Raw genomic sequence first — 288,358 nt, 5'->3', positions numbered from 1 at the left:
TCTAGAGACACTGATAGAGACACAGATTGCTCAGAACATATCCATTTCTACATATAATTATATCAAAAAGGTTATACATTTCAGTATACATTATCTGTAGGGCTTATTTGACTGTTAAGAATATTACTCTAACATGTAGATGACAGAAACTGAATTATTAGCGATATTCATCACTAGTAAGCATTAACTATTTTGCACCAAAGGTAAATTTATCTGGTTTTAAGGTAGATCAAACAATATTTTGATTAAGTCTACATTTATAGAATCCAGCCTGAAACCTCACATTTTTTCCCAAAATACAACTATGCTAATAAAAATCTGAAACTAATCAGCAAAGAAGTTACACATACTCTTAGCTAGAGAAAAATATCATGAGTAGAATTTGGGGGAGACTAATTCCCCCAAGCACACCAGAAAATTGGTAAGCATCTTTATCTTCACGTCCAAAAATAATCACTCTTGTGTGATGGAAATATATTTTAAATAGCTTTTTTTTTTTAAGTAATCCACCACTTGAACTTTCCAATTAATCCCTGTGAGCCACAAAAATGCCTGATGTAACACTGCAATTTTAAAATCATCTGTGGCCACTGAAGCTGACCAAGCCACCATGTGTGCACACAATCTCCACCAGCAGTTAAAGACCAAGCTGCAGAACAGGTGATGCCACCATGTGGGGCCTTGACTGCTAAATGAGGTCAACTGACAGGCACTGTTCTGAAGGAGGGGGACAACATGGAAAGAAGAGCCAAGGTTGGAGAGGAAGCTTTGGGAGGCTGAGCAGCAGCCTCACAGGCAAGCTCCTATTGTGCTCAGAAACAGAAAGAATTTGACATCTGACCTCTCCTAGGAGAAAAACCCAAGCAGCATCTCCAGAGTAGGCAGTGAAGCATGGAAGTGCACTGTCCACACAACAAAGAGCAGATAAAGCATGACACACTGGATAAACAGATAAACAGGGGCTTCCTGGGTGTCTCTGGGAAACCCCTGAAGACCCATGCTTTGAGAAACAGTGCTCAGATATCTTGTGAGAAGTTCTGAAACATCACAGACTGCTCTAAAACCCTCCAAATTCACAGCTCTTTTTAGAGTTTTGTGACTCACTTCTCCACAAGCCTGATTCTTGTTTCAAGCAACATTAACGTTCTACTCTTCTTCTTTATCCAGGCAGGTGGCATTTTGCATTGTGCCCAATTGTGGCAAAACAGGCAATTTATTTTTCAGAAGAGCAGTTAATGAACATTCTCCCCCATTAGTATGGCTGGTAAAGGCCTCAGTCCAGAGGCAGAGGTGGAAGCACTGATCACAGCCCTTCCCATTGCAGGGAATGAATCTCCATGACATCAGAATTAATCCTGAATGAGTTTTTGCTCCAGATACATCCAGTGAAATGGGCAGCTTTGTTACCAAGAACTCCCCAGTCAGACACTCCCCATTCCACAGATCTGCGCAGCAGGGAATGCTTTACTTGTGTGGAACACTTACCACCACATTGCTCCATGCTTCCTTCAAAGCAATTTATGTCCCATTTTGGGTTTCATCCATTGTGTGCATCGTAAGCTTCTTCTAAAAAAAAGCTTGGGAATCTGAACTCTAAAAACAAATAATATCTGAGCCTCTGGAAGGCTGCTCAAGCAAATATAGTCAGTCAATAAAATAATCTCAGCAGAATTCCGAGTTGTGTCCTTGTCTGATTTTGGACCAGCAAGGAATGCACAATCAAACCCCATTACCCAGGGCTTTGAAAACACAGTCTTCAAAATGGGATGGATTTGAAATCACTGGTTTTCCTTCACCAATACCTTCACTAGTGGCTTCTGTCAATAATTAGATAACTCAGGGACAGGTGAAAGGAAAAGACCTGACTGATCTGAGACCACTAATGATGAATCCTGTCAGATGGATATTTTGTAATAAATTCTCCTCCTTGCGTTGTAATTCTCACATGCAGCCTGAGGAGAGGTAAGCAGGTTTTTTTTCTTTTTTTCAAGTTGGCAGCAGATCTTACTCAAGGTCAGTTGCTTGGTGACAAGTTTCTCTGGCTACAAAATAAATATTCCACATCTGAAATATTTGAGAAAACACAGTTTTTCCTAACTACATTCCATAGTACTTGGGCCATGGGGTTTCCCAGAATAGTATAAAATGTTAACAGGATTACACAAAGGACTCCCTCCAATTAGATTATTGCTCTAAGACAGACACAGATCCGTCCCCAACACAGCACTTCTCACATATTCTTTAAATAGTATGTTAAACCTGCTCCAGGGTCTGGAGCTCATGTGAAGTAGTTTAACTGCCTAGGAACAAATTAGCTGGCTGGATCCTGTGCCCTTTTAAATGTAGGTGTGGTGGGAGACATTTTGCAGGGAATGAAAAACTGGAAGTCGCTGTGTTCAGTCTGAGGTGCCCGCCAAGGAAAGCACATCTAAGGAAAGAGACAAGGGAGCAAGACACAAAACCAGATATCTCACCACCAGGGATGCTCCTGGAAGTACCTGCTCTAGGATCAGCACAGACAGTGTGGGAGTCAGGTGTCTGCAGGCAGCTCCAGTTCTCCCTGCCATCCTCCTCTGCATCCTTTTTAGTACAGCACTGCTCTATCCAGGACACAGAAGTTGAAGCCAGTTCTTCCAAACCTCTCAAAACATTTGTCCCAGTGATCTATTTTAAGTACCATCACGGACAGATTCTTATTTTTCAAATGCAAAGAGAAATACTGTGTCCTGGACCAGTAGGGAAGAACCTGCAGAATCAGCTAACTCTGCACCTTTTCCCATCATAATGACAGGGGATGTCTTCAAAGAGACAAGCATTCAGTGATGCTTCTTTAATACCCTTGTCAGCTCTCAGGACTCTGTAGCATAAGAATTTCCTGCATTTAATAGCCCTTGATGAAGCCTTATTCCACGAATTTGTCTTCGTACAATGACTAGGAAGGAGAAACAACTAATTCTAGATTTTATGATTTGGTAATAATTCCCAGAAAAGAGCACCAATTATATGGAGTTTTTAAAAAACCTATAGCAAAGAAAAAAGTGTTCCTGAAAGAGCAAAATAGGGACTCTCCACCTCATTAAGTATCAGTTAGAAACTTGGATGAAGAGTTTTAAGGCTGCCAGTTTTCAAAGGGGAGGCAGTCAGGAAATGGGTTTAAACTCACACACTATAGACATAGGTTCAATAGGTTCAAGTATTCCTTTAAATAGAGGATCCAGGTTTCAAACTCACCTGGGCCTTTCAAAAAAAAGAAAATTTAGACATGTACCACTCATGTGCAGTCTGGGGATCTAAGGTCAACACACAAAATTAAAAGTCTCCCACGCATACCTAAATGCTGTGGGTGTTTTCATTCTAATTTTTTTTTGTTTAAATTTCTTCATACACCCAGAGCACTCACATCTCAGAGCTGGAAGCTCCACATCTGTGGGATAGTCAACTGTGAAAAGGGTCTGGACACTAACTACACATATCTGGGCACTCATTAGCACCTTAGAGAGAAGAAAGTATTGGTTTCTTCTAATTCATATGGGGAGGTAGAACTTTTCCTCCATTTTGTTATATTCATTTGCCAAGGAGATTATTTTTCCCAGATGTTCCTGCCCCATTTGCTGGACAGGATGGACAGTGGTTGCTTTATAAGTTCTCATGTTTTCTTCATTATCAGCACTCTGTCCATATTGTAGGAATTACTAATTTCCTCCTAATTTTCCTCCATAATGTGTGTGTTTTGCAGATACTGATGAACACTTGCATATATTCGCATTATCTCATTTTGCAATAATAAAACAAACTACAGAAGAATTCCCCCTTTTGAATCTACTTATTTTACACAACTTACTTCAGATGCTCAGAATTTGATTTTTCAGTGTACTTGCTAGTTTGTTAAACTGGTACTAACTTATTTGTTAAACTGACAATCTGGAGTTTATGGTGATTGGCAAAGGCAAACAGCAAACTGGCAAATAAGCAAATTAGGCCCAGGATCTTCAGGTAAATAGCCACAAAGCAAAGAATGAGTATTTCTAAGTGTTTTCACTTAGAACTCCATGACTGACAAAGAATTAATTTCCTCATCACTACACTCAAAACTTGAGTCTTCCTAGAGCTCTGCATTTAATAGACTATCACTCTGTTTCTGGGATATTCAAAGCATTGCTCCTGCAAGCTTCAGTCCCACAGCACTTTGTCCTGTGCAACAAATGAGTAAAATAAGCTGCCACAAAGCAAAAATTGCATATAAATCCTTAATTCTATTACTTTCTTAATGTTAGTGCTCAACTTTGTCACATCCTGTTAATACAGCCCAGTAGGTGCTCAGCATAAATTGCTCCACCAGCAAAACCAGAAACTTGCTGACAGCCAAAAAAAAGGATGTTACTTAGGTTTCAGGATTTATACCAATATTCTAAATGGATAGTGATCCAGCAAATGTTTTATCCCATTCTTATCCCTCTGACAGTTCCCTGGACTCTTTACTCCAAGTTCAAAGGAGTTTGCTAAATAAGTTTTAGCCTCCTGAGTCATAGAATCATAGAATGTTGTAGGTCATATATTTCCAATTCCACTTTTGTCCTGTCTGCTGATTGTCCAAACCATCCTAATTTCATCAGTGTCTCCACTCTCACTCCTGGAGCCAATTCTCTCTCCTACATGGTCTCTCTCTCCTAATGAAAGCAGTCCAGCTTGCCTTTCATTAACTATGCATGGCCCACTTATCCTCTCTAGCTAAAACCTCACCATAATTTCTTTTATTTCCCTGACAATTTCCTTATCCTCATTTCCTCACATCATATCTGATCTTGTACCCCTTGAATCTGTAGTAGGTAGCTACATAATTTTCTTGATGTGAACAAAAGTTACATATCCCTAACAGGGCTGAGTAAAAATTATCTCCCAGAGTGGGACAAGTACATCTTTTCAGAAAAAAAATATTCCAGTATTTTTTTAGCATGGGAAAAACAATGTATTTTTTTCTAGTCTTGTTCTTGGAAGACATTAAACTGTTCTGGCTGAAACCTTCTGAAGAGAATTCTGACGGAGGCAGACACCAAATGAAACATGGAAAAATTTAGTTTGAAAAGCTACTTTGACAAAGTTGTGAGCAGCTGAAAATAGCCCTTAAGGGCTGGAAATGCCTGGCAGCCTTAGCAGTAGATGCCGTTACAAGCCCTGCCTGCAGTGAAAGGGCCACCCTATCAGGTCACCCGCTTTGGTCACAATCAAGCATAACCCAACTGCATTTCTGGAGTAACTCCATGTCCCTGCCAACCAACCAAGACAGGACTTCTGCCATTTAATTGTCCAACAATGTGGTGCCTCCATGAATCCTGACAGGGAGACCCTCAGAACACTTCCCCACTCCCCAGGGCTGCGGCACTGAACACGAACTGCGAGATCTCCCCCAAGCCCCAGTTTCTGAGGTGGCAGTTCATGGCAAACAGCTGGTGACTGGGCCCCCAGCTGTCCAGATTCCCTCTGCCAGAGTCAGTCGTAGCCCTACTTGTGTCTTCAGCTTCCCCTCCCCGAATTTGGCTGGTAATGGACCTACCTAGGGTAATTAGGCCACCTGTTGCATCGCCAGATCCGTTTAAGGGAGTTCTTCAGCACTCTGGGTTACACGGTTTGACAGGAATTGTTTAAGTGGATACCAGTGTAATGGCACTGCAAAGTGAAATCGTGGCATTATTTCAATCAATAAATATAATTACGTGCTCAGATTACTATGAGTTGTTATAATTAGTTCTCCATACAGTCCATAAAATGCCAACTTGCTGCACGTTACATGATGAGGGATGGGAATGGCATTTGCAGATGATTGGGATATTGACAAACAATTGAGTTTTTACAGCTCGGAAAGATGTTTTATCCCTGCTTAAAAAAAAAAAAGGATCAGTTGTAGAACTTGAAAATGGCTATTTGTTTTGGGAGTAAATTTGGCTTTATTGGTACCATTGGTACCACAAAAAAGGTCACCATAAATTAGCACAGTCCTAACACAGACCAATTCTGCATCCACACATCAATACAGTTTTATTTTTGGTTTAGATGTATAAATAGGATCTATTTAATCTCTCTCTCTATATATATATCTATATATACATCTAGACGTATATTAATCTTCCCCCATCTTAAAGATTCTTTACAATAATGTCTTCAGGCAAAGAGTGGGGTTTCTTCCAGGTAGGTTACATGGTAATTTTGGCCACTGGTTTGCATGTAAATTATATAAACTAATATAAACATACCAAATATATTTATATATAATAAATTTTAATCAATCAATAAAAACACAAATAATTTTACATTAGCAAGGATTTTAATATCACAGTATTTCACTTTAATTTTTCTCTTTCTTTACACATACCTTTTTCATGTCTTGAAAGGGCACTCCACCCTGTAATCTTCATTCACTCTGTCCACTGCTCAAAACTGACATTAAGCCCTTGTTTATTTTTAAATAAATTCTTAAATGGAAAAAAAAATTAAACAGAGTATAAATATCTTTTAAATATCTAAATGTCAGCACACTGCTCCATAGGAAATACCAGTGGATACTTCCACATCATACCACACTTAAAGGGTTTAGATTTTTTTTATCTCCATGAAAAGAGAGAGGGAAAAGACCTATGGGGGTAAAGAGGAAGATCTCAATCTCCTTTGTATTTTGCACTCCTGAAAGTGTGATAGTCCTAGTTTTGTAATGCAGGATAAACAGGATGGCTTCCCACATCCTGCAGGATGGGATAACAACAATATGAATGCAATGAGAAATTAACCAAGTTGCTATTAAAACTGCTTTGAATGCATAAGGAGTTTAGTAGGCAACAAAATCTAAATTAACTCTTCAGTCAAAATTCTTATGATTATTAAATTAATTAAATGTGCCTCAAAACATGGATGTTCTAATAAACTGCTTGGGGTTGCAGCCAGTTTTACCATTGTAGGACACAGAGCAATATTATGCCAAATAATATTTGGCCAGACCACTCCTATAATCAGAGTGCAACTCACGTGGCTAAAATAAGGTCCAGATCAAATGTTTTAGGTACATAAGTACCAACAAATCCAGTCCATAGGGTATGGTCTATAATGACCCCAAACTCTGATTTAGAGGGAAAACTTGAAACGTTGCCCTGCAGAGATAAAAAAAATGAAAGTTGTGAATTCCACACTGGTGTCACTTCCAATATCCCCAGTAAACCACAACTTCACCTGTATAGCTTCTCATTACATCCACACTTTTAAACAATTAATACAAACAGTACACTGTCAAATGAAATTTCCATAGGACTGAAATAAAGAATGATAAGATTTATTTCTTAAAGGCACTATCAATTTCTCCACAAGCTTTGTTTTGCACAAAACAGCTCAGAATAGCAATGATTAACTGAAAGAAGAAAAATGGATCGCTGTCACTATTTTTCCAGTTACTCATTATAAAAGGTATGTCGGCACATCAAGTAGACAACATTTCACTTTCCTTTTGTGGTTTGCTGGTGTTGGAGAAACAAAAAATGGACAGAGCTATCGTTAAAATTAAGAATCAGAGAAACAGGGGTTAGTTACATCTACATATAATTTATTGTTGTCTGGCAGGATTTCAAGCCCATGACATGCACCTTCAAGCATTACAGGCTGTTTTGTAGATTGGTCATCCACCATAAATAAAATCTGATGCTGAAATCAATTGACCTGACATTTACCCTGCTTCACTGCCTAAGCACACACCAGCTCTCATGTCTGATTTTTAGGAGGGTTTAAAATACAAAATTACAAGGGCTGATGAGCAGTTACTAATGACAAGCCTGTAGGAGTGTGTGACTCAAGAATGGGCCAGAAACTCTGTATGGGAATACTGCAGGCTTTTACCTAGCTGAACTCTGATATCATCATGTGAGATACCAAGAGATATAAAAATAAGTGATATGAAGTGATATATGATAAGATATATGAAGTGATAACCTTCCTTTTCACATGAGATAGAAAATGACGAAACAAAAAAAAAAAAGATTTAAAAAAAAATAATTTTTAAAGAGTGACTAGACCAAGGATAGTGCATTTCTTGGGCAAGGTAATACAAATTTCCTATCTTTACTGTAGAAAAATTCTTAAGTTCTTAAAAGACAGTATTACACTGAGTTGCAGTAAGATTTAGGTTGTTCGACTTAATACAACACCTATTTTAAAGAAGTCAGTTCATTTGAAAAAATTTGCTTCCTTTTGCCAGGTAAGTTAAACCAAGAAATCCAAAGTCACTTTGTCCTTGGGCAAGTAGTCAAATCCTCCAGTGTCCTAGCAGGGTGCCTGTTTCAGGCTAGACATGAAGGTCACTTACAGGGCTTTGGTATCAAAACTCACTCATGTTGTCACCCCACTCATTGTTGGTGCTGAAGCACAGCCAGAGTCCATCAGACAATCTCTGAGACACAAATCTGTCTTCCATGGAACGGATTATTCCAGTGGTATCCACCTTCTACTGGTACTCATATACATCACTTGCTAAGAAATGTGAATATTTGGCAGGTCCTGGTCAGCTAAAATCATTCAGTCAGTTTCAGATCTGACTGGCTGGGAAGAGCCATGAGGAATTTGGTAACAAATCAACCAGCCAGGTAAAAATGTGCTCCTGCCAGCCCACAGCGTGGCATGTAGACACTGAGCACTCTTGGACTGCCCAGCAAGAGGGTTCCTTCCAGCTTGTTCACATCATTTAATTGGCAGAAGTCCACAAGTCTGTTCCCAACAGCAAATTCATGCCCAAGTTGGATAGGAAGTCATTTGACTCAATCAGTTGTCATTCCTTCCCCTCTGTCAGCATAGGGCTTTCTGAAGGATCTTCACTCAGCTGCAGTCTCAGCAGGTCATTTCTCTCTCATCAGATCCCAAGGTAAAAGCTGCTCTAGCTCCATTTACCCTACCCAGCTCTCCCCCATTGTCAATTCAAACCTGAACGAGCCTTTTGAAGTCTCTTAGTCCTCTTTTTTTGTGCCAGGAAACCTTTGGGACAGTTTATAATCTATATAAGCACTAAGACAGGACCACAAAATGAATCGTATTAATATAATTACAACCAGTAAAACCATCAAAAGGACTGATTCCATATTTAAGCTAGAATAAAGAGGTAATGTGAAAAAAAATACTCTGGGAGATCTAATTATATAATGCAGTATTCAGTTCTGCACGGCCAGCCCAGCAATTCCTCTAACATTCCAATCAAAGTGATCTCACTAGCATGTGAGAGAAGAGTCCAGCTGACAGATTTGGGACATGTAACGTACAATTTAGTCAAGAGGCCCCATGTGCTATTCATAAAGAATTAACAAACTCTTATATTGACAATGACAGTATTGTCAGAAGACCTTTGGAAGGGGGAAAAAAACCTCCATAAACTCCGTCTCTGTGAAGTTGGACTTTTTTTTTTTTTGGCCCCTCTTTTCCAATGCTGATGTAATCTCCAAACATCTCCAGCAGCAGCTGCTCAGCGAAACCAGGCACCTTCTCCCTAGTCCCTTTCAGCAGCACACGCAGCACTTTCCAGCTCCCTCAAGACAATCAGGGCCTTTCTTTCACCAATTAGCTATCACTTCAAGAGTCCTGCGCTGTCCAGCGAGCTCTTAAGAATGGTCTTTGCAGGAAACAACACTGGAGGAGCTTTTTTTTTTCCCCCTAGACAAATGAAAAGGGGAAGAAGGGGAGGGGGAAGAGGGGGACACAAAAAAAACCAAGAAAACAAATCAGAACACAGAAGCTGTCCAAAATGCATCGCTCATTTAGTACACGGACAAATGCATAAATGTCCTCAACAGCCAAGGCTGGAGCAAAGCACACACACACACAAACAAAAATGCTCCTACTTTAGGAGATAGTTTGTTTAGTCGAATATGTTAAAAAGGTTTCATAGAAAGAAGTGCTCTTGTTACAGCAAGTCTGAGCCGTGCAACTGAAAGGGAATGAAACTCCTGTAAGATTATGCTCTGTTTCCTTATTTGGCTCTCCAAATGTAAAGCAGCATTATTTGAAGTAGACACTATAGGAAAGAACTCGGTTTAGCTCACTTTAAATATAGATGGATTGATGAAATGAGTAATTACTGGAACTGTTAAGATCTTTTCAGACTTACTAACTAGCAAGTTCCTTTCCCCAGAAATAGCACTTTCTGTCTAAAAAGAAATTAAAGCCTGATTCAGAGACATAAGGCTTTGGGAATTATACACTCTTTTCTCTTAAATTCAGGGTACAGTAATACCTTGAGATTACAGGACACAGTAATATCCTTGGAGATGCCAAGTCCTCATTAGAACTAGCACAAACTCCAGGACCCACTTCAGAAGAAAACAAGAAACTTCTATTGATGTTTAAGCTATTCCTTGCCTGAGCCTGGACATGTGGAATTATGATGGCAAAACTGGGAAGAATCAGCAGTAAGTGAAATGACTTGGATATGGTTCAAGCAATAGTCCTGTGTCAGAGCTGCTTCCTTGATTTTTAAAACTTCTGCATTAAACCAAATGCCATACCAAAATACTGACTGTCAGTATCCTCTCAAACTGTCACTTTCTGGTCAAATTTGTCCTTGATTGGGGTAACCTCATGGAAGTCAACATGTTGCCTACTACACAGCCAACAGAACCACATTTACACTGCAGTTAAAAAAGCTAAATAAAATAATCTGTTCCCTTTAATTGAATTGTGTATCAGAAGCAAAGCCCTGGGCTTTGTAAACAGTTAAATGGTATAGCAAAGCAAATACTTTCAGGGGTTTCAGGAGTTTGTTCACACTAACGGGTGTTCTCAACTACCACACGGATTCCTTAATGGAGGTGGAAAGTGTCAGAACTGATCAGATTGCTTAAAAGGCAAGAAAGTCTGACATACTGCCCTGCATGCATTTATGAGGAAATGGGAATCAACTCAAATTCCTCTGTTCAGGAAGGCTCAACCAAGGGATGAGTACACAAAATCAGGATTAAGGAGGAATCTTTGAGGAGGCACACCAAACAATGTCTTTTTATACCTACAGATTCCAAAAGCTGCTGAGTTTAAAGGGACTGCTCCTTTCAACTAGCAAAGACTTTGCTGAAAAAATGCAGCAGGCTGGAGAGAACAAATAAATACACATGTATGTATTACTAGGGTCACCTACAGCTACAGGAAGAAGGATAAAAGGGGCCCAAAAGGTCTACCAGCTTGCCCTAAAGCAAAATCAACTACATCATTCCTGACAGCTGTTTCTCTAACCTGCTCTTTTCTTTTAAGAGACCTGCACCCACACAGACTAGAAGAAAGGAAATCATCATCTCATCTGAAAGGGATTTCAGCAGGAAAAACAGTTTGACAAACTGTTCAGTGGCACCAAAACCCCTGCAAGACAGGGGCTCCACAGTATGCACTCACTTGGGCAACTGGCTCATTTGGTAGCTGTATAATTAATTATTGGCTGAGGCGACAATACTCGAATTTTTTTTAGAGAAGCAGTATCTTTGTACCAGCCCATCTGGATGGCTCCAAGGAAAGTGCATCTTTTGTGACAACCCTCTTCCTCCATCGTGGTGCAAGGCAGCTGTCTGTGCTCCATCAGCCTTGCTGAAAACCACTGATTTCAGCATGAGCTGCAATCCAGCACATCCCATGCCTTGGCCACCAGTTCCAGCTCACTCTGCTAGCCCCGAGGAGCCTGGTGGCTACTTAAGGGCACACCCCAGGGATGAACTGGGGGTTCACTGCACTGCCAAGGGAACAGGTGCCTCCTCCTGCCTGGGCTCAAGAGCAGCTCTCAGCTTCGGCGGTCCCTGCGAGGTGTCAAAGGCGGAACAGCGGCGGCACATTCCTGGCGCCTGGCACCGGGATGTGCCCAGGACAGGCTGACACAACTTCCCTGCCAGCTGCCTGGGCAATGGCAGCTCCCTGGCTCCACATGCCACGGCTGTCAGCTTGGCAGCCCGCTTTTATTCGCACACAGGAATGCTGCCCAAAATGGAAGGACATGCTCTCCTGCTTGGATTTTGCTCCTTGGGACAGATTTCCTCCCACGGAAAATGAATGGCACGGCATAAGCAAGGCAAATTTAAATGCCAGATGAAAACTGGTGTGGCTGGATTTTAGAAAATGTAGTTTAACATGGGCAGTTACTCTTCCCCTCTTTGCAAAGTATTTTGAGAACAAGTGAGGAAAAGGAGACTATGTAAAGCCTGTACATTGAGCATTATTATTTCGATTTCCACAAATTTACTTTTTCACACAATAGATGTTCCTAATGTCTGGCACCATTTTTAATGATGTGCCTTTTTTGAAGAATGTGTGCTTTATCACCCATAAAAGCATCCTCTCTGTTCAAAGTTTATTTTATTAAAATCATTTTTCAACCAGTCATCTCTCTAGGGAACAATGACATGATAGAACACTATTTCTGATGGGCAATATTTTATTACTAACATGTGTTTTCATCACACAATATTATTACCCTATTCTGCTATAAATATTTATTAAAATCCTCCAATCTGTCGCTATTTCCAAGACAAATTTAATATTTTGCTTTTAAATTATCACATAATTAATTGTTCTGGTAAATGCCCATTGAAGGATAGTTTAGGGGGGAAAAAAGTACATATTATGCAGTCTTGTTGACTTTTAAAATGTAAGGCAACAGATTTCACATCTCATTTTCCAATTCCCTTATAAAGCAATCTCCTAAAATATCACTACACTCCCAAAATTTTAAAATATCAAGTAAACTTACAAGTGGCAAAGCAGACAATACAACAATAATCCTAAACCCACTGTTATCACCAGTTTGAAGTATATCCCAAAAAAAGTAAATTAGAATGAAAAAGTAGGATATTTGACTTACTGCATTTTCCACACATTCAAAAGTCAGGATATCTACCAAAGGAAGCAGCAAGGAGTTGCAGGTGTTGGCAAGGCTAATAAGAAGTTCTGAGTTCTTTGTTGAAAAAAAAAAAAAAAAAGGAAAAATTCAAGACCAGCACTTATCTGACAGAATCACGTTCCTTCTACAGTTATCAGAGTCAAAAAGGCACCTTGCTCCAGGTTACATATGCGAAACCTCCTGAGCAAGCATTCTACATCACATTGAAAACAAAGTACCACTTAAAAAGAGTCAGATCAAGACGTCACCGCTTTAGAGAACAAAAATCTGACATTCAGAGTCGATTATTGCTCCACCTAAGTTGTGATAACGTGCACATATCAAGATCATTAAGTCCTGCATTGAGTCAAAGCAAAGTCAACACCTGCCCCGCGGGTTTTCTCCTGGAAAATCCCCAGCAAACACACTCCTCCCATTGTAATCAGCTCGGTATGCCCATTTCCATGATCAAGAACAACAAGGACAGACAGAAGATACTTCATTTATTACATGTTTCATCCATTAAGACTTACTTCAGCCTCCAAAATACCAGAAGTATTAGTAAAACTCCAGCTCATCCTCAAAGATGTCAAAAGTGAGATTTAAATGCAGCAAAATAGCACAAATCACAGGAAACAGCAATAAAAGTGAAGGGAAAGGACTAGAAGGAAATGAAACAAAACCTTATAAATCAGTCTTAAAAGTGATTACACGAAGACATCTGTATTTCCAAAAAGACTTGATCAGACCTCTGCTGTCATTCCATCACCACCTCCATGTGCTGCTGGACGGGGCAATGGTCAGCAGGAGACACCTTGGTTCCCTTTCATTTACAGGAATTTCTTACCAGGAATGTGACCAGAACACGACCCAGAAGTAGCAGAATAGATCACATACAGGCCATGACACTTAATGGCACCAATCAACTAAAATATTAACAATGCCCAAAATGTCCACCTAATCATGAACAAACACAAAAATACAAAAATACTTTGTGACTCAACAGAAAAAAAAACAAAACAGGGATACATATTTAAATTTACATTATAAAGTTCAGAGCAGCATGTTATCAAGTAATTATTATCTCCTTAGTGATCAGAGAGACCATACACAATTTGCTAAGTTTTCACTCTCAGCTAGATGCCCAATTTTTGGGGTAGAAAGAACCTCAGGGTTTTTTTGCTGAGGAAATTAAGGAATTATCACCAAATTTGACCAGGCACAATGATCTAGCCCTAAATCAACCTTTTCTGCTGCTCTCCTTCCATCAGTAGATTTTTTTTTTCTCCCACTAAATTAATAGAATTCATATCAATACAGCAGAGAATTTAATGACTACTATTTTTGACAAAACAATGTTTCAACAAAATGCCAGTTTTTCAAACACAGAAAACTGGCATAATATGCTTCAGTTTTGACAAAGTATTTGCCAAGAGCTGCTTTCCAGAGCCCTACAATTCAAGATCAGTACAAACCAGACAGATCACAGTCTTCAAACATTATGCAGTCAAGGCACTCATGCATAAAACCACAGTTTGAGCCTTTTGATGAGTGCTGTGGTCACCTGTCTCTGGCCTATTCCCAAGCCTCCCTTCACTTAAGATCCTTGTTTCCTTTTCACTGTGCAGAAACCAGACTGGGACTTTCAGAAATGTCACAGGATGGAAAACTCACCTCCCTCTCATCTGCAACTCCATGTCTTAGGCAGACCAGATCACTTGGATTATGCTCTGCCTGTGCTGTACCACAAAGAGTTCCGACCCAAACCTGCCTCTGGTTTACAATTAAATTTGGATGTCCTGGTCATCCTTTGTTTTGACTGCATGAACCAATAGCCCTGAGGTCAAAGTTCCAATGGTAGGCCCCTGGGCCTCCACAAGCTGCCATTTTCCTACAAGGTCCACCAGGTGACAAACTTAACAACTAAAGAAAAATTCAGACTTTCTAAAACCAACCATAAGCAAAATGTGCTCTGGCAAACTACAGACCTTGGAAACGACTTGAAGATTATATCACCCCACTCATAAAATGCAGTTATTGAAAAGAACTGTTACCCTTTATAAGTGATAGAAGGCAAACATTTCACATGCTGCACTGACACTGCTCCAAACCTCGTTTTTTCTATTCAAAAATGAAAGTCGGGCTTTCAGCAAACTACACTGTGTTTTGAAGAAGTTTTTCATTCTACTAACAGGTTATCCTGCTTACTTTTAAAGTCTCTTTGCACACAAAAAGAAGGGGAGCTGGGACAAAGAAGCAAAGAAAAGAGTCCATTCGAAAAAATTACACTGCTAGATTACAAGAGTTGAAAGCTGGTATGTAACTTTGCTCCGGGTGATCAAACTGCTAATCAGGAATGCTGTTGGGAACAGAATGGAATTCCAAATAAATTAGCCATATCCAAGAAGCCAATAAAACACGGGATTAAGGCTCACAAAGAAAACAAATTTATTCAGCCTACTTTATCAGAATTCTTAATAATGTGTACTACTTTTTCTCATCGCAGTCTGAGCTCTTCCACTGGAACAGTGTGGAGAAGGGAAAATGAGTTACACTTCATAAATCTTCTACTTGTACAGACACCTAAAACTGTTACAGAGAGCAAGACACACAATGTCATTCTATATAAATAGATATGCTTATCACAGCCATGGAAGAAAAGTGTAGATTTATTTCTCTGACTTCATTTCTGAGGCACCTGACCAAAGAAAAGATGCTACACACTTCTGGGAAAATTTACAAAGCTGAAGGAAAAGGTTAGAACTTCACTGACCTCCATGCTAAAATGAGGTTCAACACCATAGTATATATATTGAATAACTAGCTACAAAAATAAATCTCTCTCCTCTCTGACAATCCCATTGCCTCAAGTATAACAAGGAAAAATTGCAGTACTGTGGCTGAGGTACTGTCTGCAACTCAGAGCATTTGCTGTTTTCACCTCTGACAGCATCCCAGAGAAACTCTTCATAACAGCTTATGCCAAAATCACGGGAACATTAAAAGATGTGCTTAAGCTGCCTCTCCTTGAATTGGAACTTGAATCTTTTTTAGGCTGGTTTTCCTCATTTGTGAAATGGAGATTATACTAGGCTCTTACAGCAGTTTGGAGACAGAACTAAATTTTTGAAGCATTTTTGTATTTAAAAAGGAGGTGAAATACTCACAAGAATTACTTCATTCAGTATCTAGAAACATAGAGAAATATCCTCCTGTGATAGAAATGCATGTATCATCTTGAATTCTGTGAGAATTAGGTGAATCATAAACATATTCTCACTTCAAGCCATACATTGTCCAATACACTTATTCACTGGAAAATAAGAGACTGAGGACAATACCACTTGCATTTACATGACTCTGCCATATTTCCCTGAGAATCAGTGCATGATTCTATAACAAAATTCATCAAGCAAACCACCAGTTGAGTGTGAGTGTTGGGGATTCATATGCCTGGTGGTTCCCAGCCATGGCACTGTCCTGCTTTCCAAATGACCAAACTGCATGAGCCATTTCATATCCATGGGTGGTATACCAGGTATTTTCTAAAGATTTTTTTTGTCCCAGGAAAGGGAGAGTCCCTGTGAGAGACCAGTTGCATCCCTTCCCCTTCCTGTGATGAAACAAATTAAATGCTATTTTTATTATCACCACTGTATCTAGTATTTCATTAAAGCACAAAAGTATGTTTTCTCAAGTGTGACTTACATTTATTTTGTTGTCAAGTGTTTCCTCCTCCCTGTAAGAAGATAAAAATGGAAAGAAAAGATTATATTTCCAAATCCTCTTCTCTGGAATTGCATCTCCAGAGAGTGAGGGTCAAATGATGAAAGCCATTGCTGTACCATCAAGCCATGTGACTGGAAGGGTTCTGTCTATATCTCAATGACTCCATTAAATCCACATTAAAAAAGTTTGATTTGCACAAAACATTTTATATTAAATATAAGCTATACTGTTTGTTCAGAAAACTTAACCAAGAAAGCAATAAGCACAAAGAAAATTTTGCATGAATACCAAGGAAAAGCGCTGATTTTAATTTTCTCCTTGAATAAAAACTATTTTTTTATTATTAACTACTGCAAGAAAAGTTTTGATTCAGAGAACAGCAGAAAAGGATGTTTTCCCAGAGATTTTGAGCACATCAGTAAATTGTTTCAAGTCATTTGAGACAACAATTGTGGCAAATGAACTACTGGTCTAAAAAATGTTACCTTGTTCTATCTTGACCTGCCAAACAGGGCTGTGTATACACTCTGCATTAATGGATGATTTATGGGCTTGAGCTGAGCACAGGTGCAAGGGCTTGAAGACTTGGGGTGGATTTCTGCATTTCCAGGATACAGACCCAGGATTTCTGAGGGAAGAGAAGGAGGATGGCTGCTGGCAAGGAGCAATGATTCTCCACTGACTCGCTCTTGGCTGATCACAGGCCAAGGAGACGCATTCTGAATTACCACACTAAATATTTAGCTTTACAAAATAATGTCATAAGTTACAGCTTGATCAGCAAGTGCACTCCTCTTGTACCCTGAAAACAGCATGATTGAGGTACATCTGAGATTTAAAAAAAAAAAACAAAACAACAAAACTCAGAAAATAAAGCAAGTAGGTGAAAGGTAACAGTATCACTTTACAGACACAAGCTCCCCTCTGATTACAACTAATTAAGATATTCAGCAGCCTTAAAACAATACCGTTTTTAAATCAATGTACCCAGCCAGCATCCACAGCTTTTTGTAATGACAAATGCCCTTTGAAAGAGTTAATAGGCAAAGGTTTGTGCTGGCAATGAATAGGGCTACCTTTAATTGATCCAAGAGCCTTAGAGAGCCGTCTTATAGCATGATGATGTATTTGGGTTGCAAGTAGGCCAAAATAAGCATAAAGAAAATCTGTAAGACCATGAGACCTTTCATTTTTTCATTGCAAGGGGGGACAGCGGGGGAGAACTGCTGGGGAAAATGAGAGAACTATGATGGGGTTATCTTTGTGCTCTGGCAGTTAAAATAGATAAAACGACAAATTTTGAGGAAAAGAGAGGAAGTGATCAGGCCATAATTCTTAGAATAAACGTCAAGATGTACGGAAATGTACAAAACAAGGCTTCTTCAGAATTAAAAAAAAAGCCTTGAAAAAAGAGGAGATGACCTAATGGTATAAAGAAACATTGATTAAAGAGATACCCAGAGGGAGAAAGATATTCCATCAGCTTTAACAAACACTCTATGGCCCTGCATTCCCTCTTAACTTCTCAAGTAAGGGGAGAAAAAAATGTCTGTGGAAGAGGCAGTCACATGGATCCATTTATAATTTTCCCCCTTATTCCCTGTTCATCTTTTGCATGGTTTTGTTCAAGATGTACAGGAAATGCGCACACTAAAAGCAACTCACAAAATTAAACATGATAGGTTAGTTGTGAATATTTTATCCTGAGTAGCCAAAAAAGAAACAAACAAAAAAAATTTTATAAGGAATATAAAATCCATTAAATCATATATTTTCTTGATGAGACTGATAGCAGTTTATCCATGCTTACACTAGTCTTTCATCAGAACCTCACTTTTGGCAGAGTTCCTCCCTCACAAAGCAAAAGCTAAACAGATTTCCTTGAACTTCCACAGGTGCAAACTTTATGTCAAGGTAGAATTTTTCAGGAAAGTCTGAGGCAAATCAGACAAGAAAATTCCTAGTCTAAAATACTATTTTCAAACAGAATTACTGTGCAAGCATACTATCAACAACTCTGTAAAAAAAAAATCAAACAGCAAGTTGTTGGCATCTGAGATTTTCTTAGAAGACAGATATGGGAGGAGCTAGGAAAAAACAGTTGACATTGCTCCTTAGAAATAAAGAAGCAGAGCAATAAAATATCCTGCTCCAATATATGCATCCAGATGCATTAGGAAAAGTGTGTCAAGTCCAGTTTCAACCTGGAACAGGGAACAGACAAGCTGTTCTCAAATTCCTGTTCATCCCAGAGCCATGAACAAGCCCTCTTCTAGCAGCCACCAAACAAAAAAAGGTACAGAGCCTTCATTGTGGTCTGGGTAAAAATGAGGATTGAACTTACCTCTCAAAACAGCGATACATTGCCTCACTAGGAATATTTGCCTCCTGTGAGTCTTCCCCTATGCTACAAAGCTCTGAGGAAAAGAACAGATAAAAACTTCGTGTCACAACTTCCAGACATTTTCCCAATTAACCATTCTAAGCCCACATCACCAACCACCACAGAATTACAACCACACCAAGGTGAGCACCAGCTGCATCCTTCAAAATAACCCCTCACTTCAGGGCACAAACATCAGCAGGTGAGGAGAACCAGGACATGAGGACTGTGGCAACCTGCTATGGAAAGCTGAGACAAGCTGTGCACATCCTCTCTTACTTCTGCGTGAAGAGACTCAAAATACTGTTTGTATTTTGTGTTTTGAATTCCTTTCATTTTTAAAAAAATAAAAATAATTCTGAGAAAGTCTTCTCTCCTTGTTCCATTCACTTCTAATTCAGACTCCCAGAATCTTCCATTGTAGTTTAAAGCCAAAATATTTCCTTCCACCTTATCAGGCAACATGTAAATTCTAGCTACCAATGGGTTTTCTGAAAAAGCAATAAAATAAATAAATAAAATATTAGGATATACAAGGATATTTAGAGGATATCAAGTTCTTTCGGAGCAATTTAAAATCAACTGCTTTTTGTGCAGGGGACAGGAAGTGGATTGCCCATCCCAATCTCCCCAAGCATGGTGAAGCACCAGTGCTTCACAAAATAGAAGTCAATCATATCACAAAATAAATATGTCCAGTAGCTTCCTACTCAACATAAAAAAAATGGCTTTAATAGTTTATGACATTTTTAATAGTCATAAACTATTTTATGATTCCATTCTATGGACTGGTACAATCAGCTTATTTCTAGGACGCTCCGGACTATTGAAGATTTCTACTGCTGCCCTTCGGGGACAGCCTACAGAAAAAGAGCCAATATTCAGATCCTGTTCACACACATTCAGTTTCACAAAAGAACACACTGAGAAAGGCACTTTAATAGCAAATACCAGCAAAATCTGAGCCATTTCCCTAAATGAAGCCTAAAGGGTGTTTACAGGTCTGTTTGTTTACACAGAGACAAAACATGTCCCACCTGGAAGCACCAGTGGGAGCCAACAGAGCCCTACAGGGATGGCATCTCTCTACAGACTCAAACTGACCACCAATGCCAAAATAGTAAGAATCCCATATCCTCAGGCTTATCTTTGACCAAGCAAATACTGTACTGATAAGAAACTGAGGCATGGAAAGGCTGAATAGAAATGAACCCAGATTTTCCAAGGGGTATCTATTTTACAGCTGCCTCATAAAGCTAAGAGAAACAACATTTTTAAAGCCAGTTCATGTTGTATTATTAAAGGACTTTCTGTATTTGATTAATTTTCACTCCTGCTTACATGTTCACATGCACACATCTAGAACAGCTAAAACAAAGACTTAAAGGTGGGGAAAGCTGATGAAGAAAGAGAAATGGGTTTTCCAGTGCCAAAGATGGACTCAGTTTCAGAGAGAAGACTAAAACCCATCAGTTTTTGTCCCTCATGCAAATGCTCAGAGAGAAATTTCCCAGGTTCCTTATAAACTGAAATAACCCTCCTGAATAATTTATATTTTTCAAAAATGGCCTCCAGCAAGCTTCACCCAAGAGCTAGCTGAGCCTCCTTGCAAAATGTGCTGTTTAACTGAGGTTTAACTAGACTTTAATCTACAATCCCCAGCCCAAATACAGGAAAATAAAACCCACGATCTTTTCCCAAAGGAGGTAGAAGGAGTTTATACGCTGTATCCTGTAAAGAGGCAACAGGCACAGACAGATAAAATTGTGTTTTCAGCTCCATCAGAATAAATCCTCAGGAACTCCACATTGACAGAAACCTCCACCCTAAACTCTCCAAGGACTTTCCTCAGCTCAGCTGAGGATACTAAGGAAGCAAACTCTGATCCTCTTTTTTTCCTAGAAATCTGCTTGACAATTCAACATCTTTGATGTAAATCTTATAAAAGACTGTGATGGCACCAAGTAAGGAACAGGATGGGGGAAAACCTGTTTCCGACTTCTCTGTGGGGGGACCATTAGGAGGAGGGTTAATAGCCCTGGGCATGCGATCAAATTAAGGTTTGTGCCAGTTCCCCAAAGCTTTCCCTCGCCATCAGCAGCTTCCCCAGGCTGGGCAGCTCACCCTCATCTCCTCCCCAAAGACAGCTCTTAAACAGAAGCACGACAGTCTGCTGGGAGGAAACGCAAAGATAATCACACAACTAACTTATATGGACAAAGTATGAAAGGGGCCGAGGGAGGGCAAAGAGGGAGGGAGCCTTTGATAGCTTCACCTTTGGAGCGATGCAAACCTAATGCACATTAAAAACAGAGGTGGGGGGAGCTGGAACTTGGACCTTCCCAACATGTGGATTGCAGCACTGAGGCAGCCCTGAGTCTAAACAAGGCTGGAGTTAGCATTCAGAGCACACAGGCCAGCAGAGTATGGGAAAGGGATCGAGCAGCCAGCCCAAAGAGCTGGCGCCATGAACTGACGAGCAGAGCGCAAGTGATAAAGATTTACTGCGAGAGAGGAGGAAACAGTCCGCTGGCCCGATTAGAGCTGTGAATACCGAGTTGTTCAGGGAGGATTTTGCAGCTGACTGATCACAGGCTGTCGGAGCAGGCCTTGGACAACAGCTGCAAGGCTTGCTGGGCTGCAGAAACAAAAGGCGCCTAGCACGGTGCAAAGAAAGAGTTGACAGGTTGTTGTTAGCAGTGGCAAATGTGTGAGGTATGTCACTGTGTGTGAGACGGGCTGGGCTGGGGTGCTGGGGAAGAAGGAGGGCAAGAAGCACAGGCAGCACTCAGAAAAAGAGGGGGCGTCGCGGGGGAGGGAGCAGGGACACAGGCTTGGTCAAAGCGTTTTCCTAAAATCAGGCCGGTGTTTGTAAGGAGGACAATCACAAGGTCTGTTTACTGCTGCCAAGATGAATTAGCCCATCGTCTCATTTATAGGACGAATCCGGTGGCACAGACTATAAGGTGCATGGCATTAAAGGGACTAATTAGACGATTCTGGCAAATCTGAATTAAGACCCTTTCTTTCTTTGAAAGCTGGAAAGCATTTCTCAGGACTCCAGTCAGATGGCTTAGGTTTTGTTGGGCCTTTTCTTTCCCTTCTGAGAAGGGATATCTTGTGCAATTCCCTAACTCACAAGCGTCTACTCTAAATTCTGCTCTGAGCTTCAAGAACAGTTGTTAGGAAGCTGCTGGCATTTACATCATATCTAAAAAGGTCCAAACGAAAATCCTGGATTCTGCAGGAATTCAGCTCCCAGGGACAAACTTTACAGCTGGTCCCTCCTGTTAAGAGTGGGCTAAAGCAGAAGCCCAAATGAGAACATACCTGAGCTAGGAGCCTGCAGCTGAATTCTCACTCACACACACAAAACAAGCGAGGTTTTTCAAAAGATGGCTTCTAATCTGACACCCACCCCCTTCAAATCCAGTGCCTGCAGCCAAGTGCTTTTCCCAAGCAGCTCTGAGCTTTCTGGAGCCATGGTTCACTAAGCATGTGAGTGCTGGGCAGCAATGTATCAATGAAACTCCAGAGATGATCAAAGACAGGAGCTGGAGAACAGGAGCCCTTACTTTCAGCTCCCTGTTTGGCAAGTTTAGGATTCAGTTCTTGAAGTCTGGCAACATTTTTACTCCAATTGTGACCAAAACAAAGTGCTCCAAACACCTCCGAAGCAGTGGTGCATGCTGTTTGCACACAACCACTATATTACAGTGGTCACTATTAAAATGGTTTACAAGCAGCTAAGGTTACCATGGTATTCACAGCATACTCATAGAAGGCAATACCATGAAAATCACAGAAACATCCAGCACTGCAAGCTGCAAATATCAGATATTTCATAGTAATTAGTGACACTTTGTAAAGCAGAGGCTTCTTGCATTTTAACACACATATCTATCACCAACAAACAGGAGACACTAAGAAAGTGCAGCAGCCTTTGTAGTGTTCAATCAATTATACAAACAAACCTTATTTTGATTTTTCTCTTCTAAATGGTCTCTGGGACCCAGTTAGTCTAGTCCCAACGGGCAGCACTTGATACACTGTAAAGGGAATTCAGAACAAGAGGCATTTCAAGTCTTCTAACACAGCTCCATTCTCCCAATATATATATAAAGAAACCAACCCAGTGTGCAGAATACTCCATCTAGGGGCAGAAATGTGACTTGAAATTTCCTTAGCCTTTAGTTTGACATGTGTTAACCTCATTGTACCAGGTCTGAGTGCATGAGAAATAATCAGACATTTCACAGAGGTTCCAAATAGCTCTTCCTCAGTATGAGTCTATAGATTTTTACTTTTTTATTATTTTAAATACAGAGCTTCCAGCTTGAGTTTCCGCTTAACAGTGATGAAGAACACAGGCACCACTTTCATACACCTACTAGCAACTGGACTATACTTGAAACTACAAATATTATCTTAGGGAAAATTAATAATCCATCATCTCCATATGCTCGAAGTTTTCAGCTAAATAAGGGTGGCCAGTGAGCTCAACTAAAAAGAACACTGAAATGCCTGAAGGACTACTTGTGTAACTATATTTTTGGATGTAATTGTGCTTCTGCTGAGTCAAAGCAAAGTCTGAATTTAAGTGCAATGAGAGCAGAAATAATTCATGGCAGAGGTATATTTCTGAGTCACAAATTCTCCCTGTAGCTGGATAATTCAGTATCATTTATGGTTAATGGTATTTGCTCACCAAATGTATTTGAGAACAATGTATACAGTAGACAGAAGCAACAATTCACAGGCTCTGAGAAAACCCTGAAAATATAAAATAATCCCCTTTAAGAACTTTTTTCTTTTTAAGGAAAAAATTAGTTACAGAAGTGTATCAAGCCTTGCCTTCCAATGATGTTTTCTTTATAAAAATCGCTTTCAGCTGACAAGTCCTCACTGATTTTCCATAGTCAGCAATGGGTCACGGCTTGTCCATAATGTCACAGCTTTCCACTGCACTGTGTCTTGCTCTTTGTCTCTCTGGTACAGACAGGCTGCTTCTGAAGCTGTTGTAACACTTTGGAAAGTAATCAAATTACTTCCTACATTTGCTCTCCTTAAACACCTCTGCTTGATCCCCCTCCACTCTTCCTGTTCAGCCTCTCAGTCGCAAACCTCATACTTCATAAAAGCAGAGGTTAGAATTTTCTAGACACCACTTTAATTTTTCAAATAGCAATCCAATTACTGAGCAAATTGGCACATGTGCCTGGTTACATAGTGACTTGGCACTGCCTCCACTCGCTGCTGGCAGTGATGAATGTGTTTCCCCTTCAGCCCTCCTCATCTATCTGCCCCAGCCTCCGAGCCAACACCAGTGACCACATAAGGAGAGTGCCTGGCAGCTGCAAGCCTGAGGTGCCAAGAGGCAGATTGTGTTCTGTAGCAGCAGGATCTGGGGCTGTGACTGGCTTCCTGGCTAGTCTTTTGTAAGACCTTTTCCATGGCCTCTAGGTTGGCTCTAACGAAGCCTGTAGAAATGCCTGCAGGGAGCTGGTATAGAAGTGAGTTAAGTCAAAGGTTTAATTTGGTTTCTAAAGTGAAGTGAATGTATACCGGCCTTCTCTTTCCACCCTGCAATTATATTCCTGCCACATTTATGTGAAAATACAGTATTCAGTCAACAATAGGAGTGCATTCCTGGGTATGTCTGCACCACACATTGGGGCAAAGATCCCCAAGCCAGTCTCAATTAACTTTGCTGCAGAACCAGGAGCAATATAGCCGTGTTTGTTTGCTGTGACACCCGAGCTAATTAACTATGTATGGCAGTAACAGAGCTTTACTGTTTCTGGCACTGATGCTGCTGTCCCTGTGTGGCAAACTGCTACAGACGTGCCAGCTCACTTGGAGGTAACCATAGGGCTCCCCAAGCCAGTGCTGCTTTGCACTGCCCAGATGTGTTTAGGAAAACTCCAGGAACCGGCAGGAATTTGTTGGCCATCACGTGAGAGTGGCGAGGCTACAGATGTGGTTACAGTAAATGTGGACTGCTCCATCCCAGTCACATTCTTTTAGTACTCACAACATGATGGTCACAGAGCATCTTTAAGTAATGTGTTGAGCATCTTGAGCAGCATCTGTCACATGTGCTGCTTTCTCAATATCTCACTTCCTCCTCCAGGGGCAAAAAGCTGGACAAAGATATTGTAAAATATTTCTCATATTTGCCTTCCCCCCCGCCCCCCCAAGAAATTTGGGTCTTATGAATAAGTGAACTTCTTTAGACTATTTAAAAAGCCATTTTCAATTATTGAAATGAAGCAGATATGAACTTTCCCCACAACAGGATAGCTTCTCCCCAATCTGGGGTTTTTTTGATCCCCAAGAAATTAACTAACTTTCTTAAAATAAAGGAGTGCAGGTTCCAACGACCAGAGATGCACTATGATCCCTGTAATTCAAACAGGCTTTGGTGAAGGTAAAAACAAAACACAACTTGCCAGCTCTTCCTCTTTTGCAATTCCACCTCAGGCATACCAAGAAGCTACTGGAGAGAATCAGAGTTATTTGTCCAGCAAATTTCTGATGCAGATGATAGTCTGGAAAATATCTGAGTGGACTATGAACTGCACACACAAGAATATTTCACTGAGTTTGCTTGCTTGGACTTTACTGTATGAGTTGCACTTTATGGGTACAGTTGTTTGTTAGTGATGGAATTTTTCCAGTCCCTTTATATTTTTTCCCCTAAATCAGGTATTTTGACAGAGGTACTTAATGAGATGCACCATCAGTGAGTGGTCAGATTATATTTAATTAAATCATCTGCATTTATTATAACTCAAGAGCCTTTACCAGTGTTTATCTGTGGCTAGATAAGAAGCCCAAGGTCTCTGTTGGCTCCCTAGACAAACAAGCCATGTTGTAATTCTGAGAACCACCATAAGTATACAAGGACTTTCTCTTCAAACCTAATCAATCACAACAGCTCTCAAGACTGGGGTGATTGATCAAGACTTTTCACAAGGCACCAAACACATTGAAAAATTTTAACACACACACCCCTTGAGCTATCCCTCTGTACAAACACCCACAACTGCAAATGCAGCAGCGTGGATTTTAATTAACTGTCTGATACCTGAGTGTGACGTTTCTCCTCTGTGCTCACAGTCTTTGCCACAAGTTTTTATAGAGTCACTTGAAACAAACACCATTAAATTCTGCACAGGCACCAGACAAGGTAAAGTTACACACGTTGCTGGTAGGCTTCAGACCATTTTTCAGCACTCTGTACCTCTTTATTCCAGTGATGTCCAAGACAAGGATAAAATCCCTGGAGCTGCAGATGAAGTGCAACCCTACTGCCATCTTCAGTATCTCCTATGGGAGCTGGACACTGGAGCCACTCTCCTGGCCACAGGCCTGTAGAAGACAAGGAAGAATTAGTTATCCAGAAGGGCACACGAGCATGTGCCTCTCACCAGGCATGCGAATGTCCCAAACATGCCAAAGCTAGCAACATTGCTGTAGCCAAGCTGTGCTGGAGCTAAGCATGCACTTAAGAGCTTTGCTGGATGGCAGCCATTTACAGATGTACAATCAGTACAGAGACATGGAGGCACAGACTTCCTTTCATGGGTCCTCTGAATTCTCTGCCTGAAGACACATACTTGGTTATTTCAATTAACATGCTTAGAAAACCAAATACTTGTCTTCTGATTACATCTCAGACACTGGCATATCTATAATTTTTCCTGGAGTCCTTAATTTACCATGCTTCTTAAAGATTCAGGGCCAGACAAACAACTGAAAATCAAATGCACAAAGTAGCTGGATTCTGATAAGACAGAACTTTTCCTGCTCCTGTTTACCCCTTGCTTTATCCTTGATTTGTTTGAAGATGCTGGTGGGTACCTGCCTGCATGTAATGATAACTATTAACAGCAGCTTGATGAATAAGAGAAGAGAAAGTGGAAAAGAAAACAATAGGAAAGGCAGTAAGGGCACTAAGTCGTTCTTTCTGGGATGGGCATTAGGCATATGTTCACTACTTCAGTCTCAGTGCAATCAAAGCTGTCCTGTGCCACTGCCAAAAACTGTAACAGGTGCCAGAAGATTACAGCATGGGTTAAATCCACTCTTCAGGCACCAGCTCAGGGACTGATCCAAATCCCAGGAGCCAATGAACATCTTCCCCCAGATGTCAACTGTTTTCAAATAGTTCCCTTCTTATTTCCAGTGGGATGCTGGGGAGGGGCAGGGGGATAAATAAATTTGGCTGCCAGGAAGCAATCCTCTGATTTCACCACCGACAGTCTGGCCAGGTGCCAAAGTCATGTACAGCCACTCAAACACATTTGTAAGGTAATTAATATTTTATATTCACAACAATAAGAGAGCTTCATTCACACGGAACTATTAAGACAGTTTCTCGTTCCATTCTTCCCAGCACATTACAATGACAACTCCATGCCAGCAGCAGCCACATGGCCTAAAGGTGCCAAGCTGGCAAGGATACTCTCTGTCAGCATTTGGCATCCAAACCCCTTGGCAAAGCCCTCAGCAGTTGTGCTTGGCTGCCTTTGGATCCGTCATGTGCTCGGGCTGCTGATAGCAGGGGAGGGTGCTGAGTCCCCTGGGCACCATTTCCCTTTAACACCTGTCTGACTCGGAGGAATGCACGCACATGCACAGCGCAGAGATCCCTGCACAAATCCTCCTGCACACCCACAGCACATGCTCCAATTTTACTGAAAGGCCTCGTTTCCTCAGAACCACTGTGCTTTCTTTTTCTTTTTTTTGTTGGCTCTTTTTTTTTCCCCTCTCTCCCCCTCTTCTTTCCCTTCACATATCTGTATACAGCCCTTAGAGGGTCCTACATCCTGCCGTGCATTCCACATGTGTTGGAGGTTTCCTCTGTGAACAAGGAATACAAAACATGGCCCTTTTGTATATAATGAAATCTCATATTTTACTGTGCTCATATAAAGCCATTTCTTTGTGACTAAGACTCTTTTTATTTGTGACATTTTAATGATCTACAAATGTTTGGTATAGATGAAAGGAAATTATTATTTCCAGGTCACCTTGCAGTAATACTTTTTGATAGGCACCATAATTCCAATTAAATTGAGTAATAAGGGAGGGCAAAACCCTTCAAACATTTAAAGTGCCACTGAAGCAGAAATACTTTTAGAGGAAAACATAAAAACAAGCATACATCCTTTACCACAAACTACAAAATATCAGAGGAGCACAGACAAGAAAACTCAAACCCCTTTTTCCTCTGGGGACCATTCAAACAAATGCAGACCATAAGAACATGACACTGTACCCATTGTGTCACAGAATTGGGGCTGACTTAGGCACAAATTCATTGAAATACTCCCAAGTCTGGTCCCTCAGAGGTACCTGTCAAAAGCACAGCTGCCACCCCAAGCTTGGCAGAGGCAGCTCCCAGGAGCTGTGAGAAGTGCGTTGAGATGTTGCAGAGCGCCTCCCCAAATCCCTGCCTGTCCCAAAGCACTACCCCCACGAGCCTGCACTGGTTCTTCTGGTACATTCTGACACCTTTGAGCACAGTTATCTTTGGGTCAGACACCCTGAAGCCTGTGAAACACACGCAAGCCTTGGGTTGCTAAGCTCACAGCACAGAATAGCTGCTATCGCTCGCTCTGGAGGGAAGGCTCCACGTGCCCATCCCACCCCAGCTGGAACATCCACACACAGGCCACGACCCCCGAGTTCCCCCTCGAGCCATACCCTCTGCCTGTCACCTTGTACTGTGATTTTTGGTTTGTGTCAAGCTCAGGGTCCACAGACACCAGCCAAGGCCTCCCTGTTCTAGCACAGAACACAAACCCTGCTGGCTGCACGTAGTATGTATCTCTCAGTACACCTGTGTTTACCCACATGAGCTTTGCTTTTTTAAAATGATTTTTTTAAAAATTCTTTTGAGGGAGCTGATTTTTTGTTGTTTTGTTGGGCTTTTTTTACCTTCTTGAATAGTTTTTCACTATTCAGTCAGGTAAAAAACTTCTCTCCCCCTCTCCTCTGACACGTTTTCTTCAGAATATTAGGGCAACATACAGGATGGACACTGGGCTCATGACAAATTTCAGATCCAGCATCTTGGAGACTTTCCTGGCCACAAGCCATACTTTTCTGGAATGGAAAAAAAGCTTCTTAATAAGGCATTTTCAGTAAGAAATTCACTATTTAACCCTGGGGAGGTAAGGAAATACTCCAACCTAAAATTATTATTCAGTTGCATATAAAAAATGTTATTTTAGATCATTTTTAGGACTTGCTGTAATTGCATTATTTTCCTTTTTTTTTTTCCTCCATGACCTGGGCAGTGAATTTCATTGTGATTAAAGCACCTGGCTTTTGGAGCAAGGGAGACGAAAAATAAGTACCAAATAAACATCTAAAACTCTCAAGCAACATTCCTGGAATAGTTCTTCTGTAAAGTGCACGGCATGTTCAGAACACATGAGTTCCTAGTACAAAGATTTTATTGGCTTCACTGCTCAGTGTGATCATCTCAGATTCATGCCAAATAAACCTTCCACATCATATTGACATTTTATTTTTCATTTCTGGCTACACCTACTCTTTCTAAAAAGCAAGTTCCCAGCTCCTGCGGGATTTCCCAGGCTGAACGCATGTTTTATTATCTTCCCTTGAAAATTATAACCTAGAAGGCAGCGCTGCGTGTTACTCTTGGCAACTAAAGTGGAAAGGAGTAAGTACATGATTTCAGAAGATGCAACAAAAGAACAAGAGCCAGGGAGGAGGCTTTGCCTCCATCAGGTTCCTGGCACCTTATTTTGGCAGCATCCCAGTGCCTGGCACCAGGAGCAGACTTGTTCTCACAAGAGTGCCAGTCAGAGTGAACCCCGGGATCAGTGCACCCTACAGCATGGTTCGTATACATGTCATGTGCAAGACCAAGGAAAGGAAGAAAAAATTGATGTCAAAGTCAGAAAAGCATCCAACTTTCAACTACATACACATAAACCTACATGGACAGACCTTTCCAGGTGTTTCCTTATCATAATCCACTTCCCCCTGTTAACGTGACTAAATAAATACAACTTACCCAAATCAAATCCCGACCATTTCCCCATTTTAAACTTAATGAACTTTCTCAGATTTATGCATTTTTTCAGCATGCAATGTAAAGTCAAGAGCTTCTTCATGAGAACATGCCAGACTGGGAAACTTATTTTTTCAGAACAGTTACTGTGCCATGACACAAGGGTAGAACACTGCTTTAAAGGGCTGCTGACTCTGGACAATTTATATGCTAATTTCAGAAATGATTCCTCCTACATTAAATAAGGAGCTGAGGAATGTTCCAAAGGTCTAGACAGACCATGGCATTAACAGATTGGGTAAATCAACATTAATACTGCCCACAGCATATTACACCGTGTGAACTTTCTTCACTGCCCGCACTTTACTAATTTTAGTTCCACGTGGTTCCTCAGCTGACTGGCCAAAATATAAACTACACCAGCTCCCTAAAGCCTCCCTGTGCCCATCTTGACCTTGGACTTGCCTTTAATATTAAACTTGAGAAAAAAATCCTGAATGGTCACACTTTTTTATTCAGGGTATGTTTATAAATGGTTTATAAAGGGTTAATAATGATTAATAGATTATGGAAATGTTAAAGAAGCATAGACAACTATAAACACTAAGAATAGCTGTTTGGCACCCAATACTAACTGATCAGCCATCTAGAACATAGATTCTAGCCCAAACTCCATCAGTGTGAAGGCCAAGTCTGGCAAATAATTCAAATATCTTCAAGCTTGTTTGAGCATTGACAAGTTCTCCAGCATTTATTAGCAGTATTCTGAGGCTATTATTAAAGTACACGACAAACCTGTCTCTGAATTTATACTTGGAGTAAACAAGCTGTTATAAAACCTTAGACTAACAGAAAAATTTCCAGTTTTCATTTCACTTTCAATAAAAATGGTCTTTACACAGTTTCTCATACGTTATATGTAATGCTAATAAAACAGAATTGAAAAATTCAAAATGCATGCAACAAGCATCACCAGACAGATCACAAAGTACTAAGATCAACTGAATTTTTAAAACTCCTTCTGTTCCTGTATCTCAGCTTAATAGCTACACTGCTACAACAAGGCCCTGATGAACAGCATGATGCCAAGTCAAAGTGCTTAGCTGTCATAGAAAAAAAAAAGTAGATCCCATTTGGGATGAAGTTTTGGGTTTAGAAATAAATCAGCATGCAAAGCATTTACAGCATTTAGTGTATTATCAAGATGTGATGAGCTCTTGCAGTGTCACTTACTGGTAAACCCTAAAGCAGTAAATACTGTCAGGTACCTTCACATGGCAAAAATCTGATTTCTTTGCAACTGAAGTTATAGCTGCTGATAGGCTTTTCTTTCTTCCACCCTCACCTCCCTCTTTTTTTTTTTTTTATTCCTACTTAACTGAGGATTATACCAAATCCATGTGAATGACACAATCTCATCGCTTTCTTAACAGACATTGCAACATTTTGGAGGCGCAGAACTGAATATTAAATCAGAAGAGCAGTGGGCAGGCACCTCCTCTCATTGAATTCAACAGCTGAACTTCCACAGAGTGCCAAGGGATTGAATTAGGTCTGCTTATGGTGTGGATGCCAGCAAAACTCTTTGTGCTTCATCACACACACCCCCCTAACCAATCATTGCACTAGGACTTAATTATTTCATAGGAGCCACCTCTTAGCAAACCACAGCCAGGTATGGAGTGAAAAAGCCTTCTGAAAACCAGTACAAGCAGGACCCCAAGACCTCACCTAGGTAATAAATACATCACACACAGCAAGAGCACACTTTGCTATATCTGAGACACCTAAGCCAAATGGCTCCTGATAATGATCAATGATGGCAAATTGGCAGCCAGGCTACTGGAAAAATTCCAAGCTTCACCTTCCAGCTACAGAAATGAAGAGGATGTAAGTGAATGTGATCTTTGGCAGGGAAAGGTACATTGTTTCATTGCTGTGGGAAAAATGCTTAATGCCCCAACATTTCCTTAAAATAAGATTACAATGAAACATTAGAGGCAGCATTATTAAGCATAATCAACTTTCCCGGCTAAATGAAAAAAACCAAAAAAACAAAAAACTTTCTCCAAACCCACAAACCCATCTCCAAGCTACAGGAAGAAAAGATATCTAGTGTTTCACCCCTCACTTCTTTCCTGAGCACTTCAGCAGAGATGTTACTGCAAAGAGAGCAGGCCTCTGTGTGCTTTGGGTTTTAAAAATCAAGGCAGCTCCCAACTTTCCTGTTCTTTTTCCCCATCAACGAATGAGGAGGAGATTAATCAAAATTTTGGGGCTAGATGATAACACTTGATATACTGAAAACAACAATCCTCACACATCTCAAATTAATTTCTGAGTGGTGAACCTTGTGTAGGAAATAGCTTGTGTCTGAAAAGAGACACAAAATGCATACAGCTTTAAAAAGGATTGGGAGATCTCAGAATCCAGAGTTGCTCCTAGGCTCTGTGGAACAGAGAAAACCTGAAGAGGCTTTATAACCTTTGCATCAAAACCTAGTGTTAAGAATGTTGCTAAATATTCAAACAGGTATTCTTCCTGAGAAACCTTCACAAGTGAAGCTCATGCAGATGTCTGCTCTTGAGTACACACAAATGTATGTGTAAAACACCCTATGCTTCTCAACAGGAAGGAAATAATTCCCGAGTCAGGGCTCATCCAGAGGCTCTGACTCACTCCTGTGCATCCAGTTTAGAGCCACCTTTGTCCCCTCCTTTCTCAGTCTTTTACCTCAGCTTCCTTCCAACATCCCTTACCTCCTCTGTGAAGGTTCAGCCAGCTCCTTTCCTCCACCAATCCTCTTGGTTTCCCCCAGAACATACCTTATCTCAACAGGAAAACACTGGAATTAATGTTATTTTATTGTATATTTACTTCTCTCAATGCCCCTCTCCTCATGCTGCCTCTTTTTAGGTTAAAGTCTCTTTATGACAGGGATTAGTTACTGTTCTGTGTACTCACACACCACAGGCTTAACCAGCCTCAAGGCACTGCCATAAGAAATTGAGAACACAAAGAGACAGCCTTTGCCCTACGTAAATGCTCTCCAGAGTGGTATCAATCATATTTTTCCATCTTTGCAAAAGGAACCCCAGAAGGCACTGCCAAACATTATAGAACCTAAATCACCAGTTCTTTTGAAAAATATGTATTTTAAACAATTTCAATAGCATGAAATGGAATTACTTTATTCTATGCATCTCTGAAATATTAAACCAAGGTGGAAATTTTATTTTTGAGTATTGTTCATGTATCTTTTCAGGGTACTTAGGAGTAAATTTTACCTGTTCAAAATTACCCTTTTTTTCAATTCCCTTTTTTTTTTCATTTACCCTTTTAATCAATTCCCTACTCATGGAGCTACCCGAATACAATTAGAAGAACATTCAAATTGCAAAAATTTTCCTATGGAAGACCATGATTGGATATAGAAATATTTCAAAATACTCAGGAAAACACTCACAAAAACATTAAAAAATTGATTCTGAACATGTTCAGCATCTAAATTTTTTTTTTCTGATAATTTTACAGCAACCATGTACTTCATTTTCTCAGTGGCAAAGCTCTTGGAAAATCCAAGAGGTTGGGCTATAGCTACATGGCCAATCTGTGTTTATCATAGAATCCTAGAATAGTTTGGGTTGGAAGGCACCTTAAAAATCATCTCATTCCAAGCTCCTTGCACTGAGCAGGGACACCATTCACTGTCCCAGGTTGCTCAGAGCCCCATCCAATCTGGCCTTGAACAATTCCAGGGATGGGGCAGCCAGAGCTTCTCTGGACAGCCTGTGCCAGGGCCTTGCCACCCTACAATAAAGAACTCTTTTTTAATATCTAATCTAAATCTATTCTCAGTTTGAATCCATTCCCCCTTGTCCTGTCACTCCATGCTCTTGGGAAAAGCCTCTCCATCTTTCTTGAAGGCTCTGTTCAGGTACTGGAGGCCACAGTTAGGTCACCCCAAAGCCTTCTCTTTTCCAGACTGGCCAATCCCAATTCTCTCAGCTTTTCCTCACAGGAGAGGTGCTGCTTTACCTTTCACTCCAACAGCTCCATCTCCTTCCTGTGCTGGGACCCAAAAACTGGATGCAGTACTGCAGGTGGGGACTCACCAGAGGGAAGGGGCAGAATCCCCTCCCTCCCTCTCCCACTGTGCCTCAATGCAGCCCAGGACACAGGTGGCTTTCTGGGCTGCAGTTACACATTCCTGGCTCCTGTCCAGACTCTCACCCACCAGCACCCCCAAATCCTTCTCACAGGGCTGTTCTGGATCTCTTCATCCCCAGTCTGAGTTGATACCAAGGGCTAACCTGACCCAGGTAGGTGCAGCACCTGCACTTAGTCTTGTTAAACCTCATGAGATTGCCATGGGCCCACTTCTTGAGCTTATCCAGGTTCCAGCACCCCATCCCTCAGGTGTGTCATCACCCTGAGCTTGGTGTCACCTGAAAATTTGCTTTAGGGTCAATAAAAGCCACAGTGACAGTCCCTGTTGTTTACAGAACACATGCCAGACCTGACCAAAGGCCACTGAAACCAGAAGAAATCTTTTAGACCTTTAGGTGGAGTTCGAATGAAGAAATAATTCACTCTTCTCCAGAACAGCACAAAGGCAACTTAACCACAAATTCTGCAGAGTAGGAGCTGAATTTCTACCACTCCTAAGGAAATGGGAACTCAGAATCTCAGTCTTTCCATTAGGGGGAAAGCATGGGTTTATTGCAAGGACTAACCCATTCTGACATGCCAAAAGCATATATTTTCTTTCCCATGAAGCTCAGGTTTCCACCTTTGGCTATGTTCTCAGAATACAGAGATAAAAAGTTCTGTTTTTAACCCAAGTCAGCAGGGCATGCAACAAAGAGAGTGGGAGAACTTTCCTGAATGTGTACTGAGCAGTCAGCCAAGGCTTCTGTCTCTGATGGAGACATCAGTTTCAGATCAAGATGGACCATTACAGCCACCTTATCTAATCATCATCACTCACACAGACCAGAAACCTCAGGCAGACCTAAAAAGCTCAAAACTGCACTTTCCAAAAAGGCATCCAATTATCAGCTCTGCAGTAAAACAGTAATGCTTCAAAATGCCACACTTCTTGAGAAGGGACATCTGACAATTTTGCTGTGAACATCACTCAGCTCTGGAAAGGGTGGACCTCCAGGCTCAGCAAGGTTTGCAGCCCCTAACATGCATTAGCACAGATAGCTCAGATAGCACAGAGTGGCAAACTCTGGTTTGTGGCAAAACCAGCATAGTTTTAGTACTTTAGCTGTGAATTCAAGCTAAATTAAGTAGGTGATCAATCCTTCAGCCCTCTGCTGGTGAATTGAGGGAAACAGACAAAATGATTGAAACACTATTTTATCAACAATACATAATTATTTCATTTTATATGGGGCCACATGAAATTCCAGAGGTCTGTGGTACACTGGAAAGGAGGGTAAACCCCTAATTTGAAACAAAATGTCCCAAAAATGTATTGAAGATTTTGATGATTTTAGGTGCCCTCCTTCACAATGGTGGCACCTTCTCTCCTCTTTGTTTGCTCAAGAATTTGTGTAGGGTCTTTCCTAATTGCACATTCTGAAGCTTTCTAGCTAAAACAAACTCTGTTTAAAATGGGCAAGTCATTGAGCCCAAAATTCACGTTTTAAATATGTGAAGTTTGGATGCCAAATCCACAGCAGATCCAAAGACACCTCCTGAAATTCCTGCCAGTGTTACTAACAGGAATGGCTTTTAGTTGCAGTCACTGAGGGCTGTAAGGGCTCTACAGTCAATGCTGACCTTACAGATGCTCGTGTTATTTTGTTAACATGATTTGCCCTAAGATACATGCTTTGAAACAGGTACACATGGAATTATCAGCCTGTGAACTGCCCTTTTCCACCCACTAGAAACCATCAAGTATCTTGGACATGGGGAAGATGAACTGGTGGCTATCCTCTTAAAGTAACCTCTAGAGAAGATGAGGATGTCATTGCAAACTTGTGGTAAAAAACCAAGTTTTCCCATTGTCAGCATGCAAAATAGGCACAGGACAACAGGCACCATGATTTTTCTGCAGTCAGATTGGCAAATCCTTGAATGTGAAGAAAATGAAAGCCAGTGTGTTCCAAAGAACCCTTAATTAACTAAGGGTTATAAAGCTGAGATTTAGAGAGCTGACTCCTCAAAGAGACAGAAGCAGCACAGAGCCTTGAACAGAACATGAAACTTCAGTATTAGAACAGGTAAAATGGATTTCTCTAATAAAATAAGTTTTTCCAGTACAGCCTCTTTTCTCAAGCAGTGTCTTTGTCCTAAAGAAAATAAGAGAATTCTGCCACATGTACTGCAAATGAAAAAATGAGAACATTCCTATTAGCCACCAACCAACATTCTCCTCCACCATAATCCCAAAGTGGCTTTTAATCAAGCCCTAATCAAGCCCTAGAGATAAAAAGATCAGATGTTATTTCTACCATCACATTACCACTGATGATTGTGTTCCTAGGTTAGACATTAGAGCCAAAGTGGGGGATCTAAGAGTTTGTACATTTGCCCTTCAGTACCACAATTCCTGTCATTTCCTGTCTACCACCTTAAAGTTCTGCTAAAGATACACAAAGCATGGAAGCAAATAATGGAACACTGCATAAGGGGGCATTTCAACCATGTATAGGCAAATAAAGACAATACCAGAGCTGTGTGGATGCAACAACTAACAAGGGTATAACTAATAAAAAAAATATTCCAGAATGAAGTCAATTCACTGCAGCTAAATCACTGCAGATAGAACCAAGGTGACCTAATGAAATAATCTCATGACATCCAGTCCACATACAAGGAACCTTCTCACATTGATTCTTGCCTAATTTTCCAAGCTTTTCAAGACAAGGGACATCTGATGTCTTAGTCACTAGAAGGTGAGACATCAGAGAACCTCTTGCAGTAATCAGAACAATCAAAAAAGCAATATAATTTTAGACATACCTTTCTTCAGAGAGTTCCCAACAGTACTCACATGTAGTATAAAAATAGGCTTTATTAAGCTCTTCAGGAGCCAAAAGCCTCTGTTCCTTGAAGAGGCCATATGCCACCAGCAAACAGAGGTTTAGGGCTCCCAAGGCATTTTCTGGATTTTCTGGCGTTTCCCAGGGAGCCGAGATCCAGAAAATGCTGCCTCTTATTCATGCAAGACCATAACTTTTGGAGATACAGAAGCAAGCACTGGATCCTGAGCTCAGTGAGAGCTTCAAAACAGAGCAGCTCTTGTTCAGAGCTTGTTCTTGTTTCTGTGGATTGTGAGCCCTGGGACTGAACCAAACAGAAATCAGTGTAGTTCAGAAAAACCTCAGCATGACTAAGGCAAGATCTTTAGGCCAGCCTGTAAGGATTGGTACCTGACACCCAGTGCTCAGTAAGGAGCAGTGAACCAGAGGTCCCTCCCTATTTCAGGGACAAACAATTCCCAAAGCCAACCTGTCTCTGATGCCTGAAGGAAGTCCATGAGGACAGTTTTAACATTCTTATTCCCAGGAGAAGTAGCAAAAGAAAGATATTAAATTCTTTCCAGTCACCGAGTTTCCACATTTGCAGTGACATTGCCCATAAAGTAGGAGATTGATGGCATTTCCAGGGTGGTGACAGCAGAATGGGCAGTTGAAAAGTAAGAGATTTACTTACAATAGCAGCAACTCACAAACAATTTTTAAAAAGCTAGCAAACAAAGATGTAAGTCCATAAAGGAAACAGGCGTGTTTGTATGTATGCCTGCTGCAGATTGTGTTTTCCTTAAGGCCATGACACAATCCTTTGTGTGAGCTATGTGGTGAGGTGTAAGAGCATTTGGTTTTCTTTTTGTGTTTTCCTTATCTCTTCACCAAAATGAACACACCCAAAACACTCTTAGCTCCTAGATCCAAATATAAGACAGATTTTTGAAGCCTTTCAAGCACTATCTGCATTATACTAAAAGGCAAATACTCACACTGAAGAATAAATAGGGAGAGGTTATCTTCTTCTAAAGTAATAACAAAGACTGTCCTGTTTGTAATATTTTTACTACAGAAAACCAAAAATCACTAATAAAAACTATCACTTTTACTGGCAACATTCACAGACCCACTTGATTCTTTCCAGTAGAAAATTAATTAGGAACTTTTACATGCTTTCATTCACACCAGCTCCAAGATGTATCTCTTGGGAACAAGCTTGGTCTGCTGGGGATATAGGATCTAATCTGGGAGCTGGTAATTCCAGTCATCACATTAAAGCTCCTCACTCACTATCACAGAGCAAACCTCACCTGCAGACACATAGCTTTTATGTCTGCATGCGTGCATTTATGTTTACATACATGTTTATATATAAATATATATTTTTTACATATATACACAGACACAGACAAATGCAAACGCTCTTTTGGAAAGAAATCTTGTGTCTCAAACACAACGACTGTCTCACCATAAATACCATTCTGAGATCTCATCTGCAGTTACCTCTATCACCAACATGCAGAACTGCAGTTCTTTCTGGCTCGATTTTGCTGGGATGCCATGGCAAGTGGTAAAGGCTCTGCTGCCACCCAATGACGTTTCCTGGGATTGCTCCTTTCCCAAGACCCTTTTCTCCTACTCTACAACCAGGTTAAAAAAAAAAAATCAGGTTAAATTAAAGGCAGCACTTAGAGCTGGAGCACTTTACATACCTGTGGTGCCTTGACCTCTGGGAAACACAGGACATCACCACCTCACCTGTATGCAAATGGCCCCAGTACTTTTCATCATTCCGCCAACAGCGGCAAAACTTTATCTGAATTCCCAGTCACAAAACCATCATTGTGCCGAGGCAGTTAATTTTTACTGGTTTACAATGTGCTTTCCTGTGCACAAGAGATAATTCCAGCTAAGCACAGCAGACCTTTCACACAGCTGTTATTAGGCTTTATAGGCCATCAAAGCGTTGATTTCGCAGCGCTGTGTCAATGCCAGACACGCTGACTCCCCGCGCTGCTTTCATTGCTCAGTTCCTTTCTTCACCCTCCTGACAAAGCACAATTTGTTTCAGCCCTTACTACTACATCTAAATTTAGTTTGCAATGCTGTATAAACACAAGTGGTAGCCTGTCAGGTTTAAGTGAAAAAGGAGAAATGCTGTAACGTGGGTCTTTAGGTTCACCCCACCTATAATTAAGTCCTCAAAAGTTTGAACACTTCAGCTTTCCTTGCAGTAAAAATAGACATTTGTATGGTGTCAGTTTAAGGAAATCTAAGAAACTAGGCAAGAAATTTTTGTCAATATATATTTGCGCACAAGAACAAGCTGCTCAGTTCTGAAGAACCTGTCCAGAATTCTAGGGCAAGAACATGTGCATCTGCTCAAATTAGCCTCATTTAACATTTGTCAGCCCAGAGTATACAATGACTTACTTTAAAATGTGGTTTACACTTTCAGTTATCAGCTTGAGCTGATATAAAAGACCCCGACTGCTCAGGGGTGAATGCTCAGTTGAGAGTTTATTGTCACAGAGGAACCACAATTACAGGTTTAAAAGAAGGAATAAACCCAGCAGTGCTTGGTTTATTTTCACCTATTTCATTACTATTCTTATTTTGGCACACAACATGTAGTAGGATGTTCCTCTCACCAGAACATACAGGTTGTAGAATAATACACTAAAAACCAAAAGGAAGGAAGAACTAACTTCTTTGCCAACAAGCATCTACAAGAATATTTGATCACTGCATTAAAAGATAAAAGTTATTTCCAAAACATTCTGTCCACTGCTGTTCTCTGGGATTCTCAAAGATCAGAGATTGTTTTGAGGCTCATTAACAGTTAATGGTATTTAACTATGAGGCAAAAAAACCTTGGATCTGGCACTTTATAAGAAGTGCCACTTTCTTACCCTTACATTTTCATACTCCAAGCACAGAGCAGAAGGGTTACAGATACAAATATCTTGGTACAAACAGATGTGTATTACTGATAATTTAGTGCCTCAAAACATATCTTTTTATGTTTTTCCATTAAAAAACAAAACCTGATTGTATTCCAACCCCCTTGATTCAGGCCCCAGCCCTTAACTATGCTGAGAATGTTCCATTAAGTACATCCAGAAGTGCCGATCACACAGCCCAGCCTGCACCGTCAGTGTAAAACGGGGGCTTGAACTCCCTCTGCTGGCTAAAACTACTACTAAAGAATAAAAAAAAAAAAAACCTCTCACGTCCAAAGATTGGAAAAGTACATAAAAAAACTTTTAAAAAATAAATATAATCTTTATCTCTTCTTTAGAGATTTTCATCTTTTTAGTTGTTGGCATCTCAAAGCAATCTTGCAGTACCTGAAAGGAAAACTCCTGACCTCCACTGTTTGTTGCTCCCATGAAAGACTGGTCTGTGACTGGGAAGCTCTGCAGATGAGTCCTGCACAATTTCCTTCTTAAACACTGCCAATAGATCACAGAGGACAGTAACTGTGATGAAACACCAACCAGTCTGTACAAAAAAGAGGGAGAACAGCTGGAAAAAATACACCATCGGAGTAGCAAATCAAAATGTATTTTGAGAAGGACCAAAATTACAACTTTAGGTCAAATTTACTGAGGAGAAAGGTCTACTAGAGATAGTGGCAAACAGGGTTCAGTCCCCAGTCCTAGGAGAATTTTTTGTGTTCCAAGTCATTTTGGCTTAGTTTCTTCCCTGGAAAGTGTTCCTCCTCTTGATTTATCTCAATTTCCAGAGAGAGGATTTCTGCCCCAAGGAACCTACAAAGCAGACTCTGTGCCTTCTGTGATAGGTCAGATAATCCATTTTTTAAAAACTCTTCCAAAATTATTTTGAGAGCATTGTGTCTGACCTACCACCACCTTGCATGGGAGTATTCATCCCTACATCACAATTAAGCAGCCAAGAGGATATTGTACAGTCAGAAGGACTGTAACAGCAACCCTATAAAATGACCTGAAGCATAAATGGCAAAGCAGCCTCTGCTGGTCAGAGGGTTCCACTAACCCCCCTGGTAAGCCCAGCCCAAATGGCAATATTTAACACATATTCTAGTATTTAACACATGGTCTACTTAAGCCTGATCACCACCACAAGTGGGATTGAGACATGCATTGATGGGCCACAAACCTTTCAATCCAAACCTCCATCTTGTGGTATTTGCTGGGTCCCCAGGATGAAGGAGGAATTGAGAATCTGACTCCATGTTCTCAGAAGGCATATTATATTATATCATGCTATACTAAAACTATAAAAGAATATAGAAAGGATACAGATATAAGGTTACAAAGAATGATAATGAAAACCCTTAACTGCTTCTAGAGTCCCAACACAGCCTGACTGTGATTGGTCATAAGTTAAAACAATTCACATGAAACCAATCAAACAACCTGTTTGGATAAACAATCTCCAACCACATTCCAAAGCAGCAAAACACAGGAGAAGCAATCAGATAATTATTGTTTTCATTCTTCTCTGAGGCTTCTCAGCTTCCCAGGAGAAGAAATCCTGGCAAAGGGATTTTTCAGAAGATATGCCAGTGACACCGTCTTATCTCTGTGGGACTGGGATTTAATTCAGCTTTTCCTCATTTAATGAACTAGATGTGGTCCTCCCCCAAACACATGGTCATGAGTGTCTGGTGAAAAGCCAGGTAGCACCTCTCTCTGCAGATTAGAAACAACACACATGAAAATTCACTGAAGAACTGCCTGTGAAGTGCCTCAGACCTACCTTTCACAAGCACACCCATACAATGCATGTGTGTTGCAGCCTGAGTAGCAGCTGGTAAAGTCCAGGGTAAATAAGCAAAAAGGGCCTTTGCATGGTACCCACAGCTGTTTTATTCAGCTGTCTGGTAAGATGTTCAGGTCCAAGGAACACACACAGAGGGTCCAGGTTTCTCTCTCCTGAGGGGCCAGGGGTGAACCTGATCTCTGGGCAGTACCAAGATGAGATCCAATCAGGGAATAGGGAGGGATGGCTCAGGGACATAGGAACAGAGAAAGGAGCCAATGGGGTCAAACAGCTTTGAGGGGAGCTTCTTGTGTCTCCCTAACTCAGGGGATGCTCCCCAGGGTCCCCACACATGTCAGCCTCAGAATATTTAAGCCTGAACCCAAACTTTCCTCATACCTCACTTTTCCATGTCAACACAATTAGGAAGTAGAGGATCCTGTTTTACACATCTCCAGAGGACTGCATCAGGGTCACTCAGGAGATGAGAAGAGAACCAAGGGCTTTGGAAAATGTCAGAGGCAAAAGTTAATAGTCACTGTGGAGGGTCTTAAATAAGCAGATGTTTCAAACATGTGCCTAATTTTAAAGTGCTCAGTTTGATGGCAGTAGATATTACAGTGGGCACCAACCCAAGACAGAGGTAAGAAGGAAAGGCTAGTGGACAAAACAGGAAGAAAAGCAGAGCATGAAAAAACATTTTTTCACATGCTCTCTTAGTCTGTGTAATCTACCCTAGAGAGGCCTCAGCAAGCAAGTTAACTTCAGACCTCAATTACAACACGTGGGCAACTTTATTGCCCAACAAAATGTCCATTAGACATTTATAATCTCATTTTATTAAATTTTCCTACTCGTGATATTTACTATGGGGTGTGTATGTGTGTGAGGTTAATACAAAAATCCATATTATATTTGTATATTAACAAGATTAAAAGCTCACCTGTGTGGCAGGTGTTGCTGTGGGCACATGCTTGGGATTATGGATTAACCAATTCCTATCAAAAACTGGGGTCTATCACCAAATCTAAAGCAAGGAAGGCAGGTGCTTTTCTTCCTGCTCATCTAGCTGAGGGCTCTGATAGAATTACATCAGGAAAGAACAGCTTTGCTTACTTCATGGAATCTGATTACAGAAAGAGAGGGGTGACACCTCACACAAGGCAGTGAAGCTTAAAGGACAGCCTGTTCCTCTCTGGCCCCTTCTGCTGGCTACTTTGATCTAAGTTTTATTGTCTGGGCTTAACACCTTCACCTTTGATTTCACAGGGACCTTCTTTGGAGGCATTTTCCTACTGCAATTGTCCAAGTCTTTTCAGAGAAACCACCAATTATCCAGGATGCTGGGAACTGAACACTTGTAGTTTTGATGAAATACAAGATTACTCTCACTGGTATTAAACAGGTAAGGGAAGACACAATAACGACTCAAGTTTTACTTTCTAAGAGCAGTACTTGTTAAAAAAAAAAAAAACAAAACAAAAAAAGAGAACTGTCAGCAGGTCAGCACATCATGTGAGGAACCAATTCACTCCTAAGGGCAAGGAGACCTAACATAATAACACAGTAGGGGCCAGACTGGCTTCCCAGCTCACTCTAGAAGGATGCTCCTTGTACAAGGCCATTGTTACACCACCACCCAGCTCAATACTATAGTGTTACAGTTTTGCAGCAGACACAAAACAGAAGTTCTTTCCTGGGAGCTAACAAATCCAGTCTACTTTTGGCCAGAAACCTACACAATAACTCGAATTTTAAGCATAAAAATCAAAATCCCTTCTGATCTTACCTAATGTGACAGGCTGTGTAACACAGTCCTTACAATTAAATTGCAATTTCTGCATCCAGTCCAGCAACCTGTGGATGTATTAGAGGTAGTATTTCACCTTACACAGACACACACACCCCTGCTACACAGCAGAACTTGGTCTAGAAAATGCACTCAGTTTTCTATTTTGACATGAATCTCTACCCTCTTAAATGCTGATGATCCTTTGTCACTGAGACTGCACAGGGCAATTGGCCTCCTGAGCAGTTTTCCAAATTCAGTATGATGTTGCAAGTGCTCAACAACTCTGAAAAAGACTGTTTACTCACCTTCAAGAACAAAACACAAAAAGTACAAAGTAAGATAAGGCAAAAAGCATTTTTGAAATGTGTTTCAGGCCCGACAGAAGGCTGGAGCTGGTGCTTAGGATGGTCTGTATTCCTCTAGTTTTTATAGCTCTAGTAATCCTCTAGTCATCTGTATTTCCTCTAGTTTTTACAGCTGAAGTAGTGACTTAATAACTATCTACTAACTATCTATTAGCTATTAACTATAACTATCTAAGAATCTATCAGTTTACTTACACTTACCAAACTTCTAGCACACGTGCCAGCCTCAGCTCATCCCTACAAAATAATTATAAATAAGATGGCAAACCAGCTATAGTCCTCCCTCCTCTTTGGATAAGATAGGAAATGAGTAGATTTAGAAGTTTAGAGGTTCTAGGATTTTTTTTTTAACTTTTAAGCAAAGTAAAAAAGTTATATACAAGAACAGGCAGCAACAAAATTATAAACCAATTGATGCAGAAAAGTCAACATCATCTCCTAAGCATGCAACTGAAGCTCACAGCTGGTGCAAAAACAAGAAAAAAAAAGAAAAAACTAAAAAAAGAAGGCAGCATTGTGTGCTAGCAAAGGCAGTAAGCAGGGACTGCAGGTTTTATTCTTAACTCTCCCACGGATTTCAAGCTTGGCTGTGGGCAGATCACCAAATATCTCAGCTGATCATCTAAAAAATAAGGACAGCAATATTTTCCTATCCCAACAGGATGTTTTCAGAAGAGTGCTTGGGAGGCACTCACTGCAGTGATGGGGTCCATGAAAGTCTCTGCACAGAACAAAGACAACACCTGCTCCACTGGTTAGTGGGAAAAAGATGACTGAGACTGTTACAAGGAATTTCTAGCATTAAAGGACAAGCTACAATTGCCTCTGGCCTACAGTTAAGAAATTCAGCATCAGCAAACCATTCTTTATACAACTACTGTGGAAAAATTGAAGCATAGGACTAGACAAGAAAATAATGCAAATAAACTACATCAATGGCTGGAATTGCATATCAAAGGCAACATTTAGGTTTTCTCTTATAGTGGGGTAACATATATTGTTCATGACAAAAATATCCTTTTGCTTCCTTTGGCAAACAAGTTCATAGCTGATGGAGGTAAATGCACACCACAGTTTTTCCCCAAGGATTGCAACAACTTTAGTTAACTAAGACACTTTTGAAAAGCATTTCTTATGCCTTGTGATTCCATCTTATACATATTCTTCTCATATTCTCTGTGGGACATAATGATAGGTGGCTCTTCCAGTGGCTTGCGGGATATATCCCCATGTACTTAGTATTTGAAAAATGCCAGCTCAGCCTTGAGGTTTGGTTGTTTTTTTTTTTTTTCTGACCATCTTCTTTCGCTTTATGCTGGAAAAATTGTAGCTCTACAAATATAGAAGAGGTTTTGAGTTCATAATGAAATATGAACTTTAAGGAAGTCTGATGATCTGGTGTTTATTCCTGAATTAGCAATAGATTTCCTGTGACCTTAAATTCATCACTTCGATACTTCATGATCTATTTCATCTTTTAAAAAAGACTGTATGTCTGCAGAAAAGAAATCAAGAAAGGCTTTGGATTCTACTCTGCCTTGGATCCAGGGAAATATCAGACCTATTTCAATTAACAAAATTAATTTTTAATTTGTCATTACCTTTGGTAAGGTAAGGTTCTGTAATATTAGGGTTAATTACTACATCTTTGCTCTTTGTAAGGTTTTCTAGCTGTTCCAAGGATTTATGCTGCATCAGTCCCCTGGTATTATTTTGAATTCATTCACCAAACCAAGTTTGAAAGGAGAGCTGAAGTGTGAGAGGTTTGAATGTCATTTTGTGACATCTGGTAGCAGGCAGAGCAGAGTGCCCAAACTAAGCGTCCTCATCAAGGGAAAAATCAAGTTATCCAACCTACTTGGCTTGTCAGTGAGCCAACACAAACTGGGAGAATGGCAACACATGCCTTCCTCTTACCCAAAAAGCTAAAGGTTTTAGAAATGAGATTAAAGGGAACCCAGCAGAGCAAATTGCATGGAGAACTACAGGGAGCTAGTGCAAGGTCAAGTATCAGCCACACAGCACACACAGCTCAAGCTCATCTTCCTGGGTATAATGGGAAGCTGAAGGAGCATAATTTTGTTTTTGCTATCCCTACTTGTACAACACTTGCACACTGTAAACATTTGTAAGCCATTAGACCCAGCAGAACATGCTGTAACAACAAAAGCTAGTTTTGTTACAGCCACGGGAAGCACAGAGTGGTGGGCGGGACAGGATCTTGGGAGCAGCTGAGCCACCAGCACACAGGGGCAGCTTCACAAACATCCACACAAAGCAGGTGAGCATCAAATCCCTCCTGGAACAGCTCTCCAGCTAAGAGGAGTCTGCTCCCTCCCAGATACAGTGCTCAGAGCTAGGGAGCAGTCCCAAATCCAAACTACAGCTTCTCCTACAAGTAGCACACAGCAATTACACAGCATCAACACTTCACTCCTCTCAGCCGTTTACATATCTGAGTATTGGTTTTAAAAGTATTTGTCTATCTCTTGTTGATCTGAACAAATTGCTCACTCTAAAGTTCTTCTAAACTCACAACTTTCTTATGTCTTAAGACCTCTGTTATTGTCCTGTAATGAACACCTTCCCCCAAGTATTTATTTTAAAATGCAGGGCCCAAAATGGACAGAGGGAGATACAAAGGGAAGTACTATTACAAGTTACAGCAAAGCAATTATCTTTTAATCTCTTTCAGATGCTGTTAGCTCATTGAATTTGCAGTACAGTATTAGCCCCATAATATTTGTCTCCTAATACTACTTTTCCCTGCCATGTATTGGTAAATTGTAACAGTGCATATTTATCTCAAATTTTACTTCACTAATTTTGGTGATTTCCCCCAGTTTATCAAGGTCATTTTGAAACAGCAACAAATAGAGTGTATTGCTTAGAGATGGACCACAAAGCAAATTTTATGTCTCCACCCTTGAACCCCAAATTATTCCTGTCTGGAATTCAGAAAACAAATGGTTCTGCATGTTTATAACAACTTCAGATTACGTCAAAACTGGCTGATTTCTGCAAAGCTCCCAAGAATTATATACACTTTTAATTAGACAAAAATCTAGTGGAAGAAAAAAATCATTAACACCTACATAGACAATATAGGCAAACAGCTATTTTTATTTTGTTTTCAATAAAATCCCAAGACAGAGCACTGGAATGACTGGATCTGATGAAAGCACAATGTTAAACTACAAAAGCTGGGCTTACATCCTGTATTACTCCTGTTATACAGGCAGGTGAAAAGAGAAACCATCTAGCAAGGTAAGAGATAGCTCTGAAACATGAGGTAAAGGTAACTAATCTATACCCTGCACCATTTTCCTATAGGCCCTCTTTTTTTCTTTTAGCTTTATATGTCCTTTTTAAATTTTTTTTCTACACTTTAAGAAGTGCTGGAGGGATGCAAACCAATATTCCCCAAAATGTGTCAAATTCATAGCTGAGTGTGCCTGTGAGGTTCATCACTGTATTTCTGTATTTTAACCAAAAGAATCAAAAACATTTCAGTTGAATCCTTCCTCTCCCTCCACTCCTACATCTTTAAGCAATAAAAACTCATAGCAAATCAGGAAGGAAAAAAAATACATGAGGAATCTCAAATTAGTGTTAACTAGGTTATTAAGGTCTTCCTTCAGAAGGTAGAAAAATCTGATCCTGATTTAATAACACAAGGTGATCTTCTCTTTGCTTTGGCTTTCACATGCTTCACCTAAGCATCTACAACAACCACTGCCAGAGGCACCTGTTCCAGAACTGATTTTGTTCTGCCCTTGATAAAACCCCACCATCTTCTAAACCACAATATGCTACCAAAGAACACCATGGACTCTGCTAAGTTATGTGCACAATCTGCCCCAGCTGAAATGCTCCGAGAATGCTTTTCCACCAGTCTCTTGAGGAAAAGAGAGATGAAGGAATACCTGGTTTGCAGAGATGGAAATGCAAATGAAAATCAACCTGCTCAAAACCATCAATGCTCAGTTCCAATGAGGTTTCACCTTTCACAAGTACCAACAGAGGATGCCATGTGCCTCCAGAATTGGAAAATAACAAAGCAGTGTCCTTTAGCTCTGCATTTTGAAACAAGCACTTTTATCTCACTTGCACGTAACCTCCATGGGCCCAGCCTTTAACTGGCAAAAAGAACAGGAACAGAAATGTCTGGCACTGCAGAAATCAGTAACAAGGGAAAGGCAAAAACAAACCACAGGAATCATTTCAACACCCCAATTATTTTCATGGTTCAAGAAGAAAAAACTTTTTTTAATAATGCAAACCTCAGATTTTACCTAATGACGTACATTCATTTCCATGATTTATACAATTATTGCATAAGATTTGTGGTCATTTACATCTTCCAGTTCAAGTGACATTAGGTAGCACAATTCTGCATTAAATTCTAGTTACACTTTCAGTCAATTACACCAGTGTGAAACAAGATCAAGACAGGCTATTCCCTTCAGAACACCTTCTCCACATTTGTCCAGATGTAAAGATGGCATAATGGAAACGGTTGTGATGTTTATGGTAATTCCACACCAATTTGTGTTGCTTTGGTAGATTGTAGCATAACCTTGTAAAGTAACGGCAAAAAGAAAAATCAACCACAAAACCCCAAAGAACCTTAAGAGGCCAGAAAAAATAAACTTGTAAGCTGATAAGAACCAGACACTTCATTTTGGCAAGGCAAAGCTACTTCAAGTATTCAGAAAAGTGGAAAACAACTTTTTTTCAGTAGAAAGGTAAAATAAGAGTGTTTAACCACTGTGTAATGAGTCCCAATACATTGGTGGCAGAGATTATACATCACACTAGAAGGAACAGAAACCATCCTGACATGAAGCCATACTGAACAGAACAAACTCAAAACCCAGAAAACCATGTGCTGATGCCTTTATCAGCTTGCCATGATGAGTGTTTTAAGTGCATGACTGAAAATAAGCGTGATGATGCCACTAAAACCAGTGCAAGTGAGTTACTGGATGGCTTAATCTGGAACAGAGACAAGAGACTGCATGCAGACAAGGGCATGGCTTAAGAGGCAGGATTACAGCAGCAAGAAAAACTGCAGGAGTAGGTCAGAACTCAGCTCACATTGGTCCCACACATATGAAAGCTACAACGTGTTTTGCTTCACAGCACAAAGAAAATACAAGCAGAAAGGTAAAGAAACAGATAAGGATCATTAAGTAATTTTTGAGGAGTGAGACAACAAGGCAAAAAAAGTTTTGACCTCAAACAATCATCAGCACCATCATCCTGGATAGTTGGCTCTCTTTCATGCAGGACAGAGAAAAATGGCAAATGATGAAAAAAGATAAGGAAAGGTACAGAGGACGACTGCTTGGCACTTCTGAAAAACATTTTTTAACTAAAAAAAGAATCAAGGGACTTATAAATAGAAGCCAATTACCTCCCCAAAGCCTTTGCCAATGCAGAGATGACCACAATAATGTCTATTTTGGTGACAAGTGTCTCAATGAGAAGGCAGTGCCCCAAAGGGCAATTTGATTTTTACATATAAAAACAGTATTTGTGGTAGATTCTATTCTTCATAGCAATTTACTAGTCATGTGGCAAGAGATTCAAGCAAAAACCCCTTTATAGAGGAACACTAGGGGATAGCAAAAAGCATGTGGACACAGCTTACTGTGAATCCTCCACTTGAGATTTGTTGAGAAACTTACTTACCCAAAAAGTATTACCCTGGTGAAACTTAGTGGTACACAGCATGTGGTTATTAAGCCATAAAGGAATGTGATCCTGTAATACTGGTTGAGCACCTTCAACTCCCACAGGCTCAAATGAAAATTTCAACAGTTAAGTACTTTGATTATCCCATTCAACCTTTTTTTTTTCCCCTCTTCCCCTTTTCAGTGGGCAATTCCAGTGATCATGGTACATACAACATTCCAGCCAAAGCTGATTCCCCTTAGCTTTTTCACGAAATACAACACAGTGTGGAACAGGACTTGGAAGAAAGTAAGAGGTTCAGTAAAGAGCAACATGAAAATACTGACTCTGAAAGAGAGCTTAGTTTTACCACATTGAAAACCACGAGTGCAACTGCTCCAGTCCAGGTTCTAACAGCTCTCAGTGACCTGAATGGCACAACCAGCATGAACCCTCCATGGAAAGCAAAGAAAAACAGAGGATGTGCAAAGCAGGCAGTCCCTGTTACCAAGCTGGAATTGATTGTGCTCCAACATGATTAACTCCCAAAAATTTGGTAAGATATGCTGGTGTCACATTACAATAAAAATAGTGTTTCAGCTCTCACTAGAAGAAGATTAAGGATTTTGTTCTGGTCCTGCCTAATCCGTTCATGAATTGCAGGGTGCAGCCCTTGCCACACTCTGCTGCCAAAAAAGGCAGCTCCATTTTCCATTTTCTTGTGCTAAAAAAAGTAGCAGTCTTAGTGGTTATAAAGTTCATGTTTTAAAGTGCACTGTCATTTTAAAGAGACTTTCCCTATTAAAAAAAGTAAATAAAAGCTTCTGATATCAACACCCTCTAAAAATAACAGCTGCAATACTCCTTCTGAAATTGCAACTTAAAATCAAGTCAGCAGGATTCAAATCTTTTTCAAAAAAAGACATGAACCCAAAATAAAAAACCTTTCTGCAGAGAATCCCCAAGCAAAATCTCACATAGTGTCCTACAAGCCCCTCTCCTAACAGCATCTCACAGAAAATCCATTCAGTTTCTTCCAGCTGACAACCTCAAGAAAACAGAGGTCTAAATAAATCAGTCCTTCCCACCAGTCACCTACATAAGTGCAGGTGTGGGTGCTGGTGCAGTTTTTCCATCAACTCCTCCTCTGTAGGTTCTTCCAAAACATCTCTACAAAGAAAAAGCATGAGTTGTTAGGGGCAGCAAAGGGAGCTTCCCAGCATTTGTTTTTGCAATGCTTAAACTGAGATGCAACGTGTGTTTGTTTCAGGAATGAAACAAGGAATTAAAATTACAATAAGCTGATGCTCCCTAAAGATGCATCTAGTTGCAAGTGATCCATCCTCTACAGATGTGTCATGGAAACCAGCAGCTGTTTTCCCACAAGAAGCAGGGAAGCAATTTCCTGCACACAGTACAATACAACTGAAGGTCAGTAGATTTGTTTTCCTGAAAAAAACTCCCAAATGAGAACATGCTCCCAATGCTACTATTGAGTATCCAACATGCACCACAAGTTCCACTAATGCACAATCATCAAGTATTAACTCACCACCCACAATTTCATAATAAGCCAAGAACATGCATCACTTCCCTCATCTTCCCTTTTCTTCTTTCCCTTGTTTTTGCCTCCCTCTGCAGTTGCTCCCCTCACCCCCAGCACCTCTTCTCCCATCCTACCATGAGCACAAAGAATATAAAAGTTAGGCTACCAAGTCAGCTTAAAGCAGGCCTAACTAAAGCACTTGCTGGATTTCTCCAAACTAACAGATGAAACAGTTTGCTCCAGAGGGAGGAAACAGAAGACATCTTGCAGCCAGCACACATTCCTTAAAACAAACAAAGAAAAAAAGAAAGCTACATTGATTATCAAGTCCAGCCCAACTCACCTGAACATGAGTTCAACTGTCCTCTGGTATTCAATGTCTGAAAGAGACTCTCGCTGGCAGCGACGGTCCCACTTGTGAATAAAGTTCTGAAATGTAAAAGGAACAGCAAAACATATAAAGGCTTCTTCTGATGGCACCAGAAAAGAGGTTATATCTGGTCACTGTGTTTGCAGATAAGATTTGGGAGGCAGGTGAGATTTCATTTTACATGGTGAACACTGATTTATTTAGGCATCAGCTTACTAACTTGCTGCAGGTCACTAGTTTACTCAGGCCTTTGTTCAGCAATGAAATAACTCTCTCATCACAAATTGAAAGCAGAGCAGAAGACAGCCCTCCTGCCTTCAGCTCCTAGCAAGGACTGCCTCCCCAAGACAACCATGTGAACTACCCACAGGACTTCACCTGATATGAATTTCTTCCTCTTTAAAAACCCAACAACATATAAACATAATGCTAGTCCAGGTTTTGCCATGTTCCCTTACCCATTCTGAATAACTCTGACAGATGAATACCTAGGGAGTATACACACAGCTCAGGCAAATCAAAACAAAACAAAAAAAAAAAGGAGAAAAATAGTGACATCCTTCTCTCCTGCAATGGAATGCTGCATCTTAGCTCTGACAGCAACACTTGGCCACAGCCCTGCAGAAACAAGCAGGTAGATGATGTCCTAGACTGGAAGTTTGCCCTTCTTCCTACTGTAGTAAATTTCAGTTCTCAGTACACTCAGCAATGTCAAGAACGTGTCCAACAGAAACTTTCATAGGGTTTCAGATGGGGTAAAGTGCCCTCTACAGGCTCTCAGTTCCTTCCACTACCTATAAGAGAAGTCTACAATGGTGAACCTGGAGGAGATGGTTATGATTAGCATTCCCTTCTCCATCAGAAATTTGGATTTGCAGGAAAGCATGCCATGAGTAACTAGCAGAACCACACGTTCTTCATGGCATTGCTCAGGCAACTGCACTCCCACAGTTTCTCTGAAAAACTCTAGAATATGATCTTCTTGAAAATAATTAGTTCCACTTCTCTAGAGTAGCACTGAACAATGGTGGTAATTCAAACTGGGGTGGGAAGAAACACAGGAGAACCAAATAAAATAAAAAAAATTAAATTTAAATTGCTCACTTGATTTGCTGATAAATTAAAATGCAAAAAAGCCTACAGCTTGAATAATTAATGCTGAATTTAAACAGTAACATATAAGAGAGAAGCCATTTTATAATACTTTAAATGCTTCTCATCTTTATAATAAGGAGAGTTTTACAATGAAATTGTACATACCCAATGGACACAAGCAGTTTTGTGACAAAACTGCAAATCAAACATACAATTCTCTAGGAAAAAGAAAACAATTTCTCAGCTCCTTGGGCATAGGGCAGCAAGAAAGGTAAAGTAAGCACACACACAAGCCCAGCATAAAGTTGTCTGGGTTCTTTTCATTTCCTGCACAAATTAGAAGCCATTTTCAGGATCTCACACCAAATAAACACACTTCCTTACCTCCAGAAGTAAAGCTACGAAGAGATTAACCCAGATGACAGAGGAGATCAACCACCAGGCTACAAAATAGATCTTTGCCCACCTGCAGATCAGATGAACAGACAATACATAAAGGAGGAGTAAATAAGCTCAGCCTGAGCAGAGCACCATTAAATCACATTTTTTTTTCTTGAAATATAATAGTACTACTTTCTTAATGGGAAAGGGGGCTTGAATCAAAAAATTAAAAATAAAAAATGTTTGCTTTTCAATAGGTTAGCTAAACAGACGCACTCTCCTAAGTTAACCAGCCAGGGGTCATGGAACAGCTCAACCCAGGCATTATCTGGTTCAAACATTCCCCATGAAGTCAGTAAATACAAATGAAAGCTATGTCCAAGATTTTAAGTCTAGAAAAATTGTGCATCCACATAGAAAACACAGAAGCATTAGATTTATTTTCTATATATCAGAATTGGTCCATGAGAAAGGTAAGCAGCACCCCTCTGAGCAGATGGCAGGAACTGTGCTATGTGCATACTTCTTATTCAGGCACATTATAAGCTGGGTTTATATGAGACTTCTTCAGTATTACTATAGCTACTTACGGACTTGAATATCTTGAAAACGCATCCAAAAAGACTTGCCAGTTGTTCACCACCATCACATCCCAGAGGGTCACCACTGCTGCCTAAAGAACAGGAGCAGAACAGTGTTTAAGTGGTTGTACCACAGACCTAAGCCTCAGAAATGAGGAGCAAAGACAAGCAGAGAGTGCAAGAACAAGGGGTTTCATCCATGATCACACTCACAGCAAAGTCATCAAAGTTGTTGGGCCAATATTCCAGCTGTTCATAGGTCCCACACTGCAGAGTGCCATTATCATGTGTGGTGTTGGCAGCACTGCAAGAGATTACAGGCTGATGTGAACACAGCTCCCTGTGAGCTCTGATTTAGAATTCTTCTGAGCTGTGAAAGTTAGATTAGCTCATATGGGAAGAAAACAAGGGAAACAGTCCAAAAAACATATTTCAGATAAAGCAGACTTAAACTACAGATAAGCATTTCAATGCAGCAAGAAGAAACAGGAGTAACAGATAATGAAGCTGTGTGATTTAACATTAAAAGTAGGGTGGCTCCAAGAATGAGAGCAAAAAAAAAAAACCCGAACAAAACCAACCACAAACAGCTCAGAGGTAAAAAGATGCAGATGCAGATTCTCTGAGCAGTGATGTTTAGAATCTTACCTGGTATTTCCCAAGGGAACAACAGCACCTTTAAACAGCATGATGCCAGTTATAGCAAATGCATAGAAAACCACCTGGAGGGAACACAACCAACTATTAGCTTTGAATAGTTCTGTCACAAAGTAAGAAAGCAAAATGCAATAAACATGGAATTTATATTAGTACCACAGTTGAGGCAATTGCATCAAGAACAGTGCCTGAAGCTTTTAAAGCGAAAATACTTCTCAACTGCTTGCTCTTACTTTTTAAAATTCTACCCAATTTTCAGTTATTAAAATGCATTAAATCATTTTATCATCTATTTCACTTCTCTGTGTCTCAGACTGCTTATATTTAATTATAAACACTGCAGAATAGCGACTTAAAACCAAAGCTCAGTACCAGTATTTACAAAGAACAACTTAAATATCTGAGTTTTCTGCTAGAGTCAATGAAAATAAACTTTCAGTGAGCTTACCTGAAAGACAAAATGATGTCATTATTTTATATTCCATCAGCAACTTCCTTAAAAATGCATGCTAATTAGTCTAAAAATAAGGTTTTGAATAACAAAAAGGATTTGAGAATTTCTGTCCTCTAATTGTTAGAAATGCAAACTTCTTTTTAAAGAGACACCTTTCAGTCTAAAGCAGTTGCCTAGGTGATATTGCAATTTTTATCCTAAAAAGATGGTTCTAGAAATAACCTACAACTTTGCTTCTCTGAGAAGGAGCCATTTATCCCAGGAAAGCTTGAAGCAAGCTGAGTCTTCAAACAAGAAGTGTGGTGTAGGGCTTTATTGTTTGGTTGGTTTTGGGTTTTTTGTATTTTGCTACAAAACAAACCCAAGAATGCGAAGTCTGGAGAGAATAGAAGAGAGATGCCCTGGCCTACACACTTTGAACACCACTGGAGCAAGCTGAAGCTGACATTTGCTACCCTGCCAGAAGATGGGATATCCAGCCTGGCAATAAAATTAATTTTATTCTTTGAAAAAATAAGTATTTAAATCACTCACTGCCTGAGAAATTAGCTAATCAGTTACATTATTTTATCTGCATGTGTGTTCCATGCTAACATTAGGAAAGATATTTTGCATCAGCTGGCAATGGAGTCAGACCTGACTACAACAGAAGCTCGGTGAGAACTTCCATGTAGCCTCAAGTAAAAGCAAATTAAATTGATGGAAGAGGCAAACACTATGGCAGACTTGTCTCAGAAGTGTGAGTTGTACAGCACAACAAGGTTTTTACCACCTTTGATTTGCCCCAACCAATACCTTTATTTCAAAGTGCAACACAAGCCAATTTAAGGCCTAGCCTCTACAGATAAAAGCAGAAATTATTAGTGACAAAACCAGATTATTCTGGTGCTGTCATCTTACTGCAGGGGTTCCAAACAGTTGTCTCCTTACCACAAAAGTTCCATACCTTCATGGTGTTTCTTGTGGGCAGCTCTCAGAGCACTGACTCTTTCTCCTTCACAAAGCAGCCAACTGACTCCAGCTCCCTTCTCACCCAGCCACCCACTCTTTTATAGCACTCCTCTTCTCATTGCTTACAACTGTGGCCTGTTAAAGTCAGGCCTGTTCCTAAATCTTTGATAATTGGCCCAGATGCAACTCCTTAGGGGTAAGATTACTTTCTATACTATCTTGATTGTCTTATATTCTATTCCCCCTACATTCTGGTTAAATTGCATGCTAGGTATATAGATTAGAACAACAAATCATTATCTTTAACCATTCAAATTAAGGTACCCTACAAAAATCCAAGAACAATAGCAAAACCAAACCTAACCAGGCACTTCTTTACCCTACCAGGAAGGCATGGTTGCAAAGCCAGAAACTCAAGAGTTGGGAGAATTTATGTAATAGACATCACACATTGTGATCCACCCTTTAATCACATTTGTTGAGTCTATGTTCTACACAGACACACCTAAAACAGGATGGCAGAGGCTCTTAAAAAATCATGTCCAAACACGCCATCTTCAAGACCTTCTCAGCCAAAAACAATTTTAAAGTTGTTTTGCTATTTAATTTAACATATGCAAATCAGGGTAAGGAAAACTGATCTACTTTTAGCATGGATTAATTTTTAATTCAAATCCACACTACCCAAGCTAAGGCAAACACTCAGAGGAAGCTTTAAATAATCTTTTAGAGATACTCCTCCTGAAGGAGGCACTGCCACTGTGTGCTGGCTATCACAAACCAGCAGTTTAATGTGGCTTTCCAAGACATGCCCTGGAGAAGAACTGGCTGGTTAAGGTGAAATGTTACTGCTCATGGTGATTGTACAAGAACTCTGTTAACTTTGTTGGTGTCATACCCTTATTAAACTATAACAAAGGAAATTACAATCTCGCATCATGACTTACCACAAGGATTCCTGCAAAGGCTCTTAAATTTTTCACCAGATCCAGCAGTGTAGTAACAACCAAAGCCATGAACTAAAACAGAGCAGAATTTTGTACCTGTGACATTCATCACACTTCCAATCCATATCAAATTTTTACTAAAAGGACAAAGAATCACATCAAGAGAACTTGAGCTGGTTTCCTCTGGTGAGAGAGCAGGCAAAGGGGCTGGGCAAAAGTCAGGACAGCTAGAGCTGAGCTATTCCACTCACGTGTTAGACCTGAAAGCTCTAACAAAACTGATAGCTTGACCACCAAAGAAACCCAAGCTGTAGAGGGAAGAGCAATCACCTTCATGTTGGGGATAATCCGCAGGAACCTGAAGACGATTAACATGTTCACCAGACGCACCATATCCCACAGGGACAGCAAGCCCATGAACTCAGGCCTCCTAGAAGGGCAGAAAAAGGAACAAATCAGAGGAACAGCCCATGACAGAACAACACAGTTAAATCTACTGGGCTACAGGTAAATACATTGATTTACTTAGCAGGAATCTCAGCTACAGTAAAACAATAACTGATGAAGGAAGGAATCCCCTTTAGCCTGGGCTCTTAAATATGTACAGAGAGCTCTTTGAAGTGCATGTTTGTGTCTTGTGCTGGGGAGGGGGCACCAAAGAGGATCCTTTCAGAAAACAAATGGAATCAAAAGGACTGCTAGAGTGAGATACTTCAGGAACTTGCACAAAGATGGGCATTAATCCTTCAGGGCATGCCTGGCTGAAGAAGAGCTTTGAAAGCAGCACTAGGTTAAAGGATTGTCTTGTCAACCTTCTTCCTTATGTGTTAACAATCCATGGGAGATGGGCATACACTTCAAAACCCAGCCCTGAATTTTGGCTTTTACATGAGTATGCTGAATGCTTCTTGGCTGGAAAGGAGGGCAGGTGGTGGGTATCTAAAGCTGCCAATGACTTGGTAACACTGATACTAAATCATGATTTGTACCTTCAATATATTCAACCCCAATAATGAATCAAATCATTTAAGATAACACTGCATAGAAGGCATAGTCTAGATAACAGCAACATCACTGTCCTGCCCTGAAGGTGGCAGCTGCTTGGTCTGTGGATGTGACAGCAGCACACATCAGGACTCAGAGGGAATAATCTGCATTGTAACCTGCTTGCAGTGATTGACACAAAGACCTAACAAGAATTACTGGTGCTCCAAGATGACAGAGCAAGCAATTGCCTGCATTTAAGAATCAAAGGGCAGAATCAAATACAAATATAATGATAACATCAATAATTAACATAATTAGTTAATAGTCTGTAGCAATTACTCTTCTGGCAACTATCACTTCTAGGTGATAGGAATACAAGTAGTATTCAAATATAAGCCCTTCTAAAACCATAAGGTCTCATTTGTCTAACCCTGTTCAGAGATTCTAGTGTAAATTAACAGAACTTCTTGATTGTTGGAATGTTGGGGGACACAAGACAGATGATGGACTTTGGACCTGGTTAACATAAGAGATTTGATAACAGGATGCCTTGGCAATAGCAAATGGAACTTTGAAAATTAGACCTGGATTGCAAGAAGATTAAATCAAAGGGGTTTACCAGAAAAAAAAAATCCCATTCAACCCTGCAAGCAAGAGATGCTGTTATATGAATAAGTTTGTATATGTGATTTTAACCTAATCATTGCAGTACACATTACTAGTCTCCTTGAAACAGTATATAAGTATTTGTATCCCACAATAAAATCAGATTCTGATGCCCAAATCAGTCTCCCAGTCTCCCTCTATCACCGACACTTGATGGCAACATAACAAATATCCTGAAAAATCAGGGATACAACAAATATCCTGAAAAATCAGGGACACAACAAATATCCTGAAAAATCAGGGACACAACAAATATCCTGAAAAATCAGGGCGTCTTAAGTGTGAGCTTGCATGAAGACACAAAGTAACAGAATGGTTATGAATCACTTGTGAAGATTCAGGAAACCTTCCAGAATTCCTTTGCTTTCCTCTCTGCTTGCGGAGACGGTTTTCAAATTTTAAGATGAAGCAATGATATTTATGTTTTTTACAATAAAAAAAAATCAGGGTAGCTATCCAAAAGCTGTTTGAACTTAAGAAAATCAAAAAACAACTGCTTGCTATTACAATACCAACAAAGAGTGTTAAGTCCATGTGAATTTTCTTACTGCATTTTATAGCATGAAAAAAACCTCAGCCTTCAATCTACATACAGGGTTGAAGAGCTTTCATCAGCTGTTTGGGAGTTCATCTAACTGGATTAATGGACAAGCTGATACTGAAACATATTTGGTACCACATACACAACCTTTTTCCCACTCCTGCACCCCTGGTAAGCACAGACCTGCCAAGATATTATTTTAAATCACATTACAATTAAAACAAATGCATCCTTCTCAGAAAAGCGACACAGAACTCTAAAACACTAGGAAATAAGAAAGATTCTTTCACTTGTCCATACTGCATAGCCTCTAGTGACTACAAGGGTGCAAAATTCTACCAAATTTGGTAAATTGAAGACTGGGCTGATGATCACAGCATCATGACATGTATATATGACAATGTGTGTGTGTCCCTGACCCACCCCAGCCACTGAGCAAAGGGCAGCAGGTCACAGAGGTTACTCACCAGCCAGGGTGAGGAAATCCATACACAGCAAAAGTTGCAATCTCCAGAATCTTCAGTTAGGAAAGAAAAACCAAAACAAAATGAAAGTCAAAACTTTACTTCATAAATCTGAGTTCCAGCAATTATGTAAGCTTCTTGACAAGAAACATTTTCAAGAGCTTTAGGCTACTAATTGGACTCACTTTAAAGCTCTGAATTGTCATATTTGCCTAGTTATTCTCCAAACAAACCAAATGTACATAGAGCATCCAACAGTGACTCACAAAAGGATGTACAGTGAATACCATTAACCATTAACTTGACCTCATCTGCCACAGGGGTGTCAGGCTTTGACCAAATAATTGTTACAATAGTCAGACAATTGTTTTAAAATTTAAAGAGAAAAGTGGTTTTAAACTATGAAACAGAATGCCTCATGCAATTATTCCAGGAGCTGAATTTTTCCAAATAAAATTTAAAAGTCTTCTTATCAGGAAAAGCACCTTTTCCATGGATACAAATAAGCCTATCTTCAGAAGACAGACCCTAAGAGAACCATGTACCACCATGTAAACTTTCCAGCCACAGAAACCCACAACACTGGCTCATGTTGTTCAGCTCAGCAGATCCGTGTTAAAAAAAGCAATCCCACCAGCTCTTGTAGTTCCCTAAACCTCCCTAGCCAACAAATCCAAGAATGTGTAAGCTAACAAAGCACTTACCAGCAAAATTACAGTCAGAAGTCCATCAAATCTATTGCTTGGGTAAGACAAGTATCTCTTCAAGCCCATTGCTAAGATTTTCAGCAGCATTTCCAGCAGATAGTACAGGATGAAGAAGCAGTTGATAGCCTTCACCCCCCAGAAGAAAAACAACCATTAGAATTCCTGACATCTCAGGGAACAGCAGTAACCGCATGGAATATTGTTGCATCTTACCCCCAGGAAGAAGTCATCTCTTTCAGATGGCTGCTTATCTGCATCCATCACCAAAACCACCTTAAACAAAAAATATTTTATGAATCTACTGCTTTACTGCTACATTAAACAGATTTTTAAGCGCAAGAACAGTCTTTCATGTTTTGCATAGACCTTTTCAAGCAGCTCAAAACACATTTTTAACTGCAATTTTTCCCTCTTAACACTTTGCATGGCAAAAGCATGCCAAAAACCCAACTGCTAGAAAAAGCAGTTATTTAAAGAAAATTAAAGAACAAAAGCAGAAATTAAATTTGTAGCAGAGAAAGACCAAAAAACAATGACAAAAAGAAAAAGAAAGAAAACCACTGCCCCACAAGAAAAAAAATCCTTTACTTACACAAATAGAAATAATGTTTGCCAGGGCTACCACATTCCCCAAGTAGCCAAAGTAGGGATGGCCAAAGGCAAACTGCACTTTCTGCATAAAATGGGATTGGTACTCTGGACTGGGAGGGTGCTGAAAAGAACACAAAGGATTTGCTGAGTCACAGAGCATAAGCATTTTAAAAATAATACAATAACTTTAAAACACACCCCGTCTCAGATTTAAAAAACCCCAGACAGTTTCAAAGCAAATCTTCAGGGCCACAGGCTAATTTTGACATTACATCAGGAAAATGTTTTCCAGCTGTGGCTACTAACAGCAAGAGAGCATTTCTGATTATGGCACAGCACAAGGTAATGGCAAAGAAGGAAGATAATCCAACCTCTCTCCAATGCCCCAAGCAGATAAATGAAACACCAAGCTACTCTTTGTACACATCCCTTCCCCATTTCCCAATATTTAATTCAGAAGTCTTAGATACATGCAAATATAGAAGAGAACATTTCTTAACCCTCAAATAATTTAGTGTTTTGTTTTTTCTTTCTCTCTCTCTCTCTCTCTCCAAGTGGAGAAAACTGCTTTCTGCCCATCTTCATCTGAACACAGAGAGAATCCACACTTTGTTCTTCATTCAGGAATTGGGGGAAAAAGACTTAGGAACTATTTTGCCTGAACAACTCACTTTCAAATGCTGACAGAATAAACAAAGATGTATTTTGTACATTTAGCACCACCTAACAATCCCAAGCTAATGCTGTAAAATCCCCCAGAGCAATTTCGTCTGTGGCTATAAAAGCTGCTCACAAAAAGCTTAAAAATCAATGTGATTACACCTTGTGTTCACATGTTGCAAAGTTTGTTTATACACTTTATACTACAGTACTCTCACTTATTTTTCCACAAGGCCAGACAACTTCTGATGCTTTATAAATGATGATCACATACATACTTGCTTAATGGCATCTTTGTCTAGTTCTTCAAAGAGCTTCTGGAACTGGGCAGCTGACAGCTGGTCACAGGAGCACATTTTGAGTGACTTCACATGAAACAGAAACATTCAGATCAACATCTGCAATAGGAACATCTGCAAAGTTTGCCAAAACCCCTCAGACTACCTTGGAAATCAAGGAATAAAGATGTAATTCAAGCTGTTTGAGTAAGGTTCAGTATTGCTCTGCTTTAACACAACACTCCATGTGACTGGAGGACATGCCTGGCCTTTTCTGTTTTCCTTCTCTGGGATCACACGCTCTTTTGACTAACTTAAATTTTAGTACCATGTAGTAGTGCCACTACACTGTTATGATCCAAGGAATGCTGCAACAGAGAGCAGATCTTTGGATTTGCTAGTCAGGATTGATAGTCACCAACGTAAAGGCTGAGAAAATATTTAAAATTTTATTTAAAATAATATTTTCAAATATTTAAAAATAAAGTTCTTACTCTCATGATGGCTTGCTTGCAGCGGGAATCCATCTCAGCTTTCTGCAGCACCTGCAGTAAGGCCCCAACACTGACACAGGACCTATGTGAAAGAAAACAGAATGGGCCCTGCTACAGATAAGCTCATAGATGGCAAAATGAGCTGTTCCAAATGTATTCCTGCCTCTTTGTTTTGAAAAGCAAATGAAACTAGAAGTAGAAAAAAGGAAACAGACCCCACAAGAGTCACGAACAGTGTGTTATGAACACCCACTTGCAGAAAAAATAAACAAATTAGACGAGCAACAAACTGCCATCTTCGAGAATGCATCCTCAGTAAATATATTGAAACAAAACAAGATGACCAAAAATCTACTAGTTTTTTCTTTTTGCTAGATAATCTACCGTTTCAAGGTCCTTCACTTACTGTTGTGCACTAGCAGGAGTCTCTTTCAGGGAAGACAGCACCTCAAACGCAGCCCGGATTCCCAGCCGCCTCCTGAAGAGGGAGGACTGAACTGATTTCTGAGCAGTAAAAACACCACAGAGGAAACAATTTACTCTCACTTCAGGCACTACTGTGTCCTATGGCCAAATAATACACTGATCCTCGGGCACACATCCCAGATTTGTGATTAGAGATCAGAACAGGAGACTGCCCTAGGCTGCACTCATGTCAAGAACTCCGTGTACAAGGAGGAAGGAAGCAAGTAAGCAAACAAGTCCCTGGAATTCAAGTAAGCATGCAGGTTATGGTTTATTTTCTATTCTGGAGTGCATAGGCATATGCCTCTTCCAGAGACACTGGCAACAGCAAAGCTCAAGCATGCAGAGAGAAGAGTTAGAGAGCTTGTCCCACTCTAGCTTCTTGCCTAAAAGCACAAATCCAGAGCTATGTTTTTTCATGGGTTTTTTAATTACAGTAATCACTTTCAAACTTAGTTACTTTATTAATAGTCAGATTAATGCCATGCTGTCATGTAAGAAAGAAGAAAATTGAGAAAGAAGGGATGAAAGAGAGAAGGAGGAAAGGATTACTAAAAATCCTTTCTGCACCTATTCTGTTTACACACTCTTCTGCCACAAGAGGGTGGGGGCCATTCATTCTGAGTAATATTGCCTTGGGCTTATTATCCAACAAACTTCACCTTCTCTCTGGAACTCTACTAGAAAAACTACTGGGCCGGTCTGGGTAAGGCCTGGTCTAGTGGGAGGGAGGTGTCCCTGGCCATGAATGATCTCTGAGATCCCTTCCAATCCCTTAATATTCTACAATCTGCAACAGCAGCTATATAAACAGCACAGCAGATTTCCTTCACACAGTTTAAGTTACTCAGCCATTATCCTTGGTCAGTCATACAACAGTTCCTTTTTTTTTTTCCCCTACAAACAGTCAAAATTGCAGATCCACAGCGTACTTGGAAATATGCAAGCAGGTTTTGTCACCAGAGGGGATCAAGCTGTAACAGCACATAAAGGGAAAAGTATCTTCATCAAAGAGCATTTAGTACCTTAAAACTGTATCTGCAACCAGAGTGGGAAGGGTCCTCTAATACCTTAATTCTTCAAAGGTTCAAGGTTATGGCAGAACATAGAAATTAGGAATGCTCTACTCACCAGAAGGTACCCTCGAAACTGGTTGTATATTATTGCTGTAAGCAAATTCATCAAAAACAAGTTGCCTGTTGGAGAAAAAGAGGCAGTAAAATTTACTGAAAAATATCTGTTTCTCAAAGAAGATTCAACATATGCAGTAAATCAAAAGCAAAACTTAAAGAAGGTTAGTTTTCTTGTGTTTGATTTCCAAAACATTTTAAATGTTTGAATATACTGTAATGTGTATTCATGTTAACAAGAAACTCCAAACCATAAGCACCTTCCATGAAAATGATCTCACAGACACTTTGCAATAACTGGAAGAATCACAAAAGTGAGAAATTCATGATTAAACTTTCCTAGAAAAATAAAACAGTGTAGATGGTATGCACAAGTGTCAAAGTTGAAGTGCATTAAAGACAAGAGGTAACTTACCTAATACAGTGAAGAGGATGAAGAAGATGGAATACGCTCGATTCTTAGAATATGCAGGTATCATCACTGAATCAAATTTAACAAAAATAGGAAATAACATTTTAATGCTTGAGATACACAGTAGAGACCTCTATGAACTTTTGGTAATTGGTAAAAGCTCTCATACAGCTGGATTTTAGAGTGGCATATATAATTACACCACAGAAAGGCAAAAATCAAGTTACTAAAGGCATGAAAAACCTTTGCACAACCTTCCTGTGGCTGTATTAAGAACAGCAGCTGAAAGAATGGTTACAGTAGTCTGAACAGAGCAATCTTGCTCTTTTGTTCTTGAAAAGGAGAGACAAGTGTTATTTCTGAAAAACTGCTCACCATCAGGATTATTTGCAGTAGTCAGCAGGACCAGCAGTGACGTCAGGGAATCCGGCAAATTCCGGAAATACACCACCCACTCCTTATCCTGCTGGTTATCCTAGGCAAAGATGTGTGCATTGTTGAGAGAAATACCAAGGAATCAGTGTCTTAGCAAGGAAGGGGGAAAAAAGTTTAATTTTTTTTTAACAATTCATATCAGTCAACAATCAATTTCTTACACACCTAATCAAATCTACCCTGTGGAGAAAGCAAAAGCCAAAAAATTAATAATTACACATTCTCTAAATAAAAATTAAGAGAATGTGTAAGAACACAGAGCAATCACTTATTAATAGCAATAAAAAAGCACAAGTAAGATCAGGAAGCCCCACATGAAGTTATGTCTACTTAGCACCTCAGACCCAGGAAGAACAACCACACCACAAACCGACAGCATGGGACTCAAAACCTTCACCAAAAACACACTGGGAGGCTGATCTTGGATCCTTGGATCCTCCACATATATTTTTTTTCTGAAGGTCAAAAGAGACAGATAAAAAAAGATGCAGAGTGCAAACAACACAAACATGAGTCAGGCAGCACAGGACAAAGAGCTCTTGAATCTGCTGCAAAGACTGGAATATGTAACCCTAAAGGACATACACAAGACAATGCAGAGAGTCATGAATTTCATTAATAAACCTACTTTTAGAAGTTGCCTGTAGTATTTTGCCATGTTAGATAAAATTAGTTTGTATGGACGTCAGAGCAGCACACCAAAATAGCAAAGTCCACTCTCTAATTTGTTATTTTTTACCTCAATGTACATGCAAGTGATTGGCTTAGGTACAGAAATTATAAATATACATCTGCTGGGGAAGCTCATAGCTGAAATTAGATGTGACAAACAGAGATAATACAAAGGTCCAGGAGGCAACTAACAGTGGGAAAACAGACCTCTGCTTCTAATTCCAAAGATTCTGTAACATGGGAATTCAGGGAATTTGCTGATTGTGAGGAAGACTAGAAGCTGGCTTGAGTGCAAATTGCAGCAGAAATGAAGGTGCAAAACTGAGATTAAGGATGGGACAAAATTACTGGGAGAAGTAGGCAAGAAATTCTGTTTACAGTAACATACTTATGGAAGGCCTTAAAAAGTAAAAATGAAAAAAAACCAAATAATCTGAGTGTGATAAATAGGAAGTCTAGAAGAGAAGGAACATATCAAGATTACCGTAACACAAAAGTAATTTTAACCACAAAATTTCAATTTTGCTTTTCAGAAGCAAGAAGAGAAAAACAAGAGGAAAACCCAAAGGGATCAGAAACCAAAACTGGAACAGGCAAAAACCTACCAGGGTACAGCCTGGTAGGAATACCAGTATTGAAAAGTGAGAAAACACTGAAGAAACCCAAGGTAGCAAAAAGCTAGATAGAGAAGAGAAAAAAATAAATGAGTGATAATATAAATGAAAGAGTGACAAGAGCTTTGGAGACAGAACAACACAGAGGGTTTCAACAAAAGCAGAGAAAGTAACTCAAGGGATCAAACTGGGTAAATGTACAAGGAAGTCTCCTGCATACATGATACCATGCAGATGTTAAAGCTCGCCAAGTGGACTTCAAACTCATCTCAGCACATCTGACAACGTGACCTTTCTCAGGGAAAACAAGTTTCACTAGTTTGACTACAAAACTAGACAAGAAGCAGCTGTGCAAGTACAGAAAAAAGGCACCCAGATCTACCAAAGCAGGCAGAGAATTGATTACCTTTGTTCGAGCAAAGAGCAGCATGGCAAACATGGTGAAGAGAGACAGATGAACAGCCAGGAGTAGAAGAACACTGTTGGAAAGCAAATATATCAAAGTATTAACAGTAACTTGATCTTATTCTTAATATCCTCTTCTAAAAATGCAAAATTATGCCATATAAAGAAAATCAGGGGTGTTTTTAAGAAGTTATATGGAGACAACAGGAGGAGATGTGAGTTTTCATACAAAATAAAAATCACACTTAGATGCCTCAGTTCTTCCCTTACAGAAGGGCTTAGAAAAGCAGAATCAAAACCTCTCACTTGACTAGCATTAAAAAACCTATGTCAAACACACAGTCAGGTCAAAATCCAGAGATCCTGTACAGACTAAGGGGAATCAGAAAGTTACCACAACCTTCACCCTCTATGACCTGATCTCACTGAGCACTTAGCTACCCAATCCAGAAGGAAGCTGCTCAGATGCCCCACACTGGAACTCCAAGGATAACAACCTGCTTGCTCCCAGCCATCCTGTGAAAGGATGTTTTCTGGGCTATAACCCACCTGGCCATTTCAGGCAATGTGCTGTTGATACTTTTTAATGTTTTCTTCATCATAGAGGAATTCTGGAGGAGAAAGAAGGGGCGAAGGATTCTTCTTATTCTCACAGTCTGCAAAAAACAACGGATCAGACACTGAGTTCCTGCAAGACTGGCAGCTCAAACATTTTGAATGCAAGTTTGTCAGAAAGCACTGGACACACACATTGACTAAGCCAACAGTGGAACTGAAAAAGAACTGAACTGGGCTCTTCTGAGCTCACAAAACACCAAAAAAGATTCCACACCTCATTAAAACGAGGAGAGATTGCTTTAAAAACACACATTGACATTTCAATAGTTTCATCAGGCCACTAATTGGAAACAATCTAACTTTACTGCTCCGTAGACATAACAATCTGGCAAGAGATGGCATTTTTGCATTTTCTGCCAAGGTCCATCTCAAGAAAGGGATTAATAGAGCTACTTTCCATAAAAACAAACATATATTCTAAAAATAAGTGCTTAACTTCAATTTTCAGACTGTTTTATAGCTAAAGGGCCTGGTAATTACTTAGCAATTTCTGTCTCTGACAAGTCTCAAGCTGTAAGTGCTTTTTTCCCCCAGAAAACTGCAGCAAATTATCTTTTTGATTCTTGCAGTCAAGACATTTGCAAGCCTTCAAGTTCTTCCTGTCACTAATTTGCTACTTCAAGCAATCTTGCTACTTCAAACATCTTCAAGATGTTTCAGCATCTTACATTTTAGGATCAGTCTTCTGTGGGCCACACTTAGCAGCAAAAGAAAACCCATAAAATTACTTTCTTTATTTCTATTTTTCTGTTCATCCATCCCAGCAGTTCAACTGCTCCTTCTGCCACTGCTTTGTGCTGGGAGACTCCTGTTCAAACTCCCTGTTCACTATCACACCTCAAGATTGCACATTTTAAGATCATGTCTCTCTCATTCACTTCCCAGCATTTTTACTACATTAGTGTTTTCTTAACAAGGATTGCAAGTGCACAACAACTAAATGAATGTAAATCTGTAGCAGACAAAACCAACTGGATGCAGTATTACATCAAGGAGGGCACTTCTAGAACCATTTCCAAACTTGATGCTCCTCTCAGGACACAACTGTTTTGAACGCAACACAGCTTCAGGTTAGAGAGCAGATGTTAACCTACCTAATTACCTTTTTTAATTACCTTTTTCTTATACTTCACTCCAGAGGCTTTGCCATTCACTCAAGTTAAGCACAAAATTCTCCAATTGCATTTCAAAATTTTGTTTTCCCTGCACCCTTCAACTGCTGACAAACTAAAGCAATGAGTGCTATTTAATTTTACCAACAAACACAAAACTTACATTAAGAATCAAACAGAATTCTTTACTAAGCTACATTACACCAAACTTTTTCTGTGCTTCAGTGAATTATCCAGCTATGAAAGATCAAAGTAAAGCTGTTCTTACCTCTTTGCAGAAAAAACTCAGTGACACAACCCAATCAGCAAGGGAAACAATTAATGTGAGTATATAAGCCATTAGCCATTTATTTTTCCAAAATTCTTTCCATCCAATTAAGTAACTCTGGACAAGGGAAAAAAAAGGAACAACCATAACTTAATTTAATAATAAAATCCAATACCCTAATAAGTCAGCACCAATTTTTTTTACCAAGTATCTGCAATTTTATATTAGTGCTCTTAAAAAGCTCTCCAAAATCCAAACAAAAATATGCTGTTGAGAGATTTTTTTCCTACAAGAACTAAATAAAAATCACACTTATGTGATTTTTTTCTGCAAGAACTAAAGGTCAGCAAAAGTAAAAGTTGCACAAAGGTCACAAGAGAGAAATCCTTTGAATGCAAGAAAATTATCCACTTAGTAAATATAAAAAAGGGATTTTCCAGAAATAAGTATCCTAAGAAAGGTGAGTTTCTGACAACTTTTATTTTGTGTAAATGAACTGACACATATTTATTATATACCCCGATTCTATAGCCTAACACAAGCAGCTAAGCCAAAACACTTGCACTCTCAGCAAAGTTTATTTCATTTTATTTCACTCAATTAAGAAAATTTGGTTTTAAAAAAAGGGAATAAATGTCTTAATTAAGTAAATATACACTTGCTAATTTCTCCTGAAACGAGGCTCTAATAAAGCAAGGCAATTTCATCTTGCAAACTCAAGATTTGGAGAACAATTCTACCACACACCTACTGCTTCATTCAGTAGCAGATGAAGGAGATGCTCACCTTGACAGACACATCAACCATGAACACCAGGAAGCAGAGCAGCTCCACGCTCTCCGTGAGGCCGCAGGGAGGATTCCAGGCGGGAAGGCGGTAGCGCACATCAGATGTGATGGTGAGTGAGGAAGGCTCTTCAATGAAAGCCAAAGCCAAGATTACAGTAATGGTTAAGCTCAAAATCCTGTTTGGACAGAGATTAAATCAAAAATCAAACCAACAAAACCATAAAAAAGTATGAAAAAAACACCACCCCAAAACAAACCCCACAATCCAGGCACAAAATGAGTCAAAATAATAACAAAATACTTAAGAGAAAAGCAATTTTCTTTGAAGAAAACTAAGCTTTATGATACCATATTTCACTCAAATGGGTTAGACCACAAGGCAGCACTTGACTAGCATGTTGTTGCCTGCACTGGAGATGTAACTGCTGACCACCAAATAACCTGAGGTGGTGTCCTTTTGAAACTGACAGCAGCAAACAATCTTGCTGGTATCCAACATGTTTAGAAACATACACTTTGAAAACTCTCAAGGCACAGTGCTTTAAATCATGCTAATTAGTCCACTCATGCAACAATCCTGTGGCTGTTTCCAAAGAGCTATCTCTGTCATCAAACTTCCATAAAATTTTTTCTTTTCCACTTCTATCATGCTTACATGTGGTCATAAGAACTTCCTTGCTTCCCAGAGTAAGTTCTTCTAAAGATAAAAACACAATTACCTAATTATCTAACAAGTAAGAAAGAGGAAGAGTAGTTTTTCAGGAAGACTAACTCCTAAACAAAAAAGCAAAGAGAATAACCAAGCTCTTACCACTGGCAAGTCCTGGAATAGTACCACCGATAAAGCCACAGGGATTTGGAGTCCACACGGTGATTTATAGATCGGTACTGAAGGCAGGAAGCAAAAAGGATCATTCAAACATTACATCCAGTCCAGCTCAAAAACAAACATCAAGTGACCAAAGCAGACCAAATTAGTACATGTTATTAATTACTAAAGTACCTCATGATCACAGAGGTACTCTACATGTGTGAAAAGGGGAAGATTGTAAAGAAGTTCTGCTATCTAAAGACCACAGAGCTGCTCAGATAATTAAACTGTGTGCCACTCATCTCAAGCAAGCACTGTCATCATGTCAAATAACAGCATTTGTAATAATTCAGTGACTATTCTATATACTTGCGAAAATGGTCCACCCACTTAATTCCTCTCTCCAACATTCATTCCACTCATGGCTCTTCTTTTGTCTTTCTCCTCCAACAGGCCATAAAATGCAAACAAATTAATTCTGAATAGAAGAAACCTCAACCAATGTCTTTGAATAAAATATGTTTCCAGATCAGGAAGTGCCTGTGATTCTTAAGGAATCCACAAAATATGTCCTTCCTCTGTGACTCCTCCTGGGCTGTTCTTACTCTGTCCCTGCTGAGTAGATGCTTCCAGAAAAGTGGCCACACCTTAAATACATCTGACCCCCAGAAATCTCCCAACCAAGCAGCAAGAGAGCTCAAGAACTGCCCTTCAGCATTCCCACAGCCTGGGAGAAAACAGGATCTAGGAACCTGCAGTATTGGCCAGTAAAGGAGCAACAAAGAGGGAATCAAGACTTCAAAAGGCATCAAGTTCAGCTTAAGAGTTCCAGTTTCACACTTGAAGCCAGCCTTAAACTCTTGAGCTTTTACCAGCTCTTAAGATGGGCAAGTAGTCACATGGAGAGGCAAATTACAGAGTTTGCTCAAATCATTTCTCTTAGCTGTAGGTTAGTCACCAGCAAAACATCCACAATCAAACCAACCCAAACAAATAAACAAACAAAAAACACCATGAAAATCACAAACCAGCATGCCTTCTGAAACCCTGAAAGAGATTACTTCATTGTGGGGAAAAATATGTTTCTCCTAGGCAGATGTTCACTGAGACTTGCATACCACAGGAATTTGGAATTCTGATTTTGCTTTGTGAATTGAAATAGTGGCTTAAAAACATTGCCTGAACACAGAAGAACTTAAAAACTGGAGTGTGTGACAAACATCCAGCATGGGAAGCATAAAAGCTAACAAAAAAATTGTTACTTACTTGTATTGCATCTTCAATAAATACTATGGCTTGGTTTATATAAAGGTCATTATCAGCTCCAGCACCTATGAAGTAAAAAAGAAATAAGAATCACTTGCTGTATTTTGGATAAACAAACTTTGGATAAAACTGCTTATCAGTTAAGAGAAGGTGCACAATCACAGTTCTCATGACCAAGGGCGCTATACCCACACAAAAAAAAAAAGAGAGTTCCTGACACATCTGCTCTGTCAGCAGCACTGTGCATTACATTAAGTAAGTAATAATAATAATATCAAACACATCAGGCACCTTTCTGTGTTTTGTTAAAAGGTTCTCTTTTAGGTTTAAGTAGCCAGATTACGTTGGTAGTTAAGTACCACAAAACTACACAGAGACAAGTCCTAACAGACAAAATAATGGAGATTCAAATTGTTCTTTGACAGAGTATAGAGTCAAGCAAAACCAGGAAAATCAGGCACTACTACTATAGCAATTTTTATTTTTGTTTAATAAAGATACTGTGGTTTTTGTTCTTCCAAAACCAGCAGGAATCTCCAGTCATATGAGAACTAAATTAAGTGCTTTGTTAAATTTGTTGAGCGTTACTATTACCATACCAAACAGATCAGAGCTTAAGACACAGCAAGGGGTGAAAGAATACAGTTTGAAATAAAATACCACTAAATTAGTTACTATGACACTTTCTAAAACCCGTAATTAAGAAGTCTATGTGAAAATAGACACATAAAAAATAAAGGGCAGCCACTTGTGTTTACTTGGAGTAAGACCTTTTGGGAACTTACCTGGCAATTAAGCCAAAAAGAAAAATAAATGTTGTTAGGGTCAAAATAAGGAAGGGAAAAAAAAAAAAAGAGAGAGAGAGAGATAAAAAGAGATAAAAACTGAGGGGGACTCCAGATATGAAAAACATATGCCAGTGTAACCTTCACACCATCTCCACCCAGGAGACAGCAATCACAACCCGGGATACAACACGAAGGAGTCGATCCCAGCACTAACACAATGCCCTCCCACACACACCAAGCAATGCCAGAAACACCACTGATGAGAGCCACAGACAATTTCATGTTCCACATGATTCAGCAGCATCAATTTCCTACAAAGACTGCAAATGGTTTTTAAATGTCACCCTTTATCTGAGCATCAGCAACAGCTTTGTACTGATCCTGATACGAACCACGGCACAAGAAACATCTGAGCATAAACAGGAGACAAGCCAGGCTCAGGCAGTAAAGACATTATTTTTTTTATGACATCTCACACTAGTGGGATAAAAACAAAAGTTGCTTAAAGGAACCATTAGGTAAGAGGAATGCAAGGACAGAAAAAGCTTTAGGTACTTGAAGCACACAGCAACCCACCAGTATTGATGCCAAGGATTTTGGAAGGGCAGAATCTAAGTGGCTACTCACAGTATAAAAATAAAACAGGGAAATTGGCCAAAAATGTTTACTATAGCAATTTCTCCATGCATTCTCCCATGGATATCCAACTTATTCTGCAACTCTTAGTCACAGCAAGTGACACTTAGTCACAAGTTATGATTAAAGCACTAGTGGCTCGCTTTGGGCACACAGAATCCATCCCAGACCACGCTGCACTTCTGAACTGCACAAAAGAGCAACCAAGTGTGAAGGCTCCCTTAGGTGATGCAACATCCTGAAAAGAGAGAACCTGAGGTCTCCAAAGGATTCCATCTGGGAGAATTGAGATGTCACACCTACAACAGTCACCGGGTTCGAGAAAACCTTGTCAGCACCTTAGAGGAAAACCCTAAAATTACATAAGGAACTACAGAAGCCCGGGGCTGCAGCAGCGGCGCAGGGCTCGCACCTGACCCCAGCGCTGGCGGCTCCCTCAGAGCCGTCCCCGCCAGAGCTGACGGGAGCAGCCCGGGCAGGGCGGCCGAGCCCCGCAGCACCCGAGGAGGCTTCCAGGGCTTCCTGCCGCTCCCAGGAGCGCCACAGCTCTGCGGGAAAAGCAAGAACTCCGCCCGCTCCAGCGTCCCGGGCACTCACCGTCCTCAGCGGCCGAGCGGGCACCGCCGCGCTCCCGCCACAGCCCGCGGCCCGCCCGCCAGCGCCGCGGGGGCAGCAGCGGCTCCGCCTCAGCACCGGCCTCCATCGGCACCACCGCCCGCGCTGCGGCCGCCGCACCGCCGGCTTGCGATGGGGCAGGACGGGGCGGGAGGGGAGGGAAGGGGAGGGGAGCGGGGCTCGGCCCGCCCCGGGCGGCTCCGCCCGCCGCATGTGACGGGCTGCGAGCGAGAGCGGGAGCCGCGGCCCTCAGGGCTCCTCCCGCCGGGCCCGGCGCTGCCCCGGCTATCGGCCCCTGGGCGCCATGGAGCAGGCAGGGTGTGGGGGAGAGAAGTGTCCGGTTTTCACATCCCACACGTCAATTATGGACTTTAAAAAACACATCCCCGATAAGGAGTTGCACCTTTTTTGCCTCAGGCTGGTTGCAGGCTCCTGGCTGGGTGCCTCAGGGCAGCTGCGGGGCCGCTTCCCGCATATATCACAGTCCTGATTAACCATCCACATCCCTGGTTGCAGAAAGTACTTAATTTGTATTTAATCACCTAGGCATGAACTCCACTCAGGTCGCTTTCACTGTTAAAGATGCTTCACTCGCCCGCTTTTCTCACGCTCCCCTTCACACGCCCTTCCCCTGGTCACTTGCATAAAGCTGCGATTTCAAAAGAGGCCTCGGGACAATTTGCCAGCGCTTTTCTGCCGCATACTGGGATCTGTGGCAGCATAATGATGAAGATGAGAGTGTATCAATCCCTCATTTTAGCATTCCAGCCTGGCAAGTAAAAGTAGACCCATCCTTTGCTCTTTAATTAAAAGCTACATGGTGTTTATCAAACGAGGTTCTCTTTACTTCAGTGAATATTTTACACATTTATTAGTCAAGACTGTTATAAGGTGACTCTTAGTTTTAAGAACTAGTTGAATTGCAAATAAAATCATGGACCAGGGAGCAATGTTCACTGTGGACAATGGTGTTGTGATAGGCCAGCTCTCTTTCTGGGACCTAGTGGTATATAGGGTTAAGAACAAGCTCATAGTCATGATCTGTCAAATCCAGCCATATGACAAAAAATTGATTAGTCTCTAAGGGCCACCTTTATTTAACTCTGAGAGGAACATGTATAATTTTATATACGTTTGATAAAGAGCAATGGGGTAGCTTTTGCTTTCATCTGCACCACTGTTTAGTCAAAAAATAAGTTTAACACTGACTTCCAAAGAAGGGTAAGATCCAGCTGAAGATAAAAATGAAAACTCTATGATGTTATCTTTACCATAATGATTGTGCAACGGATTGACCTGGGCTGCTCCATCACTCCCCTCCTCAGTTGGACATAAGAGAGAAAATATGAATTAAGGACAGGGAGAGGTCACTCACTGGATACCATCATAGGCAAAACAGAATCTACATAGCAAAATTATTTGAATTTATTACCAATCATAACAAAACAGGATAATGAGAAATAAAGCTATTTCTAAAGACAACCCAGCCCTCCCTCCTTCCTGGGCTTAAACTTATTCCTGATTTTCTACTCCTCTCCCTCCCTGGAGTAGTGAGGCAGGGTATGGGGTTATGGTCAGTTCTCATTGCTTCTGCCACTGCTTCCTCCTCAGGGCAGAGTCCTTCCCCTCCTTCAGCCTGGGGGTTTCCCTCCCACAGAGAACAGTCCTCCACAAACTTTTCCAACACAAGTCCTTCCCACGGGCTGCAGTTCTTCAGGAACAGCCTGCTGTGGGTTTTCTGCAGTGCCACAAGTCCTGCCAGGATCCTGCTCCAGCATGGGCTTCCCACAGGTTCACAGCCTCCTTTGGGCATCCCCCTGCTCTGGTGTGGGCTCCTCCCTGGGCTGCAGGTGGATCTGTGCATCCCTGTGCCCTCCTTCCATGGGCTGCAGGTGGGTCTGTGCATCCCTGTGCCCTCCTTCCATGGGCTGCAGGTGGGTCTGTGCATCCCTGTGCCCTCCTTCCATGGGCTGCAGGTGGGTCTGTGCATCCCTGTGTCCTCCATGGGCTGCAGGTGGATCTGTGCATCCCTGTGCCCTCCTTCCATGGGCTGCAGGTGGGTCTGTGCATCCCTGTGCCCTCCTTCCATGGGCTGCAGGTGGGTCTGTGCATCCCTGTGCCCTCCTTCCATGGGCTGCAGGTGGGTCTGTGCATCCCTGTGTCCTCCATGGGCTGCAGGTGGATCTGTGCATCCCTGTGCCCTCCCTGCATGGGTTGCAGGTGGGTCTGTGCATCCCTGTGCCCTCCATGGGCTGCAGGTGGATCTGTGCATCCCTGTGCCCTCCCTGCATGGGCTGCAGGTGGGTCTGTGCATCCCTGTGCCCTCCCTCCATGGGCTGCAGGTGGGTCTGTGCATCCCTGTGCCCTCCATGGGCTGCAGGTGGGTCTGTGCATCCCTGCACCCTCCAGGGGCTGCAGGTGGGTCTGTGCATCCCTGTGCCCTCCATGGGCTGCAGGTGGGTCTGTGCATCCCTGTGCCCTCCCTCCAGGGGCTGCAGGTGGGTCTGTGCATCCCTGTGCCCTCCATGGGCTGCAGGGTCAGAGCTGCCTCACCAGGGGCTGCAGGGGAATCTCAGCTCCAGCACCTGGAGCAGCTCCTGCCCCTCCTTCTGCCCTGCCCTGGGTCTCTGCAGGGCTGTTCCCCCCACATGTTCTCACCCTGGTCTTCTCTTGCTGCAATTACTTCTGCACAATACATTTTCATCCTTCTTAAATTTGTTATTAGAGGCATTACCCCTATCACTGGTTGGCTTGGCCTTGGTCCATCCTGGAGCCAGCTGGGATTGGCTCTACCTCTGCTGCAGGAAGCTTCCAGAAGCTTCTCAAAGAAGCCACTTCTGTGGCCCTCCCTGCCACTAAAACCTGGCCACACAAACCCAATACAAGCTGTCTCCAGTAAAAAGTGAACATCATCAGCTAGATGTTAGAATTATTTCCCATTCTCAGTGGGCAACAGTGCACTGATAACATTGGAGTTAATTAGTTGATAACAGTCAAACTAGGGGCATCAGTGAAAATTTCTGGATAGTAAAAGGCAAATAGGAGTGACCTGGTACAGTCTGTAGTCAACATTAGCAGGCAAGAAATAAAATGCAATTTGTACACATGCTGTAAATGCAATTGCTAAAAAAGAAAAGTGTCTGAAATAGACTGGGTAACAACACTAACACTAACTGCAACAACACAGGAGACATATGTAAATATTGTGGTTTTGTGCTATTATTTTTTATTTGAATGAAAGCAAATGTCTCCTCTTTCCTCTTCTGTGATTGTCCAGAAAGAGAAACCAGTAACTTCTGGAGAAAACAAAGAAATAAGAAGTCTTCAAATACACAACAATTTTTTTAACTTCTCTTCAGAATTTATCCACTCCCTCTAGCTGGAATTGGAAGTGCCCAACTAACTGTGAAGGAAGGCAAATCACAGATGGGATTTTCCATTCTTCCTGAAGCATCTTTAACTCCAAGTGAATCAACTCCTGAGTTGTGGAAAACAAATGTGGAGAATGTGCCCTTTTTAGCAGATATTTTCTACTAGCACAATGTAAGACTATTTTAACAGAAGTCTCACTGGGCCTGAGCTCTCCTGTTGCTGCAGTTAAGAATACTGTTTGCCCAGAACTGCAGAAATGCATTTCTTGTTTTCCCTATTAGAAGTACACCTTTAAAACCAAAGTTTAAAAAAGAAATGGGAACAGCTAAACATTAAAAGGCAGAAAAGGGCCTCAGACAAAGGAACAAACCCATCCTTTTTTATTGTTCCATGGCACTGAACAAATTTAAAAGATCAGTTTGAAGATATGAAGTTAAAAATTAAGTTTTTGCAAACTGTAGATGGGATGTGGGTAACACTCTAATTGAGCTCAGAGGACACTGGTTTTATACTTCATTTTGCAATATTCAAAGGAAGCAAGAAGTTAAACTCTAAATTCGACCCCAGTAGCATGAAGATCATCCATCTGCTTCAAGACGGACATGCCTCCAACACCTCGCTGAGTTTGACTTTGTGGCCACTCAAAATACTGGGCCAGTCTACAAAGTCAGTGCCAGGTAAATAAAAAACCATGTAGAATAAGAACTGAGTCAATTAGCATGACAAAATTACAAGTTTATTGCAAAGTAAGGTGAGTTTTTAAATTAAAGGCAATTAACTCAAGAAGTTGAAGGAGATCCTTAATAAATGATCCCTTAGCCAACCTACAGTTTAAGTATATTGGGAGAAAACAGGGAGTCAATTAAAAAAATGATTACAACAGTCAGCTCAAGAACTGTTAAGCAGGTTATCCCTGCTCATTATCGCAATATAATCCAGTTTTGAACATTCTGTTTGGCAAATTAATTACCACAGTTAAACAAGACAGGAAGTCAGTCCACATCTTCAACTACAGAAATTCCTTCCTTTTCTTCTAGCTTGGATACCTGCAAGTAAAAAAGAAACCAATTCAGTAGCAAAAATAAGCTTCTTCTTCCATCAACATCTCCTACTGGTTGTAAAAGAGACACACAAAGATCAGGTTTTTATGAAGTGGACAAATCTTTTGGTTTGACCAAATGCAGCTAATCTTGTGGTGTAACACTGGAAAAAGCAGAGGGTGGTCTGCAGATATCTCCTCCTTGCAGGCAGATTTGCCAGCTTTCTTCTGAGCTGCATCACATTCCTTCAAATTGTGGCAGCTATTAAAATCCCAGTGAGTATTTTGGCACCTGGAGTGCATCATTTGTGCTCTGACCACAAATCTTTAGTTCCATCACAGCTCCAAGGCAGAAGCTACAAAGTTCCTAGGGCTGTTCTAAACCCCCTCAGCCAGGTAGAGCTGAATGACATGAAGATTCCAAGGGCAAATCTGGTAATTCCCAGCAAATGATCTTAAATCATGATCTTAAATTCCTTTTACCCCTGTTCCTTCTACAGCAAATGCAAAGGGAATTTTGCACTAAAAATGAGTGGATAACTAAACTGGCTTGACTACATCCAAAGCAGAAAAGTACTTTCTACAAATCCAACAGATTTCTCTATCATTAGCATTCCAAATTGTTTCCATTCACAAATGAGCTTGAGCTGTAACATGACTCTCCTACAGGAAAACCTGGCATTACCTAACTAAAGGTGGCTTTTATGTCAAGTTTATGCCATATTTTCACAGTCCTGTTACTATGCCAGAAAAAATTTAAGTGCAGACTGAGTCCCAGGAGCAGAATCATCAGTGGCACACTGTCCTAGAGAGTGATTCTCTTCAGAATTACAATTGTGCTGAACGCTTGCAGTAAGAAACACTTCCTGTATTCCTTTTCTTGAATAGGGCAGATTTGACTCAAACCACTGCAAGTTATCATTTTCCAGTCCTGCAAAGAGCTGCAGGAGCTATCAGTTCAGGTTACTCTTATCCACACAATAAAATCTTCCCTAAACTCCTGGTTTCCAGGAATAAGTTGCAATGACCACTACCCTTGCAGAGCACAACTGCTATTACATACAAATCTAGTTAGAGAATGTAACAATATCTGCATCATTAAAAGATCTTAATCACATTTACTGTAAGCATAAAATAATTACATTTTGGCCCAGACCCTACAAAAACATTTTGCCTGACTCCCACTGAGACCAAAATAATTTTTGTCCTGGACTTCAGTGGAAAAATATCCAGTATGATGTAAAAAATCCCCCACTTTACATACTTTACAATAAAGTACTGCACATGGTAGCTTTTATCCCAGGTTTTAAGGTAGTAAAATACTATTACAACATGTCTGGCATTTCACAGATGAAGGAATTAGTATTTTATTACATGTATAAACATATTCTTAAAAGCAACTGGGGCGTAAAATCTCTGGCAGAAAAAACTTCAAGGTGCTAAAATTCTTCACCCTAGCATTTGTGCCATAAAAGAGGCATTAAAAATAAGTTTGAAGGGGTGGCTAAAAACTATAAAAAGTTAAGCATGGTTCCAATAATCGCCTGGGCCCCTCCCCATCTCAGTGCTCAAACTGAGCATGGTACCATTACTGCTGCTGTGTTTGAGCAAACATGAATTTGTGAGTCAGCTAACTTGAGATTCAAAAAAGGAATTGTTGCAGAAGGAGCTGAGAGCAGCAGTCACAGTGAATTGCTGCCTCTTACACTTGCTCTCCCCACACTGACGTAGGTCAAGTCTTAATTCTGCAATTAAGCAGATCCCTTCAGACAGGTCCTGAACTAAAACCAAAACACAATGTCCCATGCTAATGTTTCTCCTATTAGCATAGGACTTCATGAGTCTGGGTACACCTATTACTTTCAGTCCTCAGTACATGTATTCTTTTATTTTTTCTTGTTCTTGTTTTCATAGCAGTATGACAAAAAAGAACCTAAACAGCCTACACTGAAATCAGGGGATTTCACCTCACAGTTATGTGAAAAGAACAATCACAGTTAGTTCTGCAGTAATTTGCTACCCTAAATGTTAGTTGTCTTTTACTGGAGATTCACTGGAACTGGGCTTGACCCACTTTGAATAATTGAAATACAATCATTCCAGAAGCAGAAGGCATTTACCTGTTTGTCTATACACCTGAACTGCCAGGACCACGAGGTGTTGTAGAGGAACGGCCTCAGGTCGAAGCGGTTGTCATCTGGACTGTAGTTTTCAGCGTGGTAGGAAGGAGTGAGGGTGGTCATTTTGTGCCTGTTGACTGAATACATTCTGAAGAAATGCTTAACCTTGGATGCCACCTGGTGTACAAAGAACGTAGCTTTGAACCAGATGAAGTTTCTTAGTATTTGAATTTAAAAACTGAGAGGAGCACAGTGTTTTGGAGACTGTTTTCTACTTTTACACGGTCTAGATATTCTTTCAAAGCAAGAGCCATTTTTTGTCTCAGAACACATAACCAAAGGCTTCAAGAGTAGTTGGTCATCTGTATTTTAGAGAACAATTTTCCCCAAGGTATAATTCTGAAGTAATTGTTTTCAAATTACTCAATTAACAATTGTTTTAGCAATTTGCAGCACAAGACAACAAGCTCCATTTAAGAGATGCAGGCCAGCTTCTCCAGCATATTCTGCTGCACCTGTAGAATAGTCTCTAAACAAAATAATGAAACTATTACTTTCAATTAAAAGGAACCTGACCTTTCTCCAAACATGCTCTATTTTGGCAAAAGCATTAAACTATTTGATTTTTTTTTCTCTTTGGTATATTACCTCTCTTGGAGTAAAAATTTCCTTCCATATATTAATCAGCTTACAGAACATACTGTATGGTCCAGCCTTTCCAATTTTCCTTAATTTTCCATAGATTGAGAGCTCTGCATATGTCATCCCCATATCTGCCTGAAAACACACACAGAAAGTCAAAGAAAATTTTAACTATGCAAATTTTAATGAATACTTTCATGGAGCAATTAAAATAACCCAGTTAAATCAAAGAAACACCAAAATTATATTGTCAATGTCAAAAAGACATACTATGAGCAGGAATAAAAAAACCCACTGGAATTTCTCTGAATTGGGAGATTGGAGGCCACAAAGGCAGTTTTATCAGTTTTTGCTCTCCTTTCCAAAGGGACAGCAAAGAGAAGGATGTGGGGAGAAGAGTGCTTTGCCACCAGTCATTTTCATAGCAGTAAAGCCCTGACTTTCTTTTGATATTAAAAAAAAAACCCAAAAAACTTAAAACAAACTGCATTTTACAACACCCATCCTTCTAAGTGTCCAAAAATCTAAAATAATTCAAAAATGTTAATTTGCTGTTTTGGAAACGATTGTCAACAGAGATAGGGCAGGTGTGGGGAACTAATGCCTTGTTGGCAGCTTTAAGACTGGTTATAAGACACCTGTCAGTAAGCATGGTTACATACTGGAGTAAACAAGAGCTATGGGACAAACCCCAGATTTTGGGGTAAAGCTTAAAGCATTTTAAAGGCACTGCCCATTATTACCTCATCAGTCTGAGCCACCTGTCCATCCACCAAGGGCTCCAACTCTGCAGTGGGTGGAGCTGACATTATACTGTAAGGGAGAGGGAAAAGGAAAAACATGGATTCGATGCAGTCTTATGACTTTTTATGAGATTTTTGTTTTGTTAAAACAGTGCTTCAATCCCAAAAATGAAGCACCTGGCTCAGACAGTTCCTCCAGTGGAATGAACAAACACAGTCACTGAATCATTGCTCACCTCCTAAGGGCTGTGAGCTGGAAGTTTTCAATGCAGTACTGAATGAAGCTCTTCAAATCAGTCTTGCTGATGCCACCAATGGGGTTGATATCAGCACTGGAGCAGTCATACTTGGTCAAGTAACCACGGAGACTGAGCAAAACAGGAGATTTTATACAGCAACAGTTACTAATAATGTAACTGCAGCATTATATATAACCCTTGACACTATAGAGAATTTATATGTAGCATAAAGAAAGGGAGAAACAAACTGCAGATTAGTAACATATTTACACCTAAAGGGCAACATGTTTAACTGCAGCAGGGCTATCCTAAAACCCTGAAATTTCCAGAAGATGATACTTTAAACAATCATGGAGCACAGCAAAACTATCCATGTTGAGGCAATACCTTCAAAACAATTAAAATACTGTGCTGACTAATTAAAACAATCTCAAATCTCAAAACACCCACACAACCAGCACACAGAACTCTCACAGCTTTAGAGGTTACCAGTCCCACAATCTTACAGGGATTGCTTTAATCTTCAGATACTAGCTCTACTAACAGTACTCCAGATTTTAAGGTCTGCTTTTTTAGCTCAAAGTTCACATCTTCTTTCCTAATACAGTAATTGGAAATTCAACAAATTGGGAAGTTAGCCTAGTGAATGCACAGGTAAGCTCAACTGAAAACAGCATTTTATGGGAAATGCTATAGCAATACTTGGGCTAAACCTCTGAAAAATACACAATTTCCCATTCAAGCTGATTTAACTATTTTCATTAATTTCACTGTTACCAGTGGATTCTTAGGTTGTTACCTCTTCTGAGCAATAATCTACAGAGATATTTGGTAGAGTTGCAGGAAATGACAGTGACCTGTTCCACGTGGGTTTGGATTCCCAATTTTCACCAACCTTTCATCTACATTGGCTGATCCCAGCACCAGCAGTCCCCCTGGCATCCCACGAGCCCACAGTGTCAGCTGAGCAAACAGGTAGGCAAGGACCATTCTTATTCTAGCCTGCAGAGAAAAATGAAAAGGAAAGCAAAATTTACATAGCAGAGTGATTTCTCCCCAGTCACTTTTATTAACTAATTGTCTAAACAAGCTCATGAAGAACAAAATTTGGGCAGGGTAAGCACTGTCACCATAGGACATGAATGAACACAAGCACACAATGCTGCTCTCAAGGTGAAGAAAACAGGGAAGATTATTTTCTGACTTTAACATTTATAGTTTTCTAAAAGTGACAGTGGATTGGAGGGTGACAGTGTCACCTCTCCAATGACACTGGACAAACTAACAGTCTATCAAATTTCTCTTCTTTTATAAAAGAATGCAAAACAATGAGTTATTTACAGAAAATGTGTGAGAAAGTTCGTTACAAGAATGTAAATATCAGAAAGCTTAGAAAATCTTAAAAAATTAGGGCGACAAAGCATGACTGCAAGAAGGATAGTCTTGTGGAGAAATTGCTGAACACAGTCAGGAAATCCAGGTTCAGTACAGGCTATTGCCACAGACTGAGGAAGTTTCTCCTGGTCAACTGCAAACTGGGGAGTAGTTGCCATTTGCCACCTCTGATAGCACTAACAAGGATCCATGATGGATGAAGCATGCAGATAAACCATATCCTTTTATAGAGTAAATAAATCTCTCTAGTCTAATAGACAACATTTCTAAAAAGTTTACATTGCTTTTGTCCCCATCCTGAAACTCAGCTTTTTCTAAGGATGGCAGCCATGCCAAACCAACCTAGGATCCAGCTCCAGCAGCAATTGTTGGTAATGTTAAGCAAATATCCACACCCCTCTGTGACTTAAACCTCTCCTGTTTCCAAAAAGTTGACAAAGAATTCAATGTTTGCTTCTAGAGCAAACAGCTGGATTTCTCCAGTAACAGAGAAAGATCAAGTTCTCAAATTAACAAAAACTATCAAACAGGATAACCAACACTCGGAACTAAAGCAGAGTTGTTGTTTAGTTTGGAAAATGAAAAAAAAAAATCAACCCAAAGCCCACAGAACCAAAAGAGTGTGATGTGATTCAGCCTAGAGGACACACACCTGCACATTCTGGAGTGCCAGGCTCTCTCTGCTGCTCCCTCCATAGACAGAAAACTGGGGAGTTCGACCTGTCACCACACTGAAGATCCCCACAACAACTTTCACAGCCGCATCGATGTTCAGGCTGATGTGGTAGCTGAGAAGAATTCAAGCACAAGTGACTCAGGCAGCACAATCTGACTAGATAAAATAGAAAAAAAACCACCAAAAATCCACCCATCATATGAGGTTTTAAGGTGCTAAAATCTCAGATCTGGTAGGAAGAAACTTAGGAAAGAATAACACTTTTCAGAGTCTGTTTCCAAAATTGCATGTCCTTTGCCAAATGCTTCTAAGTTGGCATCACTTTAACACTTTAGTAATAACATCTGAGCATTCCTACTTAACCCACCTCCTATTCCTCTCTTATTTTTTTCCCCTGTTCGAGTTTGAAGGTTTTAGATGTAACTCTTTGCCAGAACATGATGTTTTTTCCCACCACTTCTGAGCTTGTACCTGCCTATTTGCTCAGCCAGCAGCTTGGCCCTGTTGCAGGTATCCTGGGAGGAGTTCTCACTAGCCATGTAGCACGTGGTGAGGACACGCTTGCAGAACTCCCGAGGATCCTCAGGGATGTAGGTGCCATCATTCACAATCCTGCGTGCATCAGCCAGCACATCTGCATCTGAGGACAGAGCAGAAGAAACAGAACAGGAGTGGAAATTATTGTGCTCCTCCCTTTGCAGGATGTGCAAATATCTTGTACATCCCTTGTATTCCAATTAAGTTTTACAGTGCCCATGACAAATAAGAAGACTACATCTAACTTCCCCAAAAAATTTTCATCTATCAAATAAAAGAATTACTGATTTTGCTTCTGATTTTGAGCACAGAAATGTTAAATCCTTTAGATCTACTAAAGAATTTTCATAGAAAACATGATCCAGTATGCACAAAGACTTAGCTAAATGCATGAAGTCTGCTTAAAGCCAGAACTTAAAGAACTTAAACCATTCCTAACCATGCTTTGTAGTGCTGCTTTTAATAGAAGGGGAAAATTCTCAGAATAAACTGAAGACTACATCAGCCAACATTTGAACAATACTCTAGACAGAAACTAGTCTGAGTTCCACATCCAATACTTAAACCCAAACCAGAAACTATTATGCCAATTCAGAGAATCTGAATTTGGACACACATTTTCACTGGAATTTCTGAAGAGATACAAAGGGCTCCATTAGAACGACAAAAACGGGTCTGCCATGAATAAGCTTTTGCAGCTACTGCACCCAGCTAATATTAACTTATCCATAACCAGTAAACACAGCTAGCCAGACACACAGATCTACTTACTGCCATTCTTGACTGCCAGGCAAACCTGGTGGCACATGGAATACACTATGCAAGCTGTAGCAGAGCTGTCAATTCCACCACTCAGAGGTAGGAGAAATCCTGCCTTGAAAACAGAGCAAGGAAGAGGTTCCACATAACAAAATAAGAAAAAAAATATGTATTGTACCATTCAGAAACACACTCCTGTAGAAGAATGACAGGCATTTTCAAGGCTTCATATTGTTCAAGGTTTATATTCTACTGGGTAGGAACAGAACAAACCACCCAGAGCAAATCCTCTGAAACTCTCATCAACTGGGTAATCAAGTAAGTACTCCACGTAAAATCCTTTGCCTAGAAAAAATTCTAGTTGCCTTTACCCTGTAGTAAGACAGAAATGCTAATAAAAAGGAATACATTTTTCATACATACTTTACTAGTACACTAAATGACAACTTCATGTCACTCTGCTGCACTCAAGAAAGCACAGTTCCTAAGGGAAGGGTGCACAGAGCATACTGAAGTCACACTTGGAATACAATTTTTAAGTCTGACTGAGCTACCAGTGAAAAACTCAAACTTTGCACCTTGGACTAACATCAGTTTGGGTTACCAGCAGCAGAGGAGAACAATTTGGATTGTGCCTGTGGCACAAAAGAAGCTGTGTATGCCAAGGGAAAACAAACCCTGTTGTTCTTACCTGTTTACTGCGCCTTAAATAGTCCCAGAGCCAACACGCAGGTCCAAGGCTGAAATTACAGAACACGATTGTTCTAAGAAGGTAAGGGAATAACACCTAAGCAAGTCAACATATTTACTGTGGTCTTCCAATGAGAGATCTCCTTTACTTAAATCTGAACAACATCTTATGTTTATCTCTTTGAGTTTTGTTCTTTTTTATTTTAAACCAAAATAATTTTCAAGCAACAGATTCAGCATTTGATTACCTGATCTCCTCCTCAGGACTGTGGTGTCTCCACTGGATTGGCATACAAGTAGGAACAGCTAAATCATCAGGACACGACAGAGCAAAGTTCACTTTTACCCTGGGATAAGGATTCACTTTACTTGCCTAAGCAATAGTACAGAAGAATTCAGAAGACACCAATTTTAACACAGTTTAAAAAAAATCAGCTCTCTAAGATACTGTGAAAATCAAGACATGCAAATACTTCTTACATCCAATACCCATTCAAACTTGGCACAGTTTGCAAACACGAAGAGCTCTTACCGCCAGGTTGCGAGATGAAATCTCTGCTCTGTAACTTCGAACATCCTCCAGGTCCAGAGTGGCAACCAGCACCTCCTGTGGAAAGGCATTCAACATGAGATCACTCTACACAAACAGATGAACAATGCTTGGCAAAAGAAATGCCATCAGGAAATGCCACAGCATCAGCTGCGGCAAAGGAAAAGGCAAGAAACGTTACTGGGGAAAGAGATGGAGCTCGCACATAATGTGAGGAAAGCTAGATGACAAATCTACCACTTTCTGAAATCAAAGTGAAACCTTGTGTCCACGAAACTGGGTCATAATTAGAACATTGCAGTCTTTGCCCTTTCTTCCTTTAAATAAGGGAATCTCAATTAACAGGGTCTCTCCTCCCCATGGTGATTGCATACAAAAATGTTTTCAGGAAGTTTTTCCATTGTGACAGTTCTTCCTTCATCACAAAAGCAGGAGAGCTACTGTAGGTAATCTGACTAGGAAAACACTCAGATCTAGTTGAATAGCATAATTAAAATACACCCTTCTTAGTCTAGAGATGTGGACCTAGATCTGGAGTGTTTGGAAGTGTAGAGCATAAGCGTCCCAGCAGCTATGGGGTGAATACATTACCACATCATCCAGGGAGAACTGGGATCCTTGTGCAACTGTTTCTCCATTCATGGAAATCATTGCACAGCCATCATAATACAGACGATCACCATCACAGCCTTTCTGGTTTGCTAAAATATATATTCCACCATTCTGCCAAGGAAACAAACATGCAGGGAAGAGAAAAAAAAAAGCTGTTCAGAATGTAGCATCTGACAGGATGTTGAAAATCAAAATGTTGTTTCTCTGCTCCTGCCCTTCTTACAAATTTCCTCTCCCTTTACATTGTGAATGATTTATGGCTGGGATTCTCTCTTGACTGGAGTCTATTAGTAGCAAGAGTCATTCCCTCAACCCAAACAGAGAGAGCTGCACTTCTAAATTGAATTCTGAGTTCAAACTGAGGTTGGGAAAAGCAGGAAGGCAATGACAGAAGCTGTGTTTGGATATCAGAGGAGAGAGCAGATACTGTTAAATATAAGCAAAGCACGCTAAACCATAATGACAAAGCAGCTTTTTCCCAGTGTAATGTACACTCATTACTTTATTTTTGTCCCCATCACTGTTAGATAGGATTACAGACGAAATAATAAGTGTCTTCTCATTTTTCAAACACACAGAACTTTCCAATAGAAAAGCACACACCTTGGCTGTGGCAGAATTCACCAGATCCACCCGGGCGTGAGCCTTCCGCAGCACGTGGTGACTCCCAGAAGAGTTGGTGAAAATTTCCACTCCATCAAGTCCCATCTCAATGTGAGGGCTGTCAGAGCAAAAGGCACAAAAATAAATCACTACTGTGCTGTGAAAACTGCAAATGTCATTAAAAATCACTGACAAACAGAAACACTTATGTCACTGTCAGTTTTCTGCATGTCTTAGCTCAAACAAGGATAGGGCTTTCAAAAACATCTGTTTTCTTGCATTGCCCAGCTCTTCTGTCAAAGACCAGCAGTGGCTGCAGAGGTGAGGAGGGCTTTTGCTCTGTTCTAAATAAAATGCCTTCTACTCTATAGAAGGCCAGATCTCAAAGAAAGAGAGAATAACATAACCTTGGTCTGAAAGGGTAACATGGATATACACTGCAAAGTCAGTTGTCCCATTTTCCTTGTCTCTTAGTAAATCCAAAAACAGAACTACAAGGAGAAGATTTTTACTGCTTTTTTTCTTTTTCCAATGTCATAAGAAAGGAATACTAAAAGAAAAAATAAATCACATCTTCAACACACCACATCTTCTGCAGTTACAAGGAAATCAAAGTAACTGAGAGATTTGGAAAAGTATCAGGAATGTGAGCACAAGAGTTACCTGTCATTTATTTCCTTAGGTCACTCTTTTCATTCTGCTTGTTTTTGGTATTTCTCCCCTACCTTCTTGTTTCGAGTTGATTTAGTTTAACAACCAACATTTCTCTGCCATCCTGCACCTAGCCTAATGAGGTCTTTCCCATGATATATCTATTGCTCCTAATTATATTTTATCTTACTGGCACTTTCTGAAAGATAAATTACATAGAAGAATAATAAGCAGATCTCTTCAAACATTTATTTCATGCAGCACCAGGGTATGTTTTAGATTACTTTTTATTTCCTCTTCTCCTTTACCTGTTTGGTGCCCAGAGTTCTTCACATATTTCTGCCCCTAGGCAAGTATCTTTGGTTGCTAGCACTGCATCCCCAAAAGGAACAGTTTCCTGAGGAAAAACAAGAACATTCTTACACACATGCAGTAGAACAAGCTGTTCAACTCAAAAACTTGAACTATTAATCTTAAGAAAATATAAAAATTGAGTGCTTACTTATGTGAAATTAGTGACACAATATCAATCACATTATACCTTCTTTCACTTTATACCAAGTCAGATTAAAAAAAAAAGGAAAAAATTCTGAAATGCAAATTTCTGGACTGATGGAAATTTCATGTTTTAATTTCAGTAGTATTCAGATGCAGTGCTTTGCTTAAGGACAGGTATGAAACAATCTACAAAACAGAGACTGTCTGTTGCTAGGAATCACACTCATGCTTTAGTGGGAACTAACATAAATTTTAGATTCTGAGCAAATAAGGTTTAAATGATTTTTAATTTAATTTTTTTTAACCTAAAAACACAAAACCAATTCTAGTCTCAAGCACAGGTAAACCTAGTTCCAAAATTGTGCAAAATATGGCAATCAAGGTTCTATATGTACAAATAACTGAGACAGATTTAAATTTACTTGCTTTGCTGCCACATAGTAACATAAATAATGTTAAATTATGCTCTCATTTAATGCAACTTAGAACCACCACTGAAACATATGAATCTACATCACGACTGGCAGCAGAATTTTGGAGACTGGAGATTTTAATTGCTGAATCTGGAAGATGCTAAATTAAAAAAGAAAAAAACAGCTTACCTGTCCAGTCACTTCCTGAATGATCCGGGGCAGAAAATATTCCTCCACATGCCTAAATCAAGTTAAGAGATTGTGAATACATCATTACATAAATCACAGCATAAAAACTGGTTCTCATCTCACTTTTTAACACTGGTTAAAGAAACCCTATTGAAGTTGTACAGGGCTGTGTGTGTTTAAAAAATGAAAAAAAAAACCCTTGATATTTTCTGTGGAATTAATCAGAAATGCTAACATTTTAAGACAGCAACATCTATGCTTCAGAAAGGCACGGTAAGCCATGCCCCATCCTGGCTAGAAAGCAGACCTAACAATGAACACACCATGCAAGACAAATGCCAGGTGGAAGTTTCTCTTTTTGCAGGGTTACCGCACGAGCAGCACAGAACCAGCTGGGGCTCAGAGGAGGGATCAGAAGTGCTTTGCTGAGACCCTGGAGCTGGAAACATTCCCTGACTACAAGAGGAGTGCACAGCATCTGAGATGAGTGCCAGGAGTGTTCTGCAGCATCATAAGGTAGGCAGCTTTCATTTACTGCAGAAGTTCTGACAGAGCTCATCCATTTCAGTGTTTGCCAGTTCAGTGGCAAACTGGGATTGCAGCATTCAGGAGACAAACACAGCCCCTCCAGTCCTGAGCTGGCTGTTCTTAGAAAGCACACACCAGGAAAATGACACTTTACACTGGCTGTAGGACCAAGCAGCCCCACTTTTTTCCTCCAGCTCAGCAACTCAGAGTTTGACTGCTCAATAAACTTCCTAACCAAGCTGCAACCACGTGGCTTAGCTGACTCTGTCCTGCTGCTCTCCCTGTAGCAGCCAATGAGGATTTGCTGTAGATATTTCAACCCTGCTGCTGTGGCTGCAAACAGCAAGCTGTGTTTTTTAACACAATTCCTAGAGTTGCCAGAATACCTTGCTTTGCTCCATGGGGTGAACCATCTAAGTTCCCTGTAGTTTCCTGCATTTGCCAGTGATATTTTTGGTCTGATCAGAAGAATCTTCCTTAAATAAAACAAAACAGGAAAACTGAGTTAACACAGGATGTACAGCCAAACAAGCCTATATATGAACACTGATTAGGAACAACTTCTTTTTTTCTTTTATAATGTAACATTTTTAAAGTTTCTTGCAGACTCAAGGGGTTTTTCTGAACTTTTCCAGAAAGCAGTGGGAATTTAGTTTCCACAAACCAGAAAAGAAAAAAATAGATCATGAGAAACCTTAGTTGTCTCTCTCAGAATTTAGCAAGTAGGAAGATAAATCCATCACTCTAAGTAGCACTGAGGAATCTTGCTTGAAGGCCAGACTGGTGTCTGAAAAGATAATGCGTTGCCTCACAAAACACATCAAGAATTACTCACTTATTTAAAAAGATCACTCGACAATTGTAGCGAACATTTCTGTGCAGAACAGGCCTGTGAAAATAAGAGCCAAAATCAGCAATGACTACATTCACTAAATGAAATTATAAAAAGCTACAGAATCTACTTTACTGCAAAAACTATTCGGAAGACCTCACTGGAGGGAATCAAGCAAAACAATATATGAAGTTTTAGCTTCTAATTTTTTAGTTAAAGTAGTAGCTAGAAAAAATCTGAGTTACTGACTGTGCTGTCAATCTCAGATATATCAATTATTACCTGAGCCTTAGGAACATGAGCACACCAGAAGATTCCCCATGGCTGGGCCAGATTATTTAATCAAATGTGACCTCCTGTGACACTGCCAGACCAGTTCAAAATCAAACTAGCTTTACACAATTATATCAATACTAACACATTAATTTTACAGCTATAATTTATCCCCCTTCCGTGTCAGCACAAGGTTTACAATGGCTTCAGTGAGATTCACATACACTTATGTTGTCTGTCAGTGAAAGCAGCCCCCACATTCCCACAAGACAGTCAATTTCTAAAACCCTTTGAGTTACACCTCACACAAAGTCTGACCTGTGGCAATAAGTACCAGACATTAAGGTTTCCAATATATAACTGTAATTATCCTATTTCTCTCTTGAAGGGATCAGCCACCAGCAATCTTCGGAAGGATTATCTTTAAGAAAGTGTTCTGCACATTGCAGTCCTGGTCACGGTAGTTAAAAGGGGAAAAGCAGTGCAGTTCCTAAGAAATGTTTGACAGTTTGGTGCAGAGCCCTCGCTATCCAGAGCATGGCAGAGCAGCATCCCCTAAGGACTTATCCCTTTATCCCTAAAAAAAAAAAAAACAACCAACAAAAAACTTACATTCCCACATCACAGATAATATCTTGAGTGGCTGGAGACTCCAAGAGCTTTTCCAGAACTTGAAACGAATGCAAGAGTGTGTCTGACTCATAAAAGTGATCTGAGCAGCCATAACCACTGTGTATAGAAACAAGGAGAAACCAAAAATTCAGCCAGACCAGCACCAGAGCCAAAGAACCAACACTACTTCAGACAGGGAGCATTTCACCCACATAGGTAATTTATATAAAAAATGAAGAAGCAGTGCTGTCAACACTACCCCTATTTACAGCATTTAAAACTCAGCAGCGTTCTATATCAACCCATGATATTCCTTCCAGGACAGCAGGCAGAAATCAAAGCACTACAGCTCCCCTGCAGGAAAACTCACTGAAATAGGTTAAAAATTATCGCTTCCAGTCAGGTTTCCAAGACAAGAGACCCCATCCTGTTCTTTCTTTCTTTGCCCCGACGGCCGCACGCTCCAAGCACGGCTCTGGGCACTGCAGCACCTCGGGGCCAGTGCTCTTCCCGACTGTTCTTGCACAGTTCACTGGAATCGCACCAAAGCAGAGCCAGCAAAGCGCCCTTACCAGATTTCCAGCTCTGGCCCAAGCCGGTACCGGGCTCCTTTGCTCTTGGCGATGTCGATACCTGGAAAAGTGTTGGGAGCGCAGTGCGTGAAACGGGCACGGGCTGCGCTGCGCTGCCCGCCCGCGGCAGGAGGGAGGGAAGAGGCTCCCGATGGCCAGGGGCAGCCAGCCAGCCATCTCGGCACTCACTTCTGAAAATCCTCTCCAGGTTGCCCTCAAAGTCCAGAGCCCACTGGTTCAGGGCGCAGGTGGCCACGGTCACTGCCCGGCCCATGGCGGCCCCGCCGCCTTCCGCGCTGCTTCCGGGGCGGGGCGGGGCCGGGGCTGCCGGTCCCCGCTCCGGTCCCTCCTCCGGCCACTCCTCCCGGCCGCTCCTCCCCGTCCCTGCTCCGGCCACTCCTCCGGTCCCTCCTCCCGGTCCCTACTGCGGTCGGTCCCTTCTCCCAGCCCCTGCTCCGGCCGCTCCTCCCGGTCCCTTCTCCCGGTCCCTGCTCCGGCCCCCGCAGCAGCCCCTGCACCGTCAGTGCTCCAAGCATGGGCTCCATGCAGAGCCGCTGCCCACCCGCGCTGTGGCTCCTCCGGCGCCGTGCGCTGCTGCACGCCCTTCCGCACTTTCCGCAGTTTTATCTCCCCAGAGCCCTGGATAACGGGAATGCAGCCTTAGCCCGTTTCTTAACCCTGCAGCTTCTTTTAAGAAGTGTCCCTCAAACCGAGTTCAGAGTGCGGGTGCTGAAGGTAACTGGAACAGGGTGCAACCTTCTGCGTGTTGTTCTCATTTCAGCATCATCCTAGCAGCTCTCGGGGTGCTGACCACAGAGAGGCTGACTTCTTCAAAGTCCAATCTCCTCTCTTATGTCCCTCATCACATATCTGGCTGCTGTGAGCCACCTTACACCTGGGATTCTAACTTCTTTCTGTACTAGAATCAGAATTATTTAGGTTGGAAAAGACCTGTAAGGTCACTGATTCCAAACACTAATCCAGCACTGCCAAGTACACCACTACAGCATGTCCCCAAGTTCCACATACACACGGCTTTTACCTCCAGCAATGGTGACTCCACCACCACCCTGGGCAGTCTGTTCCAATGTCTGCCAACACTTTCCATGAAGAAACTTTTTAATGTCTGATCTAAACAAGCCTTGGCACAATTTGAGGCCATTTCCTCTTTGTCGCTTGTCATTTGGGAGAAGAGTGTACAGGCTACAGCCTCCCTTCAGGGAGCTGTAGAGTGTAACATTCCTTCCTTGAGCCTCCTTTTCTCCAGGCTGAGACCTCCATCCCCCCTTCCTCCCCCCAGATCCATTCCCTTCTCTGGACACACTCCAGCAACTCAATGTCTTGAATTAAGGTGCCCAAAACTGACCCCATGATTCAAGGTGTGGCCTCAGTGGTGCCCAGAACAGGGGCATGGTCGCTGCCCTGGTCCTGCTGGCCGCACTACCGCTGACAATGCCAGGATGCCATTGTCCTTCTTGGCTCCCTGGGAACACCTGGGCACGTGTTTAGCCTCTCCCGGCCAGCACCCCCAGGTCTTTTTCTGCAGAACCATTGGAAATCGCACAGAGCGGTCAGCGCAATGTGGAGAGCTTAATAACGCCTCAAGGCGGCCCAGTCTGTCTTAGGGGCTCCATGTTGTGACCCGAGTGCAGATGTAACCTATTTCCCTGGACACCATTCACCCTCCATCGGTGCTCTAGGGTTTATTCGGCGCGCTGGGGTTTATTTGGTGCTCTGGGGTTTATTCACTGCGCTGGGGTTTATTCGACGCGCTGGGGTTTATTCGGCGCGCTGGGGTTTATTCGGTGAGCTGGGGTTTATCGGCGCGCTGGGGTTTATTCGGCGCGCTGGGGTTTATTCGGTGCGCTGGGGTTTATCGGCGCGCTGGGGTTTATTCGGTGTGCTGGGGTTTGTCGGTGCGCGGGGGTTTATTCGGTGTGCTGGGGTTTGTCGGTGCGCGGGGGTTTATTCGGTGTGCTGGGATTTATCGGTGCGCTGGGGTTTTTTCCGGTGCGCTCGCTCCCGCCGGAGCGCAGGTCCCTGGGCAGGGGGCGGGGCCCGCGACCCTCGCGTTCCTCGGCCCATGGGACGAGCGCGCGCCACCAATGGGAAGCCGCAGAATGGGCGGAGCGCTTCGGGGATTGGCTGAGGCCGTGGGGAGGGGGCGGGGCCCGGAGGGGCCGATGCCGCCTGAGGAGCCGCAGGTGCGACAGAGGCGGAGCCAGGGTGGCCCGGGTGGCCGTGGGGAGCGGAGTGAAAGTGATCCCCGGTCAGTAATCCCCGATCAGTGATCTCCGATCAGTGATCTCCCGTGAGAGAGCGGCCCCGGCCCCGCAGGTGAGTGCGTTCCTTCCTTACCGTGTCTGGGATCAGGCCTGGAGGGGAGCGACGAGCCGCCTTCCCCTCACATCACTTCTGAAAAGAACCTACGGGGGGAGGACTGAAGGAAATGGCCTAAAGGCGAGGCAGTGGAGATTGGGGTTTGATGCGAGAGAGTTTTTTGTTTCGCTGTTGGTGTGGTCAGGCGTGGGAACAGGTTGCCCAAGAGGAGGTGGGTGCAGAGGGTAGGGCCTAATTGGATAATGGGTTAATGGAAATATTATCCATCAGATAACGGATCGGGTTCGCCGTGATGAGGCACATAAAGCTGGGACGTCAGTCCATAGTGCCGATTATAGGGTGATGATCTTTAGCATAACAAGTGTTTGATCAGAACGAAAGAAAGCGACAGTGCATGTTCCACAGAGTTGGGTGGTGCCGAGTAAATCATTCTCCATTCCCACTGATTTTTTTACTTAGATGGGATTATGTCTTGTTTTCTATGGTGTAAATGGCATATATGGAGCAAGGACTCTGGGCAAAAGTATCCAAATGACAAGGTCTCGTCTCTCATATTACAGCAGTAGCAATTTCTCAAATTAAAAGAGGCAGTTAAGTTACAAAGGTTTAGGACAATGTGGTGAAACATTTTTTTTTTCCTTTTACATCTACATGTAAGTAATAAGCAATTTATTATCTATGCACCTTAAAAGAAATTTCCAGTTAGTGAGAAGTTTAATGGATTACTTTGATATCAGTGTTTTGATTATGTTTTGCTGAATGTAAGTTCATAGGGAATTACTTGGTGAAAATTTTTTGCTTCCTGTCCTCCACCCCTAAATTTTGTGTGGTCTGAAGTCTACATAATAGATTTTACTAACTTTTATTTGTGTTTCTCTTGTAGAGGTACAAGAATTATTGAGAACCAGCTGGAGTAAGGGGATTCATATTTTCTTTCCTACAGGACATCATGGGAGCCCATCAGGAGAAAAAACTTGTTGAAGAAAGAAAACACCAAAACATGCAAAATGATACTAAAACATCTCAAGGCCAGTGGGGAAGAGCCTGGTGAGAGAAGTCGATTACCCCAAGTAGTCCTTGTATTTCCGATTGCTTCATTCTTACTCTCAAAGATGCTGTATTCCTTTTAAACTTCCCTCTGTTAGTAACAGATTTTTGTGTTGCCCTGCTCTGGAAACTCATGGGTAATTTGCTGTAGCAACAGGTGCTGAAGAAAAGTTCTTCAGTTTTTTTAAGGCAGAGAGTTTGCCAGACAGTTTGGGTTAAAACACACTCCTTGCAAAAAAGAAAAGCAAATCATAAAAATTGGTAAAATTTCTGGTTTTTTCAAGGAAATAAATATTTCCTGAGGTTTGGAAAACAGGCGTTCTGACATCTGTGGCTTTCCCAGCTGACAAGTCCTGCTGTAGCAAGATCTATGACTCATGTCCCAGTTCCCAAAGAGTTGGGCAGGTATTAGTAGGGCATTGTACTGCAGCTGGGAGCAGCAACAGTGGCACAGGAAATTCAACGTATGGCTGTCCAAGGTCTGTCTTTTCCAAGTTTCCAAGCTTTGCATAATGTTCTTGGGATTCCATCATCACTTCCAACTGAATACTCCACCAGTTAGAGCCATGATTGCCATCAAAAAACGTGAAGTCTGTAATAATAATCTGGTTTTTGGAGGGAAGATTTTATCTAATCTCTTGCTCTGATCAACTAGCATAGTTTTAGAGCAGTTTGTGGCAAAGTATGTTCCTTGCTGAGCTTTCTATGGCTGTTTGACCCCCAGACATGTCTGTGCCCTGAGCACATTTCCAGTTTTCATCCTGTTAAGTCTAGAAGGTGCACTGAAAAAACTGTCTGATATAACTCATCTGTGTGAAACCTGGGGAGACAAAATGCTCTGTTTTGGATTACAGGGAGGTGGACTGGTTTTCCTTGGCAAGCATCCTTTTCCTGCTGATGTTTGCACCACTGATTGTGTATTACTTCATCATGTCCTGTGACCAGTACCAGTGCTCTCTGACTGATCCACTCCTGGACTTGCTGACTGGGAAGAAGCATCTGTCTGACATCTGGAACAGGACTCCCATGCTGACCTACAGGGCTGCTGCCATTTATTCCCTTTGGGTCACTTTCCAGGTACATTACTGACCTATGATCTGGATGCAGTGTCTGCTTTCTCCCACAGCTGTTGGATGAATCCTTTTACACAAAGGTTGCACTGGCATTTACTCTTTGGTGTTTCACAATTTCCAAGGTGTTTTGGAATCCAAGTGAAGCCTATGTACTTGGAAAATAAGTATAATGGGAATATACAGAAATATTCCTTGTGTGACATATTCCTTAATGAGGTTTTTAAGCAAAAGCAGCTATATAACAACAATACCCATTTGTTTTAAATTAGTACACAAGAAATTAATCAAAGGACAAGGATCTGAATGTAGTTACCAACTGTCCTACCTCCCCACCAAAAGAGGATTACAGCCTCACATGAAATACATCTTTAGAGCTGTAGAGTAGCTTAGATGTATTACTGGCCTAAAAGCACAACAGCTAAATATTGCCATTTTGGCTTACCCAATACTTACTAGAAACTTAGGAGAAATGTTATATTTGGTATTAATGTGTGAGGGATAGTGTTTTGAGGGGTTTTGTCTTGGCTGTACTTACTGTGAAGACATTCTCTCTCTTTTAGGTGTTTTTGTATGTGTCCATTCCTGATTTCTGCCATAAATTTCTGCCTGGATATGTGGGAGGTGTACAAGATGGTGCTGTCACCCCTGCTGGTAAGGTTTTCCTTGGAATACATACACACCATGCAATCTTCTGAAATCAAAGTATTTCTGTTCTTAGAGTCTTTAATAACCCACGTGTAACCACAGGAAACATGGACATAAATGCTCTCACCTTCCTCACATATTCAGTTCAAACAAAACTAGAAAGCAATCTAGATCATCTGTTAGAATAAGTCTGGCAGCATCAATGTCACAGATAGACCCATCCTAAAAATAGTTAGACTGTTCAGAAGTGTTACCAAGAGTAAACTTGGGCACCTCTGAAATTCTAAAATTTAGGTCTATTAATGTAATACTTTGGTCAGGTCAGTTTGTGTTACCTTGCACAACATTATATGGTTTTATGATTTTTATTATCACTACATTCTTAATCTGAATTGTGCATTTCTATCTCTTATAATTAATAAAACTGCTGATCTGGTAGGCATCACACCAGCAATGGAAAAGTACTGGTTGATAGTTTTGGCACTTAAAATTGTCAGTGGACTATTGCTGGTATTTGACAAGATAGTTTTACCTGCTCAAGCTCCATTAACCCAAGGGACTTGGACAAAATGTGTGATGTGAACTGTTACTGGTGGCTTGTTACTCTAGTCAGTTGTGGTGAAAGTCTAAATTCAGTTTTGTGAGGAGAAAAACTCAGCACAACAAAGCCTGATGGGTACAGCAGAGTCTTATGGAACTTCCAGAAAATTAAATACCTTTCAAGGTATTGGGCGATGAGGAGAGAGAGGTTATTTAATGAGCACTTGATTGAGCTTCTGTGTATTCTGTGCATATTAATTAAAAGCTGTATTAATGCAGGGTCACTAACACTCCATTTTTTCTTCATATTTTAGGTGCTGTGAATAAATATGAAATAAATGGACTTCAGGCCTGGATCATTACCCATGTGCTTTGGTTTGCAAATGCTTATTGCTTCCACTTCTTCTCACCTACCATCATTTTTGACAACTGGATTCCTTTCCTGTGGTGTGCCAATATCTTGGGATATGCAGTGTCTACCTTTGCAATGATCAAAGGCTACTTTTTCCCTACCAATGCAAAAGACTGGTATGTGGATTTTAGTAGTGAGAGAATACTAGGTGTCAGAGATTAAAATTGTTAAATAAAAATCAGGTATATAAATTGGATGACAGAGTATATTTCACTGGCACAGAGAGCTAGGCCACTGTATGGCAGTGATTCATTGCTTCACTAGCACCATCCCCTGTTTCATGCTCCACATCCATGGGTCTGGCAGCCTCAATGTCACAGATACACCCATCCTAAAAATAGACTGTTCAGAAGTGTTACCAAGAGTAAACTCAGGCACCTCTGAAATTCTACAATTTAGGTCTATTAGTGTAATACTTTGGTCGGGTCAGTTTGTGTTACCTTGCACAACATTACATGGTTTTATGATTTTTATCATTGCTACATTCTTAATCTGAATTGTGTAGGCAAAGTAGCAATTACCTGTATTTGTATATAACTGTGTGCATTTCTAATTTTTTTTTACAGCAAAATCACTGGCAACTTCTTTTATGACTACATGATGGGGATTGAATTTAACCCTCGAATAGGCAAGTGGTTTGATTTCAAGCTGTTCTTCAATGGGCGCCCTGGGATTGTAGCCTGGACTCTTATCAACCTCTCCTTTGCTGCCAAACAACAGGAGCTGTACGGTGAAGTGACAAACTCCATGATCCTTGTCAATGTCCTCCAGGTAAATTCTGAGGAGGAAATTAAGAAACAAGTTGGGAAATAAGCTAATATAAAATTAAGAAAAAAACTCCTTCCATGGAAATGAAATGGAGGCATTTTTCCTGGCCTGAAACAACTCATTCAGTGATGGGACTTCAAGGTTGAGATCATATCATGAGGCAGCACAGACATTAAGCTTATGGTGTTAAACAGGGTAACTGGTGACAGTGCTCCATTATTGATGTGAAATTATTCTGTTGCAGGGTATTTATGTTCTGGACTTCTTTTGGAATGAAGCCTGGTACTTGAAAACCATTGATATCTGCCATGATCATTTTGGATGGTATTTGGGCTGGGGAGACTGTGTTTGGTTGCCTTACCTCTATACTTTGCAGGTAAAAATGTGTACACTGTGTATTTGGGCTAACAGGAGTGAAACTTTCCAGAAACATTCTTTCTAGCAGTTGAATTTGTACCTGAAATGTTTCTGTGTAGTCCCACTGTTGAGTAATTATTGCAACATTCTTTGTAACAATTCTCCTGTAGGAAGGCTTCGTGTCCCTGCATGAGTTTGACATCTTTTCCTCTCCTGCCCTTCTTTTGTGCCTGGTTTCTGTCATTGACAATTGTGTCTGCATACTTTTCTAGATCCTTTCAGTTTCCTTTCTTTTCACTCCTGCTTGTTGAGGGTCTTTTGGTTAGTGGTGGTTTGTTTGGGTTTTGTTCCTTGGGTTTTTCCTTCTGTCCGGTTTGCATCCTTGCAACTTCTCTCTTCTTGTTTCATGAAGAAGTGCAATTTTGGAGGCAGAGAATGAGAGAAGGACACTCTAGGATGCAGAGTTTTCTGAAAGTTTTGTGCAGTTTTACTATTGCAGTAGATTTTTCTACTCCCTTCTTCTGGTCTGTTGAGGATTGCTGTAATCAAGGAGTTGGTCTGGCATGTTGAGCCTCTGGTGGAAGTAAATAGCTGATTGTTTTTCTGTGCTCCCCAGGGTCTGTACTTGGTTTACCATCCTGTCATTGACAACTGTGTCTGCATACTTTTCTAAATCCTTTCCGTTTCCTGTCTTTTTACTCCTGCTTGTTGAGGGTCTTATGACTAGTGGTGGTTTGTTTGGGTTTTGTTCCTTGGGTTTTTCCTTCTGTCCAGTTTGCATCCTTGCAACTTCCCTCTTCTTGTTTCAAGGAATTGGTGTGGCATGTTGAGCCTCTGTTGGAAGTCAACGGTTGATTGTCTTTGTGTTCCCCAGGGTCTGTACTTGGTTTACCATCCTGTCCAGCTGCGCACAGATTATGCCTTAGGGATCCTGATCTTGGGCTTGCTGGGTTATTACATCTTCAGAATGACCAACCACCAGAAGGACCTGTTCCGTCGCACCAATGGCAACTGCAGGATCTGGGGGAAGAAGCCAGAGTACATTGAGTGCTCCTACATGTCCGTGGATGGCACCAAGTACTACAGCAAGCTGATGACCTCGGGATTCTGGGGCTGGGCACGTCATTTCAACTACACAGGAGACCTGATGGGCTCGCTGGCCTACTGCCTGGCTTGTGGCTTTGAGCACGTGCTGCCTTACTTCTACATCATTTACATGACCATCCTGCTCACCCACCGCTGCATCAGGGACGAGCACCGCTGTAGCAGCAAGTATGGGAAGGACTGGAAGTGCTACACTGCTGTAGTGCCCTACCGGCTCCTACCCGGGGTATTTTAAGGCTAAAATATGCAGGGGAAAGAAAAAAGAAGAAACTTGCAGGCATAGCATGTTTAAAGTAACTGAAATGAGGCACTGAACTGCCCCATTTTTTAGAAGACTCTTGTAATTGGAATACCCCTCTGAATCACCCCATTCCCAAATTAACTTGGAGTTTAAGAAAAGATGCATGTATTGAGACTCCTGAGAAATCCCAAAGCTGAGAGGTGGCCTTACCCTTGGTGGTAGCAGGGTTCTGGAAGCAGTTTGCAGTGATTCAGGAGAGAAGAAAAGAGTTCTGTCACCTCTTTAGGAAAGAGGTTTTCTGATGCAGCTGCTTGTGGCCATCAGAACCTACAATTGAGAACAGCTACAAAGGAGATTTGATTGTTGATTGCTTGTCAAGACATGAGCAGTGAAAATACTGAAGAAGCTGGTCTGAAATAACTGTTATAATCTAAAACAAAAGTGAAAACTGTCATAAATGAGTGCAATTTTCAGCATCTGACAATATAGAACATGACCAACTGAATTTTATTTTGCTACTGAAACCAGACTTTGTGAAACTACTGAGCTGAGCGTCTTGGGCTGGAGTAGAGTTACTTTTTTTCCTAATAGCTGCTATGGGCACAGTTTTGGATTTGAGCTGAGACAATGTTGATAACACAGAGGTGTTTTCACTATTCCTGAGCAGAGTTTACACAGCATCAAAGCTTTTTTTGCATCTCACCCCCACCCACCAGGGGGTGGGCTGGGTGAGTACAAGGAGCAGTACAAGGGAGGGGACACAGGCAGGACAGCTGACCCAAGGAATATCCCAGGCCATATGGTATCATGCTCAGCACATAAAGCTGGAGGAAGAAGGACTGGGGGATGTCAGGAGTGATGGTATTTGTCTTTTCAAGTCACCATTACATGTGATGGAGCCGTGCTTTCCTGGAGATGGCTGAACATTTGCCTGCAGGTGGCAAGCGGGGCATAGATCCCTTATTTTGCTTTTTTTGTGCGCAGTTTTTCTTTAACCTATTAAACCATGTTTATCTCAACCTGTGAGTTCTTTCCCTTTCCTGATTCCCTCCCCCATGCCACTGTGGAGGAGGGAGCAAGGAGCTGTGTGGGGATGAGTGGCATTCACATTCTCTGAAAAATCCCTTGGCCCAGGATTTTCTCCAAGGAAGATGAGAAGCCTCAGAGAAATAGGAAAACAATAATTATCTCATTTGTTCTCCTGTCTTTTGCTCACGTGGAATGTGGTTGAGATTGTTTACCCACAAGTGATTGTTTCATTGCTTTCTGGTGTGTTTTCACTCAGTGGCCAATCAGTGCAAAGCTGTGTTGAGACTGGAGAGAGTCAAGAGTTTTCATTATTATCTTTTTAGCCTTCTGTAAATATCCTTTCTACATTCATTAGTATAGTTTAGCTTAGTATTCTTTAATATAATATAGTATCTTAAAATAACAAATGAACCGTCTGAGAACATGGAGTCAGACTCATCATTCCTGCTTTCCTCTGGGGGCAACACAAATACAATAGTGGCAGCCTGAGTTGGGGAGACATCTGTGCTATGCAGAATTTCAGGAGGTGACCATCACCCTGAAGTTCTGCACAATGCCAGAATCTCAGGAGCCAGACGGCCACTCCGGGCCAAAGGCCCCTGAATACCCCCACCAGCCTTTTCCCTGGCAACCAAAACTCACCAGCCCAGGTTCCTGATGGCAGATTGCAGGAGCCACTTGGCACTGTCAAACCAGCCTGAGTTCCAGCTGGTGCCAGCTTGGGTCTGGGAAGCGTATCACGGAATTTCAGGAGCGTATCACGGAATTTCAGGAGCCAGCTGGCCACTCCGGCCCACAAACCTCAGCCCTTTTTCCTGGGAAACAAAACTCACCAGCCCAGGTTCCTGATGCCAGATTGCAGGAGCCACTTGGCACTGTCATACCAGGCAGCTTCCAAGTGGTGCCAGCTTGGGTCTGGGAGGCATCCTGCATATTGCAGAATTTCCAGTATGACTAAACTATTAGGCAAAGGAATTCAGAATTTAGATCTCTGCTATAGATAGTAGCTGGATTCTAGAAGTTGAGCAGAGGGTTTTCAGGCACAAGCCTAAGTTTTGATTTGCATTCAGTTTGTGTGGGTAGTCTGACCCTTTTCCAGTTTAATTGGATATTGTGCTTATGGAGGCATTACAGGAATTTTACTTTTTTTCTTGTGCAGGACTTCATGTTTCCACTGATGAACAGTCTTTACCATTATTTGTACTCCATTCTGCTCAAAGCGATGGGTTTAGTTATATTTAAACTGTATGTTAAGTATACAGGACAAATGTAAATGGATCCAGGTCTAATAATAGTTACCAGTTACTAGCTACTAATAGTTATTTGTAACTAACAATAATGACTTTATATCCATGTGCAAGATGTTATGTGTGAGATTAGATACAAGCCCAAACCAGCAATCAGTTCCATAAAAGCTTTTAATAAAAAGAAATTTGAATTAAAGTGTGCAGAAAACTATAGAATACAAGTGGAAAATATCTCTTCCCTATTAATGACTAGTATAAAGCACAAGATGTCTTAACAGTTACAAATTGCAACATTCACTCCATTTTTATATGGAAAATAACACAGTTACTGCAGAGCATTATGAATGTAGCTATTAATCTTTCCTCAGCTTTTCCCTCTTTTATTGCAAAGACAAAAAAAAAATCCTCATGTTTCTAGAATTAATTATTAAAGAAGGCACTGAGAGATTTAATTACCCCTAAACCCCAATTTTGTTAGGCTATTTAATGAGGTCATAACTCTGACATTAACATTTCATTGTTTAATAAAGAGGACTACATTCAAACTGTCCTATGACAAAAAGGCCTAATTGAGTTTTATCTGATTATTCAGCTGATATCTATTCTTAAATGATGAGCAGGAGCTATGGAAGTGTTTGCAGGCTGATTTTAGGTCATAGAATCATAGAGTGGACTGGGTTGGAAGGGCCCTTAAAGGCCATCCAGTTCCAGCCCCGCTGCCATGGGCAGGAATGCTGTCTGTTGTCATCATATTGCAAAAGTTCCATACCTTCTTCGTGGTCTCTCATGGGCAGCTCCTCACAGCACTGACTCCAACTGTCTCACAGCACGGCCAACAAACTCCAACTCTCTTCTCAACCAGCTAACCCACTCTTTTATAGCACTGATCCTCATTGGACACAGCTGTGGCCTGTTAAGGGCAGGCTTGTTCCTAATCTTTGGTAATTAGTACAGCTGCAATCCTCAGAGTGAGATCATCTTTTGCACTGTCTTTATTTTCTTAGATTCTATCCTCCCACAACCATCCACTAAATCAGGTTGCTCAAAGCTCCATAGAACTTGGCCTAATTTTAATTCTTTGGTTATTTAATTCTGTAGTTGTAGTTCTATTGTGTTACCCTTCCAAGAAGAGACTAGGATTTATTTGACTTGGAAGGGACAGTTTGAAAGTACAGAGTTGAACAGAAGGATTTGGGGGTGGAAGAGTGGCTGTTTTGTCCAGCTCACAGCATGGTGAGAGGCATCCTGTTAACTCTGCAGCTATAAGAACAGTGAAAAATAAACTCAGTGGACATGTTGTTGAGTATGAAAACAAGTACTTTAAAATTCTTTCTTTTTCCATTTGGCGTTTGAATGTAGGGAAAGAACTCCACTACTTTGGCTGCAGTCATTTCTAGATTGGTTCTGAATAAAAATCACTCTGAGTAGAGGAAAACATCCTAAAGACCTATTGGAGGTGGGTGTAACAAAAATGGATTTGGGTTTAGTTGCCACATTTCTGTCACATCCAAAGTCAATAGCCACTTCTGCTTTCTAGTTTCTAGCCACCAAGCATCATCAGCATTCTTACTTTTCACTTTACTCAGAAATCTGCTGTAGAGACCTTATGTCTGTACATGGCCTCTACATTAGGATTTCTGATAGGATTTCTGATCCTGTCTGTGGCCTCTACACTGAGAGTGATTTATCTTCCTAATGCAGAGGAGCATTAATATGATGCATTCTTTGGTAGGTTTATGATTTCTGAGCTTACAGACTTGGGCATGTAAGAAAAATTATTTGTGGCTGTGATAATCAAAACACGTGCAGTGGGATATAGAGAATACAGCCTCTGTTCAATGACATCATGTATTACAGCAGAGTCCTACCTAGAAAGGTGTGTATTTAAAAATAGCATCATGGCAGTGTTGTGGGATTTTTTTGGTTAGTGAATTTTAGTTATGATCTATGCAATTAAGAATGCAAGTCTGAAAATAAAGAAAGGTGCCCATTCATAACAAAATTTAGTTAATGATACTATTTTCCTTTTACCTTTCAGGCCTTCTTGGGAGGGCAGGTAGATATGTAGAGGCAAAGGAAGGCATTGTGATCTGCAGTCAGTCCAGTGAAGTGATAATCTTTCAAGCCACTTTGCACACTGCTTTTATAAAAGCACATAAACTTACAGACATAGGAATGTATTTCCTAGATTCAAAGACCAGGGCACAGATAAATCTTAAATTTTAACAAAATTTATATGAACATAATCATATGAACAAAATGTTTCTCAGCTTATAGAAACCAGAAATATATTTATGACAGACTCATAGAATGGTGTGGGTTGAAAGGGACCTTAAAGACCATCTCATTCCACCCACTCTGCAATAAGCAAGGACACCTTTCACTGTCCCAGGTTGCTGCAAGCCCCCCCAGCCTGGCCTTGAACACTTCCAGGGGCTGGGCAGCCATAGTTTCTCCCAGCAACCCGCTGCAGTGCCTCAGCACCCTCACTGTAAAGAATGTCTCCCTCATATCTAATCAAAACCTACCCTCTGTCACTTCAAAGCCTTCACCTTGTTCTATGACAAGCCCTTGTCAAAAGTGATGTCAGTTTCTGAAAAGAAGACTCATTTTTTTAATATTGCTGTTGTGATTGAGGTTAGATAATCTACGTTTTGCTCATTCTAGTTAGGAGAAAGGTCAATCCCTCTCCAGGACCCTTTTCCTGAGGAGCTGGAGCCTTGACATGACTACATCCCAGTCTGCATAGGCACCTTCCAGGTGCCGTGTCACTTCTGCACAGGGTGGGTAGCCTTGGCGACCGTGGAGCACACGCCAGTTATCAAATGTCAGTACATCTCCTATAGAAAGAGATTGCACAAAGGTCAGTAGTTGGAATGTTACAGTAGATTCCTTCAAAAAACCACAGAGAAAGATTGATATCAACAGTTAGTGAGGAAGACTAACAGCTGGAGATACACAGCAACAACACAGAAATTTTAGCTTTCTCAAACAGAGAGGCCAGTTCCCTTTTGATACCTCTTTCATTTCTTGTATAATGAGGAGTTAAAAAGCAGGGTGGTAGAGGAGTGCATACTGAGAAAATCAAGCCTTGAGGAGAATGCAGATCCATAGAGGTGAAATAAAATGTGTAAAAACCACTAGGATACATTTTATTTGAGCAGTCTAGTACCAGTTGTACTATACACATACATGCTATCCCTGTTAAGAGATTTACATGAGAACAAAGTTAAAACACTGAGAGTTAGGAAATTGCATAATTAATGCTAGAATACCAATTTCATTTTTCTCTCTTGTGTGTCTCCACTATGGTACATCTCGAATGAAATAAACTCACAGTCTTCTCCTCATTCCCCCTACCACCATTTGCAGTAATCAACAAAATGGATTGTATGCCACTAATGTAATGTAAGGCACTTTGTTTTTCCATTAATGTGATCTTACTCATTATTTTATTGTCTGCTTCCAATGGAGAGAGATTAATTTCCTCACAGACATTTTAGACACAAGTACCATAGTATCTGAGGCAGTCAGATACAAAGATGAATTTACTTTTGTAATATCTCTTGAGAGATTCATATATTTATTTTACTGCTGAGGAATGAAAGAACAGAGATTAAGGCCACACATGACATCACACATAGGATTGCCAATCTATGGTGCTATTGATACATCCATTTCCAATATGCTATGTAGCATAAAATGCTGTTTTGTATTTAGTTTAGAGATACATTTGGCTAATCTATAGGTAGACTATTCCTCCCTGCCACTTTTTTCTTCTTTATAGTGTAACAATGGCAAAAGAAATCTACAAGATGAATGCAAGAAAGCAGTATGAAATAAAATAGGTGATTGAAAGACTTGAAGTTCCTCTCAGTACTAGTGCTAGCAGTGTTCAAGTATTCTGACTGTCAGGAAAAACATGTGAAAAATTGTTGTGAGGAGAAGGAACTTACTGACCTGGTTTCATCTTGAAAGTAAACTTGTGTTCTGCACTGTTCAATAAATCATTAAATTCCTTTAGAGCTGCATAAAATGGCCTCACTTTTTCAGCTGGTATATCAAACACTGTGTCTCTTGTTGCATTATTATAATTGATCCGAATTGCTTGGCCTCTGGAATCCGTGCTATAAAACAAAGAAAAGAGGGGAAAAAAAGGAAAGGAAAAAAGAAAAAGGAATGTATTCTGTTGTTTCTCAAACAGTTCAAGATGATTAAACAATAACTGAATTCTCCTGCTGGAATATCAGTATGTTTCTATAGTAAAATTCAGATTGATATTGGATTGGATTTTGCTAATTAAGACTAACTAGGAAAAGGGATAACCAGGAAAAAGTGTAGAGACTTAATTTGCTCAAAGATCTGTATTATATACTCTTTAATTGTAAACTTTTTTTAGTAAATCATAAACTTTTTTTTTAAATCAGAAAAGAATATGAACATTTGCATTTCATCTTCTAATAGTATATAATTCTTAATCTAAATGTTTCAATTTATGACCTCTCCTTGGCACGATATATATGTGTACATTGGCTGGCATTTGGCTGTTTGCTAACCCGTGCCAGTGCCTAGGAGTTACTCTAATTACCACCACTTCTTGTTTGTGTGTGGCAAAACCAAGTAGGTGGCACAATGCAAAGAGCAAGTCACACATTTCCCCAAAAAAACAGACTAAAGATCCCAACCAATCAACCACTAAACTCCACCCAAACCTAGAACTACAGACCAAGTTAAACCAGTGTTTTCCCACAAGGTGGCAGGAGCAGACCTTTTCCTACCGACACATCATCCACCAGATGACAGGGATTTTCTTTTTAGGCGTTGTTGAAACTACTCACTCTATAATCCTTTGTTTACAGTGCACAGCAAAATCACAGTAATCCACCCCAACATCAGTATAGTCTACAGCAGTAGAGGACAGGATCTGATATGCTTCAGGATTTTGTTTCTTCAGCTTGTTGGATACATGAAATCCATCTACAACTTCACTTTCACCTCCTGCAGCTGTTTGCTTTATACAATGAAGAAATTGAACCTGGAAGGAATTAACAGCTCTTTAAAAAATAATTGGCTTGCATATTTAACAGCTTATTAGTATCAGTTCTCTCACATCTGTGGTTCTTTTATTCTGGTTGTTTGGTTTTTTCCCAGTGACAGACTGAGCTCTCATTTACTGCAGCTCACAACACTCTGCCACCAGTATCACAAAGGCAGAAAATTAAAATAGCATGTTCATAAATCCATCCCATTGGGACATCTTCTAATGCTTGCAACCTGTGAGTCAGTGGCAAAGAGGTCTTGCTTCTTTCCTTTGAGTCCCTCTTTTTCTTCCTACTACTTTCCAGTTCTCTGGAATGATGTGAGTTGTGTGGATTACACTTTGATATGACAGGAACCAGGTGAAAACATCTTTTCTGTGGTTGTCCAGTTTTACAGAAGGGCCCTGATTTTTTTTCATGAAAGGGCAGACAAGTATTTATCTTTTACCAATTCAAAGAAAACAGAACATACCGTCTTAATTGTAATTCTTTCTCTGTTACCCTCCTGAGCTGACGAGATGAGTCCTAAAATGTCACAACCTGACTATAGCATTTAGACACCTAACTTTTGTAAAGTAATGAGAACAGTACTCACAGCATATAAAGGACCTGAAAGTTTCCTCATGTGGCAATATTTTCAATACTTTGTGAATTTAATTTAAAAATTATGGGGTATATGGGAGACTTGCTGAATTTATATCATACTGTATAAATTGTATGCCATGTGTATATAGATCAGCATATGCAGTATAATATATTGATATTTTTACACTGCTCTTTTAAGACTAAATTCAGAGCCACTGATCACTAACCATTTTTCACACTACAAGACCATTCCCCTTTCTCCTTTTGTGGAGTGAAAAAGTCAGTAAACTCAACTTACCCCAGGTGGATGCTGCAGAGCAGGGTAATCAGTGTGAAAGCAGAGTCTCTCAGTTGTGTATGCTACATTGTTAGCATCTGCTTTGTCCTGCACTTGCCAAGTCGGTCTTTATAATGAAAAGGAAAAGAGAAAACGCGTTAGAACATCCAGCCCACATGCCAGACAGGACACACTGAAACTGTGAAATCACAGCACAACAGTCACTTCATCTTTGGACATGAAAATATTGTAACATTATAAGGAAATAAGGATTTAGCAGTGTCCCTCCAGATAAATAAAACTTCAGTGTGTCAAGGGACATCTGGCATCAGGACAGTACCTAGAAGAAGGATGGCTTTTCAGTGGTGGCAAAGGCCAGCTGAAGACACTAACCAAGAGGCTTCTGCCAGTAGAAATCATCCTACTAATGATGCTTCAGAAATAAGTGAGTAGAAGCTGGCCCATTTCTTTTTATCAACCTTTCACTTTACCACTGCCACGTGGAGCACATTATCAGTGAAATGCAGAACTTGTAAAGGCCATGTAATTTTCCCCAGAAGTTATTTTTAAGGCTTCATAATCTTAGAAAATATAGAGTATCTTTTACAGGGGGATCTTTCCTGTAGGGTGAAAATTTGCTTCTGGAGAAAAATGTCTCGATGAAAGACTTTGAAACTTCTTTCCCTTTTATGACATCCTTGTTGAGAACTAGCTCTGTTTATTTTATTACATAGTTTCTCCCTTGGAATTTGGCACAATTCAGTAAAAAGTTTTCTGACAACTGCAGTGAAAAAAGTCACAGCTCTATGACAATGACATGAATGCCTCATGCTGCTGCACAGACAAAATGTGTTTTGAGTGCCACACCATGCAGGAGAATTTGAGACCCAGAACCACAGGTTTTGTTTACACAAAGTTCACATGATTGAAGACAATCCTCAGCAGATGCATGTTATAGATCCAGATGTTTGTCTGGAAAAGTGTAATTTACCATACAGAGACGATATAATTGCACGCACATCAGTGACCAAAAAGAAATTGTGAAACTCATTTTCCCTTGTGGAATACTATAGACAAAATATGTTCCAGATGGTGTGTGCCTAGTTTTACTTCTTAATAACAGTTTAAAAAGAAAATAGGCTAAAGAACATGCACATAAATTATTTATATATAGTATATAAATACTTTTGTTCTAGGAGTGGTATTTAGTACAGAAATTATGCAAAATGCTAAAATTAGATTTCTGCAATTTCCAGAGGGAAGACCCTCTTGAGTATTTGCAAATGTGTTTAACTGTCTAGGAGAAATAGTTTTTATTATTTGGTATGGCACATATTCATCAGTACGTTACTTGAGTAACAGCACGTATCCATCATCACATGACCTCAGTACTCAAGTATGACAATTTCAACCATACTTCCACGGTTTGACAGCCAAAAACCAGCCCCTTCTTATAATTCCTGTAATTAATATAAAAATCTAGCTGAAGGCAGTGAGATTTGCTCAGTCTTTAATTCAATATGCTGTGGTGTCACTTGATGGTTCTAAAACAATTTAACACATTTTAATCATCTTATTTAGATGATTAAAATTTTAAAAATTAAAATTTTAGATCTTATTTAGATTATTAGATGATTAAATTTTAAAAATTAAAATTTTAATCATCTTATTTAGATATATAAAATTGCTGGAGTGATAATATTTTATAGAATCATCAGAAGTTTTTGTAAAAGCAGTCGTTGCTTTTGTATTGTAAGGATTTGCAAGGGAAGCTGCTCCCCAGGAGCTTTCCTTGCACACTGTGAGCTTTGCTGAAAGCCCAAGTTACTGACTTGAAGACAAAGAGGCTAATGGGGAGCTCAGCATTGCATATGGAAAAATCAACCTCACTTTGTCTAAGTCAAATCTGAGCTGAAGCATCAACTTGGCCATGTTGGGGGCACAGGTAGTGAGGGTATGCCAGAGGACTCTGGGGCCTTAAGGAGAGCAGAGTGGGTTGGAATGGTTTGTGGTTTAATAATTAGGGTCAGATTTCAAAGCCCATTGTTCAGGCTGTTTGATAGAGTAGGAAGATTGGCACCAAGCAGGTGTAGCAATTTTTTTGCATTAGATAGCAACATAGGTTCAGTCTTCATCAGTAGAAAACCAGGCTGTCTGTCACCTGCTTAGTCCTGCCAAAGTGCAGCGCTAGGAACTGAAGCCACACTTGAATCATTTGTTCTTACACTTCATTAAAAGTCTACGTCTTATACGTATGAGATTTAGGACACGTGTCCTTCTCTTGCTACTGAGGACCTCCAGGTGACACTGATGGATTGGCTGTTTCCATGGCAGTGCTGCAGCCCCAAAGGAATGCCTTCACACCACACCAAGCACTGGACAAGGCTTCAGAACAGAGGAGGAACACAGGGTCTCACAAGCTGAGGAGTTGGAGAAACAAATAGCAGTATGACTGGAGACTTCATTAATGCACTTGGGTCTCCATAATGGAAAGAAAAAGGTAAATTAAAAATGTGGAAACTCTTGGTGTTGTTATATGGCTGATATGGAGAATGTTTCCACTTTTTAAAGCAATGACATTTTAGGGAGGTCCCACCAAGCAGACATCTAGACAAGAAGAAAGGCTTTTTTCTTTCATGTGTTAGAATTATATTCATTGCTGTTACATTTTGGTTTAAAATTCAGGGTTCTGTTGAGGTAATGTTTAATTTGGCAAGTTTGCCAGCTCCAGGTTTATCCTTTTATTTCTCATATTTTGTAGGCCATGTATTTGGCTCCCAGTAAAACACCAGGGAAATAATAACCCAAAGTTATTATTTTATTACAGTTGTAAAAGCCACCCAAGAACTGGATGCCAGTAAGAACTGAACTTCTGTTTCAGAGATGAAAATTATGGTAAGTACTAGCAACAAACATTTCTTAGTTAGATGGAGGTCACTGTTTCAGCTCTGCAAGATGTGAGTTGCCACCATGGTTTGTCTGCTCATTAGTAGGTGTTTGCAGAGGTAGAGCTTCAGTTTGCCAGCTCTTGGCATCAAAAGGATAATTTACAAGTGCCTGCTTGTGCTCCTTCAAGCTGAACTCTGCTTGTTGGGATTGGCTATGGCTTTCCAGAGCAGACTCTGTTGAAAGCAGGAAAATGGGTACTCAGCCCATCTTTTTTGGTGAGGTGAGCCACGATACCATCATCGAAGTCTTACCTATAGCCATGACTCAAAATCAGACTAAGAAAAAGTTTCAGAAGAGATAAGCTTCCTCTGTTCAGAACGAGACTGGATTAGAGATTCCTGGTTTTGTTTCATGGTACAGATAAGTATGTCTCTCTCACTGTTACCCTATATTCAACAGCATTTGGTTTTAGGCACTTTTCCTTCTCTCTGCAGTTAGTGTTATTTCTGCTCTTCTCTACATACCCTACTTGTAACAGCAGAGTGATTCTCTTTTACAGTTTATGAACTTGATGCCAAATTTTGTAATATATAGAGAAAAAAAACAGACACCTTGTTTTAACATATAAATCCTCAAAAGAGATATAACAAGCTTAGACGAAAAACATTAGAGGTGATTACAACACTGGCAAAACAAAGGTTTTATAAAACAAACTCACCCATAAAATGTGAGACGCAGGAACCCAATCCTGTGGCCAAGTTTAATCAATTCTCCCTGCCTTGTAGCAGCTCCCGTCAGTAGAACAATTCCTACTTTCTTGAGGGTGCACAACCACCTGTATGCACTTTCATCATTGTACATGATCTCTTCAAAAGGTATTTTGGGAAGTTGAAGGTCTGAGCCCCAGTATTGATGTTCTGAAAGGGAAGAAATAGATAAACAAGTTCTCAGCTGTTTTAGCATCAAAACTCTTCAGTTTACTGGCTTGTATGCACAAACATACACACACATTCAAAGATAGTGCACAGTAATGGGTAAAAAGGACAAAGATGCTAATTCTTTTTTGTTTTGTGTAAAGTTAGCATTGATTCTAGTTTTTTTGCAAAACTTGAAACATTACTGGTTTAAGTCAAGCATTCTATTAAATATTGAATCAGGGCTTTTATTCTTACAGTAAAGACATATTCGTTTTTCCTTGCTATTATATATTTAATCAGAAGCTGCTATTCTTAGAAGAGTGTACTATACAGCATGAAAAGACTTTATCTAGAATAATTGTTTTGTTTAAATCACAACTACCTTACTTGGTGTTTTAATATTCAGATAACTTGCCCAATCATCAATCACACACTAGAAATGAGACCACATAAACATTTGTAAAATTATGCAGGTGGCATCAATTATAAAATGCCTGTATCTCTATTTATTCCAACATCTCTTCAATGGACAGGACAAATGAAAACTACAAATTCCAAGGAGCTGTCAGAATTGAGAACTCTGGGTAATTTTACCTGGTGACTGAAGGATATACTATAGTTCAAACAAATGTGAAGACCAGGTTTGGGCTTCTTTTTTACCTCTTTCTAGATGTAGGTAGGAAGCACAAAATACAATGTGCTCTTAAAAAAAAATTGAACTCAGACACTATAGAGTTAAAATATTTTTCAGTCAGTAGTGTTCTCCTTTCATCTGTTTAAGGCTACTTAGAGATGGTCCAAGAATCAGAACACATATTCCCATATATGACCTATCCACAAAGACCATCTTTCTGGTCTACCTGTTTTTCAAAGAAGCAGCAGTATGATTCAACAAGTTGTTCAATTTTGTAACACATTCACAAAATAAAAAAGTGTAAATCTTGAGGAGACATATAATCTCACGTCATTAAATTTCTTTTTGATACCACTCCATGGCCAGTTACTCACCACTCCACTGTATTTAACTTAATATACATCTTTTCACACATTTGAAAGATGGTGAAAAAATAAAATAGGAATTTTTTCCCTTTACTCTATTAGAAGTTAAGAAATTATATAGATTTATGTATTTTGTATGTTGTATAAATATGCTAAGAAAATCCTTTGAAAGACAGAGCAGGTGAATAACCATGTGAAAACTAACAGAAGATTTTAAGTTTCATCTTTTCCATCCTAGTTTTCTTACTGACTTGCTAATAAATATTTTCCTAATTTTCCAGAAACAAGAAGTAGCATTTCAAGGAATATATCAATAGATTTTTCTTCACTTTGGAAAATAAATACATGCACCTAGAATTGAACTGCAGCTCCAGGAGTCCCAGGCTTCCAAGGGTACACGGACTGTAGTGCCCTCTTGTTCAAGTTCCCAATGGCTCTTGCCAGAAGTTTCACCTGGTATGGGATGACCCTTCTGCAGCAGGGCATGGCCTGTGGTGTTGGGTTTGCTGGTGGGTTTGGCTTTTGTTGCAGACCTGTGCTTTGTCACAGCACTGCAGAGCAGCACATGCTCAGCACAGCAGGCTGGGACTGCCTTGGATTTTGGCATGACAAACCTGTCAACCCCTACAGCTCCCTGTGGAACCACCACCCTCCACCCAAGCAGACCTGCAGCACTGGTGCCTGTCCTCTGGCCTCACGTCCAAACAGCTGTGGAGCCAAAGGGAGGCAAAGCTAAATTCAAAATGTTTCTCATATCACTTAACTTGAAGAGAAATAATTTTTTTCTGGGAATTTAGCCTTTGCCAGACTCTGAAATGTATTTGGGAATAATACTATAACATTGCCTGCTGACTGAAGAGATTTTTAACCTCTACAGTACTGCTACAAGGTGGAAATTGCAAAGTGTCAACAAAACTGAACTCTACACCAATACTCCTAAAACAGCTACTAAAAGTGAAGAGCTTTTTTTCTTTAATGTTTTACCACTTTGCATTTTAAAAACACCAACAAACCAAAATAGTTGCCAAATGCCAACAAAAAAAAAGCTAAAGAGTAAATATGGTTCAATCCTGCTGTGCAAGGCCATCAACTCTTTTCCCCAAAGCTTCATTTTTCTCATATGAACTCCCTTCCAGTGACAAGAGTAGCCAGCATCCTTAATGGTTTAGGCTTGTCTCTCTTTTTAAAGGTGCAAGCTGGTACACAAATGCGTATCAATCCTACCTCAAATTTCAGAGAAGAAAGGCTCCAAGTTTCCAGCCCTTCAGTGACATGCTGATGCAGTCAAGAGCTTGGCCTTTGAGCTACTGCAGGAGCAGCCTTTCCCCCTTCACATTTGCCAGGGTACTCCATAATGACACCATGGTAAATACACCAGAAGCTGAAACCTTGCATATAGCTCCAAGTGGTAATATGAATGTGACCACACCATTTAATACTGAATATCCCAAAGAAAATGATTACTTTTAGCACAGGATCTCTAGCAGACTTTTTAATCTTTATGCTTTACATATTAGTATTTGTGGGTTTTTTTCAGAGAGCTCTTAGAGCTTGATTTAAATACACTAGTGCCAATTTTGATCCTTCTAGTAGTTCTGAAGTCTAATTTCTGACACTTATGTCTGATATACACATGAACTGCTTTTAAACAAAAACTGCTTTAAAACAAAAAACAGTGAAGGAATTCTCCTGACTGGTCCCAAAGAGCATCATAGTCAGGTGAGCACAACAGCAACAGGTGAGAGAAAAGTCATAGGTCTGTGCTAAAAGAAGCAGCATTTACACCTTTGGCTCTGGATGAAAATGCTCTATGTTGTCCAATATTTACAATTTGACAGATTACCAGGTCCATAATTAATTGGAAAAGGGACAGGAAAGCAAAACTCAGAGAATGGAAAAAAGATCTTGTGGTGTGCAGATAGTTACATTCTTCCATTTAAAAGTGTTTTTTAAAAAGGCTGCCTGAAAGTCTTAGAAAACTGTATGCTTCCCATGGCATGTTATTCTTCCACATACCAAACAACAGGAACTTTCTACCCATTTTTATTCACAAAATCTCTTCAGCCTGAAAATCTCTCAAGGAGCTGCACTGAACTGCACAGGGACTGTACTCTTTGGCAGTATTTCTTGGTGGAGCCCACTCAAGCACCTCATTGTTTTATCATGTCATCATAGAGCAATTTCTTCCCCCTGCTAAGGCAGTAAATACAGTTTCCATTGTACTATAGCAGAAGTATTAGAACATATGCTCTGAAAGCTGAAGGGGTAAAAAAGATAGGAATGAGTCATTAGTGTCTGGACAGCCTTAGGTTTCACTTGCACAGCACAGCTGCAGTTGCCAAATTAAAAATCTTTATGTTTGCAAATCACAGAATCAGCTAGGTTGGGAAAGACCTTTGTGATCATCAAGTCCACCCCATGACCTGGCACCACCTTGTCAACTAAACCATGGCACCGAGTGCCACCTCCAGCCTTTCTTAGACATCTCCAGCGCGGTGACTCCACCACCTCCCTGGGCTGCCTGTCCCAATGCCCAATCTCCCTTTCTGGGAAGAAGTTCTTCCTGAGGTCCAGCCTGAACCTTCCTGGTGCATCTTTAGTCCGTGTGCTCTTGTTCTGTCGCTGGTTGTCTGGAGCAGAGCCCGAGCCTCACCGGGCCACAGCCTCCTTTCAGGGAGCTGTGGAGAGTGATGGGGTCACCCCTGAGCCCCCTTTCCTCCAGGCTACACAGCTGAGCTGCTCTGCAGAGCACTTGTGTTCCAAGCCCCTCTCCAGCCTTGTTGCCCTTCTCTGGACATGCTCCAACATCCCAATGTCCTTCCTAAAGTGAGGGCCCAGAACTGGACACAGCACTCCAGGCGCTGCCCAACAGGGGAGCAATGACCTCCCTGCTCCTGCTGGCCACACTATTCCCAATCCAGGCCAGGAGCCATTGGCCTTCTTGGCCACCTGGGCACACTGCTGGCTCACATTCAGTCTGCCACCAGTCAGCACCCCCAGGTCCCTTTGCTGCCTGGCTGTTGTCCTGTCACTCTGTCCCCAGCCTGTAGGGCTGCAGGGGTTGTTGTGGTTTTGATGAAGCTCACCTTGCTGGATTCAGCCCATCTATCCAACCTGCCCAGGTCCCTCTGCAAATGTAACTGAACAACTCATACAGGATAAAAACAAGTCTTACAGAATTATTTTGTATCTTTATGGATAATTTATATTATGACTACTAAAACCCCAGATCTGTGTGCTTTTCAAAATGGGAAGAATGAAACTCTTTTGAAAGAATTAATGCCTCTTTCAATCATTTCAGAACAATAATTTGGGGGGAAAAGAAAGGAAAAACAAAAATCCCATTTCTTGATCATACCAGGTTAGTCCTAACTACATTAGAGTTTGCATAAAAAGAGAAGATGCCCTTCGTTCAGTACCTGCAGATGGTGTGCATGCATCAACACTTGGAATTATCCAGCATTTGCTACACAACTTGGGACAATGCTGATCAAATCTTCTGGAGTAATAAAAGAAAGTCTAGACACCACTAGAGTAAATTACTTCATCTAAAATTGTTTTGCCTACAGCATCTATTTTAATGTTTGTTGAAAGCCAAGTGTATTTTTGATGTATTGTAAGTTATGTATATGGCATATACATAACTTATACATAACTTAATAACATATACATATATGGCATATATGTACTTGTTATTAAGCTCTTATTAGTTATTACTGCAGGATAAACTCAAATGACCAAATTTTTAAGGTAAAGAACTACTTTTAACTTCATCCTCCTAAAATTATCATCTCTCAGGACCTAGCAGAGAAACTGAAATTAGCATTGATGCTGTTAACATCCTGATTCAAACTTGCAAATCACAGAATCTGGATATAAACAGATATCCACAGGAGCTGGATATAAACATTCAGTATCATCACATTTTAAAGAATTATCATCATTTGAAACCTTAAAACTGCTGTTTAAACATGAACCTAACCTAAGGTTAAAAATATTAGGTACCACTACAGACTAGCTCTGCAGAATCTTCTCTTTCACCCAACAGGAAAATATGATTGTGATGTTATCTAATTCCCACCCCCACCCCCCCAAACCCCCCAGCCCCATCCTATTGTTGGAATGCCAGCATGTTGGAAAATGAGCCTCAGCAAACACAATGGAGTTAGATACTGGATACTGGCTTACTCAGTGTGTCTCACAAGCACCCTCTACTACCCCCAGCATCTGAATTACAGACATGGTAAATCATTCCTGTGACATCTGCTGTGTAGAACGCCAGTAAACAGAACGAAAAACGAGTATCTTTGAGACACCACAGCTGTAGAAGTGGAATATGGCTCTTTGGCTGTTCTTTTGGGAGCATCTTGTAAGCTGGGCTGAAATGAGCCTTGATATACAAGGCTCATATATACAAATAGCAGATTTTGATTTTGCGTATTGCATGGAGAGGATCTGGCAATGTTTTAAAAGAGAAATCTTGACATACTGCCATAGAGCTATTTATAGTCACTTCATCGTGCACTGAAAATCTGACCTTCTCTTCTTTTTGGGCTTGAAACAATGTCTGACATCTACGTTTCTTGAATCAGAAACTATGATGGAAAAACTTTTTTTTTAAAGCAGCACTAAAAGCAAATAACCACTTGCAAAAGAAAAAAAAAAAACAAACAAAAAAAGCCAGCCTCAGCTGTGAATGTCAGCAGTGAAGGTTAACCTTTAACTACAGCAGTCTGGCAAGCTTGCATTTCCCTTTGTTGAAGCAGCATGCAGGGCTGGCATTTTGTACCATTGTCTGTAACATCATACAGCTGGGCTATGGTTAGCTGCTTAAGGGCATGTAATTTGCAGTGTGCATCACCACAAGGAAGTGTGTCCTAAACTTACCAAAAAATACAATGAAAAACAGATCTTAAACAGCCAGGAAGCAAACTCACAGCCTTGTTTTTTGCAACTGAAACCTGGGGAAAACTGCAAGAAGGTGTCAATCATAATGAGCCAGGGAGTTCATTATTATCATTGTCTGAGAGCATGAGGAAGAGATGAATGACGCCACTTAAATAAAGCCAGTTAATTGGTGTAATGTTCATACACAATTTCTTCAGACCAACCATGTGAAACAGGACTTGAAAAAGCATTGCCCAAAGAATGAAACAAATCTTTGGTGTATGTTTTTACCTGGATGGCCCCAATGGAGAAGAGCAGTGGCAGAGCAGAGAACTGGCTTCCAAAACATGCACTGTATTTAGATGCCAAAGGTAACCATTGTGCAAATGCATGCATGTGAAGGCAAATCACAGCCAGTTAAGACTTCATAATAGGTGAAAAAGGTAACATTACATCTGAAATTTTGAAATCTCAGTAGTTAATACCTTTGCCAATGAACACAACCTGAGATCTAGATTATTTTGCCTGGGTATTAGTCAAAGTAATTTATGTCGATCCCTTTGAAGACTACAAAACATCCTGCTAGCTTTCATAGGATATTCATTTTCACAAATAAAAGTTCTTGCCATCTGAAAAATCAAGTCTAGGCTCCCTGAATGAGGTCTGTATCTTCACCATATTCACTGTGGAAGCATGCCAAACTCTTCAAAATAGTAAACACAACAGTTTATTTTTTGCCAAAAGTAAAGTAGATAGAAACTTTTATATTACCAGGGGAAAATAGATCCATTCTGAACTATGAAGAGTTTATTACAGCATCCACCGAAATGAATGGAGATATTTCTTATCTTTTAAACCAATAATGTCCTATTTTAACAGATACTGTCTTAACACTGAACACAGATGCACAGCTTTCTGCAAGAGCAGATCTCACAGGAACACTGTCAAGAGCAATCACAGGCATCCTCCAAGCTTTCACACCTCCATGCTCAGTCTGAAATGCTGTCAAAGTAATGATGAAATGCATCATGCAAACCTCGTGGGTTTATAATTATCCACTTTAAAGGGTAAGTGATTTGTACAGGGTAAATGTTACAAAGACAGTTGTACAAAATACTTTGTGATCAAAAGACAGTCTACCACTAAAACTTGCACAGGAAGCAAAGCAAACACAACCTGAACTTCAGCACTACACACTGCCAGGCTACACAGTTACTTTTTAACAAGAAGGCCATGAAAAAGGGGAAAAAAATATTTCAGTTTTAACTCCCTTGCAATTCCTAATAATCTTTCTTTTTAGAAAAATTTAGAAAAATTTAAATAGTTTAAACAGCACTCACACACTTGCATAGTCACAGACCACTGGTGGTCCATGGCTCATGTATGAGACCTACTAGCACTTTCTGGAAAGAGAAGGCTTTTAGGAAAGTAAGTGCAGCCCAAGTAGTTGTACTTCTGCCAGGTATAGAAGGTAGAAGAGGGAAAAGATTACACAGGTCCCTGTCACACATGCACAGCCTGGCCCTGGGCACCAAGGGCTGTTGCCACGGCTTCAGCTGGGTAGACCTGGTCCTCACACAGGCACCTCAGCCAGGACTGTCAGTGTCAAACCCCTTGCATTTGTCACAAGCATGGCAGATATGGATTTAATTCCTACCTGGCAAAAATAAATCTGCTCGCATGACAGCTCTGGCTTCTTCAGAGAAGCATCGTTTTTTCAACCACTCAGCTTCATATTCACTTGTGTGCTCATCAGGCCAGGTAACAGAGATCTGTCAACACAAAGGAAAAGGTGAGTTTAGAAAAAAAAAATTGAAAAAGATCATCTAGAACAACAAAACCCCTTAGAAACAGCAGAAATTGTAATACTTAGATCAATAATATCAGAGTTAAACTTTCCTTGAAGCATGATAGCAAACAAGTAATGAAAACCCAACTGAAACACCATTCACATTCTGCCACTTTTTATAAATGTTCATTTTCATTTCAACCCATGACCTAATTTGCTGGTTTGTGTGGACAGTTTCCACTGTGGGAGCTGCACTTAAGAGAAAGAAGAGAATTGTAAAAACTGGCACGTATCACTGGGGAGAGCACTTCACCCCAGCTCAGAAGAGCGAAAATTTCTTGCAAAACACTGACAGGTCATGAGAAAAGAAAAAGAACAAGACAGACGAGGACCTTTTGCTAGGAGAGAAATCCATCTCCTACTTCTGAAGTCTTCCCTCTATCAAATAAAATTTTAAAAAGTGTTGAGTTTTTCGAATTCCTGAAAAAAAAACATGGATAGAAAGCATATGGCTTTGCTTGTCATGAACTGAAAGAGCTCAGTCTAGCACAGACCTACAGCTGAATTTTTAAGGTGGATGAATAGGTATCACTTCCCAATTCACATGACTCTGCTCATTCACATGATGGTAAAACACTATCAGTATCATTTTAGTATTAGTGCTGTGCTTTTATCAGTTTCTGAATATAACTGGAAGCAGACAATTCCTAATTTTCCTGATGAAATAATGAATTTACATTGCATTAGTTTTGTCTACAATCAACTTGGGAGCCCAGAATTCCTCACCAGAGACCCTTATCCTGTGGCTGAGCTACTCACACATGAGAGCCTCTGCAAACTGCCCCTGCAGTGAGGCTGCCCCATCTGACCCAGGGCTGACTGCTGCATTTTCAATATGTTTAAAACATCTTGAAGTATAAAAACCAAGGAAATTAGTTTGCCAAAGGAGCCACAAACTGTTTTTAATAAAACATAAAGAAAATCTAAATAATATACTAGGATTTTATATATCAGGAAAGGTTGACATTCATAAGGAGGGCAGCTCCTATCCTCTCTTGCTTGATAGCCTTCTATTTTGCAGGAAGAAATGTTAGTGTAGATAAGTAGACAGGGATACAGACATTAGTCCAATTCTGATTATTGGCTTTAACTTTGGTTTGTGTTCACTCAAGATAAAGGTTATTTTGCATTGAAAGCTGGTATTTTGTTATAGATTAAAAACATTTTTTTGCCATCTGTTTTTCAGATTTTCAAGCCATTTACTTAAAGAATAAAGAGAGAAAAAAGTGTAAGTGTGATTAAATGTGCAAGAAATGTCTGTATTTTCAACAACTAGTGATGAAGAAGCATATGGCAGAATTTTGAAAAGCATTATTATATGATAAAAGCTGAAGCTTGGGTTTATGCAGCCTCTGCATAACATCCATACAGTGAAGTTTCACATGAAGGTGGAAAGATCTGAATTCCCCAAAATGCGATTCTTCCTGAAAGCTTTGCAAATACCTGCTAAGGTTTGCAAACAATCAAACTGCCATTAGAGTGCGACTTGCAATTGTCTCGAGTTCAGATTAATAAGCATCGTTAGACAACTTTCACGAGAGGGTGAGCGACGGTTCCCTTCAAATACCTTTTTGCTATCTGCCAGAGCAACCTGCTTGGCCACGATGTCCACATCCAGGTCCTCGAGGCGCAGCCTGCGCGCCCCGGCGGAGGGCAGGAAGCAGAGCGGGCACTGGCAGCTGTCCCGCAGCCACACGCACGGGTAGCGGCTCTCGCTCCCGTCCTCCCAGCGCACGCACACCGAGCGGCCCCCGCCCGCAGCCCGCACCGTGCGCACGGCCGCGCTCATGCTCAGCCAGCGCCGCCGCGCACCGGCACCCGCGCACCGGGACCCCGCTCCGCAGGGCCGCCTCCTCCGCCTTCTGCGCTCTGTAGCCAAAACGTCACCGGGAGACGTCAGAGGGAAGTCATGGAGCTCCTGAAACCATTTGCCGTTTGTTTTTCAGAGTTTCAAGCCGTTGACTTAAAGAATAAAGAGAGGGGAAAGTCTAAGTGCGATTAAATGCGTGAGAAATGTCTGTATTTTCAACAACTGGTGACGGAGAAGCATATGGCAGAGTTATAAAAAGCACTATTATATTATATAGTGGGTTCTATCTTTTGGGTTCTATAGCAAAAACATCAGAGGGAACTCCGTCACGGAGCTCCTAAAGCACCACCAAGAGCAGCTTATTACTGAAGAAGCAAGAACAGCACAAGGACACTGTTACCATGATTCTCCCTTCCCTTCCAACTACCTAGACTTCAGGAATATTCATTATATTGTGAAAAACGCCATTTAAGAAAAATGTTAAAAGTTTAATAACAATAAAATGGTCATAAAAATAGCAATATAATTAGAGTAATAATAATTTGGACGATTTGGATTAGGACGGCATGAGACAATAGAAACAAAGAGTCACAGACGTCCGTGTACCTTTTTCTGGGCAAAATAAGCCTGAAAAAGGACACCCGTTAACAGAGGATTAACCCTTAAAAATAATGACCTGTTGCATATTCATACACCTCATACATGATGCATGAATTCCATTCAAACAAAGGATTCTCTCTGGTCAGTGTCAACTTTTTCCTCCTAATCCTAACAGCATCTTCAGGGCTGAGCAAGGCAGGAAGAAATTTGTTTATTCTGATAATGGAGCAATAAATTCTCTTTCTCTGAAAGATTTAGGCGTCCTGTGGCTGCTATCTGGTGCAAGTACCTCATTCCTTTCTTAAAAAAAATATCCCACATACATAGTTTCTATTTTAAAATTATGTTATAACCTAAAACCATATTTAACACACTACTTAAGAAAATTAATACAGCATAACCTTCTAACATAACACATATAATATTCACTTCAATATTTGCGAAAAGCCAATCGTAAAATAGGCATTTTTCACAATATGTTACTGACAGAGGGTATAGTCAGACATATCTATTCAAAAATCCCTTCAGTTTGATCTGTCACCTTGGCTGTCTTTCGTTGCCATGCCCTCTGACCAGAGATGATGCAACAGCCCTGAAACCTCCTCTCCCCTTGGTTGGGGCGAGGGCAAACCTGGCCTCAGCAGGTGAGTCTGCGGGCTCCCCCACCCTGGACACAGCCAGAGTGCATTTTCAGGACAGATGCTGGGTCTGGCTTTCTTGTGGATACCTTCTTCTTCCCCAGCCTTGTTTACTTCTCCCTAGCCCTGAGGTAACTGGACAATCCTGTCACTGTTATCTCATGTTCCCTTAGGCAGCTGAACTCCCAGTCCAAAGTTCCAGTCAGGAGGCACATTCAGGAAAGGGTGGGCTTTGGTGGTCACAGTTTCATTGTGCAGTTTTGCCAAAAAGGGTAACAATTCCTTCATAGCAATGTTTGAGCCCTTAGCCGTAATGTTTCAGTCTCTCACAGAAAGACACCTCAAAACCAATTCCACAAACCAAAAGCCAGAGCTGCTGCTAACCATGTTCAAAATCTAAAGTATGAAAGTACATACACCATAACCCCTGCTGTGGATACTATGGAATAGAAAACACAGAATCCACCTCCCTGCAAGGAAAAGCTTTGTAAACATGACTTTAGCAACGGGGTTTTGTGAGAGTTCCTCTCTCCTTTCACAGCCAGACCACTTTCTATGGATATACTCTTTTATTTAAAGCCAGCTGCATACTGTCCTGCAGAACGATGGTGTACAGATCCTAGAATTAGAAAAGCTCTGGTCTAATGTTTTTGCATATTCAGAAAAATTCAGGGGATGCTCCCTGAATCAACAAGCCATTACATACGTATTTCAATGACTTTATCAATGTCAAATATTGCATATTTATTAAGTATCTTCTCGTTTTGTTCTTAAACTCACAGGGCAACATATTGATGCTACCAGGACCAAAGTCTTGCCAGCTCTCTTTGTGCATGAAAAAATGTCCTGGGCTTCAGTATTTTGACTCACAAAGGCCTACTGGAGTTATCAGATGGTTTTTCAATATTTTTCCTTTGCTGCAGTTTAGAACTAGGCTACACAGGACCCTTGGCTCTTCACAATCCCGGCAGCAGAGCGATTCTCAGCTCTCAGCCCGGCAGCGGTGCCGAGAGAAAAGAGGCTGGAGCACGGTGTGGCAGGTTCCACAGAGTGCAGGCCTTTATTAGAGCAGGGCCTCAGTGAAGGGAGCCAGGGACAGCAGCTCCGGTTTCACAGGGAAAAACAGGGGTTTATATCGGGAACTGGAGGGCGGGGAGAAACAAGGAACGAATGGGATACATGTAACTTGGATGAGTAACAAGGGAAAATCCAATGGGGTACAACAATTAACAGAGAACTGCAAAGGATCATGTGCGGGAGAGGTTCCTCACCCTAACTGAGGTGCGCCTCATTCAAGGCTTGGCTCTCCAGGGGAGAGCAACCACTCCTTTGCTGGCTGATTCCTTGGCCCCACAATAGGCAGGGAGAGACTAAACTTCTTCAAACCCCCACTGCCACACCGTACCTTTTCAGAAGGCTGCAGATATCTGCCCGTCTTGTTCTTTAATCCAGCCTTTTGTACTCTTCATCTTACATGCACAGCACCTGTGTGCCCTCTGTTACTGTGCAGCTGGTGAGCACCCCTGGGCACCCCATGGCTCATTGCTGTCAGTGCTGCTCACCTGTCCTGCACAGCTGGAGCCCCTGGGGATGAGGCTGGGCCACAGCCCCACTCCCAGTCACCACAAACTGTGTGCCCACATGCGCCAGTGTCTGCAGAAAAACACTTGTCTGATGCTCTTACCTCACCAGCCAACAGCAAATATGCCCCATAAAGGCACAGAGCCCCGTGTACTCACCTTCCTTCATGGCTGCACAGCACTGCAGTGGAGACGCTGCCTGAAAACCACTTCAGCCTCCTGGGAGGAAGAGGGAGTGCTGGTGGTGTGTGGAAAGAACAAAAGAAGCTGGGCTTTTAAATACTAGATGTAATCTACATCTAGTAGATTAGGTGAAGATGGCCTCTTGTTTACTTGCTCTTTTTTTCTAGGGTTACTCTTCTTACATTAGAGAGTATATAAAATACTATTTAAAGTCACAAATTTAATAGCATCCTAATTTATATGCAGATCCAGTTATGAATTATGAATTAACTTGCATTTGGTTGTACCTCTATTTGAATCCTGAGTATAAAGTGCATTACTTAAATACAAATCTCAGATAAATTACATTAAATTAGAAACAAAGTAATATTAATTAAGAAAGGACAAAGCCTGCTACTAAGAAAAATTAACTGCTCTTCATTAACAAAAAACTGTCCACACAGAAAGTGTAAAGGAAATAATTCTTAATCATTACCCCAAAAAAGGCATAAAAAGGTCTTAGATAAATCCAGCTGAGAAACTAAAACTATAAGTCCACTGAATTGATTTTTGTGGATTAAAGCCTAACACAAAACTAAAAATCATATAAATCATAGTATTTTGGAGAAGAGATAACAAGTAGACAGAAAAAAAACCATCTTGCAGTTTGGAGTGTATCCAAATTTTTAGTGTAAATAATAGCATTTACACTATATACCAAATATATAATACCAAACTATTAGTATTAATAATAGTAAATTTCTATTATAACACTAAAACTACTCTATGGTTTCCCTGTCACAGGGAAAAAATTGCAGAGTGGAAAAATGTATGGAAAATATCACACAAGTATATATCTTTTTTTTGTCATCATACTCTTCACAATATTCACATTATCCCCTTCACTGGATAATGAATCTCTTCCCTAAGCCAGCCTTCCCCAATGACTTTCCTCCTCGACCCTCCAGGAGAGTTTAGACAGAAACAATGACCACTAAACAGTTTCTAAGCACCTACAAGGAGTGTCTGCAGTCTAAGTAAGGTTGTCATCTGAGCAAACACGATACTCTTGGCATTGTCTTTTCTTATGAAGGAATGTTAATGGCATGCTGGAGACTGCCAGCAGTACCTCCCCAAGGTAAGGTAGTTTTCAAGGAGGAATGGCTCTGTCCAAGCCACATCATTAAAAATGTAGTGGTTATGGAGACCATATGTTTTCCTTGTTACAGGCATAGCCATTAAATTCTGCCTTTTCCAGTGATAAATTGATCTTGTAGGCAGGATGACAACTCAATGAAGAAAATAAAACAGGCAGTTTTAGTCTTTTTTTTTTACATATATGTTCTAATAACAGCTTCTTAAAGAAGCATGTAGCACAGTCAGGTTTTTTTTTGCCAGTTTCACATATTATAGGAATGAAATGCAGAGCCACAAATTGAACAATGTTTTGCTAATGGCTCACCAAAAAAAAATCTAGGTAATAAAAAACCAATTTCCCCAATGAACTGCAAGTAAAAATACATTTTAAAAGACAGAGAAATTACAGATTTTGAATCCACAGGCTTACTTCAGGAATAGTGGCTGTGAAATGCACTTCACTCACAACACTTCAGTGTTAGCTGAAAATTTCTTTAATAGTCACAAAATTGATATTCAAGAAGCATGAGCAAAAAACTGGTAAAGCAACATGAAGGTCATCTAAACAAACAGCCACACCAACAGTAATAGACACACATCCAATAGAATTTCTCCACAAAATACACATTTCCTAGACAAGACTATGACCAGAGCTCTGTAGCTCACAAGGTTGTTTCTAGTGACTAAGCCAGGTATTTTTTTGCTTATGAGGTTTACATCTTGCGAATCTACATCTGAGCACATGACAACCTATAGGAGCAGCAATTTAGCTTCAGACAATTCATACAGCCCAGCTTGGCACACATAAGGTTTTTTAAAGGCTTACCAAGGTTTGAAATCTTCCCTTGACTTCTCTCCGTGATGATGGTCCTGGGTAAGTCAACCTGTGAAACTGAACATTGCAGTTTTGAAATCCAGTTTGCACACTCCCCTCTGAATCCCCACCCATTCACTTGGCACAAGGCAAGCACACTTTTCCTTCTTGAGATTTTGTTAATGGTTTTGGGCATGCTCTGAGCTTCTGTTCTATCAGTGGATGTGAGAATGCCCACATCAGAGCACTGCCTTCAAAAGTGAGCTACCTGGAGAGAAGTGCAGGCGAGTCCCTTAGTGCCTTGCTTTGATCATAGAGCACTTGAGGGATCATCTCAAAGATCATCTCATTCCAATCCATCTGCCACAGGCAGAGACACCCTCCACCAGACCAGGCTGCTCAGAGCTCCATGTAGCCTGGCCTTGAGAACTTTCATAGATGGACCATCCACACCTTCTCTGGGCATCCTGCTCCCCTTGATGAGAAACTTAACCATTAAGTGAGCTCTCTGTGACTGTTCCAGCTCCAGCACTTTTTTTTTTCTCCCCAGAAAATAGTCATTTGCTCTTAAGCACCATCAACTGTTTAATAAATTCAGAAATAATACATGTTTTGAAAATCATCAGAAAACTACAAAAAGCCCCACTGTCACCTCAATTTTAGCTGGAACTTCTGCATTCTGAAAAAGAAAAAAGAATCTAGTACCAATATTTTAACATAACAGAAGAACATAATGGGGATTACTGCTGCTACAATCATCCTTTTAAAGCTCTCTGCTTAAAAGTAATTACCAAATTTTCAATGATAAAAGGACCTCTACTATTTAAAATAGGCTGTATGAAGAGCCAGAGGATTTTCATACCTCCCAAACAAGTAAGTCTTATCAGACAAAAAGCAAAAGCAAGATATTTATAAGATTGCAAAGAGAATTGCAATATAGTTTTTGTACTTTTTAAAGAAAAAAATTGAATCTAAAACTTTAAACCGTTGAACATCACTAAGCATTTAATTCTTGCAGGCAGCTCTATAAAAACCATTTAATGCATCAGCTCTGACTCAAAAAAAATGATATATTTAATGTACACATTTGCTTAGGTCAGCCAAAGTTATGTAAATCAAACTCTAGTAGATTTAAATTTCCTAAAAGATTTTTGTATTGGCTTCATCAAACCCACATAAGATTGACCATTTGTATTAAATGTGTGAACTTATACACAGACCAGACTCAGATATCTTCATTTTCTCCTAGAAAGGACCATTTAAAGCCTTCCAAAATCAATGCTACTGAAACAAAATCAGAATTCTGCCATATTTACAGTAGAAAAATGGTTATATTTTATTGAAACATAAAAAAATGTCAAGAATTCATATATGATATGAAACATTAGTGTGGACTGTAAAGTACCACAGTCTTGTTTCATTAGATGACAATTTAGAGGGCATTGGGTGGAATGAGTTATTCTGTAAATACTCACATATCTCCTGCTTTGAAAAGTAAGCATTCTGCAAACATTTACTCTTTTGGTATGCTGCATACACTGGAATAGTTTCAGCTTGACCAAACATCTGCTACTGCAAACAGCATAGTCAAGCTGCTTAAAGGATATTCAAGAAGCTGTTTTATGCTACTACTGCTTTTTATATATATATTTGAATATATATTTGAATTGCTTATATATATATTTGAACACTGCTCTCATATGTCTAAAAAATAGCACTGTCATGCCATTTTTGTTTATTTACTAATGTTGTAACAATCAGTTTGATGTTGTAACAAACGTTGATGTTTATTTACTTCATGTTATAACAAATGACTCAAAGTGGGTAAAACACAGACTTAAACTTCCTTTTAAGAAGCCTCTGGGCACAAATGGAACTGCATGACATCCTCGGGGGAGACTGGCCTCAGGCACTTCTGGAGCTTGGTCCAGCCCAGAAATGCTATTATGTTTTGCTAAGAGAGTGAGCACACAAGACTCAGTGACTCTGCTCACTCTTCTGTTGTGCCATCCGTCTCTAGTGGCAAGGAAAGTATCACCAACAAATTAATTTTTAAGAGCTAGAACTTGTCATATAGTTTCTAACTTGAGAACAGAAAAATAACATTGAGTGGTTTCACCAGAGTCAACCAATAAAATGTTTCCTTTTTTTTTTTCCTCAGCAAATCTTTAAAGATACTGAGGACTTAAAGATGCCAAATGACAAGTAAAGTATCTTGCCAGTAGGCTACATTTTACACTGCCTTCAGCAAAATGAGCTGTCTGGTTCTGTAAGCACCTGTAAGCACCTACCTTCATGAGACTTTCCTGGTGTCTTCAGCACTCTAGTCCAAGCTGACTTATGTTGAGCCACTGCACTGCTGAGTAACTTACCCACTGAATGGTTTGCAGGCTGGAGTATAACTAAATGGGAGCAGGGTTAACAGGAACAGACCTCAGAAGTACATCAGCTTCTCTTCCACGGGTGCTTAAAAACTCAAAGAAGTCTGCCCCACAAGGCCTTTTGTATTGTTGCTTTTAATGAAACTTGATGACCTCATGAGTCTGTAAATTTTTATTTGTTTTTACTAAAAAGCAAGTTATTTCACTTGGCAAGGGCTACAAACTTTCAATGTTTTGCTGAAAAGACACATTCCAACAGAATGTTTTAAAATCAAGAGCGTCTTGGAAACTAATAACAAAAATGTACTTTAACATTGTTTTCAAATATTTATTACAACAACTTAGAAACTCTTTTCATCCCAACAGGTATTCTGCCTGCAGTATCTGTAACCTAATAGCCACATGACCCAAAATTGTCAGTTAAACAGCAACGAGTCTAAAAACCCCACCCTCCTTCCCACCAGGCACTTTTGCTATTGTCCAGGACCACAAAGTTATATTAATAACTTAGCTAGCAAAAGTACAAAGGCACCAACAAGAAAAGTCAATGTGTTTGCACGGACAAAACCTTTTAGTCAGCTTTAGAAACACGCTCCTGGCTCTCAAATCTGGGATCCAAAACTCTAACCAGTGCTAGGGCTCATTCTTTTTGCTATAAAAATCTCTACCAGCATTCTCAGGATCTGACATAAGCCTTTTTGGCTGCTTCTTAGGGTTATGATAGCTTTGAGTCACAGATAAGCAAGCCTGGAAGTACAAATCCTGCCAGAATAGTTCCCATCTTTCCAAACACAAATAAAAATCACAGCTTAACGTAGTGGAACAACATTTAAGGAGCATATAATACATATCGTTAGAAAGGAAGTTAACAGAGGGCCCGAGGTGTCACCATGAAGGACTAACAACAAAAGCAATTTAAGTATTTGCTACACAGGAGTCTGGAAGGAGCTGGCCAGCACCTCACTTCAGCTACACTTAGGGCAGGTGAGTCACAGCAGGGCAGGTGATACAAAAAACAAAAACCAGGGAGTCAGACATGAGAAAGCTTACTTCACTTTGCAACCAAAGGTGAATGATATAACAGAGGGTAGCTTTTTGAATATGGGATATTAACTTAAACATACCTCGGATATTAACTTAAATATACCTCGAACCTCCCGGTTTATACAATTGTGCTATTTGTTTAGAAGGCAAAATAAATAAGGTTTTTTTCCATGAAGAAGAATGTATTTTGCTTGAGTTACTATCCCTGGAAGCGTTCGAAAACGAGCAAATGTGGCACTTATGGTTTAGTAGGCGTGCTGGTATTCAGTCAAAGGTTGGACTTGATGATCTCGGAGGTCTTTTCCGAGCTTTATAATTCTAGGCTTTGTCCAAGGAGGTGCTCCTTCCAGGCGGGCGCCAGGGCCGTGCCTTGCGGGGAACGGGTGGTCGGGATGGCGGGGTCCCCAGAAGCCGGGGGGCTCAGGAGCGGAGACGGTCGTTCTTGAGGCGGCTGAGGGGGCTCAGGAGCGGAGACGGTCGTTCTTGAGGCGGCTGAGGGGGCTCAGACGCGGAGATGGGCGTTCTGGAGGCGGCTGAGGGGGCTCAGACGCGGAGATAGTCGTTCTTGAGGCGGCTGAGGGGGGCTCAGACGCGGAGATAGTCGTTCTTGAGGCGGCTGAGGGGGCTCAGACGCGGAGATAGTCGTTCTTGAGGCGGCTGAGGCGGGCGCCGTGGCTGCGCACCGTCAGCGCCAGCAGGTCGTACTTGTCGCGCAGCCCGCTGGAGACGTGGCGGGTCTCGCGGAGCAGGGCGCGGGCGTGCAGCAGCAGCCCCAGGAAGCTGTCGCCCAGGCGGGATTCCTCCCGGCCGCCCTGCTCCTGGCCCTGCCGGAATTTGCCCTCCAGCTCGCTCAGCGAGCGGTCCGAGCTGGAGTAGGCGTCGCTGATCTGGGCGGACTCGCGGCGCAGGTAGGCGCCGTAGCTCTCCTCCCCGTCCAGGTCGTAGGAGATGCTCCTGCCGATGCCCTCCAGCACCCGGCCCGCGTCCTCCACCTGCCGGCCCAGCACCGTCAGCTCCTCGCGCAGGCTGAGCCCGCCGCCCGCTGCCGCCGCCGCGCCGCACCGCCGCTGCTCGCTCACCCGGAACAGCAGCTGGCACCGCTCGGGGTCGTCGTTCTCCTCGTAGTCCCCGTCGGGGACGAAGTAGTGGTGCAGGCTGCCGTTGGACATCTCGGGGTACAGCGGCCCCTCGAAGTAGCCGCGGCAGAGGCTGCAGAGCCCCAGCAGCCACGCCAGGCGCACGGGGAGCGGCATGCTGCGGCCGGCGCGCAGCCTAGGGCCGCCCGAGCCGCATGGGGCTGCCCGCCCCGCCGCTGCCGGCCTCGCCTCGGCTGCAACGCGGGCCGAGCACGGCAGAGCGGCTGGCGGCGCTCTGGGGCCGGCCCCGCCGCGCCGCCCTTAAGAGCCGCGGCCCCGCCGAGGGGGAAGCGGCCCCGCGCCGAGCACGGCAGGGCCGGGCCGCCCCCGCCCCGGGCAGCGGCCGCAGGGCCCGCGAGCACCGCCCCCGGGGCTGTCACACGGGCAGGGAGGGAGCGAGAGACGTACACCGCTCTCCTCTCGATAGAAAACCCCCTAAACCTGAGCTCCGCTCTTCTTCCCGTTAGAAGTGACTGCTGGGCTAACAGCCTGATCTGTGCAGCGCCTCGAACGCACGGCTTGGGACAGAAGAACTTCTCCAAGTTGCTCAGGCCACATAGTTGGTCATTGATAAAAAAACTTGGATGGGAAAAAGATGCAGGATCAAGTAGAAACTGTAAAACAATAAAGCTTGAAAGGGTAAGATGGGAAAATGAAACACAAAATTTGCTTTAAACCAGATGTCTGATGTGTTCAAGGAAAACCTCATTATAGTGCATCCTATGGGGCCGACTTCATAAGAAGCATTTCTTTTTCATGAAATAATATTCTGGGTGAATCTAGTAGCAGAATTGAGGCACAGCTGAACCGTGCACATAACTTTTAGAAATCTGTCTTTACCGTTTTTGAGTTGTTAAATCAAGGTGGGATCACAAAAAGAAAGGGTCTGTAAAGTTACCAACTCCTTTCATATCATTTTTCCTCTTTCATGGAAAAAAAATCACCACCTAAAGATTATACCAAATCCTGCAGTCAGGATTGGGGGAAATTTACATGCAACAATATTTATGTTGCCTCTATAAAGTAAGTACTTTAACTATCATCTTGATACTTTCTGCATGTTGTAAATAACTATGGTGCTTACAGCTAATTTAGTTGGGAAAATAAGCCAGACCAGCTTTTTTTTCACTATTACTCTGGGCATTGTAGATTAAAGGTTAATGGGGCTCAGGGGCCTTTGGGTCTACAATTTCTTATGCTGCCATTCATTTTAGACACCTATAATTCAAACACAATCTTGAGCCCCTTCCCTCACATCAGCTTCTTCTGTAATCACAGGCTATCCTGTCTCTGGGCACATGTGAAGCCAATAACTGCTGTAGAAACCAGCTCTTCATCTCAATTTCAAGAGCTCCACAAGCTGCTCCCTTCTTTGCTGACTGTTCCTTGAGGGAAGGCACCTATTCCCATGTGTCTGGTAGGTTCCTGGGACTTAACTACAAGGCCAGGCCCTTTAATGTGAGACACATAGTTATTGAGAGCAAGCTGTCACTTCTGTGTGGCCTTTAATGAATACTCCATGGTAATCTGTGATATCAGTGTGCCTGGGTATTGACTTCAGAGCCTACTGCAGCACTTCACACAAGCTCAGATGGTCGTAAGACTAACACCAAGAGACAAAAGCAAAAAATAAACCAACTAGTCAGACAACCAACAAAAAACTAACCAGAGACTGCAAGAGCAATAACTGAAGCCTTCATTTACTGAATTGATTTAAGGTAGTCTCTCCAAGTTCTGGAGATCACAAACCTTTGAGATCACAAACACCTCAAGATGAGAAATATTTTCAGTGTCTAGGCAGCTGGTGAGAAGCCTGGCTAGACAAGCTATTGTAACAGAAGCACTCCACTCATTTGGAAACATTTTAAATTTGTAATTAAGTTCACAAAACACTCACATAAATAGGTTGGATTAGGCGAAGTCCTTCAGCTTTCTATAAAATGTTTAAAGCTTATTCAACTGAGGCTGTTTGGTATTTGTCCTTGGTCTCTGCTAGCCAACAGGGGCTCCTTGAAACAATTTCCATTCCCAGGGTGCTCTTGTTTCACCTAACGTTTTGTTTGGATTCCTGTTCTTTGCCGATCATGGTACATTGTCTCCATCCATTTCCACCCAGGCCAGTATTACTGACAGCTGGTTTGGCTGGTACTTGGGTTCTAGTGAACTCCCCTTTTGACATCTCCTCATGGAAGTACTGCACTGTAAATCACTCAGCTGGCTTTGTCAGCATGGTTATGTTTTCAGCAGTGCCACAGAGAGTAAAAAAAAAACCCTAGCCTTAGTGAATATCATCTCTTTGTACATTTAGAGACTAAGAGTATGTGCTGTTCCCTGCTACAGCTGCTGCCTGCCACTGCTGTTTTCAATTGGGCGCACATTATCCAGGTTTAATTTAAATTTTATATCCAAATAGTCTCACCCCAATGGAAAGCAGACGTGGAATGTCTATTTTTTAAGGAAATCTGCAATTCGGGATCTGCAGTCTTAGTGATTCAGTGGGCAGAGGTTTGGTAAAAACTGGAACTTGATGAAAGGTACACAACAGCCTGATACAAGGCAATACCTTTTACAAAGCAACAGAATTCTAAGTTTTAACTGAAAAGCATCAGATGGTGGAAAAGATAAAGGCTCACACTGACAGAACAAGACTGTGAATGAGTAGCCACTATTCATTCCAAAATCACACCTAAAGGCAAAGGTCTCAAGACTGCAATGAGATAATCTAATATTAATACCCTTAAGCTGTCCACAAAACCATGAAATGGTACAAATGAAAGTCAGGTTATTTTTTTTCTGAAAAACATGCACTGAAAGTAACAATTACCTTTCTCTATCAAGACTTGAGTTGAAGGGTCTGAAATCTTCATCACAGTTAAACAGCAGCAGGCACACCACAGCAAAGGCTGAAGGAAAAACATAAAAATCAGTCAGTGTAGAACTTTGTAAAGTAATTTCTGGCAATAGCTGGAAGTTTAGAGGACAATTAAACTGAAGGAAGACAGAAAGAAATTGATCAGGAATACCAGAAAACTGGGATGCAGAGAACCAGGGAAATGAGCAAGCCACTTTCCTGCTGAATGGTGCATTTTCTGCTGGGAGTCCGTAGGGATTGCTGCATGACATCAGATATCTGGGGAGCTTTTGGGATGCATCCAAGAAACAGATCTTCCTTGTGGCACGCTCCCATGAAGGCCCTCATTTAAATCCTGGCATTGTCAAAAGACTGCTTGATTTCAGTATTTTATCCTCCGTGCCTGCTTGGAGGATAAAAGCATTTTAAGTTCCTTCTGTGTAAATGAGGAAAAAGTGGAGGAAGCAAAAAATAAAGCAGCATACTGGTACTGTTGTCTTACAAATACTTGGCATTATATACTCTGCTGTGGTAAAGCCACCGTTTTTCCACTGAACAACATTTTAAACAAAGTTTAGAATAACATAAAGAACTGCAGAATTTACTTTGCATAACCTGCTTACGCAGCACCAAAATCAGCCTCCAGCCCAGAAATTGCCTATAAATAGATGGCAAATGCACAGCTCAGCACTGGATTTCAGGTGATTTCAGTTGTATACATTTTCTTCTGCAAGCTATGCTTCATCTTTGGTTTTTGGCTCACATGTAGTTGCTCTTTCTGTTGTAGATCATGGTAAACTTTGCACCATCAGAATATTTCAGCTGTAAATGGCTGTTTATTTGGAGAACAGAAATATGTTATGTGGTCCTAAAGGCCCCACAGGCTTCAGAGTATAGATGTTTTCTGACTACTGGCTTCTGTTTTCCTACTATGAACAGTACTATGCCTTTACATAAAGAAACCTTGTTTTAAAACAAGACTAAAAAGTATGTGTATGTAATTTCTAATTGGAGGGTGCAGTGCTAAATGCTCAAATGGCATCAAGTGAGGGGGAGGCGTGAAATAGTCCATGAAGGAGTAATGCCAGGAGTTTTTGTAGGAAAATTGCCATAAGAACATACCAGAAATTCTGTAAAGTGAAAAAAAGGTTTGGGAAATGAAGCTTTTATAACGCATTCAGTATAACTTTGCAGTACAGCAGAAATTGAGAATCGGTATGCTGAAGCACAAACCAAACTGAGTATTCCAGGATCAGAAGAATGTCTGGGGTTTCACTGGAATTTGAATTTGAAAACATTTTGAATTTCTCAAAAAGGCATATTTAAGTCAGAATTGGAACAGCTGACCAAGAGATATCTCAAAAACAAATTTATAGAGAAAACAACTTGAATGTTAGCTTATTTAAGCTAACTGATTATGATAACCCTTTTCTCCTTCACAAGCTTCAGGCTGAAACCACATCTGTATCTGGGCACAGAATCCTCTGAGTCCATCAGCACTGGCCTGTCTTGGATAAACATTACAGAAAACCAAATTAAAAAAACACAAGTAGCTATAGAAAGATTGGGTATGAGGCTGAATGTGAATACAACTAATGGAAAAGATCTGTCAGGCTGTTTGTCTCAGAAGAGTTTGCAATTAATATTGAACCTACTTCAGTTTTAGCCAACACCAAAATGACCTTGGCCTTGGCAAAAAAATATGGAAAAAGATTTTACCACAGCCCTTCTCTGTAGTGGGTGCTGGTTTACTTTATGGAAATATCATTTCCTTAAAGCAGAGAACAGAGGCTACGCTCAGTTTGCTTTTATTAAGTGAAGCGATGCATCTGGATGCTTCCTAAGAAGGGAAAAGGTTAAAAGAGAGTTGAAGCAGGATAAATATGTACTGGTATTTTAGTAGTGCAATTTCTGCCTGTTGATGAAAAACCCTGAACCCCAAAAGGGATATTGCTAGCATCTCTTCGGCAGGGTTCCTGAAGTGGAAATAATAACACTTCCTCATTGGAAATGAAAACACTTAAAAACATCATTGCTGGCCAGCACATGGAGAAATTTTCCAATTACTGTAAATGTGGTTTGTTACAGAGACAGCATATCATGCTTTTAACGTGATGGTTTGATTTTCAATCCTTTCTGTGTTATTTGTAATGTTCTCTGTAAGCATGAAAATGCTGCATGTGGAAACACATACTTTGCAGTTGTTACAGAAACACAGTTCACTAATTATTCATAAAATATACTTTCTCCTTGAAATCTAACCTGTTAGGAGTAAAATAAGATTTTAAAACTGCAAAGGTTCTTTTTCCTTCTCTCCCTGTCTCACAAAGTACAGAAAGCTTACAATCTGACATGTCCTTCTCAGGCAGAGGTAGCAAAGAATTTAAATAAAAGCCTTGGAAGAAATCTAGAAGAGTCTGGTGAGGAAATGCTGATGTCATCTCCAATGGGATTAATCCATTTATACAGATTTTCAGGTTTTGTAGACCTGTGATCCAATGTATTCATTTGAGGCAGGATCTTGAGGACATAAATTTTCTGAAAACTGGATTTCACCAGGTCTGTTCTTTGGGTCAATTCCCCAACAATTTAAACACACTAAAGAATTTCCAGTCTTACCACCTTTGCAAGGACAGTATTTTCTGATTTATAGGTAATCTTTTATATTAAGATCAGGCATGAATTCCTGAATAAAAGCAAGATCCTGACATGTTTATACTGGTTATTGATCAAATTTCCTCTCCTCACTAATCTTTTAAAGTCTTTGCTTGTGAATTTAAAGGGGGAGCCTACCTGTTTAGGCTAACCAAATGCATGTAGTTTTATTAAACATGTCTCCACAGAGGATTAGCCTTCCTGCCTGAGGTAAAATTCAAATATATGTAATAGTATGCTCCGTGCAGATAAAAGTAAGATGAGATGGAAAGTGTAAAAAAATTGGTATGATTTAACTAGTTTAATCTCCTCTCAGCCATGTCTTTCCAATTGTAGCGTAAAAAGAATAACCCCCACCCCATGCTTCTATAGTAAAATTCATCTGTATTCACAGATCTATTCTTTAGGAGTTGAAAAATGTCCTTTTTGTGTCCTGACACATTCACTCAGATTTTTATTTAGTTGTTTTTAACAGTGTATTAAACTTAAAACTAGTCAGACCTTGTATGTGAGCAGCATAAACCCAGACATATGGTTTCAATTCAAATATACCAAAATCTCTGTGTTAAAAAAAAAAAACCACAAAAAACCAACATTCCCTTTAACAAACATTTTTATAAAATTCTACTTGAAAAAGCAGGTGAAGGAATGACTTACAGTCAGCTGTATATTTATTTTTGTGCAGCCATGGTTGACTATTCCACAGGTTTTTAATGACTCAGTGCACACAGAGCGCTCATTCAGCAGCCTGAACAGTGTGTTATTCTCCCATGCTTGAGGCTGGAGCAGAATGTCAATATGGAATTTCTACCTCCTACTACAATTTATGACTTTTATTTGGAATGGCATGGCTTAGGAATTGGCATTCAAGGTTATTTCCTCATGGCTTTGCAGATCCTTCAATGGATGCTGGTGAGATTTGCCTCTGCAGCTCAACCTGGAGCCCCAGCATGGTTGTTTGCCCTGACTCTGAACCACAGTGTATGGGATGCTTCTCAGAGCTGCAGGAACATGACCTGCCTGCTTCCACATTTATGGTCAAGAAGCAAAGACCTATAGTTGGCTTTAAAGTCTGGGGGCTAGTTTAGGCTTAGGAAATATTACAGCTCCTCCAGCTGGGTTGCTTTGGATGAGAAAGCCCCACTGGGTGTCACTCACAGCCTCTGAACATCATGTTTGGTCTCACATATCAGTTTGTTCAGGTTCTTTAATCCCACTGTGGTTTATGCTCCCAGAGATTGTGCCAGCTGTGCAAGCTTTCCCTAGGCAGTGTCTTTTCTGGCTGCTGAAAAGTCTGAGGCAGCAGTGCTGTAGTACCTTGACGAATTTGGAAGGGTTTCCCACAAGATTAGATAGGTGATGCCTGAGTGTCAATATGCAAAAGGGTCTCCCAAACCCACAGAAGCACACAGAAAAGTAGATTCCCTTTAGTAACAGTATGCTGCTGTTTCACAGTAAGCAGCTTTGGAGGCATTTAAACAATTCCCTATTGACAGCCCTAAGAAGGTTCAGCAAAATCAAAGCAATGCTGTGGCAACTGTTTGAAATTAAAACTGAGAGGGTGTATTCAAAAAGTATCTGGAAGGCAAGACAGGACAGCCCATCCTCTCCACAGGAGTAGCCTGGAGTAAACCTCTGTGGTTAAATGCCGTCTATCACACCAGAGGCTGGGTTGGAGGGGACCCTTAAAGGTCATTTAGCCCAGCCTGCCTGCATGGAATAGTGACTCACATTGCAGCAGTTTGTGGAGAACTGTTGCCTGTGTCATGGACTCACACTGGAGAAGTCTGTGGATGACTGTTTCCTGTGGGAGACAACACCACAGAGCATTTTCTACCATCCATGGGTCAGCGCAGGGATAAAGTGCTGTCTGTTTCCTTTGTTCAGCAATGTCCAAAACCAGCTGTATACAGCTTTCAGATCTGAAACCTGACTTGATCCACCTTGTCCCTTGAAAGCTTCTGGCACTCGCTGTGTAGGTCTCCATATAGAAGTTTTCTATTTCTAATGTATTCCTACAGTATGTCAGCAACCACCAGTGAAGAGAGTCCATTGCTATTTGTATTCTGGCAGCTGATTACGTGGTGGGGCACCCCCAGCACATGTCACCTTCTCTTCTTCCTCTGATGACAACAGTCTGAAATTTCTACCTTCAGGCCAGTTTGTGATGAATTCCACGATCCCTGGGCAATTGGAGTTTCCAATTCAAACTTGCTGTGTGATCAGCACGACTCACTCCATGTAGCATGAGCTGCACGATGTGCAGAAGGGACTTTCTTGGATTTTTTCCAGTACACTTGGGTTTGATTATTTTGTTTTGTTTGCTGGCTTTGAGGTTTTTTTCAGGAAACTACTACTTACTCTATTTTGTTTAAACTTTAGTTTAAACTATTGTATTTCCTCAAATGATTCTTTCTTACGTTTCTTACATTGAATCAATGTTTTGAATTACTGTACCACAGCTTCAGGCTCATGTGACCAGATGTGGAGGATCAGGCATAAGCATGTAAGAACATTTTTTTCTCAAACATTCTAACTGACAGTTCTGACTGGAAAGTTGTGATTGGATAAGAGGTCTCCCCTCCAGAGTAGGGGCAGCACTGTGCTGATCCAACTTTTTTTTCTGCCTTGAGGCTTATGCTCATTGCATCTGTATTAACTCTCCCCATGCCAACTCAGTTCCTGGAGAGCTTGAAATGGCTGGTGTGGACCAAATGGCATGAAAAATCCAGTTTGCATGAGAAGCATGCAGCAGGTTAACTATAAAAGGAAGTAGATCAGTCCTCCTCTGTTTTTCCTCCCTTTCTCTTTGTCTCACTGCCCCAGATCTGGACCACCCATGCAGCAGGACCAACACAGGATCTAAGACCCGGTGATCTTTTTTCTTCTTTCTCTCTCTTCTGCATTTATTTCTCTCCTGTCTCGCTTTGTCTTGGAAGTGTGGCTATCATATTATACCCATGATTTTATACAGAAGTTTGTTTGTGGGAGTTGGGATCTTGTTGAAATGTGTTGTAAAAATTAAGGGCTTGTGAGCCAAGGCTTTTGAGAACGAGTAGTGGGCTAGCTGCCAGAGTTAAAACAATTCTACAGTAAAGCAGAAGATTCCCTGACACATGGACTGGTGTGTTTGTTCAACCTGACAAGAATTTATAATGAACATCGTGCCCCCTATCAAGTGGGTCATGACACCAGGAAATAAAGCTGTAGCACTCTAGTTGCATAATAAAATTCCCTATAGACATACAAGGTTGTGGTAACACTAGTATTTCTAGTATTTCCTTTCCTTTTTTTCTTTTTTTTTTTGCAGTTATTGTCATACCTATACTTGACCAGCTGTAGTAGATGCTGGCAGTTTCACTATGCCAGTGCTGCTGGGATACAAAGCAGGGATAAATGGAAGAGGTAAAGACTGGACTACTTGCCATACTTTACATATCAGGGAAGAAAAAAAACCCTCAAGGCAACATAATCCTGTGTTTAAATCCTCAACTACAAAGGACAGAGCTTCAGTAAACATTCAGCACAAACCAAATGAACAAAAAGTGTCAGGTTGAGGTCATATTATTTTTCCAAAAGCACGGAGGAATGCTCAAGTTCAGTTTTCCCAGCCTGTCTCTCAGTGGTGGCAGCTTCCACTAGCCAGGAATTGCAGAGCATTTTTGCTTCTAAGGTCAGTTAAGTTTCTAAGTCTCAGGGACATGAAGTCAGTTTTGCCCCAAGATTTGGTATGCAGTGTTCGGAATGCTGAGGATAGTGTGAGTCTGCCAAATATCAGGAGGCTCAGAGAGCCTTCAAATATATAACCCCCCAAACTCTTATTTATTCTTAGGCTTAACAAATTCTAGCAATTTTGGTGTGTGCAGATCCCTTGATCTTATCCAGGCCACCAAAGAGCATCCCTATCTCCTACAGGGCTTTGGCTCTCTGGGTAGGGCAGTGCAGGTCAGCATCACAGGCACTCATATTCACAAAAGAGGTTTGTAGCTGTGAGCCTCAGCACAAAAAAATGGCATTATGTGGTCTAGCTGGGAAGACAGGAGTCAAAAAAACCTTCTACTTCAGCAGTTTGCACCTGAATATCTTTCCTCTTTATACAGAACAACTCAAAATTGGCTCCAGACAAACACCCTGACACAAAACTTCTTGTCTCAGTGAAATTTTGTGCTTTGATAGTGCAGACACACAAAAATTTACGTCTTTTTATCAGCAAGATAACCTACTAGTGCTACTTTGAACCCTACTACTGCCATATTTTGCAGGAAATGTTTAGTCTGTTTGTATCTGTTTATGGAAAGAATAGGAATTTCCACAGAAAGAGAAAAAAAGAACAGCAAACTGGGAAAAGGCTTTCTTTGTCAGCACTACAATATTAATAGTGCTTGCCCTTTCACTCAGCAATAAATAACAACCCATTTGTTTCTTAAAAACAAAAGACAGCAAGAACACACCCTTAGCCAAAGCCATCCCAGGCAGAAAGGCCAAATTTCCCTAAGTGCAAGACCACATTGATTCTATGTCTAAACAGTCCTCAGCATTTGCAGAAAACAACAGATCTTTTTCAGAGAGTTACTTTTATGTAAATGACAGTCACTATACCACAAAAGTTAGGACAGGCAAAACTTTCTCATGATTTTTACCATCAAAATGCCCAAGCACTGGCAAAACAATTTGATTTAAGTTTGCCACAAGCACGGGATGTACTGAATAGTTGCTCACAATGTCAGCAGACTCCTTCTTTGCCAGAAATATTAGGTACCAACCCACAAGGGTTGAAACCTAATGACATTTGGCAAACAGATGTAATACACATATCGAGCTTTGGGACTTAAGTCCATGTTTGTATTGATACCTTTTTAGGATTCATAGTAGCAACTGGACACAAGGGTGAGAAATCAAGAGATGCCACCCGACATTGGCTCCATGCCTTCAGCACGATGGGTGTCCTTCAGCAGATAAAAACAGAAAATTGGCCCCATACATCTCTTAAAACACAAGAATTCTTCCACACTTGGGCTATCAAACACATCACAGGTATTGCCCATTCCTCAACAGGGCAAGCAATAGTCTAAAGGACACGTTTCACATGAAGAAACATGCTACAAAAGCAAAAGAGGGGGAATCTGATAGGCATGCTCCCTCAAGAGGCATGCAGCCTGACAAAGCAACCTATGTTTTAAATTTTTTGAATCTCTCCAGTAGAGATGCCTTAACTGCACATAAAAAGCTTCTGGGTCAGACTGCTGATTGAGGAGGAGTTCATCCAGAAGTGACATACAAGGATGTCACAATGATCAGTGGAAAGGTCCAGTTCCACTGTGAGCCTGGGGAAGAGGTTATGGGTGTGCTTCTTTACCTTCAGGACCATACTGGCTTCCAGCAAGATACATCAAACCCAGCCAAGGACGACAACAATGAACCTCTTTGTCTTTCTACTTCTGTGCTGCCATCAAATGGCAGAAGGGACAACCTGCTGGACCCACATCATTTAACCTCTGCTGTTCTGTTTCAGACTCTGACCTGGTGGGATCCAGAGCCTCCCATTCTCACCAATGGAACAGAATGGGCAGGAGGAGCTTGGCTCCCTCCCCTGGGTCAGGATATTGTAGATACACGGAGTATTAACACTACTTTTGTTACTGATTTACCGCCTATTTGCTTAACATGCAATCAAACAAATGCCTCTTGACCTTTACCTTGTGCTAACTTTTCTGTGCAATTGCATTTAATGTATGCATGCTCAGACAATGCAAGAAAATTGACTGCTACTACATTGCCAGCCATTTTGTCTGCCTCCAACTAACCTGTGGATGCCCTCCACCTCATTTCCCCAAATGTCATTTTACACCCATCTCCAATATAAGGCATTTGGAATGGACATCATGCACAGGACAGCAGCCACAACAGCAGTTCTTATAGTACAGGAGGGTAACTGATTGGGGACCACATGGTATCTTGAAAGACAGTGGGACAAATACAACCATTCCCCCATCCCAAAAGGCAAACCACAGTATTGTTTGGCATGGTGGGGAGATGGCCAGATCATTCATTCAATATTATTGAGGTAATAATCAGTCCCGTGTGCACAAACAGTTGTAGAAATGCTGTTATCTGCTTTTGGCAATAGGATATACCAAGTAAAATTAGATAAGAATGCTACAAGTGCTACTTCAATACAGCAAGAGGAACAATTACCAATGACTTGTACTGCACACCCGTATGTTTTTGCTTTAGCTAATGATTTCTCGATAGAATATAGAAATTAATTCCTCCTCCTTATATTTTAAGCTAAGTTAAACATTTCAACTGACCTAAATCCTGAAATTCAAACCCAATTAAATTATCAAGAGTGAATTTTTAATGATTGTGACAAGCCCCTTGCATGCACTTAACAGAGCTGGAAAAATGCAGGATCTAAACTAACTTACAAGGATGGCAGATTTCCACTACAAATAATGTTTTTCTTAATGACTGATGTCAATCTTGCTTTATGGTTCCAACAGAGTCAAATTGCTCAAACCCTCCACATTGTGATTTTGTAATTTGTTATTTTAAGAAAATACTTATTAATGATCTTAAGGGAAAAGTCTTACCTCTAAAGTAATCAGCAAGGATTATATAATCCAAGATAAGTCCTCTCCTTCCAGAAATGCTTAAGTGTTGCTAAGGTGGAACACCAGGTGCTTCTATTGTAATAAAATACAAATTACCATCTTCAACAAGATAGCTTATTGAGTTCTTACATAGCTGTTTTGGAGCCAACATAATTTAATATTTTCATTAGTGATTTTGCCACAGAGAGCCAGAGGATATTAACTAAATATGATGGTGCCCTAAAACAAGAAGACATAATTAATATAAGGAGGATAAAGAAGAATTTACAACTTGCAAACAGAATCAGGATAAAATTTGGCAAAAATATGTGCTCTGGAACTAAGAGCATGAATTTCTGTCTTGAGCTTGGAAAAAGCAAATTAAAGGTGGAAGAGGAGAAAAATCTTTGGATATTAATTGATCACAGGATAACTAAACCATTCTATTACAGCTCTGGAAGAATCTGAATGGAGTCCATTCTATTTCAACCAAGATATTTGGGACAGAAATAAATATTAACGTGATTGTATTAGTTGGACTAATGTGCTTTGCAGTGTGTTAGCAGAAATTTCGTGTTTGAGTAAGATAATTTCAAATTAAAAAAAAAAAGACACCATAAAACCAGAAATATCTGTCTTATGACACAGACTGGAAGACATTGCATGAAGGCTACTAAAATAAAGCCTGAGAAGCAATATAGTTACTTTCTATAAATACACTATGAGCTCACAGGAACATATGAGAACGATTTAAGCTAAATGACTATATATGTGCACATACATACAGCAAATAGACATAAACTGGAGGGAAATGAGCCATCAAAGAAAAAGAGTTCTTAAATATCCTCCCAGTAAATCACTGCAGGCCAAGGACTGATAGAACTTAGAAATTAGGTTTGAGCAAATCATGGAAGTAATTGTGTGAAGTGGCTGACCCTCAGAACACGGCGCTGCTTTCTGTGAGCAAAAGGGCTCACGGATGGACACCAGAGCCAGGTGTTTGCTGAGCTCATTTGGATGAGTAGAGAAAAGCTCAGGAACTAACCAGCACAATCCACCAGCTCAGGAAGACTCACAGTGGGTGCTCATCAGGGAAGCAGCTGTCCCAGGGCACACGGGAAAACCAGTGGGGAGCTAGGTCTTTATTGACTCACTTTGCTAGACTGACATATGGCTTTAATACTTTAAAGTACATTGATGATTTTCTGATATAGACTAAAGGTATTCTGATATAGACTAAAGACATTCAGCAATTTTAACCACTGCCATTCATCCCTATAGACTAGGGATGAATGGCAGTGGTTAAAATTGCTGAATGCTGTGACACTGCTGGGTGGGATAGTGCCACATGGACTGGCACACACAGGAGGGGCAGGAGGGGACTGGAAGGGGAGGCAAGTTACAGCTGGCTGGAAAACCAACCAGAAAAGGGTATCTGCCAGTTGTGCCCTTTTTTTTTTTTTCCAGCTGCTTGACTTGGAGGCCTGGACTTAATCTTGAAAATTCATGCACTTAAAAAACCAACTCTAAGATTTTTTTGCACTGAGCACTTCAAAATATTGTAAGTTAGGTTCTCAGACCTCAGCTGGCTTCAGTCTTCAACTGAAGGCAGTCAGCATGTTCTATAAAAAACCTTCACATAAATGTTTCATTTCCAGTTGAACAAACATTTCATTTAAGGATGCTACACTAAAGATTCACACTATTTTCAGCATTTCCCTAGTAAAACACTACCTGAATTCCTTAAGTATACTTTGTTTCTTGGCCAACTTTTCAGGAAAACCTCAGCCTCAACATACATTATCACAACTGAGGTATCTATACCACATATATACAATGTCTAATTTAACTGATGCCAGTTCTTACTTTCAGTATCAGTATAGGGAGATAAGTCACTCCTTTTCAGAAAATTACTGTTGTAGGTGGGGTTTTCTGGTTTTTAAATATAGGGAAATACTGAAGGAATCTGTTTCTCTGCTGCCTTCTGAAAGACCATGCCATGCCTTATATATACATACCTACTTCCAAATTTTTTTCCCCTTGCATATTCATTGTCCACCCAAAACAGGCATTACTGTAGTTCTTTCCAAACTTTAGGTCAGAATTTATTTGGTACATCCATTATGGTGGTTAGTAAAACCTCTCAATTAAAAAGTCATGTAGACAAGTAAACAGTTATATTTCTATTTGTGGAGGCAGCTTAGCTGGAAAATGGCCAAAAAGAAAACACCTGCTCCACTGTATTTTACAGTGAAAGAAGTAATTTTTCAGAGAGCATGTTGTTTTTTTGAAAGGTGGATGCATACCTGTGAGAGGCTTTGTGTTTGCAGTGCACCTGGAGTGGAGTCCAGGGCTGGTCATGGTCTGCATCCACCTAATCCAAGGCACATCCAGAGCCACAGATTCCGTGTGCTCAGTGACATCTGCCAGCACTGGGGGAAAGCTTCTGAAAGGCGTGAGGAGTGTGATTACAAAGATATCACAGAAGATGTTTTATGTATTTAGAAGATGCTGCAGCTGACAAGTTGGCTGTGAATCCCTTGCTGAGTGCCAGGTCCCAGAGCAGAGAGGGTTTGCAGGGACAGCCTGGGGGGCTCAGCTGGGGAGGGTACACAATGGCTGTCAAAATAATTGAATTAACACACAAAAAGCGAGGCCTGGGAAAGAAGGAAGTGACAAGGGAGGCTTCAAGAAGTGGAGAAGCAGCAGTGAGCAGCATCACCACTGGTGGCAAGAGGTGAGACCCTGAAGCAATGTCTGAGTGTCACACAGGTATTCTTTGTCATGCCTGCATGCTGAGGGCAGGGGGAGAGGGCTTGACCTAGAAGGAGGCACACAGATGGGACCTGGACAAGTTGTAAACTTCCTAAATAGCTATCTTGTAATGCAGCTAAAGCTGGCACAACTCCCATCTACAGCCGTTGCACACTGGCAGCTGACCAAGCTGTTTCAGCCTCACTGTCCATAAAAAGTTCTCTGACAATATTCAAACACAAGCCAGCTTCTGACAGCCCAGGTAAGTGCTTTTCTGGGTGAACACAGACCACAGAAAGACCTTGCAGGAGTTTTGAGAAGATTCAGTAGTGCTCACTCTCTTGTCCCTGTTGTCACCTGAGCAGTTTTTTTCCTTGGCAATATCTTTAGACCTTTGGAATCTGTACTCTGCTTGGGACTGAGCACGTAGGTCCAAAAAGCACTTGTGCCCTGACTGTCTGCAGTGACCAGACTATCCACAGTCACCAAAAGGGATACAGCTAGAGAAGTTAAATCCAAATCTCAGAAATATAGTGATAATATATTAGGAATTTATATGTAATAGAGCATTGTATGGTATTATATGTTACATAAACCCATCTCAATATCAGTCCCCCAATTTCTCGTGCCTTCCAAAAATAATAGTAGCTCTAGACAGAGTTCCTTATCTTTCCCAAGAATGATTGAACAATCCTTCATTGCTCCTTTTCTACACTGACTTTTTCTCCTCAGGAAAAAAACCCTGTCCTTGGTTAAAATTATCAAATAAATTACATTGTTTTGATTTGGCCTTGTGTGCTAATAATTAGGAATTTGGATTCTCTTTTGATAAAGTTTGTTTGCAGCAATGAAAATGTAGGACTGCCACAATTAACCCTTGGCTGCAAGTTACTTTCTGTAATAAAATGTGGAGCGATTTTGCCTCTCTGGTAGGCTTAATTAATTGGTTGTTTAAAAAACTATGTAACTATAACTAAAATTGCACATAAGCTTTACCAATGAATCCAACTGGCTGAATTTCTTTGGTTGTTCTGCTTGAAAATCCAGTTAACACAGCGGGTTAGAAACTTCTCTATGTGTATTTGCAAATGTGGTTTGTATTCTCTATGTGTATTTGTGCAAATGTGGTTCTAGCTAATTTCTAGTTTGCATGATTTTAGTTGAAGTGAGGTAGTCTATGGTGTCTAGAACTTCTTTCCCACATGACTCCAGTATGGATGGTTTTGACCAGCACTATCCTAGCCTGTGTAATTTATACATCTGTAGTGCATTTTCTCTGCATGCAGGCCAAGTTCCTGTGTAGATGGATCTCTGCCAAAGAATTTTTCCAGTCCTTGTTTGATCACTCAAGCCATGATTCTAATACCAGTTCACTTCTTACTACAAACCAACAGAAACCAATCACAAATTTGTTAAAAACTATCCACTGAAAATATAACAAAATCATCTTTCTTTTTATTGTTCTGGTTTTATGCTTTTGTTGGTATTTTAAATTTGCAATGAAATCTTATTTGTCAAGCTATTTCTCAATGCTAGAAGAAGAAATCTTTTCAATTTCTTAGCTTCCTTTTGATTTCTTGCAATGGCTGTTGAAACAATTTAATTGAAATGGAATATATGGAATGTGAGATGGCAGTTTGTTTCAGGCAATACTGCACAGACAGTTTTAAATGTATTGCCAAAACCAAACAGATTTAAAAGATTCTTTAAAAATTGATTTTAAAATATGAATGATAATGCAAGTCTAAACTCTAATGTCATCTCACCTGTAGATTTTGCCCATTTTGGAGAAAAAGTATTAAACTGATGGACTTTTTAAAAAGTAACAGAACTACTACTACTGGATTTGCTTTAGCCTGAGATTTTGTGTGCTTTGATTTCACCTTGGGCCCATTTAAACAGTGTGGAGACAATGTTTGATGACCAAAATACACAAAGAATTTTATCCAAAATATGGTTGAAAAGGAGATCAAATTACTTCAACCTTAGGGCTTGGTCTTAACATGTTTTTCAGTAGTTCATTCAGAGGGACATATTGCATTTAATTGGCTGAGTTGTGACCCTTGGAAACAGGATTTAAGTCCTGTTGGTGCCTACCTTTTTAGGATCCTCCTGTAACTCCCATAGTACCAGTAGCTCACAGTGAAGCTCATTTTCATGGGCTGCAACACTTGTTGTTAATAGAGCAGCAGAACCACTTTCTACTTGATGTTTCACCCAAAAGAAAAGGAGAAAGGCAACTTACATGATGCTGAAATCATGTTCCACTTCCAGGGTAGTGACTGCTTGAATCATTAGACAAAGAGAGAGAGAGGCAATGTGTGTCTGAAGATATATTTGCTGTGACTCCTTTCCCCATCTGCAGAGCCAAGCACTGCATTCCAATCCTAATGTGCCTTGCTGCATTTTATCAACCCTTTTTGCCAAATCTCTGAAGCTCCTCTGGGGTTTCTTGAGTGGCTCAGGATGCTGAGGTACAGCAGATATCTTTCCTGTGAGATTTCCGCTGTCTTTTGACAGGCTTAGGAGCTCTGAGCTCTATTAACCCTTTTTTGCTCACTGTGCCCTACCATCCTGTCAGCCTCCGTGAAGGACCAGACACAAACATGTGTTTGATTTGTCTCAAATGTTCTGTTAGGACAGGAAAGGTGTGATTGGAAAAGAGGGTCCCAGGGAGGGGGGCAGACCTGTTCTGAATCAACATTCTGCTCCACCTTGGGACTCCTGCTCAGGCCACTGTCCCTCTACTTGCTTCCTGGAGAAAGGTTCAAAGGGGCTGTCTGCACACGGGCAAACAAAACAGCAGGAAAAATCTAGTTTGCATCAGAGGTATACACCAAGGTAACTGTAAAAGGAAGTGGATCAGGCCCCCTTGTGCTCTTTTTCTTCCCTTTGTCTTTGACTCTTACCCCAGCTCTGGACCATCCATGTGGCAGGACCCATGTAGTATCTAAGGACTGGTGATATTCATTGTTGTCTTTCTCTCTCTTCTGTCTTTATATCTGTCCTTCCTTGCTTTGCCTGTGGAAAGAACAGCTATCATATTCTAGCCCAGACTCCATCCTGAAGTTTGTTGCTAGAGCGGGGAGCTTGTGGAAGTGTGCTGCAGTTTGTTCCAGTACCTTTGAAAAGCAGTGTTGTGGCTTATGTCAGCGCCTTTGAGAAGTGCTGTAGTGTGGCCTCTTAGCCAGCAACTTTGAATTGTGGGATTTGAGAGCTTATTAAAGTGCAATGTAAAAAGTAAGGGTATATTAGCCACTGCTTTTAAGAAGTGTTAAAACTTAAGGGGTTGATAACCAATGCCTTATGTGTCTAAGTAGTGGTCTGGTTGCTGAATCTAGGGCAGCTATATAATAGAAGCATCAGAGTTCTTTGACACAATATCTGTTCAGCATGAGGAGAACCTAGAATGAACATCATACCCCATTCCAGTGGGTCGTGACAGCCTCCAAAGCAGCCCTTCTGCAGCATGTGAGACTTCATTAAGCTCTCAAACAGCTATTTCCTATTTCATGATCTTCCTGACACCAGTATCAGCAGCACTAAGTGGTCCTGGAACAGGCTTTTCCAGGAAAACAGGATTAGTTTCATTAGCCATCCTCATTTCAGCTTCAGGGTGGCACATGGAAAATCCATGTCACTAAGAAGGCTACAGAGCTGCTGCCATGGATTAAAGAACTTGTTCCTTATGGATATTTCTTATCTAACCTATTCTACTGCTGGTGCAGTTTTCCAGCCATACAAAGCCTAGATACCAATCATCTCCTCCTCAAATCTGCTTTTCAAGACACGCTTTCTGCTCTTGGGATTCAGAAAGAGCCACCTGCATCTTGATGTCTGAGACTGCTATGTACTTATATATATGTACATGTGTGTATATATATATATGTACTGTGTATGTGTATACACAGTTATACATATATATACATATATATAATGCAAAACATCATCCTGCAGCCATCCCCAAATGGGAAATATTCTGATAGCTCATAATTACTGTATTAAAAACCACAAATGATTTAATTTGTATTTATAGTCACAAACATATTGCTTCACAGCAGAATTACAAGCCATGTTTTTCATGATATGACACATGAAGGATGAGCCATATGTCTGCAAAACAAGGCATGTAATTTGCTATGTAGAAGCAGAATCTTTAATTTTAAATATGACTCACAAGAATTCTTGTGTACTTAGTCATTCCTAGCCTTTCCTACTTGGAAGCAAAACACACTGGGGTCAGATTCAGCCACAGCTCAAGATAACATAACTCACATTAGTTCACTGTGGTTACATTAGTGGGGACCCTTTTTGAAATCTCAAGACAAAAGCTTGTAGTACCAGATTAGTAGTACAACCAGATTATTTCAAGTGATAAACCCCACTGTACTGCTGTGTGGCATGCAGGAAGAGAGCTCTTTCTCTGCTGCAGCCACCCACCCTCCAGCAACTTCTCCCTTGCTAGAGAGATCCATGCAATTTCCCCATTCAGGTGAAAGTTTATCCCTCTTGGTAAGTCATAAAACCTTCCTCCTCTGGGGCAGTGAAGGTAGTTTGAAACAAGAGGATCCTTTCTTTTCCTTTGTTTCAATGATAACATACTCCTTTGGCACAAGAGGAAGGCAATCTCCCTGTGGCCCCACAGCTTGTCCCACCGGCTGCACTTAGAGACAGAAAGAGATTTCTTCCCTCTTGGTGCAGCACCAGCTAAACACAAGGGCTGCACTATTAGCAAATTTCTCTTTTCCACAGATCCTCTTTTACTGTTAAGCCCTCCCTGGGGTCTGACCAAGGTACCATTCTGGACTTATCAGTTTTTTTAATAGAAAAGATAAAAACTGCATTTACAGAGACAACAGATATTCATATAAACACAGACTTCCAGATATCTTTGGATGTCATAGAAAATGGAATTCCTTCCTTTCTTGACCTGCCTCCAAACTTGAAAATAGTTTCCAGAAATAAGGAAGTTTTTGGTAATTCTACAAACTTGTAAGGTACAACCACCAAAGTAAAATGAACAAAGACTCTACTTGAGAAAATGTGAGATCATATTTCTGTGTGTGGCCCACAGAGCCTTGAATTTGCGTTACCCTTAGAAAGGATTTATCACTCATGCCAATGGAACAGCCTCAGAGCCTGGATGCAGAGAAATCTCAATGCCCATTGCAAATGTACTTTCTATTAAAATTAGTTCACTTGGGAATTCTTGTTCTCAAACAAGTTAATTGCACACAAACTGTGAAAACTTGCAGTTCAAGATAAAACTGAGTCTCAAGCACCAAAGTGGTTAAATTGCACTCAGAGTGCCAGTGATCCAGTCAGCCAGAAGCAAAGGGATGAGGCTTTAATCCTGGTCTCAACCTGTTTTCCTTCAGTGGACAGACCAGTGCCAGAAGAGGCAGGAGCATCTCTAAGAAAACAGTGACAGCCTCAGAGCTGTCACACAAGTGACAAGACTGTCCCATCTCCAGCCCTTTCCAAGGGAGGGGAGAACCATTCCTCCTCAACAGTCCACCTCCTCAAATCTGCCCCTCTTTTCTCTCAAGATAGAAAGACACCAAAAGCCAGAACCACTGGGTACTTCTGTTGTATTCCATTCAATAATGTACGGGGAATGCCACCTGATGTTAGAAACCTTGTATCATATTAAGCCTCATTGCAAGCTACTAGTCATCCATCAGGATGGTACAGCTTCACAGCAGATCAAAGCATACTTGTGGCTTTGTAATTTAAGCCTCAGGTTTATAATACCCTGATCACAGCCTGAAACCCCAGGAGTGTCAACTCTTCCTCCTGGAAAGAGAAGATTAGTATTTTGCAGGTGGTTTTCATGCTCATTTCAAACAGGATATGGCTTTAAAAATAAAAGGTGTCTTTATGTGTGTGATTCCAAAGTACTTTCTTTAAAAGGGAAGGAGACTGGTTTTATTTTCACCTTCTACTTGCTTTGAAAGCTGAGATGAACAAATAATTGGGAAATCTAAACAATCCCCCAAATTCCATATGCATGTACATGTTTATACACAAGTATGTGCATGCATGACATTGTATTAACACTCCTTAAGAATAAGTTATTGTTCCTCATGTTGAGTAGAGTAGGCAAGACTTCAATACAATACTTCCAGGCTTCAAAAGAATACTTCAAGGCTTCAATACTCTTGCAGATTAGATAGCAATTCATTTGGGATCAAGTCCCCAAGAGTACAGAAGGCTTTGTAGATACTGCATGACCCGTGTTGCAATCCTGTGCACGAGTCCAAGTGGACATTCAGACTCTGCATGCTTCTCCCTGAGTACCAGTTACACTCTCCATGTTCCTTTCCCATTAAAGGATCCCCTGACAAGGTCCCAGCCACAGCTCTTGGATATATGAAAGCAGAAGTGGGAGACGTCAGAAAGTCTGAGCTCAGTTTGTAGGGGCTTATCCATCTGGCAGGCAGCCTCACCCTAATGGGAAATCATCTCACATTTGGCCAGCAACCTCGGGGGCAAGATGCCAAAGCACAGAGGATATTTCCTCAGCAGCAGATAAGCTGATGGCTGCTCATAGTCCTTCCACTGCCAGCTCTTCAGTTGTTTCATGTCTTATAAGAAGAGCTCCCACCGCTGCCTTGCCCTCCTATTAGCTAGGTGGCTGACTGACACTCCATTATTTTGCAGGAGAATTGAATTCAGTTTCCTGACACAGAAGCTTTTGTCACTGAAAAGTGGAATGCGCTCATGTGTCCTCCTTTCTTTTTATCTTCAAATTTCAAGGCTGGTCAGACCTACAAATCCCTTTTTTTGTTTTGAATCTACCTTTCTGCATACTCGTCTTGCACAAACAGCACTTTGAACACTGTTGTTGAATTGTTGCTCAAATAAAGGAATTACAGAACAGAGTTCTAGTTCCCCACAAACATAAACATTACTGCACATGTAAGTGAAGGAATTTCCAGTCTCTCATTTATTCTTACATATAAACTCCACTTCCTTAAGTTGCAAGTCAGAATTTAAAGGGTTGAAACTAATATCAAATCACTGTTTTCCCTTGACACTGAAATGATATGTTATCTGTAATGCACTGAACATGTCACAACATGAAATTTTACACAGGGCTGCCATACATTATTCATTAAGGGCTGAAGTTTCTAATAACATGAGTATGTGCACTTCTGTCATCTTTTCTAATGACACTAATTGTCTGAAGGCAGTAGGGCAACTTCACAGGGTAAAATTTCATATATCTTTGCAGTTTAAAGGCCTAATTAATTATACAACTTTCTAAGTCCATAAAAACAAAGAACTCGAACTTCCATTTACTTTTTACAGCAACCACAGAGCATGATCAAGATCTGTTGCTGTTACTTGACTAGATTCATGCCAGCTCCCCTGTACTGAGAGATCCCTGAGTACATCTCTGATGAAGGTCTCTGGGACCTTGTACAGGATGGGACACAGAGCTGCTGGAAGAGTTTGTATTCCACAAGAATGGAACTCTGTGGGGCAAACTGAACCTCTCGCCAAATACCAGTGACTTCCCACCACCCCCTGTCCAAATTGCTATGACTGTGTGAGTTAAACTTGCTCTCTGTAGGGTTTGGGTACGTTTGTTGTACACAAACTTATCCTAAAGAGTAAAGATGGTGATAGCAATTAATTTCCCATTGCCTAATATACTCTTTGGGGGTCACAACATAATAAAAACACATGAAAATATTCCAAACCCTTTAAAATATTAATATTGACTTTCTAACAAACATTCTGTCTCTCAGTCTTGGTTATTGGCCATTTTTGTGACAACCTTTTATGAAACAATGCAGGAAATGTCCCAAACTATCTCCCACTTGTCAGGAAACTCCTATTGATTAAAATAGGAAAATTTCACAGAAAATAGCTATCTCACTACCCATGCAGGACTGCTTTAGATTACATTAGATTACAAGTTGCAAATAATTGATAAACTGTACCAACATCACTAAACCAGCATCACCAACACTAATCAAACAAAACTCTCATAGAAGAAACTCTCGTGCTTCTCACAGAAGCATGTACTGTTGATAGGTGTAATTCCTGGAATAGATGCAGAAAAAATATCATTAATGTGTCAGGTATCTTCCAATAGCTCAATTCAACAGCAGAGAAGAGTGTTTGATTCCAGGTTCCAGAGCAAGAAACATATAAAAAAGTGTTGGTTTCAGTTAAAATACAGAGATTTCATTACATTCCACTACCTCAGTACATTTATAATTATTTTAGGGATTATAGATAGTATTCCCAGGATAATTCAAATTTCCATACAAATTTGCATTCAAGGATTTTGAGCATGACAGACCTCAACAACAGTTACCACATTGTACTCACTTTTACACATTGTTGACTAATCTTTCTATTTATGATTGCTATTGCAGGGTCAGCCAGACCCAGACCATATGAGTGCTGTCCAAGAGCAGGCCAAAAAAGGTCCCCTGCCCAGAAGGCCATGCTACCAGCAGATCTATCTGAAAAAGACAAGAGAGGCAGGAGCTCAGCCACCATCCTGCAAGGGAAAAGCAATTTTCTCAAAGCTCAGAGCACACTGTGGATCTCCTCTCTCTGCCTTGAGCTATAGGATTACATTTTCTGTGGTGACAGAATGAAGTCTGACAGCCTAAATCTGAATAACCCTGGCCCCAAGAATCACTTACGTAATTGAGAACAATTGAGAGTACAGCATCATGGGGTTTTTTGGGTTTTTTTCATGAGCTGTTTTGTGGTTAAGCAAAATGTTTGCCCTGCTCCAGCAGTAAAGAGCACACACGAGTTGCTGCCATGACATCTTGTCTAGGCAGCTGAGATGCTTTGGGAAAACACCTGTGATGCAAGTACATGTTGTGCTTGTGAGCTTTGCCAAAGTAAACCTTTAATCCATGTGAACACTGCACTGCTCAGTCTTTTCTTCCTTCCCATCTTTTATTACCAGATCCCTTTTCTGCAAATTATAGAATAAAAACTAAAAAGATGCACTTAATCTCAATGCAGCCCTATAGGCAGGACTTGCTAAAAAAAAAAAGAAAAAGGAAAAAAAAAAGAGGAATAAACATCCTGTTATTCTTTTGCTGGTTAGCAAAAATGGAAACAGCTTGAGCACAGGCTGGTGGCAATGAGCCAGGACTGTGATATTCTGCAACTGGAAACACTCACTTCTGATGTTCTGAACTTTAATAACTCTCATTACTGCTGTGTGGTGGTAGCTTCTTGGGCAACTGCTGGGCTTTACAGAGAACATTCCTCCTCTTGTCTGAGGCTGTCATGGGAAAAAAGTGCTTTTAAGTGAAGGCTTCAAAAGAAGACAAAGGACTGTCCCTTCCCTACCATGGAAGACACTAAGGATGGTAAACTAAAAATAATAAAAATAGAGCATGCTCTGTTTTCAGGGACTACTGTACCACTCTGTACAGCACTGATATGAGGAGGTGATGATGCCCAATTTTGCCAACTCTTTGGAACTCATCTGCCATAAGACAGCATCTTAAACTCTTCTGTATGCCAAACACTTATATCCAAAGCTAACTGCTACAGCCCCAAAAAAATGGAAGTCAAGAGCTGGCTTGGGTATTTATATTATACTTAAGGTAATGACAAAACCTAGAAATGTACAGAAGGTCAGAATTCAGTCATATTAAGCTGGCAGGAAAATAAGAAGTTTAAATTCACATATTAGTAAAGGAGCAGTTGGCACATGCAAGGAGCCTAGTGTGTGTAGCAAGAAGGAAGATGTAATTTGTGGTAATTTTTAACAGATTGAAGCAAAGAAGGAAAAAAATACCTTTGAGGAGGCAAATACTATCTACATAAAAGTATCAGTACCAGAGATTTTAAGAAGAAATGTGAATGTGAGAGTAAGCATGAAGAAGTGGAGAGTAATAGAGGTTTTCAGTTAGTCTTCAAAAAATCCTGGTTTGCTTTTTCTGCTGCCTTTGTTCCAAGTAAAAGGGAGCTGGGAGCAAATGGATACATATATGTTCTGAGGACATTTCTTCTCTCATTACCAATGCTTTTTGTTATAAGGACAGTTTCATGTAAGGCTCAAGACTGGAAACTTTCATCCTGAAAGAAATTTGGAAATTTGGCACCTTTTATTTGTGAAGAGTGCTCTACCAAATAAAAAAGGGACAATATAAGGGCTTCTGAAATAAATAAATAAACACTTTTTCATGTGTTTGTAAAGGAGATCCACAGGATTCTGTCATGGCTGTATCCATTGCATTTTGGGTTGCATTTTAGTGATGATGTAGGTCCCGAGGCTTTTGCTCTGGCCACCTCAGTCTGCTCATCTGTTGCACCACATTACTTGCTAATGTAGACACAGCATATTTTATATAAACCTCAGACTTTTAGAAAAAACCCCAACATATAGATCTGGAAAATGATCAAATTATCCCAACCAAGTTTTTGACTAAATTGGAGTCTGCAACTTTTTTATCAAACAGTGAGTGTCTCAAAAGATGTGCTGCTACTTGCATTTTGATTTCCACAGGACCCAATTCAAAGCTCATTAAATCACTAAAGGGATTCATCCACTGGTCTGTAGTGTCCTTCCTTTCAGCTCATTTCTATGCTTGGGTAGGAAGGACCTAACCAACACCATTTATATTTTTTAGGAGAAAATAATCAAGTTTTTATGTTTGTGAACAAATGAATATCTGCTCTGACACCAGTTAGGTGTCTTTCAAATGATAAAAGAATTCCCCAAAAAAGCAAGTTTTTGTTCCACTTACACCCACAGCTGTAAAGCTCTGATCACCCTCAATGTCTGATACAAGTTGGAAAACAGTTATCATGGTACGTGTGATGAAGTCCTACATCTGCCATTTCATTAAAAACACCTTGGGTATGTACATGGCCTCATGAAAAAGTAATAGAAGATAATTTACCAAAGGAAAATGAAATGAATTTTTATTTATTTTAGTTATTATTCACAAACTTTGCATCACTATATCAAAAACTTCATCCTGTAAAGCCATTTCAGTATGAAGGAGCAAGTGGAGTTTTATGCCTGAGGAATGGTTGCAATTATGAACAAGGACCAATTTTCAAATTTATAAGCAAATTTATATGTGCTATTATCCTTCTGTTATGCAACTGTGTTTTTTCTAATGACACAAACAGCCTCAGTCTTGGCAAAACATGATCCCAGATCTTTGCATGAATAGTCTAAGACATTACCCTTGATTTCAGTAGAGTTGGTGCTGAAAATTTTACCACTGCTGAAAAGTTTCTTTATTTATTACATTAAAAATAACTAAAAAATGCCATTTCAAAATAACACAAGACTTTTAGCCAGCATGCCTTTCTTTCTTCCTGCCACAGAAGATCTTGCAGGTTTGTGTTATAGCCACAGTCACTGACATGCTTCAAAGGCTACCAACATTAATTTGGCAGCAATAGCCAACCATCATACCAAAGCTGACTACAAATCCTTGCATTTCTGCTGTATTGTTTAAAGAAATATAACTGAAGAGTGAAAAAGAGGGATTTTAAATTGGAGCCACATATCCACAGCTATTGCCAAATAACTTTCAGGCAGCCCCTCCCCTGGAGGCACAGAACGTTTATCATTACCCTTGCAAAAAAAGCCTGAGCATGCAAAATGCCAAGAAAAACCTAAACAAAGGAAGAATGAAAAATTAGCATTAAATGCAGAAGGTTTAAGTTGCAGAAATGTATATAATTTGTTTTGATCATGATGATGATAAAATGTGTGTTTAAGAAGCTGCTCTTGCAAATAATAACAATAATGAACAAATGAAGCACTAAGCATAAGTGCCAAAGAAAGAAAACAGTGATATTCAACAGAGGCAAACGGTTCAGGAGGAAAGAACTCTGCTCAAAAGATGAGATGTAGTGGCTTCAATTGCATATGGGCAAACAAAGTCTTTCTGCCTAACTTTTCAGGTATACCCTTCTGTGAAAACTTTAAACACATCACAACGACAGATGTAGGTTTAGTTTCACAAAGAAGAGCACTCCCTCTGACACTGAGATGCTCCCATGCTGCTAGAAGTGTTTTCTTTGCTCCTCCTTCATGCTGTGGATGTAGAAGTTAGCATTCAGCTCAGTGTTGTCTTAAGTGGGGAACACTCCCTTTTGGTGAAGGACAGTCAGGAGAAAATGGGTCAAGAATATGTGTGACTCCATGGTGCTTAAGTACAGTAATTGCATGAAGAATATATGGGGCCCAAGCGAAACACTGGTTAAAATGGTATTAAAAATAGCCATGGGCATGTGTTAAAACACTTAGCTGAATTTGCAATTATACATAGCATTTGGAGGAAGTTTAGCAAAATTCCAAAAGCAACACTGATGTCTTTAATTTAAAAAAAACCACCAAAAGCTAGTATTTCAAATAAGTTCTAGAAACAGCCTGGAGAGGTTAATAAAAAATATCTCCTCTTGATGTCCTGTTCAAGACATTTCCAGATATAAAGTTTTTATTATAAATTGTTAAAATTGCCTACAGCAACATACCACTGTCTACCACAACTCAGGTTTTTTAGCAATTGTACGTATATGCACACACATTTAACACCAGACTCTGGAGGTGAGATCAGAAGTGCAGGGTACAGTAGTTTATATCCACCCCTCCAGCACTGTGTGGCTGACACACCTGAAGGAAGGAAACTGTCCAGAGGGACCTGGACAAGCTTCAGAAGTGGTACCATGAGAATCTTAACGAATGCACCAAAAAAAAAAAAAAAAAAAAAAAAGAAAAAAAAAAAACAACCAAAAGTCAGTACAAATCCAAAGCTGAGTATCTGAGCCATTTTCACCCCACTATGAGGACAGATAGAGATATTTTGCAGATATTGGCTTGTACAAATGAGCAATATCTAAAACAGAGACTGAGCTGCTTGTATCAAATTTAAATGACTGTGTCCTCTGTTGTTGTACAGACAAGAAAGGGTGTGAATAAAAAAAAGCCTCAGAAAGAAGATGTGAATAAAAAAAGCCTCAGAAGAAGAAGTATATACAGGGAAAAATGCCAAAGTTCAGATTAAATATTATAGTAGGCAATCCTTTTGCATACCCCACCTGAGGAAGCATTTGTGGCTACAAAACCATGTTTCTTCTGAACAACATATGTGTGGAAGGAGCTAAGGGTTCCACTTTAGGACTGCATTTTCAGAGAAACACAAGGTGACAAAGCTCAGGCTCCTGCTCTGACCTCACTTCACACTGAGAACTTTTTGATATAAAGCATGGGGAGAGCTTCCCCCTCTGGTCCTCTCTCAAAAGTATTTATAAACAAGGGATGCAGCAGCTCCTTCTAGATCATGGCAGCTACTGCTGTGCTTTTAGTGCCTGCACAGTCCCAATCTGCCAACTTCATGTTCATTTAAACAGACCTGGCAGCCATCAAGATTTGAATCATACCAGTCCAGAATAAATAAAACCTTGGAAGTTTTCAGAAAAAAAAACCCCAGACAACAAAAACAGCCAGCCAAAAAGAACTAAACCAAAACCAACAAAAAAACTCCACCCTGAAATTTCATATTCTTTCAAGTGGATTTTTCTTTCCCCCAGACTGGAGCTATTTTTAAATCCTATTTCCTTAGTGTTCTTTCCAAAGCAAAGCAAACTCTCTCCCTTATACCTACAAGTTAAAGTTGCTTTCTCTTTATTTGCACAAGCCACTAAACCATTCCTATGTTCCTTAGGCTTCAAAAATTTCAGCTTGCAGAAGAAACTATTATATCTGGGTTACATCAAGTAATGTTCACTCTGGTTCACAGACAGCAATTTCCTTGCCAAGTTTTATATTATTAATCCCCTGGTAAGCAGAAGGGGAAAATATCTGGTTCTAAACTCCTCATAAAGGGAAGAAGGGAAATCCACCCTTGTGGGAGGAGGGAGGGGGGAATAAAAATCTCATCTGTTGAATTTTAACCATATTTATGAACAGTGCTGTTAAAAGTAAACGAATAAAAAAGGTTGAAGTAAATTTCAGCTCCTAATAAATACAATTAATTAAAATATTTACAACAAGATTGATGTTTTTAACTTACCTTAGTGTTTTCTTATTAAAAATGACCTAGCAGTTAACTCCAGACTCACATCTCTTAAAACATTAATTTTTTCCAGATATGATAGGTATTACCTTTCCCCTATATATTCTAAAATTTATTAACTAAACTTCTCTGGCTGAATCAGCATAAACCTGACGTAGACGTATGTGGAAACAATTTGCCTTAGGTGAAGACATTCCAATACAGGTGTGGAAAAATGTGGAAAAGTGCTTAATGTGCACCCTTGCACTTTATGACAGGAGGTAACTCTTGCCATTTCAGCCCCCTCACTGCTGACCTCTGCATACAGCATCCTCACAGGCAGCCACAAAGGACACTTTCTGCATGGATTACTCAAAATGGGATTACCCTGTAGAGCTTATATATAATATTTTACACATTCTTTATAAGTTGCTTAAATCCTTCTGAAAATGTTTGTAAGAGTAACCCACAGGGCAAACATGTTCTCAATAGTGACTTCACGAGCATTTTTATGTACAAATTAGGAAACAGCTAACACTTCAACAAAATGATATTTCATTGTTGCTTGCTGCCATCAGAATCCCAGGTAATCCGTGCTGGTGGGGGAATTGCTGCAGTGGCAAACAATGGGAGCAATTCCACCATCCTAGTGTGCTGCTGAGTGCAAGTACAGCAAAGCACAGCACAAGGCAAAACCTGTTCCACTTGGCACCAACCAGCAGGGCAGGCTGGATGCTCGAGCTGCACACAAGCCAAAGACAAACCACCTATTCAGCTGCCTGGCTAGTTGGCTCCAGTGGGCTGTGAAAATTCAGGTTTACATACTGGAATACAGCACTCCAGTGTATAGCATTTCAAGAAGAGTTCATTTTTCCTGGCATTTACTTTTCCTCCATGTTATTTCACTCCCTCAAGAAATCCCTCAAATATCCTTTGGTGTGAGCAATCTGTCTACCAAAGCATTAGCAAGAAAACATCTTTGCATGAAATGGTATGCCAGAAGATTTTGGATAATCCCTTCAGGGTTTTCTTGATGGTACTTTGTAACAACAGTTAGAGCAGATATATTGAAAAAATATCCAGATGCACAAGATTGCATTTCACACATGTTCCCATTGTTATGATGCCCCTCCAAGCTCCCTGTGTAAATACATTACCTTACCTCTTTGAAAAATCAGCAAACCCTTTTAACATACTAAGTTCTTTGAAAGAAAACAACCATCAAATTGTTAATAGAAAAGTAAAATAAGGTCAGACAGTACTCAGGTAGCCAAATCCCTAAGATTGAACCATGATTTGAAACCTTATTCCACATTCCCTGCACACACACAATATATTATTTTCATTGTCACAACAGACTGCTAAAGCATACATTTAAATAAAAGATTAATTTTCCAGATTTCAAAACTGTACAAACCACTAAAGAGACATAGGCATATGGCAGCATCCCTGTGGGGCAGACAATTAAACCTTCACATTGAGGTGAAAGCTATGAAAATTCAAAATATCAATGAGGTGTGGTGTAACTTGAGAACGTCCTCAAGTGCTCTGAATTCCACATCATAACTCCTTATCATAAACAAAATGTAATAAAGTACTGTGAGGATATTAGCCCCATGCTCCCCTTCAGGCAGCCCCTCCACTGAGCCTGTCTTTTCCTTCATTCAAATAGTCTGAGCAGAATATGTCCTTAATGAATATGAGAGCAAATTTTAAGGTTTTATCAGATCCTAATAAAAGTTCTTTCAGAAGCCTGAAGCATATAGTGTACAAAAACAAGGTGCAAAAATGAGAGAAATAAAAGCATAAAAGGGGAAAAATATAACATAGTTGTTATGTAATTAACTTAAGCTGATCAGAAATTTTTGTTAAAGTAGCTTTCCTAAGACCCGTGAGTCAAGCCTGTTTAACCTGGTTATGGGTAATAAGTTTTCCACAGTATTATATTTTGTGTTTGGATACTCCTGTATCTTCTGCTTCTGCTATCTTTTACATATTGCATTAAGATGATTCACTCCATAAGAAATGCCTTTCCCCCCCAGCTAGATCTAAAGCAGAGGTATTTTTGTAGATTTTGTTTTATACCACATTTATACAGAATTACCTTTATGTATGAACTCAAATGAAATATTCTAAGCTAGTTCATGGATATTTGCAGAGCAGATTTGTAGGGCTGTTACAGAAAAGAATGCAACAGCAACCTCATACACAGTGCTACACAGCAAAGGTGAGAGATTCTCATGCCTCGTGTGCTTCAGAAATCACTGGATTTCTAGATGAAAAAAAAATCAAAACAGAACAAAAAAAACCCTTCTCCAGCTCTGACACAACATTTACACCACCTGACAACCATTTAAGCTTCCTGGACTTGGAATAGGCTTCACTTTGCTCACAATGCAAGCCATGGCACAAGATTAAGAAACGAAGCTCTTTGCTTCTACTGGGAGTCTCCCAATAGCCAGTACAGTTATTGTTTCGTTTGCCTCACAAGCTGTGGTTACTTAAATGAGAAGAAAACAGAAAAGAATGATGTTGTATGGATTGACAGAGACTGGAAAGACATTTTGGGATCGTGCCTGCAGCACTGCCAGGCAGGGACAGAGGTTCCAGAGCTGCTCCACTGTGCCCTAACCCAGCTTCCCAGTGGCCAAATGACCTCAAGTCTCACCTGGGGGAAAGGCACAGGAAGGGCAAGGGATATTCAAGGCCCAACAAGAGGCAAAGCATTTCTCTTGACCCTACCTTCATCTTGGAGTTTCTATCTGAGTACCACTATACGCATGCTTTTCTGTATCTTTTCTGTCTTCCCCTCTCGTCACAGCATATATCACAGCATAAGTCACAGTGGAGACAGCCCCAATACACAAAATTGTACACCATACTGTATCAGAAAGCTTCTACCCATAAAAATAACATCTTACCTCTTCAGAAGGCTTCAGGCACCTGCCCATACAGAGTAACACCACACCTCTTCAGAAGGTTTCCAGTGTCTGTCAATGCAGAATAACCTCATGTCACTTCAGAAGGCTGAAAGCATCTGCTCATCTTTGTCCCTCAGCCCAGCCTTTTATGCTCTCCTGTTGATGCCCTGCCCCTGTGTGCCCTCTGCTCCCTGTGTGATTGCTCAGCACCCCTGGGCACTCCATGGCTCCTCACCTTCAATAGCATTCACCTGTCCTGCACAGCTGGAGCCTGGGGATCAGCCACAGCCCCACTCCAGTCACCACAAACTCTGTGCCTACACCCTCTTTCTTTTCCTTCTAATTCCCTCTTCTTGGAACTCTTTGAGTAAAATAACACTGAGTGAGTTTCATATTTGCTAAGTCAAATAGGCCAAGTTAATGCTCTGAGAAGTGTTTTACATTGACTGGATGTTGTACTAAATATTTTATTAAAGCTTCCTAACTTTCTAAAGTTTGCCAGTAAAGTTGTTTTGACCTCTTGAGAATATCTGGTTGGTATTTCTCCCATGTATCCTACCCAGAGTTAAAAGAACTATTGTAACCCCGTTCAAAAGTCTCCTTGAGGAGGTGATTGAGGCCTTACAATGGATATTATTATTTGTTCATTTCAGTACCATCCATTTAACAGCAAACCCATCCTTTTCTTTCCAGTCTCTATCTTTCACATGCTAAGCCCTGCCCTGGCATATCCAAGAATTAGCTGCTTAGGGTGCAAAATTTGAAGCCATATAAGATCTAACTTTCTCAGTTAGGAGTTTAAAAATGCCTATCTGATTAAGTTGTGGTCTTAAAACAGTTGTTAATGCACCAAAAAAGAAAACCCAAACAAAACAAAGCAAAACAAAGCCAAGCCAAACAAAACAAAACCCAACAACAACAGAAACCTCAAACAAATTCCAAAACTATTAAATACAAATACATATACAGGTCTGTGCTGAGAGAGGAGAGATGCATCTTATACATAATATGTACATCTGCAGTTTTCAAACATGTAAACTCACAGGATGGGTCTGAAAGAAGAGTTCTTGGAAGAGTTCTGTGGGGGATGCAGAGATCCACCCACAGCACATGGGATCCATAGGGATGCAGAGATCCACCCACAGCCCATGGGATCCATAGGGATGCAGAGATCCACCCACAGCACATGGGATCCATAGGGATACAGAGATCCACCCACAGCCCCTGGGATCCATGGGGATGCAGAGATCCACAGGGGATGCAGAGATCCACCCACAGCCCCTGGCAGAGGTGCCCACACCAGAGCAGGTGGGTACTGGAGGAGGCTGTGATCCAGTGGGAGATCCAGTGGAGAAGGGGCCCTGCTGCCAGGCTGGAGCAGCCTGTCCTTGGAGGAATGCACCCCATGGAGCAGTGACCCACTCACAGAAGTTTTGGGAGGGCTGTGTGCCCATGTAGGGAATTCACATTGCAGCAGTTTTGGGAGGACTGCGGCTGGTGAGACTGGAACCATGTCAGTGAGGTTTGTGGAGAACTGGCTCTCCTGGGAGAGACCCCATGGTCTCACAGGGAAACAACTTCTCTTCCTGAGCCAAGCAGGAGAAAACCTTGGGTAATGAACTGACCAAAACCTTACCCCCATCTCCCTGTGCTATTGGTGGGAAGGAGGGAAGGGTTGGGGAAAAATGTTTTGAAGGGCTTATTTTAATTCTCATTATCCCACTCTGATTTTGTTAATAATAAATTCACTTTGTACCTTTAAGAGGAGCCTGTTTTGCCCCTGGAGTGTTTTCTTCAGGTCCTTATCTCAACTCATGGACCCTTTGTTCAATTTTCTCTCCACTGCCCAGCTATGGCAGGGCGGATGAGGAAGCAGCTTCCGTGGTGCCTGGTGTTTGGCCAGTGTCAAACCACAACAGCTTCTAATCTGCAATACCAATTTCAATTAAATCTGTGCTGCAGAGACCCAGATGACATTTCCAATCCCTCTTGAGAGAACAGAGCAGTTTGCTTCAAATTCTCCTCTAAACGGAAACAGAGGCTTCTCCCAGGCTTCGTTAATGTGACAGCAGTAAAGAGGGGCTGTTCAACCACCTTTTGAACAAACAAGAATTGAAGTTTACTACTAAAAAGAAATTTATATCTGTACATAAGGAAAATAAAATAATCAAATAATCTCTTTAGTCATCCTTGCCTATGAAGTCTGATCTTCAACCCTTCTTTAAGCCCTTGTAACAGGCAGAAACCCAAATCTCCCCCCACAAAAAGACATCAATAAATCTCCACCAATCTAATTGGGATTTGCTTATCTAGTACAGCAGGAGAATCAAAGCCCCAGTGTGCAGAAGGAAACTCCAGCTCCCATCCACGAGACTCAGGCAGATTGAGAATAGTAACACAAGTAGCTGGAGTACTGAAAAAGTGATCTGCTTCTAAACCTAAGGAAAATACTCATTTCTACATCAACACGCACACTCAAAGGTTCCATGTAATTGAAAAACCAGGTTATGTGATCCCCACACTAAGATCATCCAGCTCTGTGTCAGTATTTTTTCCCATTTCTTTTGATTTTTTGTTTTCCAGATGAGGAGTGGGGTGATGGGAGCTAAAAAAAAAATAAAAATAAAAATAAATCATTCTCATTCTGAAGTTGCCTCTAACTAAGTTAACATCAACTTCATTTTTCAAGTCCCCACTGCTTCTGATTTACTGTTTTTCTTCCTACCTGATTTATTTTCCAGATGGAGAACTGTAGAAGGCAGACAATTTTTCAGCACGGTGTCTTATTTCCTGCTGGGTTATTTTGTCTGTCCAAGGAGCTCTTAGAGAAGAGAACAGAAAAATGGATTTATGTTGCTGTACCTGATAAAGACACACATTTTTTTCAAAAGCTTTCACTGAAGATTTCACAGGCAACTACATTAATAATAGGCATTGCCTGCAGCAAAGTATAACAAAGTACCTCTACTTTCTCCTTCTGTCTTCCACTCCCTCACCTCCCATTTTGCAACCTGCCTGGCAGGGCATCTTAACACACATACACACACTTCACACCTTTATTTATTTATGATGACTCTGACAACACCATCTGTAATACCAGTTTCAAAGCAGCAGCAATGATGTAAAATAAGCCCAGTGAAAGGTATAGAAAATAGTTTCATAAAGTGTAGGTCATATCCATTCATTTTTTAGCAAAACTGCTCTAAAACTTAGTAATCTTCCAAAATTAAAAAACAAAACCACATAGATCAAGACCCAGTAATACCTAAACTCCTTAAGCACCTGGTCAGCCTATTTTTCACCATTCCCTACCTTGTATTTATTGTACCTCTCAGATACCTGCTCTTATCTTCATCCACCTTCTTTTTTGCCTTACAAATGGCTTCAGGCAGAGTGTTATATGGACAAAAATGCACGCTCTCACATGGAAATACTTCAGCCCAGAGAAGCTGTGGGTGCTCTGTCCCTGGAAGTGTCCAAGGCCAGGCTGGCTGAGGCTGTGAGAAACCTCCTGTCATGGGAGGTGTCCCTGCCCACAGCAGGTGATCTTTGAGGTCCCTTCCAATCCAAACCATGCTATGATCCTCAGATTGCACTTGAATGTGACTGTACAGTTATAGCCAGGAGTGAAGCCTTTCTTCTGTGAGAAATAGCACTGCTTCTCTTTCCCAGAGCATTTACAACTCTTACAAAGGCAAAGAAAAGAGTGGGGACAAGCAGGAGATGAAGGAGTAGGAGAATAAAGACAATGTTGTAAAATGCAGAACCTTCTTCATTTGCCCCAAGGACTTCCATCAGGGTTTGATTTTCTTCATTAATACAAGATTTAGTACCAGGAGTTTTCATCCACTGAAAAACTAAACATACCACATTAGTCTATGAAAAATACCAAGAATTAATATATAGCAGATGTGCTATATTGAGCATGAGAAAAGTATGCATTTGTGTGAATGTATTTCAGCAAAATATTCTTCAAAGCATGGTGATACCACTGTCAACTTGCTCTTGTGGGTAATGCCAGGCCTTTTGGCTATTCATTCAGCAAAAAGTGACAGAAATTCTCCATTTTTAAGTTACTTATAACGAGAAGACCATGTAATTAATTAAAATATCACTTTTTATTAATCAAATCAAGTTATCAGGAGAGGTATTGTGGCACTGAGTAGAAATACACACCACTCCATGCAATTACAAAGCAATTGTTTCCCAAATGTTTCCTACTGACTTACATAGGATTTCAATTAAAACAGGATTTGAACTACAGCAGTGAGGAATTTATGAGATTGGGTGATTTTTCATGTAAAGAGGTTTATGAGATTAGGCAGCAGTATCTGATTTTTGAATTATCTTGAGGATAACACGTTCCTTGTTTTTTCAAACTGTGATGCTATGGAAAATTAATATACGCAGGTTTTTATTTCCTCTGAACATTATCTAAGGTTGTCTTTGGAAATAATTTTTCTTTCGTTTCACATCATTACATGGTAAATCTAGACAGCTGATTCCCTGGAAGGAAAGCAATCTATTGGCATATTCTGATTTCTGTCCAACAAAGTGCATGAAGAGGTGGGAGCAGCACCTGCTCTCTTCCAGGAAACTTTATACAGAACAGCAACAAGCACATCAAATCTTTCACTAAGCATCAAATTTACATTATCTTAGCATTTACTTTAATATTTAAATATTAAGTACTATTATATATTTTAGAAGAATTATTAATAATAATTTAATATGAGGACAGCTTTGTTCTTGGAAAAAATCCAAACCCCCTCTTTTTCAGCTTTCTTTGTGCAGAACTGTCCTACTGAGATGGTTGCAACACCTGTATAAGCAAGATTAGGGAGTTAAAAACATGGAGGACAAGAGTTATATTGGACTTCTGGCATGGAAATAAATATAATTATTCTAAGTCTTATACAACACAAACATAGTATAATTTAATGTATGATAATATATAATACCATACACATAAAATATAACATAAAAATAAATATATACTATCCATCAGTAAAATTATACTATGTGCCAAGTAGATTGTGAACCTTTAAAAAATAACAAAGAGGTATTTGCTTAATGCTGATTCATTCTCCTTAACAATGTGGGAAGTTGTTAAATTTGCCATTCAACTTATTCCTACCTTGAATTATTCCAAAAAACAGAGGAACCAATATCAAAGCTCGATGTGGTTTTAAGTTCAGTATTCTCTATTTAGCTATTATTTTCACACCACCTAAACCCACACAAAGCCCAGAAATAATATTCACTTGAACACAGACTAAATTGTGTTGGTCTAGGAGTTTTACCCCAATTATAAAGGTGTTTACTCAATAAATTAAGTACAATCCTTATGTCTTTTTTTCTAAATTAGTCAACTCCTAAAAAAGTAAAGTGTAAGAGTGTTACTCTTCCTACAATTTTTATTACTACTCATTTGTAAGCAAGATGTTTAATCACACTGCCTATGCCTTCATCAATAAAAAAGCAGAGCAAACCCTGTACTACAAATTTCACTCATAGTTCCAAAGAGAAAAAACTGACTCCTTCCAAACTACTTGTTTTCAAAACAGTATTAGTCCAAGCCTTATATACAGTTGTGTTCCAAATTCTTTATTCCTATTTCCAGTTTATTTCTATCTCATTTCTTCTCCAGACTTGTCAGTTCTCAGCTGTGTCATGGAGCCGTGCCTAGTCATCATGTCTTAGGAAGAAAAATGATAAATAACTATGCATATTGCAAAATGAATTCACACATATTTAATGTACATTCCAGTAGTCAGGAGAAGTAGTCCAGTGAGGGGTCTTTTGTGTTAGCGTAATTAAATTACCAGGTTAGATAACATTTTGAAAGCAAAGTGTCCTACAACTTGTCCTAGTTCTAAATCAAAGATTACAGCCTGTAAGGAGAATTTAGGTCAGAACTACAAACACCTGTCAAATTATACTGGTGGAGCTGAGGAAAGGCAACTTGAGTATTTCTGCATTTGTGAGGGGGATCCCAAAGGGTTTCCCCCTGCAGCAACCTTTGGCTACCTCTTAAAAAGCTGATTAGCCAAGTCATTTCCAACAGCTCCAGTTCAGCATCTGATCTTTTTTATTTTTCTTTCCTATGGAAAAAGAAAATGAGAACTTGAATCACTAAGCCAGAGCTGTGCAGCCAGCTGGCAGGAGCTAGGTATCCCATCAGAGGTCCCACTTCCAAGACTTCACCCGCAGACAAAGCCTGCTCAAAAATTAAGTCTAAAAAAAGACTGCTGCCTTTCAGTTTTCCCTTCTCTCCTCTAACCAGAAAGCAAAAGTTAATGTTCCACAGATGTTACAGAGTGAAAACAACACCAAAGATAAAACTACAAATATGCTAATTCATAAACATCCAACAAAAAGCCAAAGCAGAAAATCCCCTAGCCAAAAACCCCCAGATTAAATGCAAATGGGGGAAACCCCACACAGTAGTAAAAACATTATCCAAAAATTCAGCAAGCTACTACTCTGCACTGGGTGTGTTTCATACAAGAAGGCAAAGGAAGAAGATCAGTTGCAAAAGCCAAATGCTCAAAAACAATTCCTTTCATTTTCATGTCAAAAATTCTTTCACTCTGATGTTGATTATCAACAGCAAGCGATTTACCCTGAATTTTTCAGTTGCCCTGTCACAGATTTAAAAGTAATCTAAAACAGAAGCAAAAGAATTGATCTATTCTCAGGCCTGCAGGGGACAGGCAAGATTTGTCTCACTTCTGAGTTTTCATTCCACCAAGGCAGCATGGAATAAACATGAAATAGAGAGGTGGCCTGTTTACATGTACATTTACATTCAAAAGAAAAGAAAAGAACAATAAAAACAATAAAAACACAATTAAAAACAATACAAGACAATAAAATAAAATAAAGGAGAAGCTTTTCATCTTAGAGAGATGTGTTTAAAGAGCTTCATGTGTTCTGTCAGGACCAAACCCTCATCTCTCCTCAACAACACAGGCTACATCAAAAGTGCCGTTTTCCACCACAGGCCTTCACATATAGCAAAAATCTTGGTTTAGAATTTATTGCTGAATGGATGCTCATTTGCAATATCCCTAATTTTGATGTGTTAATTACTGTCATTCCTAGATAGCATTTTATTATCATAATATTATTCTTTTACACGTATGATTTCAGGGATCAGCTTTCCAAAACAGTTCAACATGTGTACTCAGAGTCAATTTTCCAAATGGATGCATGACTCACACTGCATAAAAATAACACTAAATTCTCTGCAGCTTAAACAGAGAAAACCACCCCAAAGTATTTTGTTATACAAGGAAAAAAGTGAAATCCCAAACAAAACCAACATGACTAACAGAAGCTCTTCCACTTGATTCTTTCAAGCCAAATATATTGTGCAGTTGCAAACAAAATCCTATTTATTCACTTGTTTTGATGGATTATTTTAACTATTACTAGGTCTTTATTTTTTAACTTTATTCATTTTAAGCCAGGGGAAAGAAAATAAGAGATCATAATTAAGGGAATTTAATGATAACAAGCTATATAACAAACAGTTCAAGAGAAGCTATTCTCTGCAGAAAAATGCATAAAAACAAGGGGGAAAGCCAGCTCAGCTCCTGCACCAGGAAACTCCATGCTGCTGCTTCACCATCTGCTCCACCTCCACTTTTGGCACTACTGGAGTCGATGCTATTTCTGCTAGAGATGAGCTCAAGTTTCCTCATTGTAGAGCTGGAATATACCTTCATTTGAAGTTAAAATTTCTTTGTAGTTCTTGGGATCTTCCAGTTATTCCTTATATACAAAGATAAGGATGTGAGTACATAAGGAAACTGAAATTAGGTAGGCAAAACAGGATTTAGATCCCTCTGAAGTACACTAAGAATGAAAACTGAATGTGACAAAATAAGCCAATAATGATTAAAGATGATTAATCTCCAAGTCCTACTAAAGAAAGCGTCCCTTTAATTTGGATTTTCTGTGATGAGGGAAAACATACTTTTTATAACACAAGTACACTGGAGTGCATGAACCATCTTATCTGGGGGAAGATGTCACACCTCTTTAAGTGTTAAACATCTTAATTCCACAGGGAGTGCCAGAATTTCTCCTTTAGGTTTAGCAGAGTACCACGGTGGCAAGCGGATGTTTGTGATCCTCAGCTCTGCTGTAACCAAGGATGCTCATTAAAGCTCTTCATGAACAGCACAGACCTTCTGCATGGACCCTCAGCTGCAGTCCTGTGAAGGACATCTTATCTGTCTATCCCTAGGATTGCTGCCTGACTGTTCCCAAATGCTTCTTTTGCAGGGTTAAGGTGGAATGTCTATAACTTATTAACAATTGAAGACCAAATCAAATGACTTTGGTTTCTGAAGTTTAGAACAGCACAGGAATAGTGAAGTGCACATTAATTTTCATTCTCCTAAAGTATGTTCTGCTTCTTTATTCTTAAATCACCTGCAGTGAGATCTCATCCCCTTCTTTCCTTACCAGTTGCTACTACTTTCTCCCCAAAGTGCTTTTCAATTCATGTATAAAGTGCCTTACTTTTGCTGTGCCTTTCCCTCATTTTAAAACAAAGCAGAACTGTAATGCTGCTATTTTGTTCAGTCCTCGACTGCCTTCTTTTGCTGAGGTACACTGGAATGCACAGCTGGTCCTTCTGTCAGTCCACAAGTTTTACAACCTCTTGGCTTGTTCAGCAACTAAAAAGTCAAACCAAATTTAATAACCTTTGTCTGCAAAGCTGTAAGCCAAACAGAAAATAAGTCATGTTTTCTCAGAAATAAGTTACGTTTATCCATTAGTTGGTAGTAAAGAGCAGTATTCTACTCTTCCCTGTAAGGATCTCAGATGGCCACTGCAGTGACTTTCCCCAGTGCAGCCTAGCCCTGCCTTCCCTCAGGCAGCCTCCTTCCCTCCTCTCTGCCATGCTCAGCCTCATGCATACTCCCTCTCACAGAGTCTTCCATTGGCAAATCAGCAAAAAAAATAGAGATGACCAAAGGACAGCCTTACCTCCTTGGTGTCCACACCAAGAGCACAGCAGCCTTCCCAGCCTGCTGTGTTTCACCAGTAGATCTGCACCAGCTGTTTCCACACCTTCACCCACTCTGGTCTGTTATGAGCTCTGTCACTTGGGTTATCCAGCTTGTGATCCAACTGGAATAGCCAATCATTGATTGATTTTGGGTGATATTTGAATAGAAACATCTTTCTACATCATACCTGTGCCATTTCTGGAAAATTACTCATTTGGTTGTCTCTATTTTCCACATAGACACTGTGGCAAATACTCCCTGAAAGGTGGGACGGGGAAATGTCCCATCCTGTTTTGGAGCACTCTCCAGCCACAGTGTCAGGATGTGATGTGTCTCATCCTTGCTCTGCACTGATGTATGCCTACTGGTGCAAGTTTATAGGCTTCAGAGGAAGATAATTCCTGGGCAGATGAGCAGCAAACTACTTTCCTATATCCCACTTTCCTTCCCACTGCAGGGAAGAAGCAGCTGGGAAGGCTCAGGGCCTTGGGAAACTGCAGCCACAGAGGGACCCTCCACCACTGCCACTGTCATATTTTCTGGAAAAATCCCCTTGCCCAGGATTCTTCTCCTGAGAAGCTGAGAAGCCTCAGAGAAAAAGGAAAACAATAATTATCTCATTGGCTTTTCCTGTGTTTTGCTGCTTTCAAATGTGTTAGGAGATTGTTTCATTGGTTTCATGTGAATTGTTTTAACTTAATGACCAATCACAGTTAAGCTGTGTTGGGACTCTGGAAGGAATCACAAGTTTTCATTATTATCTTTTGAGCCTTCTATAAGTATCCTTTCTGTATTCTTTAGTATAGTAGAATAGAATACAATAATAAATTAGCCTTCTAAGAACATGGAGTCAGATTCATCAATCCTTCCTGTCTGGGGAACCCAACAAATACAAGACACCACTGCAGCAGAGGAGGGATAAATGATAACTGACATATGATTTTAAGCTGATTTGGTTTTTTCCTTGATAATATGGCTATTGAAAATCCAGTGTTTCAGATTGTTCCTTCCCATCCAGCTTTCTAGCTGTCTTTGTAGAAGAAAATCCAATTCTCAGTGAAAACCATGCATTTTTCTCCTGAAAAATGCTCACAAAGTAAACGATTGTGTTTGCAAGCAGATCCACAAATTTTGCATCCTACAATGAAAGTAGAGGGAAGCAGGACTGGATGGGTCCTGACCACTGGCCACAGAGGCCACTGGGTGCCCTGATGTGACCTGGCACTTCCAGGGAAGAACAATCCCACAGGGAGGACTCTGTGTCCCCAGAGAATGATCTATTTTGAAACTCTAAGCAATACCTCCAGTTCCTCATACTACTGGACTATAATCATCTTTTTATAGATAAATGAGCAAACTTTCTGAGCCAAGAGTAATCATTAAAGAAGAGCCTCTTAAGAAAAACCAAAGTCCACTGTCAAGGAAAGACAACAACCCCTAAGTTTAACAGGATTTCTGGAAGACATAGTTTTCACTGCATTTCTTTTGCTCCAGAAATTTACTTTTTTTCAACAAACTACTTAGCACTTCTTTTTCGCCTATCCAATCAAATGTGACTTAAATCCTCCGGTGCCTATTTCTATGAATTTTTCACAGCTTGATATTGAAAAGTATTGAAAAGATATGACAATAATTTAGCTATGTATTAGGATGCAGCAAAATAGTTGGGTATTTTTAGCAAAATATATTATTCACATAATTTATTCTACTATCTGCATTTTTAGAAGAAAAAAAAATCCTTCAATACTGCACAGGTATTTATTTACCTGACAGTTGCACTTTAAATGATTTCTAGCGGAAAGCAATATACTAAACAGAGAAATTTTCTGGCCTGGATGTTAGAAATCTTTTCCTTACAGAAACACATGTAATGTTTATTTTTTGTAATAATATTTAGGGGCTGTTGCTGTTTATGGATACTATAGAAAGTATACATATGTGAGGAGATCTTAATTTTCTAAGTTAAATCAAGTGTATTTTGTATGTATAGATCTAAGCATTTAGAGTAGCACCAACAAATGGATATCAAATTTACCTGTGACTTGATATTATGTTAAAGAATGACATGTTTATAACAGTGGACACATCTCAGACTCAAGTACTGGACTTCAGCATCAAAATAAGTGCAGAAGATGAAAAAATAGTAAGTAATTTAGGAATTTAAAACTCACTTTTCCTCTTCTCAGTACTAGTGACCAGTCAGTCTTGGATCAAGGGTCAGGTCCTGGATCTGTTACACATGACAAATCTAGCAGATTAACTCAGCTGAAGCCAGAAAAAACGTTCATGATCTGATCACTGACCATCAGACTACATGATTCTAGTCTGGCTTCACACAGGGATGATTCTATCCTCTCAAACTGGCATTTACTCCAAACTGAAAGCTCTCACTGCAAGGAGAAAAAGAAAAAAGGACAAGAAAAAAGGGCAACGTAGCTGTGGGGGTGAGAGCATTAGGCAGAGGTGTCTTCAGCTTCCTCCTAGGGAACTGCTTGTAACTATGCACCATGTACACATACAGCATCACTCTTCTGCATTTTAGGATAAATTATTTTAATAATATAAATATTAAAAAGTATATATAACTGCATTTTAGGATAAGGCAGGTGTGTCTCACAAGTGCTCAACTCTCAAGCCAGTAGAATGCTGAATAAAGGTCTGTTCCCTGATCCGAAACTGAAAGATGCAATGAGATATATATATATATCTATATATCTATCTATATATAGATATATATATCCCCCTCAAAAGGCTTATGTTCCCCACAGACAGGGGCAAAAAGGGATAGCAGCTCATGGAAAAGAGCCTTCCTTGCAAGTTTTCCTGCCTGACTGCAGCAAGTCAGGCTGCAGCTCATTAGTCACACCCTTAAATTTGCTATCCTCAAGTGCCTTTTTCACATGTTGAAATGGGGCCTGACATAGAACCTCAGATGCATAGAGCCTGGAGTGGAAAAGTGAAACACTCAACTTGGAATTTCTAGTCAGATTCTTGGTCAGATATTGAAAGAGGTATTGAACCTTCAAAAAGTGAAGGTTCTTCCTTGGGTTACCCTGGCTAAAAATTAGTTTCACAAGAGTTTGCATAAATAAATTTAAAATAATCTTATTATTTCAGGGAAATAAAAATACCAATTATTTCCACATAAAGAATAACATCATGACAGAAAAACAAGTGTTTCCTTATTATTTAAAAATATTTTTTCTCCAGAAATTTTATATCTAAGTTATATTATTTTTTTCTGTGTGACATTTAGCCAAAATTATTTTTCTGAACAACCCCATGACATGATCCTGAAAATGTGTCAGAAGACTATAGCATGATAAATACACAAATTTACATTCCTAGCTTGATTTTCAGTTTGTTTTTCCATTAATTTTTTCCTACTTTGTGTAAAATACTATAATTTAAAAAATCCCCACTTTTCTGCTGGAAAAAACATTTGTAATTTTAAAAAAATTTCTGCAGGCTTATATTTATGCCAATAGGAATTTTTACACTACACTTATTTTCCTAGAATGGATATTACAGGGATCTTCCACTTACAGTTTCTTTGGTAACATGACTAGGAGAGAAACCTTCTGACTCAGATGATTATTTTTTCATTTGCTTTATATTTTCATTTTTTATCCCAGGCTTTAGACACAGTTTCCCCAGTGCAGAACTCAATATTGAGTTCTCTGCCCACTCAACATTGTAAGACTGATGAGGTCTTATCTAAATAACACATGTTCAGCAGCTCAAATTTAAGAAGAAATACCCTCAAGTTTGAGGGTATTCACTTGATGTCCCTGGGCTCAGGCCAGATCAATCTATGATTTTCCTACAAACTGCATACAAACACCATTAAATTAGCATCCTGCCAGACTGGGTTGATGGTTGACCCCAGAAACTCCATGTTGTAATGGCATAGCTCTTCCCTGAGACATTTATTAATAAGACCCTGTAGGCATGAAATAAAACATGCAGAAAATATCCATATCCACACTTATAAGGAGAGAAGAACAAAAAGCGGGGGGGAAGGGGAAAGGTAAAAAATCCCACCCTCTCAAAAGCAGAGGAATGCTTGGCTGTTGTTTTGAGAGTGCAACACTCTAAGGCATTTGGTCTGTACAAAAGAGAAATATTAACTAGTGATGGTTGCATACTGGGAAGGAGTTGTGTGAAAACTCTCAGCTTGTTACCTGTACTGACTCTGATCCACACCATGGAACGTGGTTCACTGCTGTCTCCTCTGGCCCCTCCATCTCACCACCCACAGGTCACAGGTTACACAGTGGTGTGCCATGGCAACTGCTACATCCATATCCTGGCTTTCACACATTTGGGGTCATAGGTCCCAAACCTGCACTTCATATTTTTAACTTACGTGGACTAAAAGCGTTTTCTCTGTATGCAGCAGTACCTTTAAAGAAGTACCTTTGGTTTGGGTTTTCTGTTTGTCTTTTTCAGCTCACATTTGGCAATAAAAGGGGAATTTCAACTTCCCCCTTCACACTCAGTCTCATCAAAATCAACTATAAAATTGCACAATCTCTACTGCACACATGGGCAGAACAAGTCCATCTGAGCAACGGATGGGAACAGGCAAGACTTCAGGTCTGGACACATACTAAGTGGCTACTGACACAGCAAAATCACCTCTATTTACCAATGACTTAAGAGATATGGGGGTCCATCCCCCACCAAGACAAGGCTGAAGAAAAGAACTTCTTCTATTTAAAACTCTCCCAGGTTACATAATTTCTTTTTTAAAATTTTCCTCACAATACACTCTCCACCCTTCCTTCAGGGTTGTGACTGCACACACTACCTCTCTGTACAAGTTCATCCTTCAGGATGACAAGTAATTTCCTGCTTCTTTGGGAAATGTATTGTTATGGCATTAATGAGGATAAAATGAATTTTCAATTATTTAAAACAAAAACACAAAAGGAAAACCTAATAATTGAATTTTAAAAATTATGCCAAAGACATAGTTAAGATAAGTGTTGCTGTTCTGTCTGGTTTTCTATGATTCTGTAGTTCTGTAAGTTATATGATAAATAAATAAGTTTTATATGGATAAATAAAATAAGTAATTTCTCACATGAACCCATAGAAGCTATATTGTCTTTGGCATAAGTTAGTTAAAAATTAGTTTCTAACAGAAACTCACCCTCAGACAGTGCAGCACAAACCACACATCTGGAGGTCCACTGGGTTTCCAAACACACCAAGGCTGAACTACAGCAGCTGGGGAGGAGCGCCATAATTAGTTTTAACCATTAAACACTTCAGTTTCTTATGGCCACCGTAAGTTCCAGAGATTCTACCAAGGAGCACACTTAGCATCTCAAAGGACAGCTGCAAAGCCTATTGCTGGCATTCAAGATCAGTTTCTAACCATATGAGGAAACTGCTTCTCTGAAAATGAACTCACTAGAGAGATGACAGGTTTGTACACTGAGCTTCCCTTCCTTTCTCTCCCTTTTTCTCTATTGCTCTCATTTCATTATTTAGAAATGCTGAGACGTTAGAAAAGACTTGGATCATGTCAATGTGCCAGGCTAATGTTTAACCTTAAACTTACACATTACAGATAAAAAGGGACTGTACTACAGATTTCACAGCTAACTCCCTTATTTCAACTTGCCTGGCAGAAGCACCCACAGTACTTGGGTCTAAGTGTATTCCTCCTCAACTCATCCTTAGCTACACCTTTTTTTTTTTAACTCCTTAGAACAGAACTGGATTAGAAAAGGTGTTCTGGCTGAACACTCTTCCAGTTTATTTTTTTGTCATTGCTGAGCTACAGATAAGATTCAGCTTTGCTGTCAACAGAGTCAATCTGGTCAGAGCAGCAGACACAGTAAACCAGAACCTTCCATCAGAAAAGTATACAATTGGTGCAATGCCAAACTTTGTAGCTCCAGAAGTCAAAAAATTTGTGACTTGGGACTATATTGTTTTTGCAGCACTATTTTTAGTCTCTGCCAGCATTGGAGTCTTTTTTGCAGTTAAAGAGAGGAAAAAGAAAACTTCAAAGGAATTTTTGGTGGGCGGTAGGCAGATGACATGTGGACCCATAGCTTTTTCTCTCACATCAAGCTTCATGTCAGCAGTGACAGTCCTGGGGACACCCTCCGAAGTTTATCGCTATGGGGCATCCTTCGTGCTCTTCTTTCTTTCATATACACTTGTCATCATTTTTACTTCTGAACTTTTTCTACCTGTTTTTTATAGATCTGGCATCACAAGCACTTATGAGGTAAGTCAAAATCATAAAATAAGGCACAATTTATAATATATTTTTTTAGAGAAAAACCTTTGACAGAAAGCTTTCTGCGGTGTTTTACAGAAGAAATATATTGCTATATTAATTATTTTTAAAATAATTTGCATTATTTAAACTAGTTATTTATATTGCATAAGCTGAAATCCCAATCTAAGGGTCAGAGCTCCTTTTATGCACATATAGGCACAGACAGGATATGGGTTCAGACACAGCACCAAATTAAGCTACAGCTGGAAAATATTTAAGCATATCCAAATGCTTCTGGTCTTTGAGTATTCTGCTCTGGTTTAGAGAGGCAGACTTTAAGAACAACATTCAATACTACCCAATTCAAACTTAGTCTAGATATGGTAATTTTGGCCAGTTACTATATTTAAGTAGCTGTGGTGGGAAGAAGAGAAAGAAGGTGGTAGGCTTGTTCAAAAAGATAAAGAAGAAAAAAAAAAACCAGTCAGGGCTGGAGAATGAATTCAAGCATTCTCTAGGAAAAGAAATTAATGACTTTTGAATTTTGTAGAGTTTTTTGCCTGGCATTTTCTTTGGAACACATTTTTTCCTTTATAACACAGTTGAGTAGCAGCCCTTATAAACTGCACATCCACAGGACAGTTACTGACATTTGGGATGGCCTCTTACTTCAGTCAGCTCCTGCAAGTTTGGTTGCTCCTCTCTGGGCAGCTTCAACTAGGCATGAATTGGATGACGAAGCTGGGTTCCTTCACAAGGAACCTTCTGGTAACAGAAAGGCTGCTTGAGCTCACTGAGCCCAAACCCAAGGAAGGAAATTTGGTCAAAAAGATCTGCCTGGGTATTTGGAAATACTTTCAGGTCAGTGAAGAGCAAAATTGACCATTGCTGCAAGTAATTGCATTTTCTAGCTGGTTTTGATACAATGTCAGAGAATGAATTATTTTTGTCATGTGAACCAGCAAAAGGGTTATTGTAGATGGAGGTACCCTTCAAGCATGCTGCAAAGATGACTGTTGGCTTCACAAATTATTTTTAGAAATAGATCAAGTTACATAAATTAGCCATGTATTTATATGGCAGACTGTGGGGTTTATTATGCAAGAAACACAAGATCAGCATGAGAAAAATGAAAAAGAAAAAGATACTTTGTCAGTAGGAAGTGCACAGCTAAGAGACTTGTAAAAGAGAGAAAACTTGTACAGGCCATACCTGGTGTCTGGGGGGCACATGGGACTGTGGCCCAAGAAGAGCCTCCCTGCATGGGGGCTGCCATGGGGCAGAGAGACTCTGCCAAGACCCCAGGTAGTGATTCAGCCTTAAAACCTGGGCTTTTGGGTCTAGAGATCCATTCACATCTGCAGTTCTTTTGAAGGTGGCAACACCTCTCCACATCCTTGAGCCTGGAAGTCCCTAAGATCCTCCTTCATGCCTCTCCATATTGGTGATGTGCAGATTTGGCTTTAGGCTGAGACAGAACAAGGGAGAAAGCCAGCTCAGCTCCCACACCAGGAAACTCCATGCTGCTGCTTCACCATCTGCTCCACCTCCACTTTTGGCACTACTGGAGTCGATGCTATTTCTGCTAGAGATGAGCTCAAGTTTCCTCATTGTAGAGCTGGAATATACCTTCATTTGAAGTTAAAATTTCTTTGTAGTTCTTGCAATCTCCCAGTTATTCCTGGTGCAAAGAAGGCACTGATTACTGCAACCCAATATAGAACTTCACCTGGTAGAGATGAGGAGATAGATTTCTTAAATGTAATTATCATTCTGTCTAATGACAATCTTGCTCTTCTCATTAGCTGCTCACAGCAGCAGGGCCAGCTGCCAGGAGTACTTGCACAGTAACGTGTCACTTGGGGCAAACAGAAGGGTAACAGCTGTGTCACAGATGCTACATGTGCACTTTACTGAGATTATGCTTTTTCCTAGTATTTGGAGTTAAGATTTAACAAGATTGTCCGTCTTGCTGCAACACTGATTTACATCCTCCAGACGGTAAGAAAACATTGACTCTTTTTTATGCTAATTTCACTCAACATTGATTTTCACGGACTAGTCCCATACACCACATTTTTTATAATGAGATGTTTTAATGAGTACTCTTTTTTCTTAGTTTTTTCACTTGAACTATGAATGCTAAAAAGAAAGATTGTATTTTTAACTGTCTAACTGCCCTAACCTTTCCTGTTTAGTATTAAGAATGTCATTTTAGTCGTCTTTAACACTCTTTAGCAGTCTTTAACACTCTTTAGCAGTCTTTAACACATGTTGGGCTGTATTCTCACAGCACATTCTTGGTCACATTACGTTCACTGGAAGCCTCTCTCTTCCCAAACAAGTGGATTCTGTCTTTCTTGAGAAGCTGGTCAAGCTTCACTGGGTATGTTTAGTTACCCATTCATGACACTCAGGTGAAGTGTCCTATTTGAAAACTGCTGTACAAGGTATCCTGGGCAGATGCCCGGCTAGTTGTGGTCCCATGATGAGCACTGCTCTGACCATCTTGAAAGATTACATTATTTGTGTATTTAATGGAAAGATAGGACTTGATGGGAGATTAGACTTGATAAGAGACATTTTCATCTGTATTAATTCCATTTTAATTATTCCCAAACCTTTGGCAATAGATCTGAATGCTTAGTGACTTAGATGCTTTGTTTCTCCATCAGTTCTCTCAGATCTTACACTTAAAAGGTATTGAATCAGTTACTTTGAAAAGGATTGAATGGGAAAATGAAGATTTAATTTCTAAGATCAATGCAACTTTATTTCTGTATCACTATTTGTGTTATCTGGAGATATCCTTTTTCTATTTCATGAGGATATTTTGTCACATACTTGTCTTAGCAGTAGAGAAACAGGTAATATAAAGACAAATAAGGGTCCTTCCCTCAGAAGGGAGCTAAACACAACATTTTAATTTTTAAGGGCTGAAACAGAAAGCCATAGTACAATACAAGCTGATCTAAAGAAACCGTAGATCTGGTATTTTGCTCAGAGCCCTACTCTAAATACAAGTTCTATCACTGAGCATTCAAATACATCATTTTTCTCCTTCAGATCCTTTACACAGGAATAGTGGTCTATGCTCCATCACTGGCACTCAACCAAGGTGAGTTCTTATGCTGCACTACACTGCTACCCCAAATAACCATACCAGAGGGACTGCTTGACTAAAAGAAGTAACAAAAATAGATAAAAACCCAACCCTGCTCAAAGGTGCTATAAGAAGGTTTTTGCCTTCACCTCATAGTTCCACATTTCTGACTCCCCAGGTTCCTCTCACACCCAAACATTAGCAGGAGCCTCGTGGTTGCTCTTCTGCTCTCCTTCCCACTCAGTACCGCCTGAAGAGACCTGAAGCAAACAATTTCCCAACATCCTGACAAAGTCCACAGTACAAGCTGATGATCCAAGACCATACTATGCACTTTGATTGCCCCCGTTCCTGTCTCTTGTGTTCAGGTTTCCATGGGAATAGCTCTTTTCCCTGCAGCCAGAGATGAGTGCTGTTCTGCTGTCTGCACCTAGACTTCTTCAATTAATATTTGCAAACTAGGCATAAAGCATCCATCACCATAGGTGGGATTTGTAATTTTGCTGTCATAGGGCACAAGGAATCATCATGGCCCAAATCCTGATTTTACCAAAACTGACTGGGAAGAGACTGCGAGGCTTTTTGGTTTGTTCATTATCTGAGTTGCATTCAGACTGATCCCACTGCTCACACATTGCCAAATTTTCTAATTTTCTTCCTTTGTCATGCAGCTGAATTCCATGTGAAAGTTCTCATTCATTATTACACCATACTAACTTTGCTAATAAGAGAACCTTTACAAATAGCTTTCAGTATCAGCCAAAACAAAATCTGTGCATTTTGTGTAAAGAAACTTTATGAAGCAAAATGAACACAAAAATTTGTTTTAATGAAGCTCATTTTAGCATTAAGTCATTCTTAAATGCAGGTAATGGAATTTCTTAGGGCTTGGGTTTTTTTCATCTTAGGATTTTTGGGAATCTCTGAAGAACTTGGTTTCTCAAGACAAAGTTCTGGACTAAGAACAGAAGTGAAGCATTGCTTATAAAGCTCTGTCCCGTCAGAATGACATTTTTGCTTTATGCAAGTATTCTTACTTTTGCTTGAAAGTTAGTTAATTTCAATTCAAAAGAAAACAACAATGAAAAACAGTACCCAGAAGTTCTACAAAACTTGAACAATCCAGTAAAGCTCCTAATAGACACAAAAGATTAAAGTTAGTAATTGCTCCTATCCTTCTAAAGCTAAAGGACTACAGTTCTTCTGCTACCTTCCAGATGACTCACACCCATTTCACCAACAATTTTGTTTTCATTGGTTTCACAGTCACTGGATTTGATCTCTGGGGCTCTGTAGCTGCAACAGGAATTGTCTGCACTTTCTACTGCACTCTGGTATGTAACAGACATAACTGAATACTTGGAAGACAGACACTTAATTCAACCATCCTTTAAACAGGACACACTATCAGAGAAGGATGGCTCCTGTGGAGAACACAGAGATAAATTTCTTCCACATTCTGTGTTATAAGGAAGCCTATTTGGTGGAAAAAAAAATCCTCTCTAATCCTCTGCTGTATGTCTCCATGTTTAAACCAGACATCTTGAGATAGAGCCCAGATAAGGAGGCAATATGCTTCCCCTGTCTTCTTTTGAGAAGATGATTCTTATCTTTTACAAATTATAAGCTGAAAAATACTGCAATGAAAATTGTGCTCAAGAGCAAAGCACTAAAACCTAGGAAGGATAATCAACAGGTCAGCTTTACTTTTAAGTGGAAGCAATGTGAGACTCCAAATTCCAAACCAGATATATTGTATAGATATTTGCAGCGAAGCAGCAGAGCCCTGCTAATTGCAGGACAAACTAATTGCCATTCTCATTTGCCACTAAAGATTTTTTTCAATATACCACTCCACTCCTGTCGAGAACACTTATTATGTGCTCTAGCACTGATTTGATCAAATATGAAAGCTATGGAAGAAGATGAATAGCAAATTTTATGGAGATATTTTTCTGTGTTGGGCTTATTGTGGGCTCTGAGAACATATGGAGTCCTATGGGACGTAGGAACAGGCCAAAACTCCCTAAGTTCCACACCATCATATGTTCTTCAAATGCATGTAAAGGAGGCAGTAAAGAAGCTTTTAACTGAATGTCAAATATTCTTCTGTGCCTGTGAACAAACTATTTAGGCTGTGAAATTTTCTGACCTGCAAAAATACACACTTTGTGGGAGAATACAGAGCCCTGATTTGCTGAGTGCTGCACATACAGCTCAGAAGCTGTCAAAATAAGGAGACTTGATACATTTTTTCAGTACTTGAGGAACAGGAAAGAAGATTGGGGGTGTACAGTTTCTCTTTGTTCTAGGGAGGATTAAAAGCTGTTGTCTGGACAGATGCATTTCAAATGGTTGTTATGGTGGCTGGCTTCGTGGCGGTTCTGATTCGAGGCACTAGTCTGAATGGTGGAGCAACCAAAGTCTGGGAAGATGCCCATGAAGGATCTCGGCTAAACATATTTGAGTAAGAAAAAAATTATGCAAACCATTCCTCGCTGCATATTTATTTTTTAGAAACCATACCCTCAGTAAGCCAAAAATACACAGACTTGCTATTAAACAACCCTGGTAACTCAGAGAAGTCCATTCCTCATCTCTTCAGCTACTGGCAGTGCATTTGACCTTTAGGAAAGCTTTACTCTTTCAAGAAATCAAAGGTCTGCTGAACTGAAGGGGAGATTTGCCATTTTTCCATGTGCAGCTACAAATGCAGCCCAATTACTCCTTCCAATTTCATACACAGAATATTCTGAGTTGGAAGGGATCCACAAGGATCAACAAGTCCAGCTCTTAAGTAAATGGCCCATAAAGGGATCAAACATGAAACCTTGATGCCATTAGCACCATGTTCGAGTCAACTGAGCTAATCTCAGTGGCTAATTGTATATATCTTTCATTTTCTATTCATAACAGACCCTATGTTTACTTGCACTCACCACAGCAGCAGGCAATAGTGCACCAGTGCACTGGGATAGAAATCTGATCTTCCTTTGGCTGTTTGGGGCATTTGTTGGTTAATCAAGGCAAGTCAGTGACAGAATCCAGCAGCAAGGTCAAACGTTATCTACTGTCCCAACCAAGATAAGGAAAACTGCAAAGATTACACATTCGAGACAGAAAAATATGCTTGTACAAGTTAGACTTGCAGAGTAGCAGAATTTTGTTAGATAACACAGCAGCTGAAGTAATTTCTTGTAAAGGAAGTTATAATTATTATTAATTATAAAAAAATAATTACAGATAAAATTATTAATAATTATTAAAACTTATTACTAAAACTCTGCTGGATTTTTTTAGACTTTGGTAAGCAACCTTGTTCCTTACAGAAGATGGGGTCCCAGGCAGGACAGCTTGTAGGTGTGCTACAGTATGACACAGGTCAGATATCTGAGCATAAGCAACCTTATAAATTTGATTAATCTGAATTAAGTGATCCTCTGACTATGTCTGAATGATATTTGTTTATCCTGTCTTGAAAACAATATGTTCCAATATAAAAGTAAAAAAACTTCCAAACCTGAACACATCGGATGCCATCTGTCCTAGAAAACCGTATTACCAAATCAGAATTTTTTGATTCAGGGGGTAGGACATGCCAGATAGTTCTGAAAAAAATCACCTACCTCTTGCCGAAAAAAATATGTTTAAATAAAAAAAAATAATTGCTTCTTTATTTCTTTCTTTCCTCTAGCTTTGATGTTGATCCTTTGAGACGACATACCTTCTGGACAATAGTTATTGGGGGAACATTTACCTGGCTAGGGCTCTATGGAGTCAATCAGTCCACAATACAGAGATGCATTTCCTGCAAATCAGAAAGGCATGCTAAACTGTAAGCTACCTGTCATTAACCTATTCCCGCAATCAATTAAGAATTACACTAAGTTTGTCAGCTATACTGAAAACATATATTTATATGATAAATAAATATTGGGATGCCATTAGGTGGTAGTAAGTTAATTTTGCTCTGACAGTCTTACTACCTTTGGCTCAAAGTGACTTAAGTATATGCAGAGGAAAAAGAGAAATCTATCTCTTGCAGCTTATCAATTTATGATCAGGCTGACAAACTAATCCTCAGAAGGAGAGTATGGCAAAGATGGCAACACAGAAGTTGGGCTATCTACAACCTCATTGCAAAAATGTATCTATTGGAACTGTGTTTATGTTATACAGGATTAAAGATTGTTATTGATTTAGTGGAGTACTAGAGTACAAGGTATTACCTAAATAAAAGCAAATCTTAATTTCTTAAAATTCTGCAGTGTCAGAATAATCAGATCAATGAAGAACAAAGTGAATCTTCACAATATAGATAATACAGGTCTCCATCTTGCTACCTGCCTCAACTTCAGCAGTAATATATTCATTGCTAGACATATTTTACTAAACAATCAGATTTTTTTCACACACCTAGGGCCAATTGCTTGCAAATGCAGCTAAAAAATAAAGGTGATCATTTTTTCCTTTTTCCAACAGTTAGATTTTTGGTGACTGTAAACCCATTAATTTCTCTGAAGGTCATGACTGTCTATAAGAATTCATCCTGTAGATAATTCGGTGTCTGAAAAGCATTTAGAAGTCACACCAGGGAGAACATCACCAGTAACAAGTTGGGTTAACCTCTGTTTCCTGGTAGCACACTCTGAACTGTGTGCAATAGATCTTGTGCAAGGTGTGTCCAAACATGATGTGAGCTCTGTAAATCCTGGCAGCTCTCAGAACCTGCAGGATTGCTGACCCACAGCCGTACAACCTTCCCAGCAGAGGCTGTCACCCACATCCATTCATGGAACACCAAAAAGCCACCAGGACTGTTACTGTGCACGGTAACATTGGAAACAATATCCTGTGTGCTCTAAAGGGAGAGCAGCATCAGCATCTCCCAACAGGCAAACATCTGTTCTTACAAGGGACAGGCATTACAGACCCAGTCCTCAGTGCAGCCCATTCTATGTTGAGGTTACTTGACTCCCCCAGCTCTGTGGAGCTGCTTGGAAACTTTATCCTTGCCCTATAGCATAAGGCTGGTGTACTTTTCCTTTTTTTTCATCTTGCTTTGAATTATACAGCCAGTTTGAATTATATAACCAATACGGATTAAAAGATCTCCCAAAAAAGTTCAGAATAAGTATCCTATAACAACTTTTTAAATTATCTTCCATTAAAGAGTTTCCCTCTTTTGCTCTAGGGCACTTTACCTGAATTTATTGGGACTTTGGACAGTCCTAGTGTGTGCAGTATTTTGTGGATTGGTGATGTACTCTCATTACAAGAGTTGTGACCCTTGGACTGCTGCTTTCATTTCAGCTCCCGATCAGGTACAGATGTCCATTACAATAATTAGGAGCTGCTTTGGGCTCAGATATAGCACATATCAGAACAGTTTAATTTTATGCAATGCTCTATGTCCTTTCAGCACTCAGGGACTAAGGTGGGTGCCAGATCAGGGCTATAACAATATCTATTCTGGCACTCCTGCAGTATTAATTCAATTGAGTATTTTTCCCAAAAGATATTCCCTTTGCTCAAAATCTGAAACCATGTTATTTGCGACAACATCAGAATTTAGCAACATGCTAATAAGCATAAAATAGTTTGTTTCCATTACCTTAATTAATTTCTTGTGTTGCTCTCGTGCTCCTTCTATCCCAGCTCATGCCATACTTTGTTATGGACATTTTTTCTTCGATGCCAGGAGTCCCAGGACTGTTTGTTGCCTGTGCATTCAGTGGAACACTAAGGTTTGTGAATCTGAATTGAAATTTTAGCTGTTGATGATAATTTCTTGAGGATCCAGAATGAGGTCAAAACATGAAACCCTAAGAAAAGCCCAGTGGTTTCTCTTAGATCATTCTAGGAAGTAGCACTAGTTCTTAGTTGAACTATGTTACATCCCTGGAGATATTTGAAAGACATGTGGAAGTGGCACTTAGGGACTTGGTTTAGTGGTGGACTTGACTCTGCTGGGTAAACAGTTGGACTCTGTGACCTTTGGGGTCTTGTCCAACCTAAATTATTCTATGATTATGTTTATGATAAAGTCTAACTCCACATCTCCAGTATCTTTTCATCCAAATACATTTTAGAATAATGTTACCTAGAATAATGCTACCAATATAAAGAAAGTGTAGAAAAACTGAGTTTAACTTCCCAAAATACTCTCGGGAGCTGCTCATGGTGAAACTATCTTTACTTAAGGTATCTGCCACAATATCATAGTCAGGGGTATAAATATTTTCAGTAAGTCTATCTGAACTGTATTCACCAAAAACAGGCTCACTCGCCCAGCTAAAAGAGTCGGGCCATGCATGGAGGACCAGGGTGGCAGTAGTGGTGACTGCACATCCTTCAATTTGTGAGGGAGTAAGGTTTTAATTCTGGAACATGTCTATACTTAAGGTCTTTGCAAACTTGTAAAAGGAAGGGTCAGTTAGGATGTGTTCTTATCTTGTTCCATGCCAGCACGTAGCAGAGCCCCCAGCAATTGCAGAAGCAGCAGGAACCTCCCCAGTTAAAGCAGCACATATGAAAAATACTATGAATCATACAGTTCTTGGGGAACAGTAGTGCTGAAAAAGAGGAAGCATTTCTATATAAATACAACTTGATTCCAGATTATATTGCTTCCTATTTACTTACCATTCTTCTCCCTTTCTACAGCACAGTAGCTGCCAGCATCAATGCTTTAGCAACTGTTACCTTTGAAGACTTGGTCAAGAAAGGTTTCCCTAACATCTCTGAGAAGATGAGCACATGGATCAGCAAAGGCTTGTGTGGGTACTCCAGATGAGACCCCTTTCTTTAGCAGCAAAGGGCACTGAACAGAGAGACTCCCTCAGAAACAGGAATGTAACACTTTATAAACCCCCCAGGTGAACATCAGCCTGAGGCCTTGGTAGCATCATCAGCACCATATGGCAGAGGAACAAACAGAGACTAGCATGAACAACCCCCACTCAAAATCCTTGGAAAAGTTTGGTCTACTGAATGTATTGGAAAACACTCTTCATAACACAGAAAGAATGTTAATGTAGTTATTACCATATTACTCTATAGTAGTATTTATTTAGAGTAATACAGTAGATAATTTATATTCAGAGTATTGCATAAGCAGGTTATTCAGCTTTTCAGAGAACAAAGTATGAAAACAAAAAAATAAAAAACCCCATGAAACATCATCAACATATCAAGCATCCAACATTATTTTAATTTTTACGATATTTGTTACAATTATTGCAGTAAGATCATAACCCTTTTATGAATACCATAATAATACCATAAGAATTTTATTAAAATTCATTATATAATGAAAGCACCAAACCCATCTATTTTCTCTCTCTGTAACTGCTTCTAGTCTTCTCCCTTCTTGTTTTTCCACTTACTACTTGGTTTTTTCACTCTGGACCTAGAAAGATGATTTTTATGTCTGAAACCAGGTGTGCTAGCACAGAAGTTTTGGCTGGCTTTACTCAAGGCTGCTGCATACAGAGTTTCACCTACCATAAAGTTAAAACTGGTGTCAAGGGAAGAAAGCCATGCTGTTTTATCATTTCTCAACTCATTTATGAGATTTTTCAAAAGTGATACTTAAAGGCAACAGACACATTCCTATATGAGGCATTACTTCTAAATTAATTTCATTGCTATTGTTCTACTTTGTAAGAAATATCAATCCACCAAAAACCCAACGAGACTTCATACAAGCCACTGCTGGGTGTGTATTGGTCTACTCTAAGCGCCCAATAAGAAGTGCCAATTCCTCTCTGCTGGCTGGTCACCTCAGACACTACTGAGCTGGAAGCCATCCCCACCATTAACCAGCACTGAGAGCCTCCCTACCTTACCTTTTCCAGGTGTACTGTACGGTGTCCTGTGCACTTCCATGGCTGCAGCAGCATCGCTGCTGGGAGGAGTCGTGCAGGTATTTCTTGCTTCAGAAATGCAATTAATAGAATAGGAATGAACACAAAATGTAATGAACTGAGCAAATAATGCTGCCAGCTCTGATGGCTACTAGATTACCCAAACCATTTCTGTGGACATTTTGCGGAGAGGAATAAAAGTAGGGAAAAAAAAATCCCCTAACTCCTTCACTATTGACTCACTGCTAGGAAACAATACTGAGCACAATTCTCTCTTTAACTGTGCCCTGAAATTACTACCTATCCCTTCTCCCTCACCATTTTCCCAAAGAAAATTACAGATCAAAATCAGAACTGGGCATGCTTCCCCTCAGCTGCTGGCCTGAACTCCTCTTTCTTCTCTTCACCCGCAGGCTTCCCTCTCCATCCACGGGATGTGTGGGGGGCCCATGCTGGGATTATTTACTCTGGGAATTGTGTTTCCCTGTGCTAACTGGAAGGTAAGTAAACAAAAATCCTGATCTAAAAGATCAAGTTGTTTTTTGGTTAAAACTCAATTTTGAAAATTGTTTAAGTCCTTGAGCAGCTTTTCAGATTTAGTGCCTGAGGATCTAAGATCTATTTATATGTGCCTTTTCCCTGCCTAAATTCATCCTGCTGAATTTAAGTCTACCCAGTTGTGGAATAACTGGTTATTAGATTCACAGATTCACACTGGTTATTAGATTCACATGAATCCAATAACCAGCTTTCTAAACCAGCTTTCTTATTTTTTTTTCTGAGTTTCATTAAGAATAAAAAATTATTGCCCCAGCTTTGGGATGCACAGAGGGATTTCAAAAGCTTTGCCTTCAATCTTTCACTCAAAACAGAACATGAGCTCATTCCATATTGCCCCATCAGGATTTCCATCAAGGCTAGCAGAGGTAAAACTAAAATCTGTATCACAGCTTTAAGCACACTTCTGCTTTAGCTTTTACAAACAGACAGCACTAAAACACCATGTTTTATAGCTTAGTTGAGAGAGAACAGAATTTATTTACACCATAACCCATCATTACCTACTCCTGGTTAATTCACGTTCACAGAAAAGCACTTTGCACATACCATCTTTAACAGTATCTTTCTATACTTTCCAAGGGTGCTCTTGGAGGCCTCTTAGCTGGGATCAGCTTGGCTTTTTGGGCTGGTACTGGCTCTTTCATTTACCCTGCACCACCAACAAAGTCCATCCCTCTGCAGCTGTCTACCCTCAACTGCACCCTGGCTAACAGCACCGAGGCACTGCTAACAGCAGCTCCCACGCTGGCTCCAGAGAGGTATTTTTCCTATTGTTACCACTTGAGCCTATGCTTTGCCAAGTGTGCCCCCCAGCCTGCAGCTGGGGTGCAGGCAGTACTGACAGGGCAGGCTGGAAGTGCAGACTGGTGCCAGATGTCACACCAGCTGCTGCCTGAGCTGCATTGTGCTGGCTCAGTCAGGCAACAACTTAAACAGAACTGATGCTCGTCACTAGCTGCTTTTTGTCACCTCTTCACAGGCCTCTGCTGGCAGACACCTGGTACTCCCTGTCCTACCTGTACTTCAGTGCCATTGGCTGTGTGGGCTGTGCCATCACTGGGCTGTTGATAAGCTTTATAACAGGTTGGTGTTCTAAACATACATAGACATATATATATTCGCACATATATAAACAATCATACCTCTGCGTAAGCTGACTCAGCTGTTAAAAAAGCTTTAAAAAAGTTTAGTAGGTGACTTGAGACACAGACTGAGGGCAGTGGGCTCTGATCCTGCTCCCCAACCTCATGGTCTGTGGTCTGAGGCTCCCAAGGCTCATAGCCAGCTATCCATGGACTCACTTATTACTATTTTCTTTTTGCAGGACCTAGTAAAGGAGAAGACATCCCACCAGTGTTAATTAAGCCAGTCTGCGACCTGTTTTGCTTTTGGTCCAAAAGACTCAAAATATTTCTCTGGTGTGGTGTGCAGCACGACAGCCTGGAGGTGAGTGCTGAGCCCATCAGCTCAGCTCTGCTGTGGCCCAGGAGCCACAGGAACACATGAGGGCATGTGCCCATGTGAGGGCATGGGCTGAACAGAGAAATAACCAGCCTTCAACAGCTGCTCTTGAACTTCTCCAAGGGATGCTGCATAAGCAGCACAGACTGGAAATGAAATCAGCCAAACCCTGGTCAGTAGTAAGTTACCTATTGTTCCCTGAGTTGTTTTTTTTTTTTCTATTGTTCCCATTTTCATCAAATATGGGGACTCAGGCCCTCAAAAAACAAAGAGCCCTCAGGAAAGCCAGGAACTAATGCCTTGGGAAGCTGACCTAGAGCAGAGGCTGGACAGAGCTAAAGAATAAAGCAGGGATTTATTCAAAGGATCTCCTCCATGGATCCACCTTGGGCAGCACAAGAGCCCAGCCAGGGCTGCACCCAAGATAAACCAAAATGGTCCCAAAATGCTCATGGGGTCCTGCACTTTTTTAAGTTCTGCTCCATTTGCATATTGGAGTTAATTTTCCAATTACAGCTTTAGCCCATGCAGTCCCATCCTGCTTGTTTTTCTCTCTTCAGTCCTTGTTGGTTGTGCTCTTGGGCCTGAGATTTGGATCATTTGTCCTTGGTCCCAAGGTAGAAAAAGAATTGCTTTGTCTAGCTGCTCTGTGAAGAGCGCTTACCAACACTTCATATGAAGCTCAGAACTACACACTAAAGCAGCACAGAATCTGGAAGATATAAAAGCTAAAACCCGAGGCATCAAAACAGGGTCTGACCTCCCTCTCCCTGCTGGGACAAAACTGCACCTTACACCCTACACAGTTCACCAAGCTATCACCTTCCACCAAGCTCAGAGGAAAGGACTTGACCATCCTCATGAAGCTCTCTTGCTGCTCTCATCCTCATCATCACAGCCCCTGAGGCTTCTGCCCTCCAGAGCAGCACCAGGGAGCAACAACCAGGCAGTGCTGCACTCACCAGCATCTGAGCTGCTCCTTCCCAACCTCCTCCTCCTCCACAGCAACAGGGCCAGCTATTTCCAGGTGTCCCAAAGCTTTGTAGCTCGTTAAAAAGGCATACAGAATGAACACCTTTTTCCTTCTTGTGCTGTTTTCATAATTTTTCTTTAATCAAAGGAAAAAAAGCAGTGAATACAGGCTTCAAACTACAAGGCTATTTTCTTTCTTTTTTCAGATGGACTTTGAGAAAAAACTGCCTGAAGCTGCTGCAAATAAAACCAGAACAGATAACACCTTCAAGAACAATACCAACAAAGAAAATAACCACCAGATCCGTGGTTACAATTCTGAGGAAAATTCATATACAAATATAAGCAGAGAATCTCGCCTCTAGAAGCTGAGGGACAATGGACATTTAATCAAACTTTAGTTCTTCAGCTTCAGAAATTAAAAACTTCTTTTACTGCACTTACCAGCTTGTAGGTGACCAAGAGGGAACAGCTGCTCTCTATAGCAATAAAGGCCAGATTTTTTTTCACCAATTTCTTGGCAGACCTGGGAAATGATGGGACAATCAGGTTTTGGAAGCACTGCTATTTCAGAAGAAATGTTCCATGAATTTTGTCGTGGAACCTCCCACTCAGACACAGGTGCAATACATCTGCATCATCAAATGCTCTATTCAGCAACTCATCATTGGAGGGAGTGTGCAAAGGTGAACTTGAGATAAATTAAGACTTTGGAGAAGTTTGTGGGATATCTCACTAAGGTGAGTCAGTGAGCTGCCCTCTGATGGAGGGAAAGAAGAGAGGTCAGGCTGAGCCTACACCCAAGTACCACAAAGAGTCTCCTCACAGGAACCCTGTACAGACCAGACTGGTCTTTCAGTCACCAAGATAATGTGTTTGCTCCCTCTGGGGAATTCAAGTTTTCTTTATAGTTTCTCATTGTAAAAGATATAGAACAGAGTAACAAATTTTACTTTGAATTCAGGATAGTTCTTTACCTGCGTTAGTTTTCACCTCGAAAGGATCAACTTTTATGCAATAAAGAAAATAAACCAACATTTAATGATGATCATGCCTCCTAATTGATAATTCATGCTGAATTTTGAAAAAAACAACACATAATCTGGCAAAATAATCTGTCTGGTACACTGTCTTGGAAGCAGAGCACATTCAGTGCTCTATTCCAGTGAAGCATATTTCTTTGAAAACTTGCTGGTTGAAAATAAAAGCCAACAGATCATCTCTCACCTTGACTAACCTCTGGATACAGTTTTGCAATAAATATATTTGTTTTAAAACAAAATTCACAATTGAGTGAAACAGACTGAATGAAAATATCAAAGACAACTCACAGACCCACCTGAGACATTCAGCTTGTATTTCTTTGAAGAGCCCCTCTGTTGCTTTTGCTTTAGCAGTGACCATCTTTATGATGCAGATGTATGTCAATCTGGCCCTTGAAGCTACTTCCTGTGTGTGGGTTCATGCTCTACCCCTGGAAGTGGTCCCAGGATTTTAATCAGGGAAAAGAAACAGCAGCCTGTAAATGATACTCCCTTGCTTGCCTGGAACAGTTTGTCAAGAAACTGAGAACCAAGTCAATATTTGTGTTAATCCTCAATATTTGTGTTAATCCCTTTTACAGTGCTCTTATAATCTCATTAAAGCTTACAGCTGAGTCTGGCTGCAAGGCAGCTGCTTGCTGTCTCATGTGGCACGCTTTCCCCTCCTGCTTCCACACTTGGGATTGCCAGCAAAGGTGAAGAGGGAAACTCAGTAAATGCTACTGGACCATTTATATCTCATGGGCACACACCTTACATTTTCAAACAAACAAAACTAAATCATATCTTTTTCCATCAAAATAGACAAACACTTATACAAATATTTCACATTTCCAAAAACCATTATTACTACTTACCTTAACTATCAACTTATACAACTTGTTTCTACAAAAACTGTTAACCCTCAAAAATTATAAACTTTACAACTATAACAAATATTATCAAATACCCATCTTTTATGAAATTCAAAAGCATTCATGTATCTATTAATACTTTTTCAAACACAATTTTTACTTCTACACACAAAAAAACCAACCAATCATACTTACCAACACTTTCTACAAACTTTTCCTTCATTAAATATACCCTCCAAAAAACCAAACAATAACCCCACACACAACTCAAAAATTAACCACATTTTTAATAAATTAAAATATTCACACATTAAAATTCCCGAATCCCCCACAAAGCAAAAAATTATTTTAAATTTTTTACACACCACACTCTAAAACACATTTTAAAGCAACAACAACAAAAAAATAACCAAAACAACACCTCAAAATTAAACAAAACTTTATGTACCTTTAACTTTTTAAATAACTCATTCACAAAACCTAATCCTCCAATTTTAAAACACTTTTCAAATAACACAGAAATGAAATTTTTAAAAATCATCCAATTTTAATCAAAAATCCTAAAACAAAAATTAAAACACCATTTCCACAAATAACTTAAAAAAAATTATATTTCCACAAATACAAAACCCAAATAAATCCCTACAAAAGACATAAAACCATATCACACTCAAACTCACACCAACAATACCACAAACAAAAAAATCCACACAAACATAAACCACACATAAAAGCTACAATTCATATCAAACATTCCCTATTCAACCTACAAAAACTACAAATCTTAAATTTTATATTAATATTTAGACTACAAAAATTAATAATATCATAAAACTCTTTAACAAAAACATAATATCCATAATAATTTTAAAAATCCTAAAATATATAAATGTATAAAAATTAAGTATTAAAAAACCAACTTAATACCTTATAATTAACCAATCCCTAAAGAAATACTAAAAAATTTACTCTCCACTTCCTGAGCCATTGATCCTTCCAGAGGCAGATCTAGCCTGTCCACTTTGGTTGAAAAACTGAGATTATGAAACTAGGCACAGATAAATCCTAGAAGAGATTAAATTTAAGAAATTGTTAGTCACTAGTAAAAGCAGTACAACATAAATGACTGAAAATTTGAAAACTCAGTCTAGCTGGGCCTTGAGGCCAAAATAATTGATTATTTAATTGTTATAAATTCCTAAGCCAAGTATGACCCTGAAATTACTTTCTTACAAGACTATGGTTTGAATGCTCATAAGCACTCACTTTTCAACTATACAATTACTTTTAATTATCTTTCACTATTTGGAATAATAAAGCTCACAGCCTTTTTCAAAGATATCCAAGTTTATTACTGAAAAAAAAGTAATAATCAAATGTGCATGATACAGCAAGTAGTTGCATTTGTAAATGTAAACCTTGATAAAGTAAACAGCATCCCAAAGACAAATTTATGCCAAAAGTGTCTTACAATAGTTAATCAGATTTACAACTTTTTCCTCAGTGAATTCTTGTACTTCTGGGGTACATAGCTGCTTGTAAAAGCAATCTTAAAACACAAAATAAACTGAAAGCTGACATGCTGGAGGAACTTACAGCTTTTGCACAGAAAAGTAGATTTCTCCAAAAATGCTCTCTGATACTGTAAATTTGTTTCAAATATTACTTACAAAGTGTAGATTTATGAGTAGAAAAAATAGCTGAAATTTTGTTCTTACTGCTTACTTAGAAATCAAGTTGTATTTAAACATTACATAAATTTCAAATATATACACATTTTAAGAAATCTGTTACGATCATGATATTGCAAGTTAGCCAGGACTATCAGAGTAAAAAAATGACTGAACTATCTTATTCAGTTAGATTTTACATGAGATTATTTCAAGAACTGAAATTTCAGTGATACTACTCTAGGTAAAAATTACAGCCAACAGTTTGGAAGATTTTCCAATACGAAACTCCAAGTCAATTAAATAGAACAAGAAAAGAAAATGTGATCTGTTTTTTTTTATTATTACTATTAACAGAGAACTCATCATGTTCTCAGTGGTTAAAATCTCTCCAGCTTTAGACTCCATGGGGTTTAATCCTAATTTCTCACCCTGTTGCATCTGAACAAGTAGCTCATGTCAGTAAGAATGCAAACTCCAGAGAACAGCCAGCAATACAGAGGTCGTATCAAGAAGACAGAATGAGCCAGCAGAACTCACAGAAGGTCATTTTGAGTGCAGTGCAGAGGGAACACACCATTACATTTCAAGACTACATCCCAGTCCTGGATTTAAAAAGTTCCTGTATACCATGGAGTAGTGCAGTGATTTCCCTACTGTTCCTTGTTGTGCCATTAGAACTTTGTGCCGTTGTGGTAACATTGTGCTATTGTGGTTATGCCAAGCTTGTGACAATCCAGGTTTCTAGTAAATGCATTTGCAATGGCAAGATCAGATAAAAATTGTCAAAAGAAATCCATTGTAGAAATTTAAAAATTATACAACTGTGACAGTTTCCAAGGATTTACTGAACTCATCATGAGGTTTGCCTTGCTTCCAAATATCCAAAGAAGGGTATTTAGGATGTATGTGTAGAAAGAGACATAATGGGAAAAGACTGTGGTGCTTGGGGAAGTGACTAAAAGGACAGGAACAGCACAGGGAGGGGTGCCCCATACTTCCTCATACTGCTTCATCCCACCAAGGCAAACAGATTTGTAAAAAGCACCAAACAGACTGCTATTTGTGCACTTTCTGCTTTGGCATCTCTGTCAGGGACATCCAAAAACAGCCTGGAAAAAAAAAATCTGCTTTTACAGAATTGCCCTGGAAATGGGACTGTCACCCAGAAGGCAGTGTGCAATAAAACACTGAGGATAAGCAAAGAATGAGCCAACGGAGAAAAAAGAAAAGATCAGGAGGCCTGTCCCCATGCTTCATCCTCAAACCCTTATTTTTCAGAGCCTGTTGCAATTCTGGAGCAAAACTTGCTGGGGTGAACAGGAGCCCTTTGCTGCCTGGTGCTCATTCTCACCCTCCAATGCTGGCTCTGAATTTGACCTCAGAGAAATGTGTGTTTTGCAAGCATGAGGTTAAGTATGAAAGGACTCTGGGAATTTTTGAAGCTACTAGATTTTCTACTACAGGAATATAGGTTAGAAGTCACTAAAACACTTCCAAAAAGTGTCATTGTATGCATCTCAGTCAGACAAAGTATGCATTGGAGGCAAGTAACAGGTCTGCCTAGAAGTGGAATTCTATTTGAATTCTAGATCAGTCTTAACATCAAATAATTATTACAAAATGCTGCCCTTATATTTGTTTCAAACTTTGCCCCCAAACAAGCAACATCAGCATTTTATGAGGATTCCAAAAAAATATAATGCTTCTGGAAGTACTACTGCATTGTAAGTGATTACTGACACCACTATTTTCTTCTCTGTCCATTTTCTTAATAGAAACTAAATAGAAAATGTGGGGCTTTTTTTTACTTTCCATCAACTTTATCACACTCATAAATAGCTGTTTGTATAAATTGAGCTTTATTGATAAGGCTATTACCCAGCATATATAAAAAAAAATCTAGTTTATAATAGTTTTAATGAAAATTGGTGACATTTACAGGCTAACTATGCTAATTTGCCTCCAAACAAATTGTTACATAATGCAAAAGTTTGTTAAGTCCCACAATGCCATGTAGGACTCGGCAGGTAACTCCAATGGACTCCATGGCTCCAGAAATTCTCTCTGGCAACACTCCCAGTTGGAGTCTGCAGTGGAGGAAGCCACAGCAAGGGTGTGCATTACACATATGATTAGACTGATCAGCTTAATGGCACATTAAGAATAAAACATCACCAAAACTCTTGCCTTTCCCCATATTAATACTTGCCCTGAAGCTACGTTCCCCAAGTTATTTTTCCTTCTGTAGAACTTTCTATGAAGGAAACTCCTGGAAATTTATTAGTTTTTCCATTAAGGTATTTATCTACTAACCTATGTGTACCAGTTTGTCTAGACATTTTCCTTTTGAGCTTTCCACAGGACACAATTGAGCCTAACTGTGCCTCAGAACACAATTTATGACAAGTTGTTGGAAAAGGCCAAAGCTGATATCTATTTCATACTCGTGAATATATGTACTTCCAAAGAAGCATCTAACAAAAAAAAATCTCACTTAATCACTATTGAAATTTTAGCCCTGTCACCATTTTCTCAAATCCTTGAATGAAAACAGTTAGGAAAAAACAGAATCATTAATGCTTCATTATGCTTTCATTAATCATGAAAACACCACCAAAATTATCAGGTCCAATCTTTGACCAAATATCACCATGACAAATAAATCACAACACTAAGTGCCATGTGCAGTCATTTCTTGAACACACCCAAGGATGATGACCCCACCACCTCCCAGGACAACCTGTTCCAATGCCTTCAATGAAAAAATTCTTCTTGATATCCAGCCTGCACCTCACTGTGTTGCAGCCTGAGGTTATGTTCCCTTGTCTTGTCCCTAGCTGCCTGGTAGAAGAGGCTGACTCCCACCTTGCTGCAATCTCTTTCCAGCTAGTTGTGGAGTGTGATAAGACTCCTCTGAGCCTCCTCATCTAACTAAACAACCACAGCTCCTTCAACCAATCCTTCCTATGACTTAATCTCTCCAGATGCCTCAGCAGCTTCACTGCCCTTCTCTGGACATGCTCCAGCACCTCAGTGTCTGCCTGGAACCGAGAGGCCAGAACTGGACACAGGTCTCAATGCATGGCCTCACCAGCGCCAGGTGCAGGGGGACAATCAGTGCCCTGCTCCTGCTGGCCACCCTGTTTCTGACACAGGCCAGGATGCCATTGGCCTTTGTGCCCACCTGGCCCATGCTCAGCTGCTCTTGGCCAGCACCCCCAGCTCCTTTGCCACTCTTCCCCCAGCCTGTAGCAACTGCAATGGGTTGTCATGATCCAGGGACAAGACCTGGCCACACTGAGCACTCCCCTGACCTGAGCCCATGGATCCAGCCTGTCCAGGTCCCTCTGCAGTCCCACCAGTCAACTTAGGATTGGCTGCAAACCCACTGAGGATGCCCTTGATCCCCTGTCCAGATCATTGATAAGGACATTAAACAGAACTGGTCCCAAGAGAAGTGGTTCCCCCGGGGAACCACACTCCTGACCAGCTGCCAGCTGGATAAACAGCTTTCACTGCCACCCTCTGGGCATGGCCATCCAGCTTTAACCCAGCTAAGAGTGCACCTGCTGCCACCTTCTCCAGGAGAATGCCATGAACTCATCATGAGGTTTGCCTTGTTTCCAAGTATCCAGAGAAGGATGCTCAGTGTGCTGTGAGAGCTGAGTTCAACACTCAGGCAAGCCTTAGCACCCAGTTGTGAATACTCTTAATGCCTCCCTGATTGTAGAGACAAATTTAGGGGAATCTCTCATTAGGATGGGCAATAAAACAGAATTCTTATCTTCCTTTTTTTATTAATCAAAATTCAGATCTCACACATTATAGGCACAAATTAAGAATAAAAAGTTGTAAGAAATGAGGTGCATCTCATGTATCTGGACTTTGTGCCATTTCTGAAATGGAACTTTTTTTTGTCTGAATCAAGATGCAGAATTTGGTTAAGAATAATTAACACATTTTGAACAAATACTTCATATATAAAAAATCTAGTTGCTCATGCAGTCTCTCTAAGGGCGCATGCATAGAGCAAACTTTTCATAGATTAGATCTGCAATGATCTAAAGCATTTTTGCACGAACTGAGGTTCTAAAGCTTTGTCAAATTTCACAAATGCAGCCTGCATGCACAGTCTAGTCATACTAGTCATTTGTTTGAAAAGACAATATTTAAAATATTAAAAGATCATTCACCATTCAAAAAATACATTATTCCTGAGGACAGTGTGTGCCTTATTCTTTAGGAAAATAACGTGCAGTCAATGAAAACAGCATACTGAGCAAAGTCCAGCAAAAAGGTTTCTCAGCTTAAGCAAATGGCTAGACAGTGGCAAGATCTTTACACACCGTTGATGTCCTCCAAAAGTAAAGGACACACAGAGTGTTTCTCCAAACTTCTTGTCCTTTCTCAGTGCATAAAATGCACCATGTCAGATCTACATACTTGCCTTTCATATGCTCTTATATCCCAGTGTTGAAAAAAAAATCATAATACCTATAAATGTAAATCTCAAATACAAAAAGATTGTTTAATGTGGTTTTTGAAGTCCAATTGGAATTTGCCTAGGTATGTATTGACACGTGCCAATATCAATAGCAAAAGATATAAAATAATGTTTCTGATTTTTGCCTGATTTTACCCTGTATCTTTATAACTTGGGCCAGCCAAGACATTTTGTTTTTAGAGAAAATATTACATAAGCTCATTTTTGGCCTTCTGAAGCATTCAAATATTATCACAAGGCGGCACACAAATAAAAACTGTGACACAGGGTTACTGCTGTCAAACAGCGCTTGACAGAATGAGACAGAGAGGCAATAAATTAAATCAAACCTTGTGACTGTATTAGCACTGAAGAGAGTGCAGTAATCTTTTTCTGATAATGACTCCTGAGGAATTTAATGCACAACCCAGAAGACGAAGGAACAAAACAGCCTTTCCAAAATACGGCAAGCTGAGTTCCATCCGCCCTTTATCACAGAATGAATGGGTAATGTACCTGATTGGGCCAGATCTTCAAATTTCTTTCCTCCTTTCATGCAGTACTATAGATACTCCTACAAGTGCCTTGTCTGGTAACAGAGCTGAAATTAATCAAGAAAGCTCATGAATGTGGTGAAACAACTGAAGAACTTAAAAGTCTGATGTTAGGCTCTCTGGATACAACAGATCTTATTTACCTACTTTGATGGGCTCTTGACTCTTAATTATTCAGTGAAATAAATAAAATTATTGTGCTAATAAATGTAAGTGAATACTCAAATCAAACTTTTTAATTACACAGGATTAATGTAAATAGAAAAAATTCAGGTCTTTTCATATCTGTCAGCATTGATTTTGCTGCAGCTTTATCCCTAAAAATAAGGTCAAAATTTCTAGACTTTGTAGCTATTGTGCTTTGTTGACTCTTTGTTTTTTACATTTTTCTCATCCAATACAGAAAAGCATTATTTAAAACTGTATGAGAGAAACAGAACAACTGTAACTCTATCCATTCCCTTCCCTTCAATGCATCCCTTAAATTTGTTTAAACATTAAGTGCTTTTCCTGTATTATGAAATTAGTAACAGACAATTTCATCACCAAAATGTGACTATTAACCACAAGCAACACTGCAGTATGCTGTTTGCACATAAAAATTGAAATTTGATTCTTCAAATGAACATCTACATTTTTAGTGATTTTATCAAAAAAATCCACCCGAAGTGTAAGAAGGCATACTAATAATAATAATAGTAGTAAATACTGTGTGTGTATGCATTTATATACAATCTGTATACATATTTGCCTGTGTCCAGCTCCAATGTTATGACATATTTAGGCCAATAAAAGAAGTGTACATTACTGCAATATTTACTATTACAATAAGAAGAACCTTGTTACAAATTGCTCTTCTTCTCCTTCCCTGAACAAGCAAGCCACAATGCTATACTGTATGTCTCATATATATTGGCAGAAGCTTGCATACTATAAAGATATAATTGTATTTGAAGAGAAAGTCAATTGCACTGCATGGGAGCATTTCAAGTTAGCACTCTGTGAAGTCATGAAATCATTGCCCAGGCAGAGCAAGAGGAACAGTAACACATTTAGCATGAAAATGACAGTTCTTTCATGCTGGAAGCATGTGGAGATGGCCTTTCACACACAAAAGTGCAAGGACAACTCAACAGCTGTGTAATTTTCAAACAGAAAACTACCCTCTCCTGTTTTCTTTCTGAATTTGGACTTTTTGGTTTTCAACTAGATGATAAATTAATGACACTAATGTGCAAATCTTAAACTGCATAGTATATATTTAGCAGCCACAGACCCCTTTTTTAGGGTCGGACCACATCCACAATCTCAACAAGAGACTAGGACAAACCTGACAAAACAGTAAGCCTGAAAGATCAAGTCATGGCCACAAAGGCAACAACTGCTCTTTTCTTTAGAGGCATTACAGATGGAGCTGAGCAATCAGAAGCTGTAGAAGTAGTGGATATCACGTAAGTTGGTTTTAGTCATGCCCTTACTCTATAGGTTCACAGGTAATTTTCTGTTTTCATCATGCTGATAGTATCTTCATAAACAGCATGAAAATCCATTGCCTTTCTTAAAACAGCATCCAGATTTTTACTCTGTCTGCACATTTCTGAATGCCAATTGTCATTGGAGCTCATCACAGACCAGTTACAGGTAAGGCTTTTCATTGACATCACTGGAAATATCCATTTCTCAGTGCCCACCAAAGTATGCAATTGCACTGCCTAGCAAGAACATAAATATACCACCACCAAATCTCACAGTGATGCCAGACTGACTTCAGTTTGTAACTTCGCTCTCCAATTCCAAAGTGGTTTTGTTGTAGCATGGTAATGACTAAGGCCATTCATGGTGATACTGTTTCCCATTCTTTTTCCTTTCTCTTTGCAAATGTTCCAGTTCAGCCTCATACATCATTTCCTGGACTAAGTATTTCTCTCTTCTCATTCTGTCACACAAGTCTTTGGGTATGTCTGGAATTAGGTAGGCAATGAAAGACTTTATTCCAAAAACAAGGTGCTGAAAAGAAAAAAAAATAATTTATTAACATATCAATATGTATTCCTTTGTAGGACAATTTAGAGCCCAAAAGTCTGTGGCAAAACTGGACACCAAAGATTCAATTTGTGACTGAAAGGCAACTCCTTTGGGTTTTTTTTAATAAAAACACTCCTTTGGGAGTAAATGAGTGATCTAAAAGAAATGGGAAAATGCTGAAGTTTTCTAAGAAGGAAAAAAAGTGTAGAGTTAGTGACTTAAATGAAGATGTGACTACAGGATATGCTAGCTTGATCAACAAATGCCAATGCTACATACAAGCAGTCTTTGTTCAGGGCTTATCATGGAAATAGGTGATCAGAGTCCTAGGGGAGTATGCAATAGATACTTCAAACTCAGTATACATGTTTCAACTTCTATATTAACCTAGAATCATGTATCATTTTCCTGACACACATTCTATCATGTAATAACTGTGCCTAATACACACAGAACTTGCACTTCTTTTTCAATAAAATACGAATGATTGGGCAGGGAACCAACATGATGTATAAGATGACTTTTAAGGAAATATGATTTTATAGGCATTCTACAGCAAGTGCATGCTCTGTCAATTCTGTTTGAAGTGGCTGATAGTCAACAGTTTGAGGAAGAATTTTTTTTCCCTCAGACTTGACTGTACTGAACAAACAATTGATTAAAATGACAATTTTGCTTATAGGACAACTATAAAGAATCAACTCAGACCTATAAAAGGTAGAAAGGGCTTGCTCCCTTTCACAACTAACCTCAAATACTATGATGAAGGCCAGCCGTGCTGCCAGGACATGCCAAAACTGCAAAGTGAATTCATACGGAGTCGAGCTCCATGGTGGGGCTCTGTAGTCTCTGTACCTGCAGAGCAAAGAGAAACCCAGCGAGTTAAACCCAGTGTGCTCTCTCGAGCAATTAAAACTTTTGACACGGTCAAGGGCTCTCTGGTTCATCCCAGATCTGGCTAAAAGGAGAGAAACTGAAGTGAAAGCAGACTTCAAGAGGAGTCAAACTGAAAAGGAGATCTGTCCAGAATACAGGCTGTTAAATAAAGCTGTTTATGAGACAGTACTTCTTGCTTCCAAAAATCCAGAGCAAACGGTTTCTTTTATTGTTACAAAGCTGGAGTGTTAAGTGTGTTGATTCTAAATTGGTTCTTATCTTTGCTTATAAGCACTTGAGAGTCTCCAGACAAAGTTTGCATAAATGAAATATGATTCTAATTTAAACTAATGCTTACTGCAAACCTAAGACAGAAAACAGGAGTGCGCTCATGTCCTATTTCATCTTTATGCTGTATTTCTTATATTCATCTTGCATAATTGTTTGCAAGAATTGTAATTTCCATCTGGGTTAGAGAGGTAACAAAAATTTTAATTGTGTATTTTAATTTATTGACTTCAGAATGCTTAACAAAATTGAAATATGGATTTTTACCATTCTTGGCAGCTGGTAAAACTTTAAATTAAATAATTCATAGAGACATGAAAGATAATGGCTTGCAAGAGTCAGTGTATCCTACCACACAGTATTTGTACCCAAGGACTCCATGTTGAACAAACATGAACTCCAATGCTTTTAAGGGCAAAAAAGAAATGCCAGCAATTTCAGCACTTTTAATTTACTGTCTGCAATAATGTCCATGCCTGTATTACAGTAAGTGGGAGCAAGGAAACGTACCGACAGTATCCTGAATATCCCATCCCAAGTTCACTCAAATCAAATACTGACAAGCTGCTGTTGACATATCCCTTTAAGCATCTGAAAGAAAAAGCCATATGGGCAGCATTTTCTTCATAAAGTGTTTATACAATAAACATGTGTATGTAAACATATTCTGCTATCAGATACTGTGAGCATAATACTTTATTGGCTTATCAGGACAAAAGCAATTCTGAAATTCATGCAGAGAAGCAAAGTTTACTGGAAAAAAAAAGACTAACAACTGTTTCAGCTATAGCACTGTTTAGAAGTCTGTTTTCAGCACTTCTCATGCTTTTGCTTCTTACCTGCTGGGATATAAACCAAAAATTGTTGCTACATTCTTTTTAACTGTTCTCTAAAATTACTGATCTTTGAAAGGTGGATAGAAAGGCAGAGAGCAGTATAATTTAACACCCTTGCAGAACTGGCCAACAATAATGCAGCATATACAAAAAATAACAGGTTTTATGTGTTTTGATCAACAGTAACATGAACAGCATATATATACCAAACAGTTATATTAAAGGCAAAAATATATTACTATTAATTACAGAAATTATATAAATGAATTGATTTATGATTGTAGGAGTGAATTTTTGCTGTTGCTTGAAAACCACGGACATGAAAGATATCCTATCTTCTTTTTCTCGATATCCTATCATCTGTCTTGTAACTTAATTAAAGCACATTTGAAAGTCAAAGAAGATATAAGAAGAGATGCATGAGGAATCTTTTTATAATCCTGGATCTTCAGGTTTGCTATAATACCTCAAACCACTACTGACAAAAGAAGAAATAGAATTACATAGTTCTCTCTTAAATGGGTAGAGTGCATCAAGCACTAACATTTTTCTGATACTGTCTCTTTTCATCCTATCCCACCTCACTATTTTTGCCCTTAAACTTTCTTTTGCTGTGACAGCTCAGGAAGAGTAAATCACTATTTTGGGAGCATATATGTGTATTTGGGAATGCACTGGGAGAAGACAGCATAGACCTACTGCAGAGAGGAGGAAAAGCTTATCTAGAAAAGATCTGAGAACTGATGCAATGTACAGACTTTTTTGTTTGCATTCAGAAGGGAAGAGATGATTTTCCACTTCTATAAAGAGCTACTTTGCAAACTCTTTGGAACAGCTGACTTACTCGCTCTTCACATCTGGGAGGGTTTGCACAGAATATCAAGAAATGTATCTGATATATGTTATCATAGAAATACAGCAGTAAATGGTGCTTCCACTCAAAAATACATGTATATATAAAGAATAGCCTAATTACTTTTCTTGTCTGTACCCTTGATCTGTACAGGGACCATATTTGTATGCATAGACAAAACGTGGAATGTAATCAGAAGTAATGGCAATAACGAAGGCATTGGTGATGACAGCCAGAACTCCAATTCCTTCCAGAATTCCATACCAAATACCTAGAAACAAGAGAAATTTCAACAAAGTAGTCAGTTTTTTATAGTCATATTAAGTCATATAAAGTCATACCAGTGACAATAAAGTCATTAATAGTCAATTTTCCTTTCTTGTTAAGAATGAGTTATGAGACAGAAAAACTAATCAGATGAAGCCATGTCCCCACATTGCAACCACCACCAATGCCACCCAAATGAAATCTTACAACAGTGCACACCCTGCTGAAAAGATACAGCCAAGGAACAAAGACATAATGGTAATTTTTTGTTATGAAGGCCAAATAGGAGGTTCTAGAAAGAGATTTCTTATTTAATTAAATTTTAAATTAAAATTTAATTCAGTCCTTTTATTTAACTTCAAAATTCAATTTATTTTAGACCTAGAGTTCCACAAATCGGAAGCCTGAAATGCTTTTAGCCTGTTCCCAATATTCAAATTATAATGATTCCTTATTGTAAATGGGAAACAAACTTGAGGAATCCTCTTTGCAAATCAACCAACTATCCTTTCATTGCTGAAAAGGAAAGCTGTCACTGAAATCTGTTGGTTATGTTACCATCCTGACACATGAAATACTTCAGGGGTGGAGCTGTTCTCAAGAGGAAAACCCAAAGAGATGGTAGCTGGCAGTGGCAGCCACTGGCTTCTCTCACCTATATCTGTGGCTCTTGCAGGCATGGGTCTTCGCCACTGAGTGACAAACTTGTATGCATCTAACCTGATTTCTATGATGTTGTTGAGCAGTGCCAGGAGAGGTGCCAGGGGAAGGCAGCCACAAAGATGGTGGTAAAGCCAAACTGTAAAACTAGACAGGCATTTCTGTGGTTAGAAATTGGAAATTCAAAAAATCTTTTAACGTGCAACATAGTTCTACCTTCTGAAGAAAACCAACACCTCCCAGATTTGCTCACCCATCTCTAAATATTCGTCCATTAAACCATGGAGATTCATAGGTTGCAGATTCCAATCTTTTTCCCATTGAGGTAGAGAAATTTTATTCTCCATTGATTGCCCTCTTCTCTTCATTTTGCGTCGTGACCACCAATTCTGTAATAAACTTTATGAGATAAAGAGAGTAATAATGACTGTATCTGCTCACAGATTTAAAATACGTCCTGGTACTGTTCTGAAATAAGCAGGCCTGTTTTAAACAGCATCTGGATGATTATTTAAATATTTTATGGAAAATTTTACAATATCTTCTTAGATCCAATGCAAAGAACTTATAAAAGATCTCATCATTCTGCATTATAATTTTAATTGTCTTTAATGTAGCATGTTTGACATTGTACAAAAGCTTTTCAGAATATGGAATATGCTTACATGGACTTTTTTCATTTTGGTAGGATTTACCTGAATGACTAAATAAAATTTTTTTTTAAAAATCATGCATAGCAAGAGCACTAAAAAATAAATAATGCTTTATTTCAATCCTGTAAAAGACAAACCAGGTCAGTGGAATTCAGTAAGAATACCATGGTAAAACACACTGAAGAGTAGAATACATATATTTTTGAACAAAACTAAAGGTCTAGATGTTCTACAGAATATTTCTTAAAGTAGGAAAAAGCATTTAAAAAGGTGTTGCTGTATGTGGAAATATTTAAGACTATTCTTCATAAATCTGTGCAAAATCTTTTCACAGAGTAGTCATAAATATTAAGGAGATAGTAGGCTCATGAATTAAAATGTTATTTAAATGAAAAATATTATCTAGTACTGACACATGGACCAAATAAAGACTACTATTTGTTTCTAGATAATATGGAAGAGAGACTAAGGATGGGAAATAACTTTCTTGTAAGTATTTTTACAAAAAGGCTGCTCTTTTTTCTCTCAAGCTAATTTAGTGCTTGGCTCTTGATCTCTCTTGTTACTGAAAGAGAAGCTTTTGTTTGTTTGAAAGATAAACTGTTGCCTATGTTGCAAACAATGGTTTTGTCAAAACAAAACATTTATTTCTGTAACAGAATATAAGCATGTTCTAAAATAAATTTTAAACAAGGTTAACATCCTGCTTGGCTGAGAAGACAGGAAGCCTGGCAGTTAAAGTAGGTTTCTCAATTTCAAAAATCCTCATTCCACAATATACAGTACACTGTCCCTTGTGCAGAACAATTGCAATTGCATATTGTGAGCAAAATCCTTTCTAACATATTTTCAAGGTTGAGACTTCAATTTGATTAATATTTGATGATCAACATTTTACAGAAAACATATTACAGTTTCAAGAGAAGTGTAAGACTCTTAGCTCATTCATCATTTCAGAGGCTGAACATCTCTGTATTATGGAAAATGAAATCCTAATAAACAACTGAGATGCTTAACATACCCTGAGAATCTTTATCTCAGAGTGGAAGACAATGCTTTCCTTGGGAATAAAGTGACAATATCTGAGGTGCAATGAGTGAAAACATTCGCCAAACATAAAACCATTTCTCCTTAGTACTGAATCATGCTAACATGTATTTACTGTTTTTAAAATGAACTTTAAAATCCGAACTTACGGATAGCCTAGTTCCATGAAGTTGTTCCACATTTGTTTTAAAACCATAATAACTCCCATTTGTAAGCAGAGATCTATCAAGCAGCCACTAGGATGACACTGAAATGAAGTGGAAGAGATCAACAACTAAAATCAGAGAATTCATTTATTTTTTATTTGTTCTGAGTGCAAAAAAAAAAAGTTAAGTATGTGTGTTGAAAAACACAATCTCTATCTGCAGAAATATTTATTTCAGTGACATTTATTTTAATATTAACAGACTTCAGCTGAACATCCCTTACACATATTGTTAAATATTAGATAGTAGATCATATTGCTCAATTTAAAGGTATGTGTGCTAGAGATATGATAAATTATATAGACCGTTTCACTTAGACCAGTAAGTACTTACTCATTTCAAAAAATGGAGCAATATTTCATCTGCAATAATCTAAGTCTAGAGAAAGATTTACTAGCAGAATTTCTGATACTGGTATGTTATCTATATCTATCTATCTGTGTGTGTATATTTATAAATATATATGTATATATATATGTGTGTGTATGTTTGTATATATATATATGTACTGCCATATTAAAATGTTAAGTAATTACAGAACTATTTTTCAATTAATTGACTACAAAGTTATAAAATTTTACTCTGTGGCTACCAAGCTTCAGTAGAAGAAATCTGATTTTCAGAGAAAAGAGGAAACTTCAGCATACTGGTGAGTTGCAAGTCTAACATTCCTGTTAAATTTTGAAAATATTCTTTTTCTTCTTTTAGAACTGTACAAAATTATCAATTATTTTGGGATGGAAAGGATCCCTTAAGATGATCTAGTCCAAACTTCTGCCATAAGTATGGCCATTTTCAACTAGAGAAGTCCCATCCAACCTGACTTTGAATGTTTTCAGGGATAAAACATCCATCACCTCTCTAGAAAACCTGTCCCAGTATTTCATCATCATCATCATATTTTAAAAATCTCTTCCTTACACCTAGTCTAAATCTAGCCTCTCTTAGTTTAAAATCATTAATCCTTGCCCTGTCTCAACAGGCCCTACTAAAAGTTTGTCCCTTCCTTTCATTCAAGCACCTTTAAGTACTGAAAGGCAGTAATAATGTCTCCTTGGAGCTTTCTCTGCTCCAAGCTGAATGTCTCCAACTCAGCCTGCCTTCATAGGAGAGCTGCTCCAGCCCTCTGATTCATTGTGTGGCCCCCATCTGGGCCCATTCCAACAGATAGACACATTTTTTTTCTGTGCTGACAGAAATTTATCAAGTTGATTAAAAAGCTGATGGCTTTATATTTATGTCCTCTGTCCAGGAGATTCCAGTCTCAGAGGAGTCACAGTGCATGTGAGGTAAGGGACTATTACTGATGGCTTTTCTCTAAGACAGACAGAAAGATCTTGTGTGCCTTGGGCAGAGTCACTCAGCACACTGGAGAACACAGAAGGAAAAAACCATCTCCTGGATCCTATCCTTTGCTATAAATAAGAGTTTAATATTTGCTGCGCTTGGAATAATAAAATCTTTAAACTGGGCTTCAGCCACTTCCTTTTTACTCATGGAAATATCACAGGAACACAAGATAGGATTGTTTACCTCTTCCAGCCTCCATCTGTTAAAAAGCTTGTTGTACTTTCCTGGGCGGCCTGCAAATCTGGAAAATAAGATTTCTGTTTCTCAGTGGACATTCCAGAAATACCCTGTATCAGTAGTTGTTTCATAACATCCACTGAATACAGGAAATATCAACAGAATAAATCACACAGGCTTAAATCTGGTGTCCGTAGGATATGGAAGTTTCAGAATGCAAACAAAGACCATCATTTTGCAAGCGATCCTAAACTTTTATTATGTCCTGAATAAAAATCCTAGCTTCAAAGATTTTAGATGTTAGCTATTCAAACTCTAATCTACTTCTAAGAAGACAAGCAAGCCACTACAACTAATAGGAATTAACTGCAGCACAGGGATCTGCTTGCCCAAGTGAAGTGTACACTTGATTTGTAAAACAAATCCCAGCTCTTGATGACCTCAATGAAAGTTATAAAAGAGATAAAGAAACCCATGCCTGGTCCTATTAAATAGAGGAGAGAGCAATACACACAGAAATTTTGGTATTGTATGGTGAATACACATTGAATGCAACAAACAGATTCTCACCAAAAGTCTTTACTAGGCTTTTATTGTTTCTTTGCTTCTTTGTTTTTTGTTAGTTTTTTTCCAAAAAAATCCTGAACTGAAATTATACTATACAACTTTATAGAAGATACCCCAAAATGTTCTGTAAGTTCTGCAGGAAAGGTAAGTGTGACCATTGCAAAATTGAACTGAAGATGAAGCAAGCTTAGATCTGTGCTCTATCTCATGCTCTCAACTAATGATACCCACAAAAACTGGAGCCAGAATTTATGCTTCCTGCTCTTGTATAAGTTTTGCCAGACAATATTTACTATTCACAAAAATGCATTATTGGAAATGTAACTCAAGGGGAATAAACCAGAAAATATTAATAAAGGCTATTAACACAACACTAAATACAGACCCACATCTAGGAAGTGGCTGCATTTTCAAAAGTTCTGCCTTCTTATTTAATAGGAAAGTAATGTACACTCCCATAAAAAAGTAGAATTTTTACTCTCTAGTTTCATGAGTAAATATTTCAATGGTCCAACGCTTCCACACATTTTGAAATATTTAGTGTTTTAATCATACCCAGAAACCAAACTCGTACCTAAACCTTACAGTTCAAATTGTCCCTGTATTTTCTTCAAATCTATAAAATTACTGAACATTTCGAGTTCCGTGCAAGTTTTCTTTTAATGCAACTGGCAAACATAACGTACCTGCCAAGAAAAAAGGCAATGTAGAAGATGGAGCTGTTCAAGTTGACAAACTGGAAGAGGAACATTTTCAAGGCAAAGCTGTTTTCCCACTCAGATTCTGTTCTAGGGTGCTCTTCAGAAAGACACAATATATATTATATAAACAAAAATGAAATTGAGCTATGCATAAGTTTGCTCAAAAAAATCAATCAATATTAACAAAACAAGTGATGGTTTTAAGTCATGGTGTCCCATCATGTTGCCATTGATTTCTTCTCACTGCCCCAGGTTAGACTGCGCTGTTTCTATGTGGAAGCAGGTGATAGGAACCCCCTGGTTCAGAATAAATCATAACACTCTGGGAAGATACCTGTTTCACTTCTATGAAATAAATTGGAAACCAGTGTGAATTTTTTATCTTTAGATTAAAGATATCTTGATTCAAAGAAAAAAAATCACCTCAAAAAACCCCCACAAAACCCAACCAAACTCCAAAACAAACAAAACCCAAACCAACCCAACCCCCCCAAAAACTTGAAAGCACTTGGAATCAGTAGAGCTGCCCAGGGAAGCAGAGGTTAAAAGAGTCACATAAAAGCTAGTTGATTTCTCATCCAAGCTTCTCACCCTCTAAATACTTCTGTAAAACCTTTACTTCATCCTCAAGAGTTCCCTTTCATAAAGCTTGAGGAGTGCCAAACAGTTTATAATTCAATGAGGAAAGGACAGAGGTTCTCTCTTAGCTTCTTTTGGAAAGAAATGTAGAAACGTGTAGTAGGGCTACACGTGCTCTGTGTGGGTCTGCACTGCCTTGGATACATTTCCTTAAGATTTTTTATGTCTGAATTAGAATTTAGTGGTAATGTTTACAAATTAATTTTTACAAAATCCATCTTTGATGGACATATCAAACTTGGAATACAGTACATTGGTAAAAATTTTAAAGCACATGAGCTGTAAAAGCATATGAGTTCTAAGTCTAAACTGCCTGGATTTGTCAGTTAAAATTTGTTCTACTTAACTACTCTGGTCTACTGATGACTAAATTTGGATAGAAATATACAGGATACTACTAGCTTTGCATAGGGACAGTTGTTCCCAGAAGGGTGTCCTTTTCTGAAGTAAAACACCTTAGCAAGAAGAATGAGCTACCTATCTGAAACACCTAATGCTGCTTGATATTTAATTCAAGAAATCTTTTTTGAAAAAAATTCTTTCATGTATTTTGGGAAAAAACTGCTTAAACACAAACAATTATTTTCTTTCCCATTCTACGACCAGTAACAATATAAAATACTTTAAAAGGAATAGAAATAATTTTGATATGAAAGAATACTTGAAAATGTTTTAAGAATTCAAGTAAGTTGGCCATAAATTCTGAATATTTCTAGCCTGTTCTACTGCCTGTTAGGTGAAGCACTATAAAGCTTTGAGCACCTCGTTTAATACTTCAACCAAAAGAGGGAGCTGTGGAATTTAAGCAGCCAGCTGGCATTTAACCAAGACAAAATCACTTGCATATTTTGACATGGGCTAAAAGTGAGCATGTAAAATGAAACACTAAACAGTAACGCATTGACACAACCAGAGATCCTAAATTCTATCTTTGCTTTCTTGTTTTCTATAAGCTAGAAAGCTTTATGTCTGTGAATCATGACTAGAGGCTTCAGTATAAAATTTTCATGTTACAGAATTGGAGCTACTATAAAATTCATGACTCAACATTTTTATCTGGGACAACTTAATTTTATCTTAACCCATTTTTTCCATCTGAAAGATCAAATTAAAAATTAATAAAAAACAAACCAAGCATTTGGGGATAATAGAAAAACCCTTTAGCATGCTAAGAAAGAATAAGTTTTGACTTTCACTCCGGATTAAGATTACTATTTTTCAATGTATACCACAAAACATTAAAAGTTGAAGTATAAGAATAAATTCCTTAGTTTTATTTTATTTCCTCACTGAAATACTAATGTATTTTCTTTCTGTGATATTTCTCACTTGCTTAGGAAAATGCCAGAAATGTACTTCACAGATCAAGTTTTCAAAACACTTCTTTAAAGGCAAATAAAGTATACTATAAAGGCATATGCCACAGCCAGCAAGAACCACACCATTCGTAAAGACCTACATACCTAAATCTGTCAGGAGATAGGCAACTTTTTCATACACCTAAAAAAGAAATGAAATGGTGTAAGTACAGGACATCCTGGCTGTAGTGATGACAAATCCACATTGAAAACAAGCATCAAAGCATGGTATTCTCTTGCTCTATAGCATCAAGGTATCACAGTACAGTTTTCCTTTGCTGAGGATATCAGCCTTGTACTGAAAACTTTTCTCTCTATATATTGACCATCTCAAGTCTTATTTAAACGTCATTTAGCGCCAGGCAGTTGCCAACTCTGAAATATATTTCCTTCAGTATACTACAAATAGCAAGTTATTTTGGATAGCTTTGCTTGTTCACTTGAATGTACATTTTATGATGTGGAGTGATCATGCACAATAACAAAAATAACTAGAGAACTCTGATTGGAAGAATTATTTCTTATTGCAGCAAGTGCAACTCCTTAAGAGAACTAAAAGCCAATGTTTGCTGGGTTATTACTCCTTTTTATCTGTTCATGCTTGCATGGGAACAGAAAATTATAAATAATAATGCAGCTGAAATAATAGAGTTTCTGTCTGTGTAATGCTGTAAGAACAAATGATTAAACCTGTGCTGTTACATGACAGAAAAAACCTAACACCAAAATCATATATCACAGTGATTCCAGGACTGTGCCACACTGATATCACAGCTGCATTTTAATAAGAAGTCATTAAGCAAAAAAAAACCTAGAAACCAAATTCTCAGTCAAGAAAATAATGTAGTTACAATTACAACTAAAACTCCAATTAGAGATCTACTGCAAAAGGTAATATTAAAAAAATACAAATGTAAAAAGCAGCAATCTCTACTCTTGTAACCTGGTGACAGAAGCAAGGATGTGCAGTGACAAATTAAGGAGGATTTAGAGAAAAACATTAACAAACATTGTATCAGAGGAGAAAAATCCACTGCAACACTAGCTTCAGACACTGCTACCTGGAAAAGCATTACCATGTATAAATCTAATACATGGGTAACTCAGTAAGCTTTTAAAAATTACTCTCCTAAATTAATTGCTTCTTTAAAAGAACAGAAGACTTACGACATTGAGTGACATGATGATCATAAAATTGATACAGACTCCAGTGCCAGATGTTGCAAACTGCCAATACTTCTTGATGAAATACCACTTGAAAGAAGCAAACTGCTCCATGGCTACCAGTCGATACACCACAACTGCAAACACTGCAGTAAGGACCAGTGAAATCTACAGGTATGTATTTATGAGCAGAGGTATTAGAACAAAAGGAATCACATCTGAAATTATATCCACTGAAATAATAAAACAAGTGTTTTAAAGATTGATATTTGTTTCGGAGAGCAGAGTTTGAGAGAACAAAAAACCAAGATGAGTTACAACATTTCTTTACTGTTCTTTTCCAATATAACTATATTCCATCTTGGGAAACAAAGAGGTCCCTGAACAAGCAGTAAGACAGACAAGCAGTTTTGCTTATGTTACGTAAATCCACTAATCTTAATGAATGCACTCATGCTGAGTTGCTATTTACATCAGAGTAAGATGAATTACAACACAACAGTTCTAATATTATTAAACATCACCATGAAGAATATTCCTGAGACAGACACCATCAGTCGACTGAGCTTATCAGGGAAAGGCTGAAAAGGTTCAGGTTTTCCTGTGATGGGATTTACTCTTTCCACTTGGGAATATTTAGCTTCAAACTGGGGGCGCAGCTCTTCCTGGAACGACAGGGTGGATTCCATTTGTTGTATTACTTATTTCTCTCAAGGATCAGACATACATGTAGAACATTATACTGATACAGATCATTTTTCATAATGCTGCAACTCAAATACCTAAATAATTTGCTCTTTTGAAAATCCTTGAAAGCAGTGCCAGAGAGCAGCAAAGAAGAGAAACCACAGGAGCCTTCCCCACTATGTGAGAGTGTTAAAAAGAATCATGGGTCATATCGCTGACTTAGACACTAGATTGTCTGTGAAAATTGGTAACAAAACTATAAATTAGGGCCAGTTGTAATGGTGTTGCATGTGTTGTGACAGCATTCATTAAAAATAGCCACCAGCTTCTATCTACCCATCCACAGAAAGCTGTAAAACAAGTGAAGTCTATTGACTTAAAATGCAATTAAGTCAACAATATAGGTAAACTACAGTTATGCGGACTAGTAATTTATGGAATAAAAAAAATTATTATTGCTGATGCTGATTGCAGAATATTCAAGGATAAGCTATGCTTCTCCAAGGATACAAAAGCTAGTTTCTCTCTTGTTGCTTGTCTTGGTCCTATTTTTATGCAGGATCAAGAATTTCCAGAACAAGACACCATGGAACTGAAAGGCATCTGTGCTGACATCAGAAACAGCTACTGTCCTCTGTACAGGAAGTATTTGCACTCAGTTTTTCCAAGGACACTTTTAATAAATGTACAATTATATTGGAATTATAATGTTAGTTGCAAAAAGCAAAGTATCCTTGTACAATCTCAAGCATACATTTGTATTCTGCAACTAGTGCTATAAATACAAATATGATCTGAATGACAAACTCAGATGACTGACATACACAATTGATACCGAGACTTTAACCATGCTGATAGCATGGTTTACATGTAAACTTCTGTTTCTTCTTACCTCTTCATCTTCCCAGTCTATGAGGTCCCAATCATAGGTCAATACAGCCCTCCGTCTTTTCCAAAACTCCAGAAAGACTGTTGCTGTGGAAAACAATTGTACTTTAACTACAGGGGGGAAAAGGGCCATGCAGATCTTAAGAAAATCAGAAATATAACGTATCATTAGCCACTTGCTGACAGTTTTCCTCATAGAATCTGAAAACTCCAAGTAGCCTCAGGATAATCCCTGTTAAATTTAAAACAGTAGTTAACAATGTTTGTCTAGGAAACATTTTTGCTGTCTGCAGTAGCTGTACAGAAATAGGTACCTGTCAACATGAGACACTGCCATCCCTTTAAATTCATCATTTTGCTTTTCATTTTATTCAACACATAGAATCTTCTCTTGAAGAAACAAGGAAGCACATACACAATGATATCTATTAATAAAGAGCCAAGAGCTATCTCCTTTTATTCAGTTCAAATAAGAACCTCACTTCATTCCCAGCTATACCAGTTTTACACTGTAGCAGTCTTGCTACTAGAATAATTCTTTAGACAATTATTTCTAATTATTCTTAGGTATGAGACCATAATCAGATTTTCCATATACTTAGGGGTTTGGATAAGATAATTACACCTAGTAAATTACTCCAAATTTCCAAAACACTGTTGTCTGCCACTGAGGATAGGTAACCTTGCTTACAGTGTGACTCCTGACAAAACATAGAATTGTCCAATTGTTCCTTGAAAAACAACTAATTCAAATAGGAAGTAAGAAAATTTGCTTCCTTCTAGAAATCCAACTGCTTAGAAGAAGGATTTCTAACTCAAAATAAACAGGAGGGTCACATATTCCTACCTTTATCTGTATTTCTGTACTACGTTTAATATATATTTGGGTTTCTATACATACTTGATACCTAATTAGTTATCATAATTAGTTATATATATTATACCTATATCTACATAACTATACATGACATTTATATAATATATGCTCTTCACATTGCTCTTAACAGTTACATACAAAGAAGCTAAGCTGGGGATAATACACAACTCAATAAAAAACCCCTAACGAACCAATTAATAAAACCTGTCCTTAATTCTCTCTGCTCCCTGCCCAAAACAAAAACAACAACAAAAAACCTAAAAAAGAAAAAAAAAAAAGAAAAAAACCAAAACACAAACCATCTAAAAAATCACTCATAGGGGAAAGCATAAGAAAGTAGGAGAGACTTGAAGACAAAAAAAATAAGTTACTTTTTTTCAGATATAAATCTCATTCAGGTGGTGAAGTACCCACATACATGGACATACAAATAATTAATGATGCTGAAGAATAACTAATTATAGAATTTACTGTGCTGTCATATGAGAGCTCATGTGTGGGAGCTAAAAACTGGATCATCCCAATCTGTTTCATATATAGAAAATATACCAAAACCTCACTGAACAACATATGCTGAACAGCAGACCTACTACAATCATGTGACTTCAAGGTGAGGTTTTCTCAATTTGAAAAATTAATGCCTAATACACGGTTTCCAGTTTTGTACTGCAAAAGAAGCTTGCACACAAATTCAGCCTCATTCATAACCTCTGGACTGATTTAGTTTTCAATTTGCTCCTGGCAGCATTCATATGACACTCACTGCTCAAGGCCACAAAATATTATCCATCAACTTTCCAGGTCAATTGTAAAAATTCTAATTCTTGACAAGGCAGCAGAAATCTTTAGCATGCTCTTAGAATTGCTGTCTGCCCAGAAAACATTGCCTTGAGAACACCATCCATACATGTTTCATGATCTCACTCCACAGCAACGTGGATTTGAATTATCAACATGGTTTTTAATTATTCCCTTCTGAGTAAGAGGTCTGTTTATAGAACCATGGAATTTTCTTATGAAATGAAGCTTTGTTCCAGAATCATGAAATGGGTAAGACTGGAAGGGAGTGGATCATCTGGTCTAACCTCCCTGCTCAAGGAGGGTCATCCAAGAGCATATGGCACACAACTGCGTCTAGGCAGTTCTTGAATATCTCCAGTGAGGGAGACTCCACAGCCTCTCTGAGCAGCCTCTTCCAGAGCAAGCAGGAGAAAAGTCCTTCCTCATATTCAGGTGAAAATTACTGTGCATTAATTTCTGCTCATTGCATCTTGTCCTATTGTTTGGCACTAAGCAGACTCTTAACACCCTCCCTTTAAGATTCCCAGGTATATTGGTGAGATCCCCTCTGTCATCTCTCCTCAAGGATGAACAGGCCCAGCTCCCTCAGCCTTTCAACAACTCCAGGAGCTCTTTGTCTTTTTTGACATGAGGAGCCCAGAGCAGGACACAGTGCTCCAGATGTGCCTCACCAGGCACTCACTCCCAGATGTGCCTCACCGGGGCTGACCAGAGGGGTAGGATCACCCCCCTCAACCTGCTGTTCTCCCTAATGCACCCCAGGATCCCACTGGCCTCACTGCCCACAGGGCACGCTGCTGGCCACGGACAATTTGTCATCCACCAGGACCCCCTGCTCCTTTTCCACAGAGCTGCTGCCCAGCAGGTCAGCCTGTACTGACCTAGTGCATGGGTTGCTCCTCCCCAGGTGCAGGACCCTGCATTTCCCTCTGCTGAATTTGACACAGTTCTTCTCTGTGCATCTCTCCAGCCTGTTGAGGTCCCTCTGAAGGGATGCACAGCGCATGAGCTATCCTACAACATCTCCATCAGCACACTGAGATCAATATTGCAATGATATTGATCAAGATGAGATCAATTTTGTTGATCATCAATATTAATTTAGGTGATTCTTATGTCATTAACACTTAGGGACATAACGTTTCCAGCATCAACAAGTGATAAATCAGTGAGATTTCTATTGTATAACACTAACTTATTTTACCAACTTATTTGGATCTTCAATGAGTAACTTGGTTTGGTTAAATAAAACTATTTTAAAAAGTGAATTTCTTGCAGGTTCTCTATAAAATAAACTTTGAACTCAACACCATGCAACCCTCCTGTGGAATGACTCTCATTTTTCTGCTTTTAAGACAGCAATGGAACAGAATTAAGACTGAGGCTGGAGAAGTAAAAGAAACAAGCAAAGGAAATAGTTCAATTACAAAAAAACCATCAGTCTCCAGTACAGCTAAATTCACAGAGATTAGTTCTGCATATGACTACCACAGTAAGTCCTTCCACCACAAGTCATGCTCCACCAGCAGCTGCCAATATCAAAGAGAATGTATTGAAAAGAACAGAAATTATCAGTGGAGCAAAAAGCAGATCCCTGAGGCCCTCTGATGGCATCACCTTCTCTTCAAATGTGTCAAAAAAATTGGCATAACTCAGCCACAAATATCCACAGAGTGTCTTGAGCAAAACTAGAACAACAGGTGACTTTTCTGAAGTGACCAAAAGTGTTGCAGCTACATTCCTTCCACAGTGGCACCGAGTCATTCCACAGTCATCCATACCATGCCCGGGGGCTTTAGTGCTCCCAGTGATAACTCTTCAGTCAAACCCACCACACTGTTCCCCATCAGTGTCATCCTCACATCACCCATGGTGAAGCAGGACAGTTCTACCCCAAATTTCAACCCCATTCAGCAGACAACAAAGCTAAATCATAATTCCAGCAACCCTCCGACTGCATCACCAAAAGATGCCGATGAAGGTAAGAATCTAACTAAAATCCAAGTGCTTTAATAAAATTATGTAATGCTGAAATAAAGCCTTTTTTTAAATTGAACTGGAGGCTTTATGAGACATGTGAATTTACAAGTGACCTAGTACAAACTAAAACTGAAGTTCACCTGAAATAAAACATGTACTTTTCAAATTATTTACACTTTAATTAATTATTTAACACTTCTCAGAGTGGGAGAACCTAGTGACAGATATTGCCTGTTTTCACTGGAATGGACCTTCAAAGCAGATATGTAGAAACTAGATTTAAAATATACAGCACATCAACTTATTAAAGTTCAGAAATTTTTGTGACCAAAGATGACTTCTCATAAACAGTTCCAAAGGAATTACTCATTGTGCATTTAATTACCAAGTTAAGTATGCGTGGGAAAACAATGGAATATAAAATTGTCATTGCACTTTTCTATCCTGCTATTCTGAATCAGATCTTCAGGAAAAGAAAAGATTAGAAGGCACAGTAATTTTTAGTATTAATTAGCTTTCAAGCTTTTAACACAGGACTGAAAGTACAGTTTGTACTAAGAACTGAAGAATCATCAGACTTTCATGTTTCCCATCATAGTTAATACATAGCTAATAATTACAAGGCACCTGATTTTTAGCTAACATCAACTGAAAAGGAATCAGAGTTGGAGAGCACGTTCACTTCCAAGAAAAACTGAGTATCTTGAAGAAAAGTGTTATGAAATTTGAGGGAAAATCTTGAAGAAATGCATTTATTCTGCTAATTAAACAGGTGCATGAAGCATTACTGAATTTTTAACTTTGCACACATAGAAACTGAAATTCAGAGGCTGCAATTTTAACTGCTGTCTAAAATGATAACAAATAATTGCATCCAAGGAATGATTACTGTTTTTTTTTCTTTAATTAAAAAATAGTTGTGATTCAGTAATTAAAACTGAAACCTTTGTATTTGATTAAAAACTAATTTAGTGGCTTTTTTCCTAAATCCCCGTTATTCCCCCAAACTTCAAGGATGGAGATGTCTGTTTTCATTTACAAAGGCAGAGAGTTTCTGCAGATAGGCTGGTTTACTTATAGCTTGCAAAGTGTTTCAGACCCTTGCTGAAAAGTCTCACTCACTGGTTTTATAGATTTATTATTCCCATTTAACTGTTTCATCTTTGTTTCTTTTTCTCACAGAGAAAAACAAAGAAGAAGCAAGAGCTGGCATCTCTGCAGGAGCCGTTTTGGGATCTGTATTAATCGGCCTGGTTGGATATTTTATATGTGCTACAAAGAGGCCCGAGTCATTTTCCCACAGAAAATTCCTATTTCCCACAGACATCTCTATGCTGACACGAGGAGTGACCCAGGTAAGGAACAGCACAAAGTGTTTTGCATAAGTGTTTCTTATTTCTGCACAGGGCTGCTTAAATTGTCTCATCTTACTGAATTATTAGGATATCATCAACTCCAGCCCAACTAGCTTTCAACTGACATTGATTTATTATTTAAAAATTTTAGCTTAACCAGTATGTCTCTTAACTCTCTATCTCCTCCTTACAAGTTATTTCTTTAAGCACTGAAATATCAGGAAAATAGTATGTAGTATCAGTGAACCTGTTCAAAGAATTGTGGGCAAGTATAAAACTATAGCTCAAAAGCTCTCCCAAACCTTGATTAACTGAAAAAAAAAAATAGACTCTTTAGTCATCCGATGTCAGTTACAAAATTAGGGACGAAGCTACATCTGTTTTCAGAAGCAAAACTATTTTTAAGAGGTTTAAAAAGATGACTGTTTTTGTCTTCTCCATGAGTATGTAAAAACTTGTACTGAAGGGCAATCACAGTCCAAACATCTATATCATGTTCCTGGTCCTTATTTTTAAATATTTAAACAATTACTGAGAGGCCAAACACACCTTTTTTTTTCTCATAGAAAATAAAATCAAAATAAATTTTGGCAATATGCCCTTTCCAGCTTAAAAGCAAGAGCTGAAAGCTGCCAGAACATCAGATTAGGAAGCAGCTTTGAAAGCTGACCACCCATGGGAGTGCTGAATGGGTGTTGCTAGAAGGACATGAGTTATCTTCAGAAATAATGAATCAGGGCCCTCATCTCTTCCTCTCCCCTATGTTAAAAAGCATTTAACTGGACTTACATGTGATACATGTGAGTGACAGCTGAATTAAACCACGAGGTAGTGATTCAGCAGATAGTGATAAACCCAGCAGATAGTGATTCAAATCTTTCAAGCATAAATAAAAAAAACTTTTATGTTATTCCTTCAGTTCTTCACTAAGACAACTCTCTTGAACCATATAATAAGAGTCAGAGGTGCCTCACAGCAGACAAGACAGAGGAAGACAATGCAGGGTACCCATCTGATGGCATTCCAATGGCTGACATCACACCATCCCACCCTTCATTGCAATGCTTGCTTCAGATTATATTCTTGCCTGTTATCTACATCCCTTTCATTTTTCCCAAAACAACCTGGCCGTTGTTACCATACAGCCATTACTGTGCAAACAATGTCTTGAAAAGTAAGGAAAAATCACAAGACACATCAGTATTCAACAGGCAGGGTTCAGTAGCAGAGTATCACTCCTCTACTTTGTAATTAAATGATCAACCTCTGCTTTCCTGGAAGGATATTATACTTGCTTTCTTAGAAATAACGAAGAAAAAGAGCAGGTAAGATTCTGCTGTGTAACTTTGGACAACAATGTAATAGAGAAACATTTGACTTGGACTACAATGATATTTTAGTATCAATACAAAAAAACATCCTCAACTTCACTACTTTGAAGTGAAACTATTCCATCCTAATATAATTTCTATCTGAAAAACGACCCAGGTCATTATTTTCCCAAATTTACATCTGTACCTTCTTCAGTGAATATGCCAAGATTGATTAGGTTTACTTGGATTATTTAATTTGGATTACTTGAAGTTTGCTGGGGAGGATGGAATTACTGAATAAAATGAGCTACATCTAACCTATACTAGATTACACTGACTTACTATCACCATCAATGGGAAAAAAGATTACAAGCTTCTATTCCTCCATCAAACAGATCTGTTGTTTGAATTGCAGGCTGGACCTGTAGAAATTATTTAAAATGTGTCAATACATATTAGATAGAAGAATTACTTAACAACAGAGGAAAGGAATTATCTCTGATACATATATAGGTATCCTAAAAAGCATGGTCCAGTTCTTTCCAGCTAAAGAGTAAAACTATGGCAACATAAAGCAAATAATTGCATAGATTATCTGCTTGCAATTACCAGATGTGTCTAAATAGAAAGAAAGAATATGTAAAAGAAACAACTGTAAAGGCACAGAACAAACAAAATAAAGTGCAGAGAAAACTACCCATGAGGGATATGTCCTGGTTATTATGCTCTGCTAAAACACTTTAATTAGTGTGGAGACTGTGGATCACACTGAAGGAATGGAATTATCTCACTGTCTGTGAATGATGCCATGAGGTTTTATTCAATATGTGAGTAAATTACATGCACATAACACTCCAGAGAGAAACTATGTCAGTCATACTGAATATGAGCAAACCAGGTATTTATTTTAAATATTAAAGATTTCATCCCATATATGCAATTTTGCCTTTTTTTTGAGTTCAGTCATAAAAACAGCATTATGTCCCATCAATGCCAGGACCTGATTTCTAACACAGTATGCAGCATGTTTGGAAGCAGACTGAACATATGAGACAGATTAACCCATATTACACAAGAATATCACTCTGATGCTTGAAATGAAGAAATATTTAATCCTCAGCTTCCACCTCCCTTAGCCCATATAATACCATCTTTCCTGTGGTAAAGCAGTGTCATATAAGCAAATTACTCCTCACACTTCAATCTTACCCTCAGATGAAAATGGAAAGAGCTCTCTTGAAGGAGAACTTAGAGATGAAGAAATGCTAGGAAGCTACCTCTGTTGTCTGCACTGCTAACTATATCATTAAATGCACTGTATTTTAGGAATTTTTCAAAGTAATCATTATTAATTGGAAGACAGTAATAGCAAGATTAGCAATAAATGAAGAAGTATGAATGAGGAAATTAATCAAAGTGTGCCCTTTAGTTATAATACGTTAATTTTTAGTAACCCAATCGTAATTTTTGCACATATGGGGATGTGCTTCTGTTCTCCATGTAACTATATGATGTTTTGCTGTTGTTTGTACATTGTTACTTGCTTTTACCATGCCAGCCTCCAAAATTTGTGACATTTGCTCTTACTTAGTTAGAGTCATTAATACTTATTCATACACATTACATAAATAAAGATGTTGTGTACCATTTAATTCAAAACTGTGAAACTCTGGCTTGAATGCAGACAGCTCTATGTGTGTGAACTAGTGTCATTTTCTCAGTATTTATACAAACATGTTCATTGTAGAACCCAGTTATCTCTGGTTCTGTTCTTCTTCCCTATTTCCCAGCAGCAAAATCCTCTTAGCTGCAGTGAAAGCTAATTCTACTGAGGATTTAATGCTGGGCGCATTAAATCTGTCTTTTATGGCACTATTACACTGAGAGGCAGGACTGTTTTTGGTAACTCCTGCTCAGCAGTGTCCTCTGTGGATGCACCCCTGCTTGGCTTTGAACTGCACAACACGATGTGTGCGACGGCAGTGGGAACATAACAAGAGATTCAGACTGAGAATTTCAATGGAAATAGCTTAACTGCAGTAAGCACTTAACCTCAAACCTTTCCTATACCTTCCTCTAATTAGTTTCTATAAAACCATTCTCATTTATTCTATAAGAACCCTCTACAAGATATGTTTTTGATATTGGCTCAAGATCAGTAACACTACCCACATGTTTTCCTGCAAAAGGACTTTGGCCTAAGTAATATAAAATTCAGGCTTAAAGACATTTAGGACCCTAAAGACAATCATTACATTACGTGTTTATATACATACATTTATATAAAAGGTGTTACCCATTACTACCATAGAAATTTAAGTTAATGAAAATGAAAAAAAATTCGTTTGTGTGGCAAAATCATAATCCTTCTTTAACTTTTATCCAGAGCTAAAATCTCCTTTGTCAAGTAATCATATAAAAGGGTCAGGTGAACTAAAAATAAAAAAAAAACCAACAAAGTAAAAATGTACTTACCCCAAATTGCCATGAAAATCGCAAAGAAGACAGTCCCTCCATTATCAAACAAATGTGTAACCTGAATTAAAAAATGAACACATCAGGAAAAAACAATACTGCCACCTCATCTTTTGCCACAAATAGTCCCAGAGTAGACAACTGACATCAGAAACCAAAAGCTAAGCTTTCTCATAAGTAGCCCTACTAGCATGTTTCTTCTACCAAGGTTTGTCAATGTCACACTCTGACTTCCAGTATCATTTGAAATCTGCTGTTCCAGACTATTACTTTATGCATCACCAGTCATTTTGTTTCACAGACACTGAGCTATTTTGTCCATGTCCAGACAGACTAAAATTTCATCCAGAATTCTTGTCATATGGTAGGTCAAACTTAATCTCAACCATTTCTATTTTAAGGTTTTTATGAGCTAAAAAACCTCTTCACTTTTCTCCATCTACATACTTACTGTCTCTTGATTCCATTTTGTTCTTCTACCTAGGTATTTTGCAATTTCTGGTGTGATTATTTAAGTTTGAAGAATAGATTCTTGCAGCAAAATATTTAATTGTATAAAATCTTCACATTAGTTTGACAGACCAAAGCAGGAGCAAAAATTCAAATAGAAAGTAAGCAAAGGAAACAGAGTAACAAGATAGTTACAGAGAAAAGTAGAAAAAACCTTACAAAAAGTTTAATTATGAAGTCCTCAAAGAGGAATTAATTAACTTGATGAAAATAATATTAATTTATTTATAAGAAAATTCTCACAGAAAGGAATTTTAGAAAAACCCCAGATCACTTTAGAGCACTCCCACATTAGAAAGATGCATTGCAAACGCTGAAAACAACATCTGTAGAGAAAAAAAACATGCTTTTTAGGAAACTTGGCAGAAACAAGGGCAGGCATTTTACAAGCACAATCATCTTGATTGCAATAACACAATAATTACCTTGGCATATATGCAGCTTTCGTTGAGTTTTTGTAGTGTGCAATTGCGTTCACACATAGGGCACATAATGGTTTCATTTGCCTCGCAGATCTCTTTGCTTTAGTATGAGAGAGGAAAATAAAGGTTATAAAAACACTTCTAGCATGCACAAGGTTTTCTGAGCTATGCCATTTATATTTTCTGTTTGTCAACAGTGTGTGCACCACAAAACTGGGCAAATAAAATAAATTAAAAGTGAATATTTGTCTTGGAAAGCCTAATCCCAAATCAGGAACCTGAACACTATGGGCCATAGAGTAGCATACAATATTTCTGGGCATCATGTTACACTTCTCACACTAGCAAATTCTCTCCCAAATATCTCAAACAGAAAAACAAAAAATTTCTCAATACCCTTCAAATGCATTTACAGCCTATTTTTCTAAATTATTATAAGATACCAACATTCAGAGGATATACAACACTGGTACATCTACATTGATCTCAATCAAATGACATCATTTGTATGAAATTGAGCAAAGAGAGAGACACTATGACAAGAGGCAAAAGTCAGTATGAGAGGGGGATATTTGCACCCTTTTGGTGGTACCCTTCCTTCTTCTCCATTTCCAACTTGCCCATGGCAGCAAGAGATATGAACTACAGAGAGAATCTTCTGATACACAGAGGGCAGTGACTTATGGCCCTGTGCTGAGATGAGATGGGCTCCTGACATAGGCTGATACATATATATATATATATATATCACATATATTTATATATTATATTTATATCATGTTTTTATACAAATACATATATATATATAGCCAACTGCTAGCAGACCCTGAGCATGGAGCACCACAGGCAGACACTTGGACAAGTCATGAGCAAGACAAACTAATTCTTAGATGTGATATCATTCTGCATCACCCTTGAATTACTGCTGCACAAAACCTATGGCTGGCATGGTAAGCAAGGTTTGGTTCCATGGCAGTACATGCTCCTGCATTTGCTTATTACTTCGCTACTGAAACTGTACTGGATATCTGGAAAGAAAAGAAAATTATTGTTTCCTGCCTGGAGCCACTAGAAGTGGGCTGATGGCAGCTTTCTGCACCTGAGAGGTGAAGACACATCACTGAGCAAAGTATCCTTCTGCAAAACTGATTTGATCATCTGTTAAGTTCAGACTTTGTAGTACAAAAGACAGATAAAAAATAGGGCTTTGGGATGGAATTTATCATACTTAAATCAACACTTCCTAACAGCCATGGATTCCTCATATCAGGCATTATAAACCTGTTTCACATGAAACAGTGTACAGCAGAAAATACTGAATCTGGGGCAACATGCCAGTTCTGACATTGCCATAATGCTCTAACATTGTCTTTCAATTTCTAATTTCCACTGGGTTTCGTGTGTTCAGATTTTTTAAGGTAACATATCCAATTCTGTTTCTTCCAGATTGCTGCTGAAAACTGCATTTGTGTATGATGATAGCTGAAGTGCTTAAAATCAAATGATAGATTTTAATACTCTTACAAATGCTTATTTAGAATTTTCTTTAAAAGAATGCAGAAACACCAGATAAATAATCTCTCAATCCCAGACTACAGAAAGAATAAGAACAGGTGTGCAGTCCTAATGGATGACTCCTGTCTGCTCTAGGTACAAAGTTTCTCTCTAATCCTTACTTACACCTTCCAGGCTAAGTAAAAAAAAAACACAGCAAGGATATGGCAACAATATCTGTTATCAGTGGCCTTCAGAATTGCCTAAGTACACAAGGTGATACAGAAAACATCTACACATATTTTATCAGGCCAGGCATAATCAGCTTGAGTCACACAGTTCACAGCTGCTCTTACTAACACAGTTGTAGCAACACACTGACAGGACAGTGCTGTGCCATGACTGACCAGAGGAACTGCGCACATTCACACAATCAAAGGCAGGTAGCACCTTCTCCACACAATTAACACATCCAGATGGCAGATGTGGGGCTGCCACAGAGCACGTGGTTAGGACTTCTGCCATAACCCATCCTCTGACAGCATTGTGAAATGAACACTGGCTAATGATAGCTACAATAAATATATGAATATTCACCTTCCCTTGCAGGCATGCAGGGCTTATATGAGGGTTTACCTAACTTTGAGTCTCCTGTTTCTCACACAGAGCACGGAGGCCTGGGGCACACTGGCACTCTCAACACTGAGGTGCCTCACGATGAGACCCAATAGAACCAGCCCCACAGGAACACACTCAAATGTGCTTTGTCTGTGTTTTCTCTGCAGCTACTAAGCAGCAGCCAAGGGAATAAAAATGAGGACAGAAACCCTCAAAAGCTAGCCTACCTCTGTGCTCGTTTACAACACCCTGCAACCTTCAGCAAGGAAAATATCTGTGGTTTTCTGTTAAAAATGAGTTGTACCTGCAAGTCTTCCTGGGAGAAGCATATGACACACAGGAGGTGATTGCCCTGCTCTATTCTGTGCTGGTGCAGCCTCACCTGGAATATGGTGTGCAGTTTTGGGAGCCACAATATAACAAAGATATAAAGCTCTTAAGAGAGTCTCCAAAAGAGGGCCACAAAGATGGTGAAGGGCCTAAAGGGGAAGCCATATGAGGAGCAGCTGAAATCACTTGACTTGTTCAGCCTGGCAAATAGGAGACTGAGGGGAGATCTCACAGCAGTCCAACAGCTGGAATCTAACAGCTGGAATCTAACAGCTTCCTCTCCTTCTGGTGACCAGTGACAGGACCAGAGGGAACGCATGAAGCTGTGTCAGAGGAGCTGCAGGTTAGAGGTTAGAAAAGGGTTTTTCAATCACAGGGCAGCTGGGAACTGGAACAGATTCCCCAGCAAAGTGGTCACAGTACCAAGATTGACAGAGTACAAAAAGAATTTGAACAATGATCTCAAGCACATGGTTGGATTGTTGGGGCAGTCCTATGCAGCCCCAGGAGATGAACTTCAATGATCCTTGTTGTGAATCCCTTCCAACCCAGGATATTCTATGATTCTATGATAGAAAAGCACATAATAGCTTACAGTTTGAAAGAATGAACTTATTAGAAATTTTGTTCTTTCTCTTGGGCAGTTGCCAATGACACATCTTTCTCTTCCACAAGGAAGAAATACTAAGCTATACCTTGATAATAGCAGATTATGGCCCCTTGTTCCCCCTTTGTTGGAATTGTGCCACCCTACATGAGACAAATACAAGATTGACAGTTCAACAGCTGTGGTCTCTGTGCTCTAAGAACAGGCTGATCCTCGACTTTACAAGCACTGCATTTTGAAGACATTTATGATGAAAAACAATCCTAATACAGTATCTTAAAGATAGCATCATTTCCTGGCTGTTAAGTTTATTGCATTTAACTGTATTTAATGTGGTTTGAATTAGTACGGTTTCTCACGAGTTTGCTGTACAAAGCAAGCTTAAAAAAAAGTGTTCATTACAGCATTGTAGAATATAATAACTCACTGTGAAATAGAAGTTAAAGAAAACTCCTTAGATAAAACATAATATGGTTTTGCTTAAAGCCAGAGAAACAACATTATCTATTAAATCTGACTCCAAGTATACATACAGCCTAAGCACCCAAACTGCTTGGAGCAACAGCTGCAATTGTAAGAACAGATACTGATACTGTCTGATAACAGCTAATGGAATACTTTGCAGTACAGGGGATCCTCAGAGAGTTCCCAGAAATACAGTCAGCACTTGAGCATCCTCATCACAACATCTAAACTGACACAGAACCCCTCCCAGAGTAAAATCACAACAGTGGGAAACTTGAAACTTGGTTCATTTTATGTGGTTGCAATCTCCCTGAAGCTCAGTCTCCTGGCTGCAAGTTACATCGACACAGGTAAGAATTTTGTTAGAGTCCAAGTTTGCCACTATTAATGAGGAAGGAAAAAAAGACATAGGCTAAAGTTGGAGTTTAGTAACTGTACTACACTCTGGAAGTTATAGGAAGATGGAGGTAATGACAGAACATGGCTGTTTTTTCACCCATTTGCTTTAATTAGATCAACAACTACTGCAGTATCTGCAACATGAGCATTGGTCCTTATAGATTGGTCTGTTTTTCCTTAGTGGGAATCACTGCAATGCAGTGATAAGAATGGCCACTGCCAGCAGTACATATTTGCCTTGATGCAAAACAAATGTACAAAGTGTAAATACTTGACTCAACAACCCAATATTCTATTAAGGTCATTCTTACATTATTACCATATCTGCAAAACATTTAAAAGAACAGCAATCTAAGTTGTGCCAGACTGTGCTTAATTAACAATAGGCTCTTAGATATTACTAAATAGAATTTTACCTTACTTGGCTGGAATCCATTGTAAATAATCCATAGAGGAAAACGAAGAGCCCAACCAGGGCAGCAGGAATAAGCATTCCAGTATACCATCCCAGCCAGGCAAAATACAGTCCAATTTTTTCACCAAAGTATCGCCTACATGAAAAGGAAACACATATATTGCTTAAAACTAAATTTTATGGTGATTTCTCTCTATCTCAACTGTCACAGCAGTAGAATAATTCTACCAAGGAACTATCATGAGAAGTTTCTGGCAAAATTGTCACTTTACCAAACAGGTTTTTTTTCAGGCTAGCGTAATATTTTACTGACACTAACTGCAGATTTATGAGAACAAGGATATAACTGCAGTGACTCTGTAATTGCTATGTTCTTGCAATGACTAAGTAGATGGAGTAGTAGCAACATTATTAAACAGAGGATAGACAGACAGATGGATGTACATAGATGGAAAAAATCTGGAAAGGGATAAGGTAAGTTAGTATGACCTAAGTATTCAATTAAAAAAAAATTATGATAGATAATCATACATAGATAATATGACATATTCCAACTACTATTAGTGAAAAGAATGCTCTGAAAACACAAGCTGAAGACTGAACTTTAATTCTTCAAAACTTGGGTATCAATTGCCAGAACAGATCAAATAGCAGTGATCAGAAAGTCAATCAAGGATGAAACAGCATAAAATTGCCCCATGGCACATGCTTAGCTCCACCAATAACCAGTTATGACTCAGATCAGGAATAAAAACTTAGAGCAAGGAAAATGAATTTCTGGTATTCAATGTCAGAGGAGAAAACTGTGAAACCCAAACATCATCATTATTTAACTTAAATTATATGTATTTCTCTATTTTACATTTGGTAACCTATGACACTAAGTCTAAGACATAAATAAGAGTTATTTAAACCCACATGGAAAGGTTAAAATTGGATTGTATTTTAAGTCCTCTGCATGTGGTCACTCTGACTGTCCATGTGGATAAGAGTCTGCTTTCAAAGGTGCTCTCACAAGGGCCAAGTGTCTCTCATCAGCAGACCACATTACGGGTTTGTATTTTAAGTTTCACACTGCAAATTGTTGAGCAGTTGGAAGTACATGTTCTTTAGGCAGACTCATTTGGAATTAATCTACAAAAGACCACGCAAAATAAGCAACTTTGAGAACTCCAGCCTACCCAATAATAGAGAGCATCTAAATGTTATAGGAAAGCATAAGGAATTGATGAATATAGTTGGCACACTGTTGCCAGGCTTTTTGTACCAGAGAAAATCTTCCAAGTACTAATACCTGATTAAATCAAGAGGTTGATATTTGTACCACATTCCCCACCGTGCCCAGCGCTCATACAAGAGGTGTCTGTGATTCTGTGCTCCGTGTGTTTTGATGGGATGCCTGCTTTTGTGGCTTCCCTGAAAAAAAACCACAAAGAAATGTAAGTACATTATCAGGCACTATGGCAAATGTATACCTTTCTTAGATGATTTTTATTATAGTTTTAATAGAAATGTTCTTTATATTTAATAAATAGGTCTCTTATTCTGGGCACATCTGGAACATGTCATCAGGAGCTAAGGCAAGCCTGACATAAGAGGCAGGGTTACATACACTTCTGAAATGGTCTGTTTCTCTAATAATTAATACTGAAACATAGTAATACAAGACTTTAAAGAAGTACTCAGCACTGGTTTTATTTCACTAATAGATGCCTACTTGTATGCTTTTGCCTATTTAAATATTTCAAGAAATGCTTGTGGTATATTTTTATTCCTTCTAGAAAATTTTAAAAATTTCTAGTATGTCAGCTCTCTTCTCCTAGATTTTTTCTATCACTTTCTTTCACTACTGTTGAAGGTATAGAAAAATATATTCTTTCTGTGGTACATACTTTCTAAGATGAAGGAAACAGAATTGGCATTATTTTGAAGCTACGTAGGACTCTTGAAGCATTAAAAGCAAAACAGTCAGTCTGATCCAAAAGGAGTCCTTCCAGGCCATGTCTGACATTTATAGACCACCAAACAGACTAAAAGAATAGCCTCATGCTTGGCAGTCAAAGGGTATCACACACATTTGCTAGAATCATCTTGAGCAGAACTCTTGCATTTGTAATTTTGCTCCAATTCTGAAGCAGGATATATCCCTTAGTTGAACTTTTTCTCCAAACAACTTCCATCACTCAGCAATGGTAAAGAAAAGATTTCATCAATTGTTGACTGCAAGTGAGCCAAGTAATTCTTATAAGGAGAGCAGAGTTCTCCAGCACCCACCTCAGTGATCAGACAGATTCTTGACCCTGGTAGATGCAGGTAACTAAGGCATTTAGATTTTTATCAGATTTGAAATCTTGAGCACTCCTCAAAGTTCAAAGAACACCATCAACTTGTTGCAATCTGCTGGTTCTTTGACTTAAGAATGAGTTAAAAACAAAGCTAAACATAGCAAAAAGTCCAAGTCCACTCCTTTCTCCTTACAGTCAGCACAGTAGCATATCAAAGATGCCAACACTGAGTGTGACCTTTGCAGCACCTAGGAACATCCAGGAAGAGCACATCAACTTATTCTCACAGCAGGCTGGATAAATTACTTCAAAGCATTACCCAGAATTACATATTTTCATTTTTTTTTCCTGATTCTTTCTGCACTGTTACCCATAAAAGAGTTAAACTCAGCATTCCCACTGGGATGGAATTTTCACTCTTATTTGTTCATGTGGGAAAGAAAAAAAAAATTAATTGAGTGTTCCACCACTAGTCCTTAGCATCAGTCAAGGAGCAATTAAGGTAAGAGTGGCTTAAAACTATGATTTCACTAATTTTAACTGAGATGTGGAAACAGTAGCTTATGCCATAACAAAGGAACATGTAAAATGGATATGACAGCACGGCTTTGATGCTAGAGAAAGCTTCACAGGCTTTTATGGTAGTCCAGCCAGCTTTTCCCTGAAGTCAGTAAAGCACAGCTGAAGCATTAACAATGATGTTACATTATTTATCTAAAAATACTCCTTCTCTGTATTCCTAGGAATTAATTATTAAAACTAAAGTATTTAAAAATTAAAAAATTACTCTCAGCCATTTGTAAAGTCTTTGAAACATGAAACCAAGTCACAATATTCAGCTAAAACACCCAGAGTTCAGAGCTGTAACCACCATGTTCCTAAGTGTGGAATTTGCAGACAATCCCGACAAGGGAAGAGATGACAATCTTGACTCCATATTTCAGAAGGCTGATTTATTATTTTATGATATATATTAAAAGAAAATGATATATTAAAACTATACTAAAGAAGGAGAGAGGAGACCTCAGAAGGTTACAAAGGAAGCAATGAATAATAAAATCTTGTGACTGCTCACAGCCTCGACACAGCTGGCTGTCATTGGTCATCAAGTAAAAGCAATTCACATGCTGGGTAAAACAATTCTCCTAATCACATTCCAAAGCAGCAAAACAGGGAGAAGCTGAAGCTTCCCAGCTTCTCAGGAGAAAAGATCCTAGTGAAAGGATTTTTCAGAAAGACATCTGTGACACCTGAGAGCATCTCAAAGACTGAAGATGTGTGGCTTGCTTCTTCTTTTCAACATAAGAGGGTTTTCTCAAAACCCTCTTAAGTCAAACATAGGTTTTTAGTTCATTTTGTGGGTTTCCAGTCTTCAGTAGAGTTTTACACTACTGGAAAAAGCATTGTCAAGTGTAGCAGCATGGGGTTTAGATGGTGGTTGCTGCTACCTCTATCTCATTTCCCAAACAGCATCTCCTGTGGAAAAGCCACTTGGGTGAGCATTCAGGCAAGGCAGCTAAGTCCACACATCACAGTCACCACAGCTGGCTCAGCAAGAGAGGCAAGAGGGCCTTCTGTAGGGTCAGTTCCAGCCAGGATTATTTCAGCACACTGAAGGGGAACAAGGGACAAAAGACCAACCATGTGCTCTGCACAAGGCTTTTATGGGAGGGCCTATGGGGGTGGTACCAAGGGAAGAAGGGGCTGGCCATAGGGATACCCCAACCAGTGAGGAAACAGGGAAAGGAGAAACCAGGGAAAGTTGGGACAAATGGGGAAATGGGGATCAGTGTTGTGCAAGACTCCACGGGGAAGTCTTTTCTGTCCACCCAGGTGCAGAGAGACTCTATGCTAAGTCTCTCCAGGGGAGAGCCCTGGGGATTTCCCTGAGGGGGAAAGATCTTGAGGATTCCACAACTCCTCTGTTTTTCATATTATGAAGACTTCCCCAACGGACATCTGCAGACGCTTAAGAGGGAAACATAAGTAAAACAATAAAAACCAAATCCAGCTCCTTCAACAGCCTGAATAGTCTTTTTGAGAACCATATCTAAATAATAGTCAGTCTCAGTGCATATTAGAAATTATCCAGAACTATCCTGAAAATACTAAACAGAAAATAATTAAGCAGTCTCCCTAACCGTGATCAACTGGCCAAGCTATTAGAAAAACAAATCCTTTTGTAGGTGGCAAGCAAAAATAATTTAATAAAACTAACTGGAACAATTTGGAACAACTGATACTCTGCTTAAGAACTCAACAGGCAATGGTGCAGCTCATAAAAATCAGAAAATAATTATATCCTAATCAAACCAGAAAATGTTCCAGGATGTCACTAAAATATCCAAATTATCCAAATACAGAAAATTTTAAAAGCCAATATCAAAGTAAAAGCTATAAATAAAAGAGGCATCAACAAATTACAATATGAAATTAAAAGTTTGCAGGACAGAATTAAAGTAAGCACTAGTGGAAGCTATAATCTAAATATGAAACTAAAAATCAAATTAACCAGGTTACCTCATGTGGTGGAAATGCTGCTTCATATGTGCCATTATTTAGTAACCTATTAATACCTAAAAAAAACCAAAAAAGCATTAGCTCTGAAATAAATTTTTCATACACATTTTTCAAGTCACATTTGGAGAACATAACTTAGTGTTAAATGATAAGAATGCTGCTGAATGACAATAATGACAATCAATAAACCCACCAACTACTTCAGCAGGTACTGCTGATGCTTTCAGATTTCTGGCTCTGTCAAACTAGAGAGCCACTTGCCAAAGCACCAAAGCCTGAAAACCTTCTCTCAGGGCTGAGTGCTTGTACCAGATTGATTGTGAGAAAATAGTTACATTCACACCGTATTCCTCAGAGCATATAATTCAGATTTTATGGGTAACCAGATGATCTGATATACAAAGTGGTATGGATAGATAATCCTTGAGGTAGTGAGACCCTTGCAGGGTTAAAAGCTATTAGGTAGCTATTTAGCTACCAGCTAAAACCTGGTATTTTTAAATATAAGCCAGCTGACAATTTCATATCAGAGCAGTGCCCTGTGCCAGACTGACTACTGCATTTTGGATCCGTTCCTAGAGCCATCCTAAAACCAGATTTGTTGTACTAGCCCAGCACATTATAAAAATCAAAAAAATAAATAACCATTGATAGGTACAACAAAAAGATTCAATAGCTTTTAAGAGCAAATCTGTAGCCAAAAGTTTCCCCAAGAAACAGGTACATATGGTGGAATACAGATTTGTCTCTTCAAATATAGAAATTATACTAAACTAATCTTATAATGAAATTTCCCATCATCAACTTCAAAGGTGCTAAATATGAACACTTATTCTTCCTGTTTTTCTTACTACTGCTTTTGTTCAGAAACTCGAGTAACAGTTTTCTGTAATTGAAATCATCCAAGTCTCTGAATATTAAATCTTTAATTTAATTCCTGCAGAAAATATAGAAAATCATGCATACATTCCCTGGTCATTCAAAATGAAAATAGGTAGTTAGACCTTCTAAAAACTAACACTGTATTATGAGTGTTGATATAAAGCAAATTCAGTCTTAGATCAGCTGTCTCTGAGCTACACAGACACCTCAAATAAATTAAGTGTAGCACACATTGATTCTACTGGACTGAAACTGATGGACAGTAGCTGAAATAGCAGGATCAGTCCTTGAAAACATTGCCAGCTTTCTGAGGTATATGTAACCCTTACTGCGGCTCTCAATAATGTAAAGTTACAATAATCTCTCCAATTTATTTTAATGAATGAGTAATTAAGTGAAAAATACTGCAAATTTTCACAGAGATATTTAGGTAGAAAATGATGGGACATTGTTTCAATTCTGTTACTGTGTGAAAGAAAAGATTTCAAGAATAGGAAAAAATTAATTGAGTTTATTCAAATGGTATTTCTCCAGGCAATTAAAGATGAACAATTTTATAGCTTTGGCTTAGGTAAAAAATACAACATTCTTACCCATTTTGGATTTTCCATCTTCATACTTCGTTCTCTGTAGCACATGATGCACAATTCTACTTCTTGTGGAATTGCTGAAGAAGCTGTCTTTGTTGTTTATCGTAAAACTATTAAAATAATGAATGTCTTAATATTCATAACAATGCACACAGGTTGAAACATAGCTGTTCAAGTGTTTTCTTTTTACAATGATTTAGTGGATGTTTACATTCCTTAGACATAAGGTTATACAAAGTTACAGCAGCTGCAATGAAGTTATCCTTATCACAAATTGAACCAAAAATGTCCTCCTATCTAGTTAATTACTGTTCTGGATATAATTAATTAAATAAAGATCTTCAGTAACAGTGGTGGCCTTAAATTCAAATTAATTATGAGTTGACAGTTGTCTGTGCAATGGAACCACCAAAATTACTATTAAAAAAAAAATCCACGCACTAGAGGCTTGGGAAGCGACTCCACAACCATTTTCCCTTAAAGGATCCCAGGATGGAGCCAAGTAAAGCAGCCTTGGCCAGATGGTTCCATTCTGGACACGAGAAATCTGATATGCAGGGGTTTCTTCCTGCTCAGCTGTGCCAAAAGTGGTGCTACTACAGTTCATTACATCAGCTAGCTGATTGAGGAAAAAACACCAAAACCAGGGGATTGATCCAGTGCAGTATAGTAAATTACTGGGAAAAAAAAATTGAGACTATAATGCACTTACTCTGTTTTTCTGGGGTAAAGTCAGTTCACTACCATTTAGGTTCTTTACTGAGTGGAAAGTCCTGTTTATCCTAATTCATATTTCTACTTGAAATTAACTTTTCTGTTCTAAAACAGTTATCACAAAATAACTTTAAATTAAGAAACAGAATTTTAAAGCCTAACTTTATAGGTACTGAAAAAAAATATATCACATTTTAAATACAGCATTGTCAACATGCTGATTTGAACACATAGTTTTGTTGTATATATATTTGTATTTTCAGAGGCAATAGATCTTTTTAAATGCAGATCTGGTAAGAGAGAAAAAGAAAATCATCACTGGTCTTAGCTTGCTTCTGGTGTTCCAAATCTCAACAGGTTTTTGCCTATGTAAAGCAAGTAATAAGCACAGAAAACTTGAGCAAGTGTTTGCATTTTGTAATGTAAGGGAACAAAAAACCAAAAACTTCTAAACTAAAATGGCAACATTCATCTTCCCATCACATTTCAGATGATGTTACTGAGTGACCATCAAGTAGCAAGTGACAAAGAGCAGATTTTCACTTGAAGAGAAATACGATACTTGGTACTGCCCGTGACCATCTGTCAGCAGCTCCCTCTCTGGCCCTTGCTCAGAAGTGAGGAACAGAAACCCTTGTGGTGCGTGGCGCTGCCTGCCCACCCCAGCACTCACTGGTGGATGCGCGCACGGCTGAAGGGGGCTGTGTAGCAATCTGTCTCCTCCAGATCAGGCAGGGCCTCCTTATCCAGCTTCATGGGATTTCTGGGCAGCCAGCTTTTCAGCTCTCTGATGTTCCTCTGCAAACTGAGACAAGAAGAAGTCAGGTTGACACGCTCTCATTTCCTCGTCATTTCTACCAGCAGCACTGCATATTTATTGACATCGTTCTAGAAATGAAATTAAATGAAAGCAGGAAACTTCCACGTAAGTAAGCAACAGAAAATAAAGAGTCAAAAAGCAAAATGAACAATATTTATTTGCAATCCATCTTGAACACTTTACTTGAGTAAAACTCATCCTAAAATTAGTGGGATTGTGGCTCAAAATGGGACTGTGGTATTGAGTCTGCAGAAATTAATTTTCCAAGGTAATTCATCTGGCAGAACTGTAGATGCTTATGCTTTAGCCGAGAACATACCTAGCTGCACTGAACAAAGCAAGTGAAACTCCTCCCCACTCTCTTGCTGGCAATGTGGACACTAAAATGAATAAAATTTTTAAGTATATTTGAGAGTGCTAAGGATCAGATTATGGTTTTCTGATTGCAACAAAGATTTCCCCTGCAAAATTTTCTTAAAAATCCAAGAGCTGATATTGCCTTATGAAACAGTATACCTAAATATCAAATAAAAAAAATAAAGGATATGTTACACTATTTAGGCAAGAAAACCCCTAAATATGGCTTCCTCCAGATTCTTAAAAATTGATACTACAGAACACAAACAGAACATCAATGCTGTATCTTCAATTAAATTACATACTGGCAACATAAATGTTTTTTTTTCTCTACTGGCATGTTGCCGAAATGATGTCTCAGGACATCATTCATACATGTGTAAATCCAGTCAAGTGCAGTTAATTTTTTAAGTGAGCAAATGCTCACTTGAATTTTGCCCTCCTTGCTCACCTATACCTTTTCATATTCAATTGCAATGCAACATGGTTATTTAAGGAATTGACTTCAAATTAAATGTGCTATATCATGACACAATAAGCACATCAGAGATTCAGAGAAAGTCTAAATTTGAGAAAAACATTCCCCAAATAGTATTTTTTTTTGTGGTGGAATTCAGGTTCTACTCAATGAATATGTATGCATGATATATAAAGCATATATATTTTACATCCACAAGAAGTGTAAAGCTAAGCAACAAATTCTTTTCTCTGAGGTGAATACCTCATTGCCTGGGCTACGCAGAAGCACAGCTATACATTTCATAATGCCCATAATAAAAAGTTACATTTCATAATGTTATTTATATTTCATAATGTGAATGCAGCTATTTTCATAATGTTCCTAGTAAAGACTATAAGTGATGATGTGGTAAATTGCTCTCATGCAACAGAGTAACCCTTATGAAAATACTTCTTATTATCAACATCAACAAAACCAGAAAACCCCCACTTCGCACAGTATCAGATAAAAATTTCAGCCAAATGTGGGAGAAGGATTTTAGAGTTACATTTAAAATTCTCAAAACATCTTCTTGCTATATATTGCAAGATATTGGTGCACATTCTGTTGTAACTGATACTGCACTTGAGGGACACCACTTGTGTTCAACACCAAGCACTGTAAGCCAAAGAACATCATATGTTCATGAAATTGGAACACAGAACACAGTTCAGAGGCTGGTGGATTCTTAGTGTCTCCTTAATAATACCTCAGTGAGTTGATTATCGTTATTAGTTCCAGCAGAAGCTCTCTTAGTATAGTTGATATAAATGCATTTTCTCCTTTACTCTCTTGAGCCCTTTTTTTCTGTTGTACGCTTACTGACTTTTTAGTCAGAATCCAGAATTCTTTTTTAATGAGGAAAATATGCAGATGCATCAGGAAGAGAGAAAAACAGTGCATCTAGTTTCAGATTTTTTCATTATGAAAGTACTTTAAAACTGGTTATGGGAAAAGCCTTGATCACTTCTCCCATACAAAAATCTAAAAAAAAATTTGATAAATATTATGTTAAAAAAAGACAGCTCTTGTTTAAAATTCACGACTGCTTCTTTTAACATGAAAAGCAGCATTGGAATAAATTAATGCTTGTGTCCCCATTACATTTGCAGTTTCTCTTCTGAGAAAAAATATAATGCCTTTAGTACTAGATAGCATAGAATATTGCAACGGAGAATGTATAAAAATTATCCAAGAGAGACATTTTTCTTATGTTATTTTACTGTTGAAGAAGAAACAGTATTTTCATGGAGCTTGCCTTTAAATACAGATTTTTCCCTAAATCATAGGACTAAGTATTAGCATTTTTACTCAGAATGACTTTCTAGGTTTAAAGTAGCAGTTTAAACAGATTCCTGACTTAATCTGCTCAATGTATCCTATTTAGCTACAGTAAAAGCAGAGAGAGCTGCTCTGGGGAAGTCAGTAGTTCAGGCAAGGAGATAAAAAATGTCCCACTGGGAATGGTGCTGCAATGTTATGGGATACTGATTCAGGTATGCTTTTACTGAAACCACTCCAGCTGGTGCTACAGGAACACCTCAGACCAAGGGACAGCACTCTGAACTGCATGTGCATTTCATTCTTAGCTATACAATTTAATATTTTATGAAGACACTTGTAATTTCAGCTTCGCTCAACTCCCATTCTCAGTTTTACCGATCTGATTTGGTGGTTAGTCTTTTTTTGCACAACAAGCTCACCCAAAAATCCTTGCAGATTATGCTTACTCAACAGACTGCAATGCAAAGAAACACAGTATATAGACGATTTTAGCATTATCTGATCAAACTCATGGAATGAGATACCAGAATTAAGCAGCTTCAGCAGTCATGTTAGGCAGCTTTGACAGCAATCATCACCCAGCAGTTTGCTTGGTGTTTGTGTCTCTCGAGACTGGCCACAAGTGTCAGCTACATGCCACCAAGTTACCTGGGCACAGTGTATTTCCATGTAATGGGAAACATGTTAGGGTTGACAGATTCAACATACAGACACAATCATCACTACCAAAAAAATAATCATACCTTTGTTTACTGGAATGATATCAACAATTTCACTTTAGTGTGCAGACTGAAATCCCAAAGATTTTAAGTCCTCTTGCAAAGCAAACTTACTGTGGGTCAGGTGCTGAACAAAGTCATTTTTGGTTCTCTATTTTTAGAAGTATTAAGTGATTTTAACATTTCAGTGGGCAGAGTGCAGCTGCAGACTAAGACAACTATATTTTCATTTTCTTTTCCTTGAAGCCATCCTTTACCAGCATGAAATCAGCAGGTCCAGTGTTGCAATTACAAGACAGTTTTACTAGATTAGTCAGTCTTCAATCTGAGAGCTCAGACAATTTTTGATACCAACCCTATTTATAGGTATATTTCTTTCCTTTGAGAAGAACAAGTCTTTCCAAATATTGCTCATAATGAATATGATAGATTTATTTCTATAGTGGGATTCTGTGGATAGAAATCAAGCTTCATAGAATTAAACACAATGTCAAGGGCTTTTTGAAGGTGTGTAAATAAACAGACCACATAGATACCACATAAAGGAAATTAAGTATTACATTTTTCTTGTCTTTTCATTAATGCACCTAATAATCTTTTGCAGATCTTTTAAAGAACATTTATAGATACACATCTACCTATCATATAACTCTGTCAATAAAGTTAGAGAAGGGTCCAGGTTACAGCAGGTCTAATATACTACAATTATACTAGAATTCTTTGTATTCTTAAATCATAGAAACTTTATAAACTTGATATTTTGATATAAAAGAATTTTAATACACTTCTTCACTGTAGCTCTTATAGACTCTAACTTAGAAATTTTAACAAGAGATTAAATTAAAAGGTAAAGTTTGAAAAGTTGCAAGATGCAAGGTAACAATGACAGTTGTAGAAATAAAAGTATGCATGTGATGTGTATGTCAGCAATTTTAGAGTTAGCTTTCAACTCTAAATATAGCTTCTTTCTATATTTCTTTTGTTTCACACAATTCTCTGTGCACTGAATTATATAAAGTGCCAGAAAATATACACATAAAAATATTTATACCCAAATTCTCACAAAGTAAATCACAAGTAAAAGCATTTATCTCAAACACAAAATCAATCTGGCATGGAAATTACTCATTAGTCAATTCACAGGTACTGTGCAACTTCAGTTGCATCTTTCAGACATCTGTCCTTCTAAATAAGGAAAACAAAATTTATGTAATATCCAGGACCCACCAGACGGATTATAGATGAAACAAGACAATTCTGAAGTAAAGCTTGTTGATTCTGCCTTTATTGCAAGCATTTCACTTAGATTTTTCATAATGCATGCTAAGATGGAGCAAGCATGGGAACTGGGAAGAGGACAAAACGCAGTTGTAAATCTATGTTATAAATTGGTTTACTTCAACATATGTTATCAGCTCATATGTTTCAAGTTCTCTCACTTTACCATTCAACATTCTGCTGTTGTTAGCTGATCGTCCTGGAAACTTATCGTGAGACTCCCTAAATTGCTCCAGAGAAATGAGAGCTCTTTACCATCTAAAGTGACAATAAGAGAACTTAAATCAAAAGTGAGCTCATCTCAAGACCCATCTCAAGAAAACCTGTGATGGGGAACTCTTTCAGGCGATTTCCCTCACATGAAATATTTCCAGGTATCTTTTCTGCTGGGGATTAGGATTTACAAGACATAATTATTTCTGATTCAAGTGATGGGGAGCAACTACACCTCAGTGTCCCCCATTCTCACTCCCTAGCACTCCCAGGCTCCTTTGCCCTGCCCCTATAGCCTCTTGTACGCTCCTTCTGGCTGACAAAAACACCAACAGCAGCAGCAGCTAGCTACAAGCTGAGTTTTGCAAGTTACTCTCTCAGCTAGCAAACAAAAATTCAAAGCAGCCTTCAGCACACAGCATTAATTTGTTCCTGATCACGAGGACACACAGCAGAAAAAGTCTGTTTGCATATCTAAGGAAGTAGCTGACTGCCAGAATCTGAGACACACACTCAAAAGCATGCTTGATGCTAAAGAGGTATGCCTTGGTGTCAGCAGATATAAGGGCAGAGAGAGATCCAGTATTAAATCCTTGCTGCAAAGATAAGGTCTCTTTTTTGTTTGTTTCCCTGGCATAAACATTTTTACATTTCTAAAATGCCAACTGGCAAAGCTTTAAAGAACTGCACCTTGTTGCAGATGAATATTTTAGCACTTTGAGCTGACATATTTTGAGTTTTCGGGAAAATAATCTAATTTTCCAAGTTTCATGGATAAATTTACAACTGCGAATGGGTTTTCTTTAGCAGGGTGACTGACTGACAAAATTAGAAGCTACACATCACCCACCAACCTGCCCATGGTTTTGCTCCTCCAGTCAGTGTAATAACATTTTTTCCTGAAAGAACAGCAAAAAAATCAGCTGAGATTAATCACGTAGGAGACAGTTGAAAGGGACATATATGTTAAAAAAGAATGCTAGACATTTAAAAACCTGCATTTTCATAGACCAAAACATGAAAAAACACTTTAAAAAGGAAAGTGAAATAGAATAAGTCATTACAATAACATAGTTCCACTTTTTTCAAGTTTGTTCTAAAATAGCATTTTGGATTTGCAGCTACTGACAATAATGATAACCAATCAGTAAGTCACTTAACAGTTCTTTTCTCTGCACTCTTCACCAATTAGAGAAACAAGACCAGAAATTCCCAGTAGAGTCTTCTGAGAACAGTTATTTTGAAACCAAATGGAGACATATTTGCTACATGGTTGTATTTCCCACATCTAGTTTCAGGCTTTCAGGCTTTTTTTCTGGCCTCCTCCTTTAATTTCACATCACATTTCAACCACACAAAAGCCTCGATATTGCAGATTCCTCAGGAGTTAGGAAGATCTGCAACTGCACACCTGGGCAGTATGTGAGATTTATTAAACTACATTACTTACATTGAAGATCCACTGAAATTAATACCTTAAAAGGAGGGTGAAAGGCTCCTTGCCTGGAAAATACGTGGCCACCTGAATATTATGTATCTACCAATCTGCAGACTGTTGGTAGCCTGACACTTGGTACTGCTAGGCAGCATTGTAAATGAAGCAATGAAGGGTACTAAAGGGTTTTCAGACTTTTTTTTAACAAAACCCTTATTTACCCTCAGCTGTTTTGCCCAGATGGAGTTCAGCTGTTACAAATAACTTATTAACTACAAAAAATAATAATTATGTGTTGCAAGATACTTGTAGACAAAATTAAAGCTTTGCCTCAGTTCTAGAAACACATAGTAGTTGTATTTCCACTGACAGACCATATACTTAACAAAAATACCTACAAAAGTTTAAAAATTGTAATTCAGTCATGCCCTAGCTTTGATGCTTACCCTGTTTGAAACCATGTACATGTGCTTCCAAATAAAGCAGCATTGCAAAGTCAGCCATATATACAAGACAGTAATGATTACTACACACTGTCCATTGAAATTTTAGAAAAATTTCATTCTGCAATTGAGACACTGAGATTCCATCTATATTACATATATGATACATATTATATATCTGCCAGCACATTTTGGTATAATGCCTTGCTAAAACAGCTCTGGGGTATGGGTGAATCTCCAAAGTATTTTTACTTTTCAGAAACAGACAGAAGTACCCTGTGTGATAATAATTCTTGATTGTGTTGATTTTGTTTAGATTCCTGGATTGAGCAAAATGAAACGAAAAAGTTTGAATTGAATTCTTCACGTGTTATTCATATATGATATTGACATATGGTATATTTGAGTGACCATAACTAAAAGTCAAAATTTTGCAAGACTGTGCAAGAGCAAACAGGTATACTGCACTAGAGTACTGCAGGGAAGGTTATCTGTCATCTTTAACTTTGTACTAGCACCAGTCAGAAACCACTGATGAAACAGATAAAGCCAATGAGAAATAACTTGCTTTTCAGAATTACAGAATACCTCAAGTAAGAAGGGATGCACAAAGATCATCAACTCCAACTCTCTTTTCCCCTTAGGCCTACTTAAATCTACTTAAGGATGACCTAAAACTTTTTGGGAGGAAGATGCTCTAGTTCACTGAGTCATCACTAATTGCGGGAGAACTGCAGCATTTGAGGTTCCTTTGTCCATTGAATGGTTACCTCAGGAAAACAATATACACCATCCAGGTAGGAAACATTTCATTAAAAAAGGCAAGTTCAACACTTCAAACACAATTGTTCTTAACAGAATATGTAATTAAATTATAAAATGTGCAGTCACAGGATGCTGTTACAGGAGTGCAGGTTTACATTTCTGCATCCGTGAAAAAGCCATCTGGGCAAATATGAACAAAGATGAAGACTTGAACTCTGTCTCAGCAAGTTTCTAAAGCACAGCCTTCTAAAAAGAGAGAAGGAAGGTATCATGAAAAACTGCTGATCTCCTGTAGGGACACTTTAGAAAGGCTGCTGGCAAAGCAGGGCAGACCATTCCTCAATTCTGCTACATCCAGCTTGTGTTTGCAACAGAATTGTGTTGAGTTTTCTGTTTTAAAAGGTACAGAAATTCAAGAAATATACTAAAATAGTCACACAAGTTCTAGACTGCAATTTCATTTAAATTCCTATTAAAATCTTTTTAAAGATAACTGAAATGTTGACCAATTTACTATTTCTCACAGTTCTATTATGGAGGTAGAGGTGGAAAAATTTCTTCCCTAATAAATGTATTTCATTGTACAACAAAACCACCAAAAAGATGAAATTGCAAAATTTAGTATTTCATCTACTTTTGGTTTACTGAAATGAATTAGATGACAAGAAGCCAAAGCAACAGTCCAGCAATAAAGACACTTTGGGGGAAACACTAAGAGAATATATTTACATGGCATTTAATAATATAAAAAACAAACATGACTTAGAATGCCTTCCAAATAAATCAGGACTGCAAAAGCCAGCCTTTTTTGTCCTGAGAGCACTATAGATCTATGAAATAACTAAAATTATGAAGAATTCAAACCATTGCTAAAACACAATTTTGTGAAGTAATGTATCCAGAGGAGGAAAAAATAATTTTTAATTGCAATTTTGATTATTTATGTGTGTATAGCCTTAGATAAACACTTCTATATTTAATATACTGGCAAGTATTTTTTTGAACTAGATAAACTCAAATAGCACTATAATAATATTTTTAAACATATGGAAGATGACTATTACAGAAAACATTTTTTTATGGAAAGGCCTTTGAAGGCTTAATGGGATGATGTGAAAACTCACTACAGAACTGGGTATGTGGAGCAAAATTTGAGCAATGATGATTCACAATCACTGTTTCTGTCTTAGGATCAATGCAGGAGACCACAGTCCCATAGCATAAAAGACTGAGCACTTGGCAGTTTGAGTGGGAAAGGAGTGCTCCAAGGAAATTTTCCATGGGTCACACAACTTTAGCACCTACTTACCACTTGAACTCATGCACAGGATATGCTCTTCTCTAAGAGCATCATTAATCATTTTGAAAAGGCACATTTTCTCCTTTAAAGACCTAGGTATTGTTGCAGGAAATATTAACCTGTCCCACAAATTAATAACAAATATTAAATTGATAGAAACTTGTTTTGCATTCAGACAAGGAAGTCAGTTCAGGCCTAAAGAAAGCTACTGGACCTATTTTACTCAAATTGTGACAATATGTGTTATATTGGAGACATGGAAGATATTTTCTGTCGTTTCACCTGCCTTTCAGTAAGACTCCAGAAAAACCCTAAAATCATGGAGGACACTCAAGCTCAGATGGAGAATTTCTGAAACTCTGCCAAGAACATCCAAAACAATGTGTGAACTACTGTTTTCTAAAAGACATATGCTCAATCTGATGTAAAAGGCAAGTCTGAAAACAAGTAACACATAGTACACATGTAAAAAGGAGGAAAGAACAGCACTTATTATTTGTTCCTCCTCTCTCCCTATCACATCACTAAAATAAATATGAGCATTCCTGGCTACAGAGCAGTACTTTTAGACTTCAGTAAGTGATGAACTTTCAATATTAAGCACTAAATCATAGGTTTCTTAAAATAGTTTCCACAATACCTGAAAGGCATCCTGATGTTCATTCTTTCTGCGTATTTGCACAATGTCTCCCATGGACAGTGAATTTTAACAAACATGATATCACTGTTGGTAACAGCTGGCTGTAAAGAGCAGTGATATGCAAACACATTAATAATTTAAACCTACAGCAACCACCCCTTCCAGAAGCATTCTTCAGGGTCAAATTCTGATTTTAGGCCTGAATTGGGCATGCAAATCTGAAAATAAGTGCTCTTCAAGACACAGGAAAATCAGTAATCTTTTTCCCTTACAAACTCTGTAGTATGTATAGACAAGTGGGACAAAAGGCATCTGTAGGGAAAGGTCTGTGGTCATGAACATAAGACTTTATGCAACACCTTTTTACATGGAATAAATTTTACATGGAATTAATTTTAAATCTCAAGAAAATCACCTTAGTCAAGCAGATTGAAGGCCATTCTGTGTGTCTCCCATTAAAGGAGAACTGTGGTCAGCTGCTAGAGACATGAGAACAGATGAGAGAAGGCTCCAGGTTGCCAAAATGGTAACTCAAGGGAATGGTTCAGTAATTGAGTTACCTGCTGGGAATTTTTAAATGTGTATGAACTGGGATGGTTTTTTGTTCAAATTACAATGAGTACTCTACACATTTTTCATCACTAATTTATTTAGACATAAAAAAAGAGTTTCAGCCTTACAGATTTCTATATTCACCTTCTCTTGTGTACACTTCAGTTCCCCACCCTCTTCCCAGATGTATTTGCTTGAGATTTTATATCTAGGTATTTCGATATTTGAGTTAAGTCTGATTAAAGCCTCCAAAAGCCGGACTTTGCAAGGTTTGGTAGGTAAAGGTAAAAGAACATGCAGTTAAACTTAAGATGTTTCCAGTTTTACCTACCTATTCCATAAATCATATCACAGTTCCATACTACCACCTCAAATATTTTACTTTCTCCAAAGATGTGGTTAAAATACAATACTTGTGGAAAACAAAATATTTCAGATCTTATAAAACCATTTGTTTCTGAATGTCAGTAATTCTGAACTGACAAAAGCTAAGATCTTACTATTTATTTAAATTGGAACAAAACCAGATATTTTTACTACCATACTGTAACAATTCTTAAAAGCCTTAAATCCAAATTTTAGTCAGGTTAGCTACTTATGAATATTCAACATGCTATATTGTGAGCTATATCTTGCAAGCTCATTGCTTAAATTCAACATGCATTACAATTCTACTGAGATGAAAAATCAAGATGAAAGACACATGAACAATAGGCGCTTACATCAGAATAGACTAAATATATACCCATTCTGCAGGTCATTCATGAGACAGCAAAAATCCAGGGCAATGTTTCCCTGGCTCCATTTTCTTTCATTTTTTATTAATACTACTATTACTAGCCACAGATGAACTAGAATAGTGACAACCTTAACCCCCTGAGAAACAGTGAGACATTTAACATCAGGCATTCTGCTGAAAGACTGAGAGGTTATATATTAAAGCAACACCATGGGTTACTGAACTGCTTCTGTTCTGCAAGCATGAGAAGCTGGAACTTTTCCCCCTGTACTGCACTACACTTCTGTGTACAAGCATGTATCTCCAAAACATTTTAAACACACACTATCAAACTATTCTTCTTATTAGTTTAATACAGTTAAGCAGATGATGAGAACAGCCTGACTGGAAAGGCTTGTATTTTTGTAATCTGGAATCTTTTATCAGTTCAGTAAAGTAGGATAGTATTATAAAGGGGCTTTTTTATGCCACATAAGCTACAGGACTCACCTCCCGTTCTAACATCAGCCCTTCTGCTCTCAAATTCTTCTCAAATGTGCTTCTTTTTTCTACCTGTGGGCTTGATTTCTTGTAGACCAAGATGTAGTCAATGCGCTTTTTGCCATCTTTGAAGAAGAGTCCTGACGATGCCATGGCGTCACTCTAGCAAACATAAAAGAAAAATACTCTAAATATGACATCTATAAAGATGAAGAGCCCCATTATGAATTGTATATAACAGCACTTTCTAAACCGTGGAAACAGCCACATATCTAAAGGATGATGAATATGGAACAAATTCAGAAGAACAAAAAAGTGATATGCATCAGTTGCTTAAGATTTCAAATTAATTAGAACAAAACAAAATAAAATAGCTTTGCAGAGCCCATATTCCAGTTATTTCAGCTATGCAAAAACATTAAAATTCTTGAGTGGTGTGTATTGATATGAACTTTTGTTTATCCCTACTTTTAATTGGGAATTAAAAAGAAAAAATAAAGAAGTCAATTAAAGCAATTTTCTCAGCTTTGCACCTGTGCAAATTTTATAAAACAAACATACCTGTATTTTCTCCATGACAGAAATAAATCTAGAAAATTAAAAAAGAATGCTATTGATCGGAATGTTTGCATGGCCAGTCTAGTTGAAGTGCTTTTTCAATGCCATGTTAGCAATGTTCCAATCTTGACTAGTTCCTTCCCACCATGCTTGGAAACACAAGGAATTACCTGACCTTGGTATGGAAAACACTGCTTTACATGCTGCTGCTAAGGAGCTATTTTTGCATTCTGTGCTTTGCATGCTTCAGAACAGAGACCAAACCAGCTGGTGACGGACTACAGAATGAGTAAAATCATTAGGTTAGGATGGACCTCCAAGATCACTGAGTCCAACCAAACACCACCTTGTGACAACTAAATCATAGAACTAAGTGCCTCATCCAGTCATGTCTTGAACACTTCCACAGATGGTGACCTTGCCCCACCTCCCAGGGCAGCCTCTTAACCATCCTTGCAGTGAAAAAATTGCTCCTGATGTCCAATCTGAGTGTCTCCTGGTGCAATTTGAGGCCATTCCCTCTTGTCCTGTTGGCTGGTAGAAGAGGCTGATCCCCATCTTGCTACAATCTCATTTCAGATAGCTTTAGAGAAGAGGACTCCTTCACAGCTCCTCTTCTGACTGAACAACTCCTGTACCCCCACCTTATGAGGTGTGCCACTCCTCTTACGAGGAGTGCCTCGTAAGACTTCATCTCTCTAGCCCCCTCACCAGCTCCACTGCCCTTCTCTGGACACACTCCAGCACCTCAATGTCTCTCTTGCAATGAGAGGCCCAGAACTGGATGCAATACTCAATGTGTGCCCTCACCCATGCAGAGAGCAGAGGGACAATCACAGCCCTGCTCTATTTCTGATACAGGCCAGGTGCCATTGGCCTTCTTGGCCAATTGGCACACACATTCAGCCAGCTGCTGATCAGCACCCCCTGGTCCTGAAAACTTTAGATCTGAAAAGGTAAACTGAGAAACTATCATCATCCTCTGGCAAATGCAGTGCTCATTTAAACATGAACCATCCAGAAGAATGTTAGTTTCCAGAAGTATGCATTACACCCATCATGAATGGGTCCAAATGTTTATGAATGCTGCATCTTCTGAAAAATGGGATGATGCTGGTCTTAGAAATTAATCCTATTTGTATTATTTAGATATGAAATTTATAATACTCAGTTATATCCAACGGGGACATTCTCTACTCAAAACTAGAACTATGTATCAGTGCATGATATCAGCATTATAAATACTGGATAACAGCTCACTTGTTTCTATGTGAAATGTTTTTCCTACACCCACATCTCTCACTGCCCACTTTCTACACATTTAGTGCTTCTGAGAAGTCCTCAGTCTGCAAAACCTAAAGCATTCTAACAAGCTTCTTTCTCTGTCTTTGTTTTTTTAATTCCCAAAATAAAAAACAACCACAGTCTGTCTCAGACCATCTACCGTTACAAAGGAGTGCACCTGGGAACATTATTTAAGTACATTAAGCTTCAATTTAGAATCACAGACCTCTAAGATCATTGAATCCAACCATTAACCCAGCACTACACCATGTCCCCAAGGGTCACATTACACACACCTTTCAAATACCTCCAGGGATGGTGGTGATTGCACTTCCCTGTGCAGCCTGTTCCAATGCTTGACCACCCTTCCAGTGAAGAAATGTGCCCTAACAGTAGATCTAAACACATCCTGATTTAACTTGAGGATGTCTTATCTTGTCCTGTCACTTGTTATTGAAAGGCTGAGTCCCACGTGGCTAAACCTCCTTTCAGGTACTTGTAGAGAGCAGTAACACCCAGCCTTTTCTCCTTTTTATTTTCTCCAGACTAACACCTCCAGCTGCCTCAACCACTCCATGTAAGACTTGCACACTGGATCCCTCTTAGAAAACACTCCAGCACCTCACTATCTTTCTTCATATTTAGATAAATAATATCTGAAGTCCAAATTAAAGTAGTAAAGAGTGTCAACCAAGACTGCTAGCGTTAGTGAATATAGGGTCTGTCACCCCTTCTAAGAATTCTGACTGGGAATAGTAGTAAAACTATTGTTTTTTATTATTTTTTATAATGTTATAGATTTAATGATCTAAATCTATAAGACTCAGAGGTTTGAGGGTGAGGTAGCAGACTGAAGGTTCAAAAGTGCAAGTTTGAATATGCAAGTTTTTAAAACACAAAATTTTTCAGGTTCAAGACATGAACAATGAATCTCCTCTTGAACATTAAAGGATTCCTTCATAAGTATTTTACAAAACCAGACCAGGGCTGCTTAAATGGTTCATGAAGCAGGTACAATAAGATACAAAAAGCCTGGCCAAAACTCCCCCAAAGGGGAGATCTGGAACTTCTCTAAAAGATTTTCTGCTCATGCAATTTCTCTACAGGCATGCTGCAAATTACACCCACCTTTTGTAATACACTTCTACTGCCTTTCTTTGGATTATTATTTCTAGTCTTTCTTTGCTCATTTTTGAAACATCTGATTTTCTTCATTCTTAGAAAAACATGCTTTGTTTCTCAGATTAATGACAGTATCCAAATATGACCTCGTATTTATTAACATCAAGCAGAATTATTTGGGATCAATGTTAAAGACATAATGAGCAGTGAAGACAGTAGAAAGAAATCTCCTATCCCAGTTTATCCCAGACCACTTTCAGAGAACAACCCCCACATGGGGTTTAGAAGTGCAATAGTCAAGCCTATTACCACACTCATGCAGTGAACCTGGCCTATATTACACTGATTTCATGACTGATTTGCTTTAATGCTACTGGCACCATTAGTTTCACTTTTGTCCTATTCACACAAAGCAATGTTGACCACCTATATTAGCAGTAATATAATAATTACTTAACTAATTAAGTACTAGTAAAAGAATTTATAGGGTTGATTTGTATGGATTATATAGTTGGGTCTTTTCAGTGGATCTGAAGGAGCTCCATAACACAAAAGGGCAACAGGGAGCAGTAACTTCAATTAAACATATAAGTCAGGGTATATTATCTATACCTAGCACAAGGAATCAGCTGTCAGTACAGAAGGCATTCAAGCACAGATCATTTATTATTTATCTGCTGGTTTAGACCAATACATTAATTCATTCTTTCACCTTTTTAAAGAGAGAAAAGGATCAGAAAAGGAGAAAAGCATCAGAAGAAATATTGCGTACAAAAACCTTACTCTCCTCTATTCTATTAAGATTTCCTGTTTCACCTGAAAAATGTGTATAAAAGGATTAATCAAAATTCTCTCATCCTTTCCATCACCTTACTCCTCCAGATTTTCTGAAATAGTATCTATCTGCTAAGCTTTCTTACATTTACACACATATGAAAACTCATTTGTTTGGAAAAACTCCTTTTAGACTACTGCAATATAGTTCAGATAATAAACTCAACAATTTAACTTAACCTTGTTCTTCCAAAGTCTTTCAATAGAAGAACTTCAACTGTGAGGCACCACTTTACTCAAGCTTGTCCATTATGCAGAATCATAATACACTGGCTTGCATCAGAGGCTTTGATACCATAGATCTGCTGCAGTTTCTTGGTTTTATTATGTATCAATAGTTTTGGTTGCTTCATAGTTTGTGGTAAGTATAAAAAAATCACATGACATGCTGCTTTGAAGTCTGAAAGTGTAAAATTCAAAACACTGCCACTGTATTCAACTGAAGTTTACACAAGGCAAAACACATCAATTTAGCCTAGAAAAAGAGTTTTGGCTCAATCAAAAAAAATAAAAGGTCAAAGTACAATGGAAATATTTAGCAAAGCTATAAAATAAAAAGCTTATATTTCCCTTCAAATGCATAAAAAGAACTTCCTTGGATTTAGCCAACATGGAGGGATTTTTCAATAAACTATTTTCCAGATTCTAATTAATTAGAAATGCTCTTTTTACAAAGTGGGAACATCTGCTTTACTGGATCTTTCCTCTACCCAGTTAATTTAAGTAGCAAAATTCACAGTAATTGTAACTATTTCAACTTAATTTATGTCTCACTACTGTTCTGATCTGTAAATTAAACTTTTATCATTTTTTCACCCCATACACAGAAACAAATATTTCTAAAGAGTGAGTTGAAACCATTCTCAAAACAGGAGCAAATTTTAGATTTGTATAGTCACTGTATCCTAATTTAGTAGTCTATTTTCTTTGTTTTCTACCTTATACTGGTAAAAAGTTTAAGATAGTGAATAATATACTCTACCTAGGTGAATTTAGAGGTTAATGAGAACCACACATAGGTACAACATATATGTTGTAGCCATCTGTTTCACCTTCAGGCCACCACTGGCAACTCTCCCCAAAACTAACATAACAGCAAGGCTTAAACCTGACAAAATTCTCTATAGGTGTTTACATTTTAATAGATTTTAAGAAAATTCCCATTCCCTTGTTCAAATATTTGCACCTTAAACTGTGCGACAGCTAAATACAAGTACATTCAAACCACTATGAAAGGCTCTAATTTGTTTCTACATTAAAGGTACTGCCTAGGAGAGAGCACATAACTAAGAAATGTAATTAATTACTTCCCTCTACCACCTGCTCAGGGTTCAGCCAGTGTCAGCTCGGATTTCTATGTATTTAGTAACTTGGTGACATTCAGCAGCCCTCAAACCCATATAACCTTTAAAAACCCACAAGATCTCTGATAAGGATGTCCACAGCTCATTTCTGGGAGAACTGCTTGCTATTCCTTGCTCTGAATTCAGGACAAATTTGTTTTTTTGCAAAAAGCACAAAAAAAAAAAAGATGTTTTATACATTCATATGGTATCTTAGAGCCCAAAAAGGTTGGTATGGATTGTCATATATCTACATATATTTATGTGTATTTGTGTGTATATATGTACATATATACACTCTCAAACACAGAGATATACACTCTCAAACACACTTGTAAGGAAAATCAGCTAGGAACAGAGTAAGAAGAGCAGAAAGACACTTAAAATGCAAAACCACACTAGTTGCCAGGTGTGTCAAGGAAAAGCAGTTTTCTGTGCCTCTTCATGCTTTTAAGACAACTTTCAGAGATAATAAGGGATTAATTCAGGGCTATTATATCATGAAGTAAGAAAAAGCAGTCATGGAAACAATTTGAAGAACTAGGGCTGGAATTTTGACAGAGGTCAAGTCTGATCTGTTAACTTCTTCAGCATGGCAACTACCTGAAACTGAAAAATCTTCATGAACAGCTTTTCTGTTCCATCTCTGAGAAGAATGGCTCTCTCTAATAAAAGAAAACTTTCTTCCAATATAATTTAGTGATGATCTTGATTGATTGATTGATCATCTTCATAAGATGCTAATAGGTTGAAAAATTGCTGGCTGATGAACGAAAACACCCCATTTGTTTAGATTACTGATTCTCCCAAACACCGTTACCATGATCTTGGCATTAACATCTTCAGTAATACTCACACCAAAGGATGCCACCATTTAAGTGGTGAGTGTCCACATCCACAGCTTGTGGTTCATCTTACACCTTAAGTATTTTCTGGAAATAAATACATCTCTGATGCTAACTACAGTAGATTTATTCCCATGAACAACATTAGGATACCTAAATAATGCTTGCTTTGTTTCAGGATGTTTAAAAATCAAAGCTGGGACTTCAATAAGTTTTAGACTTCTTAAGTTACTTGGAATTAGCTGTGAAGTGTTTTTAAATAGCACAAGACCCATTTTTACATTCTAAAAAGATACTCTGATTAAGAATAATCTAAGGTGTGCTTTATGTGACATTTTCTAAGCACACATCTAAGTTAGACTTCATCTAAGTTAGACTTTTGTGTTTGTAGGAATGGATAAACCATAAACAGATTAACTAGAATCGTCCTTTCAATTGCTTGATTTCAAAAACAGATTGATGATTTTAAATGTATATTGCTTTAGTGTTCTTCTTGTGCAAATAACCTAGGAAAGAAAATTTGGGACATATTTGCATATGCAAAGACATCCAAATTACCCTGGGCATCAAAGACAACATGACAGGCTGCCATATTTACCCACACTATTGCATTTCTGTGAGATTACACTGCTGGGCAGAACAAAGCTTTTTTCTGTGGAGACAAAGACTTCCAGAAATATCTGACCTTCCTAATTAAACTGCAGTTAACCTTTTAGGATTTACTAGTTTAGCAATTACTTTAGCTTCTTCACAGAGGATTTTTTTTTCCATTTATAGTCTACTCAGACTTATAGAGTAAGCATGAAAAATGCATTTGTATATATTATGAAAAACATATCTGACTTCACGAAAGGAGTGGGTTCGGTGATATGCAAAATTTTTAAAGGAAGTCTGTTCAATATTACCATATGAGGGAGCAGCAATGGAGGATGTTTGGAGACAGGAGGAGGCTTTTTTATATTTAACCTCTTCTAATTTGCTCTTGAGGTCTAATAGGGATGTCTTAAGAAGCATACTAACATAACCACTGAAAATTCCTCTGTACATGTTTCTTTTCAAACATTTTCATCTATAAATTGAAATTACTTGCTACTTACCCCGAATTTCCTGAAATATTTTCTGAGCTTTTTTTGGCTCTTTAATAAAACCTCACAGGAAATGAGAGCCAAGCACTAAAAGCACAAGCATGAAGTCAACTTTTGTTGCAGTTTACCACATCCTTCCATTCTGGGATAATGATTTTATCTGTTATCATTGCTTTTAGGCTTTATTCACATCTGTGTTATTAGACTGCATTTTTCATTTTTCAGGAACTATGAAGAAATGCTACCTATACAATAGCCTAATTGACTACCAGAAAAAGGCAGTCAATTAGGCTATTGTAGAGGTAGCATGTCTTCATAGTTCCTGAATCCACAGTGATAATAATGCAAACCTTGTTCCAAAAATTATTTCTTTACCTTCCCAGACAGCAAAATGCATTACCTAGATAAAATATATACAAGATCAAAGAGAGTAACAGTGAATGAAAGGAAATGGAAGAGCAATTCCTCAAATATTCCTATCTTGCTACTATACATGCAATAGCAGTAGGTAAAGAATTGGCTGCTACTGATTTTGCCACTTCTCTGGGAAAACGTTGCCTTCCACTCAAGATAAAGTCTGTTTTAGCCTGCTTCCCTTTCCTAAGGAAACTAGAGCATTTCAAGTATCAGCCTTCCACCCAGGGACCTTCTCATTTTCTACATTTCCCTAGCAAAGCAGGTACTACTAATTTTTGCTCAACAGACACTTCTTGGCCTCATTTTTCCTTGTGAGACCCCTTGGCAGAACCACATACATAAAGTGGTACTTTCTGTGCAATTTCAAGAGCAGCTGGTGATGAGAAGTTGGCAGAGATGGATAATGATGACAGCTTTTTCATGGGTCTGAGCGACTCTCAATTTTTCAGTATGAAATCTGTGGATTCTGAAATATACCAACCTACACTATAGGAAACTATCAGTTATAAATCATAATCATGCAAACAAGAACAGTAGACGAATACACTGGCATCTGGTTGCTCTAAGAAAATTCTCTGGTTTTTCAAAGCTTTAAAATGTTACAACAAGAATCAGATTTATGGAGCTATCATGCATGTAAGCTGAAAACCAAACAATTGCTGAAAAAAAAATGTGTATTGGCTTTCATCATGTCAGCAAGACATGTTCACTACTGCTGAAGTATCCAGGCATCTCATTGCTGAGAAAGATAATGGCACCAAGAAGTAATTGCAAACAAATTTTTTTGCAATTTTCCCCATAATTTCTCAAGAATACAACAACCCTTCTAAAACAAGCAAAAATTAGAAACATTAAAAAGAAGAGAAGAAGAATATGCTTTTATTCTTGTACTCCTGATCAACGCAGCGTTTCTCATTCTCATTATCTGGTCAGACTGAGAAGACTTTTTTATTGTGACAGATCAGTTTAGACTTCAAATATGTGCGAGTACTTACCAGCTGTAAAGCTGTACTGCAGTATTCTGTATTTTAGCAGTCTCAGAAAGAATTAGAAGCCTTCTTTTGCTAGCTTTATATCAATTTGGGGAAGAGATTTTCCTAAGGCTTTCTAAAACAATTGCCACAAAGACTTCTATAAAAATCCAAAGGCAAAACCTCTCTAAGACTAAATTCCTTTCTAAGACTAATCTAAATTCCCCTTGCCTTTTTCCTGTGGAAGCAGGCAAAGAGAAAGGGAAGGAGAATATTGCTTGGTTGCTTAAGTTGTGGCTTTTACTGGGATAGAGTTTATTTTATTCACAGTAACTGGTACAGGGCTGTGTTTTGAATTTTGGGTTTAACCCAGCTAGGGTTAAACCAAATCACCTAATTTGCAGAAACAGTCCTTCTAAATGGAGAAGGAAGTTTCCAGAGTAGTTGTTGTGATAAAAGGAATTGTCAAAGTTAAAAGCCAGAGACACTGAGAAGACTGTTTTTAAACTCTGAACCAATTTGCTCAGTAGATTGGTACATACAAAGACCGTAACATAAAAAGTGTATTTTTGTTTAAACTTAATACAAATATAAAACTTCTCTTTAAACTTTGAAAGAATGTTAGCTTACTTGCTGACTATGAACTTCATAACCATCCTGAATGCAGGGCTTGGAAAAAATGCAAGCAGTGATTATTTTCTAATTCACATAGAAATAGAAAAAACAGTATTTTGCTTTAGCGCTGTGAAATCCCTGTTACTAGACAGACAGTACAGCATCTGTTCCTAGATTGTTTTGGCAGCAGCCCTACCTATTATTAAAACTATTTAGTGCTCAGTAACAGGATCTAAATTCTACAGACTCCACATTGCTTTTCTGCCTTTTCAGCCACAATTAACATAAAAGGCTTTGTCTATCTAATCAATGAAATCAAACAAGAACATCCATTATTATTTGTCTTTGTTCAGCTAGTTTTGCAGAAACAGACAAAAAAATATTTGGATACAAGAAGTTCTTATTGTAACAGTTTAGATTAAAATGTAACCAGTAAAGGTTACTTATATGACATACATATAGACAATATATCATCTCCAAAGTTTCATTTTCATGTCACAGATTTCCATTCTGTAAATACAATTTCCTGTAAGCCTTTTTAAAAATTATTACATAGCTACTACTATAAAAGATCTTTCTAAAAGCATCCTATGAAACGAAGCCTCAGAGGACACATCTACCTGTGTTCCAGAATACTGCAGTAATGATGATGAGTGTGACAAGCATTAGAGCTGTTGTAGGACTCGTGAAGAATGCATTCAATGCCAAAATCACAAAGTGCCACAAGTACCATCCATGAAACAACTCTGGCATGGTCTCCTGAAGAGAATAGCACATGTGCTGTGAGTGCAGCAGAGAAGCTTACAGTGATTCAAGCATTACTAGAGATTTGTAACACAGGATTACTGATGCCTACTGTAAAAAAAACTCTGTGCTGCAGAATTCACTATTTCCACAGTGTGAAGAAGAAATTATTCAGAACTTCTTGAGGTTAAGTCATTTGTCATATATATGCAAGCAGTTAGGCTTAATGGAAAGGAGACTTCAGGGTCTCCTAGTTGAAAGTATGACTAAAAAATATACATTTTGTGAACAGAAAATCTATCATAGTTCTTTGACATTACAGTGGATTAACTGCTGGAGAAAATACATTGTGATAAATAGTATAATTATACAATTACTAAGCAAGATAGCACACCAGATTTATCTGGTAAGATGAGATGGCTTTTTCAGTGCTTGAGTTGAGGTTCCTGACAATGCTCCTACACTCACCTACACGTAAGTGAGTTTTAGCTCTCATTCAATGGGTCTAGATATCATTTTGATACTGCTTAGAAGGAGGATCTTATACTCTATCTAGATCACTCTTGACCGACCATTTGCTACATGAACATACTTCTACATTCTCAGAATTTCTGAGGTCTCCCAGATAACATGAATTCCACTCCATGTTCAGAATCCTATATCCTAAATTCTGTGCAATACAAATTTATTGAAAGAAGGCTACTACCTCTTAGATGAGTCAATAAAACACATAAGAATCTTTGATTTTATATAATTTTGCCTGATTTTAGTACAGAGAATTCCATTCACTGATTCTGTCACTCAAACGATAATATTGTTACCAACACCTTCCAAAATCATCAGGATGAATAAAATCCTCTAACACTGTCTTCTTAATGTTAGCAAGCAAGGCAAAATTCCAGCCTCCAAATAAAAATTTGTACAAAACTTTTTAACCTATTTATACATTTTTAGCAAACAAAGAAATTTGTGTTCATCAGTTCTAAATTGCATCATTCTCTTTCCTTAACTAATATTCTATCCTCAATTGCTTATTTAGTTCTCTTGGAACATCCTAATTAGTCCATATTTTTAATATCTTCTTCCTCCAGCACACAGATTTAGTCTCTTCTTTATGTTCTGGTTTCTGCAAAATGACCTTGTGACCCAAAAATCTTGCACACCTTGTACCCAATTTCAACAATACATCTCTCTTCTCCCAGGCTTTCTTCATTGAAGCATATCAAGTTCAGTTTAACAAAAGTAATTTTCATTTAACAAACTAATTTCAGTAATTTTATGCAATTGTGTTCCCATAATAGCAGCTCACGACAATTTTGCTAAATGCTAACTAAAAGTGATTTAAGACTTAACACACTGCTTATGATTAATTAAAACAATTAATTAAAAGTTATTTAAAACCATTAACTAAAATTATTTTAGAAGTTTTATCATTTCCAACAATTTGGGAGCCACCTAAATTTCTTACCATGAGACGCCTATTTACTTAGTCCGCAACAAGTGCTGCTTTAGAAATTGCATTTTAAAAATATTTAAGCACATTCTGACAGTTGATACAATTTAATAGAATTTTGTGTCCATTACCTTTAAAGAAGATTTAGTTCGAGGTTCTGTTTTCTGCCTGGTGAGCTTATTTTGAATAAGCAATGACTGATCTGTACGAGCATCATAATTCCCATGTTCTGAATCATCTGTGTATGTATCTTTGTCCTTGCCTACATCTGAAGGAAAATCAGAAGAAAACAATGGGCTCATTTTAGCTTATAATGGATAGAAACAAACAGCATTATTACAGCCACAGTTGAATATTCATTTTATGCGTACACATTTTAATAACGCACTTATTTTCCTGTTAAAGCTTTATACTTGAAATGTTACAATGTTCATCTTAAATTAGAAGTGACTGCTATTATTAGTAGAAGGTCGATAGAAATAGTTTTTTTATTAGCCTTCAAATAAAAAAGTCCATAACCTCCTTTACAGTAGTTCTAAAACACAAACAAAGTAATATGAATATTCAACTGATTGACTCACAGTTGCTGAGGCTCAGGATGTTTCACCAAATAGGCGGCACAGCCTGCAGACCAGACCAAAACATCTCATGTTTTAAATCTAAACAAGCAACTAAAATGCCCAGTTCCCCTACACACATGCAGATATTCCATTTGAAAATTTGCACAGATATTGCAGTAAGTCGCTCAGAACACTTTTTAACAGGTGTACCTGATGGTGGTAGGAGGTAGGAAGTCTTCATGGAGGAAATGTTTACTTTCTCACTGGATTAGGTTTTAATTGCTCAGATGAAGTTTTTCTGAAAACTTAGCTGAGTACCATAAGAGAGCTGCAGGAAACTGAGGACCTCCCTCAGAGATCACCCATATTGTCCATCAAAGAATCATGACAATTCTTGCCCTACACAGCCAGAAGTAGTAAAATGAAGGGCAATCCCTATGCAGTGCTGGACTGTAAAGTTTTAATCAATGTTGGAAAATGGCTACTCTTGAAAAAATGTATTCAAGATTAAAAAGATGGAATAATCATTGCCACACAATTTTATCTTGGACAAATTGGAAAAAGAAACATAGTCAGACAAAAAATTTACCCACAAATCCTGAGTCAAGTTCCCATTCTCAGCTTTCACATCAACATGGGAAAAGTCAGGTGGCCTAGGAACAGCATTTAGCTCAGTAATTCGAAACCCTAAATAGAAGCCAAGAAAAAAGTTGTGGTTGCTGTGGGAACCACAATCTTGAATTTCATGGATTTTAAATTCATAAATGTTCATCTGAAACATTTAAGTGTTTTTCATTAAGTTACTCAGTTAAATTCTCTATGCTAAGTACTACAGAAATTAGGAAAAACAAATAACCACAATTATCTCACTCACCCTAAACATTTCACATATTAAAATATTAAAAACCAGAACATTTACTGAGCACCATTTTTTCCTCAATTAAGTTACTACATAATGATTATACAAAATGTACCCTTGATAATTTCTAACACTGATATTAACCATGGTAAATCTGTGATGGGATTTCTTAATGTACAAACCAGCTAATTTTAATTGTCAATGTGCCTGATTCAGGGGTTTTATTTATTTTAAACAATGATCTAACTTCATATACAACTTACTCTCTGCTCAACAAAAAATCAATGTAGTTAAAAGAAGGCTTCAGGTAGGTATATAAAGTAGGAAACAGTACTTAACAACTCTGCATATTTGACTTATGCCTAGGTTTGAGCTCTTCATTTTAAGAGCCAGTAAAATGAAGAGGCAGGCCTATGAAACCTAAACTAGGTCATTTAAGCTGAAAGAAAGACTATAGTTATATTAAAAAGTCTATTTCAATGAGGGAAGTTTTAGAGGATTAGACATTATGAGTACACCTAGTACTAAAAACCAAAAAACATTTGCAAAACTTTTGTAACTTTTTAAATTTAAGTAATTTGAAGTTATGAATAAGTTTTCCCTGTCCTCAACACACTTTACCAGCTAAACATTTTTATGCTTTCAAGGACACATATTTCAAATTGCAGCATCTCTCTTTTGTAAAAAAAAAATCTTTCACCTAGAGACGTCCGCTATTTTGCCTGAAATGTAGTCAAAACAAAACAAAAACCCATAACAACCCTTAAAATGAAAGAAATTTATAAAGAAATGTATTCTAAAATTCAAAGATACTTCCTATTCTATCTTTCAGCAGTTGATGACTTATTTAATACATAGAAGCACTCTCCCACTACATAATGCTATTAATACTGTATTAATGCTATTAATACAGTAAAAAGGGGAATATTATTTAGCACTTGCACAAGCCCCTTGAGCCTGTAAGCTGCTGGTCCCTGCTCGACCATGGACCTCCACAGGCTCCAGAGTCACAGCCTCACCACGGTGCTCACCAGAGGCTGCAAGAGAATCTCTCTTCCAGTTGAAGCTGCCCTTATATATTTTTTTCTCCCTTCTCAAATCTGTTACTCCAAAGGCACTTCCACAGCTACTGCTGAGTTCAGCCTTGCCAAGCAGCAGGTCTGCCCTGGAGCTGCTGCCATTGGCTCCACCAGACACAGGGGAAGCTTCCAGCAGCTTCTCAGAGAAGCCAGCCCTGCAGCTCCACTGCCCACACAGACCCAACACAGCTGCAAGAGTCTCGCTGACACAAACACAACGTGCATGACCCTTTACAAGACCTCTCTGTGTGAGTCTCCAGAGTACCTTCTAACAGCAGAAAGATTTAAACATGAATCCTTTTACCAAGTCTTACATCTCAAAGACCATGTTCAGGGGCTGTTCTCACAAGAGGCTCATGCCCAGGGCAGCAGAAGCAGATGTGGGCTGGGCTCTGGAGCAGCCAATTCCCTCCCCTGCAGCCGCCCCAGCCTTGTCCTTCACCTGCCCAACTCCTGCTCTCTCTCCCCCCTCAGAGAGAAACTCTGGAACAAGACAAGTGCAACCAGATGCCTTCCTCCCCTGAGGCTTGGCCACTTCTATGGTTTTCCTAAGTACTCAGTTGTTAATGTGTCCTAGCAACTTATGGGAAAAAAATCTATAAGTAAAAAGGAACAAAAGGAAAGAAACTTAACCCCCAACAATCACAAAAATTAATCAATGCTTCCTGACATATAATTTGGCAACACTTAACACATAACAGTAAGATTTGCCCTATAAGGTCACTTACATGATAAAACATTTAAGACAATTTCATTTCTGGAAATCCTTCACACAATAATGCAGAAGCATTTAGTTTAGAAATAAATAGCTAAGTCCACATTTTGAATCTTTCTTTTTGGGTCTTCTTAACTGCTTGGCTATCTTTCTTACTATCAGACTTTTCTGAAGGGCCAAAACTGCATTTCAATTTTATGACAGGGAATAAAAAGCAGTTGTTCTGATTTCTCTGTACTCTGAAATTCAGTGATATATTTTATATATACACAGTAGTGTCTGGTAGCAAATGTTTTTCAATTGAAATGTGGCATAGTTATGGAAAAAAAACTAATATAAACATTCCTAAATAGTTTCTGTTCCATAAACTTTGATACGACAACTCTACTCAATCCTTTGAGCCTTTACACATTTAAGGATGGGCTTTGCAAAGCTTTAGTAAGAAAGAGATTATTGGTCAAGTAAATAATCCCCTTTTGTCCTAATTTAAATCCTAGGAAAAGCATGGAGAAGAACATCACTAGACACCTAGATAAATAACATTGTGATGGATTTAGGTCTTATTTTATTTTGCTGTGCACCTGGAACACGGTCTTATACAGATAACATAGAAAGGTTTTCACCTACCTGTGTATGTATATTTAGATATGAAAAACCATCATAACTACCAGAACAACGTTGGAGCCACAACCTACACCAATAAAGGCTTCAAGCATCTGCTGCTTGTTGCTCTTCAGCCCAGCCTTTTATGCCCTCCTGTTGATGCCCTGCCCCTGTGTGGTTGCTCAGCACCCCTGGGCACTCCATGGCTCCTCACCTTCAATAGCATTCACCTGTCCTGCACAGCTGGAGCCAATCTGGGATCAGCCACAGCCCCACTCCAGTCACCACACACCCTCTGCCCACACACAACAGACAAATACTTTCCTCGATGTACAATTTCTTATGAACTTTCAGACAGTGGTAACTGTTACACAGAATATTTCTAATTTTTTTTAAAGGAGCCAGTCATATATTATTGCTCTTTAGATGAGTTAAAATGGTGCATAAAACTGCTAGAGGCAGATTAAATGCCTAAAGCACATCCATATTTTGGACTGCATATTATGTCCAAAGACTAATCCTTATTATGTTCCCACGAGCACTGAACAGATTACATAACTTCTTCATCCCTACTGCCAGCTCTCCAGGAATGAACCAGCTCCAATATGGGAGCTGGACAGCTCTGGGTATAGGAAAAACTGTTCTCATGCAGCTTTTCAGTCACCTCACTACATAACAGATTTGACACCCTTATTTATGGAGGCACTGACCACAAACTTAGGATAAAATTATTCTAGAAGGCATAATGGAAACAACACATTTCTGTTGAAGCAGAAACTGAACCTGGTTTCCTTGAATCATATCTTCTGTGATCTTTCAGCCCCTCTTTTTATATAAACATTGTGTGTACTGCACAGGTTATACATATATGTGTGCCCATTTCAATTTATCATAACATCACAAAATTGACTTACTTCTATAATTGAGCATTGAAAAGTAGTTTTTATCATGCAGTTATTATGATTCTTTGTTGGATTGTTAGTTTTGGTTCAGCTCTTCATTTGTCACTTCACTGTATTGCAGCATAGAATATAAATACGTTGGTTTTTATATATAAATTCTGTACTAACTGGATTCAGGATACATTCAGAATACAAAGTATCTGTCACAGCAAAATTGTTAATTATCTAGGAAAGCTTTCATGTCTTGCTAAGAAAGATGAGTTATTATGCACAAATCCTCATAATTAATCTAAGGAGGGAAAAAAACAGAATTGAAAAAAGAATAAATTAGTTTGTGATGTTTTACTTGCTACTGAGTGTTACTTTTGTTCTTATTTCAACCCAGTAATCTCCACCTTCAGTGTCTCACACCAGAGGTGGGAGGGGATTGAGTGAGTCAGAAAGAGGGGTATTCCATTATGCCTGAAACCTCAAAGTTCACATTGTATGTTACAGAAGCTCAACAATTATCACTTGGATTGAATGTACCACTTCCTCAAACTAAAAACACTACTTACCACCTAAAACTGGCAGAGGAAAAAATAACACAAATCCATAATGTCCTTGATCCCATTTATCCCATTTATTTATGTGTAATTAACAAAGGTGTAATACATTGACTTTTTACTTCATAAATCAATTAACATCATTAACTAAGCTTGTCTGACAGATTTATGGCCTCAGCTATAGCCAACTGAAATAAAAGAGAAGCTTTCTACTGAAGTCCTTTATTTGATGCCTGTTAATCTCCTTCACTCAAGAAAATTTTGTCTACAAACAGCTCAGGAAGAGGAGAAAGCCATTTGGCCTACATTTCTACAACGCTGCCTAATTAAAAATTCACCACATTCACTTAATTCCACTTTCTTTCATGTTCTCAGGAGAGCAGTTTGAAAATATTCACTAAGATGATGATACCCATTAAACAGCCTTCTTTTCAAACTCCATGAAACTGCCAGAGTACCTACAAAAGCATCGGTTTAACCTATCTGGTGATCAAAGCTGAAGCTGCAATATTCCTTTTTCAGGCTTATTTTTTACTTCCCCTCCCCATCTACATCCAGACTCAGGATTAAACTGAAAATTTTAGACTTGGAGACAAATTCTACCCACATAAACACAATACTTAAGGACCAACAAACTGTATTTTGAAGGTATACAGGCCACTTTGTCACATGCACCTTTTAACTGTCCCTTATTTCTCTTCATGAATCTATCAGATAATGCTGATATAAAAATAAGGCAATTCTTATTACTGACCTCTGGCAGTACTGTTTTAAAGTACTGTTTTCTTTCTTGCCTGTAACTGACTAACCTAATCAGTTACATTTCTATAACTGTGAATAACTTAACAGATTTCACTCATCTAATTTGGGATTGACTCAACATGGGCAAATTCCTTAATCAAGTTAGTAAAGGGCAACTCTGTAAATACTTTATCTTCCACGAGCATAGCTGTAGCCAGAAGAGAAGAAACATCCACACCAAAATGTAACACAATTTTGAACTGAAAATAATCAATCTACCTTCTCCTGTGTTGCTGAGGCCTCCATGTATCTTTTCAGGTTAAAACTAAGTAATGGGACTGAAAACCAGCATCATTTATTATGAGAAAGAATTACTGCTGACATATATAAATACACAACAATATCAGCATGCCTATGTGTAAGCAATTCACATACATAATAAAATAGAGCAAGATATTAAAAATAGAGCAGGGTATTAAAAAAAAAAAGAAGGAAATTATAAGAGTAAAATCTCCTAGCATCCATCCTTGCCCACCAATTACACTAGGAAAGGGCAGCAGCTTTAACTGGAAACTTACTAAGACTTGATTTTCTTTTATAATCTTCATGCCAAATTTTTGGTCTGTGCCATGATTTTGGAATATCTGGTTTGGAAGAAGTGTCAATTTCACTATTTCCAGTAGTTACCTACTCAGGAAACCTTGAGAAGCCCTCTTATCTATCATGTATTTTAGGCATCAAGAAAATTCAATGCTAAATTATGTGAGAGGTGAGCAGACTCACTTCTTTCTGAAAGAAGATATCTTGATATCTCTCATTCAGCATGAAGATATGATTTCTAGTTTGATGTTCATCAACTGTGAGCAAAAATATCTTTCATAGTAGTTGCACAAGGGGCAGAAATATCTTTGTGTCCGTATGGGTAACATAGATGGCAACTACCTCATCCTGGAACTTGTAAATTACTACCCAAGTGTGTATTTACAGATTCAATTTGCAGTTATGAGATTACTCCAAGAATAACTTTTTTCCTACTTACTCTGACTTAATTACAATGTCAAAATGGTAGCAAAGCAGTACAAATATGGCTATTTTCTCCATTACTTTTTTTTTTTGCTTCCCAAATTGTAACACTTTTTGTATGTAAATGTCTAAAGGAAATATACAAAATATCTAAAAATCCCAACAATAGAACTGCAGCCACAATAATAGTGGATGACATGACTATATAGGAAAATCAAGTGAATAATAACAACTTTAAAGGAATTTCAAGTACATTGTTCAAAATTATTGTTTTATGAATGATTATTATGGGAAAAGGATACACTCAATATATGACACTTCTCTGTCTTCCATCCCTACTTTTAGTCTAAAAGGTGAGACAGTATCAGGAAATTTATGACAGCACACATTTCTTTAGTCACATTTAGTCTCCTCTTTAAAAAAAAAATGGAAGTTCAGGGTAAGTATGGCCTTTTCACACTTAAATACTGCGAGAGTAATCAAAGAATCAGTCAATTGTCATTATTTCAGTTCAGACAACAACTTACCTAAAAATGGATCACCGTATTCTGTATTAGACAGCTTAAGCAAGTTGCTTTCCAAAGTCTCCATCACTTTAGCTGAAATAAATGCAATATCTGTATCAGCACTGACATGTATTTTCTAAGTAAAAAAATCTTTACTCTAAAAAAACATTTTTCAAAGCTGTCAGTAACTCAAATAAAACACTTTGGACTGAAATTTTGAAGAGCATGTTCTATCAATAGAAAAAAGAGCAATATCACTTTAATGAAGACTTTCTCTCTATTACTAAGAGAAGTTTAACTCAATAAAATAACTCACTAGAACAACAATTAGTGCCTAGTGTCTATCAATATTAAGGAAAGACTTATCAAAATCTACTACCAGATGAGTTAATTTATTCTACAAAGCTTCACACACATCTGGCAGTAGAGGATGGCAAGGGTTGGCAACAGGTGACACACAATGATTGGGATTCCAACTATACTAGTTTCTCTGATAAGGCATGTGTATCTGTTAAATTAGAAATCCTAAAATAAAAGTAGTTCTTATCCCACACGAGCTAAAATTCGGAAGGATTTTCTCCGTTCATTTTCATTCTTTCCATACAGCTCTTCCCTGATTCTACTGTTTGTGAATGAATGCATCTCCTCCTACATATTCATATATAAAGACTTTTTTTGCCTAAAGCCTAATATTTATCCTTTCTTTCTCCTCTAGGACAGACTAGAGAAACCTTCATACTTTTCTCCAGCATAAATGAGCAAGACTTTCTTGTCTTATTACCAGTGAGAAGGAAATAATGTCATCATTGAGAAAAATAAAAATGAGTTTAAAACTCACTTCAAGCATTATAAAGATCCACTCAAGAACCTGTTAATACAGTATGTGTAGGTGTTTTCTGCAAAAACATTTCTTCAACAAACCATAGATATCTAAATAAATCAGAGTTTATCAGAGCTGGAGCAAACCCCTGAAAGAGAAAAACCTCCTACCTCGTTCTGACACTACATCCACTGCAGCTGCCGACGTCCCTGCACTCAAAGGCTGGGGCTGGAGCTGCGGCTGCACACGGTTGGGCTGCAGAAATGAGGAATGCTTGCTCAGGCTCTGAGGATGCGTTTGGCTCTGGGCAAGGCATGGCATAGATCTTCTAGAAGGTTTTAATGGGTGCTCTTTCACTGTCTCGCTCTTGCTTGTATTCATACCTGTAGTAGCCAAAAGAACAATAACATAATAAGCTCTAGCATCTTGGGCCATGACAAAGAAAGATGGCTAATTATGAATCCACTTAATAAGCCACTCCTCAACTAAACAAAAATGCTGTGCTAAAAGGTTTGAAGTTATCAAAAAAACAATGTAATGAACTAAAATACAGATGGTAATAGTATTCCAATCTGTAAATTATTTACATTTTCCTTTCAAAGCTACAAAAATTTCACCTTCACCATTATGGAAATAAATTAATGTTCTTAATCCTTTGACCTGTTGGGTAACCTTTGTGAAAAAACACTGTAGAACTGTGGTGGTGTTTGAGGGTCCCCAGGACAAGGGAAGAGATGCGAATCTTGACTCCGTGTTTCAGAAGGCTGATTTATTATTTTATGATATTATGTTATATTAAAAGAAAATTATATACTAAAACTATACTAAAGAAAGAGAAAGCATATATCAGAAGCTAGAAAGGAATGAATAATAAAATCTTGTGACTGTTCACAGCCTTGACCCCACTGGTTGTCATTGGTCATCAAGTAAAAACAATTCACATGCTGGGTAAACAATGCTCCAAATCACATTTCAATGTAACAACACATGGAGAAGCTGAAGCTTCCCAGCTTCTCAGGAGAAAAGGTCCTAGTGAAAGGATTTTTCAGAAAAAAAGGCTGTGACATAGAACAACAAACAAATGTGGCAAAAAAGACCCTAAAAATTCCAGGGTCAGTTAGAACAAAGCAGCTGTGACAATGATTTGTCTCCTAAGAGTTGTTTCTGAGAGACCCAGAAATTAAGCAGCTTTCCTAAGTTTACATGGAAGAAAAACTCATTATTATTATACACCTCCTGATTCAATACAGAGCAATGACACACAATCCTTATAGAAGTTAATTCAACACAGAGCAAAACCAAAGTACAGTAGTGTAGTCAGTCTCTTTCACTGTACTGTTTCTCTGCTCGACAGAACAATTTACTTCATACACAGGTAAGCTTCTGTTTCCTCAGAAGATACCATAGGTCTTTAAATAAGTATGTGCAAAAAGAACTCTGCTTCTTAGTAAAAAGGCTGCTTTGTGCCAGCAGAGAACACAGCGGGCACTGGGCCTTGACAGTGCCTTGTTCAGAGCAGAGCAATGCCTCACACGTCTGTTGTGCTACCTGGAAGGTGTCCAGGGAGTCTCCTTTATAGTTCTTCCTAAATGGACATTTATTAGACAAAAATCTGCAGCAGCTAGACACAGCAATGGGTAATACAGAATAACATATAAAGACATATACTTTGTAATTGTTCTGGAGAGTTTCAGTGATCGATTTCTTAAGCAGGGATAGGCTGCCAGTAACTTTGGACCCCACTGCATAATTATTAGAGTTGCCAAAGAGAAATGGTTCTTTCATCTACACTGGAGTCAGTATGTGTGGCGAGATGAATCACTGTTACCAAAGAAATTTATGATAATGCAAATAACACATACTGACATTCAATTTTAACCCAAATTTAAGTGATACATATAAAAAAAAGAAAGTAATTATTTTATGACATAATGCCTCAATTCAAAAGAAAATTATTCCCTTTTGCTCTCTCTTACTCTATATTTCCCTGTGTCTTTTCAAATAGATTCCCTAATATCGTGCTGCTTCTGCTTGAAGAAAGTGAATCACAGCAAAGTAATCTCACAGCAGATTTGCTGTTATGTTATTGGTATGAACCACCTTAAAATTTGGAAAAGTTAATTCATACTCTGCTACTGTGCCAGAGTCCAGTTCTGTGATATGCTAGTTTTGATGGCACTTGCTGCTGCATGCAAATGCTTACCCAGCATGAATAGCATGTGGCTGACATCCTGAACTGGATCATGAAATTGAGTTACTGAAATTATTTTCATTCCCTCCTCTCTTTTCCATAGAGTAGTTTTATAGACTATCTATTTCCAGCTAGAACTTTGGTACAGAGTCCTCGCTTGTTCAGGGATCTTTTCATCTGCAATAGTAGACATGTATACACTTAGCAGAAAAAGCCCAACAGACTTGTTTTTCTATAACAATTTCATTTATTCCTTCTTTTCCTACATAATATTCCTCTGGCAGCTGGCATGAGCATGAAAACAATTATAGCATGAGTGTAGAAACTCCTCATATTGACAAAAAAGGTAAATAATGTTTATGGTTTAATTAGATGCTGCCTTTTTATTTTAGCACTTCTGCCTTGGAAAGTCTTCTTTCCAAGGGGATGCTGGGGATTCCTGTTAAGAGGCAAATCTCTACATGGCTCTGAGCCAGAAAAGAGAGCTGTACTACAGCTGTAGAGCCAACAGAGAGCTGAACTACAGCTGTAGAGCCAGAACAGAGACCTGTACTACAGCTGTAGAGCCAACAGAGAGCTGAACTACCCAAAGCTGTCTGATAGGTCATGCAGGAAAGATGGAGCTAGAATATGACAAGCTTTTCTGGTTTTTAAGTTAGTATGCACAATTTAATTGCATGCTCAATACTATACCAATCTAGAAAGACTCGAAATAAAGCAACTTCTCAGAGGCCTTCAGGTTTTGGCCACTAGAAACATAAAGAAAAGTTTTGCTATGCCTCATTCTGTGAAATACGAACCCAAATGATTATTTTGGTACTGTTAAGAAAAGAATTGGTCTTTCATTTGCTCCTTATTTTAGATGAGGAAAGTTTGGCAGCTAGTCCCTATTAATTGTTAACTCAATGCTGGAAGCAAGGCTGGATCAGTGCTAACCTCATAAAGAGCAGCCCAGTAACTATTCCCCATTTAATCCAGCCTAAATCTTAGCATCAAAAAGGAGTAGCTTCTATAGAAGCCAAATCATAACACCAGTTTTGGCCAGTTAATGAGGTACACGTCATGTGTGCTGTGCTGCTTGAGGCCTTGCCCTGAACAACACTTGTTGATGATCTACTGACAGAAACAGAAATCGCTTATTTTGGTCACTGCATTTTCAGTCATAACCAATACTGCTCTATATATTTCCTGTTAGATCTGAAAAACCACCCCTAACCCTCCTCCCTCCCCTCCAACCCTATCTCCACATTTCATTTACAGAGACAGACCTCTTTGTGGTTTATAACAACTGCCAAGCTCTTGGTCCTATTATTCAATTCCAGTAAGGTTGATTATATTCAGCTGAAAACCTGGTGCTAGCAAAACTTCAGTGGAGAATTGCAGGTAGGCAGAAGGTACTCAGGACAATGACCTGGCTAAGGCTTACAGTATTTCCATGGGAAAAGTGCTGCAGTAAAAATGAATTAAAAACTGAATTTGTGCCAGAAGATATTTTTGGGGAGGATATTCTTTTCCCTGTCACAGGGTTATTTGAATGCTTAAGTTATAGTTTTAAATCTTGAAAAACTTCTGCAGAAAAGGTGCATGCATTTTACTACTACTTTCAAAACACTGCCTAGAGGGTTTCAAGCATCTGAAGCCTGAAAGGGATCATAACCTCTGGCATTACTAATGGCTACACCAATCAAGTATCTCATTAAAATATTTATTTCTCCTAATTATTAATTTCACTAATTTAAAGTTTATTTTTTTTTCACAGTCATCTCATCACTGAAAAACAAAGCACACCAGATGGTTAAAAATGTTTACTGAACAAACAAGGCATCCTAAGGAGCCTCAGCCATATAAGACTTCAGTTGTTCTCAACCAGAGATGTTGGTATCCCCTATTCAGTATGAGCAACACTACTTTTGTTGTGTGCGAATGGCTTTGAACAAAACAAGGAAGAGAAATTCCTTCAAATACTGCAAAACACACTGTGTTTATGTTCCATCAGATAGACTGTAGCTCCATCTGGACCAAGATAAAAACTTAGACTATTCTAAATCTTCACATGATGAAGCAAGCTCAGAATCCTAAGACCAGTATCTCGAAATTTCCTTATTTAACAGGTCTACTTTTCACTGTGAAACTCCAGTGTAACTCCCAAGCTTTTTAAAATGCAAGCTTTAAAATTGATCCCTTTGCCCCACAAAGTCAACTAGTACCAAACTCAAAGCAAAGTAACATGATCTAGAAGCAGAGCTACAATCCATTTCTCTCCTAAACGCATTTGGGTGAAACACAGGTCAGGATGACTTCACATCTGAGGTTACAGCCAAGGGTGAGGAAGAGGCACACAGGATGCTGATGTGAGACCCAGAAGAACTGATGTGTTGGCATGCCCAGAAGAACAGAGGATGCTCCTTAACCCCAGCTGCCAGTTTGCCCTGGGACAGCCAGGTTTTGCTCTCACACATTTATTTGCTCCCACAAACAAACTGAGGTGCGATTTTGTTTTCCACAGCCAGGTATGAAAGTCACATTGATTTTGGCAGCTCATGGCTGTACAACTATTGCTCACCTGAGAACCCCTCTGCACATCCTTAGAGCTCTCAATCCTGAGGAGCTGAGCATTCTTTTTGTGTTTGAACTGCAGTGCAGTTTCCTGGTAGCTTTAAGTGACTGCTGAGAGTCAGCATGTGACAAAGGCTGCTTGGAGGAAGGAGCAGGATACAATGGAAAACCTGTTAAAAAGCTTTTTTTTCACCTCCTTCAGCAACCTTTGTACCAAACTCAACTAAGCCACTTGAACATTAGGCCCACGTAGGCAGCTCAGTGCTGTGGAGGTGTACAGAGCTATTTTAAAAATCTGTAATTTTACAGTTGTTCTAAATTACAGGGAGAAAGTAGAGATTATTACCAAAGTACTTAAAAAGTCTAAAGGTTAAATACCTGAAAAAAAAGTTACCCATGCTCTTTGAAAGCTTGTTATTTAAAGAGAAAATGATATCCTTTCAACAAACACAATTAAGCAAAATGTACAGAACTATGTAACTCTTCTATGTTCATCTTTGCACCTGATTAAGATTTCAATATTACTGGAAGATATTTTTTCTTTGTATGCATAATGCATTTCATTAATGTTCTAAAACTTAATGAAGTTACAGAATTGCTCATACAGAACGCAATTCTTATCTCTCTGTTTCAAAATTAGATGCAAATGCATTTCAACCATTATTTTGTCACTTTTTAAAATATACACTGCATCTCCTTTCATAAAAACATGGAACAGCCTTCCACCAATCTCTGACCTCTGGTGGAAAAATATTTAATTTGCAACAGGTTCATGAGAGGCTGCAGAATAATGCATCCTGCAGGATACATGTCTTAATACATACATATACACACAAGAATTTAGGAGTGACAAAAGGTCTTTGCTGACAATGCCCTTTGCTGAACACACACCCCCATCATAAATGCATTCAGATTGATCTCATCTTTCACAAATGAAGCATCCTACTGAACCTATTAAGCATATTACAACACTTCAGTGAGCGTTATGAAATACCAAGATGACTCTGATTAATTAAAATTCAGTTAAATCAATTAGATCATCTGAAAGAAAAGACAGGGAATTGCATTTAACAGATGTTATTAAACTCAGACCAACTTATTAATTAGAAATTTGCAGCTTTCATTTCAGATTTTAAAATAGTTCTTATATGCTAAGAAGCTTATCTGACTTTTCTAGTTATGGCAGCAATTAAAAGATACTTTCTCTAGCACTGCAAAACTTGGCTCACTTTCTTTCTTAGAGCACTGTCCATAAAATTATTAACATTATGGAATTATTAACATGTGGAATTAAATACAAAGGAAACATTCCAACACAAAATCAGAGTCTAAGTTAAATCCACAAAATATTTTTCTGGAAGTGATTATTGACCTTTTTAAAATTACTTCTTCCATTTCAGGATTTGAAAAGCATGTCTATATATGTTAATGCATAAAAGGGGGAAAAAGTAAATACTTTCATTTTTCTAAGGATGTAAAACAAAAATGAATAAATATTAAGAATAGCTGGCACTAAAGAGACTGCAAAAATGGTAATTTGCAATTAACTTATTTCATTTAACATGGAGATTCATATCCCTATTAATTTTTTTCAAAATTTCCTGAAGCACAACTCAGAACAGTAAAACCTGACTCTAAAAAAAAAGCCCACTCTAAACACCAAGCAGAGCATGTGGGCCTAGTGACCAACCTTTGAAAGGTTGCTTTGGGAAGGGTAAGGATTTATTCTCTTGTTTTGCTACTAGTAGGACACACGACTTGATTATAGTGCTTTTATTGCTGGCAGCTTTTTAGGCCCAATTAATTCAGTGTGTCGGGTAAAAAGTAAATTAAAATAGCACAGCTCATCCACAGCAGGATCTGCCCTTCTTTAAGTCATCTATGCCTATAGGATCTTCTAATAACAGCCAGAATTCCAAATTAGCAGGCATTTGGTATTTGGAGCCTCGAGACCAGAGTTTGGTGATGACCTTTTACCTATTCAATACTTTACAAGCTTTTGCTTGCAAGGACAAACTGTAACCCTCTCCAGCAGCAAAACCATCCATCACTCACACCAACTGACAGAGCCATGCATACTTCTTCTGAACAGCTGCCTCCTCACTTTGCTGGTGAAACCAATAAAACAATTTAATTTGGGAATTCATGGCACTGGCTATTTGCTGTAATAACTGGCACTGCACTTCTCAACAGGTTGACTCCCAGTGGTGTCAGCAGTGAAGCCCTTGCAGAAACAAAGGCTGATTCCTTCTTGAGCTGCTTTGACAAGTGTGAAGCTAGGAGGTCAAGGGAAGAGATTACTCCTCTCTAGTTGACTCTCCTGCAGCCACACCTCAAACAGCATCCAGCTTTGGGGTGCTCCTGGTAAATAACATGGAAAATATAAATTTTCAGTCCCGCTGAAGTTGCTGAACAGAGCTTCAAAACTTTGGCACAAAAAAGATAAAAGGATGCAAAGGTAGGTGCAGAGGATGATAAATATAGCTGGAACCAGGGGAGAAAAGATAAGGAGAACTACGGGGGGGTTTGGGGAAAGTTATGTAACAAGGAGCAACTGCACATGCCCAAAGAAAAAGTTCAAGGAAAGGTTGCCTGTAATATCAAAGCATTCAGTGAATACAACCACCTTGAGAGGACCCCCCAGGGCCATAAAAGGAGCTCCAGTAGGAGGAAGATGCATGCAAATCGTTTCTAGGAAAGTCATGTTTATGTATTAGGTAGGAAGCACATTGTAATGAATCTGCATGATTATGATGGATAAATACCTAGTGGTGAAGTCTTGTCACACACATTGGATTGAAGGAGACAGCCTGCTAACATGTCCTGCACTGATAAAGAATGCCTGCTTCATAATGCTTCCAAAGTTTATTTTCCAGCCCCTTTCAGTATCAGCTCTGTACAGGACACCTCAACATACTGAAGGGCAGGGCAATGGAGGGTTACAAAGATGGTTCAGAAGCCAGAGGGCATGGAACAGGAAGAGCAGCTGGTGAAGCAGCACTTGACCAGCACAGCCTAACAAACAACTTATCTGCACCTCCAGGCCGCTCTGAACATAACCACCACCTTAAAAAGGAAACTACAGAGACAAAGGAGAGCAACATAGACGCCTCTCCCTATATTCAAATGAAGTTACAGAACTCTTCTGTCTCCTTTTTGGACATAAACCTCTGACATCACGGAGTAGTTTTCCTGAAAAAAGCAAAACAGCATAGAAAAGACACCACGTAGCCAAAACTACATTAATACACATTTCTAGTGGAAACTGTATTCAATAAACACCTAACAATCAGTAAAAAATAATGACAATAGTAGCAACAAAATGGTGTTGCCCCTCTCCCCTCCAGCCCTTGACCTCTGGAAAACAGTGCAATTCAAACGGAGAGAGAAAAGAAAAAGAGGAAATTACCCTAATGAAGATTAAAGAGGCTAAAGTAAACTAAAGTCCCACAAAATGTACATTTCATGAAGGTATATGCTTGGAGGATATTCTTGAAGAAATCTATGGAATGTTCTGGACAAATCTTCTGATTTAAAATCAGCTGTTATAATTTCTTTTTTGAATATTAATGCTCCCATAATTAGTCTTCTAAACAAAAAATTTGAAAAGGAAACTTGAAAGTGTCAGAGCTTAGCACTGGTATAAATGCTTTTCAAAATTAAAGGGGTAGTTGTTTTGAAAGCATTTCTTACTTTTATCCCTTGTTAAAGGGAAAAAATACTGAAAAACCATTTTAATCCATTACTTGGTGCCTTTCTTTGCCTTCTTTCCATTCCAGGCTGCAAGAAATTTGAATTCCTTCTGCTTGGGCAGAAAAGACTGCCAGGACATACCTATGATGGCTACAGGTATGAAATTAATAATGTTAATAGACTATACATGAACTGAATGATGGCATTAGTAAGCCCCTAAGATAACAATCCAGAACCAACATGCCGAAACTGAACAAACAGCCACAAGGGGCAACCAAGAGGGAAAACAGCCCAGTCAGACTGACAAACAGATCACTGTCACCATGACATGAAAAATCATTTTTTTCTCTCTAAAGAAACTCCTTCCATTAAAGTACAAGCATTTATGAATGCATATTTCAAAATTAATTTTTTTTATGCCTCAGCTTGAATAAAAGTCAATCTCAGGTTTATTTTGAGATTTCCTACAATATAAAGTAATAAAAAGTTGTAGATGCTCCCTTCCAACACCACAAAAGTATAGAAAGTTTTGATTAGTCTCTACCAACACATTTTAATTCAAAGTAATATCCTAAAAGGTGTTTGTCTGTGGTTCTGGTTGGTGTTGTTGCCAGGGTTGTTTCTCTCATTACACATAAATATACAATAAAGAACTGTTATTCCTTTCCCCATACTTTTGCCTGAAAACCCTGTAATTTCAAAGTTATAATAGTTTAGAGGGAAGGATTTCCATTCCAAGGGAGGTTCTCACCTTCCTTAGAAGACACCTGTCCTTTAAACCAGACAACAAAATAGCCCATAATGAAAAACAGACTTCTCCAACAAAACAAAACCAAAAAAAAAACCAAACCAAAACAACAACAACAAAAAAACCCCAAACCAAACAACAATAAAACAAAAACAAACAAACAAAAATCCCCCCAAAAAACCCTTAATGCCTCAGGAAAACTAATTCATTAAAAGCACTAACTCCATTAGTTTAATGAACCAGAAAAATAAGACAAATATTATATAAGTTAGAGACCTTCTGGATTATAAAGAGAATTGATAAAGCTACTAAACAAACAGTAAGGAGAACGGAAATTTTTGAGCAAGAGTAATTCTACTGAGGCAGACAGGCAGAGAATAGAATATGACATCTCAAACATATTTTAACTCCAGAGCTTGCCATCACCACAGGAGCTCTCTGGAGCATACGTGACTAGCGACAATTCTTGTGTAACTCTGATGTACTTAAAAATTTTTCAACGCAGATTTGAGTGAGCTCTGAATTCCTTCGTTTGCACATCCTTCTTGGGCTAGGGTGCTGTGAAACTTGCAGGCAACCCCAACAAGGGAAGAGATGAGAATCTTGACTCCATGTTTCAGAAGGCTGATTTATTATTTATGATATATATTAAAAGAAAATGATATAGTAAACTATACTAAAGAAAGAGAGAGGAGACCTCAGAAGGTTACAAAGGAAGCAATGAATAATAAAATCTTGTGACTGCTCACAGCCTCGACACAGCTGGCTGTCATTGGTCATCAAGTAAAAACAATTTCACTTGCTGGGTAAACAATTCTCCAAATCACATTCCAATGTAGCAAAACATGGAGAAGCTGAAGCTTCCCAGCTTCACAGGAGAAAAGACCCTAGTGAAAGGATTTTTCAGAAAATAGTGTGACAGGGTGCCACACAAGAATCCATTAAGAGCAACAGACAAGATGCAACAAAACACGTGTGGCTTTGTGACATGTTTTTACTGACAAAATTAATGAAAACCCTATGAACAGTGGCAATTTGTTGTTCAAAAGGGATTTCTGCAGATACTCTTCAAAGCACACCTCCTTCTCCTGAGTTACTGATGGATTCTAACTCAGCAGGCTTTCACAATATCTTTTTTCCCATTCCCAAGATCCTACCTTTAAGCAGAGCAAACAGTTACATAATAGTAAGGCTATTTGCCTGATGTATGAATATTAGACAGGACCAAGGAAACCTAACGTACCAGTTTCTTCAAAACCTCACTTAAATCCTCAAATATACTGTGAATTAAACTGTGACCTCACCAGTCAGAAAAATGAACAATTCCTCCCTTAAGTAACTGCACTGGCTAAAAGCCCTCACGAGACCGATGAGAATCCAAATTGAGGCAGACTCAGACTCTCTTTCTGAGAAAACAGCGATGAATTTGCATTCATTGTAGCTCAGAGTTGTTAAAACATATTTCTGTACACTGAAGTTTGGTGCTAAGTTCACCTGTCTCTAATAAATAATCTACTGTAACATAGGCTGTAGAATATATAGAACCGACCTAACTCCAGAACAAGTGTGGTAAAGATTTGTAATCTGGGTAATATATATACATATATATACATATATATATGAATAATATATACAATGCTTTCTGCAAATGTCCTTGCATGTTTGACTCAAGACAACACAGACACTCTCTTCAGTTAAGACAGGCCAAAGCAGAAAACAAGTAATGTCCATGTTGCTCAGCAAACTTGTGAATTTAGCACATCTACTTTCTGCTATCATGCTATGTCTAAAATATGGATGGCTGGGGTTTTTTTTTCATTACTTTCCCAGTTTCTACTTAGCCATCTGCATTAACTGTAATGCAAGGCTTTTGGTACTGTTAGCTAAGACAGTGTTTCAGTTTCTCACAGTTACTGGAACTTCAAAATACCTCTAATCATAAAATATGCTGACTAGTCTTGATTTTGAAACAAAAACTGACATATTCAAAATGCTACTACAACAGAATATAAACTGAAAGGGCTGTTTCATTTATACTCATTTAGCAGATTTCAAAAATGACAAAAAGCCAAATAAATAAAGCAAAATATGGAAGCAGATCAGGAACTTGCAACTTTGTGGTATACCCAATGAAATATAACTGACGAGGGTTCTAAAGAAAATGAGTGGTGGCTAGGGTTGCTATTTTCACAGGTCCTTACTCAGGGAATTTTGAAAAGCTGTGGAATAGGTACAAGGTTTGTCCACAGATACAACTCTATCAAGCTATACTTAAAACAGAATGTAGGAAGTTAATGCCCAGACATCTAATCACAGCAACATCATCATCTTTAGCTATAGAGAGTTATGCAACATCCCAAAATCTTCTGATATCCTTAAGTTTCTCATTTCAAATATCCATTCAGTGAAAAAAAAAAAAGTTACTTTTTTCTACAGCACTCATATACCTGCATAATGTAAAGTTTAATATGTCATGTTTAGTGATTGTTTTCAAAAAGCTCTATATTTTTTCAAGTTACAACCCACAACAGTATAATCTGGAATAAAAATACATACTATGGGCCCTTCAAAGGTGTCTGAGTGAAAAAGATGGAGTGCATCCTAGGCTGAGCAGTTTTATCAGGCAGAAGAAGTGAGAGCAAATATAGCCTTATTAAACATTGGACCTTGCCTTTCAGTGCCCTGAAAAAACATTTTAAGTAACACTACTTAAATATAGTATTATTTTAAAGGATTGTACCAATAACTGCATTGCTCTCAGCTTTCAGAGTCAAGATGAGTATGGCACTGAAGTTTTCTGTGCGTGTTAGTGCTCCTTGGAATGAAAACTGAAGAGCTGAGGCCAAAAAAATTGCTTCATTCACACTGACATGAAAACTTGGCCTTTCTGCTCTGAAGAACAGTGGCAGAGGGTCACAGTCTGTCATAAATTTTTGTGTGACAGAATTCCATCTTCTAGTAATTTCAGCAGTCTCTTCAGATGATTAAGTTCACTAGGTTTACTCATGCCACAGAAGCACCAAACATTCTTGGATTAGTCTCCATGAGATTCTTAATCACAAGTCCAAGTTCCTTAATACTGAAAACTCTGGAGCAATATAAAATGTGATGTTTACAAATTCTCATTGAAATTCACAAGAAATCAAAGTCAGTTTCACGTGCTGTTATATAAAGAATGCAGGTCACTAAGAGCTTAAAATCTGAGTAAAGGAACCATAAGGGAAAGCTTTACTCCACAACAACAGTGCTTCTCAAGCAGCTCCAAGTGATTTAACAAGAGAGTCCATGAAGCAACAAGCTTCCCAGTGAAGGCAGAGCTATTCAAGATTCTCCATCCTCAATCCCTCTAAATCACACTACAACTTCAAGTAGCAATATAAAATGAAACAAAATATTTGGCAGAGATAAGAATTGGAATGCATCTAAAAATGCATCTTTTATGAACATGCCTGATTTCTTCAGAAGTCTCAATTCAAGTTATTCCAAGATAAATCCTTTGAGAGGCTAAATCAGTGCTCTCAAAGACTTAATGAGTATTGAAATTGATGAACTTCTTCCTGCCTCATTGAACCAGGAAACACTGAACTCCTTGGCCAGACACCTGAGAAGCCACCAGATTTCAATCTGCTGTCCACATTCTAAATCTCATACACCAAGATGAAAGCAACTTCATTCTAAAGCACAAAACACCTTTTATTTTTCCCAGCATTGAAAGCCCTTCATTAAAAAGCTTTGATAGAGGTATTAAAAAAACAACACTACTCAGTAAAAGCACCCTGCAAAGTATGCAGGAAAGTGTAGTCTGTGTACTGGCATAAAAGTGCTAGACATTTAAAATTTTAAGCATAGCAACTGCCTTGATCTACACCTTAAACACAGGTTTATTCAAACCCACCCACCAAGTATCTGTTACCAGAGCCCACAGCAAATCATGCTGCCTTTCCTTCTGAAGAACTCAAGTTTTCAGTAGAGTACCCTAATAAACCAAGCAATTGCTTGGCACACACCTACTATGGAAAGCACAAAAATCTACCCTAAGGCTGCAGCATATTTTATGTCCTACATGTCAAAGATTATGACACCTAACTAGCTATCTTTCCCTGGAATTTTGAAACTACAAATTACTGTAGAGATTATCTTTGCTCTTATCAACATGATCTGATTTCTCCTTTATGAATAACTATTAATTACTTACTAGTTTTAAACATACCTGTATATTAAAGATGTATATACAATAAAGTACTGTATATATTACCTGTATATTAATCTTTAAGGATGAACATTATTCTTTTGTAAACATGGTTGGGAAGAAATCCGTAAATAATAAAAACCTCTTTCCCTTTCCTCTGACATAATTCCTAAGAGGCCATAGGTTGCATCAACTTTTGAAAAAGTACGAAGTATAAAGGTCTATATTCACTAATATGGTTTTTATCTGAGATTATTACTGAGGAAAATAATTTCAGAAAAACCAGTTTCTGCCAAAGCAGAGGTTAAAAATAGCCAGAAAATACTATACAGATGGCTAAACAGATCTAACACACTGCTGTGCAGAGACACAGATTAGTCTACCTCTAGGACACTGCTCTTCTCCACAGACATTATCTTTGGATACACGTAGAAGAACAAGAATTGCGGGGGTGAAGAAGAATGAGATTATTTTTTTCAATCCTTTCTGTGTCTTTTTATAACACTATACTGAGTTCTGCTGCAGGTTTTGAAACTGAGGGTTTCACTCTGCATACACAATTTGAACAAAGAGCAAGACAAAAAGATGGCAGCAGCCTCCTACTCTGAACACCTCCTCACTTTGTCAAGAAGGGAAAGATAAATCAAAGAAAAACAATACCTAAATTCTAAACAGTAACAAATCCTCAGGATGTAATTTCATTCTTTCTTTCTTTTCTCCTTCATGTTGAAGGCTCCTAGATACCCATGAGACTGGAGAACTTAATCTTCTTATTCCTCCAAACCTTGTAAAAACACCTTTGTTACTGAAACCACAACTTCTCAGCTAGAACAAAGTGCTCAGAAGTAAAAGGAAAAAAAAAATGCTCTCTACCCCATTCTGTCTCCCATTTTAAAAGTTAGTCCTCTTTAGCAATTGAGTTTGAATATTACGTTAGCTAGCAATAGGTAAGTTCTGTTTCTGAAAAGTTTAAGATTATCTTCTATTTGTTTTCAGGAACTATGAGACTTGCTGATGTGTATTTTTCCTATATGACTGAGAGTCCACATAAAAATAATGTCCTTTCAATGCCCCCCCAAAAAATGAAGCTTGGTCTTAATGCAAGTGAAGCATACAAGGCACAGCTGTGATGGGCATTTGGCCATTTCATGAAGATTACCCCTGATTCTGTAAAGAAAGGGAATTTAGGGCACAATTTAGTGAGCAGCTGGAAAACAAACAATGCATTTAGTCAAAATCTCAGCAAGAGTAAGCCAGAAATTACAGTAAGCAAAATATTAAATTTTAAATCAAGACTGATATAAAATACTAAATTAAAAGGAAAAAAGACACAACGTTTTTTGCTGCTGAGATCAGTGTCCATGAACTTCAGAGTAGCAGATGCTCAGCTTCTTCTCAATACCTCATGGTAAGATGGTGAATTCTTGATTACCATTTATGTTTGCTTAGTTTTGCTGTAGCCTTTTGCTCAAGATTTCATGTTATCCTTCCCCGTTCCTAAAAGTTTTAGGCTGAGAAAAGCAGTCTGAACTCAGGTACATTTTGTACAAAGCACACTGCATTTGAGAACTTTGGGAAAGCCACAGTCATGTTAGCCAATGCTGTACAGGTTACCCAGCTCCATAAAAGCATCATCTCCTCCAAAGCCTGATGACTGGCAAGGTACCTCAATCATCAGGACTTCTCAGGAATAAGGAGATGAGAACAATAATCTTCTCAAAAAGTAACTGTCAAAACTCACTTAGTTTTTACAAAGTTTTATGACTTGTGCAAACACAGAGTTTCATAAATCACAAGTCAAAGAACCTGAACATAGTTAAAGTGGACAGACATTGTTGAGAGAGAAACTGAACACTAAACAAGTTTCAAAGGATGGCCTTGCCAAATAAGACTGGACACTTTGGAGAAATAGAACTATGAAAGATGCATTGCAGTGGGACCCACGAGGGGCAGTTTTAGATGGTTGGCTTTAAGGCATGGTGTAGCTAAAGCTGACAGGCCAAGAAACACTTGAAATGTCTTGTAATTAGGAAATAGTTGGCTTCTGATTGTGATGGTATCAATTATAACAGCTGTATTCTCACCCTTCATGTGAGACTGAAAACGGAATAAACGTTTTTAAAATGCCTCTCAGTTGCCCCATCTCTGGGTCAGAAAAGGGTATAATCTGACAAATGAAAGTTGGTTTTGGGGTTTTTTAAACATTATTACAGAACAGCTGCATTTTTTCTGAAGAGCCTTGACAACAATTCTGGAGCTTGCTAATCATTGCCGTAACGTAAGAAATGTTGTCTTATGAAAAAGGACTAACACTGTAGCTTCGAGGCTTCTAATGCTTTTATAAATGTAGACTTGACAGTTGAAAAAATACATTTTTATACTAATTAATTACCTTTGAGCCTGAATAAACTAGACTTTTTACAGTCTGAGACAGCACCGCTCATTACTGCACACAAGTCTGGCATTCAATGCAAAACCTCTACAGCAAGGAAGTAAATTTATTATGGGATTACCAGAATGGAAAAAGCACTTTGAATTATTTATTTTCAACTAACCAGTCAAAGAGAAGAAGTTGAATGAGACAAAATCCAATACGTGACCTCATGATTTATGTATAAAGAATACCATTTCCTATCATAATTTATACCATACTGCACTATAAGAATTTTAAAAAAAGTTTGTCAATAACTGAAAGAACAAAGTGAGAGAAATCTTGGTTCATCTGATCCATTGAAGTAGAATTAGACAGAAAAAATATAGAAAAACATTTGTTCCATGGTCAAGAAATAAATTTTAAAGTTCATTGAGAGAATTACCTTTTTTCTAACATGAACACAATACAGGTTTTATGGTGATGGTAATCACAACTGGAAATTCACCTTTATATTTGCTGACCAGCAAAGAGCTTCTGTTTGGCAATTAAAATCCCAGACAAAAAAAAGCAACTCAATACGCAGACTGAACCTAAGTTGTATCTGCACCTACAACACCAGAGCCCTGCTCACAATTACAGCTAATATTCTTCCTCTACTTTTGTACTTGGCTAACAGGATGACACGAAGACTAAAACCTAAAAACAAACCTACTAACAACCGCAGTGAACTCTAGAGGCTGAACGACCTGTCCTATCACGCATGTAGGCATCTTTAGACTCACCTGTACGGTGAGAACCAAAGCAGCACCTCCCTTCGGCAAGAAAAACTTGGGCGGGGCCGGGCCGGGCCCTTGGGCCCCCAGCCCCGGGGCGCGGACAGCTCCGGGCTCGGCCCCGCCGCAGCCGCATTGACGCCCAGCAAAGCATCCGAGAGCATGGGTGCGCCTCCGGAGCAGGAGCGGCCACGGCCGCATGCCGGCACCCCGGGCAGGGTGCGGGCACACACACAGAACGCGCCGGCACCCGCGGGCGATCCCGCACGGACACCGCCGCCAGACCTGCGCGTCCCCCCTGAGGCTGCCCTCCCCCTGAGGTTGCCCTCCCCTGGGGCTGGCATCCATCAGGCTGCCCCCGCTGTGGCTGCCCTCCCCTGAGGCTGGCATCCCTCAGGCTGCCCCCCCTGAGGCTGCCCTCCCCTGGGGCTGGCATCCCTCAGGCTGCCCCCCCTGAGGCTGCCCTCCCCTGGGGCTGGCATCCCTCAGGCTGCCCCCCCTGAGGCTGCCCCCCCTGAGGCTGGCATCCCTCAGGCTGCCCCCGCTGTGGCTGCCCTCCCCTGAGGCTGGCATCCCTCAGGCTGCCCTCCCTGAGGCTGACATCCCTCAGGCTGCCCTCCCCTGAGGCTGGCGTCCCCTGAGGCTGCCCCCGCTGTGGCTGCCCCCGCTGAGGCTGGCATCCCTCAGGCTGCCCCCCCTGAGGCTGGCATCCCTCAGGCTGCCCCCCCTTGAGGATGGCATCCCTCAGGCTGCCCTCACCGCAGCTGCCCCCCCCTGAGGCTGGCATCGCTCAGGCTGCCCCCGCTGTGGCTGGCATCGCTCAGGCTGCCCTCACCGCAGCTGCCCCCCCCGAGGCTGCCCTCCCCGTGCCCCTGCTCCCGCCGGGCGGGCAGGTGCGGTGGCCTCCCGATGGGTGCGCACGGCGGGGCTCGTACTGACCTTTCTGCTGCCGAAAGGACTGGATGGAGCCCGAGTGGTGAACCATGCTGGCGGAGCGCAGCCTCCCAGCTGCCAGCCCGCCGGCTGCGGCGGCGGGGGGCGGGCACCCAGCGGCGGCCCGGCCCGGCCCGGCGCGGCCCGCCGCGCAGCGGAGGCCGGGGGAACGAAGGGCCCGGGAATGGCGCCGGCAGCGGCCGCGGGGGAGGCGGTCACGCCGGGCCCGGGGGGCGAGGGGCGGGTGCGGAGCCGGGGCTGCGCCTCCGCCCGCAGCCCGGGCCGGGAATGGTGCCAGCGGGAATCGGTGGGAAAGGCTGCGCGCACCCCGCTGAGGAGGAGCGCTGGCCGCAGCCCCGTTATCCCTATTGCCTGGCTGTGCCTCGTCTCCCTTTTTAGAAGACATCAGGTGTTCCTATTGAGGTGAAGGGCAGCGAAGTAAAAATTGCATCTCCTTTAGGCGGCTGCGTTTAAATCTCAAGGTTGTGAGTTAAGTTGCTGTTACATCGCCTCCATCCCCGTCCTCACACCGCATCCCTAAGTTGCATCACAGCTTCTTTATTTCTATGTATTTTATAAAACTTAGAGTCTCAACCTCACTGCAGATGATTTTTTACATGATACTAAATTACAAATTCAAGCCTGATGTGGCCCATTTCTATGCTATTTGTATCATAATTTCCCCTTTCTCTACGGTGTGTGCCAGTAGCTCATTCTAGACAACAGAAGATTCAAACTAAAAAGGGTTTTATTTCTTTCCTTGTTGCTCTCTGCTCACATTATTCTCTCTGGATGCTGAATAAGTTCTATGGTAGCATCCTTCAATTCCTGTACAATGTTTTGGGTTTCTTTTTTAATTTTTTTTTTCTACCACAATAATCTGGGGGGTTTTGTCCTCCTAAATTATTTCAGTCAAATATTCTAGCCTGCATCTAGGAGTATCTATATCCTCTTCTCCATTTAGGGATACAAACATTATTTACTCATCAGAAGTTAATTCAATCACCTAACTAGCTCAGGTTACTACAGTATCCTTTAAAGTCTGTGGCTCCATTTGTGTCCTGTCAGATTTCCTCTGACAGTAACGGCAGAACTTCCCCATAGCTGACTGGGGCTTGTCATGTACAATCTGCTAAAAAAAATTACATAAATGCCACCTCATACTATGGTCTGTACTATAAATTGTACTACTTTGTCTATATGGGTGTAGTTAACCAAACAAGATGGATACACACTTTTTTTGTGTGTGTAAGAATGTTTTTCCACTATGAAAACATATTAAACAACCATATATAGACTAATAAATCCATGCATGTAGAAAGGCAGGCAAAATAAAAATTGCATCCTAACTGGTGAGGTATTCCCCAGCACTTTTTTTAGAGTACAACAGATATTGCTCTTACATAACACGCAGCTGACACATCCATAAGAGGAAAAAATAAACTTACCTCCTCAGGATAGCTGACCACATTTCGGGTTGCTTTGCAACATTTGCAGAAGGTTTCTTGTTAGTTTAAGAAAAGATGCAGAAGCTATAGTGCTATAGTATGTATCTTACTCATTTTTTGGTCTCCAGTGGCAGCCTGCACAGTCAAGGTAACAGATGAGGCATTCCTCTGCACTCCTGCAATTTTAGAAAAGCTCCTCAGAACAGCTTTTTCCTGCTGAGATACAGCACTATAAATGTTGCATGGCAAAATAAGTCAGCCAGCTGACTTGCTGATCAACAAGTTCTGGCAAACTAAAAGCAAGCTAAAAAAAGAGGTAGAATAAAATCTTTGTTGTTTACTTTCAAGCTTTAATGTAGACATCAGAGTGGAGTCATAGAGATTAAAACCAAATCTATACCCTGAAAGTCAGCCAGAAAAAACCAAAAATAGAATATCATAAAAACTATAAACTTAATAAACATATGCAATCTGTAGCAAGCAAAGGTAGCTCTTCCACTGTAAGGGTCTAAACCTTTGTCAGGTTCTAGGACAGATCTATTCTTTGGGAAACCTTGGCTGACACCTTTTGACTTGCCTATGAAGTAGAAGAGCAGTGTGCATTGTGCTCCTTCTCTTAGCAGCACAAAATAAACGAGGGCCATTGCTGGCTCTCCAATGATGGTAATTACAAAATGCAGAGGGGAAGGAGAGGGGCTCGCAAGTAAAATTACAGAGGAAAGAGATTATCATACTCAGTCTTGGAAAAGAGGCTGTCAGCTGCCTGGTATTCAGGGCCATCCTTCTAATTTCTGGTCCACAATCCACAAGGATTTACAGAACTCCTGAATTCAAGCAGATTTCACTGACACTAGTAGATTTCAAGTAGATTTCACTGACATAATACACAAAATGATGGAAGGCAGGGTAAGGCAGTGCTCAGAAATCCTGTACTGGATTAAATACTGAGACTAGAAAATTATAAATTATATAGATTATGATTATAAAGCTCTATTTCTAACAGTAGGTGGTATGTATGCATGAAACTACAGGCAAGACATTTGAGGCTAAGGTCTGCAAAAGAGAAGAAAACCTACCTCTACAAAGGTAATTAATTTAATTTTTAAATTAAATCCTTCACACTGTCAACTGACTAAACTTAATAATTGTAAAATGTGATCATATGAGGATCTTGAAATATAGTCCTTTGGTAAGTAAGGAGAGTTTGAAGGTCTTTTTAGAGTGCAGATAACAGAACAATTAAGAATTGATGGCTAAGATAGGTAAGAAATGCATACAT

The 288,358-nt window shown here is 39.3% G+C and overlaps 8 protein-coding genes across 9 annotated transcripts; 2 read left to right on the top strand and 6 right to left on the bottom strand.

The window, feature by feature from the left end:
* Window positions 1-7,299: 7,299 nt before the first annotated feature.
* Window positions 7,300-18,982, bottom strand: SMIM38 (small integral membrane protein 38). Its single transcript, XM_036384511.1, has 4 exons — window positions 18,942-18,982; window positions 17,083-17,225; window positions 12,851-16,607; window positions 7,300-9,669 (listed from the first exon to the last, which is right to left on the bottom strand). Exon 4 carries the CDS (start codon window positions 9,102-9,104, stop codon window positions 8,973-8,975), a length of 132 nt encoding a protein of 43 aa, XP_036240404.1. The 5' UTR covers window positions 9,105-9,669; window positions 12,851-16,607; window positions 17,083-17,225; window positions 18,942-18,982; the 3' UTR covers window positions 7,300-8,972.
* A 29,179-nt stretch (window positions 18,983-48,161) lies between these two features.
* TPCN2 (two pore segment channel 2) lies at window positions 48,162-73,097 on the bottom strand. Its single transcript, XM_036384510.1, has 25 exons — window positions 72,992-73,097; window positions 70,971-71,035; window positions 69,705-69,781; window positions 68,892-69,069; window positions 68,106-68,222; window positions 66,657-66,763; window positions 66,109-66,181; window positions 64,357-64,456; window positions 63,985-64,050; window positions 63,571-63,635; window positions 62,381-62,478; window positions 61,975-62,056; window positions 61,481-61,567; window positions 60,544-60,663; window positions 60,165-60,224; window positions 59,949-60,077; window positions 59,248-59,297; window positions 56,917-57,016; window positions 56,587-56,658; window positions 54,226-54,299; window positions 53,791-53,881; window positions 53,587-53,669; window positions 53,000-53,081; window positions 51,494-51,579; window positions 48,162-50,774 (listed from the first exon to the last, which is right to left on the bottom strand). Exons 1-25 carry the CDS (start codon window positions 73,095-73,097, stop codon window positions 50,696-50,698), a joined length of 2,247 nt encoding a protein of 748 aa, XP_036240403.1. The 3' UTR covers window positions 48,162-50,695.
* A 3,123-nt stretch (window positions 73,098-76,220) lies between these two features.
* Window positions 76,221-91,836, bottom strand: NADSYN1 (NAD synthetase 1). 2 transcript variants are annotated; one of them, XM_036384872.2, is made up of 22 exons: window positions 91,744-91,836; window positions 91,555-91,615; window positions 90,983-91,099; window positions 90,101-90,154; window positions 89,652-89,741; window positions 88,738-88,789; window positions 87,946-88,034; window positions 86,987-87,104; window positions 86,363-86,494; window positions 85,754-85,828; window positions 85,470-85,594; window positions 85,223-85,271; window positions 84,544-84,646; window positions 83,707-83,875; window positions 83,212-83,347; window positions 82,060-82,166; window positions 81,162-81,293; window positions 80,926-80,995; window positions 80,189-80,317; window positions 79,541-79,717; window positions 77,352-77,427; window positions 76,221-76,305 (listed from the first exon to the last, which is right to left on the bottom strand). In XM_036384872.2, exons 1-21 carry the CDS (start codon window positions 91,826-91,828, stop codon window positions 77,374-77,376), a joined length of 2,124 nt encoding a protein of 707 aa, XP_036240765.1. In that variant the 5' UTR covers window positions 91,829-91,836; the 3' UTR covers window positions 76,221-76,305; window positions 77,352-77,373. The 2 variants fall into 2 exon arrangements, with proteins under 2 accessions (XP_036240765.1, XP_036240764.1); XM_036384871.2 differs by lacking the exon at window positions 76,221-76,305 and having other exon boundaries at window positions 77,096-77,427.
* A 1,944-nt stretch (window positions 91,837-93,780) lies between these two features.
* DHCR7 (7-dehydrocholesterol reductase) lies at window positions 93,781-101,100 on the top strand. The gene is made up of 8 exons (XM_036384952.1): window positions 93,781-93,891; window positions 94,838-94,941; window positions 95,796-96,018; window positions 96,575-96,665; window positions 97,514-97,727; window positions 98,178-98,382; window positions 98,624-98,755; window positions 99,611-101,100. Exons 2-8 carry the CDS (start codon window positions 94,844-94,846, stop codon window positions 100,073-100,075), a joined length of 1,428 nt encoding a protein of 475 aa, XP_036240845.1. The 5' UTR covers window positions 93,781-93,891; window positions 94,838-94,843; the 3' UTR covers window positions 100,076-101,100.
* A 1,410-nt stretch (window positions 101,101-102,510) lies between these two features.
* On the bottom strand, window positions 102,511-123,591 carry BBOX1 (gamma-butyrobetaine hydroxylase 1). The gene is made up of 7 exons (XM_036384953.2): window positions 121,367-123,591; window positions 119,608-119,722; window positions 111,866-112,064; window positions 108,280-108,385; window positions 107,196-107,392; window positions 106,318-106,484; window positions 102,511-105,197 (listed from the first exon to the last, which is right to left on the bottom strand). The coding sequence occupies exons 1-7, from the start codon at window positions 121,586-121,588 to the stop codon at window positions 105,037-105,039; spliced, it is 1,167 nt and encodes a 388-aa protein (XP_036240846.1). The 5' UTR covers window positions 121,589-123,591; the 3' UTR covers window positions 102,511-105,036.
* A 5,487-nt stretch (window positions 123,592-129,078) lies between these two features.
* FIBIN (fin bud initiation factor homolog) lies at window positions 129,079-187,605 on the bottom strand. Its single transcript, XM_054515295.1, has 10 exons — window positions 186,878-187,605; window positions 185,021-185,071; window positions 184,203-184,357; window positions 166,655-166,736; window positions 165,613-165,708; window positions 164,644-164,814; window positions 162,888-162,956; window positions 134,125-134,355; window positions 133,926-134,004; window positions 129,079-131,715 (listed from the first exon to the last, which is right to left on the bottom strand). The coding sequence occupies exon 10, from the start codon at window positions 131,216-131,218 to the stop codon at window positions 130,592-130,594; it is 627 nt and encodes a 208-aa protein (XP_054371270.1). The 5' UTR covers window positions 131,219-131,715; window positions 133,926-134,004; window positions 134,125-134,355; window positions 162,888-162,956; window positions 164,644-164,814; window positions 165,613-165,708; window positions 166,655-166,736; window positions 184,203-184,357; window positions 185,021-185,071; window positions 186,878-187,605; the 3' UTR covers window positions 129,079-130,591.
* SLC5A12 (solute carrier family 5 member 12) lies at window positions 177,810-192,490 on the top strand. Its single transcript, XM_036384951.1, has 15 exons — window positions 177,810-178,166; window positions 180,096-180,161; window positions 181,227-181,278; window positions 182,530-182,597; window positions 183,576-183,730; window positions 184,958-185,098; window positions 186,458-186,587; window positions 186,922-187,010; window positions 187,930-188,042; window positions 189,123-189,190; window positions 189,545-189,631; window positions 190,272-190,450; window positions 190,672-190,775; window positions 191,017-191,138; window positions 192,332-192,490. Exons 1-15 carry the CDS (start codon window positions 177,810-177,812, stop codon window positions 192,488-192,490), a joined length of 1,890 nt encoding a protein of 629 aa, XP_036240844.1.
* Window positions 192,491-195,350: 2,860 nt separating this feature from the next.
* On the bottom strand, window positions 195,351-285,720 carry ANO3 (anoctamin 3). The gene is given in 28 exon segments (XM_036383753.1): window positions 195,351-202,739; window positions 203,507-203,612; window positions 204,432-204,512; window positions 205,734-205,881; window positions 206,533-206,640; window positions 206,643-206,684; window positions 206,791-206,936; window positions 208,387-208,484; window positions 209,977-210,034; window positions 211,224-211,335; window positions 213,341-213,377; window positions 214,403-214,567; window positions 214,924-215,064; window positions 215,979-216,061; window positions 224,776-224,836; window positions 225,711-225,807; window positions 230,037-230,171; window positions 231,330-231,451; window positions 234,841-234,896; window positions 236,316-236,422; window positions 237,700-237,831; window positions 243,051-243,095; window positions 246,780-246,880; window positions 248,560-248,712; window positions 259,953-260,089; window positions 267,376-267,447; window positions 268,345-268,557; window positions 285,638-285,720. Coding segments are annotated over 28 exon segments (2,985 nt in total). The 5' UTR covers window positions 285,684-285,720; the 3' UTR covers window positions 195,351-202,556.
* Window positions 285,721-288,358: the final 2,638 nt, after the last annotated feature.

Source organism: Molothrus ater, chromosome 6 (genome assembly GCF_012460135.2).
Source record: "Molothrus ater isolate BHLD 08-10-18 breed brown headed cowbird chromosome 6, BPBGC_Mater_1.1, whole genome shotgun sequence".
Taxonomy (NCBI): domain Eukaryota; kingdom Metazoa; phylum Chordata; class Aves; order Passeriformes; family Icteridae; genus Molothrus; species Molothrus ater.
Note: the sequence above shows the minus strand (reverse complement) of the source record. Positions and strands in the feature narration are given on the sequence as shown.

Excerpts from the sequence above, each read along its gene's own strand:
- SMIM38 (XM_036384511.1), bottom strand. The coding sequence starts at position 9,104 with ATGGAATCAGTCCTTTTGATGGTTTTACTGGTTGTAATTATATTAATA.
- TPCN2 (XM_036384510.1), bottom strand. The coding sequence starts at position 73,097 with ATGGAGGCCGGTGCTGAGGCGGAGCCGCTGCTGCCCCCGCGGCGCTGG. Across the intron at positions 62,057-62,380 it reads ACTCCTGCTAGTGCACAACA|GTCCTGTGTCAGTGTTGGGG; the intron begins GTAAGTGAAGGA and ends TCTTTCACATAG. Across the intron at positions 54,300-56,586 it reads CCTTTGCAGGAATCCTTGTG|GTGGTTTTCTATGCATTTGC; the intron begins GTAAGTCATGAT and ends TGTTCCCTCCAG.
- NADSYN1 (XM_036384872.2), bottom strand. The coding sequence starts at position 91,828 with ATGGGCCGGGCAGTGACCGTGGCCACCTGCGCCCTGAACCAGTGGGCT. Across the intron at positions 91,100-91,554 it reads GGGCCAGAGCTGGAAATCTG|TGGTTATGGCTGCTCAGATC; the intron begins GTAAGGGCGCTT and ends TTCTATACACAG. Across the intron at positions 82,167-83,211 it reads TGGCACTCCAGAATGTGCAG|GCTAGAATAAGAATGGTCCT; the intron begins GTGTGTGTCCTC and ends TTTTCTCTGCAG.
- DHCR7 (XM_036384952.1), top strand. The coding sequence starts at position 94,844 with ATGGGAGCCCATCAGGAGAAAAAACTTGTTGAAGAAAGAAAACACCAA. Across the intron at positions 97,728-98,177 it reads CCTACCAATGCAAAAGACTG|CAAAATCACTGGCAACTTCT; the intron begins GTATGTGGATTT and ends TTTTTTTTACAG. Across the intron at positions 98,383-98,623 it reads TCCTTGTCAATGTCCTCCAG|GGTATTTATGTTCTGGACTT; the intron begins GTAAATTCTGAG and ends ATTCTGTTGCAG.
- BBOX1 (XM_036384953.2), bottom strand. The coding sequence starts at position 121,588 with ATGAGCGCGGCCGTGCGCACGGTGCGGGCTGCGGGCGGGGGCCGCTCG. Across the intron at positions 108,386-111,865 it reads CTGCGTCTCACATTTTATGG|ACCGACTTGGCAAGTGCAGG; the intron begins GTGAGTTTGTTT and ends TTCATTATAAAG. Across the intron at positions 106,485-107,195 it reads TGTAAACAAAGGATTATAGA|CACGGATTCCAGAGGCCAAG; the intron begins GTGAGTAGTTTC and ends TTTGTTTTATAG.
- FIBIN (XM_054515295.1), bottom strand. The coding sequence starts at position 131,218 with ATGCCGCTCCCCGTGCGCCTGGCGTGGCTGCTGGGGCTCTGCAGCCTC.
- SLC5A12 (XM_036384951.1), top strand. The coding sequence starts at position 177,810 with ATGCCAAACTTTGTAGCTCCAGAAGTCAAAAAATTTGTGACTTGGGAC. Across the intron at positions 178,167-180,095 it reads GCATCACAAGCACTTATGAG|TATTTGGAGTTAAGATTTAA; the intron begins GTAAGTCAAAAT and ends GCTTTTTCCTAG. Across the intron at positions 189,632-190,271 it reads TTCCCTGTGCTAACTGGAAG|GGTGCTCTTGGAGGCCTCTT; the intron begins GTAAGTAAACAA and ends ATACTTTCCAAG.